The following is a 288,358-nucleotide window of genomic DNA, read 5'->3' as shown; positions in this document are numbered from 1 at the left end:
ATATGTCCAAATACTTCTAACATTAAATGTCATGTATTTAGGAATATACCCTCTATATCCAAAGTATTACTATCTTGCTATGTAATTTATGTAAAAATTGTTAATGAACTATTTCACGTTTTTCCATCTACGTCTTCCAGTCTAATGTTTATTTTATAATTACACCACATTTCCATTTGATTGCTAAATTTTCACTGAAAATAATCTGTTTCGATTTCATAAAATTTTCCAGTTGAAAAGGTAGATTCACCTGCCCAAATTGTTTTGTATGTACCTAGGTTTCCCAATAACTGAACTGAATATCAGTTTTTAAAATTTAATTAGAATGAAATAATGATAGGAAGTCAGTTCCTCAGTGGCCCTAGTGACATTCCAAATACGCCAAACTCACCTTTGTTAGTGGCTACTGTAATAACAGTGTAATTTTAGAGAGAGCAGGAGCTGATGCTTTGCCCATTGTCTATTCTCTTTGGCCTGGACCTGCACTGGACAGAGAGGTCAGGTCAGTGTTCAACATCCACATTTCTAAGTTTAACAGTCTAATTATAGTGGTGCTCTTGTGAGCCCAATCTTCTCCTCACCCCAGGGTTCATATTAGATGTCAATCTCCTGGCCAAAAAAGGACATTTTATCTGCCATTGCTAATAGATGGAGAACCCAGAAAGCCCATGGGCTCCAAGTGGACCAGCCAGGACTATCTCATTTCTTCTACAAAAAACAGTGTAGATAGTTCTAGAAGAATCTTTCCAATTTTAAAGTTCACTGCAGAGAGATGCGAAGTTGAAAATTTTCTCAAAGACTTTAGTTACAACTTAAGTTAGAAAAAAATTAAAATCCAACAAGCATTCGGAATATCTAATGCAGTTCTGGTTCCCAGTAAGTGCTTAGGGGTGAATGAATTAGTGTCATTTCTAAATATATCAGAGTATCCAACAATGGCTTTCTTAACTGGAGGAAAAAAAATCCTATGATTTTTTTTTTGGGGGAGGGGGGTTAAAGTTGCTTTACATTTCTTTAATCATAATTAGGGGGAAATGAAACCCATTGGTTTGTAAATTAGTGAAGTTATTGTCTGCGTAAACTAACACAGTTAATTTATATCCTGTGAAAGATTTTAAAATAAAAATATTCACAAAGGGCCTGCTTTTAAAGATTTTAAAAATTGTTTTCTAAAAGAAAAAAAAAACTCATGATTGCCACAAGGTGGCACTAAAATCTAGTGAAAATTCCAAACTCTGGTCTGGTCTGAAGGGCAGGGAGTGATTTACAGGAAACACTGGGCAAAAAATAAACAAAGACCAAATATATTAGCTTAAAGATTGGGAATAAATTAATATCTTCTTTTCCCTGAAATGGAATTCACCTGTCTCACTGGTGGGGGTATGTCGTACAATGAATATACACTTTAATAAAATAAATCACTAAAATAACTTGACCCACAGAATTAAAGTTTATTCCTACCTTTCATCCGGAGGGCATAGTGAAGGGGGAGAGGGAGGGAAGAGACTGTGGGGCATAAGGCTAGTTTGGAAAAGTTTATCCACTAAATGGTTCAGTCTGAGGCAGGGTTGGTCAAAGTATCCTGGGGGTGGGGGGAAGGAACAGCAGGAAAAGAAGTTGCTGTAGAACATAGATATTTCTATTTGTTTACTTTGACATCCACACTGCATATTTTGAGAAGTTATTTTGATACCGAGCTTTGAGCTCAGAACAACTCAAGATAGTGTCTGAAAATCAGGAAACAAATGAACTTAATCCCTCTTCCTGATCCTTTGTATTTAAGGTTTTTTTTAAAAAAACACATGGTACAAAGCTTTAATTGTTTTATATTTTGGTAATATTTGAAACTTAAGGACATAGCCAAGATTCTCAAGCTATATTAAGACCAAGGAAAGCAGTGAGAACAATACAGCCATAAAAAGTTTTGACTAAAAGAAGAAAAACATGTATAGATAAGATTTTTCCAATAGGCTAGCTTAAAAAAAAAATAAAGCCCTAAATTACCAACAACCAACAAAACTATTTAGTTACTGACAAATTAGTTCCGTACATCTAAAAACAAAACAACAACAACAAAAAAATGGGGCCTTGTAGTGGAGCTAATCCAGAGCCAAGGAAGCACAGCATTCCTGGTTTTTGAATAAGATATTACTTCAGGTGGGCCAAGGTTACCTGCACTAATGTCTTAGTTGACTTGATTATATCTGTAGAGTCACATAAAGATCTAGCTCTTAACATATGAATTATAAGTGAAAATGCTGGGACATAGCTGGCTGCAAGGATTTAGTCAGATAATTGTTAAAGCAGAATCTGGAGTTGACATAAATCCTAGGACGAGTCAGAGGAGTTCTGGAACCTAACCTTCCACATTCATTTACTTTTATTTATTTTTTTTTAAATTTGAGATGGGGTCTCACTATGTTGCCCAGTGTGGCTCCAGCTCCTGAGCCTCAGTCTCCTGAGTGCTTGGAGCTAAAGGTGTGTGCCACTGTAACCATATCTACTGATTCTTGCATAAGGCCAGGCATTGTGCTGGGTCTTCAAGATGCTGAGATGAGAGAAAATCCTGTCCCCTGCCCCAATAAATTGAGAGAGGGAGATGAAACTATGAGACAATAACCTCACCATGATGTGGAGGGTCTCTCTGCAGAAAAAGAGAAGCATCCCAGTTCATCCAGCCTGGATGCAACTCCCTGCTTAGCTGGTACTTGAGCCTCATGATGGACTCTGATCTGAGATTCAACTGTTTCTCCTTCAAATGCAGTCACACAAAGCCACTACCTGTTCCTACACTGTGTCCTACAATTTCCCACCTTTCCACTTGGTTCAAGCTATTCCTCCGTCTTGGGAGGCCCTCCCTGTCTCTCCCTGCCTGCTTCCCTCCTCTTGGGTCCCTGTCAGTGGGTTGACATAGGTATTTCTAGCCCAGAGGTTGGTGTCATCTCTTCTAGGAATAGGGGATGGATGAATGAAGTCTTGGTGCATATTAGGAGACTAGAAGTCCAGTATCCACCAGACACTAACTTGCTGTGTCCCCACCTGCAATCCTCCTCCACCTCACTCCGCTTTTTTTGGGGGGGGGAGGTTTCAAGCCATTTCATCTCATCAATGGGTTTGGGGGTGGTTGAATTCTCTTTAACTCTTTACCTCTGACAGTTCACTGGAATGGAATTAGTTATGCAGAGCTGGGTGGAAGCTGCCCTTCCCTGGGGACTGTAAAATCCTCAAATGGGCTGGCATCAATCTTCCCTTTTCATTGTGCTAAGGGTTAGGCCTTAGGACAGTGCTCTTTCCCCTCATCTTCATCTAGAGACCCAAGTGGGGGCCATGAAAGGGGTGGGCAGTAGGGCTTGGAGGAAGAGGCTGAGCCAGATCCACTATATAGTCAACTTGTATGGCTGCCCTAAGGCGAGTGCGGGGGAGCCGGTGAGCGGGTCCACACCACAGGAGGGGCCGCCTTCAAAGAAAGGAAAAAAAAACTTTTGCTTGAATACAAAAGTTTACACGTGTGTCTGTTTACTTAAAAACAAAACCACTTTTAAAATCCTCCCCTCCCCCCTCTTCTTACCCTCCCGCCGGGAGTTTGCAAGGAAGCGGGGCAGGGAGTCGCCAACGCCCCACAAAGTGCACCGAGTCTCGGACCTGCTCTCCCAGACCCTGTGGGTTCCAGCCTGCCAGTGGGGCCTCACGCACTTAAGCTGGGGCGAAGGCAACTACCCGGGTGGCGACACAGGCCCTCAGGGCTAGCCGCCGCGCAGACTCCCCAGTCGCCGCCTCTCCCAGCCCGGCGGCCTGGGCCGTCAATCAAGCTTGTCCGGCCCCGCCTTTGGGCTGCAGCAGGCGACCAATCAGAGTCAAGATCCGCAGCGATGAGCTCAGCCGGCTCGTTTCCCATTGGGCGGCTATATTAAGAAAGTGGCCGGACTCTTTAAATAGCGGGCGCTAGGGCCGCAGCCCGCATCTGCCACCGCAGTCAGGCTTTAGTCATCGGTTCCCCAGTACGCGAGGCCTAGACAGATCCGGCAGGGAGCTAGGCCGAGTTCGCGGCTCCAGCCACTTTTACGCACAAAGCCGCCCACCCTAGGGCTGGGACGAGAAGAGCGGCCACAGCCCCGGAGCAGCGCTTCGAGACGCACGGTGCACCCTATGCCCCGGCGCCCCCACCGCCCCCGCCGCGGCAGCCCGAGCGCACCGAGAGAACGCGCCACCGCGGGGCCTGGGTGCAGCTAGCGACCCTTGCCCCCAGCGCGCAGCCCGAGGTGAGCGGTGAGCGGCGAGCGGGACGGCAGCGAGGCGTTCGCGGGCCCCCTCCTGCTGCCCGGGCCCGGCCCGCTCATGGCGGCCATCCGCAAGAAGCTGGTGGTGGTGGGCGACGGCGCGTGTGGCAAAACGTGCCTGCTGATCGTGTTCAGTAAGGACGAGTTCCCTGAGGTGTACGTGCCCACCGTCTTCGAGAACTATGTGGCGGACATCGAGGTGGACGGCAAGCAGGTGGAGCTGGCGCTGTGGGATACGGCGGGTCAGGAGGACTATGACCGTCTGCGGCCGCTCTCCTACCCGGACACCGACGTCATCCTCATGTGCTTTTCGGTGGACAGCCCGGACTCGCTGGAGAACATCCCCGAGAAGTGGGTGCCCGAGGTGAAGCACTTCTGTCCCAACGTGCCCATCATTCTGGTGGCCAACAAGAAAGACCTGCGCAGCGACGAGCACGTCCGCACAGAGCTGGCCCGCATGAAGCAGGAACCAGTGCGCACGGATGACGGCCGCGCCATGGCCGTGCGCATCCAAGCCTACGACTACCTCGAGTGCTCCGCCAAGACCAAGGAGGGCGTGCGCGAGGTCTTCGAGACCGCCACGCGCGCCGCGCTGCAGAAGCGCTACGGCTCCCAGAACGGCTGCATCAACTGCTGCAAGGTGCTATGAGGACCGCGCCCGCCCCGCCTTCCCCTGCCAGCTTGGCTCCCCCTCCCTGGCCCGTCCCCCACGAGCTGGGAGAAGGGGAGACCCACGTCCCCCAAGGACCCCGCCGGACCACCTGGCTTCTCCTGGCTGCTCTGGTTGTCGCGCCGAGAGTTGGCGTGGGCATCGGGTGCCCCCTTCCCAGTGTCTGTATGCGTCCAGCAGTGTTGCACAGGTCCGGACGCCCTGCCGAGTGCCAAGGGGTTCCTGAGCATCCTTTCCTGAAGAGCCAGGCCTCAGAGTGTGTGGTTGTGTGTCTGTTCAACCCCCCGCCCCGTTTTCACCCCGCCCCCGTCTCTGGTCCCCAGGGACACGCAGGGCGCAGGAGTGTGGCCGCGCCCCATCAGTTGTTCACCCACAACCAGCGTGTGCGTGCGGTCTCTTGTCTGTAACATAGACCCAGGGAACTGCGGGAGGGGAGGGCTGGGGAGGTTGGGTGGGGTGTTATATAAATATAGATATAATTTTATTTTCGGAGGCGAGATGGTGTTATTTAATGGTGGAGGCGAGTGAAATGACCAGGGCCCCAAAACAGTTCCAGCCCAGGCTGGATCCGGCGCCCATCCAAGCATGAACTGGATTTGGCCATCTTTCCGACCCCTGAAGAAAACATTTGCAATTGACTTGGGGCTGAGAAGAACGCAGCTTCCAGACACAGTGTCTCCTGCGGATCAGCCCCCAGCAAACCCCTCACCAACCACCAGTGTCAGGAGGGCGTTGCGCTGCCGGGCTGTTTTTGCCATAAGCGAACTTTGTGCCTGTCCTACAAGTGAAAATTGTTCAGCCCAAGAAACTGATGTTGTTTTATTTAAAGGCTAAAAACTTTTTGTTGAAAGAATTCTTTGCACAATTGTTTCATTGTTTGACACTTAATGCACTTGTCATTTGCATAAGACAGTAGCATTCTGACCATACTTGTATGCTGTAACCTCATCTACTTCTGATGTTTTTTTAAAAGATGATGATGACTTTTAAACTAGGAGAGGGAAAAAACCCCACTAATTTTTGCTTTGTTTTCTTGAAAAAGTGGCAAAACTGTTTGTGATTTTATTTGTGCAGGTTATGCACACTATTTTGATAAAGGAAGGTAAAAAGTATTGGGGTCTATTTAAAACTTTCATTTTTCACAAGGCAGTCTCTATAGCTATGTGAAATCTTCTCTGCATCTCTGTACAGAGAATAAACCTGCCCCCATTTCCTTTTTTCGCCTCTCCTCCCAGCCCAGTGGTACTTCTACTAAATTGTTGTCTTGTTTTTTATTTTTTAAATAAACTGACAAATGACAAAGTGGTGAGCTTATGATGTTTACATAAAAGTTCTATAAGCTGTGTATACAGTTTTTTATGTAAAATATTAAAAGACTATGATGATGACATTTATAAATGGCTCCTGTGGTTTAATAGTGTATAAAGATATCTATAAATTTGGGACAAGGGAAGAACTCTTTGGTAAGACCCTTTCTTGATAAAATACCATTTGTCCTATAATAAATGATGATGAGATCCCTTTGGGGGATGTGGGGTTGGGTGATTGAGGGAGACCAGGTTGTTCCTATCACATTCCTAGAGGAAGATGAGGGGGTTACTTGGACACCAAAGTAAAGATCTTGGACCTAATGTGTATTGAGTCCAATTAGGTGAGTCCATCAGCATGTCTTAAAGATAGTCTGAAGTCTCTCTGGGGGCTTAGCTTCTTTGAAAAGTTGTTATGTGTGCATCTTAAGCTTAGAGAACTTTTTTTTTTTTTTTAATTCTCAAGTGTTATTCAGGCTGTTGACTGGGTCTCCTTCAGATTTAGGGGTTAGACAATACCCTGGATGAGACTGTAGATTGTTGGCACTGGGGCAGGAATTCCTCAATGAAAGTGGGAGAGAGAATTCAAATAAGGAGCTGATTCTTTTTTTTTTTTTTTTAAGAGAGAGGGAGAGAGAGAGAGAGAGAGAGAGAGATTTTTTTTTTAATATTTATTTTTTAGTTATCGGCGGACACAACATCGTTGTTTGTATGTGTTGCTGAGGATCGAACCTGGGCCGCACGCATGCCAGACAAACTAGCTACCGCTTGAGCCACATCGCCAGCCCAAGGAGCTGATTCTTTACTGAACTTTCATCTGAATATGTTTCTGGAAGGAACCTAGAATGCTTTATTCTAAGGACTGAGAAGGGCTATATCATCCATGGGAGACTGGGTGTTTGCTACTTAAAAGTTGGAGTAGCCCCATTTTTATGAGCTGATTTCAGGTCCTTATCTTTTCTGCTGAGGCTCTGGAAGGTAGTCAGGTTAATTTGGAGTTGGAGACCACATTGAAATCCTGCTGTAGGTATGAGGGCTCAAACCTGCCAGCTCCCAGGAGCTTCCAGGGAAGGGAGTGGCACCCCTCCAATCTACCTAAGAAGTTTGGTTCTTGTTTTTCAGCACTTTCTGGGTTTCAGGGCTGTTTACCCCCATCTCCATTCACCTCCCCCACCCAGGGCCCTTGCAAGGGAGGTCTCCTTTGAAGTTTGTTTGCTTCAAAGCTGAGGCGTCAGTTTCCTTGGTTTCCTTGTCTTCTTTCAGACTCCAGAGTTTTTGTGAGTGAAAAAAAACCTGGTCAGTAATGACCTTTCACCAGCTCAAACATGCAGTAACAGGGCCTCCAGCTCAGTTGGGCAGGGGCATGGTAGCCAACAGAGGGGGATTGTTTGGGCTCCACCAGGAGCTGAGAGAGGCACCACTCCTTGCCTCTTTGGCTCCACTCAACTCTACCTCATACCCTACTTTTTCATTTTAAAGGCAAAACTTCCCATTGAAAAAAGCAGGGTGTTTACTTGCAGGTTTCACATAGCAAATCCTTCACAGCCAACAAATCCTTCAGTACCAGGGAGTCCAGAACTCTGTGGGAAGAGCCCAGGCTTGGGCCCAATGCCCAGACTCAGCTCTGTAGCCAGCCAAGAGTCTGGAGATCCCACCTTCTGAAAGGGCCTCTCTGGCTTTCCTGCCTGGTACCTATAGCTGTCTGTTTTTTTTATATTTTGGGGAGACAACCATCCAGATGATACAAGTCAGTCTGAGTTATGCTGCTTTTAAAATACATGGCATTTAATAATTCTGCTGGAACATACTCTTCTTGACACATTAGGATCCAACTGGAAAATATAAAGACGAATTGCTGTAGGCTGAAAAATCAATTAGGAAAAAGAGGTAAAACATCTGGTGTTACTCTTAGGATATGAAAATTCATTTTGCACATTTAAAATAAATGTGTTGAGTTCATTTAATTGCCTGTTGAACAGTTTTGTGGAAAATAGTGGGGAGTTTCATTGATCCTGGGCATTTTACAGGAAGGGGCATAATCTTGGGTTCTCTTTTAATCTTACTATTAAATCAATATGGATTGTGTTTCTAAGGCCTTTTCCACATGTGCTTTGGTAGACTTAGAATGGGGTTTCTGAAACTTAAGCGTGATCAGAATCATATGGAGGGAGGGCTGGTTATAACACAGATTGCTGGTCCTAGTTCCAGAGTTTTTGATCCAGAATATCTGGGCTAGGGTTTAAGAATTTGAATTTCTAACAGGGTCCCAAGTGATGCTGATGTTGCTGATTTGGAGATCACATTTTGAGAACTACTGGTTTAGGAAAGAGAGTGTCCCTGTCAATGTCCAGAGAATGGGGGTGGTTTCCATATTAAAGCAGACTGAATTCTGTGATGTTGTGTCCTGCACAACTTCCTTACTCCATGGAATAAAGAGCTCTCGGCAAGCTTTCCTTCTAGAGGAAATCCCTATCTTCTCTTCCCCACATTCTTGGGTAAAAATGGGTTGAATTCCCCTTTAGAGATTTAATCCTGCCATTTCTGAATCCAGAATGAAACAGCACTCTGTAATTCATTCAGAGCGCTTTGTCAGTTCTGATGAGATGGGGATACAGAAGCAATGAGACGCGGCTCTGGCCCTCCAGAAGCTGGTTTGTAGACCCCGTGGGATGGGCAGTTCTAGGAATGCACTTACCAAGCCTGAAACCTAGTGAGCTCTGATGGAGGCCTCAGAAGAGGGTGGGACAGGAGCCTAGGGTGCTTACATTTGCCTGGCATGTTTGGAAAGGTGTGATGGAGGAGGAGGCATTTAAGCTGAGTCTTCAAGCAGGTGTGGGTGGTCTGTAGATGGAGGAGATTGGGGGATGGGAGGAAGGGCCATCGATGCAATAATGACGCAGGCAGCTTCTTTTTTACTTCTGTGGGAGCCTGGGCTTTGGGGAATAAAGCTCTTTGGGGTGAGAACTATTTTTCTACTTTCAGCCCCTCTGGCATATATTTCTTCGATCAAGAAAAATAGCGTTACACAGCCAAATAAAACACAGCTCCTCCTTTCCTCCTATGCACAACTCAGGGAACATCTATCTGGCAGACCAGGAGAGAAGGTAGGTGAGGATGGTTTCCATATTAAAGTCACCGTTTTCTCTGTGCCTTTCAAGAATGTGGCACACACACAAGGGCAAGCTTTGTGGTAACTGCTCCTGGGAGACATGCACCCACTTTACTTGGTCCATCTTCTGTTTAGAGGGAGAACCTGGGCTTTCAGACACCCAGCAGGTCTGCTCCTCCAACTCTCAGCAGCCTCTTTTCTGGCCTGGGAGGTAAGAATCTAGAGGATACCTGTTTATTCTTTTAGTCAGCAAATATTTGTTGTTGACCAAAAGATTCTGGTCTTAGCACTGTGCTAGGGGATTGGGCTGCAGTAGATAACTAGACATCATTTTTCCCCTCAGAGGGCTTTCAGTCCAATCAAGTAATGGTGATAATGATGACGATGGCCACCGTTGATTGACCAGGCACAACACCTAAACCCTTTTTATGTGTTATTTTACTTAATCCTTCTATCAGTTATCTATCTATTGCTGCATAACAGACTATCCAAACACAGTTGCTTAGAACAACATTGATTTCCTCCCAGTTTCTGCAGGTTGGGGATGCAGGCACAGATTATCTGGGTCTTCTGGCTCTGGGTTTCTCATGAGTCTGGGGCTGGATTTATCTGAAGGATTTTCAGGGGAATGATCTCCTCCAAAGCCCAGTAATGTGGCTGCTGGCAGGACTCAATTCTTCACTGGCTGAGGCTGCCCTCAGTTCTTTGTCCCGTGGGCCTCTCCAGAGGGCAGCTCACAGCATGACCGCTGGCTTCTTTATCGCAAGCAAGAGAGATGGGCCAGACAAAGAGTGTGGACAACCCAGAAGTCACTGTCTTTCAAATCCAATTATGAAAGGGAGGTCTCCTCCCTCTGGCTATATTCTATTTATTAGAAGCAAGTAACTGGGTACAGTCCACCTTCAATGGGAGGAGATTACATGTGGGTGTGCAGACCAGAAGGACCGTTCACTGGGAGCCGTTTTAGGAATAGCCACCTATGATCTCTGCAGTAACTCAGAGGAAGGTACATTCTCCTCATTTTACAGATGAGATGACAGAGCCACAGAGAAGGTAAACACCTGGCCCAGGATTACAGTAGTCTAATGAATTTGAACCCAGGAAGTCTGGCCCAAAACAATAATTCTGCATCTCTGGTGGGATTATAATTTGAGAAACAGCACCCTGACGACATCAAGGAAGACTCTGCCTTGGTCAGGTAGAGATGAGAGCACCTGAACCAAGGCATAGACAAGGGGAAGATGGAGCATTTTGGAAAGACACTTAGGAAGTTGAAGGTATGGGAATCTGAATGAGAGGCACCATGGTGACCCCTGTGATTCTGGGCTGGATGACTTTGGGGATGCTGATGCCATTGTTTAAAATAAGAGTAAGAAAAGATGAGTGGATTTGGGGGAAGGCTACCAGAAGGACCTGTTGAGTTTGATTTTATTCATACTGAGTGCTAGGTGCCTTTGGAAGTGACCACTGCCCTTCCCAACCTCTTAACATAGTCCATATATATATATATTTTTGGTACAGAATTAGACTACTGTTCAAGGTCATGCAGAAAGACCACAATCTATACAGATGAGATAAATCACCCTAAAGGGCGGGGAAATTTATCAGATCAACTTTTCTAGGAAGAAGCCAATCCTGGGTTAGGAACTATGGTCTTAGGAAATGGACCTTATATAGCAGGGAAAGAGGGCTACTTCCCTTCTCTGTGAGAACATTGTAGATGTGTGGAAGGTTTGCTGGGTGGTGATGGGTATGAAGAAGGGAGGTGACTTCTGCTCTAAGTGGGTGGCTCGGCTAGGCAGAGGGATCCCATGAAGGAGGTCTAGGCCAGCGGACTTTAGGAGAAACTGTATGGATAGCCAACTGCAGGTTACACCTGGTGGATCGTTAATTCTCTTGGCACCTTCAATAAAATTTTGCTAAGTGTGCTAGCCTGACTTTAACGCTGCTGTGGGGGTGGATTTAAGGGAAGAATATTATCCATGCTATGCAGATGGGAAAGGGAAATAAGTTTCCACCATGGTAGTTTCATCTGGATTGGGGCAAGTGGTCCAGCATAAAGACATTCTGGGATAAGAGTTGTGATTCTGCTTTTCCACCATCCTCTATTCATGGGGACTGTTTTCCTCATTGTCAACTACAAGTCAGGATGCCTATGTGACATTCATCTCTTTGGATAGACTTCCAGGTCATCTGACGAAAGAAGGAGCCGTCAGGGTATAGGTGGTAACTGAAGCCTTGGAGAAGGGATGTGATGATCTGGGAAGAGTGAGGAGTAAGAGGAGACTGACTGTAAACTTGATCATCAGCATCATGACAAGAATAAGCCATGTCTGCTCATTCAATGCAGTGTGCCCAGCACAGAGCTGGATGTATGCTAGGACCTCAATGCAGAGTGGTTGAATGAATGTAAATGGAAGACAGGACAGACATTCAGGAAGCATCAACTTCTAAAAGGAAGTGACAAGGGTTTGGAACAGTTTCTGTGGGCAATGAAAAAGGGAAGTTAAAGAATGACTGGGCTGCATGGAGAATTCCTCAGCCCAAGAAAGTTAGGAAAGTTCTCCATTAAGGCCTGGCTTTGGGCATTGTATCCCACCCCTAGGAAAAATGCATGATGTGCTCAACCCAAAAATCTCCCTGGGGAAACAGTCCTGGTGAACCTGGGGTAAGCAGACCGAGGGGTGCATTTCTGGGCTGAAGGCCACCCTCTGCAGGACCACCTGGGTGGTTGGAGGTGCTCAGCTGCTGTCACCATGAACTGAGCTTCAGAGTGGCAGAGGAAGCTGGGCATAGTTTTGGATTCTTGGTTGGAAACTTGGCATGACTGGCCCACCTTTTCATTTTAGAAATTATGATCCAAAACTATGTTCTAAGGGCAAGGAAAGCAGGCTTTCATGATTGTGTTATCTCTGCCTTCTGGCTGCATTTAGAGTTATTTGTCTTCTCTCTTCAGTCCTGAAAAGGGAAGAAACTAATATTACAAGAAGCAAGTTTCTCATCGCTTTGTTAATGATGGATTCCATTTAATTCCAGAACTTGTTTGACTTTTAAATAAACAATAGAAACCCTCTAGAAGCACCTAAAAGGAATGTAAGAATGCATTTGCCATTTAATGATAGAAAAGTTTTAAATGGGACTCTGACAGTATAAAAAGTATTATTTATATAAGTGCTAAAAAAAATCACTTGTAAAATACACACTCTTCAGTAATGACCAAATATGGAAAACTCGGATATGTGGTCACATAACTAGGCAGACTCTGTAAATGAGAAGATCCATCCACCTCCCTTCCTTCAGGATGCACAATCTTGTGGCTATGAATTTCCTCCACAGATGTCTGAAACTGTCGGCCAGATGGAGATCCAGACTAAAGCACAAGATAAGACCAATGTAAGTTAGCCGGCCTTGGTTCCTGAGATGAGTTTAGCTCTGCCAGGGGAAAAACTGTTCAAAATTTTAACATTATGGGTCATGACAGAAAATACAGATCAAACAGCTGGCTACCTGCCAAATCTGAAAGAACAAATAAAGATGAAATGCAATGCTCGTGTAAACAACTCAAAAGAGGAATAGTGCCGAGCTCAGAAAGCCGAGAGATTTCTCACAGGCTGTTATGATCTGACCCCTTTCCATGACAATAGTGAACACACAGTGAGCAGTCAGTCTCTCTCCAGCGAACCAGGAGACTTCAGAATGCTCAGCATGGCTACAGTGGTGTGCAGAGGAGGCTCAGGGCAGCAGCTGGGGACACAGATCCTCCTGGGCGTGTATGCTGCTGTCATCCACGGCTGGCAATGGAAGAGATTGGAGTTCATGGAATTGGCTGGGGGACCTCCAGAAAGAGTGGGACAGGAGGGGTAGTCTCCCTTCCCCTCTCATCAGGCTTCCCCGTGGCTTTGTTTCATCTCCTTTTACTGCAGTGTGTGCAGGTAATATGGTTAGCAGAAAAATCAAGAATTGCAGGCAGAAGCCCTGCCCTGTCTATCACAATCTGTACATTCTTGGGCCAATTATTTTTACCCTCTACTGCCTCAGGTTCTTCATTCGTAAAATAATTTCGAAGATTAAACAAGATCAAACCAAGTACTTGGCACCGCGCCTAGCTCATTCTAAGTCCTCAATATATCTTGATTACTTTCCCTCAAGTGGATTCATCTTAGTACCTTGAGCACGAAACAGAAGTGGGAAAATTTTTGTTGAATACATGAGTGTATAATAATAACAACTCTTTTTGTTTATAGAGGACTTTTCCAAACACAAATTCATCAAGGTTTCATATACTTGTTTTATGCAGCCTCAGCATCTAGTTGGGGGGGTTATGGAATCATACTTTAAATTCAGAGGGTCCTTGATAAACTGAAAATTCTGAGCATTGCACAAGACGAATCTGGCAGGTTTATTTATCCGAGGAAGAAGTGCCCATCACTTAGGTCCCTGAGGATGTGGTTGCAGAAATACAGTGCCTGCAGAGAAAGGGGTCTGGGGACCAGCAGGCTTTCTCCCCAGGAGCATGGTGCTCATGAATTCTCACCAGAGGCTGAACTGACACTGTACCAGTGTGTTGACCCAATGACTCATAATGAAGAGCAGACTGGCCAGGGCAGAATGCTGCAGAGGACTTGTTCAGTCTCACCTGGCCAATGTAGCCAGGGATGGAAGGAGAGTTGGGAACTTGCCCAGGTGAAGTGAATGCTAGGGAAAATGCTGACTGTCCCTAAGTGATCAAGAAATGTGTGCCCAGAAGATCAAGCCATTAGTCTTCTGTGGGTAAGATCCACACTTATAAGGTTCAAAATTTAACAGCTGCATTTGTAACCCAAGTAAGCAAGTCTCTGTCTCTTAGGCGGCTCAGCAAAATTGTCAGACTCCAGTATAAAATAGAAAAACAAAGTGAGATGGCTTGGTCATCTGACCACAGTGATTCTGAGAGGCAGAACTTGGAGCTCCATTTCTGTAGCAGTTCACCAGACCCACTGCAAGTGAGCTAGCTGGTAATCGCCTTAAGTCTGGACAAACTGGTTCTCCTGGCACAGAGGTAGAAGCCACACTTAATTAGACCGCAAGATTCAACCAGAAGAGAGACTTTGTTCAGGGTTGTCTCCAATTATTATTGTTATTATTAACTTTCTTGTTAAGAAATTATATACATATATATATATATATATATATATATATATATATATATATATATATATATATTGTCAGGATCTAAAGCACAGGACAGGGGTAAAGAGTAGAAATTTGTACTCAGGTTAAATCCTTCCATGTTGATCATCTGCACAATTTCAGCTTTTTCAGAAAGCTGACCTTGACCTTGAACTTGAGTTTCTGGTAATGCTCGACCTTGACAGGATCTGGGCAGTGTCTTGGAGAAAGAAAGTTGCTAAACTGAAGACTTGGCTATTCCTGATCTGTTCCTGATTGTCTTCAGCAGGTTTCTCCCACCCCCTAAGTAACTTGGAAATGGATGCTGGAATCAATTTAACTATGCCAAATTTCAAATTCCAATTTCTGAGGAATCTGAGCCAAATGTTGAGGTCTGTGGCCTGATGATCTCCAGAATGGGGGCAGGGGTCATGAGATGGTGGTCAGCAGTATAAGGGACAGTTAGTCTCTCACCTTGTTTGGAAGCAGTAAGTTTGCTTTTAGAGCTGGGCTGGAACCAGGAGTCTGGGATAGATCTCTGAGCTGGCTCCTGAGTCATTGTCTTCAAATCATACTAAGTTTCATGAGCTCCCTCCTTCTAAGCTAGATCAAGAGTTAAAACGCCATTTAAGTTGAAGGAGTCAGGGCTTGAGCTGGACGGATCTGAACTTGCTTCCTGGAGGGCAGTGGATGAGCCTGTCAGATCCCAGTGGTTCAGGAATTAGAAAGCCAGAGGCCAGGTTACGGCCATTAGGAATAGATTCAGACCCTGATGAAAAAGTCTTTGTAGTTCCCTCCTAAGGGAAGATGGGCCAGCAATCTGCCCACAGGATTAGATCTAGCTCCCATCTGGCCCCCTGGGCCTGGCCATTAGGATGTGTCCTACCATGCCATCTACCATGCCATCAGCCCTGACCTGCCTGAGCATGCGGATGGTGAAGGGTGCTAGAACTTCATGAGCACAGTGAACAGGCAGGGGCAGTGAGAGCAGCAGGCGGGTGCAGGAGAACCCTGCCTCTTTTTGTGCATGGTCTTTGAGAATTCAGGAGAGAAAGCCCGTTTTAGGATAGCCTTTTGTACCCCTTTTCTCCCTGTGTCTTTCCTACTGGGCTCCCCAGCCCTTCATAGCGAAGCATGCTGGGGAACCATGCTTGGGAAGTCACCCCAGGCTGCCAGGTCAATGCCATACACTTGTTCTACTGTCCTAGACCTGTGAACAGGGACAACAAGGCTCCTGGCTGAACTGACGTGCTTGGCAGCTCTCTGTGGTAGCACCTCCTTCAATGGCTGGGGATGTCAGAAAACAGAATAGGGGCAAGGCTACCATAATCAGAATCTTCTAGGATTTTTTTTTCCTTGGGAATAATAGTGTTAGAAGATACCAGTTTCTCCTAGGTGGGGTGTTGCTCCTTCAGGCCTTGGGACCAATATCACTTCCTATGAGCAATCTTCCCTTGACCTCTCAAGACTCAAGTGGAGCTAGGCACGGTGGGGCAGGTCTGTAATCCCAGTGGCTCAGGAGGCTGAGACAGGAGGATCGCAAGTTCAAGGGCAGCCTCAGCCACTTAACAAGGCCCTAAGCAACTTAGCAAGACCCTGTCTCAAAATCAAAAATAAAAAGGGTTGGGGATATAGTTCAGTGATAAAGCACCCTTGGGTTAAATCCCTATTACCCCCTCTCCCCCCAAAATGACGGAAGTGGAGAGTTGTCTTAGTCTATTTCCTTTTGCTAATAATATAAAAACTGGGTGAATTATAAAGAAAAGAGGTTTATTTTGGCTTCTGTTTCTGGAGATCCAAGGTCAAGAAGCTGCATCTGTTGAAGAATTCCAAAGTGGTGCAGGGCATCACACAGCAAGAGACAGTGTATATGTGTGTGTTTGTGTCTGTGAATGTGTGTGTGGTTTGTGTGTCTTCTGGTTTCTCTTCCCCTCTTATAAAGCCACCAGTAATTCAATTGTGGGATCTCTATCCTGATGACCTTATCTAATATTCTAAAACGATAAAGTCTCAAGTGTTGGTGGCTTGGTTGCCAGCCTGTAGTATGAATGGGAGATGGGGCCTCATAGAAGGAAGTAAGGGCACTGGGGGTATTCCCTTGTAGGGGATATTGAAACCATGTCCTCCTCCTTTCTCCCTTTTTCTCTCTGCTTCTCTGACACCATGAGGTGAGCATTTGCTCCACCACCTGCTCCCTACCATGATATTCTGCCTCACTACCGTCCCAAAGTGATTAAAGCCAAGAAATCATGAGCTGAAACTTCTGAAACCATAAGCTCAAATAAACCTTTCTTCCTTTCAAGTTTATTTTCTCAAGTGTTTTGTCATAGTGACAGAAGGCTGGCAAACACACCCTAGATTCCCTCCTTAATACCTTAGAATGAGGATTGAATTTCAACCCAAGAAGTGTTGGGGAACACTCAAATCATATCCGAACCACAGCAATATTTCCTATGGCACCTTGACTTATCCATCATATTCCAAAAGTCACCCACTGGATTGTGAGCCCCAGAAGGCAATGAGTATGGCCAGCATGGTAGCTGGGTCTTGCAAGGATGTACAGTGAACACTGGTGAGCATATGAGTTGACCAGTTAGTTCTGTGTGGGCCTCAAGAGAAGAACTGGCAGAAGTTTGGGAGCCCAATTTGGCTCAAAAGAAGGAAGAGCAGTATTATCATCAGAACATGCCCAAAGGTCATAGGTTGGAGGTCATGAGATCTGTCATTGTCATGCCACACCTGGATAAAAAACTTGAGTCTAAGATGTTGTGTGTGGGGGATTCAAGTGTCATTTGGGCAGAATTCTAAAGACAAGACTTGTCATAGGTGGTCCTCAGTGCTGGGGTAGAGCAGACCCCTGTGTTGGAGGAGGAGAGCAACCTGGAGCTAGCTGAGGGCTGCTCCCTGGAGAGACAATCCTTCATTTTGTTCCTACTGAGACTTTAAAGCAGAGTTCAAATGCTTTTTTTTTTTTTTTTTTTGCATTTGCTTACCTCCTCAATTTTGCTCGTCTGCAGAAGAGGAAAAAACACATTGTTTATTTCTTCATAACCATCCTCACCCTTCTTTAGTGTAGTCATTAATTAATTCTATGTCTCCCATCTGCAATGGGGTCTCCTGGAGTATGGGGACTGTGTCTTAACAATGATTTGCATCACTGACATCTAAGACCTGGGCCTGGCACAAAGTGCTAAGGAAATATTTGTTGAACATTGCACTAAATGAGCAGCTTACCCATAAGAAAAAGAGCTTAGGGCTCTGCTGTGGAAGCAAAGATAGCATGTGTGGAAAAAATTCCAAGAATGATTTAGTATTAATCTGTAATACTCCTGGGATAGAGGTGGATCGCGGAAGAGCTAACTTAAGAGTCTTCTGGCTTGTGAGCTAGCTCTGAAATGTTTGGGGGAAGGACTGAAGGGAGATGCTCTAGTCCAGTGGCTAGGACGTAAGTGTCATAAGGGCACAGCCTTTGTTTACTGCTGTAGCCCACCAAGTAGGCGCTGGTGGGATGGAAGTTCTTCAGTTCTTGCAGTTTTCTTCTCCTCCTTCTTTTCCTCCTCCTCCTCCTCCCTCCTCTTCTTTTTCTTCTTCTTCTCACATTAAAAAGTTTTATGATTATCTTGTCCTTAAGACAGTAAGGCAGACTCCCGTGGGAGTTCTTAGACAGAACTCCCTAGGTGCACGGTCAGAAACCTCTGTGCTTGGTTTAACTCAATGCTGTTGCCATCTTGAACTTCTCAATAATTTTTGAGCAAGAAATCCTGAGTTTTCATTTTGCTCTGGGTCAGGGAGTTAGTATCCCGTTTTGTCCACAGAAGTGGACTTTGTCAATCTACAGCATGGGCCTGGGAACACAGGGAACATTTGGCCCTGGAACTCACTTGGCAAATTGACTTGCTATGCAGGGCTGCGGGTGGTTTGCAGGCATCTCCTTTTTTGCCTGGCCCTAATCTGCAGCTGCTTCTGTTTCTTGGCTCCACCTGACCTGAAGTGACCTCAGGGAGTGGTAAGCAGCCAGCCAGTGACCTCATGCCTCCTCCCTGCTCTGCTGCTGTGGCTGGCATTGGACACTTTCATGGTGCACTTCTTAAGTACAGGCCTCAAAAGTGTGGTTCTCCAGGAATCTTATCCCACCCTCTCAAGGAACTGGGTCATTTCCCTGGCTTGGTTGGAGAACATTAAGTGTCGCCTCCAGAGTACCTTTTGATGATGTCAGTCATTTTCCATCTCTTTAGGTCTAATCCTGAGGATTCTACTACATCAGAGGAAGTTTACTGCCCACGAAAGCATTTTGTCAGGCTGTGGATCATTTTTCCCTCTCTCAGGCTCAAGAACCTTGACCTTGGTGGGCCAGGACCTGCCTGAAGTGCTCAAAGCCCTCTTAGGGGCTCATTTCTCTTAAAGAGATCAGCCTTTTCATGCCTGTGGGAAGCATCTTTCCACCCCAGGGGTCCATACCTGTCATGTCTGGTAGGGTGGGCTGGACATTGGTAGTTATACTCAATGATGAGGAAAGCCACCTGATTGTTGCTGGGACACGTAGATGGGGGGGAGGGTTTGGGGAAGGGACCCTAAAAACCACACAGATGCTGCCCAACTCTTGTGGATCACTGCTACCTGCTGGTACGGATGGAGCTCAGAACAGAGTCAATCATGAGCCCTTTGAAAGGCTGATCTGTGAGATTTCTGATTTGCCCCAGGGTGCACAGTGAACAGTCCTGCACTGTACCTCTGTACTGCTCTTTCTTGAACTCTTCTAGCAGAGATCATATCTCCCTAAGAGGACAAGTGTCCAGATTTTTAAAAGGTGGCCCAGAGCAGTTCTTAGCCTTTGCAACTGCTTCTTGGGAAAAAAAAAAAAAAAAGGTATTCAAGTTTATAGATAGAAAACAAAGAGTAGGGAGATAGACATTCACAACTTCAAAGTCACTGTCATTATCAGAACTATTTTTTTTCTGAAAGATAGTATTTGTTTTAATTTTATTATACTGCCAGAAGTAGCAGGGACATCCAGGTCATTCAGTCCAAACCCCCCATTTTAAAGAAGGAAAACTAAAGCCCAGAGAGGCTGGGTGACTGCCCAAGATCACACAGCTCATTAGGAGCAGAATTAAGAAGCCAGTTCACCTTTCTCTCTCTCTCTCCAACATAAAGTTCTTAAGATCTGGGCACAATGATGCAACCTGTAATCCCAGCTACTTGGGAGGCTGTTGTAGGAGGACCATAAGTTGGCGTTCAGGCTGGGAAACTTAGCAAGACTCTCTCAGTAATATAAATAAAATAAATTAAAAAGGGCTGGAGATGTGATTTAGTGTTAGAGCACCCCTGGGTTCAATCCCTAGTACTGGAAAAAAAAGTTCTTAAGATTCTTTAGTTATTAACTAAACATTCACTTGGATTAAAGATCTGAGGAATAACTGGAACATGATCTGGCACATTTTCAGGACATTGGCAGTCCAACCTCGGTAGGGTAGGTTTTATGAATTTTTGTTGAGAAGCTACCTTATGCCAAGCACTGCGCTTACCCTCAGGAATACTAAGTAGAATCAGATATGGTTTTTATCCTCAAAGGCAAGTTATGTTAGGAATGTGTGTGTCCAAAACAAGAAGTCCCCTTTCTAGTGTCCTTTGCAAGAGATCAACCAGCTTGAGCCTCAATGCCTCCACTTAGAAATGCTGTTTTAAGAGAGGTCTTGTCCAGTGACTTTGGAAGTTAAAGGGATCTAGAAGCCCCAGCATCTTTTATTTTAAGCCACAGCTGGTGATTGATGGGGCCTGAATATGCTGACTTACTGGCCAAAGGAGGAATCTAAACAAAGATTAGTTATCAACAATATGTAAAACCATACTTTCTTACACACATGCACACACTCACACACACACACACACACTCACACACACACACACACACACACACACACACACGCTTACTGTGCAGAGCCAGTCCCAGGAGCACACATGCCAATCTAAATTATATGACTCTTATTTGTCAGATGAGAAAATTGAGACCCAAAGCAAATTAACCACCTGCTTAGCTAGCAAATCCAGATGACTAGTGGATTCTTTAAACCATTTAAAGTTTTAGTTAATTTAAGAACTAAAAAATAGGAAGAGGTTTCCCTTAGAAACAACATCCAAAATGTCACTCGTCCTAAGATAAGGCATCTTGGAAAGGTACCAAGATGGTTGTGGTGTCTTATTTTTCCATATAATTTTTCAAAGTTACGGCTATTATGGATGATTCCAAATGACTGGAAGTCAAATGAAATCATCCCAAAGGCTATTTTCTCCCTCTGACAAGGGGCTGAGACCCCATGGCTGGACTGAGCCAGGTGGTAGGCAGGCCTCCACTGCCCACACCTCACCCACTGGAGGAGCCCCTGGAGCCTGCAGCATGGTGGGTAGGACAGAGGACACGTTCAAAGCCCAAGGCTCCACAAGATGTTTTGGTTTAAGCATGGGATTATTGTTCTCCCTTCAAAGCCTAAGGATAAAAGCTGCTCAGGAATGCCCTGCAGGGCCATGAGGCTTTGATGCTGCCGAGGGACCACTCCTCCCCATTCTGTAAGTGACTCAGCCTATCCAGACTCAGAGGCAAGGCCTTCTTAAATGACAAAGACCTCACTTTCCACTGAGGAGTACTTTCCAGTGTACTTTTGCCAAGAGGCTGTCAAACCCTGCTTACACCCCTCCAGGACGACAAGATCACCATTTCCAGCTTTGGAAAGTGCTGCTGTCTTGTACAGAGAGTCCACCCTCTGGTACCATCTGTCTAGGGGTCCCAGCTTTGCAATCTGAGGCCCACCCAGCTCTATGTTGATGGCTGCCATGTAGAAGTGTGAGCCTAATGTGTGCTGGGCTCCAGGCCAGCCATCCTGAGGTCAGTACTCGGCCACCCTCCCAGACATGGTTGTGAAGCTGTCACTATCCCTGCACGGGAGGGGGGTTCCTGCAACAGCAAGATCCAGAACAGGAAAACCCAAACTCCAATTGCAGCCTAAATAGGACTGTCCTCTCGTTTCCCTTACCTCAGGGCTTCTCAACAACACAAAGCTGGAAACCACAAAATGCTTGGGGTTTTCTACCTGTTGCCTGGAAACTCCACCATACACCTATCTTCTCACCCCAGGGGTTTGGTGAGCCACGCTAGGATTGGGCTCTGCTCTATTTTTCTTTGAATTCTTCTGTCTTAACATAAATTCTAGCCGGGAGCAAGGACTTTCTAGGTGTTTTGAAGATGGCCACAGAGTACAAACCACCAGGCTGCCTCCTACTTTGACTTTGGGGGCTCAAGCTTGGAGACTCAGAGCTGTGCTTACTCGGCACTGGACACACACCCACATGGGCCATTGGTTGCAGAAGCCTGTGGTCAGGTGAGCAGTGGCTGTAAGCGGAGATCTGTGAGCTGGGGCGGGAATCCGGCTCCAGTGTCAGGTCAGGCTCAACCATTAACCACTAGTTCTTGGGCTTGTGTCTGGGTAAGAGGTCGAGATCCCCAGCAGAGCAGCTGGGGGAGCTCTCAGGGCAGAATGTGACCCCAAAGCCCCAGAGGTGACCTCTGGAGGACTGAGCAACGTTTGCCTGAACTGTCCCTTAATGAGCTCCCCTAGGCACACGGCCCTCCCTTCCATCCACTCAGCAACATTGATATTCAGCCGAGTAATCCAGCGAAAAGGATTCTTTCATGGCCCGCCTCACCGGACCAGCGAAGCCCCTTGGGGTTATTTAGACAAGAGTAGGAAGGATCTCAAGAATGTGACCTGACCTAAAATGTTCAGGGAAAATATGGAAGCCTCTGCTGGGTCTTGGAGGATGAAGCGGTGGCAGGAGGGTGGGCAGGTGGCTCTGTAACGGGCCCTCTTTCTTATGCACCAACAGGGACGCGCGCCGTCTTAACCCAGGAGGCAGAACAAAGGGAATTAACCCACTGTGCAGTGCGCTGGGCTGAGCACACTCAGAGAAATGTTTGCTTTCCCTCGACACAGTCTGGACCCTGAGTGAATGTTCTTGTGCAGTGTCTGTGTGTGTGTGTGAAGGAGAGAGTGTGTGTGAATCTGTCTGTGTTTACGTGTGTGTGTGCTTGTCTCTGGGTGTGTGTTTGAGCTGATCATTATCCATTTGATGACCCGAAAGAGCAAGGAGGCTGCAGCCCAGTGCACTGGTGAGGAGACCTAGAAAAGAACCAGATTTAGAGTCGCCTAATTGAGAAGCAAGTGGAAGAGATGGATCACCCTAAAGTGAGACCTTTCATCGGCTGAGGAAATGTCTTGGTTCGTCCCTGAAGTGGAGAAAGAGGTGGAAACAGTTGCTCGGAAGGAAAGCTGTATGTTTGAGGATGAGCTCTGTTCACCTTGGATCTGTGTGAAGAGAAGGTGAGGGCCCTCTCAATGTGGGACCCTTCTTAGTAGCAATTGTCCTGTCTTGGGCTCAACCGCTTTTAGCTGGAGGTTACTCAGAAGGACCAGCAGCAAAGATGTTGTCCATCACATGGGTGAAGTGCTCTGGGTCCTGCTGGAGACCCAGGTATTTGCCAGCCTCAAGTGGACTACAGCTGGTCAGGGCTAGAGGCAGAGCCATGTCAGTGGTTCTGCGGCCTGAGAGTCAGTTTCCAGGACTTCTTGGTGAATACATTTATTTATTTTCAGTGGAGAAATTTGGAGACACAACGGTCCTTGGCAGTTTATCTCCCAAGTCTGATCATTTTGTGAGCTCCAGTCTAGTGCCCTTGTTAGTCTTGGTGCAGGGGAGGCAGGGTGGTGAGCAGGGTAACTCTAGTTGGGTTTGGGCTTTGGAACACTGTATTTGGTTCTTTTCTAGGTCTCCCCTCCCAGTGTAGAGAGCAAACAGCCTCCTTATTTTTTCAGTTCATCTAATGGATAATCCCCAGCATACATGCCAGGCAAATGCTGTACCACTGAACCACATTCCTGGCCCCAATGAATTCATTTTCTAACAATTATGCCAAACTCCTAGAATTAGGGCTGGCTCAGAAAAGGTGCTCCCTTAATCTTTGCTGAATAGATCGATCAAGTAATATGTAATGAGTCAACTTCTTTGCCTTGGTAAATAGAGCACAGACGCCTTCTCCCCAGTCTTTTTTTTTGGGGGGGGATGTTGGGAGTGGCTTTTAAAATTGCTGGGAAAAGGGGTTGGGAATTTAGCTCAGTAGCAGAGCACTTGCCTATATGCAAGGCCCCAGGTTCGATCCTCTGCCTCGGGGTGGGGGTGGGTAGAATGTGAGGAAAAAAATAAACAAAACAAAACAAGGAAAACTGCAGGAAAAAATTACTTGTCATTAGTAAGCATTATGGAAAGCGTTAGTTGGATCATTTAATGTGACCTATTCATTTTGCCTCAAATCTGTTCTATTTTTTGATAAGCAAAAATTACTATATAGGAAACACTTTAAAACAGTATGTTATAATTCTTTTTAGAGCTCCTACATCTTCACATGTGAATATAGCATTTAATATTGCTGCTATCTTTGGGCTTATGAAGACTGATGCATTTTGGTTATTCCCATTTTACAGTTGAACATGTCAAGGCCAAAGGTACTCCCAAATAGCTGAGAAGACACTGACCTGAGATTCCATGTCTGCTGCCTTTCGGTGCCTGAAGCCAGGGAAGCCAAATCATCAAAGTGTGTAATTTTCCTTTTGTTCCACCAAATGAGAGGTGGCACTCAATCTGGTCTTCATGGAAATGCTGTTATAAGCCAGATGCAAGCCCTGAACAACTCTGCAATTACCAGGGCAAGGGTGTAATTTGGAAAATCAGCCTGGGTGGGCTTTACTCTGGAAATCTCACTTGTGATGAACTCTGCTATTATCAGACAAGGTCATGTGTGGGAACCATATGAAGGTGGTTGTGGTCCCAGCCCTGTCAGACAGGCCAGCTGCACCCAGGCTCCTTCAAGGTGCTTCTTGTGTTCAGTGTCCAGGAGCCCAAAGCTGCCCAGTAGAACACAGATAAAATGGTCCTGGGGGAGACCTCCCAGCCCCATCCCCCAGGTCCAGGGCAATGCTCCAGCCCCACTGTGAAGCCCAGGCTGAAGCTGCCACTCTGCCTGGATTGTCAGCAGCTATTTGCTGCTGGAGGATATCCATTTCAAGTGCCAGCCCTCCTGGGCTGAGCTGTGACACAAAACAGGAAGCTCAGGTGCAGCCTTGACTAGATGCCCATTTCTTCCTGACTTCCACTGAAGTGTGCTGGGCCTCGCTGTTCGGTTTCAGCAGCCCAGCGATAGACTCCTGGCCGGGGCTGGACACTGCTGTATTTTGAGCCCCTGCTCTGTGCTCTACATTATCTAATTTATTCTTCAAAATAAACTATGAGGGCTGGGGATGTGGCTCAAGCGGTAGCACGCTCGCCTGGCATGCATGCGGCCCGGGTTCAATCCTCAGCACCACATACCAACAAAAGATGTTGTGTCCGCCGAAAACTAAAAAATAAATATTAAAAATTCTCTCTCTCTCTCTCTCTCTCTCTCTCTCTCTCTCTCTCTCTCTCTCTCTCTCTCTCCTCTATCACTCTCTCTTAAAAAAAAAAACCACACTATGAGGTAGATATTCTCACTTGCACTTTACAGATGGAGAGATTTAGATGCAAAGGGATTTAGTAACCAGTGAAAAGAATTAAGTGTGGCCCTGACATTTGGAAGCTGCCTTCCATTCTCAGCTAGCCCACATTTTCCTCCTGGAAGTGACCAAGCTCAGACAAACAACTCTGCACCACCAAAAGACGGGATGAAGCAAGGCAGCTCCCTTGTTTTATCTAAGCACAGACAAAAACAAGGTCACTGTGCCACACACAAAATGTCAAACAACTCTCTTGACCCAGGAGAGCGATTGCTGCTACTTTCCAATCACAGCTTTGTCCTTGTTGGTGTCTCCCCACCTTAGAGATAAGATTTACTGGGACACCCCATCACGGAATTGTCCCACTTCTTACAGCATCTAAACTCCTGCTTCCTTACCCAACCAAATCCAGATTCTAGAGTTAGATCCAGAATCACCTAGACAAATCTAAATTCTGCCATAGGCTTTGCCAATATCCTCTTGCTAAGACTTCCTCCCTTGCAGCAATGAGTAAGAAACCCAACTTATTCCATGAAGTGCATTCTCGGTGATCTCTGCTGAAGGGCAGTGACCTTTGTCCAAGGTCCCACAGTTGAGAACAGATTCAAATTCAGAGCTTTTGTGATCCTGAGCTTTTATATTGCCACATGGAACCTCCCATTTAGGTGGAAAGGAATCTTACTCAGCACTGTAAAGTCCCCAAGCCTCCCAGAGGAAACTTCTAATAGGAGGGGGGATCAGAGCTCTGATGTCCACTCAGGTGACCTTGATGGTGGCATTACACCCTGAACTTCCCATACACTCAGAAATCATGCCAGGCAGGGCCTTTTTCTACTTTGCTAACAATTTGAAAGAGAAGATAGTGAAATCAAACACTCCTCATCAGTCATGTGGTCTCACCCTGGGGCAAGCCAGCAGGCTTGGTGATGCCCACAGCCTGCAAAATGACTATCTCACCCAGCCCCAGGGCCCTTCCCTTTTGGTGCCTGGCACATTGAGACTGCCATGTGCTCTGCTGGCAGCTGAAATCCCTTTCCAAGTATTGTCCTTTGTTCCTTATGATGTTTCCAAGCAGTGTCCTTGATCCAAGTGGCCTGAGATTTCAGGAGAAGACTAGCCACTCTCACAGACCCCCCGGGACCCAGCAGTCCATATACCTCATGACTTTTAACCTACACTTTGGCATAGTTTCTACCTGCAAGCATCTGGCACCCGTACCAGGGAGTCAGCTGCCTCTGCAGTTGCTGAGATAGTGACAATTACTGTGGCTATCCATTATCAGCACTGTTTGTGAAAGACTCCACCGTGCCAAGGACTTTTTTTATGCTTCCCTGATCTTGATGTAAAAACACTATAATAATATTGCTGCGGTTTTACAAATGAAGACACAGACTCAGAAACTTTGATATTAATCTAAGGTGGTACAGATTATAAGTGCCAGAGCCAAGATTGTCTCCTAGCCACCCTAACTAGTCCCTTTCTCCAGACTCGGAGGCTCTGAGTGCCCTGCCCACACCTGAGTACCTGTGACGATGGTAGGGATTGCTGTGCTGCACCAAGTCCCCCACTTGGGGCGAAAGGACTTTTTGCCAGTTGCTGGGACCGCTGCTGGCTCACATCTTCTCTGAGGACAGCTGCCTGGCCCAAGTTATAGCCCATCTCGGGAGCAGGACATAGCCAGTTATTGTGGAAGGGGGAAAGTATAAAAGCCTGGCCTCGTTCCAGCTGGGGACAATCCTGAAGGACCATTCTAGGTTCAGGTCCAGTAAATCATCTTGGCCCAACCTCTTCCTCTGCCCAGTCCTGCTCCCCGCTGTTTGCCCCAAGGCCTCTTCCGGAATCTTGCTGCACACTCTATTTTCTGGGTCACCCCAAGTGCAACAAGGATGTTGTGCCAGATTAGCTAGGGATCGGCTGATTTGCCCCTGGCTTCTGTATACAGTTGCAATGCCTGGAGGGCAGGATGTCCCCAGCAGAAGGGATAGGCATACTGGTGTCCTTGGCCCCAGTCAGCCAGGGTTGAAAGCAGGGGGCTATTCAAAGCCTCCAGGCTGTTACCTGCTTGAAAGAATTTCTCTGCCACAAAGATCAAGCTGAACTTTTTTTTTTTTTTAAAGCCCAGAATTAACACTTTCCTTATGGAAAAAAATCCCAGATTTGAGAGCCTACCAGTTTGTTTTTAAGGTAAATGAAGGACATCAACTTTTATAGTTTAACCTCCAAAGCAAAATAAATCACTTACACTGCCTTGACTCTGGCAAACTGTGGGAATGAAGATACCATTCCCCGATTCTACCAATTCATGGCCCATTTAGTTCTACTCTATGCCAGTCGCCGAGTTAGGGACTAGGGAGATGGAGGTGAATGAAATAGATTCTGCATTTTGAGGAGCCCATCTTGAAGAGGAGTTGACGTAAAACTCGTAAGAATAAAACGCCTAATGATGGAAGTATCCAGAGTCCACAGACTTTGGTGGAAAAGATCGAATTTTTAAAAAAAGCAAAAATTATATTTTTGTAGTTAATTCAGTGAAACTGACGAAGAGGCCACCAGAAACGTTGTCATCCGAAGCTGCTCCGGTGGGGAGGAGGGTGATCTGGGAGTTGCCTCCTACTTCTCACCAGCATCAGGCAGCTTCTAGCTGTGACCTTATGGTGTGGAGGCCACCCAGAACCACATGGGAAGCTGCTTGAGCATGACTTGTGTATGACAGTGGTTGAAGGGTTTGTCCCCTTCGGGTCACTCTGTCACATTCTTAAGAAATGTTGCTCTTAAAATAGTTTATAGCTCTTTCCTACTAAAAATGCCTCCTCTACCCGCCCAGCCTTCTGTGAAGTCCGACTGAGCTCTTCCATCACGTCCCAGAAAGCTTCCTTCTGCGTCTCAGCTTGCTTGTTCCTGAACCCGAGTTCAGGAGAACTTTCAAACAGTCCAGGCTTGCTCGCCTTGCTCCTGCTGGTCCATCTTTCGGGAATGCCTTCCTCACTAATCTAAATAGATGTTTCTTTCAGCTACAATTTTGTCTTCTCTATAAACTCTTCCCTGAACACTTCATTATGAAGGTGTCTTCCATTCCTTACCCTTTGTGGGACAAAGAAACCCCAAGGCCCTGTGGTGGCCCTTCATTTTGTCACTTAGTCTTTTTTTTTTTTTTTTTTGACACCATGAATTGAACCCAGGGCATTCAACCGCTGAGCCACGTCCTCAGTTCTTTTTTTTTTAAGGTAGGATCTTGCTAAGTTCCTTAGGGCCTCACTGAGTTGCTGGGGCTGGCTTTGAACTTGTGATCCTCCTGCCTCAGCCTCCTGAGCTGCTGGGATTTCAGGCGTGTACCACCATGCCCAGTTCTGTCACTCAGTCTTACAGGAGTCTATGTGTCTTGCCAGCAGGACCTTTGTTTGGAGTGGGAGAGGGCATTAGGGGTATTTGACCACTGAGCCACATCCCCAGCCTTATTCTGTATTTTATTTAAAGACAGGGTCTCATGAGTTGCTTAGCCCCTCGCTTTTGCTGAGACTGACTTTGAACTGGTGATCTTTCTTCCTCAGTCTCCCAAACTGCAAGGATTACAGGCATGAGCCACCGTACCCAGCCAGTGGGACCTTAAAGGAAAATGGAGGAGTGTCCTGAGGGTGTCCCCAAAGGCCCTGCTTGCCCCAATAGTGTGATTTATGGAGTCACAGCAGGGAACAAGGAGCTGCCCATTTTGTTTTCTTATCAAGATTGCTCCAACTACTGGACAAATCCTATCCAGCTACTTTGGGGGACAGAAGTAGCATTTTTCTCTGTTGAGAATAAATTAATTCAGCTTCCTTTTCTTTTTATAGAAAGCAATAAATCAAAAGGGAAAAAAAGAGCTTCTTTGTGACCCGGCTTGGTTCTCTGGGAACAGTGTAACCTGGCCTTCATCCCAAAAAGGGGAAGGAAAATGTTTTTCAAACTGAGTTCAGTTCAGCGTTTGAGAAAAACGAATCATGATTCCTGTGCGCATCTGTATGTTTTGTGTGTGCACGTGAATGTGGGTGTGAAGGTGCCTGTCAGTGTGTGGTGTGTGTCCCCAGGTGTGTGTCCACCAGTCTGGCCACATGTTCTTGTACTTTTAAGTTGGAATGGCCGAACCAGAATGCCGGGGGAGTGAGCAGGCCCTTCCTTCCCTGCGTGGGGGAGGAGGCTGACCCGTAGGAGACTCACTAAGTGACACAGGAGTAGCAGCATCTCAACCCATTCTTGTAAAAAAGGAGACACAGCAACCACTGGACCCCACACTGGACCCCACACTGCTGAGGGCGTTCCCTGGGGAGGGAGTTCCTGACATATTTGGCCAGGTGCAGCCACCAGGAGGGCTCTGAACTAAATTGCTCTTCAGCCTGTGCTGCTTCAGCACAAGCAGAAACCACAGCACTCACCCACCGGCCAGGGCCCAAGCCCTGGCTGCAACTCCTTTGGAGAGGTGTCCTGCCTGCCTGTCTCCGTTCCAAGCCCAGACCCTGAAGGAGGCTCATTCTTTTCTGGGCCTGCTGTTTCCCTCTCCTGTTAGTTTCTTGCCTTCCCAAGACAGCCAACGGGAAACCCAAGTTCCCCTCACTGTGCAGTGTGTTTTGGCATTTTCTCTTGAGAACACCCACTAGAGTGGAGCGGGGAGGACTTCACATCAGCATTTTGCTGATGAGGTGTCAGAGCTCAAGCGCTCGGAGAGGGAAAGTGACTAGCTGGGCCTTGCTGTTGTCTGCACCCCAAACCCAGCCAGCCGTGGCGACTTGGATGTCGTGTAGCAGAGAAGAAGCTCAAAGAGGTTGCTGAGGGCTCGGCTCAGGCCAGGGAACACACTTCTCCCTCTTTCTGGTCCCAGAGCCTATGAAAATGAATGCCAGGGGGGAAGGCAGTCAGAGAGGAAGTCAGAGTTATTCTGAGATTTCTCCAGAACCCCCTGGGGTTCCACAGATAGTAGTGGAACAAGCCTTCCGGGGGGCCTGGCCCTCTGCTCTGTGCCAGCACACACGCCATCTCATCGATTGCCATGAAAGCCAGCCAGGCAGTCTCCTCTGTAGCAGAGGGAACCAGGCTGGTGAGATGGATACCTGAGGGACTGTGCCCCTGCTCACTGGTGGCCATGTCCAAGTGGCATTGACATGGACTATGATCTCCACAGTGACAGCAAGATGGAGGTTGTGGGTGTATCATACAATGACAGGCTGTTGGGACCTGGTTAGAGGTTGGGACTGGCGGGAGGTAGGGTAGGGCCTGCAGCAGAATTATCAGTGTAGTGGGGTCAGAAGAGGTGTTTTCTGTACATGAGGGCAATCTCTGAGATAACCCTGGCTCTGGGCTTGCTCCTCATTACAGTCCTACTGTCACTCCTGATTCCCTCCAGCACTCAGGAGACGGCTCCTGGACAGAGATGTGAATTTGGAGAAGGGAGCCACAAGCTGATATGGCCTGTTATGGCCAGAAGGCCGGTTGGAGTCCTCTCAAAATTCACAGGTCGAAGCCCTAACTCTCAATGTGATAGTATTGGGAGGTGGGGCCTTTGAGAAGTAATTAGGTTCAGAGCAGGTCATGAAGGTGGGAACCCCAGGATAGGATCAGTGTCCTTATAGGAAGAGGAAGAGGCCAGAGGTTCCTGGCTTTCTACTACTTGAGACACAGTGAGCAGACAGCCATCTACAAACCATGAAGAGGCCCTCTCAGAATCTGACCGTGCAGGTATTCAGAACTGTGAAAAATAACTTTTTGTCATTTAAACCACCAAGTCTACGATCTCCTCTTCTGACAACCTTCGCTAACTGAGATGGGTTCCTATAATCCAAGTTTCAGGGGATCCGTGACTACGGAGGGGCACAACAGGCCAGCCGTGGGGAGACAGGGGTATGGGAGGAGGGCGGGTGTGAAGCAGATGGGGGATGTTAGCGGAGGGGGTCAGAATGCACCCAGACACGAGTCTCCTGTGCCAGCTTGCCACCCACCTTCCACCTGGGCTGGCGGGACAGGTAAGATCCTCAGACAACCTGCCTGGGAGGACTCCGTGGTTTCTGGACCAGACATGCAGTTTAGCACCGCGCTGTGTAATTAAAGTATGAACAGCAGGGCCGACTGGGCTGGGCGGGCCTGGCACTCAGCTCTGTCTGGGGTAAGGGCCACCGAGTGTGTGCCACGTGGCAGCCCCTCCCCTCCCAGGGAGATGGTATTCTCAGAGCTTCTTTCCCAGGGAGCTGAGTTGTGGGAGGAATGCCTGAGTCGGCTGGGTGCATAGAGGGGTCAGCCCCTCCTGGGGCCTTCGCCTGGGAGCCTCCCTGGGCTGAGAGGCCGGCTCTCTCCTTCCCTAGTCAGCTGAATCTCTGGCTGACAAGGTTTTGCAGCTGAAAAGCCCTGCACCAGGCCTCCTGACCTCAGCAGGTGGCTCCAGGAGGCCTCAGAGCATAGACGTGGGGTCCTAGAAAGAAGCTCTTCATGACAGGACAAGCCCACGAGGAGCCTGGGTGGGCAGTTGAGATTGCAGTCAGACTGGGGGCCGTGTGGGCATCCGACCTGAGTGCCCAGAGCTTCCTTCCAGTTGGAACTCTGCAGTCTGTGAGCCTCCTTTCTCCATCCCCACACCTTCTGTTCTATCCCGGGGCCTCTAGAAGTCTGAGCAGGTCATTTAAAGCTGCTTCTGTGCGACTGAATGGGGATCTCGGCAAGGGGCTGAGGAGAGTCAGAGGAAGGGTCACAGGGAGGAGGACTCTATGGCGCTACGGTGGTGACATTTGAGAAGGATTTGGCCCAAACCCGGGACTCTGGACACCTGCGCGATCCCAGGTCTGCATTTTGGGGGTGGCGGTTTGGAGTCTCCATTTTCTTGTGCCTTGTGGGAAATGAAAGGCAAGAGTTCAGGAACTTGATGAGGGGCTGTGGCCCACCAAAGGTGACCTCTCTCCTGCCCTGAGTGAAGGGCTCCAGTTAGTTCACCTTCCTCATAACAGCCACTTTCTCTGCTGCTGGCTGCAGCTTGGAGCACACATGGAAGAACATTCCAGCCCTGCAGAGGTGAATCCAAGGGTGAAAACAGGCTTAACCATTTCTGAGAGGGTGCTCCTCCAGCCAGCACAGGACATGTTGACAGATCTGGCTGCATTTTACCTAGCCCAGGACATTTGGTAACAATACACTCTCTTCCATGCCTGAAGACCACCTTTTGGGTGTCTGGCTAGTCCAGCTTTCTGGGCATGTGAGACAGAGTCTGGAGGGCTCCCAGCCCAGTATTTACAGCTGCATCTCAAAGCCAGACTCTACTGGCTGGAGGCCTCAGTCTGCTGTCTGGTCCAGGCGTGGAGGTGGCATGGATTCTCTAGTCCTGGACATCCAGTCCTAAGCGTGGGTTGTGGGTGTCCCACATCAGGGGGCCTCAGACAGCCTGCAAAATACTTCTGCTGAAATGCAAAAGAGGCAGCTCTTTGGGTGGTGAGCCCCGGGCAGTGTGGGAACCCCGCTCAGCCCCGGTTCTGCCTCCAGGCAGCAGAGGCCTTGCAGCCTGTGGTTCATTCTTCCCTCTTCCCCACTCGGGGTTCCAGCTTGCTTGGGGAAGGGGGCTGAATGGATGCCTGAAGGCTACAGGGCTGGCATCTGTCTCTGTCTCTTTTTCTGTTTCTCTCTCTCTCTCTTTTCATTATACAACTCCCAGGAACAAACCCAAGTTAGCCCTAGACCTTTTTACTCTGAGGACAAACTGTAAGCCAAAGGGAAATGGAATGATTGTGCCCTTCTCTATTTTTTTGAATTACTTCCCAATCTATTAAAAAAAAAAAGAAGAGGGAAGAAAAACCACCTCTCATAGGATCCTTAATAAATGGACTTTAATCAAGGGAATTATCAATGTGATTCATCCTCCCTCAGGGCAGATATGCAATTTATCTTTCAGCAAAGGGCACAGTGACTTAATACATGAAGCCAAAGAACAATGGCCATTAGTCCCATCTGTCCTCATGAGAAGGAAGAAGCATTCAGTGTTAGTGCCCTGGGCTCTGACCCCATTAGGGACCTCTCCACTGGAGCCCCCATAATGGTGACATCTTAACTAAAACGAAGCAGGGAAGGGGGGTGCACAACATGTCAGGGGCTGAGCAGGGCTGCACTGGAGTGACCCCTCCAGTTCATAGGGACGGCAGGGGCTGCCAGTCTCAGGAGCAGCAGAAAGCTTCTTGCAATGGCTTCGTCTTCCTTTGCTTTATTTGTTCCCTGAGGTCTCAGCCCAGATGCAGCAAAAGGATGATTCCCCAAGCACGGGGGAGCACTGCCTTAGCTTGCTAGGACACTGCTGTGGGGCGGCCCCAAGGAGGTCGGTGGACATGTTCCTGAGGTCAGCACCCAGGTGGGTTCCCAGAGCAGCTGCTGTCCTAAGCAACTGGATTGTGGGCCAGAATAGGGCCAGGAATATGGGTTTGAATGCACTTTTATTTTATTTATTTATTTTCTTTCCCCAGGACATAACTATATTTCTCTTCTTTAGCTCAACTAGAAGAAGGGCTAAGGACCCAACTGGACTTATCTGGCTTCTCATGGTCCCAGCCCCTGACCTGAGCCAGGCCTGGTTGCCAGACCCTGTGATCTCAGGCTTTTGCCCAGTCCATGGCAGCCCCACAGCCTCCTGGTCTGCCATGGACCCTGGTTTCTGGAGCCTAGAATTCTGGGGCTCATACAGGTGCAGCAGTACTGTTATGAGCTGAATTACTCCCAGAATCACAGAACCTCTTAGAAACTTAGACCCACTTGGCAAATTAAAGCATGCTCAGAACCAGGAAACTCTAGAAAAAAAAAAAATCTCAAGCTTAGAAGTAACTTACCTTCTTTCCAGAACAGCAGTCTCACATGGCTTCTGAGCTCATCTGCTATTTCCATGCAAGAAAGCAAATCCTCATGGTGGATGCTCCCAGGGCTTGTCCTCTCCTCCTGGATCTCTGGGAGACCACACTCCTTGCAGTTGGGAAGGGCCAAGTGCCATATATAGCTTGTTATTGTATGAACAATAGTTTCATGTGTCACACTTCTGAGTTGAGGTGGTGAAATGTCTCTGTGTCATTCTGCAATGTCCTCTTCCCCTTCAGCATTAATCAACAAGTTCTTGAGCCAAGTCAAAGCATCCTGAGCCATCTGGACCCAGCAGAAAGGATGGCTCTTTGTGGGGAGATGGCCTACCTCAAGCCCTCTTTACCTGAGCAAGAGATCAACCTGTTCAGATTTGGAGGCTGCTTGTTACTGCAGCATAACCCAGCCTGTTTCCCAGAGGATGGGAATGCTCTGAGAACAGCTGTCAGATGTGTAAAGTTTGTTTTCCCCTGAAATCTGCTTTCTCTAAACTCTCCATTTCCCACCCAGGAGGAGAGGTTCATCCTGGGACACTCCAGTTCTCTCTGTAGGATGGTTCTCAAACCTAAATGCACATCTGAATCACCTGCATTTTGTCCTGGTTTCAGATTCAGTGGGGGCTCTGGATTGAATGTTTGTTCCGCAAAACTCATTTGTTCAAACTTAACCCACAACATGATGGTGGGGATTAGGTCATGAAGGTGGAGCCCTCTCAAATGGGATTAGTGCCCTTATAAAAGGGACCACAGAGGGTTCTCTCACCCTCTTTCAGCCATGTTAGCCAGCTGAGAAGTCAGTAATCTGCAACTCAAAAGAACCAACCATGCTGGTGTCCTGATCTTAGACTTCCAGTCTCCAGAACTGTGAGAAATACATTTTTGTTGTTTATAGGCCATCAAACCTATGGTACTTTTGTTACAGCAGCAAAAACAGGCTAAGACAAGACAGTAAGTTTGGAGCAGGTCCTTGAAATTTGCCTTTTTAGTTAAGTTCCCAGAGGATGTTGTTACCCGTGTTTTAGGGACCACAATTTGAGAAAAACTGCTCTATATCTTCTGCTAGGTCTCTCCAGAGCCTGCTAACCCAAGCTGGTCATGGCTGTGATGTATACTATCCTGCCAGGCTCCGTAAAACTAACCCCAAGCTTTGAGCCTTCATGTTGAGCTGGGTGGTCTGGGGCTGGCTCTGGCTCCCCCGTGGATTGTGAACTGCGCTGGGCAGGGCTTTCAACCTGGCACCAGGCTGGCTGCAGCAGTAAGTTGGTGAATGTTTATTGAGCACATGAGTCCCTGGGACAAGAGGAATGCCTTATCTTGCCTCTGAAATCTCTCTGGACTATTCAGAGAGCACCCTGGGCAGCTCACACTGCCCACACTGCAGGCATCGGGGCCAAGGCCAGCTTGTAGGTGCAATAAAGAGTGGATGGTGAATGGAGCACACGGCATTCTCCCTCTAAGGGGCTCTAGGCCTGGGTGCCGAGGTGTGCTGGTGCCCTGGATATTCACCGGGTCCTACAGTCAGATCTAGGGATTGCTTCCTCTGCCTCACACAGGCCCCTTCTGGCTTCTGGGAAGGATTATGCTGCCTCAGTTTTGCACACGGGCAGGCTAGCTCCTGTGTGGCTGCACTCTGAAGGGTGTGGGTTCTGACTTCCTGGGGTTCTGCTGGGCCAGGTCCTCAGTTTTTCTGCCTGAAATGGGTGCATCAGATCTTGAGGTTCTGCCCCCTGTATTGTGTGTCTGGCTGGACTCAGGGCAGCCAGGCAGCCAACACTGTGAACTGTGATTTCATTCCCACTGGGTGCCAGTCCTCGGAGAGCCTGGGCAGGCTATTGCCAGGCCGGGTGCAGCAGGAGTGGCCTGTCAACACGAGCCTCTGGTTGTTAGGATGGAAGGCCACTAGCCCCATCTTGGGGTGTCCCTGCTAAAAGCCCGTGGAGCCTTAACCCTGTCTCCTCTCCTGTCCTTCCTCCCTTCTGCTTCTCTCCTGTGTAAAATTTTATTATAAAAATGGTTAACGACTATGAATATTTTACTCTATCTTCTTTTAGCTTCATCTTTTTTTTCACATTTAATTATTTCAAAGCTAATTACTGATATACATTTTACCTGAAATACATTAATATGCATCTCTAAATATTAAGAGAAGTTTTTTACATAAATATAATCCATCAAAATGAGCACTAATTCTTTAATATCATCTAATAGTCCATATTCACATTCCCACAACTGTTGCAAAAAATGTATTTTGTGACCCGAGACCAAACCAGATCCACACATTGCATTAGGTGTTACATCTCTTTGGTCACTTTCATACTGGAAAGTCCCTCCTGCCCTTTCCCCCTGTGGGATAGACTGGTTGAAGAAACCAAGTCAGTCGTGCAGATTGCAACCAGTCTGGGGACCAGTGGATTCCCAGGCAGGGGTGCTGGGAGACAGGTCCTGCTTCCCACTCCCGGGGGCCAGGGATTATCCTGCAGGCATCACACTGACAGGTGCAGGGTCACTTGTGGTTCTACTTTGAAGTCCAGAGCCCAGAGACGCTGTCCCTGCTGGGAAGCCACGTTGCTGCTGCTTTTCTGCTTTCACTTGTACAGTGGCCGTGTCATCCCTGCAGCTGCCACGGGAGCAGCCCTGACATTGTCCAGACCCATTCCCTACTGGCTCCCGGCTGGGCTGTAGCTCTGTCCTGCTCCCCTCCTCTCTCTGACTCATCTCTGGGGCTGGCTTCCAGATCCACAGCTCTGGGCACGGTCACTGCAAACAGACAGAACTTCCCAATCAACCCCGTGGTGAGGGGCCAGGGACTGCTCTGGTGGAACTCGTCAAGCAGTGGGGTCAATGGGAGGTAACATTTTTTTCCCCTCTCAGACGGGGAAAATTAAAAGTGGATCCTATCTTGTGGTATCAAGGATGCAGGGACGGTCTTCGCTTCTTTAGGAAGAATGTGAATCACACAGCTTTTTGGAAAACCAATTGGTAACACTTATCACCATGAAAAATGTATAAGCCTTTTCATCCACCCCGTCCATCCCTTCATTCAACAAGTATTTGTTAAATTCCTACTATGTGGGAGACTCTCTTCTAGATGTCAAGGAGACCGCACAGAATGAGACAGATAGAATTGTGAAAATCGTATTCTAGAGGGAACAACAATCAGCGAGCAAAAAAAAAATCTACTATAATTTATAACAAATGCCATCGATAAAAATAAAACAGGGTCAGGAATGAAGAGTATAGGGTATGTTGCGGTTCTTTCAATCCTTTGACCCAGAAATCTCATTTTTCTCACAGAAAATGTTTACACATGTGCACAGACATGCATGCCCACAGATGTTCACAAGACAGAAAAGTCGTAAGCCCCCTGGCTGCTGGGCAACGGACAAGATGGTAAGTGGGTCATCTATGGCACAGACGGATGATATGCTGCCATTAAAAAGACTGAGGCAGCTTGACACGTACCAACAAGGAAGGACCTTGGTGCATGTTCAGCAAAAGCAGCATGTCTTAAAATAATATGCATAGTAGGATCTGTAGGAGTAAAATAATACTTAAAAATATTTGTAGATGCAAAGAGGAAAGTCTAGAAAGACTGAACACTGGTGATTAAGGAGGGGGAAGAGAGGGGCTGATTATAAAATGGGATACTCACTTCTTACCCCAAATACTCCTTGTTATTTGATTAAATAAAACGAGGGGGCTGCGGAGGTGACTCAGCGGCTAAGTGCCCCTGAATTCCATCCCTGGTACCCACCCCCCAAACCAAAACCTACAAACAAACAAATACCATGAGCCATATGTTTCTATCTCTATGGGCTAAATAAAAACAAAATCACAAACTCCACAATGTCACAGCATAGGAGCCTGCTTAGATTTGGGAACCCAGTAGAGAAAGGGAAATTGACTCTCGGGTTTATCAAACTGATTCAGCTGCAGCTTTTGGTTCTGAGGGAGAAAGAGAAATGAAATGAGCATTTCCTTCCTAAATTCTAAGTTCTCAGCAGTCTCTGTTGGCCCCAGATCTCAGGGTGAAGGAAGTCAGGAAGCACAAGGAGAGAGGGTCCCTATAGTCTTGAGTCAGGGGTGGTTGGTCGGCAGGAAAGGTAGAAGGGAGAAGGAATGGGGAGCAGAAGTTCAGCAGCATGCCCAAGGTCACGGTTGCTAAGTGACAAGTCAGGTTAATAATCACATCTGTGGAGGTACTCTTTCCACAAGGAAGGTGACGGCCTGAGCGGCCCTTCTCAATGGCACTTGCTCCCAACAGAGGAGTTGGCAGGTCTCTGCATCTGTTCAGAAGGCAGATGAGGACCCTGCAGGCAGACCCATGTTGGCCCATCTCTACCCCAGAGCCGGGGGGAAATCTCCACCTGCTGGCCCCATCCTGGCTCCTGAGCCTCCTCCTTCCCTGGGGAAACTGGGCCCAGGTGCTGCTTCTCTCCTGCATCCACGAGCATCATCACAGCTGACCTACGAGAGCCTAATAATAATGATGATATAATAATAATAACTATTATAGTGCCTGTATTGTTCTAAGCACTTTGCAAATAATGATGTTTAATCCTTTAATCTTCTAATAGTAGTTTCCCTGAGAAAACTGAGACCCAAAGCATCTAAGTGGTCCAAAGCCACACAATTAGAAAGGGACAGAAACCAGAATTCAAATTCCAATCATCTTCAGAGCCTGTGCTCTGGATTTCTGGATTTCTGAATACTGACTCGTCTGAAGCTGGTTAACACATGTAGCACTTCCTGGGTGCTGCGCACGGCGGTAAGTACCATACACTAATACATTAGGTATTGATTGATCTAAGACAACCTGAAGAGGTTTATATCTCCCCAAGCACAGAAAAGTGGAGTCACTTGCCCAAGATCACAGATCAAGTCAATGGCAAAGGTGGAATTCTAACCCACACCTTAAACAATAAGCATTTAAGTTTGTGCCCTTAAACATCAGACGACACTAACCCGCAGGCCCTGGGACCCCGATGTTCTCTACATGCATTTCGTATTTCTAGACCAGGACCCTGAGGATCCCCATGGGGCATTTTGGCATTCCCTGGAGCAAGAAGAAGTCATTGTCTGGTGACTCACTGTGCTGGGAGGGACACACTAGCTCTTTACTGTCTGGCCCATGCCCATGATGACATGCCATCACACTCCCTCCTGGGAGGGGCTGCATTCCACATTCTGGGGTCGGAGTGGGTGGCAGTGTGGGGGCAGGGGTGTTTGGGGACAGAGTATGTCGAGCTGTTCCTTTCTCTTATTTCCCATTCTCTTTCCACCTCATTAGGATGAAAAGACAAAAGCAATTCCAAGCAAATGTAGCAGAAGGGTCCCCCGGCTGCTCTGCTTGTGACCTGGCACAGGGTGCAGACCGAGCCTGCCGCCTTGCCCGCTTCAGGGCTGCGGCCACCAGGACACAGAGCAGGAGACAGGGCACTGGGCGCTGTTCCCAGTCACGGTGAATCTCCAGGAGGCCGTGGGCGGTGGCTGGCCGGGGGCGTGGCTCCCACCAGGCAGCTCTGCATTTTGTGCATCAAACCCTTGGCACGGAGGCTTCCCTCCCACGGTGACAGGAGCTGGCATTTCAGAAAGCACCAAACTGCTCTGAGAGGTGAAAATAGTGTCTGTCAATTCTGCACCCAGAACACTGTTTTCTGCAGCAGGAAGGTTCTCCTTGGCCCTCTGGAATCGGGTAGCCTGCCGGGCCGAGGATCCCCAGAGCCTGGCAGAAGCAGGCCGGGGGCTGGGCAGCAGGGAGCAGGACCAGGTTGTGAGGTGGTGGACCACACAGGAGCAGCTCCCTCTCTGCACTCCATTTGTGAGTGGGGAGGCTTTGGGGACACTCCTCAGCCAGGCATGGGGCACAGCTGCAAGGGCAGCAGCTGCAGAGCCAAGAGTGGCCTCTTCCTCCTTGGCCTGGGCAGACAGCCTCCTGCTCCTCTGGTGACGTTGCTGGCTGTGGTTGGCAGGGGCTGGGCACTCCGGCCTCCCCGGAGGTGAGGTTTGAGCAGGTGGAGACGGGGAGGGGAGGCTGAGGACATGAAGAATAATGGGGACCAAAGTGCAGAGGGATGGCACTTGTGCTTGGAGATTGCAGGGAACGGAAAAAAAGATGCATGTATTGTTTTGATGTGTTTGATGAATTCCTAACCTAAGTGGAACTCCTCCCCAAAGGAGGAGCCTGTGGAAGAGGGGAGCTGTGGCAAGTGGATACTGAACCATGGAGAGGTTTTGAGCTGGTGAGAGCAGGAGTAGGAGGCAGGTCTACCTGCAGGGTAGAGGAAAGCCAGATGGAGTGTGCCTGCCCCGTGGAGGCTGGCTAGAGGCCCAGATGGGAGGCTGGCTAGAGGCCCAGGTGGGAGGCCACTAGGGACTTGCAGGGAAGGCAGTGGTAGAAATTTTCAGAAAGAGTGAGCAATGGAAGAGCCAGGGCTTGGACAGAGCCCGTAGCATTAGGACCTTCTGCTCCCTGGGCACAACTGTATGCGCAAGGCTGCCCCCTTCCCTGTTGGGAGCTCAGGGGGTCCCTATGGGGCCTGGGGAACTTCTGGGTTATTCTTTATCACAGTGACAAGAAGCCTGGGGTTTAGGAAAGTCCTCGCCATTCTCCCTAGCAGCCGCCCTGAAGAATAGGGGTGATGGAGAATCCACCTGAGCGATCCCCAGAGGCCATGATGCTGAGATGGGCCACTATATCCACTGCTTGTGGTGCCCCCAGGATGCCACGGAGGACCTTTCTCAGGTCCATGGTAGCTCCGAGACTGGCACTGGTCCAGGAGCTGGAGCCTCACGGACCAGAGCCCCTTCCCTCCCTTCATGCCCTGGTCTCCCCAGGGCCCCACTGCTTCTATGTTTAGATCTTGACCACGGGGCAGGCGGGCTGCAGCCGTTGCCAAAGGACAGAAATACTTTTTGTTCTTCCCTGACAAGGGACCCATCATTCCCAAGGCCAACTACAGGGCATTTTAAATATACTTTCTTGCTGAAGTAGCAAAAACACAAGGTCAACCTTTAACAACAACTCTGTCCCTGCTGCCCAGGCTTTCAACAGGAAACCCAAACACGGTGCCTGAGTGCTGTGGTTCAACACGACTATCGTTTACTGAGCACTTACTATGGGTCAGGGATGGTATTGACGTATTTAATCTGTGAGTACCTGTGTGTGTATTAGCTTGTTCATTATTATTATTATTATGAGATAAAATTTACACACCATAAAACTCATTCTTTTATGGAAAAAAATGAGTTTTATGGTGTGTAAATTTTATGGATTTAGTTTTTTAAGTACGGTCACATGATTGTGCTATCATCACTACTGTCTAATTCTGGAACACTCCAAAAAGAAAGCCTAGACTCTTGAATAACACTCCCCACTCTTCCCTCCCCCAGTCCCTGGCAACCTCTAATCTACTTGTAGCCTCAGGATTTGCCTATTGTGGACATTTCATATAAATAGTATCAGATGAGAAGCATGGCCCTTTTGTTCCATGAAATTAAAATTCAGTTAGCATAACATTTTCAATATCTATCCAGTTTGTAGCATGGATCAGTATTTCATTCCTTTTTATATGGCTGACTAATATTCCACTGTGTAAATCCACACTTTGCTAATCCACTCCTTGGTTGAGGCAGGCTTGGGTTATTTCCAGTTTGGGGCTATTATTGATGCTTCTGCTGCTATGAAGCTTCGTGTTTTTGTGTGAACATATGCTTTCTGTTCTGTAGGATGTATACTTAGGAGTTGAACTGCTAGATCCTACGGTGACTCCATGTTTAACTTGCTGAAGCGCTGCCAGGATGTTTTCCACAGTGCCTGTGACATTTTATGTTTCTGCTGGTTGTACTGCAAGGTTTTAATTTCTCTGCAGCTTCACCAACATCTGTGATTTTCCTTTTTAAAATTAGAGCCGTCCTAGTAGGCGTGAAATGATATTTAAGCTTTATAGCCACCTTATGAAGAAAATGCTGTTATTAGCCTCCTATTACAGTTAAGAAAATAGGAAAGAAATTAAATTGCCTGAGGTCACACAGGCACGCAGTGTCACACACTAGACTTAGGGAGACGGTGGGACCATGTGTTCCTCTCCTCTGTCACTGAGGTGTTGCTTGCAGCTCAGGCCTTCCTCCTGTCAGTTAGGCTCAGATCTTGGCGACACCCAGACCTCTCCAACATCTACCTTGTGAGCAGCAGGGGGTGGAGGGTCTTGGGCTGGGCAGTAAAGGATTTGCAAGCTGGACCGTGGCAGCAGGCTGTGTAGGACTTGCCAACACTCTCGGAGGAAGTAGAAAGTGCTAAAGGATTCAGAACAGCAGCTCCAGGCTCCTAGCCCCCTCCACGCTGCATGGTCAGTGCAGTTTGAGAAGCTCAGAGACAAGCTGAACCAGGGATGAGGAGAGGTAGGTCAGCAGGAAGTTGCATCAAGCTAGTCACGAGTCCCAGTGTCTCGCGCCTTCTGCCTTGGCCCTCAATCAAGGGGGCTCTCTGGGACTTCAGAAAGGCAGCTCAACACCAAGGACTGCCGTTCCCATAGATGGGACCCCCAGACTCTTCACTAGTGGAGGAAAAACTTAGCAGTGAACTTGACAAGAGTTCACTGGAACGCACTGGGTGTGGGAGCCTCGGGACTCTGGAGATTAGGACACGCTCAGGTGGGTGGTGACATGGCTTAAACTTGAAGTTGCAGCAAGATCCACCTGTTGCAGCTACTCCAGCCACCCACTTCTAGTCAGCAGGGTCACTATCCTGGATATATTTGTGAGGGACCATTTGAAACCCATGCTCAGGGGACCAGGGTATCACGACCCCTTCTTAGATCAGGAAGAGGAGGCAATAGGTGATGTGTGGCCTGGAAGTCCACAGAGTCCTTGCTTTGCTTTCATAAAGTCATAGGCAATTGGGTCTAGGGATCGAGGACACAAGTGACCGTCCTGCCAAGTATACCAAATGGCTATGGAGAAAGTAGAGGGGCAGGAGATATAGTTGAAGGTAGAAAGAGAAAGAAAAAATAAAGAATGTTTCCTGGAGAAGTAGCATTGGGAATAGACCTTGGAGGATGTGAAGGATTTCAATTTTCCTGGAGAAGTAGCATTGGGAATAGACCTTGGAGGATGTGAAGGATTTCAATAGGCAAGAGCAGTGGGCACTCTGTCCCATTGCCTAGTGTGGGCATCACAGCAAAGGGCACAGGTGAGCAGAGGCCCAGGGACAGAACAGAACGGGAAGGCTCAGGGTCTTAAAAGGGCTGATATTGCATTAATGGCATGGAGGAATGTACATCGCATCCCCTGGGAGACTGGGAACAGGGAACCTAGAAGGGTTTTTAAACAGGGGACTAACAGTTGGATTAGCATCTAAAATCCCATTGACTGCAGTGAGGAGATTGTATTGGAAATGGGGAAAATAGAAACAAGACTCAACTCAAGGGGTTCAGGGTGCAATGATGGTCGGAACTGAAGGAGGGGATAAAGAGGAGAGGAACAGGCAAATAGTGAGAATAGGGTGGAACTCACAGCACCTTGTCATGTGCCCTCAGCTGGGTCTGTCCAGGAAGGGAGAGTAGGCTGCCAGCTGCAGAAGGGAAAGCCTGCCTGCTTGGTGGGGGACAGGGTGGGTCACATTGCTATGACCTGCAATAATGAAGTCGCTGGGTGGGTAGATGGAGGGGACATGAATTCATATGGGGATCTGCAGAACTCAAGGGGCTTGTGTTCTGGTCTGTGGGTGGCAAGATGGACTCATGTGCTTTGGAGAGATGGATTTGGAGGTCACCCATCAGGGAGCATCCCTGGTACGAGGGTGTGGATGGAGTCTCTAGCTCTTAGTGATGCACACCTTTGAAAAAGTCAGTGTAGCAATAGCAAGACCATCTCTCTAGGGATGCTTCTGAGGTTGCAAGAGTCAGAAGTCCTGTTCTTTGAAGGGCTTTGCTCATCGTCGCAAGAGTCTGGGATCATCAGAGCCACGGTGTTTCAACTTCCACCAGACTGTAGGTGACCCCCGCTTCCCAGTGACTCACAGCTGCAAGCTTTGACTTTTCCACAAGGACACTTCTGGTCTTTTTGCAGGATACAGCATTATCTTTATTGTAATATTTATGCATTCCTTACTTACTTAACATTGTAAAGCCGTGCCACCCTTTTTATTGTGTCTTCCCATTTTTAAAAAAAATGGGTCACCAGTGAAGATTTCGAGGGCTGTTCCTCTAAGTCCATTTACCCACAGTCCTGTGGTTCCTCTTTTGCGATTTTGCCGGGTAAGAGTTTTTAGGAAAGCATGGGTTGCATCTCCAGCAGAACTGACTGGCACTCTTCTTTCCCCAATTGTCTTGGAATGGTTTTGTCATCGTCATGAACACAGTTTGGCTGTTGGAATCGAGACCCAAGAACGTTAGGATCCCTGTGATGAGTTAGTCGCTATATCTCTTAAATATTCCCCTCTCTATTCTATGAACTCTAGGTAGAGTTTATGTATTTAAAGACCCTGAGAGGTACATTCTGCAGGCTTTCTTAGAGTCTGCTTCTTGATAATTGCCTCTCTAGAGTTCTCTACCCATGTGATCCCCTGAGTTTGTTCAGACCCAGGTTCTCTGTGTTGACAAACTGCTGCAAAGGTGGTGCTGTGCATATCGGTCGGGCAGCACCCAGGTCTGCTGTCCCTCTGGCTGAGGTGTTAGCACAGTTGACAATTGCACAGTGTCTTTATCATTTCTTTCACTAGGGGGGCAAAGCGGAGTTGTTCTACCATCCCTTCTTCATGAATTTTTTGGACTAGTTCTAAAGGAGGGATTTTTTTTTCTCATTAATGAGCTGATTGTTTTGAGATGCAATTCATGTAGGAGAGACAGAGAACATGGTTAATTGCTTCCCTTTGTCTTCCAGTTTTCAAAATAATGAGTTGGTTCACTTGAATCTTGCAAAGGTGACCAATGAAAAGACTTCATTTTGGTATCATTACAAATGCATGGATTTAAGTTCAGTTCATGGGCTCTAGTTTTTTGGTGTTATTTTTCTACTCACAATCAAATTGTCCCATTGTTAGCTGGTGGGAACTTATTCAAATCAGTTCTTGAGTTTTTGATAGATTCCCTTGGCTTTGGCGTGATAGGAAGCACTGGGCTCTTGCATAATCCTTCGCTGGATATAGAATTGGCCAATTCTTCAAGGGCCCCTCGTTCCTTATGATGGGAAGTAGTCTTTTTTTATATATATTTATTTAGTTAGTTAGTTTTAGGTGGCCACAATATCTTTATTTTACATTTATGTGGTGCTGAGGATCAAACTCAGTGCTCGTGCATGCTGGGCAAGCGCTCCACCACTGTGCCACAACCCCAGCCCGGGAAGTAGTCTTTAGAGACCACAATCTAGGTGTCTGTGCCAGCTCAGGCTGCCATAAGAAAATGTCACAGGCAGTGTGGATTAAACAGCAGAAGTTTGTTTCTCACAGCTATGGAGACTGGGGAGTCCAGGTGAGAGCAAGGCAGCTTTCATTCTGAGGCCTCCCCCTTGGTTTGTAGACAGCCACCGTCTCGTTGTGTGCTCACCTGGCCTCACCTTTGTGGAGCAAGTGAGTTCTCTAGTGTTTCTTCTTAGGAGCGCACTAGTCCCATCAGGAAGTCCTTTCTCTCAGGGCCTCATCTAAACCTAATTACCTTTCAAGGGCCCCATCTCCAGATGACATCATGATGGGGGCCAGGGCTTAAGAAACGAATTTGGGGATGATATAAATATTCAGTTTATAACATTAGCTATACTTGCATCCCTCCTTTTTTTGATAAATGGTAGCCTAATATGAACAGGGCTCCATACTTAGCTTTTTTTTACTTAACAGCATAGTTAGCAGATCACTTGATAACAGCAAATGTAGTCCCCATTTTTTTTTTTTTTTGGTACTGTTGCATAATACTCCATTTTGCAGGTTCTGGTCTTTTGCTATTATTGTCCTACAATGGGTAGCTTTGTGCATGGATCTTTTTCTATCTTTGCCAGTGTGCTTTAGGGATATGTTCCTAAAAGTAAGATTTCTGGGACAAAATGTAATGCACACGTAATTTTCCTAGACCTTTTCTTCTATAGGCTTATAACATTTTCCATTTCAAATAGAGAAATGCCATGGCTTCTATAGAAATATGTAATGTTGTTGTGGTTTGGATTTGGAATGTTCTCCATAAGTTCACGTGTTGAAGTCTGGATCCACGGGGCAGGGACTGGACCCTGAGGACTCTCACTTCATCAGTGAATTAATCATTGATGGCAGAGTGGACTGCTGGGAGATGGGACTTAGTTGGAGGAAGCGGGTCTCTGGGAGTGTGCTTTGCAGAGGTATATCTTGTCCCCAGTCCCTTTCCCTCTCTGCTTCCTGGCTGCCCTGAGCTGGGCAGCTTTCCTCTGCCAAGCCCTTCCACCAGGATGGTCTGTTTCACCTGAGTCCCAAAGCACTGGGGCCAGCCGAGCGTGGGAAGCCCTTTGAAGCCATGAGCCAAAATAAACTTTTTGTCCTTTGAGTTTTTTATGTCAGCTATTTTGGTCACAATGACAAAAAGCTGACTAACACAAATGTCAAACTTATATTTTTGCCAATGTATTAGCAGGTAAGAAATGGTATTTCAGAATAGTTTAAATCAGCATCTCTCTTATAGCAAATATGAATAGTTTTTTGTATGTTTAGGAGATGTTTTGTTAATTTTTAAATGGAATTGTTTGTCCCTTTCTTCTCTAATTTTTGGATGCTCTTTTTTTTATTATTAGAAATATTAACCTTTGCTGGGGATACAGCTCAGTTGGTAGAGTGCTTGCCTTGCATGCACAAGGCTCTGGGTTCAATTTGAGCACCAAAAAAAAAAAAAAAAGAAAGAAAGAAAAAAGAAAGAAAGAAAAGAAAAAAGAAATATTAATCTTTATCTTTTATACAAATTGCAAATATTTTCCCCAGTTTTTCACTTGTCTTTTTACATGGTTTATGGTGTCTTTCATCATTTAAAAGCTTTTTAAAAAAATTCTAAGCCTTTGCTTCTTGACCTCGATTGCAAAGACAAATTTTAGAAAGTCTGCATTCCCTGTTATTTATGCAACTTTTTGAATAAACAGCAGATACATCTTTTTTTTTTTTCTGGAAATAATAACAAAAAAAATAGTCTTTTTTTTCCTTAAAAGCCTTGTCATTTAAGAGTTTATGTTTAGATTCTCAAAAATCTCAGAGTCCTGCTCTTAAGCAACCCATCCCTGCACCCTAGACCCCAGGTTTCTCCCCTGAACAGGGAGAACTGGGCAAAGGTTCTTGAAGTCTCTCCCAGCATGGTTTGGGTTTTCTGCAGAGCTGGAGCTGCCCAGGCCCTTCCTGCAACTCCAAACTGGAGCCCTCCCTGGCCCTTTGATCCCTCACTGGCTTAATTCAGGATAAGTCGCTGCAATCATCCCTCAGGAGACCCATGGGCTGGATGAATCTGGGGCCTTTGTGTTGAGAAGGGTCTCCCTGGGCTAGCCATGATGGCTGCCAGACATTCAAGGTAAATCAAGGGCCTAGTAAATGCAGTAATCCCCAAATTACTGCTCCCAGAATGGAGAGGATTTGGGACTCAGGAATAAAATAACCAGCAGGGGTGAATGAATAATGAGACATGAATTCTTTGTGAGTGGAAACTAATTAAACTTTGCTTGTGTAGAGAAGAAACCCAGCTGCCTGTGCCTCGAAGACACTAGAATGAGCAGCCCTTGCCTGTAGGCTCCACCCTCCCAGCACCTGGGATTGCAGGTTGATGACTAATTAAGAACTCTAAAAAGTTTCTACAGTGGAGCCTAAGTCCCCAAATCTCAGGAACCATCAGGAGAACAACCCACAAATCCTCCTTCTGTTTACACCTCACTTAGGGCCTCTGTTGATGGCTGTCTTGGAAAAGCAGGTCTTGGGTGTCAAGGCCACCCACAGTGCAGGGGTGGACTGTCATCACTGAGAGTCTCCCATCTCCCGTCTGAACAGGCATTTGTGCTTACCTGCAGAACACACAGAGCCAGGAGTCATCTGGTGACAAGAAGCCCTTTTCTGGATCCTGGGCCCTGGCACAGCAGTTCCTGGTGGGTTTGGGGTCTGGGCTGGGGCTACCTGGGCAGAGCTGGCCACTCTGTGTCTCTTGCAATATTCCCTGGGGAGTCGGCCTTAGACAGTAAACTGGGACTATTGTCCAGCAGTGAGCAAGAGGCGTGGCACAGATAGCAAGCACCCAGCGGAGCTGGTGGGTGAATGTGAGGCTGTGATTCGTGGTACAGGGATGGCTCCCCGAGCCAGCACTAGGCAAAGGGTCCTCAGACTTGACAATGAAAGCATGATCCATAATGGGAAACAATAAAGAGGATCCCGGCAAAATTTAAAAATTTCAAGTTCAACAACCCAAGACCACTACCTTAGAGCATGTCAAGAGCTTCAAGTTCAACAGTTGGAAAATGGGTGAAAGGCCTTTCAGAGAAGAGGTGATGGAGATGGAAAATAAGCACATGGAAAGATGTCATCAGTATTAGACAACAGGAAATGCAAATTAAAACCCCAAGGAGACATCATCACGAGCTTATCAGAATGGCTAAAGTGACAAATAGTGACAACATGGAAACATGAACTCCTTGCTAGCAAGGAGTGGCTGTGGTAGCCAGGGCAGTTCTGAAATCAAGACTCGAAGATCCCATCTCCAGAGTAGACTTTGGTCTGTAAGGAAGTCCCCCTACCACCTGCAGCCTTGGTCACTTGCTGAGTCTCCACCAACCCCACCACCCAGTGTGGAGCTGGCCAGGGTCAGGAGGCTCTGCATCCTTGTTAAGAAGACAGGCTCCCTGCTCCCCCTCTCTGGAGCAGAACAAACTGTTCCTAAAATCAATTTTTTTTTGTTTTTAATTTGCAGTCTGGTAACATAGTCCAGGACTTTAAAGGAGCCAAATGACTTCTTTTTTCTTAGTTTCCATTCATGCTGTTTATGAAATAAGTCATGCAATTTTAAACACACAGATAAACGTTTCTAAATAATCTTTTAAACTATTTTCAATTTAATACAATAACAGTCGTTGTTATTTTCATGGTACTCGGTGAGCCAGGACCCAGGCTAAACACTTTTGGGGGTGTATTACCTAAACTGAAGTTTGAATATTAAACTTCAGTTTAGGTAATAAACTAAACAACAACCTTGAATATTAGATTATTCCATTTTTACAGACGGAAAATGGGTTCAGAGAAGTTAGCTCTAATTGGCAGAACCAAGACCTGAATCCAGTCATAGCTTACTCCCAAGCCTCTACCCCATGGTGCCCCCAACAGAGGGTAGAGTTGGTAGAGTCAAGTGCTCCCCACCTATATCCCCAAGTGCCAGTGTCACCATTTTTAACTCAGAGCCAGCTTATTGTTGGAACAAGCAATTAGTGTTATTCCATTGGTCAGAATTTAGGTGCACGGAGCTCACAGTACGCAGAGGCTTGGTCTCACAGTGCCTGGAAAACAGGAATCGGACACACACCACAATGTCTCAGTTGAGTCTCCTTCCAGCAGTACTTCTTCCTCCACCTAAACTCATTCCTAATGTCAGTGTCACCCTGATGGACCTCTCAGGGTGCAGCCGATTTTTGCCTGAGGCCCAGAGTGGGAAAGGCACCTCCTGGGCCAGGCACTATGCTCCTTGCAGATATTTAGAGGACAACTTTGCAGTCCCCTTTGTCCTCTGAGTTTGTTTTTGTCCAGAGAAGCCCTGGCTCCCAGGAGGGGATGGAGGCGGGGCAGTGAGAGAAGTCTCCAGTGTGCCCTGTGCCCTGGTGCGGGGCCCTGACCATGTTCCTCAGGGCCTTGAGCAGAAGCCCCTCCCCTGGCTCCCACCCCGCAGAAACCCTGAGCTCCAGGCTCCACTTGGCCCAGCAAAGCAGGAGGAGCTGGACCCAGCAGCCAAAGAGGACACGGGTGAGGAACAGGGACAGCTGGGCACAGGCCGTGACCTCACCAGGCACCCGCTGTGCCTCTGCCCAGAACCTGACTCCAGGCCTCCTCGCCTGCCCAGAGTATTCAAGGACCCCCAAGCAAAGGCCTCCGCAGCCCAAGCAGAGGGTCTCTGAGTTCTCTGCGGCTTCCTCTGTAGTCTTTCTCTTAGGACCTGCCAAGCCAGTCGGTTTTGTAGACAACTCACACTCTCAGAAACAGTCGGAATTTGCACTGATTTAATTAAATGATTGGTTTGTGGCGCAGCAGACATGCTTGACCAACGTCCCTCTCTGGATGGGCGGTTCTGCTGCCCGGGTTCCCAAGTTCGGTCTTTCAAAGGCAGTCAGGGGCTCACCCCTGTCATGCCCGCCTACCCGCAAGGGTGTTTGCCCGAGAGGAGGATCTGCTCACAGGATGGTACATCTCATTTGGCATGTCACGAGCTGATGTTGGGCAGCATGGAAACCAGCCAAGACTTTCCAGCCGCTGCCAGAAGCTCAGGGGCTGGAGCCGGTTCTTCCTCAGGTCCTCCAGGAGGAACCCACCTTGATGACACCAAAATCGTCGTGGAAATCACAGGACATGGATGCATCCTGGCACCTGCACTTGCCTGAGTGCACCTGCCCATTCTCTGGGTCCTGTCCCTTTCCACTTCTCCTTGGCACCTTCCTCTGTGCTTCCAGGGAGCCATGGATGGTTCCTTTGGCCCTTCTCATTGGTTCTTGGTTCTAGTGCTCCATGGTGGACTCTCTGCATGGCTATACCTTGAGGAGGCAATCTAACAAGGTTGGGGTGAGTACTCTGCTTTTGTGTGTGACCAGTCGGCCCCAACCTACTAAGGACGGTGCTTCTTCTATCAGTGAGTCTCCATCCATCCGTCCATCCGTCCATCCATCCATCCATCCATTTGTTCAGCAAATATTTATTGAGCACCTATTACGCAACCAGGCATTCTCACTCCTCTGAATATGGGCATCCTTGGGCACACATTCTGGTGAGGAATGACGGTCCGAATCTGTCTTATAGCAGTGGCAGAGTGTTCTTAAAGAGAAGTCTGAGGGTACAGAAAACCCTGATAAGGTGTGTCTCCCACTAGGAAGGGAGGAATTAAGTGCACAGACCTTCCCCTAGATGGCCCAGTGACCTCTTCCTAGGGACAGAGGACAGCATGAGCCACGTCGGCCTTAGCCATCCTGGAAGCTTCTCGGCGCTCCCCTGTTGCATACAGAGAAACCGAGGCAGGGAAACGTGGGACTCTTATTCAGGGGCTGGGGTTTGGGTCCAATAAGAAGCTGCTTTTGTCCCTTCCCCTTCCGTTTCCTGTTGGGCAAGGTGCCCCCCGGGGGACAAATCCTAATGTTTCCCTGAAGGACTCTCAGGTGGGGAGGCAGGGGCAGGGGCCCCACCCTGACTCAGTGTGGAGGAAAGGTTCCTTTGGGGAGGCTCATGGTTCTAGAGGCCGAGGTGCTCTCTGTTGTCCCCGCAGGTCATGTGACACATGGCCATGCCACGAGTCCCAAGTGCCTTGAGAGCACGCCTTTTGTGATGGCAAGCTCAAGGAGGATGGCGGAGCCCCCTCCCCACAGGCCAACTGACAGTGGGGGAGGACAGGGAAGGGCACATGTCTTGGCTGTGCCATTACCTGGCCACCTCTTGGTCCTGTCCACGGACTGGTTTGGGTGGAAGAGCAAGTAGGTGCAGTCGTCCTGTCTCTTCCGCCTGGACCCCATGAGAGGTGAGAAGCCACGGTTTTCCATGGGGACCTAATGAGGCCTCCCCTTCTTGAAATCTCCCAGGCCTGGGGGACCCTGGAGCTTCTTTTGTGTCCTGCTGGTGGCAAAGGTCCTGGAAGCTTGGTGGTGGGACGAGGCTGTGGAGCAGTGAGAGGTGCTCAGCAGACGCGGGGACTCTGAGGAAGCCTTGGCAGCGAGCTGGGACACGCTGAGGACACGCCTTGAACTGGCAGGTCTGGGGGGGCCTGGCTGACTCAATCCTGCAAGTACCAATTTAGCACCTGCCATCTGCCTGGCATTCGGGGACAGGACAGGGTAGAGTGCCAGCTTGTCCCTGCAAGGAAAGAGAAGGTGGCAATATTGAGATAGGCAGACCTGAGCCCAACACAGGCAGAGATGTTGAGAGCAAGAGTCCGTCCACCCTCATCCCAGCGCAGCCGGAGAGTCTGGGCTGCTTGGTTATAGGCAAAGAGACCAGTGTCGCCCCAGGTCCTCAGAACTTTCTCCTGTTCCAAAGATGCTCCTGCCTGGAGCAGAGGACTGTGGGAAATGACTGTGTGGGTCCTTCCACTCTGGGGAGTCTGTGATTCTAAATGACCCATAACCTCAATTCCTCTGGGCCTCTGCCTTCCCAACCTTCCCCCCCATCTGCCTTGGACAAGGAGTTCTTGGAAGAATCTGGGGCTCACTCTTTGTAAGCTGGAAATAATATGAAGCAGAACTTCTATTTCAGAAGGTAGCCCTTACATAAGGTGGAACCTTTCAAAATGTTCAATCGGATCCTATTTAGGGAAATATCAAAGAGCTCCACACACAGCTGGGGAGGAGGCCACTCTGTCTTCTCTCGCCCAGCGGAATGGTCCCTGCAGCTGCCCAGGCTTCTTAGAGATGCATCCTGGAGTGAGCAAATGGCAGTGGTCATCCTCTCCTGGGTAGGCCTGCCCCTGTTCATGCCTGCCCCTCACTGGGTCAAGTCAAGGTGCCTGCTAGGGACCTCCACGGGGCACCCCACCGTTACTGCAGGTACCACTAGCAGGACTAGGGTGTCCAGGTGACATTGACCTGAGGCTTCCTTCTGGGTCTTCCACACTCAGATCCCTAGCACTAACCTTGGCTCTGCAGGCTTCTTAGAAATGAATAAATGAATACGTTGGAAAGTGGGAAGGAATGCTCTACAGCTTTGTTAGATATTTACCTCCTTCACTGTCCAGACTTAACTCTGTAATTCCAGAAGGAGAAGAAGAAGTGAAAAGAAAAGTGTCACCTTTCACATCTTTCCCACGGTGGCTTGTTTCAGAAGTGGGGTTTCATCCTTTTAAAAACAGAATCCCTTCTGTCCTTCATGACAACGGCCCTGGTCTCCCCTTCAGCTGCAGCCTGAGCCACTCTCCCTTGGCTCTGAGATCCAGAGAAGGAAGCCAACGGCAGCTCTTGGCTGCCTGGTGGGAGCAGTGGGGTGGGCCCAAGGGCAGCTGTTTGGAGGGAAGGAAACTAGAAGCCCCCTCTGTCTTCTTCAGGAGGCCCTCTACCATCAATAACCCCCTCTCCAGCTTCTAGGTCCTTATCCCACTTGATAAGGCCAACACCATGCAGGGGACTCTAGAAATCAGTCGTCTTCTTAGCATATACTGACCGGTGGATTCTAGAATGGTCCCAGAACCTGGAGGGACATTTGGCTTCCCCCTGTAGACTCCCACATGGTGGTGGGTCTGTGAACAGTGTAAGCAAGGGTAGTTTCATCAAAAGTCTCAATAATTTTTATATTTTGGTCTTTTTTTTTTATGTAAAGACACTCTAGTTCTGTGCCCTGCATATATTTCCCCAATGATCTAATATGCTTTGGAGTATACCTAGGAAAGGTGTGGGTTTGAAACACTTACCTTGGACTTGGAAAATTAAACACACTTAGGTTCAGTTATTTTCCTCTGATTTTATAGAGTAAGAGATAAATAGCTCCAAGAGGATCACTCCATTCTATCCATTGTCTATTGAGTATCCTTTCATGATCAGAGAACCAAAGTTTGAGTTGGATGTTTGAAGATGAAAAGAAGTTTTTCAGACAGACCAGAGGTGAGTGTTCTGGTTAAGAGTGCTGCCATACAAAGATGCACTGGAGCCGACAGGCTTGGTGCACTGAGAACCCCACAACGCATTCAAGACTCTGAGGGACAGGGAGCCTGTGGAGGGGCAGGGGTCCAGCGGAGTTGTAAAGGATTAGGGTTAGGGTTTAGGGTTAGGGTTAGGGTTAGGGTTAGGGTTAGGGTTAGGGTTAGGGTTAGGGTTAGGGTTAGGGTTCGGGTTGGGGGTCATTTCTTCATCATCATCCTTATCAACATTGTCATTGATGCCATTGGGTGAGCATGAGCCACATGCCAAACAGCCATGTCATTCAACTCCCCTAACAACCCTAGAAGTAGACATTGTTCTTCCCAGTTTAAGGATAAAGAAATGAGATTTTGGGATATTCGTAAATTTGCCCAAGGCCAATTGGTAAGTAAGTTAAGATGGGATTTCAACCTGGCTCTTGTAGGCTGAATGGTGGTCCTGTCTGTCATAGCATCTCTCAGACACTAATGCATCATGCCATGTATCTGATGGATTTTGCTACTGGGACATGACCATAATAAACAGAAATGCAAACAGCAGTGGAAGGGACTTAGGTCCTCCAGGCTAGACCATACCCATTGGCACTAGCCCTGATTAGAACCTCCAAATGGCTCAGAGCTACCTCTTTTGAGAAGCCACTCTGCAAGGACAGAGCAATTCCTAGACTGGAGGTGGGGTAGGGTGGGATGGAGGAGGATCTGCCTCAGCCGAAGTCAGAAGTTCCCTCCAATGCCATGAGGATGTGCTGCACCTGACTTGGGGCCACCGAGTCCTCCCCCACCCTACTCCCATCCCTGGCCTGACTTCTGGTAAGCAAGGCAGCCTGACCAGGAGAGCTGCGGCTAAGGGCTTCGGCTGCAGGTCAGGTGGTTAGACTCAGTCCTGAGTCCAAGTAAGAGAAGCCAGCCACTTTCTCCACCTGGGCTGTTCCTTGAGTCCATTGGGCTTAACTGCCACCCTTCTTGCCCTACAGGAACCTTGAGAAGCCTCTGTGGGATGATGCTGAGAGGGGCTTTGTACCCTGCAAGACATCCTTGCGCTCCAGCCTGGTGTTACCAGTGCTTTCCTTGAGTATTCACTGGAGGGACAAACAGGGAGGGGACTGCCAGGCTCTCCATCAGCACATCATGGATATTTCCTGTGGGGCCCCGACTCCTGGGCACATCTCTCTGGGAGGGTTACAAAGGGATCTATGACATTCCCTCATCAAAGCATTCTGGGTGCGTGGAATAAGACAGGAACTAGGACACCTCAGTACCAAATGAAAACAGCAGACGTTTGAGGGGTGAGGAGGAGGCAAGCGTGGAGACAGCTCTGGGGCCAGCTGTGGAAGAGCGGGGACCTACTGCGCAGCTCCAGGAGGGTTCTCGTGGGGGTGTGGCTGTGGCAATGGCAGTGGTGGTGCCAAGGTAGGATGTAGGTGTTCTGGGCTCCCAGCCCTGGTCCCTGAAGCTCTGTGTATGTGGTGTGAAGCCAGAAGTGGGTGACACAGCTCTGCGGGAAGGAGACTGCCTTGTCATGGGCAAGCTCGCGAAGCTCAGAGACTCTGGGGCCAGGAACTTCAGCAGACGCCTAATACTGGGACTTGGCTACCGACACTGCAGCTGTACAGGTCCTGTGTCCTGCTCTGCTTCTGGGTTGGGTCCGGAGCAGGAGCTGTCCCCGGCTTCCAGGATTCATATGGCCAGGGAGAGCTGAGGTCAGCAACTGCCCTATTCAGTTTCTGGTAATTTTAGCCTTCCAGGGAGGAGGCCAGCAGTTCTTTATCTGAGGCCATTGGTTTTTTTTTGTTTAAACAAGTCCCCAGAGAGGCCCCCTGCTGGGCCTGGAAAGCTAGTGGAGGTGGGAGGGCTCAGAAGAGGACTCCACCAGGAAGGAGCAGCCCTGGCTCCAATTGCCAGGAGGACAATTGCATCCCCAGAAGGCCCAGGGGGTCACTTTCAGACTGGGAAGTGGCCAGGGGGTGGATCAGGGGAACAGAGAGCATCGGAAACACGGCCAAAGTCAGCAGCACGGGTCCAGCTGGAATCAATTGTTAGCTGTCTACTTGGGGGCTTTCCACAGGATGAAGCAAATGTTCCCCATATAGGACAGGAGGCCAGCGGCCCTTCAGATATGGAAGCCTTCTGTTTCCCTGCTGTCCTGTCAGCCTCACTGTGTGACCCGGGATGGGTCTGAGGCACCAGCTCTGGGATGCTGCTTCCCTGAGACTTCAGGGCATCCCAGGCTGAGGACAGAACAGGGTCCAGGCTGAGGACACAGCAGGAGTGGCTCCCAGGGGCTGTGTTCGCCAGCACCAGGTCACACGCAGGGCACTGTCCTCAGGGAGATCCATGTTCTGACCTAGCAGGCCTGGGCTGCTGTCAGTAACCCATGACTGACATGTCAGTTCAAAGTTCCCAGCTCTGTGTGTTTATCACCTGGTTCTGGCAACACAGGGCTCTTTTTGGAGGAATCAGGGCAGCCAGAGGCAGGAAACTCTCCGCAGGGCACGACCAGGCTCTGTCACCAGCTCATCTGAAGGCTAGGCTGTTTGAATACCCAAATTCTGGCTGAGATGGCAAGTTACGGCCAAGAGCCCCGTTGCAGTGAGTAAGGACAGAACGGAGTTTGAATCCAGATCTGTCTGGCTCCGGGATCCATTCTTCTTTCCTGAAAGAAACATGGGCCACTCACATAGGATGACCATGTCACCCACGCCCATTGCCTAGACACTCAGGATATCGCTAAACAAAGCTTAGAGGTTTCATGTGAAGTTTGTTTCATGACAAGGCAGAATGATGTCTGGTCTTCAGAGCCAGAGAAACCCAACTCTGTTCCTGCTTGCTGCGTGACCTTGGCAGTCACCTAACCTTCCCAAGTCTGGTTTCCTCATTTGTTAAAATAATAATAACAACAACAACAATAATAACTACTCCTACAATTGCTTTGAGAATCATATGAGATATGTTTATAAAATAATTGAAAACAATCTCTGGAGCTTGGAAAAATTTTCCTAAAACTTAGCTGTTACTTTAATAATTTCTCTTCCTCCTCTGCTACCAGGGATAGTGTAGCCTGACTGATGCATGTGTGTGTGTGTGTGTGTGTGTGTGTGTGTGTGTGTGTGTTGCTCAACACATTTGAACCGTGTCGGCATCTTGTGGTGATTCAGCCTGTCTGCTGATTGGGAACAAGTCCCTGGCCTGTTTCATGTGGTCTCTTTGAAGGATAATAGTAAATATGCTCAGAAAAACCTCTGCTAAATGTCAAATCCTCATTCAAGAAGCACAGGGTTCCTTCGAGACTGCACATCAAGCTGGGGACAGAGAAAGTAAGAGATCTTAAAGGGAGGAGTGTTTTGAAAACTTTACAGAAAAAAAGACCCAATAAAAAAAGAGACTTGAAACCTGACTTCTGGTCCCCAGCAAAGGCCACTCCTAGAAGGTGAGAAGTGATTGGCTGGGACTCATCCAACCTGAGAGAATGGAGAACTCTGAGATATTGAGGCCAAAGCCCAAGATTGGTGTCAGAACCCCAGGCACCCCCATGGAACATGACAAAGGGACTTCAGGACAAAAGTTCAGGCCCCTGGGTTTGGTCTGAAGATTCCAGAGGGGAGTAGGCCTGGGCAGGTGGTGAGGCTCAGGATGAAGAGGGGGGACACCTTTAATACAAAGAGTGTTGGGGACATGAGACTTTTCCTAGGATGGTGGCTCAGGGGTAGAGGTGACTTTGCACACCTGCCCCCTACCCAGCCTCAGTGCAGCCTCAGGTTTCTGGAATTGGCTCACGTGACCTAGGAAACAAAGCTCGGGCCATTTTGTCTTCTCATTTTCTTTCTTTTATTCATTTTATTTATTTTTGCTTCATATTAAGTCATGCCCCCATTTTCTGTGTCACTGATAAAATATTAAGCGTTGACATGCTTTCACCAGGTACTTTCCATGGACCTCTCAGGCTCGGGAGGCTGAGGCAGGAGGATCGTGAGTTCAAAGCCAGCCTGAGCAAAAGTGAGGCGCTAAGCAACTCGGTGAGACCCTGTGTCTAAATAAAATACAAAATAGGGCTGGGGATGTGGCTCAGTGGTCAAGTGTTCCCGAGTTCAATCCCTGGAAAAAGGGTTAATGTGCTTTCACATTGATCTTGTAGCAGGCATGGTAAGCACTTTAAGCCTAACAAGAACTCTGTGGGTACCTTATCATCCCATTTCCTAGCTAAGGAAAGTGCGCTATGGGGAACGAGGAGGATGCTCAGCCAGGCTGCTCAGCTAGGGGGCAGAAGGACCTGCTCCAAATCTGCCCTCAGTTTCCATATTGTGCCTTTGCTCTAGGCCCCCCTGTGGGGCGTTTACCCCATGAGAGACATGTTCTGAGCAATGAACAGATGGAATCTTCCTAACAACCCCATGCAGAGGTACCATGATTGTCATCCACACTGTACCCATGGGGAAACTGGGGCACTGGAGGGTTTGGTATCTACCCCTGCTCCCTCTGCTAGAAGGGATGAGCAAGCCCCTGTGTATTTGACCATGGCTCAGGCTCCCTGCAAGGGGGCTGCCTTTTCTGTGTTGCCCACTAGTCTCTTATTACCCAGGGTTCCATGGCATCGGTGTCACCATGGGCTCTGCCACCTTCTGCGGTGGCATCCGGCCTGCTCATGCTCCCAGAGGGGAGCCCCACGTGATTCCTGGGTAGCTTCCTAGAACAAACCTTGGAGACTTTTCTGGGTGGGTGCAGGCTTCTCCTTCTCCCAGGCTCTGGGTGCAGAAGGTGACACCAGGGGCCAGCAGAAAACTGAGCAGGGTCAGGACCCTGTGAAAACAAATGCCTGATCCATTATTAAAGGACAGTTTGTCCTCACCCAGACTCTCAAGCTCCCTGGAGAGGAGACGTTCAGGAAGCCGTGGCCCCTCCTTGCTCTCCTGGGATGGCTAAGGCCATGGCTGAGGATCACTGTGCTTCCTGCCACCATTCTACAAACCAGGACCAGTGCACTTCATGCCAACCCCCTAAGCCCTCTAAACCAGCACTGCACTGAGTCTAGGACTCGATTGTGACCCTGTCCTTTCCTGGGAGACTCACGGGCTGGGCAGGTTGAACTGAGACCTTCCCAAAGCCACACAAAGCCTTCATCTGCTGGAGCTGAATTCTCAGGACCCAGTCTCACTCGGGTAATAATTCTGAGGTCAAGGTGAGTAGGGGTGCTGCCTGGGTTCTGCCGAGGTGCGTGTCTGGATCTTATCTTTTCCGCTACAAAAGGAGAAGACCATTAAAAATCATCCAGATTTGGTGATATTCTTCCAAAGTGTGTTCCATGAAATAAGGAATTGTTTGAACCAGGGGTTCTGTAGTCAGATAAGTCTGAGAAACGCTCCATACTCTATCCACTCTCTCTCCTAGAGGGTCACGCTGCATGTCAGCATGTGTGCTCAGAGGTTCCACTCTGAAGGCAAATTTAAGCCTGACTTGACTGAGCGTCTCCATGTTTCATGGGATTGTAGAATGTGTTTGGAAAAGCAGTGCCTGTGATGCCCCCTGCGGAAGGTATGTGCAGATAGACTGGCTTCTTCTTTCCATGGAGCCGTCACTTGGAACCAGGCCTCAAATCAAGTCACTGTGTTCCCCTTGGGGGGTCCCTCCCCTTCCTGCTGGCCCCCTGCACTGTGATCTGTCTAAACCTCCAAACCCAAAGCAGATCCCCGATGGATCCCACCCTCTCTGGCGGGGTAATCCTGTGCGTGGGGAGGTGAAGGAGACAGCTCTGGCCTCCTGCAGCCGGAGGTCTGGTGGAGGCCTGAGACACCCACACTTGGCAGAGGAGCAAGGAGGGAGACGTGGCATTTCTTCCAGGCATCAGGGAAGGCTTTCTTGGAGGAGGAGGCCTGGGAGTTGGGCCCCGATGACCTGATGGAATTGGCTGGGGTCAGGCGGGATATGGGGTGTCCCGGGCAGGCAGTCTGAGGACTCTGTGGGGGTGGGGTGGAGCACTCTAACTCCAGCCTGAACTACACCCTCCACTTTGCAAAGTGAAAGCCTTCCAGGGGGCGGCTCAGCCTCCTCAAGCGACATGGAGACGAGACCAGGGAACCTGGGTGCTTTTCACTTGATTGTCCCCAAGTGGCTCACTGCAGTGTTCCTAGCAGCCACGTGCACTATTATCCATTAGCGAGTCCTGAGCGTAGTTTCCTGTCTCCTTCCAGCCAATGATATTCCAGGGCTTCTTCAGAAGCAGAATCCATCCTGCTCCTGACTTAGCTGTTGACAGCGAAGAAGGGAAGTGGCAAATTTTAGGTATTCAGGCCTTGTGTGTCATTTTTCAATCAACAAACATGTATGGAGTACCTACTTGGTACTAGGTGGCCAACTAGGTGCTGGGGATTCTGAGTGCATCAAACATGTCCTCAGAGAAGCCCTCTGGCCAAAGAGCAAGGATACTTGCAGCTGTCATGAGCAGGATGCTTGTCTGCAAAGCCTTGGTAGAAAGCAGAGTGGTTTTCAGTGTTGCCACTGTTTCACGACAGCACCACGGAGCTCCTGGAAAAGGTCTCTAGAGCAGCCAGGCCCCGGGACAGCTCTTGGGAGAAGACAAACGTACAAGATAGGAGTGGTACTGCAGAAGAACAGTCAGTGCAAAGGCACTGTGGTGCCAAACGCTGGTACCAAGCCCTGGCCACCAGCACTGGGAGTTGCCCTCGGAAGCTGAACAGGCCAGATCCTGAAGGGCCACTTTAGCTATCTCAAGGAGCCTTAACTTTATATCAAGGGCTTTTAGTAGAGAGAAGACTTGATAAAGTATGTGGCACTAGCAAACTCTCCTTGAGGGTGGAGTGTGGGAGGCAGAACAGCAGTTGCCAGAAAAAAAAAAAAACAACAGCAGTTTCTGGACCTGACCCAGGCCCAGCTCTGCTGGAGGCCATTCGGCTCCCAGGGGCAGCCAGACCCTGGGTTTGGGGGAGACCTCTGAGGCAGGTCAGCAGCCAGCTGTGCTGTGGAAATCCTGGTCAGCCCCACTCCTGGACAGTCACCGGCCTCCCCCCGGCCAGCATCTGCGGGGCACTGAGGACAGAGAGGACACAGTTCCTGTGACATGGCGCCAACAATAGGCACGGGAGCTGTCGGGGCGTCTCCGAGGGGCTCCGGGACAGTCCCTCAGAGTCTTGGAGCAATGAATTATTTCTTATCTCCCTGGTGAGGGGTCCACGTGGCCACCCCCACCCCCGTCCACATTGTATGTCGCTCCGTGTTCTGGACAGGAAAAGAGCAGAAAATAGAACTGTTTTCAGGACAGAGACCAACGGAGAGTTTTCCTTTTATTTCTGAGTGGGGGACAGGGAGAGGCATGTGCCCTTTCTCTGGGGCTGCTGAGGAGGTGGCGGTCAGCCTCGGCAGTGGGCTGTGGCGAGGCCCAACCTGGGGAGTGGCTGGCACCCACCTGGGGGATCTGGGGGCCAAGAAAAGCCAGAGCCCAGGATCTGCCCCCGTGGTGCCTATCCCAGGTCGTCCTTCCTTGGTAAGAAGGCCTCCCTCTGTCCTGCTGAACTAGGCTTCTCCAAAAATCTTCACCATGGCTGATTTGAGGACTGTCACCAAAAGAGTCTCTGCAAAAGAGGTCAATGTAGATAAACTTCCTATTTTTGTGTCGCCCCGTTTTACTTGGCCACTGGCTGGGAAGATACCAGCACTCCAGGTTCTGGACACCCCCTCACCAGTTTCTCATAAACATGTATCCAGTATAGTACTTTGTAGAAATGTGCAAACAAGGCCTCTGGCCCTGAGCTGGGCTTCACAGAGATGTCTACGTTTTTAAGATAAGTTACAAATGGGCTCCATGGTAACAGCTGTCAGGGGGGGAGGAAAGAAAGGGGAAAAACAGCTCTCCCCTTCTCAGGTGTGGTCCTTGAAGGGTTCACTTGCCCAGAACAGTGAAAGAAAAAGCTACTTTGATGTGAACTTCTGCAGACTGTGAACTTCTGAGCCCCTCCCCTTACACGCTGGGTATAAAACTCTGAAACTCCCTGAACTCGGGGTCCAGGGGATTGATTAATTACAGCAAAAGCTGTGCCCTCTGCACCTGGCTGCAGCCAGATAAAACTGTTTCCTGCTGTCTTCGGTGCCTTGCCTCTTTGTCCCTACAACACTACCTCTCCAGAATAAAGAAAGGTGACGCCACCAACCCTTGCCAGACAGGTGAGAGCAAACATCTGAGGCTTCGGAATCCTGAAGGGGCAGACACAGGAGAAGGGCAGAGAAGGACTGGGACATGCTAGCGGGGTGCCTGGTGGCTTAGAGAGAACACTTGGCTGGGAGCAGGTCCCCAGTCTCTGTCCCCACTGCTGCCTTCCTCTGGGAGGCTGAGCTAATGGCAACGTCATTTCTCACCTATAACTGAAGCCTTCCTCCTGCAACACATGCCCTAGGAAAAAGCTTGACGCAGCTTCTCCAGCTCCCCACACCCAAATGAAACGCACAACAGTGTTCTCAAAGCACTCCTGGGCCGGGAGGGCAGGAGACATCCAGGAGGGCGGTGTCCTGGCTGGTGTGCCCTGTCCAGGGCTTGCTGCAATTCATGTCTTCCCAGAAACTGCAGGCAGCAATCACCCACAGGGCTCCTGTTTGCAGAGGAGGGCCCCAGGAGCCTTGGGAGGTGGGAGAGAGGTTGATGGGCCCTGGAGGACTGTCAATCGTCGGGAAATCTCCATGCCACGCAGCTGTGAGTTCTTCCCCATCCCCCATGTCCGAGTTTTAATCTCTTCATTTGTAAGAGGGGGATAGCAAGGCTGGCCCCCTGTGACAGAGGCAGGAGAGAAATAAATGAGAGGATCGAGGGCCATGTTTACATTGTTCATTGCTCCATCCCCGGTGCATACTTGGCCTACGATAAATGTTTGTTGAACAAATCATGCAAGGGAAGTACACAGATCAGAGAGCGGCGCAGAATTGAAACTAAGCAGTAACTGCTGTGGTGCAGCCTTGCTGCCAGCCTCCAGCTCTGTGTCCTGGCCCCTGTGACTGTTACCGAGCCCTTCCACACACTCGGGGCATCTCAGCCTCACGCCAGCCCTGTTCCTTCCAATTCAGCTTCACCAGAGAGGGATGTCCACGCCCCAGTTACCACGCCCCGTCCTCTGTGGCTGCCAGAGGCCTCCATTGTCTGCCTCCCAGACACAGAGGCGGACAGTGAGGGCTGGCTCCCCCAGGGAAGCAGGGGTCTCTGGGCTGGGCCACCCTGCCCTGCCCCATATTGTCCTCCTGCCCCAGGGTGGGGCGCGTCACTGCTGCCAAGTTCCCTGCAGCGCCAGCCTGCCTGGCATCACCTACCCGCCCTGTCCTGCCAGGATGTGAGGCTGCAGCTGTCCCTGCCTGGGACAGGAGTGTCCTCTTGGCACATCTGTTGCTCCTGCCCTCCCTTCACACACACTATCTCCCCAAAGCCCTGCTGTTGATCTAGGAATGTGCTGCGGGCCCAGCCGTGGCCTTTGGCTGGCCACTCTGTGATTTGAGTACAACGGTCAGATTTCCACCAGCTGCTCCAAACTGCCTGCTTCAGAAAGATGTCCCTGGCACCCACTGCAGCAGCGTCCATCTGTAGCCCGTGCTCACCAGGGGCATGCGCAGTGCCTCCCAAGGAAAGGGTAGGCAGGGACAGACTGCAGGACGGTTATTGGAAGCAGGTGAGCCCCAGTCTAAGGCTCCTGCCCTCGGGGTATTTTCAGGACAGGGCAGGAGTCCACTGGAGAGTCCAGTCCCCTGGCCAAGGCGGAGGACTATCCTGGCTGTGGCTCAATCTGAGCCACCAGGGGAGGGTTCTCTTGCTAAGTCCTGTGGAGCAAAGGCACAAGGTAAGTGGGACCAGAGAAGGCAGCTGGAGGAGGTTGGGATGGGAGCGTAGCACTTGTTGAGCACCTATGGTGTGCAGCAGGCAGTGCCGGCTGAGTCTGCTCTCTCTGTGTTGCTCATTATTTGGGGAAGAGATGGAGTGACTGGGCCTGTATTGGGGCCGCAGGGGAACCTTAAAGAGGCGGAGGGTGGAGGTCTGACTCCTGCTGGGGCCAGGAAGCCCTCACAGAGGAATGGGATATGAATGCTCCATAGTTGAAAACGGAGGAGGGACCAGCACGTGTGAAGGTCAGAGGTCAGGAGGAATGGGCATGTGGGGCGTGTGAAAAGTCTGGGTGTTTCACGGTAGGAATGTATAGGTGAGGAGGCTGAGTAATAGGAAGCTCTATAAGGCTTCCCAGGACACGGGCGCTTCAGTGTGAAAACCAGGAAAGTCCTAGGAAAATTGGGGTGAGTTTTTCACTGTCCTGGGAAATCGAACTTGGGTTCAGATAGAAATAGGCTTTGAATATTCTGATAAGATGTCTGGAACCATGGTAAGTTATAAAAGTTTATTTTTTGTGTGGGGGGGAGGGGGTAAAGGAAAGAGGAAGAAGTATGCATGTTCTATAAACCAAGCCCACTTTAATTCTACCCAAAGGAAATAATTATCTCCAGTTTGCAAATGAGTATCAGAGACAGTAAGGTACTTGTTCCATGTAACACAGCAAATAAGTGGTAGAGGTGGGTTTCTGGGGTAGGTGTGTTTGGTTCCAAAGCTAATGCTCTGAACCACGGAGTCACCTGTGTCAGGACAAAGCTCTAGAAGGACAAGGGGTGGGTATTGTTCCCCACAATAGAAGTTGCCGGGGATTTCTCTGAGTTGAGGCCTCAGAGGCTCTGGAAAGATGGCCAGAACTATGTGACCCTTGGTTACCCTGTCTGTGTCAATAGACAGCCAGCAAGCAGCCCCAGGGCTGGCTGGGTCTCCCTACCTCTATGGCCCCAATGTCCACCCCAGGGTCTGATTAGGACAGGCCTCAGTGAGGAATATGGAGTGGATCAGGGACCTGGCCTGGCCCCTCGGTGACTGACAAGAGCCTGAAGGGGCTACCCAATGGCCACTCCCAGTGGGGGAAGAGCATTGCCTGCAGACCGCAGGATGGAGCAGTCCCTGGAGCACACGGAGGCTCTCCCTCACTGAGCAGGCAGCAAACACGCGCTCGGCTCAACCCTTAGCAGAGAAGGCCCGGGCTCACCCATGACCAGCCCAGGCTGCTTGGCAACGCGGCATTTGCATATGCCCAACAGAGACAGGCCCACAGTGTTAATGGGCTGATGGAGGAGCCCTGACCTAGAACTAGACACGGGTGAGTGGGGAGATGCAGGCGGTAGGAGGGAGGCCAGCAGGAAAGAGGAGCCAGGGTGTGTGGGGGCCTGGCAGCAGGTGTGGCAGGCAGCAAGCATGTCAGGCAGAGGGCCTGAGTGTTGGGACAGGTGGCTGGAGCCAAATGACAGGAGTCTGGCTATGGGCAGCCAGTCTTGCGTGCCTGGTCTGCGGCAAGGCTGCACCTGCAGATGGTGGTCAGGGGGCTGCTGCACGGGCGGGAAGCCAGGCACACAGATGCTCAGGGCATATTAGAAGGTGGGATATGCACGCCCCCTGAACCTGGGCACATGCCTGGCTTCTAGGCCATCCTGTGCCCAGCAGGCCCTTGGCACTTGGGGTCAGCCCTCTGAGGAGGGCATCCCAAGGTCAGGACAGCAGCAGAGCCTTCTCCTCTTCAAGAGAAGCTGCCCTGACAGCGCCATTGGCCCCAGGAAGAGAAATGCCAGGCCAGTGGTTGAGTTTAGTCAGACTGTTGGTGGACACAATGAAGGAGGTGTCCCAACCTTTGGTAGAAAGCCCACGCAGGATAGTTTCCAGAGAAATGACCCCTCTGTCCCTTAGAAGGTCCACGTTTTGGTAAGGATCAAGGAAAGGCCCACAGTGGGTGCCACACGGCCAGGACTCCCACAGGCCTCTGTGCAGCAGTGGGGTCCAGAGGGACCGGTTCTGGCCAGGAACATTTTCCTGGGCTCAAGGCTTAGGTGGGGGCTCCTTTGCATCTCTTAAGAAGTACCTGGGAGAAGAGGGAGAGAGAGGCATTGCTTAATGGGTACAAAGTTCCTTCTGGTGGTGATGAAAACATTGTCGAAATAGTGCTGATGGTTACACAACATTACGAGTGCAATTGATGCCACCAAACTGTGTGCTTAACTACGGTTAAAATAGCAAATTTTATGCTACATAGCCATATACTTTACCACACTGGAGGGAAAAAAAACTGTCAGGGTCATGAGAAAGAGGGAAAGACTGAGAAAATGTTCAGTCTCTTTCTTAAAGAAAGAGACTAAGGCGATGTGACAACCAAGTGAAACATGGTGGCTGGGATTAGAGCCTGCACCAGAAAAATGACCATTTAGTGTCCAGGAAGGAAAAACTGGTGACATCCAAATAAAGTCTGCAGTCGGGTTAATAGTATTGTTCCAATGTTAATTTCGTCTCTTTGACAAATGTACCGTGGTTATGTAAGATGTTCACATTAGCAGAAGGTGGGTGCAGGATGCATGGGAACTCTCTGTATTCTTTGCAACTTTTGTGCAGATCTAAAACAAAAAGGTGCCTGGACTGCCAAGGAGAGATGTGGGGCGGCCTTGGCACCTGGGGCCCTGGCTCTGCCCAGAAAGGCTGGGTGGCCTGGAGTTGGCTCTCAGCTGGCAGGAGGGATCTAGCCCCAGCTCCTCCGACATGACCCCTGCTGAAAAACAGGGGCAGGCGAGAGGTGGGGTAGGGCTGGTGAGCAAGGCCTGGCTCTGGCAGCAGGTGCCCTGGGAGCTCTTTCCTGGTTCTCCTTGCTCTCCTCGGTTTAGCAGAATCTGCTCACCAAAGGAGGGCTCTTTGTCCTCTCTGGGTCCTGGGGAATCTCAGGGGTGCTGAGGGCTTGGGAAGGCTCATCAGGCCTCAAGGGTTGGGGTCTGAGCTGCATCCTGTCCATCGACATGTAGGGCTGACAACTCTTCCCTAGTGCTGCCCTGGCCATCTGGGGAGAGGAAGGGTGGAACCCAGGTGGATACTGCCAGGGGGCTGGGACTAGCTGGAACAAGAAATAATCGGGACCCTGAATCTCCCTCATCCTAGGCCCCTCCCCTTCCTACACATCTTGTGTTCCATTTTTATCTTGGCTCCACCCATGGCTTCTCTGCTGCCCTCATGAATATGGGGAAGTCAGTGTCTGAGGTGTGCTTTCCCAGCCCAAAGCAGTCATGTGGCCAACATTGGCCTCAGCCCCAAGGACAGGCTGCAGGAGAGGCCCCCAGAGTGGGTAGGTCAAGGAGGGAGAAAACAGGAAGTGACCATTTAGTGAGCACTTACTGAATGGCAATCTCCCTGAATCTCCAAATCAACTGCAAGATAAGTGGGTGCACCCACCCTACAGACCAGGAGATGAAGGCTGAGAGCAGTGTGGGATGAACCACCTGCCTGTGTCAGGAAACTCAGGTGTCTTTGAACCCCAGATTCTGATCCTTTCCTCTGGGCTGGGGTGAGTGAGGGGTGGGGTGAATCTAACTTCCCAGGCTGGGTGGTCAATGTCCAGGCGGAGGGACATTCAGAGCTTCTAGGAGCACAGATGACAGGACAGAAGGCACACCTGGCAATGTCGTTCTCTGGAAGGGGGCAGGGGGTGCCTTTTTGAGGTCAAAGGTTTTAGAGATAGAGGCAGGGCTTGGCCCAGGAGGAGGTGACCCAGTAAGTCATGCGTGGTCCTGGGTGGCAGAGCCTCTGAGGTGCTGGCTGAGCCTCTGCAGGGAGGAGAGGTCCTCTCCCAGCTGCCACATTCTTGGTCAGTTTTGTTTTTGGAGAGGACACACACTTCCTGGAGGAGGTCTGGGGCTGGACGTTCCTCCCTGTCCCTCTCTGTACCTATCCATCCTTCCAGAACTTGCTCTACCACATCCTTGCCAACTTCAACCTGTGCATGCCCCCATCCTCCCCTTCCCCATTGCTCCCTCTGGGGGACCTTCTTCACCTTTAGGCAGCTCCCCAGTTACAGCCCTGGGTGCTGGGTTCCTTGGTCAAGTTTCGGTGGCTGCTTTACCAGCACCTCAGGCCCTCAGTCAGCCCAGGAGGTCTCTCTCTCCCCTTTTTCAAGATGGCATATGTGGGGCTGGGGTTGTGGCTCAGAGGTAGAGTGCTCGCCTAGCATGCATGGGCCACTGGGTTCCATCCTCAGCACCACATTTTAAAAATAATAATAAAAAATAAATGAAAAAAAAAGGCATATGTGAACTTTGGGCTCAGTATATATTGGAGCAGAGCCGGGGCCCTGCTTCTTTGGAAATCCTGAATAGAGACAAAGGAGTCACATGTAGAAAAATTGGGCTGGAGCCCAGGTATCTCCCCAATGAGCTGTGTCTGTGTTAGGCAGGTCTCACACAGAGTTCAAGCCAAGGCCCAGACCCATTGTGCTGCTCCTCTGGGTATGGCCTTTGCTCTGAATTCTACTCCCCCAGGAAGAGAGGAGGGTGGGCCTAGAACATTCTGTTCCTGTAGGCTGTGGATTTTGGCTGTGATTGTGCAAAAGATGATTGGTGTGTTTCTAGTAAAATGCACAGTTATCTAGAAAGCAATAACCACTCCACCAATCTTCTTAGAAGTCTCAGAGAGCTGTGGGCTTGCTTTCCCTTAGAGGTAAGGCTCTAGCAGGACACAAAGCATGTCCACTGGAGGCATCCCCTGAGATCTGTGGGCCAAGAAAAGTTTGCAGATGGCCTGAGGAAGCAGGCCAGGCTTTGCCCCATGGGATCCATAGCTGACACAGAGCACTTTGGTGCCACCAGCTTTCCTTGCTCCAGAGTGTCTGATGGATAAGCACTGCTGTGTCACAAGGTCACTCTCATGTTAACTGAGTTTATCCTGCATTACCTCTGCTGGGGTCTTCCTACCTCCCTAAACCTTAATTCCTAGTCTTCGGCCTCAAGGAAGGCATGAGCCAAGCACTGCTGTTGCTTTTGTTCAACACGTGCTTGGAGTCAGGGGTCACCAGCGACTGAAAGATTCAGTATTCATACACTGGGGAGCTCAAAGTAGCAAAGTCAGGTGTGAAATAACTAGAGCCACAGTGTGATAAGGGCCTGAGAGGATGCAAGAAAGGGCTGCATCGTGGGGAAAGAGAGGCTTTGAGTGCTCCACAGAGGAAGGGACATTTGACACTCAAGGACAGAGAATATGCCAACCTTGGGATTCACATTTTTATCTTTTGTATTGAAAGAGGAAGAGCTGAGGACATAGTTCAGTTGTATAGAGCTTGCCTAGCATGTGTGAGGCCCTGAGCTCTCCATCCCTAGCACTGAAGAGAAAGGAGAGAGAGAGAGAGAGAGAGAGAGAGAGAGAGAGAGAGAGACAGACAGACAGACAGACAGACAGACCAGCCAGGTGCAGTGGAATACACCTGTAATCCCAATGACTCAGGAGGCTGAGACAGGAGGATCGAGAGTTCCAGGGCAGCCTCAGCAACTTAGAAAGATTCTGTCTCAAAATAGACCCTATCTCTCAAAATAAATGAGATGAGGCCAGTGCTAGAGCACTTGCTAAGCACATGCTGGCCCTGGGTTTAATCCCCAGGACTGTGCAAACATGCCCACACAACCTCTCCCCTGCAAAAAAAAAAAAAAAAAAAAGGTGAGGTGCCAGGCTGAATGACAGCTCTGGGAGAAGGAGGGTGCAGAGGCAAAGCGAGTGACCCAGCACTGGGTCAAGAAGGACCTGATTCCTCAGAAGGCGAGCAAGATTGAGGCCATCATGAAAAGGCCAGTCCAGTGTGGAAACCTGGGGGTGCTCAGGTCATGCTCACTGGGTCTGAGCCTGGTCACCCCAGTGCACAGTCTAGAGCCACTGTCACTCTCCAGGAATTGCAAAGGCATCCAATGCCTTCTGCACTGCATGAGCTCAAAAGCGTACCCTGAAAGAGACGGGTATGGTGCCCGTCTGCTTGGGCGGCCACCAACCAGTCAGTAGAAGCAACTGTCAGCCAGACCCAGAGAGCTCCTGATGCAAAACCCTGCCATAGCAGAAAGGAAGTGTGGTCGCACCAGGGTCACACAGCTCAGAGCAGGCTTGGTGCCCTTGACATCTGCTCTGATCTTCTTCCTGTTGAAAGATTCCTCCCCGGCCTTGCTGAAAGCAAACTGGAGCCATATGCACATCAGAGGGAAAAATTTACATTCATTACATGGATGTCTGTTTACACTTCTCTTCTTGGAGCTATGTGCTCAATCAAGGCCCCCTGCCCTGTCCAAAGGAGGCATCAAAGTGTCCCAGGGTGCTGGCTCCTGCATGTGCAGCATTAGAGGACGAAGCAGCTGTGTCTTGTCCCTGAGCAGCGAGCGGAGGCTTTGCTTCAATCCACAAGTAGCTTCTGAAGCACAAGAAAGAACAGACAAGTACTTGAGTTAAATAGTGCATGGGCCATGCAGGCCTTTGTCCTGACATGCCCAGTTACAAACGAACAGCAAGGTTGGTAGACCCTGAGAGCTACCTGAGAGCAGAGCCAAGGGAAGAGGATTCTGACAGGGAAAATCTGACTTTCCTCAGGCCGACCGTGCTGTGGCCAGGGCTGGGTTCCACCGTACACGCATTAGGAGTTTGAGTAGGAGATCTCACAACGGCCGTTCTGCGGTAGGGCTGGGGCTCTGCAGAGACTGCCTGCTTTGACTCCCTGCCGTGAGTGAGGTCACTGAGCCTGGGGAGGGACCATGCTTGACGTGTTTCCCCAGGGAGGCGCCGGCTGCACTGTCTCCCAGGCAGAGCTCCTTCCTCCTAGTACACAACGAGGCCGCTTCTGAATTTGAGGGGGTGGAAGATGGAGAGCTGTGGGTGCCCAGCCCAAGGGATGTGTCAGGGGAGGGGATCCAGGGACCCCAGCAAAGAGGAGCTTAGAAACCTTCCAGCTGTGACTAAGGAAGTAGCAGGGTGAGAGAGGCGCAGGTGTGGCTGGAAATGAGCAGCATGAGGGATCCTTGGGACACCCCTGTTCTGTATCTTGCTTGTAGCAACACTAGTCTCTCCATATCCTGTTTGCTATATTGGACTAGAGCATTGCAAGGTGTTCTCTCTGGGGGAAATGGGGTCAAGATTACTTGAGATCTCTCTTATAACTACATGTGAATCAAAAATTATTTCCGGATCAAAAGTTTAAGAGCAAAAATTTTTAGTGGACACATTGGTGCATGCCAGTAATTCCAGCTACTCAGGAGGCTGAGGCAAGAGGATTACATATCAAGGCCAGCCTGAGCAACTTAGATCCAGTCTCTGAATAAGAAGTATAAAAAGGGCTAGGGATGTAACTCAGTGGAAGAGCACTTGCCTAGCATGTGCAAGGCCCTGGGTTCAATCCCCAGTATTGCAAAAATAAAAAATAACAAAAAATAAAAAAAGGGGAAAAAATTAAAACGGGTAAACCTCTGAGCTGGGGTCTGAGGAGAAAAGCGGACAGCCAGGAAGTGGACAGTTGAGGCAAGTGGAAATGGCCCATGCCCTTATCACCCAGCTGCAACATGCCCATCTAGGGAAGGTGGACCACAGGCTGGCGGCCAAGAGACCTGTGAGCACAGTGACTTCTGGGCCCAATAGAAGGGAGCATCCATTAGTAGGGAACAAAGTCAGAGAGAGGGAGTCTGTGGGGGGAAAGGTGAGGAAGCCACCAAAGTCCCTCAGTGACTGGTGAGTGGTCAGCTGAGGGCCATTGGAGGGGATGTTGTCTATGTATGGCCCATGTATGGGGAAAAGTGCTGTCATTGTAGTCAGAATGGCCAGTTTTCAGTTGTGCTGGACAGGTGATCCTCGGGACATCTCTGAGCCAACAGCTAGCCACGGGCTCAGAGGCGTATGCAGGGTGTTTAATACAGGTTGGGGTGCTTGCAGCTGGGCCAGGAAAGGACCACATTTCCAGCTGTCTGCACTTCAATCACACTGAGTGCCCAAGTGTAGCTGGCCCCTGAGGAGACACCTGGAGACAGAGTGCATGCATGTACACCGACACTGCCATCTTTCCTGGGTGGGCAGATGGCGGGTGACACAGAGAGCAGAAAGATGACTTTGGCAGTAATGAGAGCAAATCTGGCAGTGGATAGCCAGGGACGGGAGCTCTGTGTAGGAGCACAAGCTCCGCAGTTTGCATGCAAATATTTATAAGTGTCCCAGACAGAGCTCCATGGCTGAGCTTCCTTCTCTCCAACTCAGTTTTGCCAAATCTCCTTGTTTCCTGAGACGCACTCCTGCATGGCAAACCTCAGCTCCAATCCTCATCAGTCCCCAGTGTCTCTCTAAACTCAGAGCATCTCCCTGTGCAGAAGTGACAGGCACATGAATTAGACTCAGTCCACCCCTTGAAGGCCTAGTCGGGCCGAGGGTGGGTGGGTAGCCTTCCCAGATGGCATCTTTGCTTTGGGTACATCAGGGGCACAGACACATTCAATCCTGGGCAGGGAGGGTGCTGAGGGTGCTTACCTCTGACTCCCCCGCCTGCAGGCAGATCCCTTTTGTCCATGGGGCAGGGGCATTGAAAGAGTTGATGGTCCTTTCCCCAGAGCTGACCCAACATGCTGAAGCCAGGTCTACAAGGTCACCAGCAGCCCTGCTGGGGCTTGTGCCAGGCTGGATGCCCAGGCAGGGATTGGGGAGGATGATAGGAGGTGGAGGTAGAGCCTTCCCCATGTAGCTCCAGGCTGAGCTGGTGAAATGGGACCTCACCTCATAAAGCTGGAAATGCTGGGTGGAGCCCAGTCCCCTCCAGGGAAGGCTACTGGGAATGCCAACATGCAAAATGTCTTCTAGAAGAAACAGATTTGACTCAAACTTCAGAGTCTGGGGACTTAGGCACAAGAGGCAATGTGACAGCAGAGGAAGGAAGGCATGGGCGTGGAGGCTGAGGCAGGCACTTGTGTGGTCTCCAATCAGGAGAGTCCCTCTTAACCACATGGCCTGAGCATCTCCCCTTCTGGCTTGCCACTAAGGGGGTATCATTTTCTCTAAATCACAGATAATGGAAGCAAGGCCAGAGAGGATAATCACCTACCAAGAGCTCAGAGTCAGTAACCAGAATACATCAGAATCTCAGCTCATACGACCCCTGGGTCAAAAGACAGAGCTCCCTGGAGAAGACACAGAAACTAGCTGGGATGCAGGCCGAGACTGACTGGGAAGCCTCTGAGATCCCAACAGACAGTTCCCATGGTGATGCTGGCTAAATGCCCCATACTTCTCACGTATGGGGGAAGGCCTGCTCCTCCTGGGGCTCTCCCTTTTGCTATGGACTTCGGCTTTGCTTCTGGAGGACCTGAGGGAGCAGCTGGTGCTGGGGCAGAAACACAGCCCTAGGGTTTCACTTGGCTCCAGCGCGTCTTAACCGGGTGGCCTTGAGAAGATCTCTTAAGCTCTCTGATCCTCAGTTTCTTCATTTTCTTCATTGTAGCAAGATCTAATAATACACTGCCAGTTGCTGCAAGGATTAGTGGCATACTGTATGCAAAATGCTGGACATATGATCGTGCACAGTAATGAGGAGCTATTAATATTATGGCAGCTGCCGGCTGCAGCCTCCTGCTCCTCAGTGGTCCTCGGCTTCAGTCACCCCATTACCTCCAAGGGGGTTGCACCCACCTTCCTAGTACTGTGGGATGGAGGCTAATCTCCCAGGGATTCGTGACAGATACCTATGGTCCAAGAGATGCCCTAGACATAAGGAAATGGAGTGGCTTCCCCGGTCCTGCATCCTACGCACGTTATGTAGCATCTGAGAAGAGCTGCCGAGGTAGCAGCTGGTCCCGCAGCGCTGCCTCTCACAGGAGCGATTAGCTGTGTCATGCATCCATTTGTAATGAAATAGAAACGTTTTGATTTCTCTGGGAAGCCGGATTTTCTCCCAAATCCTTGCTGCTTTCATCCCTGGACATGAAACAGCCCATTCTAATCTCCTACCAGGAGCAGCAGTTATAAGGAGCCCATGAAATCTGATCAACCTCTGGGCTCCTGGGCGGCAGCTTTGATTGCCAGGAGGGAGCAAGTCGTCCTGGGCCTGGTGCTAATAGCTCCATGCATTATTGAAGAGCCATGTTTTCAGGGGCAGACACACCAGGGAGACATCCGGACTGCAGGCTGCGTGTCAGCCGCTTCCCTTGCTCCTTGCGATGGAGATTTGGGATCTGGCAGAGCCACAAAAAAAAGAGGCACTTGACAGAAATGTTTGTGCAGCTTCCGCGTCCTCATTGGAAGGCAGCTGATGTGGAACAAGCAAATAAGGTGAAACCAGCACTTTCCAATTCTCCCAGTTGCCCTTCCTCCAGTACAAACATCTGAGGAATGAGCAGCTGCCCGGGAGCTTCCGCAGAAGAGGGCGCGTGCCCAGGGCAGGATGCTCACCTCAGCCAGGGCTGGGGCCCGACAGTATCTTCCTAACCCTTTGAGTAGGATACCCAGGTTTTGGAGCCAAGAGGAGCAAATCAAGAGCTGGGCTTAACATCCCTGAGAATTTGCAGGAAATGCAAAGAGGGCAGGTTTACTTTGTGAATCCCCACTTACTGTTTGAACTAGATGAACTAATTAGACCTCCCCCCCTTTTTTTCCATTCAGAAATTGGTATTTGAGTGTCTACAATGTGCCAGGCACTGGTTAAAACACTGAAAGCCTGACAGGGAGTGCAAACAGTTGGGAATGCCAGTCGTCAAGATGGCCCCACTCATCTCTGCCTTCTTGCATCCATGTACTTTATGCAGCCCCCTCCCCTGCTGAAGAGGGGTGGGTAGCCTGGGTAAATAGAACATTGCCGAACAAGGGCGTGGAATGTCTGAAACTAGGTTTAAGAGGTATCGTGGCTTGTCTCTTGGATCAGTTCTCCAGGGGGAGCCAGCGGCCATGCTGTAAGAGAGGACCCCATGGCGATCCTGGAAGTGGATCTTCTAGCCCCAGTCAAGCCTTTGCTGACTGCAGCCCTGGCTGACATCTTCACTGCAAACTCCTGAGACAGCTTGACCCAGAAGCATCCAGCTAAGCTGCCCAAATTCCTCACCAACACAAACTGTGAGACAATAAAAGCTTGTTGTTTAAACACACCCCCAATAAGCACAGGTCCCACCTCAAAGGTTCCACCACCTTCCCAAAGTGGCAGCCTGGGATGGCATGGGTGGCTCAGACAGCCAGAAAGTGCTTACTTAACATGCCTGTCTGTCGTGTTCATGAAACTGTTAGCTTGGGTAGTAACAGGTCCGTAGTATCACCCTTGATTCCAGACAGAAAAATGTCCCACTTAAGGCACATATTAGACATCCCATGCTCCATGACCCCCTGTTCTAAATTCTGGGTTGTTTGCTCTCCCTTGGGAAATTTCTGACCACTTAATACTCACCTTTAATACCCATCTTTTAATTAGAATATAGATATGATTTGTCCAAAATATTAGACAGTTAAATCCAATCTCTCCCAATTAAAAATCTGTTGATAGCTCCCAGTCAATTGAGATATTCTCAAGTCATGCCACGTCCTCTGAGATCTGAACCCTCCTAGAATCACTACCTCCCACCAGCCTCACCCAGCTACTGGAAGGTTTCTGGAGTCCTAAAGGCTCTTTTGCTATAGGACGGTGTCTATGTAATGTCTACCCTGAACCCAGGGTTGCCAAAAATCTCTGCTTCCTTTTTTTTCTTTTTCTGCTTCTGCAGGATTTGGCTTTGAATCATCCTCTTCTGGAAAGCCCTTGCCCACCCTGCTGACAAGGCCACTAGAAGGTAAGCTGTCAGTCACGCTCCAGGCTGCAGTGCCAGGGCTGAGATCACCCCTGTGCAAATCAGGATGTGTTGGTTGTTGACAGGCAGGGTCCATTCTGATGGGTCAGTTTCTTGTTCTGATTGCTTGTTTCCCTGGTTGTTAAAATCTCCCTTTCCAAAGGCCTTGAAAGAAGGAATTCATTAAATATTTGCAGAATGACTCAATGAACAAAATGCTCTGGGCTCCAAAGTTACAAAATAAATTGCTTTCAGAACCCCTATGTCAGGGTTGGTGATTAAGCCTACCCACCTCCCTCCCCCACAATAGGGATTGAACCCAGGGCCTCACTCATGCTAAATGCATACTCTGCCACCAACTGAGCTCCACCTCCAGCCCAAGGTCCTTCTCATCACTGGTCTTACATTGGGAACATTCTGTGTGGCACAGCCCTGAGCTCTGAGTCCTTCAACCGATTAATAATTTTCTTTGAACCACACCATATTGAATAGTGAGGGCTTCATCTCCTTCAGCTGACTCTTGTCTTTCCAACCAGCAGGCTCTTCATACGCCTGCACCAGGAAAAGCAGAGAATGCACCCGCCCTACAAAGAAATGCCTCCCACAGTTCTTGGGTCCCTCCGACATCCTTGGATCAGAGGAAGTGACCCCAAGTCCTCAACCTTTGCTATTGCAATTTCCCAACTCACATTACAGGTTAACTCCTACCTGAATGAATTGCAAAGTGCTCCAGTTACTTGAAATTATTTTACATTTGAGTCCATATCCTTCTATAAATTGCTAGGAAGAATTGTATTCTAAATCTAATCCAGTCATTGTCTTCATGAGGGAATGCTCAATAAAACCTCAGTGACCCCAGATCAAGACACTTTTTGTCACCATTTCTGCGGTCATCTTGACTCAGGGAAGAGCATAAAATCACCATTTGGGGGGTGGGCAGGCCATCTGAGGAATACAGAGGAGTGACCCACACCATCCACAGTCAGGCTTCTTTCTCTGGCCTTCAGGATATGCTGTGTTTCCCCTCCAGCCTTGCCTTGCCAAGGACACTCACTGTTATAGGTCAAGCCCACCTGCTCCAGGAAATGTGCCATCCAGGGTGTGACGGGGGTGGTGGGGGGTGGGGGGGGCTAGGTACCCCCATATGAATGAACATTTTTCTCAGCACAGTAAGAGACTTACCAAAGACTTGTCCACTGGTTGAATAAACAAGGAAGTTAAATTGATAATGGTTGAGATCAAAACTACCTAAACTGTACCAAATGCTGCCTGCTTGGTGGATGATGGCAGAGGAGTGGCACATGCACTTTAGCCATATTTTCCCATTCATTTGACTAGTGTTTACTCAATAGCTACTTAATGTGCCAAGCTCTGTGTGGGTGCATGTCCCAGTGCATATCTCTCTCTCTCTCTCTCTCTCTCATACACACACACACACACACACACACACACACACACATTTTGCTTGGAAACATCAGTAAATGCAGCTTCACGGTACAGAAGTAGAAGTTCTCCAAAGAGGAGCAAGGGAATCTAATTCTGCCCAGCTTTCCATGGGAAGCAAAGATAAGCCTGAAATATGTGGTTTCCCTGGGGTCTACATTTTCTGGGTCCAGCAGGGGAAAGGGATCTGGTGTTAGGCCTTTGGAGACAACTCAAGGGACAGGTTCCTGGACTTCCCTCTAGATGCTCCCTGCTACCACCAACCACCCCCAGCTATGGCCAGACTCCCGGGCTGTCTGTCAGCGGATCACAGGAGCGCAAGGACAGCAGGCACATCCTGTTGGCAGCTGGGATCCAGCCTGGGGGCTTCTGGCCACAACCCTATTGCAAGAAGTCCTTTCCTCTCAGCTGGCTCCCCCAGCAGCTGTCTGGAAAAAGCAGCCCAGGAAAGCAGAGGGGTGGGTGATTGACGGGGCTGTGTGTCTTTCTCCTACTCCTGTGAATTTTTCAATGGGATAAAATAGGCTTATCTCTCATTTTTAATTGATTTTAATGCGGCTCAGCCAGACTAGATCAAATCTCAGCTCCTCTGTGGCCTGGGATGAATGGTGTGGGGAGCTGCCTGAATGTTAATAAGAGGGGTTGGGAGAGGCCAGAGGAGGCAAGGAGGCCATTGTTTGCCTGGGAGACTTTCTCAGCTTGATCTTGGGCTGGCCTGCTGGGATGGACCCATCCACAAACTTCAGGGGGTGTGGGGAGCAGTGTATGGCTATGGGATGGGAGTAGTTGGCTTCTAGCCTTAGGTTGGTACACAGGGACCTAAATGTATACTTGGGCCTCCATCTACTGCAAGGTTTTGGACTTGCATTAGTCAGCTTCATATTACTATAATGAAATACATGAGTCAACTAACTTATAAAGAAAAAAGGCTTACTCTGGCTCATTGTTCTGGAGGTTCCAGACCTAGATTAGGCAGTTCCATTCTTTGTACCTCTGGCAGAAGTGCCCCATCATGGCAGGAGCATATGGTGGAGCAAGTTGCTACATCATGAACCATGAGTCTTAGCAAAGAGATAAGACTCAATTTCATATCCCCTTCAAAAGCACACCTCCAATAACCATACCCCCCTCCCTCAAAGTCTCACCATCCCCAAGAATGCCACCCTAGTGACAAAGCCTTTAACACGTGTCCTCTGGGGGCCACTCATCCAAACCATAGCAGGACTCCAGCCAGCAGCCTCTCAAACACTCACCGCCCTCCTCCTCTGTCCCCCTTTCCCTGTGCTTGCACTCCTCTAGTAAGCCATCGGTGCCTTTGTGGTTGTCTCTGTGGCACTGCCAGCCACCTCTGACAACCAGGGGGCTCCTCTCAGGTCCTGTCTCATCTCTCCTCACCACCTCCTTGGCCCAAAGCCTTGCTGGACTCTGCCTTAGAATGGCCAAACTCTGCTGGTTCTCAGCCCTCTCCTCTCAAATGGGGAAATGGCATCACCCACTGGCATCACTTGGAAGAGTCAGAAAAGGCAAAGCAGGTGGCACAGAGAGCAGGGGCTTAGAGCAGGGGCTATTCAGGTGTGGCTTCTTCCCAACCAACAAACCACGGGGAACCGCAGCCAGTACAGTGTCCCTCAAGGGTGGGTGTCGGTTCCTGCTCCAACCCCACGATGAGGCAGTGAATTTACAAATGCCCCCATTGTTGCCGAAACCTTGGTCCTGATGCCAAACCATTAATGAGGACAAAGTTTTGAGAAAATGGAAAAGGAAAAAGAAGGTTTAGTGCTTTGCTACCAAAGGAGAAACACAGGGGACTCCTGTCCCAAAGGCTGTGATTCTGCCCATCAGCAGGAACAGAGGGTGACTCAAAGGCTACATTCCCCGAGTTCTCTGCAGTTGTAATTTACTTGTTAATTTAGGAGATAGTCATTTCTGAGATCTTCTGATACCATCCCCAAAGTCTGGATCACTTTGTTCCTATAGTGGGTGTGTGCTCGGACAGAGAACTCTGCACTGGGGGGGGGGGGGGAGGTAATCCTGTTTTCCCTGAGATTAAGGAGGGGAGGAGCAGGGAGAGAGGAAGAAAAAGAATGTTCATTTTAAAAATAAGTTGAATGGCAGAGCAGCAAGGGTTATATTCAAAGCATAACGCGGACCACTGTTACACCATCCCATTCTCTTATCTGGAAAGGGGCAACAGTTACCACAGAGGAGTGGTTTTCAGGCTTAGCTCCTAGAACAGAAACACCCAAAGTAGGTTATAAAGACTGGAGCCAGAGATTACGTCTCAGAGTATGGCTCAATTGCTCTAGGATCAGTTGAGCATTGATAGACGTTGGTATGTTGTAGAAGTCAATGAGTTTAAGACAGGATGGGGAAGAAGGTTTGTCTTACAAAGCAGAGCCCCTTATCAGCCCCTCTATGGGCCTCTCCCTATGGTCACAGTCATTCCAATTCAAATCCAGTGCTCCTAAAAGCAATAGAGCACCCAGGGTCCCCATAAACCTCAGCTGGAGGAGAGACATCTAGCTCTCCATGTTTCTTCTCCCTGTCTTTCAATTAGAAAAGCTGGTTCATCCCCACATTAAATACAAGCTCATCATTTTCTGGCATAGACACAGACTATCCAAGGGCTGGTTTCCCAATGTGTATAAACTCTGAAACACTCTTTTCCCCAGATACCAAAACCCCTAATCCTCACACATACAAACAAATGTGGTCAAAGCCAGATTCACTGAAACACAAATATCTAGAAACACATTATTGAGAACTGTGAATGGCCCGAGATTCTCCCCTATGCACAAGCCAGCAAATTCCCTGACTTGGTTTAAAGGACACTGGTAAAGGACATGAGATTCCTGGGTCAGAGATGAAGGACAGTTTAGTATTCACGGCAATAACAGTAATGAGAATTTTAGTGCCAGATCTCCGAGCACTAATTTCCACAGGGTGATGTCCAAAAGATTAGGTGATACCTCAGTTATCCTGTAGGGGAAAAACTCTGAGCTTAGGACACCTGTGTTTATAATAAGCCGGAAACATGCCCACCCTTCACTCAGGAGCGAGACACTGATGGTGTTTACCGAGACTGTTCATTATACAACATCCCTGAAAAGATAGTCCAGAAAAAAGTACAGTAAGCACCTCACTTTGCAAGATGTGCAGAAATTCAAGAGATCTATGGACAATTGTCTGCTAACACTTAGGTTCACAGTATGCATCCCAACAGTCTGACACACTCCCAGCTCACACTCATATAGCATGTGAGCACACCTCAGCCTACACAGAAACATGTATACTGACTCACAGGGGTCACTGTCCAACAAACATACCCAATGCTTAGAAAGTGCTTGGAAAGGGGTTGGGATGGTCCTTACCCTCCCTGCCTGAGCTGATTATGCCTAGCTTGAGTCTTCACCTCCATCCATGCTCCACACACCTTACACACCTTGCCCTTTGAGTTCAGAAATATGATCGACTCTCTCCACTGATAATCCACTGAGTTTAAGACAAATCTCCACAAATTTCTGACCTGGCTCTGCACCCTGGAGTCCTCATTCCCCTTCTCCTAGCCCAGCACGGCATTCTTTGGTTTTTAATATTTATTTTTTAGTTGAAGTTGAACACAATACCTTTATTTTATTTATTTTTATATGGTGCTGAGGATCGAACCCAGGGCCTCGCATGTGCTAGGCAAGCGCTCTACCGCTGAGCCACAACCCCAGCCCCCAGCACCACATTCTTGACCTGTGCAGAAGCCTTGCACTATACTTTTTGGGGCATCCACCCACCCTCTACACACATGGGTCCCCTGTCTTAGCCTGAGATACATCCAGTACCAATCACAGGCCTGTGGAGCTAACTGTTCTCTACTCAGTGTTCCCTCCTAGTTTGTGCCTACAGAGTCCTTTGTCTCTCTGAGCTGTGATACAATAGTCATCCAAGGTTTTCAGGACTTTCTTCCCGTCCTAGGCTGGGAGCTGCTGGGAAACAGGCCTTTTGTTTGACTTGTTTTGGATCAGCTGAGTGAGCCTCGGGCCAGGGCAGGGGGCCAAGGCTTAAAATGGGAGATGGTTGCTGTTACACCAATTACAGGCCTACAAGCAGAACAGGTTGCCTGACTTGTGGGGCCCAGTGCAGAATAAAAATGTGGGGTTCCCTTGTTTCGAAATTAAGCATCACAAGGCAATGGAACATGTAGCCCTTCTAACTGGGAGGCCCAAAGGGATGCATGCAGCCAGCCCTGACCACGGGAGCTGCCTCGTGGACTGGCGGTAACATCAGGCACCTTCATATGTCCTGTGGACCCTGTGAAGGCAAAGGGCCTCAGAGGGGCGCAACCTGCCCAAGAGAGTCTTCTGGAAGCCTTGGGTACCTGTAGTGATCTCCTTACCTCCCTACTTCCCTTCTGCTTTCCTCCCTCCCTCCCTCTCTCCCTCTGTCCCTCTTTTCTCCTCTCTCTCACTCTCCCTCCCTCCTTCTGGGTGGAGGAGGAGCCTAACATTGACATTATCTAGTTCTTACTATTCAGTTATGAAAATTCTTTGGGCACCTACTGTGAGTGTTGACCTTGCATGACCCATTGGAGTCATGCCATGGGTCCCCTGCTCCTGAGGAAGTTCCATACACACCCACACAAGAGAAGAATGGAACCCCAATTCTCTCCTCTTTGCCACTCCCCATCTGCATAATTCCTGTCCACTCATCCAAGCCCTTCCCCTTCCCTCAATTCTTCCCCTGTAGGGCTTTAAAATCTGTCACGTGTTAATGGTCAAATGACTGTAGGCAGATGCACAAGAAAGATGCAAAGAGGAGACAATGATATCAAGTCCAAAGTAAGTCCCTTGATTATACCCAGGCCTGCCACCCAGAGGGAACTAATTTAGCGACTTCTATTTACAGAGCTGGTGGTTAGAATGATAGTTCTAGAAGCGCCTGGACCTTTATTTCATGGTTTGTTAGCTCTGAACAGTTTCTATTCACTTCCTGCCATGACAAGTGATTGAGTGTACATCTTTTGCTCAGAGCTCAGTATGTGTTGTTCCATTCGCGTCACACAGTGTCTCCTCACTGCCTGCTCCGCAAGAGGAAAACGGTTTCTGCCTCTGCTGCTCCTCAATCTGAGTCTTATGTTCTGACTTGTTTCACAGGATCAGGTGCTTTAACTTGATCGAGTGCATTAGCAAGTATATTTTACTTTATCGGCTCCTTTTGCATCATCGAGGCTACAATGTTTGCAAGCCGGACTTCTGGGCTTTGTCTTTGGTTGATGTCAAGATAGCCTTCATAGCACAGTGGTTACATAAGCTTCGTCCAGGGGAGGCCCACAGGGAAGGAACTGTGTTTCTGAGTCACTAAACCAAAGCTGCAGGAAAAGAAAGACATGAACTTTGGGGCTAGAGAGAGTCTCTCACTGCAGCCAAAGGGCAAAAAAAAGCACAATAATTTAAAGATCTTAATTGGCTTTATTTTCAATTCTAGAATCTCCTGACACTTCATTGCATCAAGTGGAATGAGTTTCAATAGGTCGAGCAGAGGAGGCTGGTTTTGTTGTCAGGAGTACCAGAGAAAAGCACCGGGAAGAACAAAGAGGTGATTGCAAAGTTCCTTCCTGGGGAGGCTGGAACAGTGACAGAACACAAGGAAAATAACCAAAGAGCGAACATCAGCTTATTTTAGGTTCCTTCTTTTGTGAGTGTGTAAGGATTAAAGCAGAGGGAACTTCATTATCATGCCAACAAAATTGACCTATTTGGGGAAAATTGGCTGTAATCTCTCTAATCCTGATTTCAGGAGGTCAGATAAACAGCTTAGTTTCAGGCTGGTGATGGGGAACCTTAGCATGAATGACTCCATTTTGCTTTTAGTCTGGGCTTTGGGCCCCTGTCATTTCCATTTAACCCTGCACGTGCCGGCGGCTGCACAGACCCATCGGTTGCTGTGTTTGGTTGGCCTCATATATTCCAGCAGTGGCCGGTCCAGTTCACTTATTTTCCCTGGCGGCCTCTTATTCTGCCCTCCCTCTTCCCCATTTCAAGAAGGAGCACACTCTTCTTTTCCACATTCTTATAGTCGCTGGATTTTAATATTGTTTGAAGGGATCAAAACTGGCTTTCTGAGTTCCTAGGCAGCTCCTGCTGGGATTTCCTTCAGGACCCCCCTGGATGAATTCCTCTGTTTCTCCTACCCAATAACCTCCTCTTCTTGAGATTCCATTCTCTCTCTCTCTCTCTCTCTCTCTCTCTCTCTTTTTTTTTTTTTTTTTTGGTACAGGGAACTAAACCGCTGAGCAACATCCAGGGCCCCTATTTGTATTTTATTAGAGAGGAGGTCTCTGAGTTGCTTAGGGCCCCACTAAATTGCTGCTATGGCTGGCTTTGAACTCATGATCCTCCTATCTCAGTCTCTGGAGCTGCTGGGATTACAGGTGTGCTCCACCATGCCTGGCTGAGATGCCTTTTTTACTTTGCAAGTAGTATATCCTCAAATGATCTCTGTCTGTTGTAGTCATAGGATTAGAAGCTCAAAATCATTGTCCCTCTGAACCCTCTGGCCTCTGGCATCAGATATTGGATTCCCACTCCTTGAACATTGCCCATTTGTACTATCTAGAAGCCAAGATCTTATGATTAGATGCTTGAAATATGGCAAGAATTTTTCAGGTTCCTCTTCAAACAAAGACCCATATCTTACAGTGGGGCTCATTCTGTGATCTTGGTTTTCTCTTTCTGGAATTCTGAATGATAAGGGCTGAGTCCCCTGGCCTGATCCTTTATGAAGGATCTGTGCTAGTGATCTCTCTGGGGCCACTTTTAGGTTGTGATTTCCTTCTCTGTTCAACTATCAGTTCAGTATACAGTATTCTCATGCTTATCCACAAGGGGATACATCCCAGGACCTTCAGATGCCTAAAACCACAGGTAGCTCCAGCCTCTATGTATACCTACCTGTTATTAGGTCTAATTTATAAGTTAAATTAGGGATAACAACAATAATAATCAAGTAGATTACTATAACATTACATAGTTGTAAAAGTTACTTAGAACTTAGGGATTGCTTATCTGTAGAGTCTTTCATTTAATGTTTTCAGACTGTGTTGCCACGAGTAACTGAAACCTTGGAAAGCAAATCAGATAAGGGCCTATTCTGGTCTTCCTCCCATTTTCCAGAAAGTCAACAATTTGACCCCGGAAGCTCTTTGTCACGTTGACAGGAATTTCCGTGTGGATTCCTAAGGGCATCTCAGTGGGATGGGGAAGCTGTGCTTCTACCACCTTCTGGAACATTCTCCACCCCTCTGGAAGATTCTGGGTCCTTCTTGGAAAGAAGGAGGGTGCCACACTGGTTTTCAGGTGCCTGAGAGGGCCTAACTTCCTGTAACAGAAGCAGAGCCTTGGTATAGTCCGCCTGGCTCAGGGGCGCAGATCACTGCTGGGGCTAGAGGCTCATGGCCTCCGCAGAGGGTGTCCACAGAAGGGGTGGGGAGAGCAGTGTTTAGGAAGCGAGAGGAGAGCCCCCTGCTCAAGTGGGCTGGCAGAGCCTGGAGGAGGGAAAGTGGGCCCCAGCCTCTGTGGGAAGCTGGGCCTGACCTGGCTCTGTAGCTGCCTGACCCCAGGCTCTGCAGGGCAGAGGCCACAGGCAGCTAGGTGCCACCCACAGAGCACCTCCCTCTCCGTTCAGACTTAAGATGGATGGCTTTGACACATGGGAGCCCCTGGAAGGAGAAGAGGTGGGTGGAAAATGGCTGTGAAGGACTTTGGGCAGTGAGGACTGAGGGAAGTGGGGGGAAGATCATGGTGGACATTGACAAATGGAAGACAGGGCCGCTCACAATAGCCCACCAGGTCCCCAGGGGCTGAACCGCGTGTGGTCCCTCTTCCCTGCTCTTTGGCTACCTGTGCCTGAGTTTTCTCATTTCCCATCCACTTGCACCATCTCTTTGAGCTTCTTGGGTCTCAGCTCCCTGGAGGAAGCCAACAGCAGAGATTCCCCTGCCGCCAAGTGTCCCTTTTCAGAAGTACTCAGGGAGGGGGTGTGTGGGGCACTGCGTGGCATGAAGAGGAGTTATGATGAGCTCTGAATCCTGCCTATAAGGAGGGGACAAACCGGCGGGGATGGAGAAGACACAGGGACAGCTTCAGAAGCGCATGGCTTGGGACCTGCTTCTCCTATAGTGACAGATAAACTCCTTATGAGCAAGGAGGCACTGGGCCTGGGCTGCCTGTCCCCCCAGAGTCAGGCTCAGCCTTCCAGGCTTTGAGGGAAGGGAGGGACTGCTCTGCTGGGGAGCCACTGGCCATTTTAGAAATTGGAACTTAGGCCCACAGTGGGGAGGGGTCAGGCTTCTCGCTCCAGGAACCTGCGTGAGTAGCAGCTGGGGGCGGGGGTCATATTGAAGTGGTGGGTCTGAAGATAAACTGGGACAGGCAGAGTGTGTGGAGCTGCTCAGGTGGGCAGGGTCTACAGAATGCCTGAGGCTGCCTGTTAAGGTTGGCTGCCTCCCCACCAGCAGGACAGAGCAGGCTTGCCGAGTCCTGCGTCTTGGCCCTGGGGCTGCTCTAGTCAAGCTCTTTGTCCACTTAGGGAGGGGGCCAGAAAGGGCCGCTGCCCTCATCCATCCACAGGACACCCCCATGTCCCCCAAAATAATTCTGTTCACTGCAGGGCCTCTTGGAAGCCTCCTGCCTTAGGATCCAAATTACTCCTCCAGGTAGGCTGGAGTTTTGCCCCGAGTCCCCCACCAGCCCCATGAGGCTGGGCTGAGCCACTGTCCCTGCATCTGTCTCTCCTAAGCACTCAGGGTAGGACTGGACCCTGCTTGGGGTGTCTCCCAGGGCTTGTGGGGCATGTGGATAAATGAATAAATGGACAGTACTGTCCCCAGGTCCCCTGCCCCCAGGCCCTGCCCAGGCCCAGTGCTGCCCTTCTCCCAGCCTTTCTCTCCTGCCCAGGGAGGATGGTGCAGCCTCCCTTGCACCGGAGTTGAACACCAAGGCTCTTTTAAGCCTGTGAATGGGTTCCCGAGGTAAAAGGGGGTGTTGAAGGTTGTCTGAAGAAAAGAGAGGGGCCTGACCCTGAGTCCTCGGGAGTGGGTTTAAGTCTGCTCGCACCGGGAGCAGCTGCCCAGGACACTGTACTAACTTTCATCTGGCAACCTGGCAAGTACAGCCAGGGCTGGAAGAAGCCACAGACCCATGGATGTTTGACAGCTTTTGTACTTTGGCACAGCCAGGCTGACTCTTAGGGACGCTTCTGTAAACCCTGAGCATAGGCCAGGAAAAGAAATAGGAATGTGGTTCCTATAGCAGCCAAGTGTCCCAGTGCTTGGGGCCAGGCCAGGGCCTGGTGGTGGGCAGGAGGCAGGACCTGGAGCCATCCTCCCTACCTTGTCCCAGCCCACCGGCTGACCACCCCAACTAAGGGCCATATCGGCAGGGGCGGTGGGATGAAGTTGGGGTGTCCACAGATAGCTGTGGTGCAGTCCCCGAGGGGGTGAGGAAGCAGCTCCCAGCCTGCTCCAGGGTCACCTTCCCATCCTGCTGCTCAGAGCTGGCCACAGGAAGCTTGGTTCCAATGCACTCGGAGCCCTGAGGGCAGGTACTGTGCCTGGCTCTTCTCTGTCCCTAGCGCCTGTCTCAGGGCCCACAGAGAGGAGGTGCAGATACACAGTTGCAGAATGAATGGGTGGATGGACAACAGAGGCATAAATAAAGATCATTCACTGGGGAAGATATTAGAACAGAGCGAAGGAAGCCTTGAAGTCCTGCCCTTGATGCCGCAGTGTGCCCCTTGGCTCCCCTCCTTCCTCCCCCCACCTCTCTCTCTCTCTCTCTCTCTCACACACACACACACACACACACACACACACACACACACACACACACACACCTTTCCAGAACACTCAGAGCCACTTTGAGGGTGTCATGCTTTGTCACGGCTAAATAATCCTGCTCTGAGCACCAAGCCCCTTGCTCCAAAATGCACAACTCTCAGGAGCCCTGCTGTGACACCACAATGTCATAAGAAACTTCTACATTTTGTCTCCTCCCTGGCTCCTACACTTACCTCCTGAAACTGTAGAGCCTCCCAAGTGATAATAAGGTCTCTGTCTGCTAATGAGATGACAAGCGGTAAGTCACTAGATAGATTCAGGATGGGCCCTGATCGCCAGAAAAACCAAGACACTATTAGAAGGTTGGGGATTTCTGCCACACTCCAGCCTCATGAGGGGAGAATGGCTGAAGGTCAAGTTGATCACCATTATGCCTACATAATGAAGCCTCCATAGAGAGCCAAAAGGACCAGGTTCCGGAAGCTTCTAGATTGCTGACTGCACAGAGTAGTGTGCCCACATGCTTGGCCAGACACAGCTCTTCCATGTGCCCTTCATCCGAATCCTTACAAATATCCATTATAATATATAATACATGGTAAGCGGAAATGAAATGATTCCCTGGATTCTGAGAGCCATTCTCTCGAATTAATTGAATTGGGCCAGGCCGAGGTCATAGGAACCTCAATTTATAGCCAGTTGAGCAGAAATACAGGTCACAACCTGGGGCTTGTGATTGGCATCTGAAGTGGGGGTAGTCCTGCGGGACTGAGCCCTCAACCTGTGGAATGGACTGTCTCCAGGTAGACAGTGTCAGCGTTGTCTGATTAGAGGACACCAGCAGGACAATCACTTGGCACCTGGGGAAACAACCTCGGCCTGTCTGGTGTCAGAAGAGCAGTGCTGAGTGGCTGTGACAGTAGGAAAAGCACTTTGGGTTTTTCTACCCTGAACTCCCCCGCCCACTCACCCCTCTGACCTTCTTCCCCCTCCCCCCATGACCCCCTCCCTCCCCTGTGCAGGAACAGCAGCACCAGGAAAGCTTCTCAGCTTCCCACTGTGATTTCAAAGAATGCTGATCTTCATCAGCTACATTAATGAATCAGAGCCCAGGAGGTGCCAACCTTCCTAAAAATACCTGATGCCGAGAGGGGCTGCGAAGGCTGCATCCTCAGGGGGCCAATCAGATCCTCTGGGACAGCCTCCAGGTCACCCACACACTGCAGATGGGGAAACTGAGGCCCAGAGAAGGAAAGGACACACGTCAGGCCTGGGACCCAGGGAGGGGCTCTGCAGAGTGTCTCTGCCGCCAGACAGGGTCAAGGTGGGGGAGGCTCTGCAGTCCAGAGCCCCAAGTGGGGCTGAGGGCTGAGCAGGGCTGAGCCCCAGACTGAGCCCTGCTCTAGGCCCCAGACACTCCGCAGATCCAAGGGGCAGCTCCTACAGGTGGAAGCAGTTCACTAGGTTCGGTAACCACGAAGGGGGGTCCCATAGGGGGTCCCTGGGCCATGGTGGAACTGCCCTGCATGGACAGGTTTATTCTTCTCAGGCAGGGGAGACTAGGAATGGCCCCAAAGATCGAGAGTAGGGGTCACCCTCCTTTCTCACCGTGCAGTCCCAGAAGCAATAGGTTGTATTACCTGGGAGCTCATTGGAAACGCAGAAGTGCAGGCCCCGCCCCAGAGCTGCTGGCTCACTCCTCAAAGTGATTCTGCTCATTAAAGTCGGAGAAGTACTGGCCTCTGGAGCCACCTAGCATCAGGTCTGGCCCAGCAGTGACACGTGTGATTAATGCACATACATAATGTTCTTCATTGCCAGGAGGGGGTCAGGGAGGACGGGAACCAGGAAGGAAGAATCCCTAGGATGAAAAATCCAGAGTTAAAAGAGGCTGCTGCCCCTGGGAGTGTCATGGAGTGATAGAATCTGGCGAAGTAAAAGTCGTAAGTTCATCCAGGCTGCCTCCTCGGCGGGCTGAAGGCTCCTCCCATCTCTCTGACAGCTGCTTTCTAGTCTCAGCTGTGACAAGGAGCTTGGCACCTGTCAGGCTGTCCACTGCAGGGTGGACACTGGGACTAACGGAGCCTTCGGAAGGAGGGCAGACGCCACCTGCATGGGCCCAGCTGCTAGCTCCGCAGCACTTCACTCAGGAGGAGTTGCTGGCCCCCGGCCGCGTCCTTCTTAGCTCCCTCCTCACTCCATCAGAAATTGTCTTTCCACCTGTGTTTGCAAAGTCATTTACGAGCCTCTCTTCCCTGACTGCAGAGTCTGCCACACTGTTAAAGAGGCCCAGAGTCTGCCACACTGTTAAAGAGGTGGAAGTCCCCCGGCTGGGATGCAGAGGGTGGTGCTGACCTTGCTCCTCCCCTTCCTCCTGCATCTCAGACAAGCAGGCACAGCAGCTCAGCTAAGTCAAATAGCCACAGGCCCTTCCCAAGCTGTGCAGACACTGTCCTGCAAATGGTGTGCAGAGGTGTAGCATGTCAGCTTGGAATAGCACCCTTTGCCATAGGGACTTGGAACTACAGGGGCTTGTTTCCCCAGAGAACCAAGGATCATTTCCCAGGGAATCGTGTTGAGCCAGGACATGTACACAGTACAGGAAGTCCAGACCCCTGCCTCCCTGCCCTCTCCTAGGGCTCTAGGCCAGGACATAAGCCCCTGGACAACTCCACCTGCACGTCCCACAGGCCTCAAGTTCAGGCATCTTCCCCCGTTTCCCTGCACTGGTGCCGTCTCTTCCATATCAAGTAGCTCCACTGTTGCTCAGCTGTCCAAGCCACCAACATGGGGTCACCTTCAGCCCCGACCTTCCACTCCCTCCCCTCTCTCCATCATACCCCCATGCCAGTTTTGGAATTCTGCTAATCCCCCTCCTTCATAAGTGTACACTGTTCTTCCCTCTCCTTCCCCATTGGCAGTGACCAGGTCCAAGCCCTGTCACCCGCTCCTTGCCTCCTCACTGGTTCTCCTCATCCTAGATCCATCCGAGTGGCAGTTACCTAGTGCATGGGGCCTGGAGGCACCGCCTGACTCCCTCTTCTGCCTGCTCCACTTTACTCCAAGTGCCCGTCCATGAGTCTGGGTAAGGTTCAGCTGGCTGGTGACTGGAGCGATTTTTCAAAAGCTGAGGAGATGAACAGGGGCAACCAGGCTGCCCCTTTCATCCCTGACGTTTGTGTGTATGTGTGTGCAAGGATGTGTGCACACCTGGGAACTCCCATGGAAATGTTCCTATGCCCTTCAGCAGGTGACCCCAAGCCCCAGGAGGTGGGTGTTGAGGTTAAGATTTGGACCCAAGCAGGTTGGATCTCAAGCATGTTTATACCCTCCACTCATACACGTTTGCTTGTATCCCCCAGTAAAGAGATAAGATATTTTTATCTTTAATTTTTTTTTAGATATACATGATAGTAGAGTATATTTTGACATATTACATATACAGAGAATATACTTATTTTAATTAGGATCCGATTCTTGTGGTTGTTTGTACATGATGTGGAGTTTTATTGGTGGTGTATTCATATATTAACATAGGAAAGTTATGTCTGATTCATTCTATTGTCTTTCCAAATCCTATCCCCTCTCCCTTCCCTTCATTCCACTTTGTCTAACTACAATGAACTTCTATTCTCTGGCCCCATTGTGGGTTAGCATCCACATATTAGAGAGAATATTCAGCCTTTGGTTTTGTGGGTCTGGTTTATTTCACTTAGTATGATAATCTCCAGTTCCATCCATTTAGCAGCAAATACCATAATTTCATTATTCTTTATGGCTGAGTAATGCTCTATTGTGTATATATACCACATTTTCTTTATCTATTCATCTGTTGATGGGCACCTAGGTTGGTTCCATAGCTTTGCTATTGTGAGTTGAGCTTCTATAAACATTGATGTGGGTGTATAATTGTAGTACACTGATTTTAAGTCCTATGGGTATATTCCAAGGAGTGGGATAACTGGGTCAAATGGTGGTTCCATTCCAAGTTTTCTGAGGAACCTCCATTCTGCTTTCTAGAGTGGTTGCACCAATTTGCAATCCCACCAGCAGAGTATGAATATACCTCTTTCCCCACATCCTCGCCAATATTCATTGTTACTAATATTCTTGATAATTGCCATTTTGACTGGAGTGATGATATTTCATTGTGATTTTAATTTGCATTTAGGAGACCAGATTTTTTTGCCACCGGCCCCGGGTTTTGATTGAAGGATTTCTGACAAGCAGTTTTCTGCAATCTTATTTGTATTTCTGGAAGATGTCCCCCTGTGTCCAAACTAGCTTTCCTCATGCAGAGAGGTGGAGCTACACGCCACTTTTGTCAGGGCACCATTATGCTCTTTGGGGCTCAGGAAGAGGAAAGGGTCATTAGCAGAAACCCAACCCCAGCTCAAGCTCACCTTCAGGTGGTGCGTCACGTCCCTTTCTCCCAGTGGCAGGCCTGGCTTTCTCTGTGGAAAGATGCAGAACTGCAGACAGACAGACAGACAGACAGGGCTCACTTCCACAGACAGACAGACAGGGCTCACTTCCTGGCAGCAGCAGGCCTCTCCTGTCAATAAATGAGGGCAAGACCCGAGACCATGGGCCCCCAGCAGGGCTGGCCTAAACTCAGTGCCACACCCAGGATTCTGAGCATTGGTGGCCTCAAATACTGCACTCACCTGTGGCTCATTCTATCTGTGCCTGAATCCCCTGGCCTGAGCCCGCTCTTGCCCTTGTGGCAAGGGCTCCTTCCCTAGACTGACCAGACATTTCCAAGGCTTTTGCTTCCAGCCTCTCCATCCACTTGCCACATGGTCTAGGGATAGCTCTAGCACCATCCCTCTGCCCCTGCAGGCTCCTTCCCCACAGTTATTGGTCTGATGGAATGAGTCTCCCTGCCACACATCACACCCTGACCCAAGGGCACCCAAGAGGCCCCGTCTCCAGCTTGACCCTGGCAGGCACCTGTAGCCTAGGGCCCACTTAGAGTGGGGGCAGTGGTACCCGACCCTCCCAGGCAGGCTAGCCGTGTTCCAGGGGACAGTCCAACATGTCCAGCAGCTGTGCACATCTAATATCAGCTGGGAGATAAACGTGGGACCTCTGGCCCTGCTCTGTTGGCATGGAGCAAAACTCTCAGGGACAAGCCAAAGTCAGCAAGTAGGTCAGAATAAGGAGGGCTTCATCACTCCTCTCAGGATATAAAAGGACAAAGGACAGGCCAGAAACAGCCAGAGGCCTGCTGGGAACCCCGCAGCAGAGCCAGGGCTGGACCTGGAATGCTCTGCCTTGTGGACCAGGCTTCTTGGGAGAAAGAAGCAACGTGTCTCACTATTTATTGGTGAGAGCCTCCTGCTGGCTGCTTCATACCCACTGCCACTTGGTGCCATGGCTGTGGCCATCCCACTGGACTGATGAAGGGTCTGCAGGCCTTGCTGCAGGCCACAAGCCAGAAGGGGAGCTCGCATCGCCCTGCAGGAGCTCTGAACCCCCACAGCTGCACAGGGCCTGTTTCCTAGCACAGGGGCCCCCTGCAGTTCCTGGCTGCAGTCACCAGCTCTGCCTGGCCCCTGGCTGAGTGCTGGGGCGCTCACTCCCACCAACCCTGCACTTTCCCTGCACTGTGGCCACATGCAGCCATGAGGCCTGCGGGCTGCTCCCAGCTTCCTTTCCCTCCCCTCCTTTCCTTCTCCCTTCCCTTGCCTTCCTTTCTCTGCCCAGGGCTCTCCTTGATGCCTCCTACCCTGTGAGCTCCAAAGAACAGGGATCCCCTCTCCATCCACTCCATTCCCTTCTCGGAATCTCTCGACTGTGGAATTCATGTGTCCCGTGTGCCTACTGGAGAGGGGGCCTCTTGGGTGCCCTTGGGTCAGGGTGTGATGTGCGGCAGGAAGGCTCATTCCATCAGGACCAATAACTGTGGGGAGGGGCCTTGCAGGGGCAGACAGATGCTGTTCAGAGCTGTCCCTAGACCATGTGCATGTCCTGGTCCCCAGCACATAACCCTCTTTTAGTCTCTCACTAACAAGATCTGGTGAGTATGTGACAATGACAAAACCAAGATAGGAGAGTCAGCATCACCGGGAGATGGTCACATCCTTAGCAAGTGGCAGTGCTGGTACTTAAACCGACATGGGTGCTGACTGACTGGGTTCTAGCTCTTCCCACAGGCTAGCCACGTCCCATTTAAGGTGCTACTTGTGAGATGAGGGGTAGAAGCTTGGGGTACGTCAGTCTTGCTCTAAAACTCAGATCCCACTGGACCTCCCCAGTCAGGCCCCACAGGGCTGTGGGAGTCCAAGGGCTCTGTGCCTGCAGGCAGCAGGGGCCACAGGCCCCAGGGATCCTGTCCTGCCCCCACCCCTAGCCTGGCCCTGGCTGGTCAGTCAGGCCAGACAGGAGGAAGGCGCTGGAGGTGCTGGCAGCTGAACAAAGGGGTCCGGGTCAGTTGGATACTTCCTCTCCTGCACAAAGCCCTCCTCCCCAGACATAGCCCTCAGCCTCCAGGACCCCAAAGAATGTCTGGAATGTTGTGGGGCCAGACAGCCTCAGGGCTCTACAGACAGAGGAGAGGCTGCCTTTGTACCCGGAAGACTGACCCCAGCCTAGAAGGTCACTCCCTGACCTGTGATCCTGCTCTGCCACCCCAGTCCCTGGGATTGGCTGGATTCCTGCCTCCTGAGGACCCCCAGTGTCCCTTCCATTCCAGTGGGACCCACCGAAAGCGAAAGAGGGAGCTCCTGCTGACGGTCGCTTGCTCAGCGAGCCCCCACTCTGCCCCACCAGCCCGTGCATCAGTGCCAGGCCCACCCTAGGTGCCAGGCCACGGGGGCTCCCTGGCATTCACGTGGAAAGGCAGTTTCCTCCCTGATTCTCCTCCAGACCTGAGCTTGCTGGTGCCTCAGGGCCCCTCCCTCCTGCTGGGTGCCACACTGTCCCAGGAGCTGGGAGGGGACTTGTGTGTGGGCAAAACAGATGTGAAGCCCATTCCAGCGGGAGACGACAGACCATCAGCCTGAAGCCTACGGAGATCTCAGCAGATGAGGGGCATCAGGAGGAAGGAAGGTTGTGTGGGGGTGGGGTGGCTGCGGTCAGGGGAACAGGCACTTGAGGGTAAGGTGGTGAGCCTTAGCTGTGCCTATGGAGGGAAGAGAATCCTAGGAAAGAGGAACAGCAGACCACAGTCCTGCTTGTTCAGGGACCAGCAAGGCCAGCAGAGCCAGCGAGGGAGGGGTCAGTCCTAGGTGCCTAAGTCAGGCGGGCATCGAGGGCCAAGTGGCCTTTGCTGGGCATCAGCGTTCACTCTGGCGAGTCACAGTCACCACAGGGTTTTGAGTAAAGGAGTGACAGCAGCAGACTTGGGAACTTCAACAGGACCCTCTACTCCCACATGGGCACAAGACAAGGGGTGGAGGAAGGAGTCTGAGTCCAGGTAGGAGGCCCCTGGACCAACCACGGCCCTGCCACCTGTGTCTCTGAAGTTCAGAGAAACAAACAAAAAACTTATAATTCTAACTATGTCCCCACAATTGAATGGAAATACTTTTAGACTAAGTAAATAAAAAGTCTTTGTTGTTTATCTGAAACTCAAATTTGGTGGCGTGTCCTATATTTTTTATTTGCTATTTCTGGACGCTTCAGTTAGGTGTCACACCTCTGCTTGTTCTGAGCAGCAGCTCGTCTGCAGGAGCCGGACCTGGGGCTGCACAGCTGTCTGGCCACATCCCTTGCCACTCACCAGGACAGGTAGGGCCCTGTGCTCAGCAGGAGGGAGAGCCTGGGACACAGAGACTCAAAGAACTCCCGTGTGGTGGGAGACAGGCAGACCAAGGTGGTATCTCCTGCCGGAAGCCATCCATGACCCATGTGAACTGAGCCGTGGGTAAACTGAGCGATGTGGAAGCCATTAGGCAGGGAAGCCTGGTTTCGGGAACTCCCAGTCGGAATCGACTAGTTTGAGAACACCCAATCCAGGTGGCACCCTCTTCTAGCTCCCACTGAAGTTCTAGCATAGTTTCAGTTCCAGAGATGGGGTGACCCACCAGAGCCACACAGCCTCTCAGACATGGCTGTGGCTTGCCAAAATGCCAATCAACCTGTTTACTGCAAGACCCCCGCCACACCCAGAAGCAAGCACCCCACCAAGACTCCTCCCGCTGAGACCTTATCCCTGCCTTGGTGTACTCCCCCTTGAATGAAAAATGGGGACCTTTCTCAGTTGTTCAGTTCCAGCCCCTCTCAGGACTGGAAGACCCACCAGGCGCTCCTCTTGGAATGTAATTTCTGGCTCTGTCTTTATTTCTTGCTGATTATTTCAGATTTTTTATTTTCCCAGGCAGCTCACACCTCTTGGGTAGGAACCTACCCTGTTGGGGTGCGGGTCACCTCACTATAATCTCCCCACTCTGAGCCCCAAGCTCAGGGTTGGGACTTCCCTGGGGATCCAGAAGCCCCTTCTCCGTCTCTGGCTCAGAGTTGCCCGGGGACCCAGGGGCTGGCCTGGCTTCTCTAAGGCCTGACCCACAGTCTGGCCTGCAACTTGAGGCCCCCAGTGGAGTCGGAGGCTGACATCAGGTCCCAGACAGGCTGGTAGCCAGGAGTGGCACGGGCTGCAGGGTTGATGGTGGCCTTTGGGCAGAGATCAGCCCACTCTCAAAAGCCAGAGAAACATGTTCAGCATGCCTGTGACTCACTCTTCCTCAGAAGAAGACTGTTTTTTCCTTCAGAAATCACAGACTTCCACCTTCAGACAATAACGTGTTCTCGGGAAGTTGCGTGTTTTGTTTTCTGTGCAAGCTGCGGGGGGTTTGTTTGCTTTAGGGCTGTTTTACTGGAATTGAGTTTGTGGGCCACAGGGCCCCACAGATGTGGCTGACACCTAACTGAAGTGGCCAGATATGGCAAATAAAAAAGACAGGACACGCCACTAAATTTGAGTTTCAGATAAACAACAAATACTTTTTATTTATTTAGTCTAAAAGTATTTCCATGCAATTTTTGGGACATAGTTAGAATTATAAAAAAAAAAAATTTGTTTCTCTGAACTTCAGATTTAATCTGTATTTTACTTGGCAATACTGTTCTCAAGTCCAGCAGTGGCCCCTGGGCATGCTGTTCCTGGCATCAAGTCCCACTGGGTCCTGATCTCTGGCTCCAATCCCCAACTCCATTGACCCCAGGGAGATCTCAGCCACTGGCCCAACTCTGCCTGTGCCCTTGGAGTTGGGTTTTAGAGACCTCAAGCCACAGCCAGGATTCCATCTGAGCTGTAGAGCAGCCAGAGGCCCAAACCCTACCCACTCCCTTAACCTTGCTCGTCCCTCCATCACCCGGCCCCTCTACTTTCAGGAAAGTAGACAGGTGGTGCCATCTCTCTGTCCCTTATCAGCACCCTCCACCGGGTCATTAATGGTAGTGGCTCTGGGCTCTACCTGAAGCAGGGAAGCCAAACGTTTTCTGTCTTTGGACTCCACCTAAATCACTTCCACAGCAGTCTCCCTGGCCACAAGTTCTTCCTGAACTGGCTTCTCTCACCCCAGCACCTGCTTCACATGGTAATATTTGAGAAAGCCGTTTTCTCCTTCTTTTTAGTCAGAGACACCAGAACCTAGAGCCCCACTTCCAATCTAAAGCATTATACCTTCACCCTAGGGGTCTGCACTTTCCCATCCCTTCCATTTCTCAGCCTTCCAAAGTTCACCCCCAGGTAGCTGAACTTGAGCTCTCCACCTCACTCTCTGTCAAATGCTTTCTGGGCACTTGGGCACCTGGGCACCTGCCCTCAGCATGGCTGAACTTGGTCCTGGGTGTGGGAGGACACAGCGGAGGCTCTATCATTTCCCAGGCTGCTTGGGATGGTGAGAGAGAGATGGGACATGTCTAATCGCTTGCAGTGTTTCCAGAACTGTGGCGGAGGGTGTTGTGGGTACCGTAATCCCAGGGGCCAGGTACGGTCCTGCTAGGGAAGAAGAGAGGAAGTGGTGTTTCAGAAAAGAGAGCAAAATGGGCAGGGCCTGAGGTCAGAAGCAAGTGGCTCTCTGGGACCGAGAAGTGTGGGAGTTAAGTCTGGGGGTGGGAGCACAGCAGGGGCCGGATCATGAGGGGGCTTCAAAGACCACCTAGGAGCTTGATCTTACTAAGGACCCTGAGAAGCCACAGGAGGCCTGGAGAGGATGGCAGGGACTCAAGGTGAGAGAGGAGGGGACCTGGGGAAGGCCACACAGGGAGGACAGTGGGGAGGGCTTCGCTTCTGGGTCATGCCCCGAGTCCCCTCCCCGTGGTTTCCTTCAAGCAGGGTGACACATGGCCTGAATTGACTTTGCCCTTAGAAAAGGAAGATGAAAGCCAAGGCCTGACTCTGGAGTCACCTCTTCCCTGACTCCTCTGGCCTGAAGCCAGGAGAGACGCTACCCCTGCACCCCCTTCCTTAGGCTGCACCCCTTTGACCAGGTCTTCCTCTCCCTCATTCTGTCTGTGTCTTCCCACCCAGGTCCAGGCTGGGGAGTGGGCTTCAGCCAGGCTCTGGAGTCTGCCATAAGAGACGCCCCCCCACCCCCGACTGCCTGAGCCCCAGGGTCACCGCGTGCTTCCTGGAGCCTGTGACCTTCCCAGCAGCCCAGGACCCGGGTTCCCATCTCTTCCTGCAGAACCCTCCCTACACTGTTGCCTTTGTGTCCTTTTTCCTGTGCCCGAGACATTCCAGCTTTATTGCCCTGGTTCCCTGAAGGGTCATTTGCCAAACAGGGGCTGGCGCCACAGATTAGAAAAACAGTCCTGGGAGCCCCCAGACCCCCCTCCTCCTGAGGGGAGAAGCCAGTAGAGAAGAGCCACCTTCCCTCCTGCTTGTTCCCCTCGGGCCCTCCAGGACCCTGCAGGGCCCCCAGCCGCCCGCATCACCTCTGAGCTCCTTCCCTGGGAAGAAGGAGCACCAGGACTCCTGCAGGGAGCCTCTCTTTGGAGCCATTGGGGCAGCGAATGCTGGATGCTCCTGGGTCCCCACACCAAGAGGAGGCGTCAATCCAAGAGCCTGAAATGGAGCCCGCCACTTCCCCAGTGCTGGGAGGCCTGGGCAAATCTGGATCAGGTCTGTTTAGTTCTGTCTGCTCCCGTCCAGCAGACCAGAGCTTCCGGGGAGGACGGGACCAGAGACCCCTGACCCATTCTCAGCCCCCGCCCGCCTACCCGACTCGCCTCATCTTGCTTCCCGGGACTCCAGGTTCAGAGAGGTTGAACCATTTTCGAAAGTCACAGGACCGATAAAGCCAGGACAGGGTCTGAGCCCTGGGTTTCTGGTTTCTTGCCGTGTCCAGGGCTGCTCAGTCCCAAAGCCCTTCCTGGAAGGAGACAGCCAGCATTGGGGAGAGCTGGCCTGGGAAGCAGTCCTCTGGCCCTGGTCAACCGTCAGCTCCCAATCTGGCTCTGTCTGTTCGGAACACCAGGATTTCCAGGTTGGGGCCACTTCTCTGTTCCCACCAGAACCTGCACCACCAATGCCACCACCATCCATAACATGAGCCTTGGGACCATGAAGACCCCTGACTCAGGCCTGGGTGCAGCCCTGAGGTTGGGACTCTCTCCCTAACTGCCACTCTACCCTGTGCCTGCGATTCAGGATCCTAGTTTGCCAAGGAGAGATGCTGACCATGTCCTGTAAGCAACCCAGGTTATCACTTTGGTTCTACCACTTATAAACTGTGACATGTGCGTCAGGTTATAAAAGCTTACCACCCTCAGTATTTTTGTCTATAAAATGGTCAGAATGATTGTTAGTATTTAGTGGAATCATGAAGAAAAGTATGGAGAACATACAAGAGCTTCAATCAGTAGCAGTAATCATTATAATCTTCACAGGCTCCATCGTCCTGTTTCCAGCAGGGAGCTTCAGCCCCTGGGACCAGCCCCAGATGGTCCTGTCTACCTGCCCAGGACTGTGTGGACAGACACAGGCAGCCAAGGATCTAGGGCTGCAGTCCTACGCCTGCCAGGTTCCAATGGAGCAAAGAGGGCTGGGTATCTTGCCTGTCATCTAGTCCAGTTCAGGAATCTGTAGTCTCTGGGGCCAGAGCCCACTGGTGGCCATGAAAACATAGGAGATATGGTAGGCAGAGAATGAAATGCCCCAAAGAAATTGGGTCTAAATCCCTGGAATCTCTAAATGTTACTATAGGGGGTTGAATCGTGTCTCCCCCAAAAGACATGCTCAAGTCTTAACCCCTAGCACTTGGGGGTATGACATTTTCTGAAATAAAGTCATTGCAAGTGTAATTTTTTTTTTTTTTTTTGGTACCAGGGATTGGACTCAGGGGTGCTTAACCCCTAAGCCACATCCCCAGCCTGTTTGATATTTTATTTAGAAACAGGGTCTTGCTAATTTGCTTACAGCCTTGCTAAGTTGCTGAGGTTGGCTTTGAACTCATGACCCTCCTGCCTCAGCCTCCTGAGCCACTGGGTTTACAAGTGTGCACTACCATGCCCAGCAATACAAGTGTAATTAAGTAAAGGATCTTGAGATGAGACCATCCTGAATTTAGGGTGCCCCAAACCCAATGACTAGTATCTTTTTTAGAGAAGGAAGATGGAGATTTGACACCCAGAGGCAAGAAGGCCGTGTGAAGCCAGGTAGATGGAGTGATGCTGCCAAAGCCCAGGAATGTGGGGGCTGCCAGAAGGTAGACAGGTAAGGAGGGATTCCCCTAGAGCTTGCTGAGGAAGCAGGACCCTGCCAGCACCTTGATGTTGCACCCAGGCCTCCAGAACCAGGAGAAAGGAATCATCTGCTGTTTACACTGCCAAATTCATGGTAATTCGAGCTGTAAGTAAGGAACACAGGTGTGGCCTGCAGAGGTCCCAGCAGTTCCCTCTTCTCAGGGGCTCACCCCTATTCAAGGAGGGACCAGCCCTTCCTCTATTCCCTTTTTCCCCAACTGGTAAGCAGAAGGAAGCCCCATTCCCACCAACCCATGCCAAAGCCTCTCTGCTGCTGAGTTGGGTGAAGGGGGAAATGCAAATAGCCTCCTCCTAGCCCAGAGCTGAAATGGGCCATCAGGGCCCTCTCTCCCAAGGCCTGGCCAAAACTGTGGGGAGCAGAGGGGAACCCAGACCCCTGGGGTAGGGGGAACCTTGAGGGCAACTTCCCCTGGCCTCAGGGCTGCTCCTCAGGCCCTGGGTCCCACAGCAAGAGACCCAGCTGTTCAGGATCTGCCTGGTTCTCTGGCTTCCAGGGGAGGCACCAGCCTTATCCTTCCCACAAAGGACCCTCTCCTCCTGATCACCTGCTCCCACCCTCACACCTTGGGATTCTTTATAACTTGTTCCTCCCAGGGAGATCCCCTAGCCCCTGACTCGTTTAATCCCCAAACTCACATAATTCAGCAGGTTTTAAATCACCAGTTTGTGCACTGAAACCCAAGATTCAGAATTTCCCAAGCAAGTACCAGCATAGGGTAGGTAGACCAGCCCCTGGGCCTTTGTTTCCCCCAGTCCCACCAAATCCACAGCTCTCCAGTGTCATCTCCCTAGGGAGCTAGTGGGCTTTCCTTTCCCGTTCAGTAACCACCTTAAGTTGTTTTCCTTCTTCTGGTTCACAAGGAACAAAAACAAGTAATTTTCCCATAAAAATAACAATTAGCAAAGCCGGGATTCCAGCCAGTCTCCGTCAGAAGCTTTCATTGTATTGATTTGGAGGGAACCTTTGGCTTCTGGTGAAGCACAACACTCGTCCCCACCCGTCCCCACCCGGGCCAGGAGAGCCAGGGACTTTGCTGCCCTGCACATTGGCTGGCTTGTGGCTGCAGCAGTTTTCAGGGAGACCCATGTCAAAAATGAAAGCATGTTGCATATTTGACGTGGTTTTGAATGCTGCAGCGACGCAAAGGCAGGTCCTTCCGTGGGTTGCCCTCCACACCCCGGGAAGTGGCATGTTCACAGCAGGGAAAGCAATTGCTCTGATTAATTGCACTTCTGTTGGTGTCTCCTGCTCCTGACTTCTGAGTGCCTTGCGGTGGCGAGGCCATCTGCCAGATGGAAGTGCGGTAACACGCAGCTTCATGATGCAAAACTTAAGGTCCCAAGACTCAAGTGAACCTGGTAGAATTCCGCTGACCACCTGGCCATCCTCAGAGAGCAAGCTCTAGTTGTCCGGCAGTGAGCGTTGGAAATAGATGCATTTGCAAAACCACTATTTCTGAATCCAGTGTTTTCTTTTTCTGTTAAAGATATCAGACTAAAAATCCTAGTGTTCCAGGAGATCTAGTCCCTGGCTAATTTTCTGCAAGCGGATGATATGGGGCTGCCCCATTTCTGCAGTTTCAAAGGGCCTGGGCTTGGCAAACTGGCCTCAGAGGAAGCGAGGGAGAACTTATTGCCAGGCCCCAGAGGGCCAAGGGATCAGAGGGAAAAAACAAATGCCACAGGCCAGGGAAGACAGAGACTGTATCCCAGGGCATGGGGTCAGCCTGGACTGATGACTTGGCTAGCCTTGTTGGCTGGCAGGTGACTTTCACTCAGCACTGCTAAGAAAGGCAGTGCTGAGCCAGGCTGACCTTCTGGCCACCTCACAAGAGTCTGCTTCCTTATCTGGCTGTGTCCATGCTGGGAGGCTCAAGTGAACCAGAAACCCTATCCCTGAATGGGCACACAATGCTCTACCAACAAACTGGGAAAGAAGCGGTGACACTGGGTTCAAGTCTCAGCTCAGGTGTGAACTAACCTGGGACCTTGGGGAACTATAGGTCCTTTGTGAACCTCAATCCCCTCATCTTGACAACAGGGATTATAATAGTGGCCTCACTTAGTGTTTGCCAGGATCAAATGAGAACACAGAGGGGATAGTAGTTGTTATTATTGGCATTAAAAGAGCCATTTCCCAGCTCATTAATGTGGAAAATGTAAACGTCTGGATCTAAGACAAAGCCCGGGCCTCTCCTGCTCTCCCCACTCGTCTCACATTCTGGCTGGGAGTTTGTTTTGGTTTCTCTGGAGCTTTCAGAACAAGGGGTCCTGAGGGCTATTGGTTCTGCTGCTATTCCCACCCCTAAGGGAGGCATTTGCTGAGCTAGAGACAGAAGCCACGTTCCAGGGGTCAAGGGGCCTGGTGGGATGTGTACCTGAATTGGTGCGATAGCTGCAGTGGGAGTGCTGAGGGGCATGAAGCCCAGAAACATCCGTATCCACCCCTGAGCCCAGGATCCCTAGCCTTAGAGCCATCTGGGCTTATTGAAACCCGTCAGCTGACTCTTAAAGCCAGATGAGACCAGTAAGCATTGGCTGCCTCCTCCTCCATCTCTGAGCCCCAACATGCTGTTTGGCTTCAATAGCTTGGCTCCCACTTTGCAGGCTCCCAAAGGGTGCTCAGACCCACTGTAGCACCAGGTGAGGGCAGTGCCCCAGGAGGAAGCCCAGGTGAGACTCCGCCTCCTCTGCTCTCCAGGTGTGCCTTGCTGATCCACAGGCCTGGTCCTTGGGGCTGGGCTTTTCCACATGGGGCCTGGGCAGCACTACCCATGACTCCTGTGTATCCTCAGGGCCACTCTCTCCCTTTGGTCACTCCAACCAGGAAGAACACGTGTGGCTGAGAAATCAAATGAAGGTGTGAGTAGTGTGAGCCCTGATACACACACACAGGGGGGAGGTTCTTTTAAAGGGGTAACTGTTCACGAAGGGGAATACACAAGGGCCTCCTGGCAGCTGTGGGGTAAGGAGACTGAGGAGTGGAACTGAAACCCATCCCTTCCCCATCTTCCTCCACATGAGCCATTCTCCACGCAACCTCTGCTCACGTGACTTCTTGCACCTGAATTCTCCACCCTGGAAGTTCCTCTTCTTTTTCTGTCCTCAGAGAACCAACTGGAATTTCCCTCTGAGAAGCCTTCCCAGAACAACCCTCCTGTCACTCAAGTCATGCCTTCCATGCTAGGCAGCCCTGTCTGTCCACTGACCTGAGGCCACCCTGAGACCTCCACCTGATTCTAGAGGCTGTTGACATCGGGATAGGGCCGAGTTGGCACACCCAGCTCCACCATGTTCTAGCTCCCTGACCTTTCTAAAGTGGGGACAGACCATCTGAGCATCAGTGTGCCTGCGACATTGCTGGCCTGGGGAGTTCTGCAGGGGAGAGAGGACTTGAGTGGTGTCTTCATTGTGAGTGGGACTCCTGCCGCCAGCTGGGGGCTTTTATTGTGCAAGTGAGGTGCAAGTTGAGGGGTAGTGGTGAGTCTCCAGTTTCTTGGGTCTTGCTCCACTTAAGGGAAACAATGTTTATCAGCAGCAGGACGTTCCAGGCTGGAGTTTCAGTTTCTGTTCACCATAACAACAAGGTTGCTTACTAAGAATCAGAGGACAACTGGTCATATTCTTTCAGTCAGAGGGAAACAAATGATAGGGAATAGAATTCCCACCAATGGATTTTTTTCCAGGTGGATGTCCAAGATGGATGGTTCCTGGGAATTCCCTAGAAATTTTCTTGGGACCTCTGGAATGAGGCTCTAGTTCTAGGTCTGACCACTCTAGAGGGAAGGCCTGAGCTGGATTCACACATCACATAAGTGTCCCCAAAGGTCCTCAGCCCTGTGGCAACACCAATCCCAGAGGACCTAACACCTGGAGCCCACGTCCAAGCAGGCCATGGCTGATCTGACTCTGAAGGTCTGTTTGAGATGAGTGCTCTGCATACAGTAGGTGCTCATAATTATGGGAAGTAGACCAAAGCTCCAAAGAGTCTAACTCTGGAATAATCAGTCCACAGGGAATGTGTGGATGAGAGTGAGCTCACGGGGCTGCGAGGGCCAGAAAGGGAAGCAATGGAGTAGTTGAGGGCAGAGCTGGGCCTTGGAGACCACCGAAGGCTGTCGTGGGCCTGCCAGGGAGGGAGAGGGAATATGGCGAGTAGGCTCACAGGAGGGTAGGTGACAGAGAGGCCAGCTGGGACCAGGTCCCAGAGGCCCTCCAGGCAGGCAGCAGGGAGGGGTGCACCTGCTGTTGTGCCTGGAAGGCTGAGTCGTGTCAGGAGGAAAGCTGGGCTCAGGGGCTCTTCCTCTGGCTGCTCCAGGGGCTGGCTGTCAGGAGGCTACAGGGAGGCCAGGGGCCCTGAGGAGAGATCATAGGAAGCTGGATTTGGACCTGGGTGACCACAGTGAGGGTGGCCCTGCTGCCTGACCTGCAGCGAGCTGGTGATGTGCTGAGAGCTCAGGGGCCAGGATAGCCACAGGCCCAGGGTGGGTAAGCACCTCTGTGCAGGAAGAGGGAGGATCCCCGCGCCAGACACCTGGAATGACATCAGGTACCTTTTTCTCTGCATGCAGCAGGTGTTCACTGTCAGCCCAGAAAGAGGGTGATGCGGGGGTGTTCACAGCTGCACAGAGGGGAGGGTCAGGGAGCTTCCGCCATTTCTTAAACACTCCACACCTACAGCAGGCCAGGCATTGCCATAAGTGTGGAGAAAGAATGAGAAGCAGTCCTTGTGTTTGGCACTGATTTTATGCTGAGCTTCCCAGAGGAAGAGCCACTTGAGCTGAGTTTGCAAGGCCAGGAGTGTTTGCCATTGGCCCTGGACTGAGACGTGGGGTGGCTCAGGGAGATTATGAATGGAGGACGTGGCAAACTGATATTCTTTCACCATCAATTCAGGATTCACGTATGCAGGGGCCTCTGTGAGCTAAGTGGGGAGAGGGGAGAAAAGGAGGACCCTTTTGATGGGCACAGCCTCTTGGAAAGACTAAAGCTTGCAGGCTGGGTCTTCTTAGGAGACCACCAACCATGGGTCAGGAGCAAGCATGATTCCTGGGGGTCTCCACTCCTCCCCAAGTGGCTCATCCAAAACTTCCTTTGAACCACGTTCCGTGTTCTCCCCAAAAGAAGGTTGGATCCATGCAACCTTCCAGCCTCCTTGCATTTACTTGGCCTGTCAGTGGCTTGAATGAACCTGCCTCTGATACAGCTCTGACTCAGGTGTGAGAAGAACATCTCTCAGCCCTAGGAGGCATGGGAGGAGATTCAAAGCGCGGCCCACTAGGGAATATAAGGGTGCTGCTCTGTGGCTGGGGCAGACTGGGAAGTAGAGTGCGGTAGAACGTGGAGGTAAACAGAGGCTATCAGCTAAGACCTTGGTGCCTGTTTTAGACAGATTTTTTTTCTATGTCCAAAGGATCGACAAGAGCAACTTAGAGGAAGAAAGCTTATTCTGGTTCAGTTTCAGAGGTTCAATTCAGGGTTAACTAACTGTATAGCTCTGGGCCCAAGATGATGGCAGAAAGGTGTGGCAGAGGGAAGCAGCTCAGTTCATGACAACCAGGAAGCAGAGAGAGCTCACTTACCAGGAACAAAATATAAACCCCAAAGGCATGTCACACCCTACCTGCCTACCCAATAAATCCATATCAGTGAAATAATCCAATAATTAGGTAAAGGCTCTCAGAACCCAATCATTTCACTGCTGAACATTCTTGCATTGTCACACATGAACTTCTGGGGGACACCTTGTATCTAAACCATAAGCGTGCCTAAGCAGAAATGACCACAATTTTGAACCTTGGGCTAGATCATGTTCTTAGAGCAGCTACTCCTTCAGGTAGACAGAAGATTGTAGTATGAGGGGGCATTGTCAAGCAGCACTCTCTGGCACTGGCCAGGTGAGAGCTGGGCTCCCAGGCACTGTCTCATACAGCTCTACAATATATAGATGTGTCAGAACCACCTGCAAAGACAGACCCACCTGTCTGAGCCTGCCCAAAGTGGCCTCTTCCAACATCTCCAGGGTGACTCTTCAGCTCCCTTCACAGCTGGGTAATGTGGTCAGGGGTGACCAGGGGCTTGCAAAAGCTGCAGTAATGTGTCTGATGTCTCATGATGATCCAGTAGGCTGGAAAGCTCTGGTAGGGAACACTCAGAGGTGTGTCACTTCCCTACAGGTAACTTGTTGCTCCCTGGCAAAGGTGTAGGAAGAAGGCTCATGTCACTGTGCTTCAGAAGTGGGGCTCAGGAGGGCTGCCCAGGGCAGGGATAAGAACGGCGTCTCTTGACTAGGGCCTGGTGTCTTACCCGAAGCTCCTCTGTGGCTCCAGCCCTGCTCTAAGAAGACCCAGTCTGCACAGGAGGGGACTTGGGGAGATCCCCACACCTGTTGCCTGGGCCTTGAGGATCTGGACTTCCTCTCTCTACAGTGATTTTCTCTGATCTGGCCTCTGAGCAGTCACTCACCATGGTAACCAACAGATGTAGAGCCCTAGCCCGGTCGATGACACCATCCTTGGCACTGTGACAACTAGGGCGGTTCTTTCCCAGAGGCTCTAGCAGGTGCTGAGGAAAGGTGGGTGTTCCCAAGGAAGGGATTCAGGCCATGACCTCAGAGAGGTGAGGAACAGATGCCCAATCTAGAGCCTCTTCAAAGCTCTGGGGAGCGAAGAGAAGAGGGGAGGCCATGTTTCCTGCTGGCCATGACCTGGGTGCTGGGCCTGTGCAGTCGCACACGTGCTGATGACAGCTGTCTGAGCAGCTCCACTGCCACCGTTTGTCAGAGGAGGAAACCGAGGCTTGGGAAGGAAAAGTACCTTGTTCATGGTCATGGTCAGTAGGCGTCAGGCTGGGACCCAGAGCACGGGTCTGTATCAGACAGTGAGATACACATTCAACAGCACACAATAGTAATATCCAGGTTCCAAGAATACAAATCGCTTCAGCATTCCTCAATTTCTATTTCTGAAGTCCTCTGAAGGCTGTCATGCGGAAAGTCTGGTGTGTTCCCTCCCAGCTTCCCAGATAGTCAGGTTTGGCAGCTGTACCAGCCCCCGGCTTCCTGCCAGTGTCAGGTCAGCCTTCCTTAGACTCCCAATGTATTCATGGGGGGCTTCTCTGGAAGCCAGGAAACTCCACAGGACGCAGCTGAGGGTGGGCGGCCACCAGACACGCGCGGTGTCCTGAGAGAACAAAGCGGGGCTTTCCCTGGACTCTTCCTCCTGGCTGGCTCTGCACGGGCTGGCTGAGGAGCAGGGGAGCTGCCCAGCGCCTACCCACTGCCTCCAGGAACTCTCTCCAGGCCGGGCCTCCAGTGTCTGGGCTGTTTGTGGGCGGTGAGCTTCCCTGGGGCTAAAGTGACAGGGCTTCCCCAGATCCTGCCCGATGAGATCATCTGCCATTTCAGGCTGGGCTGAGAGATTGTCGGGCACAACAAAGCCCAGCGCAGGAGATATCCTGCATGACTCATCGGAGGGCCCTGGGGGGCGGGGGGCTTCCGGTCCTGAGGAGACAACAGACACATTGTTTGCTCCGGAAGCCCCTAGGGCACACAGCAGACTCAATGGGGTCATTTGTGGTTTTTTCCTAATTCTCTGTCACTGTGCTCTTTCTGGGAGGTGGGGTCCACCAGCCTGCCTGGGCCCTGCAATGGGAGGAAAATCACTATTCAGTGGCTCACCCACAAGTCTAATAGGGAACCCTTCCCCCAATATAGGACCAGGACCCGGCCTGGGAGGCCGAGGATCAGGTTCTGGGTTATGGTTTAATTTCCAAGACTCTTTGATTCCTGTGTGTTCCATCTTTCCAACGGAGAAAATAATTTTAAAAAGACAAGGCTCCTGTCAGAATGACCTGAGGCTAGGCACATAAAGTACCCAGCTCAGGCTGCGTCCACAAAGGCTGTGCACATGGTCTTCCTTCCCCTCTCCCCTCTCTCCCTACTGGCTTTCAAAAATAAGGAAAAAAGTTTTGATTCAATAGAAAAGCTAGCTGGGGGTCTTTCTACCATTGCACTTACCTAGGGTATGAACACCCTGAACTCATCCCCACCACCCTTCTCAGAATTTGGCCACTCTGGGGGACTCAGCATTAAGGGGACAGGGCTGGTGCAGAAGGCCCAGAGCCTGGTGGCCCCCGCTGAACAGAGATATGGGAATTAGGCGAGGGCTGAGAGGCTGTCCCTGGCCTTCAAACCAGCTGGAAGCCCTGAGAAATCTCCAGGAGAGAAAGGAAGTGGAGAAGAGAGGTTTTGAAAAGGGTTCACAGAAAGGGAAACCAAATGATGAACAAGGTCACCAACAGGCGGCCAACGTTAATAGTTACTGGAAAAATATAAATTAAAACACTGAGATCCTGTTTCACACCCAGGTAAATGGCAAAAATTACCAGGTCAGATGACATCAAACACTGACAAGGATGTGGAGGTTAAAGGAACGATTAGGGACTGGAAGAAGACACCCAGCAGGCAAGGGGCCAGCAAGCCGAGCAAGCCAGAAGTTTTTGTTAAAAGTCAAAAGATGAATTCAGTATGCACAGCCCTTGTGAGCAGGAACCCACCCATGCCGGGCTCACTCTGAGGAAATGGGATCAGGCCCCAGGATGCCTCAGGTGAATGTCCCACACGGATGCACGGGCAGGCACACACTTCTAGTCACACCCTTCCTAGTTTTCAGATTATCTTTAGCCAACCAGGTCCCAGGAAAGACCCTCATCTCCAGACTAGCTCCAACCCCAGCCTAGGACCTACCCACTGTCTAGCTGCTGATTCTGGCCTATTAGAGGCTTCAGGTGAGGTTGGGGGGGGGCGGTTTAGGACTCAGACTCTGGACGAAGCAAGACACCTGTGCCGTCTCCAAGCTCCAGCCTGACATCTTGAAGCCTCCCAACTCCCTGCCTGTAATAGAATCTATTGTTGCATAACAGATCACCACAAAGTTAGCAGGCTAGGACAGTAACCCTTTTTGATTCCCATTTCTGCGGATTAGGAGTCTGGGCACAGTTTACCTGGACCCTGTGCTAGGGTCTCACAAGACTGTCATCAAGGTATGCATGGCTCAATCTCATCAGGAGGCTCAGCTGGGGAAGAATCTGCATCCACACTCACACGTTTCCTTGCAGTGATAAGATAGAGGTCCCTAGTTTTTTGCCAGAGGCTGCCTTAGAGTCCCTTTGGCTGCCTGTGGCTCCTCACTAGCTAGGCCTCTTGAAGGTGGCTGCTTGCTTCATCAAACCTGTGTGGAGATGTTCTCTACTCAGGAAGGGCTGCCCCTCCTGCAAGGGTTTTCACATGACTGAGCCAGGACCCAGAGAACAACCTATTTTGGTTAACTCAAACCCAGCTGATTCAGAGCCCTACTTACCTGTAAAATTCCTTTACCTTTGCCCTTCTTTGTTGGCTATAAACATGTTCTGTGCATCCCCATCCAAAAGGAGGACTTGGTCGGGGTATGAACACCAGGGCTGGGAGTCACGGGGCAGGAACACTGCCTGACACCTTCTGGAAGGTGAAGGCCACCATTCTGTTGAGGGGAGATGGAGTGTCCAGCAGCCCAGGGAGCCTCGAGAGAGACAGCTTTCTCCATCAGGGAACGGGAGCTCTGAACCAACAGCTAGCTTGGATGGAGCTGGGTGATAAGGAACAGAGGGAAAGAGAGGTCCTGGGGAAGGACTGGCTCTCAGGCTGCCAGGGTAAGTGAGGGGTGGAGGGTGGCAGATCCTGGGAGGGTCATTAGATTTTCTCACTTCCAGCTGAGAGGGTCCACGTCTCCCCACACCTGTCGGCTCCTTTCACTCTAGGCCCTTCCTCTGCCCACCTCCTTGCCACCACCCCTTCTTGTTGAGGGCAGAAGGACAGCACCATATGTCCCTACCAAAGGACAGTGAGAAGATTGTCACGTGCAGACGTGACCTCAGCCCACTGGGCTCAGTGCATTCTGCTTCAGGGAGATCTGTCACATGTGGACAAGTGCCTGCTGTACTGGGCTTCTTCCCACCCAAGGAACTCAGGTCCAGGCAGACAACCTCTCAGCAGGGTCAGGACCTCCAAAGCCGGCAAAGCTGCTGCTCTGACCAGGCCAAGGAGGAGTCCTGCCCTAGGCTACTCCCAGGCCCTGCTCCCACGGCACACCTGTTACCCCCAGCCTCACCTGAGAGCTCTGAGACAAGCTCCTCCGCTCAGAACCAAGATCCTCAGTTACTCCAGCCTCTGCTCAGTGCCCGAAGCAAGCAGGGATTCCAGAGTACGCACATGCCATAGAAGGGTCTGACTCCATTGATAACCCCTCTGAGCTGTCCTGAGCCCACTAGTCACACCTGAGCCTGGGCACATGCTATCCCATGGTATTGCACCTTCAGTGCCACCCACAGGAACCAGCTTTGGCCAACTCATGTGGAAAAGGGTTGTTGTAGGGACCAATCAAGGGCTCACTGGGTTATCAGGCTGGAGGACCAGGCTGGGAACTAGTAAGATCTTGGGGAGGGAGCATAACTGGATCTCACTAGGGGAAACTATGCCAGGACCTGCCACCTATGGATGGACACAGCTGGAGTCCTTCAGCCTGACAGTCCTCAGTGCCCCTTCTGAAGCCTTGCCTCATCCCTGCAGGTTTGCAGTCCTGGGGGGAAGGGCCCACTGGCCAAGCCTCACTAACAATGTCACTCTGGCCCAGGAGCTGGGAGAAGGATTAGCCCCATGTGGTCTCCCATGGTGGGAGGAGGTGGGCTCTCCCCTTCCCTGGGGGTTCTCCAGCACAGGAAGGGTGTTCAGATACTGGGCCTCCCGTGTGGCCCCCATCACAACCCCTAGGGCTCCGCACTGCTCCGTGGACCACACTGTCAGGTTTGCAATCTCCCTGGCCCACCTGAAGGAAGGCAGGTCACTCTTAGCACTTGGTCAGCACCACACCTGCACACTGTCCTCTAGATGGTGATGGCTAGTGACCGTGTCTAGTCTAGTCCCAGACCTAAGTCCCTCCACCAAGCCACGCAAAGTGTCTGCTGAGGTCCCATTACTTTGTCTTTCTGATTTGTGTCGTATTTGGCTTATAGACTCGGGCCTCATTAATCTTTGACCCTCCAGCAATACGGCCACTCTCAGAGCCATCAAATGGGGGACTTCTATGAATCCCTATTAAATCGGGATCTACACAAAAATTCCTATCTATAAATCCCTATTAAACCCAAGATTCCCTATTAAAATGATTGTTGGCACTGAACAAGGACAGAGCTCTGTCCCCAGAGAACCCTTGGCATCGTGTGGGCCAGGTGGGGCCTGGGTAACCTGGAGATGCAGCCTCTCGATGGCTGTGTTGGGAGGTCAGAGGACCAATACTCCCTGGGCCAGGCAGGCCGCACTGCCCTCTCAGTCCCAGATCCAGGGGCATCCCTTCTCTACCCATGCTCGGGGCTGCTGGGAAAACTGGAGTATGGATGTCTACCCTCATTTGCTCCTGGCCTCTGTTCCTGCTGAGTCAGCCTGCCTGCTCCACTCTCTCTAAGCACTGAACCTGAACTTGGAATGGGGTTAGCATACTCCCTCTGCTCTGGCTCCACCTTCCCCACAATACCACGAAGCCTCTGGAGGGCTGCAGGGGGGCAGAGAGGTGGCAGTGGAAGGGGGATTTCCCCTTGGAACCTGTCCAGTCACCTGATGCTCCTTGGAGAAGCAGAGGCCCCCCTTCTGGCTTCTGGGCCTGGCCAGATGGCTGCTCACCTTGGGTGAGGAATTCTCCCCCAGAAGAGCGGATCCAGTTACACATTCCTGAGGCCTGAGTCATGCCTGGTTCTTGTTTGGGCCTCAGGAATGTGTTTATGCTACGGGGCTAGAGGGAAGCTAGGGTCCAGGAGGGACCGCACAAGCAGCCCTTCACTCCATGTCTGGCTGGCCCCAAGCCAAGGGCTAGGGCCCTGTCAAGGAGGAGAAGACCTAGGCTGTGACCTCTGGAGCCACCGAGATGCTGCTGGGAGGGAAGGCCTGATCCAAGCTGGAACAGAGGCTTTGCATTTTGGGGAACTGGGTTTAATTTGCTCCCACAGGAGGAAAATGGACAGAGGCCAATCCAAGAGGGCCTCCCTGCAGTGCCCTGGGAAGGAGGTTGCTCCATCTTTACTTCCTGACACAGAAGACAACCTCCCAGAGGACGCAGGTTGTTGAGGTCCTGGTGGCTCCCCATCCCCCTCTGAGAATAACTGTGAGTTGAGCACCCCACTCCACCCTGCTCAGGGCTCTCTCCACAGTTCTTATTTATGTCCAGCATGGGCCACTCTGTTGAAGAGAAAGCCCCACACTTGGCTGCTACCACTAAGACCATATTCAGGGGCAGGCCCTGCACTGGGCCCTTCACACAGGATGGCAATATGCCCTGGCTGGCTGTGACAATCCTGGGTTACTGGGGCAACTTTTCAATAGCCTCCTTTCCCTCCCCAAAGTGTCCCACTCTGGAAGGTAATTCTATATTTGCCTTAACTTTATAGGTGGCTTGATTCTTCCCTGACCCACCCTGGACCACCCTTGCCCACACCCTGAGGCCTATTCCTGGACAGAAAAACTGTTGCTCAAGTCAGATTGACCATCAGTGTGTTTTCTTTGAAACTAGCTCTTTGTACCCACCTCCTCTTAAGTTGCCTACAAAAAACCCTTGCTCTCTGTCACCATGTGCCCTTCCCTCCTGATTGCTCAGGTCGGCTTTGCGCCCCTCTTCAAGGCTCAATAAAGTTTGTTTGGTCTGTTGAGGTTGGTCCTCTCCTTGGTCTGTTTCTGTACTCTTTCCACTTTTGGTCCTAATAGTAGGCGTTCTTAAATTGTTTCATTTTTAGGCCCAACACTGCCCTTCAAAAGAGGCGCTTTTAGTAACCCCATTTTACTATAAAGAAATGCAGTTTAAGCCCAGTGCAGTGCTATATGCCTGTAAGCCCAGCAACTCGGGAGGCTGAGGCAAGGAGGATTATAAGTTCAAAGTGAGCCTCAATGATTTAGTAAGGCCCTAAGCAACTTAGCAACACCCCATCTCAAAATAAAAAAATATAAAGGTCTGGGGATGTGGCTCAGTGGTTGAGTGCCCCTGGGTTCAATCCCTGGTACAAAAAAAAATTAAAAAATTTTTAAAAAAGAAAGAAAGAAAGAAATGTAGCTTAGAGAAGTAGCTTGACCATGGTCACACAATGACAAGTGGCAGATCTAGAAACTGTCAGGATCTCAGCTCTTGACTCCAATGCTCCTTTGCTAACCACAAAACCACACTTCCCGACCTAAGACCCTTTACTGATGCTTTGAAGAACCAAGAACTTGGAATCCCTAAATACCAGAAAAATAACAAAGTCCTGTTGTTAGCTCTTTCCCTAGCCCCACCCCGTGGCCATCTTTGCCTTTTTCCTTTTCCGAGGGACAGTGTGTGCAACGATGGTTTGTGCGTCAGCAGCAACAGCATTATCATGCGATGCAGAAGAACTGTGCTCCTACTCTGTGCCAGGCATGGCACAGGGTGTCATTATCTGATCCCCACACTGTCCTGCAATATGGGTGTTAGGGTCTTCCTTTCACACACAGGAAACTCCTCCAGGTCAGGCAGCTGGGAGGAGGCAGGACTGGGGTTAGAACTCAGAGATCCCAACTGTGTGACATGGGGTCAGTGCACTGCCGTCAGCGCTCTGCTGGAACGGAGAGATGGAAAGCTGTCTGGACTCCAAGGGATTGGCTTCCCAGGGGTGGGGGAACAGCAGAGATGATTATGGCTAAATCCACAGGCCCCAGAGTATGTCCTCCTATCACGGAGCAGGATAGCTTGCCTTTTGAGCTGATCTGGGCCATAGACAGGTGTTCTTCATCATGCAGACACATCACCGGGAAGAGACCTTGGATGATTTCTTCATTTCTTTGGTGGGAAAGATAGACATCTTTCAGAACAGACCATGGCTGTCTTGGAGCTTCAGAAAGAGCCATTTCTGAATCTCACTTCCCCACTCCCGCCAGTTTCCCTGCCAGAGAGCATCCCAGTGGAAATGCCTCTTCCCACCCCACACCAACCTCTGGGGAGGAGGGACAGGGCAAACACATTCCAGCATTCCAGATGTTCCCGGGGAAAATGGTATTTGGGAAAAGGATGTTTGTTCAAAATTTACCAAAAATAGAGATCCCAAGAAGAGGAAAAGGCAATCTCTAAACCCAGTTAGGAAGCCATCTCTCAGGAAGGACTTTGTAAGTCACAGACACGTCACAAAGCCATTGACCAATCACTTTGACAATAAAAACATAAAGTTTTGGCAGGTGGACAACCACCAAACCCAAAACAAAAGTAAACCACATTCCAGCTGAGCTCGGTGGCACATGCCTGTAATTCCAGTGACACCTGAGGCTGAGGCAGGAGGATCACAAGTTCAAAGCCAGCCTTAGCAAGGCACTAAGCAACTCAATGACATCCTGTCTCTAGAAAAAAAAAAAAAAAGGCTAAAATGTGGCTCAGAGGTTAAGTGCCCATGGGTTCAATCCCTAATACCCCCCCTCCAAAAAAAGAGAGAGAGGGCTGGGGATGTGGCTCAAGCGGTAGCGCGCTCGCGGCCCGGGTTCGATCCTCAGCACCACATACAAACAAAGATGTTGTGTCCGCCGAGAACCAAGAAAAAATAAATAAGTATTAAAAATTCTCTCTCTCTCTGTCCCCCTCTCTCTCACTCTCTCTTTAAAAAAAAAAAAAGAGAGAGAAACTAAACCACATTCTAGTCCATAAGGATAACATGTAGAGATGTAGAGAGCTCCTAAAATAATTTTTCAATAAATCCATCAAAACCTTGCTAGAAAACAGATAAGGAAAGCAGATAATTGACCAAAAATAAATAAATAAACATGAACTGTAATGGCTTGTTTTGTTAATCTCTTGCAATGTTATGTAATGTTTTGTTTTTTGATAGTTATATAAATTATAATTTGAAAATATCATCATTTCCTTTCAGATAATAGGATTTGCTCCACTGGGGTTTTCCTAAGCTGGTGTAGATCCACATCACCAGCCCTATCCAAATGGGGCACGTAAGCCAGGGGCAACCCATTTGGAAGCAATCTGGTAAAATATATCTAGGATATTGAACTAAAAAATTCTTGGAATTTCCTTAAGGAAATAATTTCAAGATTTAGACAGAAAATTATGTACAGAGATGATTAACAAAGAGAATATTGAATAGCAAAAAAAAAAAAAAAGGAAGCCCATGTTCTGAAATAAGCACATTATGGTACATGATCACACAGCCATTTAAAATGGTATAGGAAAAAGAACTATAAAATATCCGTTGACAAAAGTAGGTTCCAAAGCAGTACGATCCCCAGTTGGTGATGTTTCCCCCTCTGACGACTCTGTCGGGCATGGAATCTGGCACCCAGCAGCGGAACACAGTGTGCCAGTGCCTGTCACCAGGAACCAGCTTGAGTTCTCTAAGGGGCCAGGGCTGTTAGGCATCCCAAACTGGGGCCCATGCGACTCAAACGCGGGAACTCAGTCCCCTGGGCACGTTCAGTTCCTGGGCAGATTGCTGGAAGCAGGAAGCTCTTCCTTGGGTCCCAGGGTCTTTTCTAAAGAACCTGCTCCACACCATGGTGAGGAGGGCAGGCAGGGCCACCAAGTGTCCGCTGAAGCTGGGATGGCTACCAGCACAGCAGCCTCTGCAGAGGTCCTCAGGGGCAGGAGGGGCTGGAGTGGGGACAGCAGGGCACACCCTGCACAGCCTCCCTGGGAAGATGTGGCCTCCTGGAGGACCACGGCACAGCCTGACCACTGGCCCGTTCCGCAGAGCAGCACTGGGGGCTTCTTGCCCTGCTTGACCTAACAGGCTCTTCAGACCTTTTGACTGACGTGCGGCACAGTGCCTCTCAGCCCTGGGGTCACAGCCGAGGGGAGAGCTGCAGCTCCAAACCTCAGTTCTCGTGTCCCATGGAAGAAAATTCAAAGTCAGACACAAAACCCAAGCAAGAGAACTTTATTCTGAGTGAGAGTACAATAAAACTCAAGTGAAAAGCACTGTCGAGAGGGAGACGGGTCATAAGCAGAGAACCACAAAGGAAACTATGCTGCTTCTAAATATACTGCTGTCTGATGTTTGAACTCAGGGGTACGCGACCGCTGAGCCACATCCACAGCCCTATTTTGTATTTTATTTAGAGACAGGGTCTCACTGAGTTGCTAAGTGCCCCACTTTTGCTGAGGCTGGCTCTGAATTCTCGACCCTCCTGCCTCAGCCTCCTGAGCCGCTGGGGTTACAGGTATGTGCCACTGTGCCTGGCTCCATTTGCTCTTTACTGAGGCCGGAGCCACCATCTATTGCCCTTAGGGCTCTGCAGCAGAATATGACCTTGGGAGATGACGGAGGATCTGTGGGTCTCTGTATCACCCCCTTATTCCAGAAGCTTCTTGGTCTTTCCATCTCCCCAGTTGCTGCTCCCTTGATGTGGCTCAGTGGTTAAGTGCACCTGGGTTCAGTCCCTGATACCTCCCCACCCCCCGAAAAAAAGAAGAGAGAAACTAAACCACATTCTAGTCCATAAGGATAACATGTAGAGATGTAGAGAGCTCCTAAAATAATTTTTCAATAAATCCATCAAAACCTTGCTAGAAAACAGATAAGAAAAGCAGATAATTGACCAAAACAAAGACCCTCAAGCCTGAGCATGGTCGCCAGTCCCCAGAGATTCACTCACTGCTCAGAATCTGGGAGCCCAGAGTCGGAAGCTGCCAATGGTACACAGCAGAAGTGACGACACAGGGCTGCAAGGGGTCAGAGGACAGCAGGGCATCAGGCACCTGTGCAGAGCCTTTGCAGCCCTGTGTGATCACTTCTGAGAGTTCTGGGTCCCCAGCACAGCCAGGAGCTAGCTCCTCTCCACCTGGCTCATTAAACCTAAGGGCCTGGTCCCCAGTGCCAGTGTCCCCCACCCAGCTCCCTCACCCCTGCCAACTCCTTCCTCTTCTCTCCAGGACTTTGGGGCTTGTCCTCTTGTTCCCACCAGCTCATTCCAGGTGCATCATAGCAACTTCCTGGAACTGTATCTGCCTCCAGGCCCCCACTTCTCCAAACAGCAGGAAGAGGGGTCCTTTACCATGGAGTGTGTCCCTCCTCTGCTTAGTCCCGCCATAGGTCCACATCGGAATCAGTTCCTAGGGTGGCCGATACAAATGACCACCAACCACCGTGTAACTGAAAACGACAGAAATGTCTTCCTCACAGTTCTGGAGTCTGTGGGCACTGGCAGGACCATGCTCCCTGGGGGCTCTGAGTAGGGTGCTTCCTGCCGTGTTGGAGGAGAGTGGCAGGCATGGGGTGAGCTGGGATGGAAACCAGAGGTAGGCCTGGGAGCCCACAGCCTCTGCTCTGTCCCCAGGGTCCCACAGCTTGCTGGAGAGATTGCTAAACCATGGTGACATCTCTATTTGTCTGTTCAGACTCCTGGCATCCAATCCATGCCAGGAGCAGGGGGCTATTTGGATCCTGGAACAACAATTGGGACAGGAAGATGGAGGAGCTGTCACAGCCCCAGGTTGAATGAGGACAGCACAGGAGTCAACAAGTCCTACTCACTTCAAGGAAGTATGTGCCTACGAGTGATCCTGCCAGCCATGGGCGGCCGAGGGGCAGCCAAGAGGCACCCGTGGCCCAGTGAGCTGCCTGGGCTCATGCCTGGTTTGGGTACACAGGTCTGCATCACCCCAATTGCCCAGGCCACTCAAGTCAAGCAAATGAGATTTAGATGATTTAAAATCAGATATGGACGTGCACCAGGAGTCCCTGTCTGTCTGGGGAGGTGCTGCTGGGATTGTGGACTGAGGCCAAAGGCATTTGAATCTCATCTGCATTGCTCTGGTGTTTTTGTAGTTGCTGTTGTTGTTTCAAGGAAAACATACTCATGATTTGCTTGTGTAATTAAAACAAAACAAAAAAAGGTATGTGTGTGTGTGTTGTTGTTGTTGTTGTTTTTAACAGAGCAAACTTAAAAAAAAAAAACTTACTGCAAAAATACCAACTGTTTTTAAAGAGACTCCTTTTCAGAAGTGGGAGGTGGGGAGGAAAAGGGCCTGGTTTAGAATCTCAGGTGCTGAGTGCTCTGGAATCAGAGCCGGCTCTGGTGGGCCTCGGTTTCCCCACCTGACCACAGGGAGCGGGCCTGAGAGTCTCCGGGTCAGAGCTTGTTTCAGGGACAGCATTCTCTGAGAGGCCCGCAGGGGCTTGGGCTAAGCATTTGGGAGTGGCTCCAGAGCCTTGGGGCTACAGCAGTCTCACCCTGCGAGCCTTCTGGGCCGGCCAGCTAAGTTACACCAGGCTCCAGAAGGTTGTGGGGCACCCCAGCCTTAGTACACTCAGACCGAATGCTGGCCGTGTTGCCTGATTAATCACTTCTCTCTCCATCTTTGGGACTGAACAGCCATGATCTGTGGGTTTCATTAAGACAGAGATGGTTTGGTTAGGGATATTGGCTCAGTGACCCTGCCCCTGGCACCAATCACTATGACAACAGCTCAAAAGGGTCCCAAGGGCCTAAGAATCCTGCTTCCACTGAGGGCGAGGTTGGCTGAGGTCAGACAAAGAGGGATTAATAGAGCCTGTTCTCATTAAACCACAAGGCGCCATTATTACAAGTGGCAATGGCCCTACCAGGAGATACATCATGCTTTCAAGTCACAGAGAACCCAGCAAACTAAAAGAATGGCCTTAGCCTGGTCCAAAAAGTCACCCTGGAGCCCAGAATCAGAAGAGGAGGAGAAAGAGTAGAAAGAACCCAAACGTCCAACCCAAATGCTTCCTCTTAAACACAGTAAAACCGAGCAGTAACAGTTTAGTCTTCAAATGATGATGTCAATTATGTTTATTAAATTAAAATCCTTATGGTACATGGGAGTCCGTGTCTGCATTTTTGTAAAAACAACAACAAAAAAACCTCACATATATGTATATACAGGGAAAATTTAGAAGAAAATATTTCAAAAGGTTAGCCATAATTATCTTCACAAAGGGAGATTGTGTAAATTTTTTCTTTTGGCTTATCTGTATTTTCTATAAATATTATTTTTTTGGTACCAGGGATTGAACTCAGGGGCACACGACCACTGAGCCACATCCCCAGTCCTATTTTGTGTTATTTACAACAAAGTCTCACTGAGTTGCTTAGCCCCTTGCTATTGCTGAGGCTGGCTTTGAACTCGTGGTCCTCCTGCCTCAGCCTCCCAAGCTGCTGGGATTACAGGCTCTCTTGTTATTTCTAAAAACCTTAATTTCCTTAAAAACTGGTGCAGAGCATTAGAGGTCTGTCATTCTTTCCCTCTGGAATCAAATTTTGCTTAACAAAACCCACAAGAAGGCACTGTGAGTAAACCCAGGAAACCCAGGTCTGAGCCAGGGCTTCGGAGCCTAGGCGTTGGCAAGCCTCCCCAGGGTGGGGAGGGCTCAAACGCATGGTGCCTGTGGGCTGGGGTTCATGCTTGATGCTTCCTCCAAGTCACATTAAAGACACATTGATGATGTCGCATTTAATCCTGATCGAACTGGGAGCCACTGAAGAGCTTCAAGAAAGGAAGTGAGGTACTCACATTTGTGTTTTCAGAGCAATTTAATCAATTAATTTTTTAATATTTATTTTTTAGTTGTAGTTGGATTCAATATCTTTATTGATTTATTTTTATGTGGTACTGAGGATCGAACCCAGGGCCTCGCACGTGCTAGGCTAGCGCTCTACCGCTGAGCCACAACCCCAGTCCTAATTAATTAATTTTATTTAAACTTTTGGTGTTGATGATTGAACCCAGGGCCTCACACAGGCTAAGCACTTGCTCTTCCATTGAACTCTGCCTCCAGCCCCCTTTTATGTTTTTCAAATGATTATTACAACAAGAACAAGTTCATGTGTGACAAAAACTATTAGCAGGAAGAGAGTTGTGGATCCAGAAAAAAAAAAAAAAGAGAGAGAGAGAGAGAGGGAGAGAGAGAGAGAGAAGAAAATTGGGCTGTGAAAAGATAGGGTATCAGGGACAAGATATGTGTGCTGTTTTCTAACTGATAAATCTAATGCATTTCCCTTTAAGAGGAGCTATGGGAGAAATTCATTTCTGGCCTCTGTGCTGGAGAAAGCCAAGCCTTCTCTAAATTACGGGGTGGTTTGCATGTCATGGGTCTGCGTATATCATAAATAACTGCATTCTCCTCTTTGCCTTGGCCCCTGGGAAACTCTATGTATGCAATTCTACAGATTAATTTACCCTTGGATTTGCCTTCAATGCATACTTCAATTTGTCCAGAATTCCTTACTTATAGTATGTTGCCTTATTTGAATTTTCAAAAGTGGCATCAAATTATTTTTGGAATGAAGTGAAATATAATGAAAGAATTTTTTTTTTAAGTCTGGGCTTGAAAAAACAAAAACTCAACAGTTCTTGAGCAGTTTCTTAAATCCTTATGATTGCTCATTCAGTAGATTTTTAAAAAACCAAATGACTGTTTTGGTGTAGTCATAATTATCCATGTTAAATACTGATTGAAAAAACTGGGAAGTCTATGATACCAGAAGCACAAGCCACAAAAGAAAAACTAGATAAACTTCAGTTAAATTTAAAACTTTAGTGCTTAAATAGACACCATCAAGAATGTGAAAAAAAAAATGGTCCACACAATGGAAGAAAATATTTGCAAATCATGTATCTGCTAAGGGATTTATATCTAGAATACATAAGGAACTCTTACAACTCATTAGTAAAAAGACAACCTCATTTAAAAATGGGCAAAAGATCTAAATAGACATTTCTCCAAAGAAGATATGCAAATATCTCATAAGCACAAGAAAAGATGCTGAAGAGTGTCATCAGGGAGATGTCACCCTGATAAACATGGCTCTGATTAAAAAGACAAAGATCTACAGGAGGGGAAGAGACAGGGAGCTCCAGACTCTTCTGATGGGAATGTTCAATGGTGGAAAATGGCCTAGCAGTTTCTCAGAAAGTTAAGCACTCCATTATCGCATGACCCAGCGATACTACTAGGTGCACCTAAGAGAAATGAAAACCTATGTCCACACAAAAAATCATACATGAATGTTCATAATAAAAGAGGAGGAATCAACCCAATGTCCATCAACTAAGGGATGGATAAACAAAAACATGGTGCGCTCATACAATGGAAAATTTTTTGGTCCCAGAAAGGAATGAAGTATTGAGACTCGGTAGAACACGGATGAACCGGGAAGCATTAACAAGGTGGAATAGTCAGAAATGCCCAAAGGCCACACGTTCAGTGTTGTGTTTATATGACATGCCCAGAGGGGAAGTAGAGTCAGAAGGTCTCTATTTAGGACTGAGGGGTGGGGATGGGAGCGTGATAGCTAAGAAGTGTGGAGCTTCTTTCTGAGATGATGAAAAAGTTGTAACACTGGTTGTGGTGGCGAATGTGTAACAACTCTGTGGATATAGTAAAACCCACTGAATCGTACACTTTAAATGGGTGAATTGCAGGGTATGTGGACTTGATCTCAATAAGGCTATTTAAGAAATCAACTGTAAGGTTATCCTACTGACCCACCTGTAGACTGGGACAGGGACCCCAGGTCTTTGGGTTGTCACCAGGTGGTTCTAACTCCAGCTCAGTGACTTCTCAGTTCTCCTCAGACAAGGCACTGCAACTCCCTGTGAGGGACACAGTGACACCTGATGCACAGCGGGCTCCATCAGGCCTGGAAGGTGCCAGAACTCGGCAGGTCCTGGGTATGCCGCTTCCCAGAGGACCTGCTATGGCTTGAATGTGTCCACAAAAGTTCATCTGTGGGAAACTTAATTCCCAAAGTTACACATGAGTTATTTTTGGATGGAGAGCCTTTGGGAGCTAATTAGGACTAGATTAGGTCTTGAGGGTGGGGCCACCGTGATCCCATTAGTGGCTTTATAAGAAGAGAAATGACATCCAAGCCAGCACATTTGCTCTGTCTCGTCATGTGAAGCCATGTAGGATGCAGTAAGAGGGCCAGATGACAAGCACATGATAGCACTTGCTCTTGGACTTCCCAGCCTCCAGAACTGTGAGCCAAATGAATATCTATTCTTTTTAGATCACCCAGTCTCGGGTGTTTTGTTATAGCAACAGAAAATAGACTAAATGCTTCTAAGACCTTGCCCTCAGAATGTGTGAAACTTCCCAAATAAACAGGGCCTGCAGATTTCCTTTTATAGGGTCTAGTTAATGTTTAAATATTTAAATAAAAATTCATTAGACTTTTCAGGTCTGAGAGCTTCAGAAAAGTTTCCAGAAGGCAAGAGATGTAGCATAACTAAGGGCACTTCTGTCCTTGTTCCATAGGGAGCCCTGGGGCTGGTCAGAGAGATGGCTGTCCTTGTGTCCATGGTCATTTAAGTTAGAGTCTCAACTGTAGACTCAGTAGTTTTTTGTCCACACCTGAACCCTGCTTCTCAATACCTGTTTTAAGGACTTTCCAGGGACAGCTCTGTGACCGGAGTTTTGTCATAAAATATCAGCAAGTCAGTGGCAGGTCCCTGGTGTTAGAGACAAGATATTTTCCCTTTCACAGATGAGGCTGTGGAACATGCCCAAGGTCACTCGGAGAGGAAGCATGCTGGGATTCAGGCCTGGCCTATCTGAGCGGAAGCCCATATGTTCTTTCTCCCAGACCAGTTCCCCCAATTTCCCCACGTCAGAAGCCAAAAAGATCACAGAGGAGGACAGAGGCTGCTCCCAAGTCGGGATTTCCGGGCTGTTCTTGGGCCTCCCCTGGTTGTGCTACCTGCCCGCCAGCACCCAGCACCCCACATGGTCCTCTCCCCTGAGTGCTGGGTTCTCTGCAGCCCAGCCTCCTGCCTGTGACTCTCTCTAAACTTGAGGCCAGAGCGTCGTGTGAAGTCCCACAGGAGAACAGGAGAAAGAAGTACGGATGTTCCCAGTTCCAAGCTGCAGTCTCTCTCTCAGGAGGCCTCACGTTGCCAAGAAAGATGAAACAGATGTCTTGGCAGTAGCTTCACATGCTTCCTGCCAAGCCAGGGAGAACTTGCCTTTGGTTTAATGCAGCCAAGACAGACAAGTCCCAGCCCACATTAGTTACAGGAAATGCACACACACACACACACACACACACACACACACACACACACACACACACACACTAGCCTCTTAAACCCGGGAGGCCTGCAGCTCCCAGCAGGCTCTCTTCATCAGGATTTTGACGTCAACTATAGAAACATGTTGCTTCTGCCTGCTTGCTTCATGCCTTCAGGTTCTGCGACCCCCTAATTTCCCAGGTAGGTCACCCCCTGCTCCACATCATGTACCACTCCAAGGCCTCCTGGCCTGGCAGGAAGGTCACCTCCCTTTCTGGGCTTATTCTTATCATACCCTAGGTACTCACTTCTTTTTAGGAGGAGGGGTGATAAAATACACAAAATACAAAATGTACCATTTTAAAGTGTACCATCCAGTGGTGCTTAGTACGTTCCCAATGTCGCACAACCGTCACCATTATCTTCTTCCAGAACAACTCGTCACCCAAGAGGAAAGCTCACACCCACCAAGTGGTCACTTCCCATTCCTCCCTCCCCAGTACCTGGCAACCACTCAGCTGCTCTCTTTGTCTTTGAATTTGCCTTTCTGGATATTTCATGAGACTGGGTAATGTGTAGTATGTGGTCTTTTGAAACTGGGTTCACTTCTTTTGCTCAACTTCATGTTTTCAAGGTTCATCTATGTTGCTGCATGTACTGATATTTCATGGGCTGGAATTCAAACACTTTATGGGTGGATAACACTCCATTGTATTCCACTCCACATTTTGTTTGTTCATCCATCAGCTGATGGACATCCGGGTAGTTGCCACCTTTTAGCTATGGTGCATAGTGCCATTATGAACATTTCTGCACAAGTTTTGTTCAAATGCCTGTCTTTAATTATTTTGTTAATATATACCTAAAAGTAGGATTCCTGGTCATGTGGTAATTCTGATTAACCTTTTGAAGAAATAAAGGAACTATTTTCCATACTGACTGTATCATTTTACATGCCTACCAGCACTGTATGAGAATTGCAACTTCTCTAAATCTTCACCAACATTTATTTTACTTTTAATTTTAGCCATCCTGGTAAAATGAGTGGTAGCTCATATGGGTTTTGATCTGTATTTTCCTGAGTCTAATGATATTCATTGAGCATACTTTCATGTTTGTGGTCTCTTTGTATATCTTCTTTGTAAAAATGTCCATGTAAGTCCTTTACTCACTTTGTAATTGGATTATTTGTCTTGTTGAATTGTAAGAGACTACTTCATATACATTGAATGGTCTTGGCGCCCTTGTTCAAAATCAAGTGCCATTGTACCAGTTTGTGTCTAGACTCTCACATCCATTCCACTGACCTATGTGTCTAGTCTTGTGCCAATACCACACTGTTTTCATTACTATAACTTTGTAGTAGTGTTTGAAATTGGGATGTGTGAGTCCCCCAATCCCCCAACTTTGTTCTTTTCAAAGGCTGCTTGGCTATTCATGGTCTCTTGAAATTCCCTATGGATTTTGGCATCAGCTTTTCTGTTTCTGTTTTTAAAAAAAGTTCATTGGGATTTTGATAGAGATGGCACTGATCTGTGTATCCATTTGGGGATTATTACCATTATAATAATATGGAGTCTTATAAAGCATGAACATGGGATATCTTTTCATCTCCTTAGGTATTTTTTAGTTTCTTTCAACAGTGCATAAAACACTGTTGTCAGTGTACAAGTCTTTCACTTCTTTAGGTAAATTAATTTCTAAGCATTTTATTTTTTGGAGGCTATTATAAATGGAATGACTTTCTCAATTTCCTTTTCCCAATGTGTATAAAAATGCAACTGATTTTTTTCTGTGGCTATTGCACCCTTCAGGTTTTTTTTAATTCATGTATTAGCTAGAATAGTTGTGTGTGTGTGTGTGTGTGTGTGTGTGTGTGTGTGTGTTTCTTTAGGATTGTCTACATATGAGCTCTTGTCATCTGTAATTAGAGGTGGTTTTACTGATTCTCTTACTGTCTCTCTGGATGCCTGTTTTCTTTCTTACTAGCTCTGGCTAGGATTCTAGTTAGTGTCAAGTAGAACAAGGGAGCATAGGCATTTGAATCTTTTGGTCCTAGTGTGGCAGTGCTCTCTTGCCTCTCATTGGCTCATCTCCCATGGTCCCTGAGAGTCCAGGTCCTACCCTTGCCCACTCTTCTGCTCTAGGGAAACTATTCTCCAGCCTTTGCCACACCCACACCCTATAGTCCCCACTTCTGCCTCCTATTTCCCAGTTGAATTTCCTGTCTTTCTAGCTAAGAGTTTTTTAAGGAGCCCCTGAGTTAATACTAGTCAGCCTGTCTCCCCCTTAGTCTCCTCTTTCAGCCCTCAGCGCCAAGGGGGCAGGTGGGCCTCTCATAAATTCTAGGGTCCTGAAGTTCTGGGGTCTGTGTTTGGAAGCCTAGAAGATCAGGCTTGCTGAGAATAATTGGGTCTTGGCCTGGCTGGCACAGGAAAAACAAATCTCCATATATTGCCAGCTGATTGATTGGCAGGACCCCAGGAAAACTGATGGCCATCCAAGAAACACAGGTGTCCAGGGCACCTGGCTCCGTGGCAGGTGGAGCCTGCTGACAAGCCATGGAAACTCTTATTTGTGGGCAGACCATCCACTCCTCCCCCCACCCTGCTGCCCGTGGCCCTGAGGCACCTCTGTGAAGGCAATGACTTGAGACACACAAACATGGGTTTGGAGCACAAGCCCAGAGTCAGAAGCCAGAATGATCCAGGAGGTGAGCAGCATCCCCCTGCTCCCTGCAAAGCCAGGCATACAGTGAGATTCAAGGCGAGGAGACTTCTCTGGGATCCTGCACCTCTGTGAGGCAAGGCCAGAGTCTGCCAGCACCCTCAGCCAAGACCAGCACCAAGTGACTCCCAGAAGGATTTGACAAAACCCTCACCACAGCAGGACAATTTAACATCCTCAGAAATGATGTGAGGTGGACCCAAAGCAAGTAAGGAAAGAGAATTTTGAGACACATAGTCAATGACTTTGAAACTATATATATTCTGCAAATAAAGTGTATGTATATAAAATGTCCATGGAACATTTGTAACTATTGGTGTGTGTGGGTATGTGTATGTGTGGTTGCAAAGAAAATTTTCAAATTATAGAAAGTAAAAGTTATACATTCCCATCCTCAAACCATATAATTCAGTGAAACTAGAAATGAATTATAAAAGGTAGCAATAATAGTGGGAAAACTGTGGGAACAAAGATACAAACATACAAACATCAGTTGTACTCTAAACAGATTCTGTTTTGAACAAGAAGTAAAAACTTCAAATTTAGGCTTCTTCTTCTTTTTTTTTTTTAAAGGAAGGAATTTTTTTTAACACCTTTATTCTATTTATCATTTGTATGTGGTGCTGAGGATTGAACCCAGGGTCTCACATGTGCTAGGCAAGCGCTCTATTGCTGAGCTATCACCCCAGCCCCAAATTTAGGCTTCTTGAAAATTAATAAACATGAGAACACCACATGATAAAATGTATGGGAGATGGCCCAAACTGAGCTCAGAGGAAAATTTGTAGCCCAAAGTGTTTTCTAAAATTAAACCAAAAAAAAAAAAAAAAAAGCAAATAAAAATTTGATATGAGTCTAAAAAAAATGACTAAAAACAATTAAAAGGAGAAACAAATTTGATACAGTTCAAAAGAGTAACATATTGAATTAGAAAAAAAAATAGTAAAATAAAAACCAAGCTAGCATAGAGAGAAAGGATGGGAGAGGAGGGGAGGAGTAGGGAGGATGGGAAGGGCTGCAGAATAGAATAGACAATATGATTGATGAATGTACAGTCCATGTATGTATTATATGTCAAAATACATTCTGCTGTCATGTATGACTAAATAAATAAATAAATAAATAAATAAAAGACTAAAAAAAAAAAAAAAACCAAGCTAGCTTTTTACAAAGACCAGCAGCATACATTTCTCACAAATACGAGTAGTAATCAAGAGATGAACAAATAACAACCCTACAAATGAAAACTGAACTGACACCACAGATATACACAATTTTCAAGGTTACAAGAGAATAAGATATATATTTGAAATCTGGATATGGTGGACAATTTCCTTGAAAAATAAATGCCCAAAATTAACTTGAAAAGAGTCAGAAAAACATGAACCTAATACCCATAGGAGAAGCAGATAATTATTGATGAACTAGGAAGGGGTACGGCAGAGTGATGGACAGGTGAAGAAAAGGACCAGAGTGAGGCCAGGCCTGGGGAGCTGACAGGGGACCTTGACCATCACTTCCCATTTTTGCCAAGGTCCCTCTGTTGCCCTGATCTCCACATGAGCCCAGGTATCCCATTCTGGGGTTGGGGCTCCCAGGTCTCCTCCTTAAACTTAGGACCCTGGAGCCTCAGGTCTAGGTCCTCCAAAGCTGAGCTCCAAACCATCAATGCCAGGGGAGGGGCGGGGAATGATACCAGGAACAGGCGGAGGCCACAGCAGGTGTGGAGTAGGGGTCAGGATATGGCCTGTGCAAAGTTCCTAGCCTGTAGCTGGTAGCATAGTCACAGTCCTTACGTAACCATGGGACAAAACAAAACAAAGCTAAACAAAACACTTTCCCCTTCTTGGGCCACTGCCAGCAACAAGAGGGTCACTGTCCTGGGAGACAGAGCCAGGGGACCTTTACACCAGGAAAGGACCCTGCCCACTGCTCTAGCCCCCTGTGAGGGTCCCAGGGCCTCAGGGACATGACCCTCACTCTGCCTCCTGAGAGCCACGCAGCAGCACTTCCCCTGTCCCAACAAGCCACGGACTGGCACTGTCTGATCCAGGGGGGCCTGAGGGGAACCTCAGCAGGACTGTGACTTTAAGGCCCACTGCAGGGGCCCAGGTGGAGCAGGGGGTCTCCTCCCTGGAAGGCCCTGGAGCTTCCCGAGGGCTTTGGGGCGCACCCTGGGTGTGCTCAAGGCCGCTCTCATCTTCATCCCAAATAGGGAGAGAAGGAGGGTGGCTTTGCTCAGCTGCGTGTCTCCCACCTCTGAGAGGCCCTGCTCCCCTGCCACACGTCCTCCCTTCCTGCCCGTGCAGGAGAACTTCAGGGAGAGGAGAGAAGTGAAACACACGGAGGAGAGAGGTGCTTTCAAGGAAACAAGGCCTTGAAAGGAACCTCCCTTCTGGGGACCTCCTTTCCTTCAAGGGTGCCCCCAACTCCTTTCTCCATTTGCCCATCTTCAGGTGGGGTTTAGCTTTCCAGGTGGGGAACACCGTGGAAGGTGGCGCAGGGCCAACATCTCACAGAGTCTTCCGGGTTAGGGAGCATCCTCCATGATTTATTTTAAGTAGATTTTTTAAAGAGCGATTTTAGAGTGATTTCCTCAGGAAAATTTAACACAAAGTGGAGAGTTCCTGTATCCTCCTGTCCCCCCCACAGGTCTAGCCTCCTGACCACTGACACCACGCACCAGAGAAGTACAGACACTACTGCCAATGAACCTACGTGGCACCTCACTATCATCCAGCCCAGTCCACACCAGAGTCCACACCAGTGTACACTCTAGGGTTTGCACCAAGGCAATGACACATATCCACAGAGAATTAAACAGGCAGTTTCTCTGACCTAAAAATCGCGTCCTCTGCCTGCTCATCCCTCCCTCCATCTCACACTTGGCTACAATTCATCTTTAACTCTGTGGTTTTACCTTTTCCATGGAGTCATACCATCCGGGGCCTTTCAGACTGGATCTTTCACTGACTAATGTGCACTCAAGGGCCCTCAATAACGTGACCTCATAGCTCATTTCTGTACGATGCTTCATAGTGTCCCACTGTCCAGCTGTGTGACAGCTCATCCAGCCATTCCCCTCCTGATGGATATCCTAGTTGCTTCCAAGTGTGGGCAATTATGAAGAGATCTGCTGTGAACATCCACGTATGGAGACTTACGTCCACAACTCCTTTGGGTAAACACCAAGGGGCATGATTTCTGTATCTTCTGATAAATGTTCAGCTTTGGACTGAGCTTCCTTTTTCAATGGCTTTATTGAGTTGTAATGTGAATGCAATAAAGTCCCCCATTTTCAGTGTCCAGGTGGTGAGTTTGGGTGAGCACCTGTGGTCACAGTCACATTATGCTCTATGGGGCTAAAGGTTTCCTGCTGCTGTCAGTCCCCGCGAAGTGCCTGCTCTTGGTCACTACAGCTTTGCTTCTTCCCGGATTCCATATAAATGGGAGCCTACAGTCATGGTGTGGGGTCTGGCTTCTTTGGCCCCACATGCTTTTCAGACCCGCTCATGCCGGAGCCACCGGAAGTCTCCCCTTTCCTTGCTGAAGAGCACAGCACCATACATGGAGGCTCCGGTCTGTCTGCTGACCCACTAAAGGCTGTTGGGGTGGCTTCCTCTGGGCGGAGGGAATTGCTTTGTGGGCGGCCCTCCTGGGAGGAAGGGGTGAGGGCTCACTGGGCCCCCAGAGAGCGGGAGAGGATGAGGGAGCTCCACAGAAAGGGCAGCTCCTGCCTCCTCAGCAGCCGCCTCCCTCCGCCACCTCCCTCCCCGCCTGGCCAGTTGCTCCGAACAAAAGGTCAGGGCCCCTGAGAGGGAGGGCAGTGTGTTTATTTCCGCATCTCCATGGTGCGGGGACAACTGCAGTGTGGGGTGAGCTGGGGGAGCTCCCGCGCCACAGCCCGCTGCTGACCTACCAGGGACCCTCACCACAACGGCGGCTTCCAGCACGTTCCAGCTGCCTCCTCCTGGCCCCTCCAGGGCCCCTCTTCACTTCCCAGGCCCCCGGGCTCCAGGCTCCTCATGTCCGGCCCCTTGTTGGTCTCAAATGGTGTTTTGGCATGTGCCATTTCCCATGTCCCCACCCCACCATGAGGCAGCAGAAGCAGGGCCTGTTATGCCGCCCCCCACCCCCCCACAGATGGACTCAGAAAAACTGAGTGACTGGCAGAAAATGACCTCTCATGGGAGGTGACCCTCCTCTCACCTACATCCACCTTCCATGGCAACCCCATTGTTTTCCCTCTCCACCCCAAAGTCTGTCCCTCCCTCCAGAATTTCTCAGGCACCACAAGCAACGGAGTGACAACTAAACATAATTTTAATTATTGACATGTAATGTACACAATGCACCAGGTACTGATCAAAGAACTTTCCAAATATTAGCTTGCCTAATAGGCAAATACAATCATCATTCCCATTTTACAGGAATACCAAGGCACAGAGAGGTTAAGGAACTGGCTCAGGGTCACACTGCTAGGAGGCCAGAGAGACAAGAGTTGGCTCACACTTTTAGCCACTGCATTCTACTGCCCATGAATTTGTTTGGTTGTTTCTCTTCTAGTCACTATTTTTTTCTAATGGTTTTATTGAGGTATGATTTATATACCATAAGATTCACTTTTTTAAGTGTACAATTAAATCATGTCAGTAAACTTACAGAATTGTTTAACTCTCACAACTATCCAATTTGAGAACATTTCCATCGCTCCAGGAAAGATCCTCTGTGGCCATCTGCAGTCACTGTTGGTCCTGACCCTGAGTCTGAGGCATCCACTAATCTATGTTCTGCCTTGAGATTTGCCATGGACATTCGTGGACGTGGAAACAATAAGTGGTCTCCGAGTCCGGCTTATTTATTTAGCATGATGCTTTGCTGCTCATTCACACTGTAGGAGGTGTCACCTCTTCAGTCCTTTTTTATGGCCAAATGACATTACGCTGTATGGACAGACTGCATGGTGTCCCCACTCCCCAGCTGACGGACCTTTTCCATTATTTCCACTTTGGGGCGTGGTAGGTAATGCTGCCGTGTATATCTCTGTACAAGCCTCGTGTGGGCACGTACTTCCCTTTCTTTCCAGGCACATGCCTATGAGTGGAGTTGCTGGGTTGTATGATAAATTTATATCCGGCTTTTATGATAAACTGCCCGACTTCTTTCCAAGGTGCTGCAGCATTTTCTATTCCCACACTCAGGGGCTTTGCAGCCTGGGAGGTCCAGATTCAAATTCAGAGGGGACCTCATGAGAGCCCCAGAATCAGCCTGGGGAGTGTAGCATGGCTGTCATGGGGCGGGGTGGGGCAGTGCATCAAACTCAGACTCTGCTCATGGATGTCTGAGAAACAGGTGGACAAGCAATCTACTTTCTGACCTTCAAAACTGCCCTCTGGGTCCAGAGAATTCAGGGGAAGTCCACAAAGTGCCATTAAGGCAAAAGAAAAACAGAAGTGCACAGTGGAGATGTCAAGGGTCTGCTCTCCAGAGGCAGGAAACCAGCTGAGAATGCGGGGCATAGGAGTTGTCCGAGGCCCTCAGGCTCTGGAAGCTCTGGGTTCCTGCCTCAAGAAACTTTTCTGATCTCCTTGGAGGGCGGTGAGAGATGAGGAGATGCAGAGGGGAAGCCCCAGGAGCCAGCTGCCTGGAACAGCCATCAGGCCACGTGAGACCAAGTCTCTGGGTGGCAGATGCTACCTGCCAGGGAAGACCCTCCCTGAGCTGTGCTGCCCTCCAGAAAGGGAGGAACACTGCTGCCCACTGTTAGCAGGACAGCCCCAAGTGAGTCACTGATGCCTCAGGGGCGGAGGTCTGAAGAACAGGGCCAGGACAAGGGGCTTCCTACAGGGACCAGCATGGAGGCCATGGCTTTGCAGGATAGAAGGGGCAGCTGCCTTCCTTGCCTTAATGCCAGGCACTCAGGGCAGGAGGTGAATGTCCACCACTCAGGGCAGGAGGCGGACATGAATTTGAGGAGACACTCTTCAACCTGAGTGACTGGCAACTCAGGTTGAAGATGGTCTCTTCAAATTCACGTCCATCTGGAACCTGTGAAGGTCTTGTATGGAAACAGGTCTCTCAGATGTGAATAAGGTAGTAAGCTCTGGATTAGGACGGATCCTGATCCAATGAGGGGAATTTGGACACAGAGGCAATGGAGAGCCCTGTGATAAGTCAGAGACACACAGGGAGTCTGTCACACAAAGATGGAGGTAGAGACTGGAGTGATGTAGCTATAAGCCAAGGAATGCAAGGGTTGCCAGCAGCCACCAGAAGCCAGAAAGACACTCTGGAGACCGTGGCCCTGAGAATACCTTGACCTTAGAGGTCTAAACTCCACAACTGTGAGAGAACATTCCTGTTGTTTACAGCCACTGTTATGGCAGCCCTTGGACACTGGTGCGGAGACCAAAAGCTGGGCTCAGGCTGCTACAACAAACCATACCTGCTGCAGGCAGCAAAGAGGGAAGAACAGGGGGCAGCAAGGGTGCATGGAGGACAAGGTGCCTCTTTTACTTGTCTCTGGGCAGGAGGCCTGAAGAACAGAACTGAGACAAGGGCTCTGCATGGCTCCTGGCAGGACCAGCTGTAACGGTGGAGCTTCCATCTCTGTGTCCTCCGCCACGCCGGGAACAGGCACTGCAGACAGTGCTCCTGTCAGTGTCATCTGTCTGCACAGGCCTAGTCCTTCTCTGGCCAGAGCTGCAGCTGCCAGGCCCCTCACCACCCCCGCCCTGCTTGTGCGGTATGGTTTGTACCCTCATCCTTCTTCTCCCAGCAGCTGGTATGCACACCAACTGTGACTGCCACCATGATGAGGCACTTTTTTTTGGATCAGGGATTGAACCCAGGGGCATTTACCTACTGAGCCACACCCCTAGCCCTTTTTATGCTTTACTTTAAGACAGGGTCTTGCTAAGTTGCTTGGGACCTCAGGACCTCAATAATTTTCTGAGGCTGGCTTTGAACTTGTGATCCTCCTGCCTTAGCTTCCCGAGTCACTAGGATTACAGATATGCACCACCACACCTGGCAACATGGTGCTTCTTGACCAGGAGGGCTGTCATGCTTTTCTCTGCCTTCCTAGGCCTCTTCCTTCCTGATTCCCTGCTTGACAGGACACAGTTCCTGTACACAGTTGGTGCCCACTGAATACGGTTTGAGGATGAGGAACCATAACACAACTGGCCAGCAAGGCTGGAGGGAGTTACCCCATCTTTATTAACAATCTGTTCAGAGGCCATGCTCTTTGCTGAGTTGGCAGAGATGCATCAGTCCTCTAAATTGCCTTTAGAGTCCGCTTACCAAGCCTCATGCCGAGCCCATAATCCCCATACCAGAAGCTGCAGCCTCATCCTGAGAATGATGTCAGTTCTCACCAGTGGCCAGAGCATGGACAACAGGAGCCAGAGGCCAGCACACTGGGCAGGTGGAGGTCTGCACACTCTGTTTTCACCATGTCATAGCACAACATCCAGCATAGAGATCAGGGGCACCAGGCTGGAGGTTGAGCTAAAGCCGACCAGCCTCTGGTCATTCACCCCGCAGCCAGCTTGTCCTGGGCAGAGGGTCCCTCTGTGAGGAGGGACCAGCCACTAAAACATTTTTTAGGCACGGATAGGATTTTACAGTCACATAAGTCCGGGTAAAGGTCCTTGCTTGGCACTGGGAAGTGAGGGGACTTCACATAGCCCAGCTGGGCTGGAACCCAGATAGCTCCATGGTGACTCAGCCTGACTGCCGCTTCACCAGGGTGCTGTGGGCTCCAGGAGAACCAACAGCCATTGATGACCACTCACATGCCCCTTGGGCAGCTTCCCCTAGCCACAACAGCACAAAGCAGAGGATGGTTTGAACCCGGGGAGTTTGCAGTGAGCAGGACCATTTAAAGCTGGAACTGAAAACTTAAAGGGGTCTGTGCCTTAACTGTGCCTGCTCTGGGTGGCCAGCAGTCTACACACACACACACACAGCACGGGAAAGTGCCTGTTGTCCAGCCAAAGCCCTATTCAGGGACATATTGGTAGCTCTGTGGCCCTTTCTCAGGATGTGCTCGGCTGGGTAGCTGGTGAGCTAGAGAATTGACCATGACCTTCCATGCCAGTTAAATCCACAAAACTCAGGTGTCAGCTGGGCATGGAGGAACAGGGCGCCCAAGAGTGACTTGGCTATCTTGCCTCACCTGGCATGAAGGCTCCAGCGGTAGGACAGCCCTCGGGGTACAATGGGTGAGCTGAGGTCTGGTCACATCAAATCGACATGGTCATGAGACTGGAGCTTAATGGGTGGGCATCTCCAGCAGAGCCCAGGACACTGGCCTGGCTAGGTCCAGCCTGAAGACTGGGACTTTCCAGAACTGGCCTGAACTCATGGCTTCCTGAGAGAAACAATGCAGGGGAAAGGGAGCAGCAGGCCCAGCCACAGATGGCACATCCTGTACACGGGCTTGCAATGGCCTTCCAAGTAAACAAATGACACTGTCCCCAGTTCAGCCTCTCAGTCTCTCTTCCACAGTGAGTTCAGCTGCATGCTCTGGGGCTGAGCAGTCCTCCTCAGAACGGCCTGACGGTCTGTGGGAACCCAGACTCCCAACTCAATCTCGGCTGCAAGAGCCAAGCTCAAAGTGTGGGGGAGGTAGCGATGTCAGCCCACAGACTGTCCTGTGTGTGGAGTCCCTGGCTCCCCGGGAACCTGTTCCCAGGTGTCCAGTGGGTGTCACCCTGCAGCGTCTGCTGTTGAACCTCTGGGGCTCAGGGATGAAGCAGCAGCCTAGAACCTGAGCTCTAGCAGGAGAGCAGAGGCCAGGACGGGTGTGGGCAGAGGCCAGGAGGGCTGTGTGACATTAGGTGGTCCCAGCTTAGGGCTCTGCAGTGTGGGGGTGGGAGGTGGGGCCTGGAGAAGGAAGGGCTCCTCTTTCTACACAGGTCTTGGATGATCAGTTACTGGCCTAATGTCCTCACTGGGCTTGCGCCTCTGGGTCCTTTGCCTCAGTTTACACAATGGGAAAGAACCAGAACCTTCCTCTTCCTTTTGCCCTACCTTAATAAGAGGCAGCTGGGAGGATGAGGCAGAGCAACAGAAGTTGTGGGGTCCCGAGAGGGAAGCTCGTCTGGTTGTCTCTTGCTATGAGTAACCCCCTACATGCATCTCCTGCGCCCTGACACCCCCCGCCACCTCCCATCAGTCCAGGGATGGAAAGGGACATCACTGGCACATTCCAGAATGAGGCACACACACAGACTTTACTGGATGACTGGATGTCACCCACTGGCTTTAGGTCTTAGGCAGGGCGTGCAGTGGGCAAACCCACACTAAAGTGTCTGGCCAGATTCTGTCAGAGGCCCAAGCCAGTGGACTGGTCCAATGACCACTTTGCCAGCTACATCCTCTGCTCATACAGTACCAGTCACCCAGAAAAGGGGGGCGGGGAGGTGGGGAAGGATAAGGAGTTGATAGCCAGGATGCAGAGGAGAGGGCAGGGGTGGCGAAGAGCCCAAAGGAGGGCTGGGGCCAGTACTGGCTGGGCAGACTCTCAGAGGAAGACCTGGCTACATGGTCTCAGGTCCTCAGAGGCCTTCCTTCACAGCCAGCAGAGACTGTGGGGTGCAGGGCTGGGCACGAACAGGTGAAGGGTGGAGGGTTTGAATGCCAGATGGAGAAAGGGAAAGATGAGCCAGGGTGGAAGCTGTTCTACAGCCAGCTCCTAGTCCCTGAGGAGAGACGCCCCTCTGACCAGGCAAGGCAGAACTCTGCCCAGTACCACCTACATCCTTCTCACTGGGTGTTGACCTGCAGGCAGCTGATGAGGGCTGTGGTAAGACATATGACAGACCAGGCCCAGGGCTCCCAACCCAGCCCTGCGGTTCCTGCACAGGGCAGGAGCTGTGGATACTGGTCACACAGTGGCAAACAACTGGCCCACGTCACCTGGGGCTTCCCCTGGGCTGGCTCTTGGGCCTGATCAGGAAAGGGTCACAGGCCTAGTCCTGACCCCTTCCAATGCCTCTGCCAGGCAGGACAAGCACCAAGAAACAACAGTGGTTGCATTTTGTTAAAAACTATTTTGTTTCATTAAAAACTAGCTCTGAATATGGAGAATATACATCCAAGAAAGACAATCTAATATTATTTGCTCCATGAAGCAACATTCGCTGAGTCTCCTGGGTGCTGCATCTTACCCAGCACTGTGTGCCCCCCTGTGGGTTCTGTGGGGCTGGGAGAACTCTGAGGCACTGGCCTGCCCTGGAACAAGGCTCCTCCCTAGGTTGGTGATTCTACTGGTGAAAGGCCACTGAACAAGTCCAGATCCTGAGGATAGGCAAGGCCTTGGAGCAGAAGCCTGAGAGCATCATGTTCCTTGGAGAGCAGGAGACGGCACTGGGAAGAAAGCCAACTCAAGTCCCAAGATCATGCAGAGGTCTAGGGGGTGTTGGCTCTGTGCCCAGAGGCCCAAGGAGGTCACTGCTGGCTAGACCCTTCCTGGGAAAGGAAGTAGAAGGAAAACTTGGGATCCAGAGTCTTCTATATCCCAGAGAAGCAGACTGGGCCCAGCTGCTCCCCTTAGGGCTGGTAACTAGGAGGCTCATGAGAGACTCATCAGGGCACTCTGGACAGCAGGGCTCTTCTGCTCAGTGTCCCTCTCCAGGCCCTGGCATGCTAAGCAGAGACTCTTGGGTGGCCTGGCATGGGTGCTCCCTCATCTCAGCCTGGGCCCAGTCAGGCCAGGTCTTCCTTTTGAGGCTGGGCTGGCAGAGCCAGTGGGCACAGGTGGGTAGGAGGTTTCCCTGTCCCATGGAACACCTCCCGGGGTCCCCTCACCTCTCACCTTGTCCTTGGTGAGCCAAGCAGCTCCATGTTTAGTCTCCCCTCCACACCCAGCTAGACTGACACTGTGGGCTTCAATACCCAGAGTCACTTCCAGCCTGTATCCTGCAGGGATTCCACATCAAGCCCACAGCCCAGGAGAAAAAAGAATGATGTGGTCCTGGGGCCCAGGCCTGCACCTGTCCCAAGGGTGTCCTGGCTCCACACACATACGCCTCCACAGAGGGTGTGCAGGGCCAGGCAGCATGGAGTGGGGTCAGAAGAGGCTGGGAGAGGTCTGGGAAGGTGTGTCATGGTCCCGAATGTACTGCAAGATGTCCATCTCATCCATGGCTTGGATCTGCTGCTGCTGCTTCTGCTGCCCCGCCATGCTCTCAGTTGCACCTGCTCTGGGGGGCACAGGTGGCTTGCTGGGCAATGCCGGCTTTGCTGCTACTGGTGGCTTGGGCTTAAGCTGGGGCTGGGGTTTGGGCTCAGGCCCCACCTTCAGAATCTGGTCCAAGTCCTCTTCAACTCTAGGGAACCAAAGGAGCAGCCCTGAGCATAACGACCCCCTGTGAAGGCGGCAAGACCCCCCAGGCAGCACCTCTCTACACAAGGGCACTGGGGAGCTGCCCAACCAGCCCATGACAGGCCTGGCTCCCCATCCCACCCAACCCCAGGGAGAAGCCAAAGGGCAGTGCTCTTCCCTCCACCCCATAGCACAGGGAGCAAAGCCAGTCCCCCAGACACCTCCAGAGAATGCTCTTCAGGTGACCTCTCTCTAAGCCTGCTGGCCTATTTAGGGGACTTTCCCTCCAATCCTTTAGAAATAACCGTCCACTGGCAAGCCCTGCTCTGGGACCAGCACTTCAGATACATCATCCCTTTTGTCCTCAAAACACCACCCCAGGGACATGCACCCATGTGTCCACCTTGTAGAGGGGAAGCTAGAACCCAGGGGGCTGAAGGCCCAGCTAAGAGGATGTATATCCTCACCAGGATTTGTGTAAGGATCAAACAAGACCTTAGAGACCAGCTTGCAGCCAAACCAAGTTCACCCAGAGAAAGAATAAACTGAGGGGCCTGAAGCTGTGGTGATGTGGGGTCTGCCTGCCTCTCTGTGGGCCACACAGGTGCTGAACAGGCCCAGTGAGGGCCCACCAAGACTCACTCATGGCTCACACCTCTGACTGTCCACGGTAAAGTGACAGTCATGGAGGAGCATCTCCAGGTATGAATGGCAGGGAAAAAGGCCATTGCCCACCTCTGCTCTGGGCCTGGTGCAGGCTCCTGCTGCGGGCTCTTGGGAAAGGAACTCGATTCCCAGAGGCCAGATATACACTGGAGGATTCACTCGACCTGCCACCCACCTAGCACCAAGCTGGGTGCCTGTTATGGCCAGGCAATTCCACATCTATTCAATTGTTTAATAATGTCAAAACAGTGTCTGGTGGCAGATATTGGCCCTATTTTATAGACATGAAAACGTAGGTGCAGAGAAGTACAGGGCCCTGCCTTGGTCTGCACAGCTATCCTGAGGACAGAGAACACTTGGCCCACATATGGCTGGCTCTCTTGGGGGCATTCACCTTCCGGGGGCACCTCTACATGGATGCCCCTTCTCCAGCCTCAGAAAGAAGCTGCTCCTGTGCCCGACAGTTATCTCCACAGGCATCTTCGACCATGTTGGCTTGGGTGAGGGGGACATAGGCACGGAAGAAAAAGGACCTGGGGTGCAGGTGAAACTGGCCTCTCCAAGCTTTGGTTCTCTATCTATAAAACTAGATCAGCAGCACCGCCCAGCAGGGTTGCCAGCACTATGCACAGGGGTGCTGGCTCTGCAGCAGCCGCTATTCCTTGTCCTGTGGCGCCTTTGGCTGGTAGCCTCAGGCCACTCTACCTTCCTGGTCTTTGGCGGCCCCATCTGTAAAGTAGGAATGCTCTCACTCTGCCAGCCTCACCAGGATTTGTGTAAGGATCAAACAAAATCCAGATGGAAAGTGCTTTATAAATCTTAAAAAATACTGCAGGTGCCAGTTGACATTCACTGGGCACTGAAGAGAGCAAGCACAAAGCACAAAGGAGCAATGCCTAGGTTCCTTCCACAGGGCACCCTGAAAGCCAGTCCAACAGGATTCACCAATTGCAAACATCCTGATGTCACTGAAGGCTGGGAAGTGCGTGGCCAGAGCAGGTGAGGAAAGCTTCCCAGGAAAGGGAGCAGGGCAGGCCCAGCATGAGGGGAGTTAGGGAGGGGAATCCTGGAGAAGGGCGTAGCAGAGAGCAAAGGTCTGGAGGTGGGAACGAACTGGCAGAAGCCGAGGTTTCTTGCCCTGAGCAGCATATCCCAACCACAGAACCAAGAGTATCATCTGCTCAGACACCAGCTGGGTTGGGTAGGGGCAGGAGCAGAGCAGAGGTGCCTTGATCAGAACTCTCTGGCACTGCATGGCCTGGCAGAGCCTGTGTGAGGGTGGAGGTGGCTGGCACAGCATCCCCAGAGGGGCTGCCGGCCAGGAACCTGCCATCCACAGAGCTTCTGGGGGAGAACTCCTGCAATGGGCAGAGACCTCTGGGAGGTAATTCTGAGCTTGCCCCAGATGAACAAAAAGTATCCTTCTGGTCCAAACCCAGCTGGACCCACTAATGCCTCTCTATAGAGAGCAGCTGCACAGGGTTCAGGGAGATTTTGGGAGGTGTCACGGTCTGGCTGCTTCTGGAAGTTTAGCTCAGTTGTGCCCCAGCTCCCTCCAAGCCAAAGCCTCTCCTTGGCTCCCCAGCATCAGCCACTGGTTCCCTTTACACTCTCCAGTGGAGGCCAAGGGTAACCAGCAAAAGCTGAGAGTGACTGAATTATATTAAAACAGGGGTCTTTAGGAAAACGAAGCAGCAGTTAAAAGCCCATGTCACATTTCAGGCGAAGCAGCTGCTATAGAACTAGTCTGAAGCTGGATTTGCTCTGCGGTGGGAGGCTGTGAGTGGGAGGCCATACAAAGGTACTGTAGTCATTCTTGGGATACAAGTGGCTGCTTAGGCTCCCTCTTTCCAAGCACCCTATTTCCATGGGGGCTCCCCGAGACACACTTAGGAACAGGTCTCACTAACACGAGGTTCAGTCCCACTCTCTTCCAGACCCAGCTTTGGTGGGGTCTTCTAGTGTGGGGTGAGGAAGTCCTGAAGTCCGTGAAGAGGACAGAACTTGGCTAAAGATCAAAACCAGAGGCCGGCCCTGACGTGCCTGCAGAACCGGAGGAACATAGACTCCTCAGTGCCAAACCCTGCTCGTGTCCCACCCTGTGCTGCCTGGGGATGGCTGAAGCTCAGGCTGCTGACAAAATGAATGGAGGGGTGAGAGCATCAATGAAGGGATGAAGTGGGGAGGGAATGGCTGCTGGAGAGCTTTGTTCTATAAGAAAGTCTAATTACGCCTGAGTAGGAACACAGCAGACACAAGAAGAATGAAATATGGCTCTTGCTCTCAAGAAGCGAAATCTTCATTACCAGATGTTGTTAGAGTGAAGGGAGGACGCAGGGCTCACATGCGGTGAGCAGGGATTCCCAAGGTGCTCTGCAGGCTGCTAAGAGACATGAAGGGAGGGTCCCAGGGACCAATGAGAAACATGACATGTCTGCCCAGATGACAGGCCTGCAGGAGTCCTGCCTAGCATTGACATTTCCCAAATAACGTGGCCACAGAACCCTCTGAAGGTAGCCTAATAACACTCCACTCTACCATGCTTTGCCAAAATTAGACTGGTAAATATGGATTTATTTATTATTTATTTAGGTACAGGGGATTAAACTCAGGGGCACTCAACCACTGAGCCACATCCCCAGCCCCATTTTGTATTTTATTTAGAGACAGGGTCTTGCTGAGTTGCTTAGCACCTCACTTTTTGCTAAGGTTAGCTTTGAATTCATAATCCTCCTGTCTCAGCCTCCCGAACTACTGGGATTACAGGTATGTGCCACCATACCTGGCTAATAATGGATTTAGAATAAACTACACTGGAGAGGTCCCACAAGAACTGCCCCTCTGCAATATATTCAGCCGGGCCCTGCTGCTCCCTAGGATGATGATTCCCTGCTGCCTCAGTTTCCTCCCTGATGAAATAACAGTTATCCTGGTTCCTTTCACCCTGCTGGAATGTTAGAAGCGAGGACACAGGATGAAAGTGAACAGATGTCAGGGGCCTTGGGGAAATGTAAACACAAGACGCCATCGCAGTGACTCAGGCTTGGCGGGCACTTAGAGGGCTATCTAATAGCCTGGGGCTCCTAACAAGGGGTGCAGATGACAGCCTCCTGGGACTACATGCCTCGGTGCCACATAAACTGTTCCTAGAAAGAGGCATCTCAGCTTCCTGTAAATGGCCAAGCACACCCTATATCCTGGGGTGCAGATGAGGACACTTGCTCAAGTCTGAGCATGCTGAGAACATGGCTGCAGAGGCCCAGGGAGAACCCACAGCTCCTGCAGGGAGGTGAGCACCCAGCCTCCAAGTGCTCAGAGTTCCGGATGGAGTGCAGGCCAGGACAGAGGCAGGCAGAAGCTGTAGCTTCAGACAAGTGACCTCTCCCATGCTTGATTTTGTGTAAAATGCAAAGAACAGTAGCTGCTTTGGGGGCTGTTGTGAAGATTAAATAAGTTGTAGAGTCTCCTACACTGCTGGACACACAACAAGTGCTCAGGAAACAGCAGCCATCATCCCTCTGATGGGACCCTCCCAGGGGATGGGCCATTGTAGGTATATCTGAGCTCTTCTCCCTCTGGGAGAGACACATGCTAGGAAGTATCAATTTTATTTGTTCCCAAACCCATCTATGCCAGTTACACTTGCTCTTGAGTTATGTAATTTAATTATCATTCTTTACACATAATGGAATGTATGTGTGAAAGGAAACTGACTGGCTGAACACTGAAGTTCCCTCACCAGCTGAGCTGCCCTGGATGCAAATCCCATCCCTGCCTCTTGGTTATTCCCAGCCCGAAGGCCTTGAATAGGCCAGGATCCCTCCCCTTGGAGGCCAAGGCTGGTGAACTTTCCCATCCTGGGAGGGGTCGCTGGCTCAGAGCTCAGAAAAAAACCCTGGGACAATGGTACCTGAACAGGTCTTCAGATGCAGATCTGAGGCCTCGGCCTGATGTGGGCCCTCCATTTTCACAGGCGGCTGGCAGCAGTAAGGGGTCACCCAGGGGGACGGCCCCACCAAGGTCAGGGTCATCAAACAGCTTCAGGGCTGTGGGAAGGCAGCAGCAGAGTGGTCAGAGCAGCTCTGGCTCATCTTTAGCTGCTGGGGACAGAGTAGAGACACTGCTCCAGCCTCCTAGCCACCAAGGTGAGTGAGCAAGGAAGCTAAAGAAAAGGGAGCAGGTGCACGCAAAAGGGTGAGGACAGCAGCCCCTGTGGGCCTAGGACACCCATCTGTCTCTGCCCCACTCCAGTTTCTAGTCCTGACTGGCTTCCCGCTGCTCCAGGTGAAACTTCCTCTTGACTCACCAGTCACGGTCCCAGGTCCAATACAGCTGGACCCCTCGGCTCACCCCACAGTCACAGTGTCTTCCAATGAGCTAGGACTGAGTGGCACTGCCAGCCAGGGGCGCTTGCTGCCATGGGGTCCCTGAAAGTCACTGTCCTGCTGAAGTCCCTGTCTGCAGGAAGCCTGCTTCCCCATCTGGGCTGCTCTCGGCTGCCCTTGGGGAGTGTCAACCGTAGCTTCTACTTGGAATGCCTTTCCTTGGCAGTCTGGCTAACTCCAGCCGACATTCAGGACCCAGCCTGGCTACAGGCCAGGCTGGTCACACTGCCACCCAGGAAGTCTTGCCTGCTGTTCCACGGGAACCAGTGTTTCTGCTCAGCCCTGGTACAGGCTCATGCTACTCTGCAATAGTCAGGTAATGTCCTGTCTCCCTGCGGGACCCGGAGAATGTGGGGACCAGTCTTATTCCTCAGTGTGTTTGGGGTTTGGACATCAGAGGGTGCTCACCAAGTACTGTCTGAATCAATGGGTGACATCCACTCCCTCCCCTTGGAGGAGAATTTGGGGAATCAGAAGGAAAGGTCAGACAGGGACAGGCAAAGTCCCTAGGCTGCCAGTTCTGCATCGACCCTTCCAGTGGGGTCTATGCAGGTGACACAAAATGTTAAAATTAAAATCATGGGCTGGGGATGTGGCTCTAGCAGTAGTGCGCTCGCCTGGCATGTGTGCAGCCTGGGTTCGATCCTCAGCACCACATACAAAGACGTTGTGTCCGCCGAAAACTGAAAAATAAATATTAAAAAAATTCTTTCTCTCTCTCTCTCTCTTAAAAATAAAAAATAAAAAAAATAAAATCATACAGCGTCGCACACACGTCCAAGGTGGGCCAGCAACAACCTTCCATCCTAAGGGTGCCTAGAGGCCCAGTGCCCACATCTGTCTGCAGAGACAATGAAGGCACTTTTTCTCCAAGCAACAAAGAAACCTATCATTGTCCTCTTCCTCTGTAGAATGTTTAGAATAATGTACAGCCCCAAAGTGTTCTGGATTGTAGGGACACCAGGTATGAGGGTGGATTTCTCAAGCAGAAAATCTCCATGAGCTGATCCTGTATTCCGTTGGAACAGGATAAAAGAGAGACTTACATCCCACTCACAAAGGATATTTGGGATAGAGGTCAGCCATCAAGCAGATACCGAGAGCAAAGGGAACTCATGCTAGGGTTTTACTTACAGTCCTGGGGTGTGTTCTTCAAGGGGCTCCGAGGGGACAGTTTCCTGCTTGGGCCAAAGAGTTCCTCATCAGGGTCCACCTCCTCGTCAAAGATGGTGAGCCGGGGTGAGGGCTTGGGCTTCACCGTCACCTGGGGGCCTTTCTTGGACTTCTTGGAGCTGGAGAATTGCAGACAATACACAAGGTAAGGACTAACTTGTGAGAGCCCCAATGGCCTCCTAGATGCACCTAGGCACTGGGCCCACAGTCTGAGACACGCTGAGGCCAGAAAAGACCAAGCCAGAAGGAAACCATGGGAATGCCAAAGCAGCCACGTCGAGCAATCCTGGCAGGCAGAGCAACTAAAGTGGCCTTTAAGTCAACAGACAGGTCCTCCTTCCCCAGGGGGGAGAAGCAGGCAGGCAGAGGGAGCTGGGAGGAGGCAGGTTTGCTTTACCATGATTGGACAACAAGTGGTGAGGCTCCTGCTACTGAAGCAGCCACACTCTGTGTCTGGTGTTGGGGACGGCAGGGAGAAACCAAGTGGCCATCTCAAGTAGATCCTGATGGTCAGATAGCTCCCAACTCTGAAGGCCCACTCGGGCCTCAGGCTGCTGCCTGCTCACAGGCCAGAGAACACGCTTTTGTTTCTGAGGTGGAGGCACCACTTGGGGACAGGCCTAGAGAGTCATCTTCTAAAGCCATCTGGAGATGGGTAAATACAGTATGAGACAGGGACCTGGGAGAGCAAAAAGCACCTTTAGAAAGCCTTTGTACCCCCGCCTCCATAAATGGGGCACCAGCCACTATTCTAATGAATGCTGTGGTCCCACTGGACAGTCTTCTTCAGGAAGCACCTGGGACTCAGGGTCCCACATGGCTCTGCCCCCTCAGGTCTGATTAAGCCTGGTTACTGACTGGCTGAGAAGGTCCCTGTAGGCCAGCTTGTGGCAGGAGGGGCCCAGGATTTTCTGGGACATGGTAGTGCTTTATTTCTTGGTAAGAGGGATGGGCAGACATTCATGTGCTGCATGCTCACAACTTATGCATGTCACCCACGTCACCCTAAGTGACACTAACAGTAAATAAACAAACTTGGTTCCATTTTAATGTTGACCCAAGCCCTTCGGCTGCTGCCCAACATAAGCCATTTTAAGATTTCGCAAATGAGAATGCACTTTTTACTGGAAACTGAAATCGATTGCGGCTATCTGCCTGGCGGGCAGTCCCACTGGACTGAGGTCACCCTCTGAGCTCAGGTTGGCAACACTAAGTGGCAAAACTGTGCAGAGAGGCTGACACTGCCCTAAACAGTGATGCAGACTAAACAGTGGCAGACAAAAATAACAGAACGCTACAGTGGCCAGGCACCGAGGTGACCATTCCCACGGTCGGTTAGATAGTGATGGAGTACAGGGACTCAGCCCAGGGTCTGTTTCAGAAAACCCCATCCTAGTCCCTGACTTTCTCATCCAGTATACAGGCCACTGGGGCATGCCTCCTCTCTGTGCTATCCGGAGGCCCTGTGGGGCTGGCACTGGGGGCGGGGGGAGGGACTCTCCATCCCAACAGCAAATACTTTCCAGAAACATGCTTTAGCTCCTCTTAAAACATGCAGTGGGAGGGCTCAGCTGCCCTTCATTCTCACCCATCAGGCACAGTCAGCACAGTCTCACAACCCCTCAAAGTGGGTACCAATAGGGGCCAGGGACTCAAGGGCCATCCCAGCCAAGACTCTGTGAGCAGAAATCCCAGGTGGAACCTGGAAACCAAGTTCAAGTTTCCTGTGGAATGAAATGGCTCTTCCCTGTCACCTCTGTCCCTTGATCACTCATTGCAACCATCCTGGATCTGGTAGGGACTGCAGCAGTGAGACCCCCAGCCCAGCACACCTGCACCTGGTCAGGCAGTTCCAGAAGTGCAGCCTGAGTGTGCCATGGCTGCAGCAGCAGCAGCTTCATGTTCCATGTTCCCCATGGTCCCTTCCCTGCTTCCTGGGATCAAAACTGCATCCTACGCAGCTAATGGCCCCATGGGGCAGGAACAGTGGTTTCCATCAACCAGCAATGCCCTCACTGACGGATGGGGTGTGTGTGTGTGTGTGTGTGTGTGTGTGTGTGTGTCTGCGTGCATGCGCGCACGTGTGTCATGTCTGAAGTACTGAGAGAAGGAGCATTCTGGAAGTTCTCTGGAGAAGTCAGGTGGGTTTCAACAATTTCCTTCTCACACCTGTTTCTGGCCCTGTCAGCATGAACGACTTTCCTTCTAGGGGGTTTCCCCTCTCAAACTGTTCACACCTGTGTCTTTCTCCCTAGAGACGTTTGTGAACTTTTGTTAACTAAGATAAGGCAAACAAATGGCGTGGGGGGCTGCTCAGTCAGGCACTCTGCCCCACCCCACCCATTGGGCTTCCTGTCCCCCAACACTTCAGACCCCACCAAGGGGAGACAAAGGGCATCAGGAAACATGAAGCTTTGGAGCCTAAAAGCCTCATGGTTCTGATTGGCTCTGGGGATGTAGCAGTGGGCCTGGTCCAGAGAGATGCTCAATGAATACTAGATGGAAGGGTGGATAGGTGGAAGGGGAGAAAGGGAGGGAGGAGGAGGCAGCTACCATCTGGGTGGTTGGAGAGTTGATGGATGCAAGGAAGAGAGGAGAGGAGAGGAAAACAGGCAGGCAGACAGCACATCTCTAATTCAGACTTGTTTCTGCTTATTCCCCAAGGATGAGGGGAAAGCAAGTGAGGAGAGATGAGTTCCCAGCATCCATCTTAGCACTCATGTTTGGAAGGCCCCCCACTCCATTGCTCCCCTGAAGATCTCTTAGTCAACCAACGGGTCTTCCCGCCAGCCCGTCAGTCACCCTACCCATCAGCAACCTACCCCTCCCCTTGGAGAGCCTCCTATGACTAGCACTCACGCAGCACCTCCCTCATGCAGCCACCTGTGCTAGGTGATGTGCCACTGTGCCCAGAAGCACAGGGATGAGCACAGATACACTGATCACTACCAAACAGGGGACACAGTATGTCACAGCCAGAGCAGAGGGAGGAGGGGTTCTTGGAGGAGGCGGTAGAGAGGTGGGCAGTGACCTCAGAGCCAACTGCAAGTCGCCATGTGTCTGCAGGAGCCCAACTTGGGCATGACCAGGAACCCAGGTCTCTAAGTGACAAGGAATCCCTCAGGTTTGCAGCACAGCGAGGGGAACGGCAGCAAGCCTGGTTCCTCATGGAGCCTTTGCTCATGACCCACAGAGAAAACAACCAGCCTGAGGTTGCAGAGCAGTGTGGGAGGCAGGCGAGGCCAGAGAGCTCCATAGGCCAAACATGACCACAGAGCGGATGGTGAACGTGAGCCTGTGCAGAGGGAGCTGTCTGTGCAGCTGCTGGGTCTTGCCCTCACTGACGGATGGCTGGGTCGGTAATTCCATCAGCGATGTGAGTCGCTCAGTCTCTGAGCCCTTCCTTCTCTCACTCCCTGGTGATCTTCCCCCCTCCTCTTCCTCTTCCACTCCTACATCAGTGTCCACCTAGCTGTTGGCAGACGCACCTCCCAGCACTGCAACACCACCCGGCAGCCCACCTGGCACTGCCGGGAGACAAATCCCTCACTGACGTGACAAAGGATGCCCTCTTCTCTTCCTCGACAGATTAGATTCTTGTCACCAGGGATGGGGCCCAGAGGCATCAAACAGAGAGGTCTTCAGAGAATGGGAGTGAAGCTCCTGGCATCCTGGTGAACATTCCCAGGTCACAGGGACCACTGGAAAGACAGTCTGGCTGCGTACAAGGCACATGAGGCAGGCAGGTCTAATGCCTAAGCACCCGCGTGTTGCACGCGCAGACGCCAGCTTTCCTGCTGCGTGCCTGACAGCAGACAGATGCACAGCCCAGGCCGCAACCTGCAGGCAGGCGTGCAGTGCAGTACCCAGGAGTGAGGGGCAGCAGCTGCTGTGGCTGACAGCTCCAAAGCTCTGACTGGCCAAGAAGCGTCCTACTCCCTGTGGCTCAGGCACTTTTATGATAGTGACTGACACATGAGAATGTCCTCCCCTCTGGTTACCCAGGGGGCCAGTGGCGCCATTCCAGATTCAGCCTCCTTACTTTGATGGACCAGTGCTGGGTACCAGCTGCCCAGGCCCCTGTACCAGGGAGTGGTAGAGGATCTTCCAGACAAAGCCAGCGCAACTGGGTCCGAACAGAAGGAGACAAGTCCCTTCCACCGCCAGACCCACCACAGGGCCCTTACCTTCAAAGCCAGGATGATGCCTAACCAAATAGGCAAATCAATCTCCTTTCCAATGATGCAAATTTTCTGCTTTAAAATAAAGAACTTCTCATATTTTCATCTTACACTCTGTTTTTGGCTTCATTGTGCTGGTGAAACGAACTTCTGCAATTCATTCTAGCCCAGCGCTATCTGCTGTGGCACCAGCACAAGGCCTCCCTGGAGAGCAGTGTCAGGGAGCATCTCCCCGCCCACCACACACACACCTGATGGCCAGGACACCTCCCTGGGCTTTCTCAGGACTGGATGGGAGGATGAGCAGAGCTGAAAACATTGTGCCTCTGGCAGGGGACAGCTCTGTGCAAATGCCATGGTGGGCAGTGCCTGGCAAGGTAGAGTGCCCAACAGCTGGGCAGCAGGTGCACAGAGAGAGGAGGGGCTGAGGGGAGTCGGCACATCCTGAGGGGCCTGGGGGTTTCTGGCCTTTGCTGTGGGAGAAGCAGCCGAAGGGCTTGCAGGAGAACCTGTGTGTGACCCAGACCAGCACATAATGTGCTTTTTCATTTGTTAAAGGGAGCAACTGACACAGAAACACCTGGAGTTCATGTGCAGGTGAGCAGAGGGCTAGGCCAGAGGCCCCAGATCACAGACTCTGCTTGACAATGTCCAGGTTCACTTACATGCTCCACCCAGCAGACTATGGCCTGGGCCATAACAGGGAAAAGGGTCTACTGTGGGGAGCCACCCTGGACACCATCATTGCTATGGTACCCAGGGTCATCCTTTCAATAACTAAAGTCTGACTTTCCAGATCCCTCCAGGGCTAATCCCTACCCTGAGGTACAGGGCCCCAGCAACAAGCCTCCCTTCTTGGGTTGTGGGTGATACCATTTCACCTTCTCTGCATAAGGACCAGCACTGTCCCTCACCCATCATACACCACCAGAAAACCAGGATGTTTCTGCTGTAGGGGGCTCTGCAACCCTCTGCCCTAAGGCAAGCACTCAAATCATCCACAGAGATTGAGTTTATAAAGGGACAAAGGCCAAGCCACAAGTAAAAGTAGAACTCAGATTCACAGCCTGCAGCAGCCAACCCAGGATGCCAAACCACGGCTTCTGCAAGAGTCAAGTCTTGACCAATAATCGTCCACATCCCTAACTGTCACCTCCATTTCTAGTTCAGTAGGACAAGCCAGAGAAAGCCAAACATGCTCCCCTAATCAATCAGGTAGGATGCAGGATGTCCTGCTTCTACTTCCTTATGTCAATAACCCCAGTGCGGGCACACAAAGCCTTCTTGTGTCCGTGGTGAAGCTGGCCACTCCCCTGCCAGCTTAAAGAGTCTTTGGTAAATGCAGGTGATGGTGGCCAACTCCTCCCTGGCTACCATAAGTTGAGCAAATACCCTGTGCTGGCTCTCATTTGGGGGGCTCTTCATTTCTATCCGATGATAACCCTCCCCCAGCACCCCAAATGTGACACGATGTGGGCAGGGAGCTGGCTGCCCTGCTGTGCAGGATACCAATCAACCACATCATCAAAGTGCAGAGTGAACAGATGAGGGCTGAGAACTCAGTACCTGGCACAGATGGGGGTCTCAGTAAGGGATGAAGGAAAAAGTCCTGGGCCCACAGTCAGGGGACCCCCATCCTGCTCTCAGCCTGCTCCTGTATGATTTTGCGAACCTCAGGTTTAACGACTCTGCCATGCTAAGAATGTTTCAACTTGGGTAGAGCCTCAGACAGGAGGATGGCAGACATGAATTCCAAGATCCCATCCGGAAAGAGTGAAACACCATTAATGCCAGCAAGGCCCTTCTTCTCAAGCACAGAGGCTAGGATCCTGGCAATGCTGCCACCTCCAGGTGTATGATGCACCTGGCAGTGGGCAAAGCCATGGTGAGTCACACAGTGCTGATAGGAAATGAGAAAGCTGCCTCCTGCACTGTACTGTTGTGAACACACACCCGGATCCCTTCAGAGTGAACCTGAGTAGTGATACCATTTTACAAAGAACTTCCCTTTCATTCTTTAACCCCTGGCTTGGACTTCAGCCCAACTTTATAAAGATGAACCTGCAGTTCTGAGAAGGTCAGCCACCTGCCCAGTGCCTCCATCCAGCTGGGATTTGAACTTAGGACTGTCTGCTTCTAACCCAGTTTGGGGTTCACACATCCTGGGATCCCAGTGTTCCCAGTGGCTTACAAACCATGCTCTAAGGAGCCCTGGCTTCTGCGAAGCTACCTAGGGCCACCTCTGAATGTGGGGCTGAGGCCCAAAGATCCAGCCCCCACTCCTGTCTGAAATGAAGCAATCCTACTTTGGTCTGTTTTATACATCAGGAGATTTCAGTAGGAGGAGGCTTTCCTTGAACCATAGATTTTGCTACTGAAGCAAAAAAGGCAGAAACCACTGTTCCATCTGTGGTCCCCATGAGTCCCTTCATGCAGGCCAGACTGGGAGCAGTACTTGGACGGGAAATACAGTTCTGCAGTGGGGTCAGGCCAAAGAGGGCTGCATGTCCTATCACCATCTATCCTAGTTGGCGACCCAATTCTGGGTTCACAAAATCTGACTATTCCAATAACTTAAGAAAATGGCAAAGAAAGCACGCAAACACAGAAGTACCTTTTCGAAATACGGGGACTACTCTGTGACCTTAGGGGTCTGTGGAAATAGAGAGAGCCACTGGAATTCTTTATTCTTATATAGGGACACACAAGAGAAGGTTCCATGGAACATTCTATCCCCAAAAGGGCAAAGGGGTAGGATTACAAAGAAACAGGTGAGTGTAATCAACCCACCAGGTAACACTTACTCCCGGAGCCATGCCTCATTATCTGAGGGGAGGTAAAGCCTAAATTACTGCGGGGAGCAATAATTGTTCAGTATCTCTTGCTCAGGACTTAAGGGCGTGTATTTCCAGAGCGGCTCCCGACAATCTCTTGCCTCCTGCATTCCTCATCTGCATGGGGTCTGGCCAGGGTACTGCCAGGTGCCATGGGGGCACAGTGCAAGCTAAGGTCCCACCAGCCCTGGCTCATGCCTCCCCTGCTCTGATAATCAAGGAAGAGCACAGGCAGAAGGGAAAATCCAAGAGGAGCACAAGGAGGTGAGGAGCAGAGTCAAGGAAGGGCTGCCCTGAACGTGGGACCCCTCCTAGGTACCCTGGGGGCTGCAGGCACTCAATGGGGTTGATTTCTGGGCTTCTGTAACATGAGCTCACAGAGGACTCACCTCAAGGGCTGTTCTGCCCAGATCCCAGGGGGCTGAGAATCTGCATCTCTAAGCAGCTCTAGGTTGGACATAGTCCCCAGCTGGCTATCTGTTCTAGAAGACCTGGATACCTGGGCTCAAGGCCCTAGTCCAGGAGAGATGGTAGCTATTTAGCAAGAGGCCCTCAAGAGAGACAGGTCCAGGGCCCCTCAGGGGGTAGGGCTAAGGCCATGTTGTCCTTAAAGTGGGGACACGGGAATCATGGCTCACTTTGGGGGTCCGCTTAAGTTCTGAATGCAGGATCAGGAAATCTGTGACACTTACAGTATGCCAGGGGCATTCTAAACCAAATAGTCTTCCCAGAGCAGTGATTTCATCCTAATACAAGAAGTAAAATATTATTTTTATATTGAAACACCTGTAGTTATTTTATAAAAAATACAACAAAATCTCTATAAAAATTATGATGGAAAAGCACTCCAAAGAAACACGCCGCTTCACCACTGGAGGCCATAGCATGGGACCCCACCTTGAGAGTCTTGGGTGGCCTGGGTTAGCTTGGTGGTATAGTGCTTGCCTAGCTAGCAAGCTCAAGCACCTGGGTTCCAGCCTTGCACCATCAAAAAAAAAAAAAAAAAAGTCTGGGAGGATATTTGCCTCTCAGGGTGTACAGAGGCAGCCTGACCCAAGAGCACCTGAATCCTCAGGGACCTAGGACCTGCAGCAGGCTCCCTATGACTGGGCACTGGGCTAGGAGAGATGGGAGGAAGCAGTCTTGCAGTGGGAGGGGTTTGTAAAAGCAGAGCCCCCCCACCAACCACAGAGGGAACTTAACTGTCAAAGAGCCCTTTGCTGGAGCCTCTTTGCTAAAGCTTTGGGGACCTTGCGCTGGACTCTGGACCTAGGGGAAATGCTTGAGCAGACACAGCTCTGTACATGCAAAACTTTCTCAAGCTACTACCTATCACAGCAAAAGCCCAGGAAGAGACCACAGCTTCTACCTGCAAGGTCTGGCAGTGCTCTACAGCACATGGCCTGAGGGACAAGCAGCGCACAACTGGAAAAGTGGATTCACTGACCTGGAAAGACCTACCCACACTGAAAAACCAAACTACGGAACGGCACAGGTACCACCCCCCTGCTGGGTAACAAGATTGAATGCTCAGAAGTGTACACCTCCACAGGGAAGGACTTCTTCCTGTGTTCTCCATTTTTCTCTACTAGTTGCATCTTATTTGAGTCACAGTGAAAAATGTTCCTAGCAAGTTTTTCTAGTAGAATGCAGACCATAATGGCATAACTTCATTTTTCCTAGAACCATGAAGAAGCTAAACAGAGTGTTAAATATGAAAACTATGTTCGACATGGAGAGGCAATCAAAATAGACACTGAGTGCAAAAACAGAGTATAAAACGGCACGCGCTCCCCGTCTGTTGTTATGTGGGTGCACAGGGTCAGGGACGGAGAACTGTCCCAGCAAGAAAGGGCAGTGGTAGCATCAGATGGGCCAGGGTGAGGGCTTTTTCTGTCCTACTATCTCTCTAAAGGCACAATAACGCCCTTCTTCCTAATCAGAGGCAGGCTGAAAAGACAAAGAAAAGTGCTCGTCAGACCCCAGCTTTGTGCTGGCGACTCCCACCCTCCCAGGCGGCTCTAGGTGGAGCCACAGCGCCCCACAGCGGCCTTGTCAGGGAAGGACCGAGGCCGGGTGCATGGAAACATGGCTACTTCACGAAGGCAGAGCCAGGCCCAGATAGGAGCTTGGTTTGGGGTGTGGGCACAGCCTGGAGGCCAGGGCTGCTGTGTGTGCAAAGGAACTGAGGGCACAGCATAGAGAAAGATTTTTGTAGAACATAAGTTGTCTGCAAAGGACAGATTGTTTTCCACCAAAGGTGAGACAGGTAGCCCTCTAAGACCACCCACAGAGGCACAGTGGGAAACCTGATCTCAAGGCTCAGTTCTGCCACATACCTGGCTCTTGTCAAATCCCTGATTAGCTCTGACCTCAATTTCCCTATTTGTGAAAGGGGACAATCCTAGGGCCCTACCTTCTAAGCATACCAACTAAAGACAAGACTATAGGTGGCCTGTTGTCCTGGCTCTACCATTTGTGGGCCTTATGAGTGTGGATGAGCAACTTGACTTTGAACTTCAGTTTCCTAATATGCAAAATGAAGTAAATGCCAGTATCAGCCTCCCAGAGCTCTACTTCCTGCACTGTGCCCAAGGCAGATCCTGACAGCAGTTTGATGCATCATGACCTTTTCAAAAACTGAAACAGAATAGGAACCATCAGAACACAATACCCTTAGAAAGGTTTCATATGAATTCTTCAAACTTTTGTTTCCATTTTATAAGAAATTTGTATGTCCTGGGTCATGACATACAACATCATTTTTTACTGGGGGCAAAAAGATTCAGAAAAGCTGACTCTAAGACAGGATGAGCTAATGCAAGCAAATGCTAACTAGCTCAGCTCTCAGCATTTAATAAGCTCCAAAAAATGTTACTTATTCTTGACAGAGGTGATAACACCAATTAGTGTCACAAGGTTCTTAAAGGAAAAACTGGCAGGAGAGGGGATTCCTCTTAGGTGCTAAGCTTTCCTAGGGTTTGAGAGCCAGGACCCTGGAATGCAGAGCTGGGGACAGGGGATTCTGGGCCTGCTGACCCATCCCCCTAGTGAGCTGTTAATGGAGCAAGTAGGAAGTTCAGGGCAGCATTTACTAACCCCAAAGAGCATTTTCCTACCCAAAAAAGGAGCCTCTTTGCTAAGTGTGTCCTCCAGCCAAAGGCTGGCACAAACCACAGAAGTCTATCTCAGTTTGGCACTACATGTAGTTACTCAGAACAAGAGAGAGTGAGTTCAAACGACGCCTTATCCATACCAAAACAGAGCCTAAGAAGGGCTTCTGGCTGGGCCAGGCTGATAAGCAGTGGCTATTATAGACTTCTGGCATCATCCACACTGCCCTGAACTTCCAGGACAAGGCTGGCTGGAGGGTCGCTAAGGAGAGAGACCCCTGCTTCTGCTGTGGCTTCCTGAGCACAGGGCGCTTTTCTAAGTGTGCATCCTCATGCTCCAGCAGCCCACTGCTCACACATCCCACTGGGGCAGAGGGGCAGAGCTATTAGGGGCTCATTCTCCATGCTGAGGTTGGATTTGCCTCTGTCTGATTTCTCCCTGGCTCTAGTCCCTTTCTGGAGCAAGTCCTAGAAGACAGGGCTCCCTCCTCTCCAGACTGAGGTCTTTAGTAAATCCCTAAGACATGCTCATCATGGACGGCAGAAGGGCACCCTGGTCTTGGATCTGATTCCACAGAAAGCGGGGGATGACAACAGCGAAGGCTAACGTCTACATGACTCATTTAATCTTCTTGAGAGCCCTGAGAGGTAGGGACTATCATGAGCCCCTTTTCACTGGGGAGAACTGAAGAGGAGAGGTAAATGGTCAGGGGCACATGTCTGGTAAGTGGCAAAGGCAGGATTTCAAGCCCTCCCGAGACCAGAACTTCAAACTCGGCTCTAACTCTGGTACCAGTCTTTGCCAGCTGCCCGACCTCAGGCAGGGCACTTGGCCAATGCAGGCTCAGTTTCTTTAATCTCTATAATAGGATACTGACAGCTGCTCGCAAGGCAGGGAGACAATGAGACAAAGTACACGAAGTACAAAATACAATGCCCAGCATATAGTAGGTCCTCAGAAAATGTGAATTTCACTTTGCTTGGACCAAAGAGAAAAAGCAAGAGCCGTGGGGTAGCTGAGTGTCCTGGCTCCCAAGCCTCAGGAAGCCACTGCCCTCTGGTTGGGATGACCTGTGTCACCAGACAGGCCCTGGGAGCAGATGTCTGAACAGTGTTCCCTCCCCCCACTCCCAGCATAGGACGATACATGTACTAGGGGCTCAGGAGCAGCTCGCTGATTGGCTGAAGATAGTCAGAGGGCCAGAAAAGAAAAAGGGTCGCCTGGCTGGCCTGCCTCTTCATTTCCAGCCAGAGTGTGTGCACATGTGTGCGTGTGTGTGCTGGGGAAAAGGACACTGTCCACTGGCTGAGGCACCCATGTGCGCTCTACCTCCTGCATCACACATAGCATTTGTGGTCACAAGTCCCCTCCAACCACACGATTCACAGGAACCTCCAACTAACCACGGGGGCAGAGCCACGGGCAATCCTCTGACTTCACAGATGGTGAGGAAGGCCCAGGGAGGTGCAGTCACAGCACCAGGCACTTGGCTAGAAGGAGAGCCCAGGCCCTGGTGGCAGGAGGCCGGGTCCAGCAGCCTGGGCTACCAAGCTGTCCTAGGGGCAGCTCGCCAGGCCTTGGTATAAAGGCAGGGGCAGAGGGCACCCAGTGACAAGGGGGGTAGGCAAGGGTATCTGAGCCTAGCCCCAAAGATGTGGGTGCATGAAGAGTGAGCAGAGAGTTCAGTGGACTAAACAAGGGGAATGAAAGGAATGGAAAGAGACAGGAACAGAACAGTGGAATGAACCTGACATGACTTCCCTGTGTTCATATATGAATCCACCACAGTGAATGGCCATCATGTACACCCACAAGACTGGGGCCCTAATTAGAATAAGATATACTCCATGTTTGTATAAATATGACAAAGTTGACTCAACTGCCATGTATAAATAAAAAGAAAGAAAAAAGGTGAACAGAGAGCCAGATCCCTGGAACATACTGGGCCGAGGCCCTGTGGCCCCCCATGCCTGTGAGTGAGTGACCTGGGAAGCTCAGGGTCTTCTCAGACTCCAGAAAAGAGGGAGGGAAGGGCTGTCTCCACCAAGCCTAGAAGGAGCCAAGGGGGTCCTTCTGACAACAGGAGACTTACCGCATAATGCCCAATGGATCCAGTGCCTCCTCCTCTTCCTCCTCCTCTTCCAAGGACTTTTCTGCATCCTTAAGGGCCAGGATGGGTGGGCCCTCACCTGCCACTAGGTCCTGCTGCTTGAAGAAATCAAAAGCTTCCTCATCGTCCCCTGGCTGACTGGCTGTGTCATCTAGAACAGAGGAATCTCTGCTGGCGAGACCTCCAGTCCCTGGGGATCTGGTGCCTGTGGGAGAAAGCAGATCAGGAGCTTGAAGCCCACCCCAGGGCTAGAGATCACTGCACTCCCTCATGCCAGGATCTGAGGCCTGGGGCATTCCACAGCTCCCTGGGACCAAGTTCCGTCCGAACAGAATGTCTATGTGGATGGGAGGCAGCAATCATCTGGGGGGCAATCAGGGGCCTACTGCGGCTCTCCAGGGATGCCTGGCATGGTAGTCACAGGGGGAGCTTCAGAGCAAGACCAAGGTGGTGATTCCTGAATGGCCCAAAGCCTGTCGACAGGGCAGGACTAGCTGAGCCCACATCCCCTGGGCTGGGGTGCGTTCCACCAGCCAGTGTATAGCATAGTTCTAGAACCATCTTGCAGTGTGGGACATGGCAAGGGGCTCTGCCAATCCAACCAGAGAGGCTTCACAGAGCTGGAGCAATCAGACTATGACCTCGATGAGCACAAAGAGTGAGCATGTAGAAGATTCCAGAAGAAACAGTATCACTCCATTACAATCTGATTCAGATCTCAAAGTATGGCCCACAGACAGGTGCAGGATGAGGGACATTCAGAAAGGGAGAGCAAACATCCTGAAACATCCACAGCAACCTGGCACCCGGCAGCATCTGCGGGTGGCATTTGTGAAAGTACACGCCTGCGAAGGCTGGGAATAAAAAAGCTAGTCCTCCCCTGCAGAGAGTCTGAGAAGCGTGGGTCTGACTACTTGTTGTATCTATCTAAATAGTGACTAAGTAGTTTATCTTTCAGAGCCTTCACTTTTTAAAATATCTCCCTGTAGGTAAAAAAAAAAAAAAGAAAGAAAAAACTTAGAGTATTTTTTAATGCCTATATAGGATGTACTTAGCGAGTGGTGATGATCATATTGTATATTCTGCTCTTTTCTTTTAGACATCCAAAAGCCCATGTCCCTTCAATTTCATGTAACAAGCATCTGACATGTGAATACACAAACCCCGTGAGACATTATTTTACAGAACAGGAACCAGGCACGGCAGCAAGGGAATTGGACCACCTATCCTATCTCTCCATAAGAGGGGTGGGGACACCTGAACCTCTCCTCCAGCTGCAGTCACCCCTCATATAGGCCAGGCGAGAAGAAAGGATTTTGGCTTTGGAGCAAATGGAGCAGGCAAAACCCCAGACCCTTAAGCAGGGCACAGAAATACAATAGAAACCTGGGTTCTGCGACCCTGTCTTGTCTGAGTCCTTCTGTGCACTTGCTGGTTTTGCTTCTGTCCCTGACCCTTATTTTTTTAAAATTGGTTTATTTACTGTCGACCTTTTTTTGAAAAATTCCCTTGTGTCCTATGGAATTAGGAGACGCACAGTGGTTAAGCCAGTGACCTGAAGAGGGATAGTCAGGTAAGAGGCCAGCCCTCCCAGTGGGCCTGCCCTGTCCTCAGGGCTCAGGGAACAATTCCTGCCTTCAGGCCATGGGGTGGGAGCTGACAGGGTGTGCTGGGGTGGGGTGTCATCTTAGCCACCACTTCCTGTGTGGTTGGTAGGCTCTGTTCTAAGTGCTGTATGTGTTAGCCCACTCAACACATGACCACTTGTCAGCCGGTCACCTCCCCACCTTACAGATGAGAAAACTAAAAGGAGAGCGAAGGGCTGGGGCACAGACTGACAGTGCTCCAGGTCTCCTTGCTGAAGACAAGGGTGCTGGGTCACAAGCCTCTCTGTGGGGGCAGAGGCAGAGAGGTAGTGTCCCAAGGGTCCTGCTCACCAGCCTAGCTGTGGAAGCACAGTTTACCCTCTATGTCACAGTCCCTAGGCCTGGCTGGCAAGAGGTGGAGGCTGTATGTATAGGGGTGTTCAGGGAGGAGCTGGCCAGAAAGCCTTAGGGGGCGCACTAGGGAGAACACACAGTGTGAGCCCATCTGGCACCCTGGCGGTCAGTCCCTCAAGAGCTGGCTCTCTTGTTCACCATTCAGCTCAAGATGTCAGTGAGGTCTACCCGCCTCAACAGCCTGGTCAGAGCTTCCAGGCTGGGGAGGGCAGCTGGGGACTGGTTCCTGCTCCGCCCAGGCAGCAAGGCCAGGTTCTGGGCCAGGGGGACTTCAGGAATGTTGGACAGAGCCTCAGGTACCTAAGAACTCTAGCAGCTCTGGGCTGCCTGCCAGCTGGGCATCCTTCGAGACGCAGCGCAGAATGTCATTGAACATGGCTGTCCTTTCCCGGATGTCAGATTCCCCAACAAATAGCACCTTTCTGGGCAGTGGTGGCAGGTTAGCCTCTGGATAACGACTGCTCAGTTTCTGGTAAAACTCCTCAATTTCGCTGTACTTTTTGGAGACCTGGAATGAGAGGAGCATGAAGTTTCATGAGTGAAGAGCAGGAGGGGAGAGGTCTTCTTGCCCCCAAACCAGAGTCCCAAAGGGAGTGCGCTTGAGTACGCCTGGGGCAGGCCTGCCTGTGGCTCTCCCACAGCTTCCCCACCTCAGGCTCTGGTCCCTTAAAAAAATCCTAGAGGCCCAAAGGAAAGCTGCAGCCATGGTGGGATTCCAGGTACTGCTGCAGGTCTAGGTAAAGACAATTGATACAGGGACCCTTCCCTGGCCTGCAAGAGACCACTGCCTCTGCCTCATCCTGGGCTTTCTGTTGCATTAGCTGGTGATCTCAGCAGCTGGAAGACTGTCTGGTAATCTTCCAGAAACGCCATGAGTCACCTTTTCTCAGCACAGATCTCTTGTTGGCTGTCTCTTGTACGTCAGCAGCAGCCTTCCCTTCCAGCAGGGCCAATCCTAAGCCACAGTGGAGCCAGGCACTGCTGAAACAGGTTCTTGGCACCGCCACCAGGACCTCTCAGCTTGCCAGGACCTGAGTGAAGCTCTTGCTGAAGGTGGTCCCAAGTGCCATCTGAGTCCCTGAGGGTGGTGCTCAGCGTCCTGCAGGGCTCCAGGTTGACCACCTCTTCTTCCTCCTCAGCCTCTCCCTATTACTCCCAGGCAGCTTAATCATCTACTCATTCAATTATCAAGCTCTTGCTGTGTGTTTGCTCCACATGGAATATTCCAGCTGGCTCAGGTCTCATACGGGTGAATGGTTGCAGCATAGAGGGTGTGGTGCCATTGTTGTAGTCTGTACAGTCAAGTGTGGGCTACGAGAAAAGTCACCTGTCCTATGCCACAGCCTCTACCAACAGCCCCCACATTGCTGGATTCCTCAGTGCTTCCCAGAGGCTGGGGCTGTCTCCCTGATGAGCCTGTAGCAGTGTGGAGGGCAAAGGCACGGGTGACTAACACGTGCACCCCTAGTCTTGGCCTGTCCCCTTAGCACTCTCTGGAACACGCTGGCAAGCAAGGGACAGGGACAATCCCATTCACTTGGGCTCAGGAGGTCTGGTGGTCCCCTGCACTGGATATGTCTGGGTCACTCAGCACTCCAGTTTTAAGATTCTAAATACCAGAGATGGCTGGGGGTTTCAGAACCTCCCAAGTGGGGAGTCACCTGGGATAGGTGTCAGCAGCTGTTAGTACTAAAATCTGGTTCTAGAGCTTTCCTGAGAATATCCTCTCAAAGAGTGACTGGTAACACTGGCCCTGACCCACATTGCTGGAGGAACTGGTGACTCCAGACAAGAAGGCAGAGAAGGCAGCAGTGGTGGCCGAGCGCCCCCTGCTGGCCTGAGTCCTCCATGTGGGCTGGGCCCACGGACACACCAATCTAGAGAGCATGAGAGGATGGGAGTTCTAAGGATGAGCTCCCAGACCATGAAAGGCCCATAGCCATCAGTGACCTGCCCCAACCACAAAAGGAGAACAAGGGAGAGGAACTGAGAGCAGAGGGAGCTGAGGCAAGAACTCATGTACATGATACACCCGGTGCACAGGCCATCACCGGGCAGACGGTAACAGAGCCCACGGCCCCTGAACCTGTGCACATGCCTGCACCATGCTTACACACAGGGGTTAGCCAAGCCTTGAACATCCTACCAGTCCTGAAGGCTGGTTTTACTTCATGGTTAGCAATTAAACATATCTATATTTTTTTTAAAAATGTGTCTTTTTAGGGAGAAGATGCTGAATGCTCATTAATTCTTTTATCTAAATCATGTAGCTCCAGAGAGATTTCAGGTTTGGGGCATGCAATTTTGGGCTACACCCCACCCCAGATCATCCCACAGGGAGGAAAGGAGTTCTGCTTTGCTTCTGCAGGTACTTCAAAATGTCTGAGAAGTACCTGCCAGTGTGCTCTGGGACCACACAGGGTATGAGCATCACTGGTGAGGACAAGGTAGCACTGGTGTGGCATGTGGAATTGTTACAGACATCCTCACATATGCCCTGCATGTGAGGTGGGCCCGCAGCACAGGACAGAGCACAATGACCTGGTGCCTCTCAAGGGTTCCCACAGTGCAGCTGCTCCCTCCTGTCCGGCAACACAATCTCAAAATGTTCTCTCTTTCTGCTTTTGTCCCTGAAGATATGGGTGTGTTGAACCCCATCCTGAATAAAGCATGATTACCAGGAGCTGAAAACAGCCCTGCAGAGCAGAGTCACTCTTGGAACAATGCAGACATAACCAGCAGTTCACATTCTACCTGGGTTCTCACCAAGAGTGGGTCTAAGCAGCAGTCACACGAAAAACAGCACTGCTATTTTAGGCTCTTCTCATGATGTTACTGAATGTCCCTTGAAGAAAGATAGTGCCATATATTTCTCTTAGAATTTGGTCTTTATAAATAGGTCTTCAAAGCTATAAAATTCATTGTTTCCCTTTTTTCCTTGGCTGCCAGGAGATTCAGAACCAACTTGTGAGCAAGTCTGCAGCAGGTTACTTCTCTCTGGACTGCAGGACTCTAGCTCATTTTACCCTGTCCTAAAATCCTGTAGCCTATCTTTCCTGGTTGCCAGGTCCAGACCCTTTATATAAGAGACCAAAGGGTAAAGAATAAATAAATGAACATGTGAATTCACCCCTTCTTGAAACTTTCTTCCCTTAGCTCTGATGACCCCACCAGAGTCTTTCAGTTTTGAGTCTTTCAGTTTTGACTGCAGACTTTTCCCTCTCCTTGACTCTCCCTGACCTGTGGCGGTCCCCAGGATCTCTTCCTTAGCCTTTCTCTGCACCTTCCACTTCTCCTGTTCTCCATGCAACTTCATCCATTCCCAGACTTTTAACCTCACCTCCAAGTGGATGAATCTAAAACCTGCATCTTAGGTCCAACGATGGCCCAAGCTTGCACTTCCTGTACCATCCAGGGAAGGAGCCTGGGTCTGTGCAGCAAAGCAGGACTGAAACCCTCCCCATCCCACTCCCCACTCTCACAGCCCCCCATGTCTCCCACCACTCTGTCCTCACAGTGATGCCCACACACGTGCAAGTTTGTCTCCCTAGACTGTGCACTTCTGATTCACCCTTGTGCCCACCTGTGACATAGCCTGGCACTCCAGCTCCTGAGCAAGAATTGGATGGAGAAGTGCCCACACCCCGATTCTACTTGCACCCTGGTGTTTCTGCCCATCTTGATTCTAGGTACCCTTGGAACATTCTGGCTATGGTCCCCTGCTTACCAAGAACTGGACAACATCCTCAGGCCTGTGCTTGGCTGATTTGAATGCAGCCAGCCGAGTCACCACCAAGATCTGGTACTCCACATGGCCGGACATCATCTTACCCCGTACCTCCTGGTGCTGGGGCACGGTCAGGTCAAGGCCCGTGTGGACATTCTGAACTTGCCTACCAAAGGAAAAGAAGGCAAGCCAAGTTCAGTTTAAGTAAGCCGCTTCTTCACCAGTGAAATGCAGGCAGACCTGGCAATGGCCAGGGGGCCTGGGGGCCCGGCTGCTCCGCTGGCCACCTTCTGCTGTCACTGCTCCAGGCCACCTGCCATGCCACATACCAACTTCTCACACAGTCTGCTTCCCAGGACCAGGCCTGGTCCTGCCTCTGGTATAGAACTGAACTTGAACAGATGGCATCCTGGAGCTCTGTGGGAAGGAGCCTAGGTCTGTGAACCTGGACAGACTCACACCTCTTCCATCAGTGAGAAGGCAGGGGGGTGGCTACCGTGCCTACCCAGCTGGGGAATGAGAGTGATGCTAAAGATGGCCAGTAAGGCACTGACCAGGCCAACCTCCACAGCTGGACAGCCAGGATCTCCCACTGGAGGCTGAGAAGGTACTAGCTAAACTACAGCTCGTGGAGAGTTTTCAATGGTATTGGGACACCAGGGTCAGTTTGGGAGCAAAGAAGCCACGAGGGGTTCTCTCAAAGGGATAATAGACATGAGGACATTCCTCATCCTGCAGACCTGTGTCACAGACCTGTGTAGACAAACGCACCCCACACAAACACCTCTGGCAGGTACACTCTTGCTGTGCACCAGGCAGGCCCTTCAGAATGCAGGCTGCGGCTCCAGGCCTGGACTGGTTTCTGGAGCTTAAACTGCTTGGTCTTGCCCTTCACTTCTGGAATTACTCCCCAGTCCATCAAATATCCATCCCCTGGGACTCGTTCCAAATGGATTCCTTGCGTCCCCACAGGGTAAACATGTTGGCCTTGTCACCAACACGAGGTAGCCATCAACAACTGGGAGACCAACTGTGATATGCTGCTCGTGGTGTGTGCATACCCAGTGACCATACCGATGGGCACACATGAAGAACACACTCGTGTGCTGTGCACACGGATAAGCACAAGTCCCTCCTGAAGGCTCAGCTGACCTGACTCCGGGGAGGTGTCAAAGTGCAGTGAAGGCAGAGGGATGCTCTGAGAAAAACTGGCCACCAATCAGCCCTCTCCTTCTTTTGCCAGTGGTCAAATCACAGTGTCCTCTGCCTGACGCTGAGCAGACTATGTGTGCTCATGGCATCTCTCTGCTACTGTCACAGGACAGGAGGGAAAGGAGATTGGAGGCTAAGGTGAGTGGGATAACAGAAGCAAGACCCCCAGCAGGTGAACTGTGCTAAGTCACTTCCACCTCCCATGGCCCCACAGTAGTGTGACTGCTCAAATACACCTTTAAGACAGGGAAATGGGAACCAAGGGAGGGGCGTGTGCGCTCTCGGTGGGTCCAGACAGGGCCAGGGTTCAATCCTGCAAGTCGTACTAGAGCCTCTGTGGCCTCTTGGGGCATAATGAAGAAATGAGGCACCGTTTCCTTAGGATCATGATGAAAAGGAAGCACAGGTGGATGGGAGGGACAAAGGGGAGGGTCTCACGGCTAGAAAGAAGACTGGAGGGGACCTCAGGACAAATCTCATCTCCCCTCCCTGTCCTCTAGTCCCCAAAATGCCAGAATCTCCCGTGGGCTGGGCTCCCTGGAAGTGTCCCAGGTCTGAGAGCATCAGGATGCCTGGCCCTCACTGGCTGAGCTTCCCACTCCACTGCTGGAATCCCTTCGCCCCAGGCCTAGGCTCCCCTGCCTTCTCACCTAGGGCTGACCTGGCCTAGAAAGAGACCATGTTTCCAGTTTTCTAGTTGTCTGACTCCTTTGCCCCTGTGTCCTGGAAGCTCAACGTGATTGGCACAAACATACTGCCTAGTCCTGCTTGAAACTCATGGCCACTAACTTCAAGCTGCAGCAGTGGCTCTGGTAATCCTACCTCACCTTATATGTAAGTTCTCAAAGTGTGGCTCCTGGACCAGCATCGGCATCACCTGAGAACTCGAGAGATAGGCATGTGCAGGTTGCTTAATCAGGAGCCTGGGATGGGCCGGAGATCTTCCCTTGTTGAGAGCCTGATGCACCTGGGCCTAATTCACTCACTCTCCATTCCTATGCCCCAAGGAAAACTTTCTTTATATAGACCAGGCAGGAAATATTTCAGGCTTTTTAGGCCCCTTGAATCTCAGCTGTAGTTGTTCAACTCTGCCTTTGGAGTATGAAAGTAGCTATAGACCACACCTTCACAAAGAGAATGTGTTCTCATAGAACCCTAAGTCACAAAAGCAAGTGGTGGGCAGGACATGGCCCACAGACATAATGTGCCCCCCTGCATCCTAGACCAAGCTGCTCAAATTGGAATATGCCTGTAAGGCCCCTGGTGATGATCTTAACATGCCAATTCTGAGTCCAAGCCCCTGGGGTGAACTCCAGCTGATGCTAATGCTGCTCTGTGCTGCTGCTCCAGGAACCAGCCCTTGAACAGCAAGACATTACGCCTAAATCCTCCTTCTGAACAAACCCCCAACACCCACTATCCCCTGATGACGCTGTTTCCTACTACACTGAGGAAATGAAGCAATCAGAAGACCCACCACTGGGCCTGCTCCCTCTTGGGGCAATGGCCAACCTGGCAGCTCCTCCTAAGACAGGCCTCTCCATGGCTGTGGACCTGGCACACACCTACTCAGGAATGCGGCTTCTGCACTTGACCCTCTTTTCTGCACCACAATGCTCTCTCCTTATGGGATCATCTGCTTGGCAGGCAGCCATACTCTTGCTTCCCCTATAACAAAAGTTGTCCTTTGACCCTGCTTTATTCTCTCTCCAGCTCTCTCTCCCCTTTCCAGCCAAACTCAAGAGAGTGACTTATATTCCCTCTCCTGTTTACCTTGAACCAATTCCAACAGAAATGTTGTCCTCATGATGTCCACCTGAACTGCCCTTGCCCACATCACTTGTGACCTGAGTGCTGTTATATTTGAAGGTGAGTTCTCACTTCAACTGGATGGTTCCACAGTGCCCTCCTTAGACCTCCTTCTTCCCAAGGTACCCTCCCAAGGCGACGTGACTAGGTTCAAGGTTTTAAATACCATTCAGAGCAATGACACCCAATTCCTTTCTACAATCCAAACTCTCCTTTCAAGGCCATCCTCCTTCCAACCACCTTCCTGACATCTTCACTTGACTGTCAACAAGCTCCTCAAAATTAACCTGCCAGGCAAGTGCTGATTCCCTCTACCCCTAAACCTGCCCCTGAGGTCTTCCCATCCAGTAAACAGCAACCTCATTCTCTCGGCATCTGAGGACAAAAGGTTTGCAGCTGGTCTTGCCTCCTCATTCTTGTCCTCACACCACACACTGAATCATCAGCAAACCTGAAACAATCTCCTCAACGCATCCAGAGTCTACACGTCTCCACCCCAACATGCTGGACCAACCCAGCACCTGCTCTCCATGCATTCTTGGGGAAACTGCAGCGGATGCTAATGCTGTTCTGCAGCTGCCCACTGAAGGCTCTGCTCAGATGCAGACCACATCAGCACAGCAGCCATGGGATCCCTGTGAACCAGGTCAGCTCACACTGGCATCCTATCAAGCTCAGAGTGAAGTCCCTGGCCTTTCCACCCACCTCTTCATCACATCACCTGACATTTTCCCCTGCTCCCTGCACTCCAGCCACACTGGCCTCACAAGACTGGCGCCTCCGTCCTCTCTGCCTGAGTACCCACTTTGTCAAGATTTCTTTCCCATAGCTCTTTCACTCCGAGAGCCTAGCTGAGACCTACCCAGCTGTGTCTATCAGAAAGATGGCATTTGACCACACCAAATAAAACAGCATTCATTCCTATCGCTGTCTACCCCATCATTTTATTTCCCTTCCCAGGCACATCTCATCGCTGCCATATTCTGTATCTGCCTGTGGTTCACCTGGCCCCACTAAAGAACCATGGGCAGGACCTTGTTCTGTTCACCACTGTATCCTAGAATCTGGACAGGTCCCTGACACAGGACAGGCCCCCAGCACCTACTGGCTGAATTAATGCAAGGATGCACGTAGAGATTGGTGGGGGGGGGGGGGAAGCTGGGCAGGGAACATGAGCTGCCCCCAAGGGAAAGGCCACCTTCATTGCTGGACTAAGGCATTTGGACATATTCTGCAGGCAAGTTCTTTGGGCCTGCCGGTACCTGCTGGAAGGAGGGAATGAGCAGGATTCTCCATCAGCAGCACCTCATGCCTGTTAACACACCATGTGTGTGGGGAGTGGAGGGTAGGCAGTGAGGAAAGCTCCCTTCCCAAGTACCCAGCCCCAAAGTCACACTCTATAAGTCTACACAGTGCAACTCAAGGAATCTGCTGATGTGCTCTTACCTGTTTTTCCAATTTGCAGAAAAGGAAACTGAGACTCAGAAAGAGGAGGCTTTCTAGGCAATAGGACAACCTCTTCTGCCAACCTAGATGCAACCTGCAGCCTCACTACCAAGCAGAGACCAACAGGCTCCAATCCCAAGGCTCACAGAAAGAATTTTATTCTTTTTAGACTTGAAGTCACGGGTAGCTTGGGTTACAGCTGGAATGTTAACGTTTGGATTGGGCCACACATTCATGTACATGACAAACTGCTCTCTTAGCCCAAGATTTTGTGTTACAGCACAGGTGTGGCATATATGAAAATACCCCAAGTGCATCACTGCGGCCCTTTAAAAGGGGGAAAGAGTAAAACCACGTTCCTCCCAGTCTTTCCAGGATCTATCCTGGCGGGTCCTCTAGGTCTGACCCAGGGTGGACTCATCAGAGGCCTCTGTTGCAACTTCACCCTGAGCTCCCTCCTTGGCAGCTGCCCCTAGTCTCTTCCACCGGGTTAGAGCGTTCCATGGCAACCGGCACGCACAGCTGTCCCAGCACCTGCCACCTGGTGCGGGTCTGTCCAGTAGGGCCCAGTGTCCAAGCCCATCCTGGTCCGCAGTGAGCGCCGGAAAGGTGGGGAACTCGATCTTCAGGCCCCAAAGAAAAGAACCCAAGTGGGAAGAAAAGGGGAGCAGTGGCTCCTCTGGGGAGCCTGCACGGACCGGCCGGGCGCCGGCCTTCCTCTGGGTGCCTCAGTTTCCTCATCTGCAAAAAGGAGACACTCGATGGCACGCCACCTCTCACGCGGGGCGGCTGGGCCTGCAGGAACCGCCCGGGGCGCCGCGGTGGCGGCCTGCGCCTGCCCCTCCGCCCCGCGCACCCGGCTGGGCTCTGCGGGAGGCGCGGGACGGAGTCTGGCTCACCTGGAGGTGACGAGCACCGCCGGGGACTGCATGACTGCGGCGGCTGCGGGCGGGCGGGCGCGCGATCACGCGATCCGGCGGCGCCGACGTCGCTGCGTCCCCGCTCCGCGCTCCCGGCGCCGCGCCGCCTCTCCGCTGCCCCCTGGCGGCCGTGGCCGAGTTCGGTGGAGCCTCCGGGGCCCGCTGCGACTCTTGACTCCCGGGTCCTGCAACCACCTAGAAAACACTTATCCCAGGGCCTGGCGTGGTGACATTTGATCGGTGCATTGTGTGGCGCTAATGCTTAGCCCCTGAAGAGACAGGACTGCTGTTTCTACTGCTGGCCCCTCTCTTTCCCTCCTGGTGTTAGGTATTCATTGAACCAGTCAACAGAAATCTCCTGGGCTGGGTCGTCCCGCTGGGGAGACTGGGGACTGCAGAGCCAACACCACGGTGTGTCACAGGCCTGCTGCCTCTTCCCTTTCCCGCCCTGTCCTGGAGGCGCTCTTCCTCCTACCGCCGGCTCACACTCGGTACCCGCAGGCACTCTGTCGCACTGAGGAGCTTCAGAGAGCCACTGTCTGGGGGTTAGCAGAGCCTGGGGAACCCCTGGCCTGCCTCTCATGGCTGCCTTTAGGTCCCCAGCTGGGGGCCAGGGCAATGGGGTCCCAGGAACAGTTTTCCTCAGAAGGTGGCTTAGGTGGCCTGCAGAAGGGAACAGACATGCTCGGGGTAGATTCACCTCTCCTGAGAAGCAGAAGTCCTGTTACCTGCCAAAGTGGCCCAGGAAGAGAATGGCTAATTCTGGAAGCAGGGTCAGGGGACGGGTGCAAACCGTGGCCCTTATCCTGTTGTAGGTACAAAAGCCACAGAAGCTGGGGTTTAGCCATCCCAGAATGCAACATCGGGTGTCCTTGACCTGGCTGACAAACCACTACCATCATCCTCAACATCATTGTTACCTGTACTTTAGTGAAGAAATCCCACAGTAAAAAATTTTGAAAAAAATGACTTTTCCCGGTGTGTCTTTTGAATAGGTTTCATATGCTTACTGTTTTTTTTTTTTTCAGATTTGTTAACAGACAAGGGAGAGAAGGATGGCCAAGTAAATGAGAGTTCTGAGGGGGACCCATGAGGCTGCAGGGGAGAGGCTAGAGGCTGGGGAGCCACAGCCTGCTGTCTGCTCATTGGCCTGCCTGTAAGGTAGGTTTGTGGCAGCGAATTGTCTCCGTGTCTTAGTTAAAATGACACACCCTTTTCTAGAGGAAGGGAGCTTAGTGCTTGGTAGAAAACAGCCTGGACTTAGCATTCTGGGAATCTGGGTGTGGTGCCCACAGTGCAGCAATCACCACTGCATGTTTACCCAAGACACATGATGTGCTGGGGACTGAGAATCTGCAGTGAGTAAGACACATTTTCTGGCTTCACAGGGCTTCTTTGCCTTCTTTCCTTGGGAAGGAAAAGGATCAGAAAAGGCTTTCTAAAGGAGCAAAATCCAAGAAGAAGTAAAAATGGCAGGGCGTGTGTAGGGTTATCTACAAAGCCCTAGAGATAAGAAAGAATGTGTTAGGCAATGAGCAGAGGCAGCAAGAAGAGGCTGGGGCCTGGAGAGCCTGGTGCACCAGGTTTGAGGCTCTGCATGGATCCCAACACAAAGCCATCTGAGGGTTGCAGACATAGGAGTAGTCTGGCCAGCTAAGCTAAGGGCGGTGACTTGGAGCATGTTACGCTCAAGGTGAGAAGATAAGAAGAGCTGTAGAACAATCCAGACTGAAGATAGTGATGGCATGAGCTAGGGTGAGGGCTGCTCGGGAGGAGAAGAGGGGACAGGTTCTGGAGAAACCTAGAAGATGGAGTTGGTCAAGACCGGAAAATTAAATGGATAGGAGCCAGAGGGGTAGAGATGCACTATGGTTTGCTTCCTGGGAATGGCTGGACAGTGGAGTCATTCTCTGGGCAGGGTACTTGCCCAAGGAACATAATTATGGTAGATGATGAGTCTGTTTTGGACAAGTGGTGTTTGAGGGTCTGGCAATGTGGAAGTGATTGAGTTTTTGGGTATAGGCCTCAGGAGGCAGAGCAGGGCTGGAGGTTCTGATGTGGGGGTCCTGGGTAGAAAGGAGTCTGGGGTTGGGATGAGCCCACTTAGTGAGAATCCATAAAGAGAAAGTTCAGAAGGGTCTAGGAAAGCAGAGATAGAGGCTGCAAAGGAGGAGACTCCCCATGGATGTGCAGCTGGTAGCATGTCCATCGTCAATGCCTTGTGAATAAAGGAGGGGACTCACCCCTGGTCCGGTCTGGGTTTGCCAAGTGTGCAGGGCGGGGGCCTACGCACACTGGTGCCTGCCAAGAATACAAGTCTTCCCATGAAAGTGACCCCATCCCTGATAGCAATTCCATTTTCTGCCTCCGTGGGTCCTGCCTGTCCCTGAGTGGCTCCAGTCCATAATTGTCTACAATGCATGGAATGTGGGCTCTAAATCTGATATTTTCTGCTTCCTGCTTGACTCGAGGAGGCCCTTCCATGGCTGCAGTTGTGATAACACAAACCACATTGCAAAAGATTTCCTCTTCCTCTCTTTCCCACTGCCCTGGGAGGAATGCTCCCCGCTTGTCTCCACCAGGGGAAGTCACTGGCCTCAGAGTCAGTGTGGTCAGTCGAGATAGCCACAGTAGTGGTGATCTGAACTCTGGCCATGCCAGGCACTGACATTGTCCTTGTTTCTCGTGTGGAGGGTCTTCTTGGAATCTGCTGATTTATTTCTGTTCCCTAATGTGATGCTTGAGAGGTTCTAGGGATCTAAGCACCTCCACACGGACCCGTGCCACCACCTTGCCTGTCACTCAGCCGTTACTCATGCCAGGCCTGGGGGCTGCAGAAAGAGTTAGAGGCTTGTCTAGGGGCGCTCTTAGATGACTCAGGGACAGTTGGAGATTTCAACAGAGAAGCAGACCCAGGGGACTGTGGGTGCCCTATGGAGATGGAGGGCACATAGTAACCTAGGTTTGGAGTCCACGTGGAATTCTTCCAGCAGGAGGTAGTGTTAAATGCCAGTCATGAAAAGTGGGTGTTCTCTCTTTGAACCTTGGTTTTCTCCTTAAAGATACGGGTACAACAGAAACTTTTAATTCATATCATTGCTGCAAATTAAGTGAGATCCAATGGGATTGAAATGAGGTGAAGTACGTGGCAGGCAGTGTCGATCAGCTATGCAAAAGCTACCTATAGTTGGCCTCCTTCCTCTTGCTTTTATAGCCGTAGATGCTGGAAAGGTAAAACACTCATGTTCCCTTTGTGATTAGAAAAGGCCATCTGATACATCTCTGGTATGTACGTAGAAGTCCCTGTGGAAGGTTTATCTTGCTAGGAGAAAACTCTTTGACCCTTCCCTCTCTTCTCCCTGGAGAGAGGATTAATGCTGGATACAAAGCAGCCATCTTGGGAGCATGAGGCACAAACATGAGTTTGGAGTTTACACATTGAGGATAGAAGAGCCTAGGACCTGATGGCATATGAACTAGCATATCAGACCTGAACTCTTTCTCTAGACTTCTTACATGAGTATCTAAACACTCTAAGCGGGATTTCCTGTAGTAGATTCCTTGTTAATACAGTTGTGAAGTACTTTTATAACACCTGGCATAAAAACTACTTCCTGTGGGGTAGGGTAGGGATGATTGAGGAGGAGGAAGAGAAGAGATAAAGTGTGTTCTAGGCAGTGGTGCAAAACCAGGTGTCTTGAGAGAGACAGAACATTTTGGGGAGCTGGGGAGGAGGCCTACAGGGGGTCACTGGGAGAGCAAGTGGCAGAGGCCATCAGAAGCCTGTGATGGAAGGGCCTTCTGTGCTAAGCAAAAATTTAATGGGCTCACAGAACAAAGGGAAAAGCATGTTTCAGGAGGCGGACCAGGGCGTGATTAGCAACGGCAAATGCTCAGTCCATCAAGGAAGGTAAGAAGGTACCAAAGGAAATGCAGTGGGGTCGTAGTTAGAGTCTGTCTTTATTCTGGACTATTGCATGAGAGACGGGGACCATAATACAGAACTGAACTCCACTCCTCATACAGCATGGGGGAGGAGTTATAGCCAAGTAACAGGGTGGGAGCAGTGGATGGAAAATACCAAGAAACATCGGAAGTTCAGGGGATCCTGATTAAACCAAATTGACCGGATTCTTGCTGAAGACCAGCTGGGTGACCAGACATGACTTAGCAGGAACCTGGTCAGATGTGGAAAGTGGAGGTTCTTGCTAAACTCTCTTAACAGGGATCTTGCTAAAACTGGGTGTTATGGTTTGGTCGGGAGGTGCTCCCCCACCCCCCACCCCACCAATCTCCTGTGCTAATGCAGGAATGTTCAGGGTGAAATGACTAGATCATGAGAGCTGTGGCCTAATCAGTGGACTATCCATTGGTGGACTAATGATTTGAAAGGACTGCTGTAGAGGAGGGCAAGGGTCGGCAGATGGGCTGTGCCTAGAGGATGTGGGTCACTGGAGCCGTGTCCCCTCCCTTCCTCTCTACTTCCTGGCCATTTTGAACAGAGTAGCTTCCCTCTGCCAGGGCCCTCCACCATGATGTTCCGCCTCAGATCGGCTCCAGAGCCATGGAGTCAGCAGACCATGGAACGAAACTCTGAAATTGTGAGCCCAAATAAACTCTGTCTCCTCTACGCTTGTTCTTGTCAGGTATTTTGGTCATAGTGACAAAAACCTAACACACACGTTGTTGGGTTTTACAAAGAAGTACACAGATGGGCATAGGAGGTGGTTCTGGGTCCTAACTAAAGGCTGGTTAAGCTAAGAACCTTTATCAGAGAGAAGAGTCTCGTCTGGCCTGGAGGAGGTTGGAGTCCCTGTGGGTCAGGAGGAGACTGGAAAGGAGAGGGGAACACGGGAGCCAGGCACCCACTTCCACAAGCTGCACTCGGAGCCCAGGAGATAAACAGAGGCTTTGAAATGATAGAGGAAGAATCCATGCTCATGATCAAAAATCTAGAAACTAGTTAGAGAGAGAGATCACCTCTCAATGGCCGTTAACATTCTGTCGTTACTTCCATCCTGACAGTTTTTCTCTGCCTGTACGTATGATATATCTCTTCATTTAAAGAATAATGAATCTTAGTGGATATGCTATTTTATAGCTTCTTTTTAAATTTATTAACCTGTGAATGTCTTTCCATGTTCAATTATCTCCCAGACCATAATTTCATGGGTGCGGATACCATGATGGATTTACATAGTCCTTAAACAGCATGTACACGAGGAGAAGGCTGCACATGTGTGCAGAGAGGAGCAGGGTGACCTCTGAGATGCTGGGAGGAAGGCTTGGGGTACAAGTGCCGTTTGGAAGCCCGTTTTGTCAATCTTTGCACATCGTTAATGTGGAGTAGCACAGGGTCTGGGGAGGGAAAGACAAGAGACACGGGACACAGAGCTTCATTTCTTTGCATAGTAAAGTCCTAAATTTGGGTTTGACTGCTGCTAACTGCAGAGCTCAGGGAGAGGGGTGTGGCGGGAAGACAGACACCAGCGGCGGGAAGACTGAGGATCTCGATTCCTACTGTGCTTTGTAGTGCTCTCTCCCCCAGAGTGCTGGCTGGCACCTCAGGCCTGCAATGACCTGCTGTGACATAAAGAAGGAAATGGTGTCCAGTGTGGGGTGCAGCATGCCCAGAGCCCCACAGTCCCCGGAAGTGACAAAGTCAGCAGGCATCAGCACAGGCTCAGGACTTCTCAGGAATCATGCGTGGGCAGAGCCCTCAGCCCTGTAGTTCGGCGGCTGTGGAAGCTGCTCGGCTGATTTCCACATACTTCCCCCCATGCTCCAGCAGCCCGGGTTCATTTCTAGAATCCTGTGAAAGGTGGTCAGTGAAAAATGATCTGTTGTTTTACAGGTACATGTATATCTTCACAAGTGAGGCTGAACATGTTTCCACCTGTTGGGTGGTCTTGTATTTTTTCTTTGTGATTCTCCTGATTTCCTTTGTATATTAAAAAAAAAAATCGCCCATTTGCCTTTTTCTTGTTGATTTGTAAGAATGCTTTACCTATGAAAGGTACTAACCTTTTGGGATAGATGCTATTTCATTTGTCTTTTCCTTCCCTTCAGTTTTTATCTTGAAAAGGTTCCAAACTCACAGAAAGCCTAAAGAGTTACCAGGAGACATCATTTTTATCTCACAGGTGGGGTCTCTGCTGAGAGTGGCCACAGGAAGTAGGTTAGGCAGCCCCTGGGGGTTGGGGACAAGGCAGCACTGGGCAGAACAATCACAGCAGAGGCAGCAGCCCACCACAGGGGGAGCTCTTGGGCTGGGGTGACCCTTCTGGCTGGGTCTGAATTGGAACAAGGGTCAACCTCTCAGCCCCCACATCACCAGTCACCACATGGGCTACTCTAGGAGGGCCTGCCTGGGGTTAGACAGCTGACCTCTGCTTTTGGAGGACTGAGTAGAACTGCAGGCCCTAAGTCCCTGGAGATGGGGGCATCAGCACTTTGGTCCTGGAGCATCTCTTCCCTGGAGCCAGGAGCTGGGTGGCATACCACACACACCCTGCACAGTCCTGCCCTGTCTGCTTTACCCCCACCCATCCAGTTTCTGCATTTTTTTTTCCCCTGAAACATTGAAGAGTTAGTTGTAGACATGACACTTTGTTCTGAACACTTCAGCATGTACCTCCTTGGGAAAAGAGCATCTGCCTGCATAATCAACAAGAATGCCCATACTCTGAAAGGTGACATGGATACACCCTGACTATCTAATGCTCACTAATACTGCGCTTTCCCCAGCTGTCCCAACAATGTCTTTTATTTGTAACCCCATCCCCTCCCTTTTCACCCCTAATCAAAAATTTAATTGAAAGTTCTGCTTTTTACTTCATTATCATGTCCCTTTAGTCCTCTTTATTTTAATTCTGTTCCCCAGGCATTTTCATCTTTGATCACACTGACATCTCTGAAGAGTCCAAGTCTTCCGAGCGTGGACATTACCCTTGGTAGTTTTGATAGTGAAATTATACTTAGAAAAGTATTCCTTACCCAGTCTCAATAAATATTCACATATTTCCTTCAAATCTGCTCATCATAGTTTCATTTTCTGGGGTCATTTGATTCACTAGAAATTAAGTTTTGCTTAAAGTCATAAGGGTAAATGTTTTCCCTAAATAGTTAATCAAGTACACAGCATCATTCATCACTAACTTTTATTGAACAATTTGTTCTTTTCCTTCATGATGTTGTCACCAGTATTTTATTCTAAATACTTTCAACCATTTTTATGTGCTTCTGGATTTTCTATTCTTTTCTAGAATCTGTCATTTCTGTTTCATTTGTGTTGGGAAGAATGAGTTTAGTCTTAATTTTATCCTGAAAATGAAGACCTCCAAGAAGCATTTATTGTCTTACCATGTAAAACATGAGTCAAAGAACAAGGAAGAGAGGGATTCCTGAGGACATTGACACACAACAGACACAGTGACCGGAGGACAGACAAGCCCCTTAGAGTGGCTTACCTTTGGTGCGGATGACTGAGAATCTGTCTCTTCCCCACCTTCTATTCTGCCTGGGCTGTGTTGGGCATCCTGCATCAGGGTATCTTTCCTCACCAGGCATGAAAATTTAAATCAGTCTTACAGCAGGAAACAGTCATCCACTGTGAGGTTGTATCATAGTTTATTTTGTCCTTAGTGTATTAAATGCCATTTTGGTCATTTCCCATTTTTGCTATTACCCCCCAGTTTTTGAAAATCCTTATATATTTAAAATTCTTGACTTACTCAAGTAGATCTATAAATTGAATTAAATTTCTATAAGTGAAATTTCCAGGTCGAAGGATTTCCTTTTCTCAAACATTGATGCTGTCAAACTGCTGCACGTGTCTATGAATTTATGCTCCTGGTATAGAGAAGTGCCCATCTTCCCATCCGCTCATCAATAAATAGGTCTTTTCTTTTTCAGTTTTGCCAACTTAAGAGGTAAACAAAGTGCTACCTCCTAGTTCTTTTAGCGTGCAGTTTACTGATAACTTCTTGGGGTTTGATTCTATTTCCCAGGGGTTTTATTAATTTCCAGATTTGTGTCCATGGCCATCAAGAGAGACATTTGGATTAGAGGCCTATAGCTCTTTATCCTAGACAGTAATGGAGTCTGGGAGGACAGAACCCTTAGGGTTGGGTCTGCTGACTAGGAAATTGCCAGAATTGTCATGTCCTGGGGTGAAGTCACAAGTCAGCAAGGCAGCCTCAGAGACCACCTTCTATAGGCAAACTGTATGGATGACTTTGCCATGTGGGCCCAAAGACTTGAGACCGCCCGCCCAACTTGACTAGATCCAGTAAGCCCTGTGATGCTCCTCTTCATACTCTGTTGCAGAACCCAAGAGACCTTTTGGTCCCAGTTGGTTGTGAGGTCTCATCCTGGATCTTCTGGTTCCTCCAACTGTACTTCTGGCCTTGGCCTGTCAGACCCTATTTCCCCAGGCTGAAGATAGGTTGTCCCCTTAATCATTGTGCATCTAGAATAGAAACCCTGATATCTTTCCCTGACCAAGGTCAATGGACTGGACATTCCAAAGTATAGCATACTCTGCTTTTATTCTTAAATTTAAAAAAAAAATCATGTGTGTCCATAAAGGTCTCCAAGAGACTCTAATGAAAACACAACTCCAGACTATTGAAAATATTGGTATTCATGATGGGCAAGTCCACAGAGGGGAGATGCCATAAAGACAGTGGCCATCAGAGGAGACCAGATGGGCAGATTATTAACTCGTCTTCTAATGATTAAACCAGGATTTACCCAGATAACAATAAAAGTCACCATTAAATGAGCTATTACATGTTTAGAGACTGAATTTCCTGTATTATTTGGCACACTCAATAAGCAGGCATTCCTGTTCTCACTCACAGATGTGAAGATGGGAGACACAGACAGGTTAATTAGCTCCATCAAGATCACAAACTAGTGCACAGCAAGGTGGTGCAGAAGCCCAGACTTCACCATGACCCCATGCAGTAGTCTTTTTCCTGACTTTGACACAGACATGTGGTTACCTCACTTCCCAGGATGCCTTGCAGCACCAGGTAGGCTTGATCAGTGCAGAGTCCAGAGTGGGAGGCACTGGTAGAATCCAATCCAAGATCAGGGTTTTAGTAACCTCAGAGGCAGAGGGTTTGGCCACACAGTGATGCTGTTATGATCTGTGACCAGCAGGTGGCAGTGTCTGCCAGCCTGCTGCCATTTGTCCCTAAACCAAAGGCTCTGAGATGTCCCGTGAAAGGCTCATGGGAAAGAATCTACCCTTCTCTTTTCTGTGTTGCCCTCCGTCCCCTTTACCCCCTTCCCATACCCAGTGGCCTGGGGGACAGGGAAGGCCACGCCCAGTGGCCTGGGGCCAGGGCTACACTGACCCCGGTGTGGATGCCAGAGCTGTTGCTGGGGGTAACCTGAGCAGTAGTAGCTATGAGTTGAGCATGAGAAATTCTTGGATCTTTCGGAAGCCCGGCCCTAGGAGCTGAGGCCCAGGCTGCTGGAATCTCATCTCTGTTGCCGCAGGTCTTTCTGGGGGAGATGTTTACAGCTTATCTCAGGACTGAGGACACTCTCATCTCAGCACTACGGGAGGCCAGCATCTCCAGATGCAGAGAAGGCAGGAAGATGCCTCTGTGGGTGATTGTTACCATTTCCCTCTCTTACCCTCCCAGGAGACCTATCCCCGGGCCCTGAGTCCTCCCCTGCAACCCTCTCTCCAGCTGAGTCAGAAAGTTCAGAGGCTATGATGGGTCCAGACAGAGGACACATTCCTGGTCCCATCATACTCTCTCCACCTTTCACTGGCAGGTTCTCAGTGAACATCTGATTGTTAGCCTCACTGTCCACATGGGGTCTAAAGCCAGGAAGGGTGAGGGACATGCCTTGGACAGGGTTTGAAATAAGATCTCTTGACTTTCCAGAGCATCAATTTTTATGTTCCAAGTTATTGCATGGCTGCAAGGGCACAAGCACCCCCAAGAGTGGACAGGGCAGAGGCTGACCCTCGTCATGCCTCATCTGTGGGAAACCCTGCACAGAAACCCTCTGGGGAGCAAGAAAGCAAAGGCCCAGCTCACAGCAGGGACCCTGATCCTAGATGGTTGTGATGCCAGATGACAGGCTGTTGGTCACTTTTCTTCATCAGGACTAAGCATCTTCATGTAGACAATGTGAGCTGCAGAATAGGTCAACTCTGAGGGACCTCTGCCTTTCTTGTCATCATACATAAGTGCCAGGTGAATGGGTGAGGCAGGACACCCTGTGCAAGGCAGAGCAGGCTGCAGCTCGGGCTGCTCCCATACCCAAAGGTCACAGCGGATGGGGCTCTAACCGGCAGGATCCAAGACTAACCTCCCAAGTGGCATCAACTGTCGAGACATATGACTAGCCAGTCAGGGTCACACTAGGTGAACTGGGCTGGCACAAAATAATGACACACACACAGAGAAATACCTTTTTTTGGGGGGGGGGTCTGTGATGGCCCTTCTGACCCAGCTCCCACAAAGGAGGCAAGGCAGACAAGAAAGATAGGGAACATGCCTCGAACCCAGGTTTTATTAATGGAGGAGCTAATCCAGGGAACATTCTATCCAAAAAAGGACAAAAGGGTAGGATTACAATAAACAGGTGGGTGTAATTCAACCCCCTGGGGTGACGCCCACTCCCAGAGCTGCACCTTTCTGATCCTAGTGGAGGTAGGGTCCACTTGCGTTGCAGCATGCAATGACAGTCCTGCACCTCTTTACTCAGGACGTAAAGGTGTGTGCATAGCCCCTGTTCAGGGCGCCTCCGATGCTGTGTAACTCTCCAGAGCAAAGATGCCTCTGAGAGATGTGACTCTTGCAGGTGCAGCCTAAGAACGGCCTCACATTCAGTGCTAGTCTTTTGATATGCAAAACAGCCTGCGTGGATATTTGTTATGATTCAGACACTTCGTGGAAAGTTGATCTAAACAACCCAAAAGATTCTTTCCCATCCCGGGATTCACACAAAACCAACAGCTCCTGCAGGGAAAGGATGAGCAGTGAAGTGCTCCAAGGGAAGGACATGGGACCAGAGGGTAGGACCCGCTCTCTGCACCTCAGTTAAGAAACCACACGCCAACCAGGCTGCTTTCCCTGGTCTGTTCTAGAGCCAATCTCATCTCTCCTCTCTGAAGGAGACCACTGGAGGCTGGGGGTCTGTGGTTGGGGCTGCCTAAGGCAGATGAAGATCAACAGAACTTTCAGTCCCCATTGGCTCCCCATCTCCTATGAACTCTGCACCTGCCATCTGCCTTTGGGCCACATTAACTCCTCTCCAGCAACTGCTGGGACAACCCAGAAAATGAGGATTTTCCCTTCCTAGAGTGCTTAGCATCAAGGAAACAACAACAACAACAACAAAAACCAAAAACAAACTGTTTTCCATGGCAGGTGTCATGAGCTCCCAGCTGACAGCAGTGGCAGAAAGGAGTCCCTTGGGGATACTTTCATAATCTTACCTGAACCAGAGAGTTCCTTTCTCTAAGAATCTTCCAGAGAGCCAGACATGGAAGGCAGGAACACTCGATCCACGGAGCTTGAGGGAGATGGTCAGCAGACCAAAGCTCTTCACAATCCTTTCCCATCAAAACAAAGAAAGTCCAGGGTTGGGCAGACTCCAGGCTCTGCCACTCACCAGATGACTGTGGACAAGGTGTTGAACTTCTTGGTGACTCTTTCTCTATAAGATGGAAATGAGAATGCCTACCACACAGGATAGAGCAGCTGTGACAATGACATTAACAGGAGGTATATAAAACAATGGGCAGATAACAAAGGGCTGGTATCATTACTTAAGCAGGAGAAAAGGAAGCCAGGTATGGCCCAAATCTATGTCTCCCTCCTCTCTGGGCGCAGCTCCAGTGTGCTGCTCTCTGTTGATCAAAAACCTCCCCGGCCCTGGTTTCCCATGAAGCTACTTGGAACTACTTGACAGGATCTTCTACATTGGTGTGCTGCTCTCAGTCTCCTTGCCACCCTAAACTTCCATGAATTTGTCCTGTGCGTTGATGAATTCACAACACATGGAATACCTGGTAATAAGAAGGAATGAATGGAGGGATGGGTGGATGAATGAATGCTTGATTTCCCTCAAGGTATGGCTCAAGAAACACAGGTGGGAGAGATTAAGTCTTGCTCCACACACAGCTGGTGGACTGGTTCCAGCAGCATCCACCGCCCATCTGTAGTCTGCTCCAAAGGTTTCCAGTGCATGGAACATGCTTCTTTCTCAGCCAGTCTCCCCTGGCTCTCAGAACAGCCTAGGGGTGGGGAACAAGGCTACTGAGCCTCTTCTGTGGCAGCCTGTTATCCCTAACCACACAAACTTTAAATTTTACAGATAAGGAAATTCAGCCTGAAAGAAGCTAAGTGGCCCACTTCTACAGAGTACAGAAAGGGATGCCAACCCACCCCTATTTCCTGAGTACCAAAGTGAGCTCAGGGTAGGGTATCTTGTAATCAACAAGCATTTGTCACCCACTATGCCAAGATTGTGCCAGGACCCCCAATTTTCTCCTTTCTACAGCTGAGGAAATTGAAGCCAAGAACAAGGGTGAGGGTCTTGATATTTAGAGAACAAAGCCAGATTTGGAACCAGGATTCACTGATCCCAGCTCAGAGCTTTGAGGATGTTTGCTCAAATAATAGTGGAGTCGATTTGTATGGTACTCAAAACCTCAATAGTAGCAGAAAGCAAGTGGAGAAAGACAACGGGACCCAGCATTGGCCTTAGCAGCAAGACCCCCTGCAGGTGTGTGTGTGTGTGTGTGTGTGTGTGTGTGTGTGTGTGAGAGAGAGAGAGAGAGAGAGAGAGAGAGAGAGAGAGAGAGAGAGAGAGAGAGAAAAGAATGGATTCTGCCAAAGAGTCTATGTGGGTTCCTGCACTGCTACATTCTACTGGCACTAAGAAAGGGACACCCATAAATACCTGTTGCCTACTCTCCAAGCTCAGTCCCAAGGGCATGGTGGACCTGGTGATCCCCACACCCACACCCATATCCTTAGATATTCGCATTTCAGCAGCAGGAAAACCTTCAAGTCCATTATGCTGATCTTGGCCAGAGGTCCTTCCTTCCCTGGGACCCTTTCACACTAATATCAGGCATTTCTCTTCCTCCCACCAGATCAGCCTTGGGGTCTGCAACTATTGACTCTCCAAGTCCCAAACTGAGTGTTGAGTAGTTCAGAGGCCCAGGTTGAGCCCGTGGTACTGTGTCTCTGGCATGGTCTGGATGGCAGTGCCTGAAGAATTCCCTGTCGATGCAAAGGAACTCTGGAGTCTGGACAGCAGTTGGCCCAGGAGATCCCCTGGCTGGGTCTCTTCCATGGGGCAGAGTGGATGGCAGCCAGGCAAGCGTGGGATCCACGCTGCTTTTGCTGAGAAAGAGTCTTGATTATCCAGAGTGATTATGACGCACCACCCTGATCTAATTTCAAGTTCAGTAGCAATAACAATTTTTTATTTTATTTATTTATTTTTATGTGGTGCTGAGGATCGAACCCAGTGCCTTGCACGTGCTAGGCCAGCGTTCTACCACTGAGCCAAAACCCCAGCCCAGTAGCAATAGTAATTTTAAAGGAAAAGGACTCCTTTTGGGGGGATCTGTCCCGCCCAGGCCCTCTAGTCCACAATTCATCCAGCTGGACATCCCTGAACTGAGTATTCACCGCGGTGACCTCCCTTCTCTGTGCCTCCCCTCTTCAGGACCCAAGTGTCCTGCCACTCGCACGAGTGAGCACTGGGTTTGGCCGTCACTAGGCACCCTCTCCACCCACCCCGGCTGCGTGCCATAGCAGCAGCAGGGAAATGAAGGTTCGGAGCACCACCCCAGTGTTCTGCGCTGCCTGCCCTCCTGGCTTCTGGCCGCGAGAGAACATACCCTTATAGAGTCTCCATTCCGGTCAGACCCTGAAGAAATGTGGCCGCCGGCTCCCCAGAAGGCGGGAGGAAGGTTGCCACTTGGAAGACTCCTTGCATAAGTCCCCGCATCACCGCCCCTCGCCCGATGCCCCGGTAATTCCCGAAGTCCTGTAAGAGCTTGGCTCCCGCGTTAGCGCAAATTCAGTTCCCAAGATTTTCCTTTCCGACGGTGCATGCCCATCTCATCTGTCTTTCTGGACTGTCCTAGTCACTCGCCTTCTCTTCCTCTCCTATAGGTCCCTTCCCTTGCCCTGGCCTCCGGCTCTGATTGTTGGGGCTATGGCAGGGTAGGGGGCAACTGAACCGGGGATCCAAAAGGAGCCTTTGCGGCTGCCCTGGGCGCCCTTGTGGCCTTTCTGTGAGCCTTGGCCACAGGGTTCGGCGCAAACTGGACAGGAGGGGCTGAACCCTTCCGCGGCCCCACCTCTGGCGTCCCGGGCACTCGAGGCTCACGGAATAGGAGTGGGGAGGGGGCGGGTGTTTCTCCGCGGAGAAGTGGGGAAGAATCTGGGACAGTTCGCGCCACGCCCGTAGCCTGGAACCTAGGAGCGCGCGTTTGTCCCGGGCGCAGCACCCGCCGGGCAGAGTGGGGTCGTCTTGCAGGGGGGAGGAGAGGCGGGGCCCTGGGTAGTGGCGGGAGCCTCGGGCCGGTAACACTCATTTGGCGAGGGTGGTAGAGAAGCGCTGCGGTTGCGGGAGGCGGCTCCTGCCCTGGATCCACAATAGGCCCGAGTTGGGGGCGCAGCGCTGCCAGTAGAGTGTTCAGCAGGGGGCGCTGCTCCGGGCTTTGGGCGGGGGTGGGGTGGGAGAGGAGGGGGGGCCGCGGCTCGCCGCGCACACTTCCCCCATTATTAAACACTATGTTCAAAAGGCGCCGGGGGACTTCCCGGAGCCACGGAACCCGCGCCGCCCTCCCGACCGGCCCACGGAGTCCATGGACCTGAGCGCCGCCGCCGCACTGTGCCTCTGGCTGCTGAGTGCCTGCCGCCCCCGCGAAGGGCTGGAAGCGGCGGCTGTGCTGCGAGTGGCGGGGGCAGGGCAGACCTGGAGACCGGGGGGCGGTGGCGCGGACGGACGGACCCTCGCCCCGGCCACGGGCGCCTCGGCTGTCCAGGCCGCGGTGGTTCCGGGGGCCCGAGCGGCGCGGCGCGCCGCGGGCTCCAGCTTCAGGAACGGCTCAGTGGTGCCGCACCACTTCATGATGTCGCTTTACAGGAGTCTGGCCGGGAGGGCTCCCGCTGGGGCAGCCTCCACCTGGGGCCACGACCATGCCGACACAATCACCGGCTTCGTAGACCTGGCGACCCAAGGTACTTACGCCTCTTCTGCGTCGGCCCATCCCGTGCGATCCTGGGCTGAGATCAACCCCGGAGCCATACTCCTGCTCCATTCCATTTGGGGCTGAGGTCCCGCCAGTCCCAGCTTCAGGTGTTAGAGAAAAACTTCGCTGCTGTGGTCAACGCACCCAAACCCGCTGCGTCTGGACTGTGGCGCGAGTCGCTGCAGCTGGTCAGGCCGGCCCCAGAGGGCTGAGCGGGTCCTTCTACTGAGCTGCACTGGCCTTGCCGGCTGGTAGGTCCCCTGGAAGAAAGCAGGCTGAGTCCAAGATCTGCTTCTTGGGGAAGGGTCTAGAGTGGCCTTGGCCAGGACACTTCGGAGAAGAAAGGGAAGGATTGGGACTTTGAGGCTACTGCCAAGAGGGACTGCGCAGCGATGACAGGGGTGGCTGCTTCCCTGGAGCAATCTGCAGCTCCCAATATCATTGGGGGTGCACAAATTCGAGGGTTCCATGGGCAGAGGCAGGTATCAAATTGGAGAGACTGGTGGCATATCCAGGTATGAGGAGGGCCTTTCAGCAGGCTGCATCTGGTGGTAGTGGTTCCAGTGTGGGAAGTGAGTATCTATAGGTGCCTGTGTTCTGTGCTGGGCCCTTGGGAAAGCCAGAGGTCCAGGACTCTGGTTGTGTTGGGAGGGAAGTCGTGCAGGAATGCAGGCCTCTCTGTCCAAGTGCCCCACCTTACCCTCTGCTGGGCCCTCCAAAGGTAAGTGGGTGAGATTGTGTGGTGGTTGCTGTTTGTCATCTGGATTTTATTAATCTCCATTGAAGTCATTAAAGTAGACAGATAGGGAAAATTTAACTAATTTCAGGCGGAAATGCAAGTAATTTTGGCTTTAATTCTGTCCAGCCAGAGACTTAGCAAGGAAGGCAGGAGGGAAAGGCAGGCAAATAGGACTGGATAAGGGCTGCTGTTCTGAGACTTGGGAGCCACTGACAGTCTGCACACCTTAGGCACAGATTGCTTTATTTTGGGTACCTGGAAATCCTGGGATAAAGTGACCCTATAGGACCATTTGAACTGACAAGCTTTGACTGAGAGCCTGACATAGCCTCTGCACTGGGTACTAGGATTGTAGGATAGAAAACCCCAGTCCTGGGGTACCTGTAGAGGAAGGCAATCACTCCCTCCTGAGGGGAGTGCCCAGGCTGCCGAAGAGGAGGCATTTTTAGGCCCTGAATGAGCAGAAGCACCAGACTTTCTAAAGTCAGGCTATGTCTACTCTGAAGTAGAGGGAGACAAATCCTTTCCTGGGGAGCTCTGCTTGGCTAGCAAGACCTGAGACCACCTCTTCTCTGCTTCAGGGGGAAATGCAGTGGCAGGGCTGGAAAAGTAGGGTGAGGCCAAGGGCTGCAGAGGAAACTCAGATCAATTATTCCGAAAGCCCTAGGGAGGAAGCAGGGGCTGGAGCTCCTGCCAGTGCCTTTTCTGCCCCTGTTTTTGTCTCCTTTACTTTAACTTGGAGCAGACTGCTTGAGGTCCCCAGAGGCCAGGGACAACACCCCGAGTTTGGATTTAAGGCACCAGAGCCTGGTGGTGTCCGTGGTTGATGAGCAAATTCCCAATAGTGGAGGGAGTCTGCAGACTCTCCTACTTTGGGGCAAAATGAAACCATATGATCCCCTTCAAAGAGAGCTCCTTATCCACTGCTTGGTGGAATTTAACCCCCACCAGAACCCCCAAAGAAAAAAAGTGCCCATGATCAGAAATAAAATCCCAAGCCTAAGTCACAACACAGATAGAGAATAAACTTACTAAGGGTGCTCTTTGTGAAGATGGAACTCACGGGGGCCACTGCCCTAACTACAGCAAGGCTGTTCAGCTGCCCCCCAAATTTTGGAGAAGTTCCCTCTGCTTATTCCTTTGCTGCCTTTTGCCCTCCTTCAGAAGCTGCAGGAGCACTAGGAGGAACCAAGCCTAGGGTCCAGATGGTGATCAGCCGTGCGAGACCCTCCCTGGGAGAGACTTTCTCTGGGCTTCGGTTAGTTCCCCCTTCGACCCAATGAGGAATTTGGACTAGAGGGTCTCTACCGCGGAGCTGCGTGTTCCCCTGTTGGACCACTCGCAGAGCCTAGCCTGCATGGGAGACCGTGGTCGGCAGAGGTGTCCAGCCTGGGTTAGGGGAGAGAAGTAGCAGAAGAGGAAAGTGTTTTCAGGGGACTTGGAACTTTCTGTTTTCGCAGAGCCGGGATTTGCGGCTGTCCTGCGAGCTCAGCAGGGCTGTAAGGAGCAATTACCACACAGCGCAGGACCTCAGTAAGGAAAGCATGACTTCTAAGGAGCCCACCTTGCCTCCCGTTCCCTACTGCCCAGAAGTCTGGCCTCCAACCCTGTTACTGCAAATCTATGACTTCAAGGCATGCTGCTGTGGCCTTAAATCTTGGTTCCGGGTGCGGTGGCACGCTTCTGCCCACAAGGCTCAGTGATTATAAGGGTGTCCGTGGTTGTTCCAGCGGCCCTATGAACCAAAGCCTCAGACAGGACCAAGGCTCGCAGCTCTGGGCCAGGCTGGACGCATTCCCGCTGGGGCGCAGTGCGGGGGCGGGCTCCGACTCCAAAGGGCCTTAATCCTGCTTCAAGGGCGGCGGCGCCAGGTGCAGTTCGGAGCCCCCGGGGCGGGGAGCAGGCTTCCTTCTCAATTCGCTCTGTTTCTGTCGGTACCCCTGCAGACGATTCGGCAGCCGAGACTGGTCAGAGCTTCCTGTTCGATGTGTCCAGCCTTCCAGATGCCGACGAGGTGGTGCGTGCCGAACTCCGCGTGCTGCGCCGCGAATCTTCAGAGCCAGGCCTTGGCAGAGGGACTTCGCCGCCGCTACTGCTTTTATCCACGTGTCCGGGAGCATCCCGCTCACCAAGCCAGCTGCACTCCCGTGCAGCTGAGCCTCTGGACGGCCGGCGGTGGGAGGTGTTCGACGTGGCTGACGCCGTGCGGCACCACCGCCAGGAGTCCCGCGCCACCCGCGCGCTCTGCCTCTTGCTCCGCGCAGTGGTCGGTCCCGCCCGGAGTCCAATGGCACTGCGGCTGCTGGGCTTCGGCTGGCGGGGCGGAGGCGGCGCTGCGGCTGAGGAGCGCGCGCTGCTAGTCGTCTCCTCCCGCACGCACAGGAAGGAGAGCCTGTTCCGAGAGATACGCGCCCAGGCCCGCGCACTTGGGGCCGCTCTGGTCGCAGAGTCGCCGCCCGACCTGGGACCCGGCAATGGGCCATCGAGGATAGTCATGGGCGGCCGCAGGCGGCGGCGGACGGCGCTGGCTGGGGCGCGGGCCGCGCAGGGCAGCGGCGGGGGCATGGGCCGGGGCCACGGGCGCAAGGGCCGGAGCCGTTGTAGTCGCAAACCGCTCCACGTGGATTTCAAGGAGCTAGGCTGGGATGACTGGATCATCGCGCCGCTGGACTACGAGGCTTACCATTGCGAGGGCGTTTGCGACTTCCCGCTGCGCTCGCACCTCGAGCCCACCAACCACGCCATCATTCAGACTCTGCTCAACTCCATGGCGCCAGACGCGGCGCCGGCTTCCTGCTGCGTGCCCGCACGCCTCAGCCCCATCAGCATCCTTTACATCGACGCCGCCAACAACGTGGTCTACAAGCAGTACGAGGACATGGTGGTGGAGGCCTGCGGCTGCAGGTAGCATGCGGCCCGGGGAAGGGGCAGCCGCGCCGCCAAGGACTCCTGCTGAAGAGCCGCTTCGGGCCGGGTCTGTCACCGAGCCCGGGTGCGCGCCGGACTCTGGCGCCGTGTCTACCTGAAGGAGCGCACAAGTTCACACTCACACCCACACACTCCTTCACTCACGAACACATATGCAGTGCACAGCAGCATCCGAAAGCGTTGGGGAGAGGGAGACTGCCGCTACTGAATGTCACAGCCATGTGTAGTTTGTAAGCAGATCGCTGTAGCGCCCATTGTCCCCTTTTGGGAGAGGAGGGAGTTTGTGTTTATGTTTCGGTAATCCCCACTAAAACCCGGGTAGAAACGGGTTAAGACTGGGGGTTCCACAATGGACGGCCTAAAGGGGCACTGAGTGTTTTTGTCTTCTTTTTGTTTCTGGCCCGGTGGGGGGCGTGGCTCCGCTGGGTGGCTGTGTACCTGGTGTTGCACCCTGGGGCCCCCTGAAGGGTTGCGATGCCCTTCCTAGAGGTTTGTGTTGCTTGAGGCCATTTACTCTCAGAAAGCACCGCTGCAAAAGGTATCCTCTCCCTTTAACTTTTAAAATTTAATGTGGTGGTGTCTGAAAGGGCAGTTTTGTCTGAAAGAATGTGTAGTGGGAGCGGCCCAGATCCCTGCAAAGGTCAGCACCGCCCTATTTTTATCAATTCCAATTGAGTGTGATTTAGAAAGTGGAAAGACTTTTTGGGGGAAAATGAAACAGGGGAGAGGTTCTAAACTGCAAAGTCGAAGCCCATGTGACAATGGGAGGGGTGAGATGGGATGTGTCAGGTTTGGAGACTCTGCACCTACTCAGAAGGAGGCAGTAGCCGTGTCTTAGGGCCATTGAGAAAGCGGGGACAGCTGCTGCTCTTCCAAGAGACGTTCCAGGAGGGTTTCCTAAGAAGTTGGCGAAGATGTTGTCAGGGCTTGAGTTTCCTGGGGCCTGCTCTAGCGGAGGACGATGGTTTGTCTGCCAAGTAGGCGCAGCCCCCTTCAAATAGCATAACCAGAGTGGGCTGGGGTGTCCTGGCGCTTAATGATCCAGCCTGCGTGGACTTACACATGCTTTCTCGGTGTTGCTGAAGTTTTTGGCAGGGTGATAGTAACGGGAAGTGAAGCCACACAAAAGTGCTTTTGTCATATTTAAACTCACAGCCCAGACCTTCAGAGCAGGAGGAAGGTCACCTCTTCTGCTCCTTGCTTGGTTCCCCTGTGGTTCCTTCTGGAAGGCAGGGCCTTGGTGTGGGCGGAGCAGAGGTACCAGATTGTCTCCTGGTTCCCGAATTTTGCCTAGAAGAGTTATTGATGGTAGGATGTTTTTTTTTTTATGTAAAAGTGAGCTCCAGCATGCCAGCCTTCATTGTGTCTGTAATTTGTTCATGCCCAGAAGTTCTTTGTGTCTTTTTGTCAATGGTCAGCAGAGAAAGAGAAGCTGGCCTCCACTTGCCAGGGGCTCCCAGGGCTGCTTTGGAACACCTGGATTCCTCCTGATACTGTTGTTTAACGTTGTGCTGGCTTTCCTTTTTAGGGGCCTTGGTTAGGCATTAATTCTGCTCTTGTCTTGGATGCTCTTGTCCAGGAAAGTTTATATACATTTTAATTCTTAGTGGTTCTGTTTTACTCTCTTGATGAAGAGGAAAGACTAACAAATTAGATATCACTGATTTAGTTAAAGGTCCCACCTGCATCCTTTTTATTCTGTAAAATTCCCCCCAAGGGAGAAAACCCACATATAACTTATTCTTAAAATTAAGATTGTTCCCCTCTTGCAATGTGAAGTTACATGCTGCGACAGTGTGCATAGCCATAAATAACCAGAAAATACAAAGTTTCTTCAGATTTAAAAAAAAAAAAAAGTCAGAAGTGGCCACTCTGGTACAATTGCATTTTATCTTTTTGACTAGCAAATATGGTGCCCAGATTTATGTTTTTTTTTCCAGGGAAACTTTCCTCTTTTGTTTTAAATGATAATTTTAATAGTGATTGCTCTTATACCTTTCATTATGAAGATTAAAAAAATGCACAAAAGTATAACAGGTTATAGTATTAGAAGATTTAGAAAGGAAGGTAATAAAAATCACATTTCAATATTATTTTGAGGAAATTTTAGGGTGTTTAATATCTCTGGACAAAAGCAAACATTTTGATACTTTTTTTAGTGACTAGGAAAAAAAAATCTTTGGGGTAAGAAATGTCTTAATGTAACCTGTGCTTTTTATGGTAGGGAAAAAGGTATCCATCTCCTCTGTCTTCTTGCTGCTGACCTCCTTCTAACAGCATGTGTCTGGGGTGATGTAGGAAGTCAGTGTCTCCTTGGCTCTTTCCAGACTGCACCATGGGGAGAGGTGTTATCCTTAGACAGCACAGTTCTTTCCATGGCCTCTGAGGCCCCAGGGTGCTCCTTGGTTTACTGATAGAGGGAATGTCTGCTGGGTCTCCCCTGAAGCTCTGTGGAACCACCATGGTTCAGGGTGCCCACCAGTCTTCAGCTCTGCCCAGCCTTCTGTCTCCTCAGAGTCCATTCTCTAGAGGTTGTGTTTCCCTGTATACAAATGACAGTAAAAGGGCCACCATATGTGGGGTGGCCAGTTTTCTGCTGCTAGGATGTGGTTAAATTAGCTTTGCCAAGATGTGGAGAAAAGCATTCTGTGAGTGCATTTGGGAGCACCCTGTGCCATCTGTCCTGTAGGTGGTGGGGAATAGGCTGGGTCACCAGCGTAAAACCCAGTTGCTCTGCTTGAGTCCTCAGCTGGAATCTCCAGACATCACTGTGGGGAACTGGGATCAAGTGTGTCAGAACCATGAATGAAAGTTCTCCTCTCCATCTGAAGTCACCAAAGTGTCCTTACTAAAGTAAACAGAATTTTCCACTTTGTTGGGGAAAATTGTGCACTGCTAGTTGAGATCATTTGTGCAACTATTTCTTGTGGATGAACAGGGTCTGACATCCTTGCTCAGGGAGCCAGGGGTGCTGCTGCTGGGTCTGCCAAACACCAAGACAAGTCTGGTTTTTAAAACCAGAATTTTTGTATTAAGGGAGACCCCTGTATTGGCAGGTGAACACTTCTACTGCTGGTTTTATGGAATTCAGGCTTTCCAAGGGAGCTGGACTGGGTCTTGTGGAGGTGGCGGGCTTTGTGGTCTTAGCCTGGGGAAGCCAGGATAGAGCTGTGCTCATTTGTTACACAGGATAATTTCCTGGCATTTGAGTGCTTCAGAGGAAGAGAAAGAGAAGAGGTATAGATTGCATGAGGGTAAAAACTCCTGGAAGGCTTGTGAGGAGATTCTCCCCTGACAGAGCACATGGTGTACACAAGGGCAGAAGCTTGGCCTTGTGTCCCGAGGAGGGTTCTGTAACCCTGTGGAAGGAGCAGGGAGCAATCCAAGTCCTACAAGTTCTTATCCTGTCAGCGGTCTCACTCTACTCATAGCAGAAAATAACTGGGACCAATTTTCTTCTTAAAGCAGAGCAAAACTTAAAGGGAGCAAAACTGAACTCTTTCCAAGAGCAGCTTGTGCACAGAGCTCTCCCCTTGCTTGAGTCTGGTCTCCTGAAAACTGAGTGTAAGAAAGAAAAAGCTTTGCAGCTGTCCCAGGGCTTTGCTGGTTCTCCAGAGAACCCATCCCCTCAGGATACAGACCTCCCCCAATGGCTTAGGGCCAGATGGCCTAGGCAGGTGGACTGAGGGAACCAGGCTTTGAAAGCAACAGTCTGTCCAGGCAGTGGAGGACCTGCTTTTGCCCCTCAGGAAGTGTCTGGATTGGGAAGGGAAGAGAGGACGTGGAGTAGTGAATACAGCAGTTATAGAACTTTGGGAGTTAGTAGGAAGTCACCAGACCCCTGTGGGGGCCGGCATGTCCAAGTGGTGCTAGAGTCAGGGCCCACTATGGGCTTCTGCACCCCAGAAGTCAACTATCTCCCCAGTATGGCCTGTGTCTGCCTGATAGGAAGATACTCCAACACTAGGGATCTATAGGGTATCTCCTGAGAGGCCTGAGGCAAGTCATGGGCAGTCCCCTCTGCTTGAGCTTCAACTTCTGTCCCTTAAAATGAGAACCTCTGGGCTGGAGATGTCGCCCAGTGGTAGAGTGCTTGCTTAGCACGTGTCAGGCCCTGGGAGGGTGGAGGAAGGACCTCTCCAGCCCAGAGAGCCTAGATTGTACGTCCAAGAATCCTATTCAGATGATTCCAAGGTATAGCAAATGCTAATACTCCTGGAAAAGGTTTCCTCCTGACCCCAATCATAGAGCCACATCTCACAAGTTTCACAGCTCTTCCTTGTGCCTGTGAGTGTATACCCTCTTTCCCGACTCCTAGCCTCTGTGGGTACTTCACAGATGTTGCTTCCATTTCTACCTGGGGCAAAGCAGGTGCAGGGGAGGCCAGGACCTCAGGGTAGGGCCCGGCTTCCCCCAGACTGATAGCTTTCTTGTGCCCCCTGGTTGAGGGGCACTGCTAACCCACTTGAATAGCACCTGTGCCACATAAGGTGGGTTGGATCACAGAGAACTGGAAAAATGCTCCAACTAGCTATAGGTGCCTCTGTTGGGGGAGTAGAGGGAAGGGTTGGGAAGGGGGAGAGGATGTGGACCAGTGAAACCAGTGGTGAAAATACTTTAGGAGTGAGTGGAAAGTCACCATATCTATGTGTGGACTGGAATGTCCAAGTGCCAGAGTCAGTGACCATGGTGGGTGTGACAGCCCAAAAAGATGCCTGGGACTGTCCTAGAGTCCCTGGGCAAGGCAATAGTCTTGTCTTGGGGTGGGCTGTTCCCTACCTGGCCCTACTCCATCTTCACACACCTCACTGTCATGCTTGTCTGCTTCTAAAGTACCTTTTCATCTTTCTAGGGGAGTGACTCTGGGGGCAGGTGGCAGAAGACCTTTTCATGACCTGGAAGGTGGAGGTGGAGTTGAACTTGAGGAGCACTAGGAGGAAGGGAGGTGTCAGAAAGATTGTCTTTTTTTATTTTTTTTTGGTCTTTCCACAATGTCAAAGTTTATTGAATAACAATTCACAAGGTACACCAATCAATTTCATCATCTTTAATTCACTGAATACTCATGGTTCACTTGGTGCCATGACCATGGAAATCATGGGTAGATGGTTCATTTTGAATTTTTCAGACACTCAGCCTTTTGCACTTGGAGTCACCTAACCATTTATGTTGGAGCTAAGGTTTCTTCTGTTGCTGTTTGGGTCTTTGATCTGTGCCCAGAGCACAGAGCTGCATGAACAGCTCTCACATACAGTGAGAACTGGAGTGAGGTTCTGGTGAAGGAAGGCCATCTTCTTTCTCATGAGGGCCATCATCCCAACCTGAAGAATCACCTGCATGGACATGGACTTCAGAGAGAGAGTCTGGAAATTGGTCTTTTAAATCAGTGAGGTTGAGTAAGGGCTGTGAACCCTGAGTGTCAGTCAGAGATGTGCTCTGTTCAAGATGCGCACGGGCCCAGCTTTACCAGTGCTCGACTGCTGCCGTGCTATGCTGAGACTTGGCAACCAGGCTTTCAGCCAGACAGAATTTGGGTTGGTGCATCCTGGCAGCCACAGCAATTCTATCAGAGCAAGACAGCATGGGCAGTCGAGGGGTGTGAGGTCATTGAAAAAGTTAGTCTATTTTCAATACTTGCTTACCATTGCTGAAAAAGTTCAAATTCATGCTCAGAGTAGCAAACTCAGCCAGTGATCTGCTTCCTCCTGCCCTTGCAGACTTCGTTCAGCATCTGTGCATGGTGTGCTTGCCTCTGTGTGACAAAGAAAGGACTAGTTTCTCTCACATGCATCCCCTTCATTGGCAAGAGGGTTGCAGCATCCACAGAGAGATGAGTTTCTGCACAGGCAGGTGAGTTTGTAGGTTGAAGGTGTAAGAAGCATATTTTGCTCTTGACAGGTGAACTTCCTTCTCTGATAGGAACTCTGGGTTCAGAGAGAGCTGCCTGAGAGAAGTTGAGGTGCAGAAACTTTTTTTTTTTTTTTCCCAAGGGATGCTGAAATAAGTTGTCTGGAAAAACAAGGAAAGGCTGGTGGTCAGGGGTGGTGCAGACCTTTGGGAGGAGGCTGACAGTTTTGCTTTTATCTTTGTTTCACCACCTTTGGAGTTGGCAGACAGGAGTAGGGCAGTGGTGGCAGGAGAAGTGGCTAGGCAGGTCATGGGCATGCAGCTGTCTTGGCAGTTTTGTCCACACTGCACCATTGGACCAGCAGTGGCAATAGTCACACCTAGTTCCTGGGTCTAGAGTTGGGCAAATGGCTTGTTCTTTCTGTAGGTCCCTGGACACTTGCCATAACCTAGAACCACCGCTGGCCATTTTGGGGGCTAAGATGTGCACATGGCTGACCCAGAGAGGACTTCTGGTAAGGCTTATTTCTAAAAGTCATGCTGAATTAGAAGTAAACATAAGTGGATCAGATGCACACAGGCAAAATTCCCTTGAGGACATTCCCTGGGACACCGGATGGGGAGGGGCAGCCTAGACCAGTGAACTGCTTGATGGTAGTTGGTAGTAACAGGTTTGGGGAAGCCTGACAGCTCTTGGGTGCTCAAGCCGGCTATAGGCTGTCCTCACTGGGTTTCTCAGTGGGCCAAGTCTAAGAGGCAGTGACAAGTGTGTTGAGGACCTTTCCTTATGGCATTCTTTTTTTTTTAATCCCTCATGTTTGAAGGCTGCCAAGGCCAGAAAATGGTGCTCTGTCCTGGGTTCCCCTTTGACTCTAGGTGAGCAGGCTGTCTCGGGAAAGGGGTGCCCTGTAAGCAGGGCTTATTTTCTAGCAACTTATGTTTCTGGATCAGGGCCTGTCAGCATCAGAGAAGGCCAGCCATTCAGCATTCTATTTAGAAAATGATGATCCAGTTGGGGGAGAAAGCAAGCTCAGGATGAAACGTGTTTCCTGGCTGGGAATTGGGCAAGTGTTCTAAGCCAGGAGCAGTGACTCTGGAGATGAGAATTGTTCTGGTCTTCTCCACCTAAGCACCCTTAGAGTGATTTTATTTTTTATATTTCACTGTATATTGTAGTGCAAATAGCTTTTATATTTTCTTTGACAGAAAATTATAATTGAGTCACTTTAGGTCTTTTAGCTGGAAGGTTTTTTTTTCCTCCCCAAATGAGAAGGTAATTTTTAAAAAAAGGATTAACACGTCATCTGCCCTTTCAATAGATGACAATTGTAGAGTCTGATAAGTTTGGATTTTTTTTTGGTTTGGTTTTGTGCATAAAGAAGCAGATCCTTTCACTGTGAAGGTAGCTGCTCAAACTCTAGCACCTGCTTCCAGAGCAAAGCTGTCTAAGTAGGCTCTGAGCGGGCAGCAAAATTCTGCACATGCTGAGTGGCCTACAGCTTCAAAAGCAAATTTAATCAGATTCCAATACTGTGATTTGAAGGAAATGGCGAAACTTGAAGTGACGGTAATGCCATCAAGGCTCAATTACACTTCATTCCCTCCACAGCTAAAGACAAAATTAATTATTTTTAGGGCAAGTCCCTTTCATTTTGCAGTGATACCTACTGTTTTTCAGCTTGGCTTGGGAGATGGGGGAGGGGGGTCTAAAAATCCATTTGATGCAAACTGAAATCTTCTTTGTTGGCAATCTTCCAGCTCTGGTTTGGCCAGAGCAGGACTCTGAGGCTTGCAGGCTGCAGCCTGGTGTCTCCCTGCTGCCCAGCCTGGCTATGTGGGCAGCACTCACTGGCATCAAGAAATGCTGTCTGTGGCTAGGCCAGCTACAGGGAATCCTTCAAGGGCAGGTATAAACCATGTGTATATGTATTCTCAAATTTAAATAGATTGTACATATCAGAATGTAAATGACCTGTAAAACAGCACTCTATTTTTCTTGATTATTACATAGCAGTATATATTTGTTAAACATGCTCATATACTTGTTATTAACCATTTGATATTTTGTACAGATAAGTTGATTAAATATTTTATTCATAAAACTGCTCATGACTGGTCTTTAGGGAACAGTGTTTTGTCTTTTGTTATTCAGCCTCTCTGTGTTAGTTTAGTTCTCCTCTGCATCTTAGGACAGCAGCCAAGCATCTGGGCAATAGGAATAACTGCTTTGAAACAGGAGCAGTTACAAGGTAAGCCCGATGCTGCTAGTTTTTATGCTGATCACTGCCCCTTGAAACACCAGGGTCTCAGATTTGAATGGGGAATGGGGAGCCTCAGACATGCAGCTGCTGCCCCCTGTGAAACTGCATAGGATACTGTGTGCAGCCCCACACTGCATGATGTCACTGCACAGGAGGGTAAAAAAATCAAGCTTGGTGCAGGCAGAAGAGGCCAAAATGCAGTAGAAGTTTTTCTCTTTCGGAAATGAGCATTATAATTTGCCCACTGAGTATTCATTCCAAACCCAGTTGGAATGGGAAGCCTTTGGGTTTGCATACACTTCAGGCTGCTGTAGGAGTGATCTTACTCCAGAAAGTTGCCTCTGCAGGTTGCACGGTCATCTTCCAAAGTCCTATGGCATTAGGTCCAATGAGAGCAGCTTTCTCTGCAAGGCCAATGACATATTTCAGAGAAACCAATAAAGTCTTATAGCAAAATTGATAGGCCTCTTTGTGACAAGGACAGAGATGCTGTGTGTTCAGTGATGTCATCTTGCATCCCTAAGTATCTCTCCTAGCAGGGCAGGGTAGGCCCACCTTGCAGCCTTCCCTGGTTATTCTGGTGCCACCCGGGATTTTTCCTACAGATGCAGGGGAAAGCTATTTCACCTGTTTCTTAAATGTTCCTGGGAGAGGATTAGTGACAGAGCTGCAGATATGGAAAGCTGCTAGGGACTTGCCCTCATTAAGGACTTGTTGCCAGCATTACCTCTTGGGGGAGACAGGGAGTCTGTCAGTGTGACCCACCTTTCTCTCAGAGTATAACAGTACCTGTCCTCTCGGAATCCAGTGTTCCCAGGGTCATGTTAATGTAAATGTCTTGGTCGTGAGAGTCTCTTCTTCTGCTGAGATGGATCGTGAAACCTGCTGTCTTCCTGCTCCCTAATTTCATTACTACTGAACGAAGGAGAATTTTTCTTTGGAGGAAAAATTGTATTCTCTTTTTAACTAAGTCATTTGGCAGGCACAGTAAATATGTAAGCTCTGGACTCTGCCAAGGGTAAAGTCTCATCATGCTTTTTTTTTTTTTTTCTAAATAACAGTCCTTGGTCAATTTTTCATTTTCTTACCTTTTAGTCTCTACTTGACTTACCTCAGCATTCTGTGTAGAGGCTTCCACATTCAGTAGAGAAGGGGAAGTTACTGGGAAAGAGGAAAGCCGCAGCGGCATCTAAACATTTATTTGACTTCCCAAACATGGATGAGAGTAAGTCTGAAAGGCTCTGTAATGACTGATGGCTAAGAGACAGCCTAAGACCGACTGCTCCCTTCCTGGCCCTGTTGTTCCAGCTCTGCCCGATGCCTCATTATTTCCAAGCAGGTCGAGGTGAAGATGCCTCCAACAGCTGCCCTACTGAGGGTGGTGCCTGATGTGGTTATGGATGCAAGGCTCTCCTGTGGCCTCTCAGAAGGAACAGTGATCTGGGCAGAAACGTGTCCACTGGGATGTGTCACCAGTGCTCAGCCATCAACTTTGGGGCTGTGGGCGTCTGTAGAGTCCTAATCACATGCAGGTGTGCAGCCCTTCGGCAGTGGCCAGTAGGAGGAAACCCAGATGTTCTGCAGAGCCTGAGCAGGGTGGATTTGCAGAGGCGGGATTCTAGTCCCTCTGTGAGGGAGGGAGACCCTGCAGGTGCACCCACACCCCCTGGCTGTAATGGACGCCCAGTCACAGGGTCACATTCCCATCCCAGGGAAGAGGAATGTTCCCATAGACTTACCAGTAAGGAAACCTGTCCCAGTGTGGGGAGGTCAGCACAGGCCCTTTTGCCAGAATGTTTGAGGAATGCAACACAAAATGAGAGTGCTCTACTATCCTCAAGCACGGTCTCGTGTACTGTTGCTATAATTCCCACTTGGGGTGCTACATGGGGCCAGCGCTCAACAAATAATAAGCCACATATTTGGTAGTTGCTAATACCCAAACCCCAGAGATTTTTCTAATCATAGAAGAATGAAAGTAATAATTGCAGTCATACTGCACAAGATGAATCCACCATGAGGTGTAGGAGCCGTGCTTTCTTGTAGCTCCTTGGTGCCAGGAAACAAGCAGTTGATGTGCTTGGATTTGTTTTACCCAGTTGTGCATTGCTCTGCCAGGAAATGCTTACAGGATAAAAGAGCAAGTGCATATGCCCAACACTTGCACTGACATACCCAGTTGGAGGATGAGGAGGCCCTGAAATGTGCTTTCCTGATAGTCTCACTGACTGTGAGGATGCACATTTCTTCAGAGTTTGCCTATTAGGCATGGCTGAAACTTTAAGAAATTTAGATATCCAAATTATACAGTATTCCACGTGGCAGGCTCTATTCTCTAAGCTATGCCAGTGCAGAGGTAGTTAAGACACAGTCCATCTTCTAGAACTCTCATTAGAAGGATAGAAAGGAATATAGGTGGTGGGGGCAACAAGCAGACCAATAACAACATCATTTCTGCAACAATGAGGAGTGTTTCCGTGGAGCCAGGGCCAGAGCATCCTGGAGGCTCAGAGGGAAGGAGGGACTGCTCGAGGAGGCTGGAGCAGTTGGGATTTTGGGCCAAGTCTCATGGGTGAGGTAAAAGTGGGCAAAATTGAAGTCAAGGTAGTGATTGCCAAGGTTTAAGAGCACAGCAGATGTGTAGAGGGGCCAACTAGTGACTGTATCTGGTGAGGAGCATCAGGTGTCAAGGATGTGTGGCAGAGGTGCTGAGCCTGTGACCAGCCTCCTCTTTTTTTTTCCTAAACATTTTTTTTCATTGTAGATAGACACAATACCTTTATTTTATTTGTTTATTTATCTGTGGTTCTGAGGATTGAACCCAGGGCCTCGCACATGGGAGGCAAGTGCTTTACCACTGAGCCACAACCCCAGTCCCCAGTCTCCTCCTCTTAACCCATTGCTGGTTGCAGTTTTTGCCTTGGAGACCCTTTGTTGCAGCTTTTATTCTTTTAAAATGGCTTAGTTGTTACCAACTACCTGCTTTTTACTTCCTCTGCCAACCAGGCTTTCACTTGCCCTTCACATGACTCCCTTTCCCATCCCTCCACTTTCTTGAGCTTCCCCTTGTGGCCTTCAGGAGGCAGCCCAAAGCAGAGGAAAGAAGGGCATGAAGCGAAGGCTCTGGAGTAGAGGCCTGAATTGGAATCCCAGAGCTCACCCACCAGCTGCCAGATCCTGAGCAAGGCACTTACCTTTGCACCTCAGGAGTGATCCGGAAACTGAGCACAGTCAGAGCGGCCCACTGCAACAGTGCAGGGATTCTTGATCTGGATTTGCTTTCCTCTATTCCAAACCCATCCAAGTTCTACCTTTTCTTCTGGGAGTAGGGACAGCTTCTTCCCTCTCTCCCTAGGAGCTTTCTCTTTATAAAAATGTGGCAACTGGGGGACTCTTGGGCCCTTGCCATGCTCTGAGACATCACCAGTAGTCTCACCAGGCATCATACTCAGGGACACCAAGCTTGCTCTGGAGATGTTTTTGTTATGGTTGGAGAGGCCAAACCCATGTCCACAGCCACTCTCCACCTAGCCAATGCGATCACTTACCTACATTTGCTTGGGGCACTGTCAGGAATCTCAGTCCTCTTGGGAAGCAATCAGAAGGACATCTAGGTACTTCTGTCCTTGCCCCTCCTTCAGGAAAGCTTTGTTCAAAGCCTCAGAGATAAATCTGTCACAGTACGCTTAATCCCTGTGACCTCTCCTTCAGCTCTACCTCTAAGGGAAGGAGCAGCCCAAGTATGTCCTTACCTCTTTTCTCCTGCAAGAGAAGACGGCAAAAAAGAGAGTGTCTCATGCTATCTAAGAAATGCTTTGCACCTTTTCTAAGTCAACTGTGAGAGCATCCTGGGCTATGTGGGGAGGCTGAGTGGCCTGAGGTCAGAAAGCAGAGCCAGGTGAGCAAGTGTCACCCCAATGGATGAGCCAAAAATGCTAAAACTACAAGAATCAAGTTACAGACTGGGAAAAACAGCCGAGACTGAGCTAGCATGGGGTCTTCCACTGCACTGAAGACAGGTTAGAGGAAAACAAGTTTATCATCCTTTCCCATTAGGTACAATTTCATAGAGTATCCACCATAAGCTGGCAAGGGGCCAAATGTCACATGCATGACCTCACTGTGTCCCCATTAAAAACAAAACAAAAATCTTCCCCAAATGAAAACCTCAGATAAGTACTCATATTATCCTAGTTTCAGATGAGGAACTGGGGTTGGGGGGTGGTTGGGAGGTGTGAAGTCTTATGTAGCATCTAAGACCTAATAAACGACAGATTTGAGCCTAGGTCCCCATTTACTGTCATGAAGAAATTTGCTTTCTGGAAAATAAACAATGAGAGACAGATGCAGGAGAGAACATTTTTTTTTTTTAAATAATAACTGTTTTTACAAATTCAAAAACCACCTCAAAATTCCAAAATGAATTTCTAAGTAGAGAGAAAACATTATTTTCCCTTGAACCCTTTGAGAGCTAACGGACATGGTACTCCATGGCCCCCAGATACTTCACTGAGTCCTCATTCTCTGACTTCTGTACAATATAATCACTGAAATTTGAAAAAAATTAATCATTATTTTACTTCCAGCTAATAATCTTCAGACCATGTTCAAGTTGTACAAACTGTCCTAGTATTTTATAATAAAAACATTCAATACAGACTCAGGTGTCGTGTCAGGTTATATCTCTTTTAGTCTCTTATAGTCTGAGATTGCTTTTGTTTTAATATAATGTATGATGAAGAAAAATCAAGGCTTTTGAGGTCACTGGCTCTTCAGGCATTGAGTACAGAAGCGATGGCCAGAGGCTCTGGCAGTCTTGGACATAGGCCATTGGAGCTGCAGGGGACTGCCTCTGGAGCTTCTCTCATGACACTGAGTCAAGGCTCCAGCTGACACTTTTCATTCAGTATTTAGACAGCTTAGCTTTCTAAGAAGATTTCTGTTTTATTTATTTATTTTTTGGTCCCACTTTACAACTGAGCTACATCCCCAGCCCCTTATTATTTTTTATTTTGAGATAGGGTCTCATTAAATTGCTTAGGGACTTGCTAAGTTGCTGAGGCTGGCCTCAAACCTACAATCCTCCTGCTTTAGCCTCTCAAGTTGCTGGAGTTACAGATTTGCACCAACACACCTGGCATATGGTAAATCTTTGACAAAGATTATCCTTGTGGCTGCCTGAAACATACAGGTATAACTTCTAAAAAGTGGATTACATCCACTGTTGATTGATTTTTGTCTTCTATGTAATTCCTAATGAAAGAAAGTGGACTTTATAATCCCCTGGAATCCGATTCTTCTTTCTTTAAAAGAAGCAACAAGAAAGTGGTTTTTTACTTTAATAGTGAGACTTCAATCCCAATGTAACTTGGGCAAACTTCTTAAACTGTATACTCTCCCCCCAACACAGAAATCAGGCCAGACAAGGTCACAAAAACATTTATTTTGGAAATTCACTGGTGTTTAGATGATAAGCAGGAATTAAGAGCCCATACCTCTTTAAGCTCTAAAAATTAAAAATTATACAATTCTGTATGAGTAGACGTCTGAAATACAGAGTATTTAAAAAAAAAGATGTGGATGTTACTTTTTAATACAGTAGGTCTGATTTACCAGTTCTTGTTTATGTGCAGTGATTTAGTGCTATTAGGGACCTACTGTATATAGGACTCAGAACCACAAGTCCAAGCTTCTAATGTCAGCTTTCCAGAAGGTCCCATGCAGATGCTGATGAGGACTTGTGTGGAGGGCTCCCACAGCAGGTGTATCTAAGGGCTCTTCTCCTTGCAGTAATAACACTCCTTGTGTGGAGCTTGGCTTTCCCCCTCTGCATCATTTGCTCCATTTGCTCTGATGCAGAAGCCAGGCCAAAGGACAGTAACTCATTCAACACTCACCACAGGGCTGGCAGCACACTGGAGCTGGATCTTTTATTAGGGGGCCTTAGGTTTTGAGAGGAAGGAGAGTTATCTCATTGTCCTTTAAGCATGATAATGCCCAGAGGGCTTTCCTTTAGAAGAAAACTGGAATGTTTCTGATTGGTCATCAACTGTCACTGCAACTGTGGGATTTCTTGGCTCCTAAGGTCTCAGGATACAGTTCTCAGCCAGAGAACCTGCTTCTGTCTACTAGACCTCCATGTGTCCAGAAAAGTTGAAATCACATAATTTAATGGCTTACTTTGGTTTGTTAGCAAAATAACCTATTCCCAACAAATAATGTTAATGCAAATGGAGAACCAATTTATGCTAATACTGAACTCAGAATTTTAAAATGCCTTCCCCCAAATTATTTACTAGGAGATTTTCACAGAATTCACAGTATTTAAGACCCTTATTCTCACGAATGGCTAGCGAAGTACTTGGTTCCCTGTTGGTCTTCAACATAGAGAAGGAGCAACTGCACATGGGCCCATACAGATCTGACTGGGACAGTCTAGAGCCTCCCCATGCTGGCTTAGGAGGTGAGGGGACTGCAGGGGGATCATCACCTGGAAAGTTAAGGCTCTACACACAGCTTGCTGGCTGCCCTGTGACAAGAGGCAGAGTTGGGATTCTTCAGTGACTTTTCATCTGTTTAGTTGACCAGAATACTGTGGTGAACTTTATTCTTGGTCTAATGCAGGCAGATCACGATGTCACCCTAATGATCTCAGGTGAGACCGGTGCTAAGGTAGACTGGACTCACTCTCACCTTCCATCCATGTTCACTGCCAATATCCACTGCTTATCACTTCCTGCATCCTTGTTGTGAACTCGTACACTTCACATAACTGACCACACTCTTCATATTCACTGGTCTCTTCTATATTCTCACAATCACTTATTTATTTTCATTTTATGTATGTCTCTTACATTTTCATTTAAGTATTTCATAATTTCCTCCAGAAAAACTTGTTCTACAAGGTAACTTAATTAAAGTCACCTAAATTTAGACTTTTCTTTTGTCTGCAAGAATCCCGCTGACTAAAATACATCACATGGTGCCACTGGACTCTTATGCAAAGGGGAGTCCTTGTGTGGATCATGGTGTTCCAGAGTCTTGGAAAGTGTGCCATTGATGCTATGGAATGATTCACCACGTGTTCACTTCAGCTTTTAGACAGGGAGCTGGGAGTTTTAAGCCAAGAAGTTCTCACTTTTTTCTTTCTAACATTAAAGATCAAAAGTAATATTTAATCTTTTAAGTATAGTTAATCTACTGCCTCCTTGATCTGGCTGTAGGTGCTTGTTTCCTGCATAGTGTTTATATTTTGAACAGATTATCTTTCAGCCAGTTAGCAACCATGTCAGCTATTTCCTGGCTAAAATGGAAGATAAAAGCATGAGGTATTTTTTTCTCACAGAGTCGAATATCTCCTTCTGGAAAATCTTTCTTGATGTCTTCATAGTACTTTTTTGGACACCAGCGATCTGTGGCACCATAGTAAAATGTAAGCTGAAAGACAAGATAGCATCCAGTGTTAGAAAAACTTTTCTACCCAACACAGATGTGACACAGGACAGTTTTACTCTATCAACCCTAATCTGAATATGAGACATGTGAGGCTGCTTTTATGTAAGTGCTGGTCTTCACTCATTCTGTAGTATGCCAGAGGGTAAATTATTAGCAACCAACTCTTAAGGAGCAGACTTACTTTGAATCCCTTCACAGAGATTTTTCTAGTTGTCGCTTGGGCTCCAGTTTTGAATGCTGCAGAGGACCTGTGGCTTATACATTTACCACTTAATTTACTATTCCCACTCTCACTTTAACCAGTTCTGTGCAATCCAAAACCTCCAAAAAGAAAACTTGTTTTCCCCTGTCAATTGGCAGGATATGAATTTCTTTTGCTTCCTAGAGAATAGGAGAGCCGAGCAGTTGCCTGGTTCTTCCTTCTGGCTTCCAATAGCTCTAAGAGCTCATTCTTATTGTTCTAGACTTGCCACTACTGTGGCTAGTCATGGAAGCATACATTTCCCAGGATCGCTCAGCAATCACTCTGTTATGGCTTCATCTTAAAAAACTGCTAAAAGTACAAGCTGTCCACCTACCAACATGGCTAAAAACTTCAGGTTCTCTCTAACTACCAGGAAGTCTTGAAAACTATATTCGGGAAACAGCATGCATGGTAGTCACATGCAGGATTGTTCAGCGTATCCCCAGAGCATGACACTGTGAAGTCTAAAAGTCCAGACGTGGGTTGGTGCCGAGCAGGTGTACTCTGGTGCATGCCTTTGAATGAAGATGCTGAGTATGGAAAAAGCCACACTGAGACCCTCCCACTAGTACATGCTTCTCAGCAGAGTCCTTTAAAAACTGTAAGATGGAAGAGGAAACCAGAGGAAAGCAAGGTAGAAAAGACCTCTCCTCACAAAGTTCCCTTGACAAGAACATCACTCTACACCTCCTGTTGCTTTCTAATTGGCATTATGGGGACAATTTCCATGAAGAAGCTAATATTTTCAGTGAGACAATTAAGACTTGAACTATTCCCATCAAGATACAGCTTGATGAGCCATCAGCCCTTCTCTCTTGCATAGGGTGCTGTGTAGTTGAGTGGGGTTATCAGCATGGATTATAGGGACCCTACACCCACACCTCAGGGTGTCAAGAAACAAACCACATCCATGGGGCCTATAGTGTCCATGGCAGGTTACGAAAAGTGTTGTCAGTGTTTAATACAGGTAATAGTGAAGATTCTAGACTCCCCTATGTTCACCTGAATTCCCTTCTCAATTCTCCATGGCTGGTAACTGTTTAGAGTGGGCTTTGTTTAGTTAAATCCCTAATTGATGGATGGGTTAAGGTTTTTTAAAAATTTTTTTTTCTACTAAGAGAGGGGAGAGAGAGAGAGAGAGAGAGAGAGAGAGAGAGAGAGAGAGAGAGAGAGAGAGAATATTTTAATATTTATTTTTTAGTTCTCAGCAGACACAACATCTTTGTTTTGCATGTGGTGCTGAGGATCGAACCCGGGCTGCACGCATGCCAGGCAATCGCGCTACTGCTTGAGCCACATCTGCAGCCCAAAAAAATTTGTTTTGTTTTGTTTCAAAAGTTCTTCAGGCTAAATTCGCTGAAGGGCTCTCTATGAAAATCTTGGCTTACAAGTAAAACACGTGGTTATCTAATGCCTTTAAAAACACTGGCTTGAGATACTTCCTGTTCCTTATAGATTATAAATCACGAGCCATAGATCTGCCCAGCAACTCTGCACTGTAACCCTAAACAGGAAAATGAAAAAGTATGGAGTGTGTGGAGGCAGTGGTGGGGGATGGGGAAGGACAGGTGAAGTAGAAGGGAAGGGAACGAACTGGATACCAGGACACAGTGGCTAAGAGTGCACACGGTTACCCTACAGGAATTTAAACATGAACAGCTGGTGGAAACTGAGGCTGATACACAGACCCTGTGCTGCGTGCTTTCCTTATATTACCTCTTTGCACCCTTTCAACAGTGCTCTGAGGGTGGTATCTTATCCCTATTTTAAAGAAAAGGAAACTGAGGCTTAGTAGGATTAACCTGCTCAAGTTCAAGCAATGAATGAGCTATAAAGTTGGGTTATAAAACACAAAGCCTGAAGACTGGGAGGTCCTAAACTGGCTATGAAAACTAATGAGTGTAATAATTGCTGACAGGAGCAAACCCATCTACTTGTCCTTTAAGCCTTCTCAACACCTGTGTAGCTCCTTTCCGTGGGCACTGAGTGTCATGGTGCCACATGTCACAGGGTAATAACTGCTATAAAAATACTGCAATTGTTAACTAAGAATCTTAGACTATTAGCAGGATATTTATATTCAAAGGTTTAGAACATTAATTATTTCCTATGGTTTATTTCTCCTTAGATTTCTCCTTGAAATCTCTATTTCAATACATATTATTGAAATAGAGATTTGTTCCCAAATTGTTGTCATGTTAAGTAAGTAATTTTTTTCTACTAACACAAAATTTAATTTTCTCAGTTCTAGATTTTGGTTTCCCAGGACTGTACTTTTGCTGTTCTTCTTGTGTTTTCTACAGGAAAGTAAAATTATGGTTACAGTCTCTGAGCTCATAGATGTATTTTCCTTTAATGCCTCCTTCTCCTCCTGTAAGTTGCTAACCTCTTGCCATGTAGAAGCAACATTTTTTCCATCTCAGGTTTTGTTTTTGTTTGTTTATTTTGGTCTATGATCTTTTGGTCAGTGAATTGCTAAAGATTCAAAAGTTTCACAAAAATGACTCATTCCACATTTGGTACTGGGCTAAGTGGCTGAAATTTAGAAGTGAGGGACACAGAAGCTCAAAGACCAGGGGAGAGAACAGGTCTGTACCAATGGGCCCTCCAATACAACAGGCAGACAAGAGGCAGGGACAAAGCAGGAAAAAGGAATTCTGCCCCATGGAAGTCACAAAACCTTGAATACGTACTTGGAGTTACTGACTTTCATGCGTTACTAATAGAGAATTTAATACTAATAGAACAAAGAAATATTAGAAACCATAGTATGATTTGGCTAGTAACTAACAAAATCCATTCAATGACATATTAACATCTTAACATATTAACAATGAAAAAAGTCACACCAAAATCTCTCTCTGTTCAACAGGCTAATGGGGCCATAGTTCTTATAGGAATGGCAAGTCCAATAAAAGGATAGTTTTTCAAAGTTTAATAAGTGTGTGTGTGTGAACACATTTTTTTCTTTTTTTTAACCTTGTGGATAAACTGAATTTTAGAAGCTTTGTAGATCATAATTCACCATGTAGCCAAATTTGGCATAAACTGAGCTTCACTCCTTCAGTCTTTGGCAGTTTGTTCCATGATTCAGCATAGATTGGAGCAGAGTGGGAAGTGGCATTTCTGGAGTGAAAGTACTGCTCATAATGCTCTTATATCACAGTTACAGTGAGATAATTTTATTTACACTAGGGTAGAGTGATTTGTAAAACTAGTCAGTCATTATGTGGGACAGGGAGAGGGCATGGTGGGCCGGTGCAGTGTTAAGACCTGGGCTGGGGCCATACCCACCCAGACTGGAACCTTGGTTCTGCATTAATTAGCACTGTGAACTTGAACTAGTTGCTCAGCCTACCTGTCCTTTTGTTTATCTGTAAAGTGGGGATTAAAATAGCTACCTTGTGGGCTAGTGGTGAGATCAGGAAGAGGTTTACACACAGTAGGCACTATTAAAGGGTGGCTGCATGACAGATGAGACAAAGGGACCTTCCAGACACAGACTGTGTGCTGGTGGGGTGGGGCAGGGAATCTGTTTACATTCTGCTCCACACTGGGAACTGTATCATGATTTTCAATTAGTCTTTGAGAAAATATGTTTTCTTCTGATAAGCTACTTTTGACATAAGGCAGGCTCAGAAAAACAGATATCAAATATTTTCTAAACCTAAAGCAAAAGTGTGTGTGTGTGTGTGTGTGTGTGTGTGTGTGTGTGTGTATTTCCAGAAATTATGAAGAAAGAAATTGAATGGAAGATTAGTCATCAACCTAATAAACAGAGAATACATTCCGTGTCCTCACACTGTCAGTAAGACTCGGCTCATGGAGTAGATTCTTTAAATCTATTTAAAAAAAAAAACCTATATTTCCTTGTAAGTAAGATCTTGCACCCAGGTATAGTGTCAATTGGGTATCTTTGGTTGCAAATCTTCCAAAGTGTAGGAAGACACCTGCACCCAGGGTGTGTTACTTCTCACTCTGGTGGCAGCTGGGGCAACTGCTTGCCTGGGCTGCATAAGACACCCTTTCTGGCACACTACAAGGATCTGTAGCTCCCAGGGTGCTGAGTTAGCAGGCTGCTGCTAGGGTCATGTGTTGATTTCTTTAGAGTGTCTTGAGTAGGGTGGGATAAACAGCTGGTTGGCTCTGGCAAAAGTGATCAGAGGATGTTGCAGATGCTCCGTGAGAAGCGTGGTCTCTTTTCTCTGACTTTGAGAGGTCAAGAAAAAGGATTTTATTCTACCTTCTCCACTTTTACTTTCCTTCTCTGGAATAGCTCCCACAAGACCAAGCTTTTTGTTTGTTTTTTTAAAGAAGCAAAAGGTCAAATACAAAGCAGCTAGTTGTTTACCAAGGCATGAACACATATCAGGAGGCCTATGTTAGTCAGCTTCCTATCACTGTAACAAAACCCAAGATAACCAACTTATAAAGAGAAAAGGTTTATTGTGGCTGACAGTTTCTAGTCCACCATCAATTGGTCCTGTTGCTTTGGGCCTGTGATAGGCAGCATATCATGGCAGGGATCATGTGGTAAAGGAAGCTGACCACCTCATGGCAGCTGGGAAGTGAAGAGATAGGAAGGGGCTAGATTCTCACTATTGTCTGGGAGGGCATACCACCCCATGATCTAAGGCCTCCTGGTAGGCCCCATCTTTTATTTAAAGTTCTGTCACCTCCTAATTGCACCAATGTGGGGACCAAGCCTTTAACACATGGGGTTTGGAGGAACTTCCAGGCCCAAACTAAGGCAGACCCCTATTTCCCAGCTAGATCTCTGTCCTGCCTTCATTCCCTGTTTTCATCCCTTCCAGCTTTCCAGGCTGGAAGGTATTGACTCTAGGTCTTCCAGTGTAGAGAGAATAGGCTGGATGATGGCAGCAGGCTTCTGCTTCCATTTCCCACTAGAGCACAAGACAATCAGGCCTTGACCTTGTGACATTAAATGAAACCTATTCTGTAGCACAAGCATCTCCTTTATTTCTTATTACCTCTTCAGGAACACAAGTAGCTATAATGCTTTACAATTTCACTGTGGTCTTTCTGAACAAGAAAGGAAAATTATTAAGGACATTTAATTTTCAATTTAAATAATTTTCTTTCTTCCTTTTATCCCTACCTGATTCAGTTACCATTTTTGAGAAAATAAGAATTAAAATCTCAAAGAAGAAAGAGGGGAAAACATAACCCTTCCCAGTCATGGAAGCCTGCTTCCCTCTGCAGGCACTAGGGAACAGGGAAACAGAGGTGTCAAAGGAGCAGGACCCTGGTCCCATTAGGGCCCTGCCTGGACCACCTTGTGGTGGCTCTGGTGACCAGAGGATGACACAGAGGCTCAGTGAGGAGCTCTGTCTCCCCTGCTTGACTTTGAGAGGTCGAGGGAAATGATGCCATTCCCACCTTCTCCACATTTCCAAAGGCATGCGGAGCGAGGCTCCTTCCCTCTTGTTTGGCTACTGTGAATAGGGCCAGAAATCACTTCCCCTTGTCAAGGAAGTCATGAAGCCACTTAGTGATATTAGCTTTACCATATCCTTACCTGAGACTAAAGCTGATCCAAGGTGTCTACTCACCTCTGCTGAGGCAACTGAGTACAAAGTATTGGGAATCAAAAATGAATCCTCCTGTATTTCTGTTCCTCACTGGTTATATGCCTCAGGAAAGTGGTAGATATGCTGGAATGTTCTACTTAACTAACTGAGAAATCACTCAGTTCAGGTCCTCAAGTTCTCTGCATAGGGTACTGGGCTGAGTGCTACTGTGTTTCTTCTTGTCAAGGTTCCTGTAGACAGCTCCCTTAGGTATTGAAGTGGGAGCAGTGGCTATGAAACAGAATGGGACTGGGCATTCCAGGGTCTCTTGGCCAATTCTTAACATCACTCACTTCTTTCATTACACAATGAAAATATCTGGGAAGAGAGTATGTATGGGAAGGAAAAGTTCAGCAACTAGTCTTTTTCTAAAGTACTCATAGGTATACACAAGGCTATAACTTAATAGAAAATAACAAACATTCATTAAGTACTTATTATGTGCCAGATACTAAGTCTGAATTACAGTATTAAATGATTTTATTGATGAAAAATGAGGGAAAGTGAGGTTCAGTAACTTAAGCAAGCTCTCATAACTAAGTGGCAGAGCTGGAGTTTGAGTCTAGGTTGTGGCACTGAGGACTCTCATGGACTCTGCTCTCCAACACACTTACCTCCTTTCAAGCAGGCTCCCCTGGAGTGCTCAAGGGTATGTTAATACAGTTGTCTCAAATGAAGCTCTCAAGGTCAAAATGATCAAGATAAAAACAAACCTATCTGCTTCCAGGATGATTATAACATTCTGGACAGGCTTCAAATTAAACAGGCAGAACTAACACAATCTGTTTCAGACTAAGGCTTGGCGGAAAGGCAGTCCTGGTTAGCGGGTCCATGGAACACTTCCTATGCTCCACCAAGCAGGACACGTGCATGTCAGAAGGATTTGCATGGCCATTCTGTAAGCAATGGCATGCAGGTTCTTCCCAAAGGCAGCATGCACCTCTGGCTAAGGAGGATGGGGAGAGAACCACTATAGAGGGCTCCTGTTTCTGAGGACACTTTACCCTTTCCTAGGCTACACTGTGGCTCTGGCTTGGCACTCTGGGGCAGGGGCCGCACTTCCTTGAAGGTAGCCCCTCCACCTCTTCTCACCTTCATGCAAAAGCTACACCCCAGGTGTACTCTTGAAGAAAAATTTCAGACTCCTATGCAGTGACAGTGATGCTCAGATTCAGTCTGGAAGTAGCACACACCAGCTGTTTCCATAAGCCTGGGCCAAAGATGGTCACGGCAGTTTAGAATTTCCCTCCTAAGTGAGTTTTAAATGAAAACTTTAAGTTTATGACTAAATACTAATAATGCACTTTTCTAGGAAGGAGACATGTATTCCTTTTGGTTTATAACAATGACAGAACAAGGGAATGCTGACCTCCTGGTTGTCTTGGACATACTAGGTGCCTTATAAAGCAGAGTAGGCCCCAGAGGCTCTCAGACACATGGGGATTAGAGTGGTGAAAATGTACAGTTGATTCTCTTCCCTTGGTTTATTCCATCTTGGTTCTCATCTACGTTCCTTCCCCCTCCATTCCCATCTTATTCGTTGGCTCCTCTTACCCCCAAACCATATGTTGGGTTCTCCAAGGATCAGTCTTTTGATCTTGTCTCTCCCTACAATGCCCATTTCCATCTTGTCTCTCCCTACAATGCACATTTCCATGCTCATGGCTTCATCTAAAGGCTTAACATGTCCAAATCTAAATCCAGCCCAGGCTCCTCTTTTAAGCTTCATTCCATATATCCAGCTATCTGCAGACATGTATTCACTTGGCTGGACTATGATCTCAAACCCAAGCACCAAATTAATTACTCTCAACCACCTCCCACAACTTGGGGCTGCTTCTTCTGTGTTCCTTCGTTATTGCCCAATCCAGACACAGAGAAATAATCTTAGATTCCTCTGTCACATTCTGTTTTAATTAAGTGACTTTGATTCTACCTCCTAAATCTTTCTATTCCTAAACTCACTGCCTTCATTCTTGTAAAAGCCTTGTAAATAGTCTTCCCACCTCCAATTTCATTATTTCCCAATATTTTGCCATACGTTTTCCCCCAAATACTCTTTCTCATTTGTTCATCTCACCACATCCTGAGGGCTAACTAACATGCACTGGCTGTTCATAGCTGATACATTTCTGATTGGTAAGGGGCTATGTCATGTAGTTGTCAAATATTCAGAATATTACCCTGATTGTTACTTCCTTGCTTGAACCCTCCAATGGCTCCCCAACAACTTGATCTCTTTAGTGCAGTACATCATGCCTTGTTCTCAGACCAGTGCCAAGTCACCATGTCATGCCACCTAACCTTTTCTAGTTTTTCCAATGCAGGGCTTCTTCACCTGGGGTCTTACAGACCTATGTATGTCCATGACTTGTGGGTCAGGATCATGTAAACTGAGGAAAAATTATATCTTAATTTTAATTAAACTTTACCATTTGGCATTTCCCTTAGTTACAAATAGAAGCAACAAACTGGTATTAGTAATGCCTATATTTAGTAACCTATAAAAATTTTGGATATTTTAAAATCACAGTAAACTTGTAGATAACTAAGAATTTAATTAAACTTTTCAGTACAAATTTGCCACAGCAATTCTATTATATTTTGTTATTCAATGTGTTAATAAATATGCACACATTACTATATCACAGATCAGTTTTTAAAATATTTTGATAATTATATTTTGGTATAATTGTCTTCTTTTGTAACCTCCTGTATTTATTTTATGTCCTTAAAAACATTATTCTTAGAAGAGATTCACATATTTTATGTGAGAGAGCCAAAGAGATCATTGTTACAAAAAATTTTAGAATCTGTATGCCAAAGGATTCCCAGTTGATGTCTCACACCATCCATCTATGTAGCATATGTTTATTGATTTTTTTAAAATCAAGTACTATGAATTGTGCTGGGTCCCAGGGGAATCCCAAAATGAGGATAATACAGTTCCTAACCTCAAGGTGAAAGACAGAGGACCATTTAAATACTGTCTGACAAATGCAATATTATCAATTTATATATGTAGCCATGAGAGTCAAAGGGAAGACCATCTTACCAAAACCAGGGCTGGGGAAGGTCTCTTGGAGATGACAATGTAGCCAAGTTATTTATTATGATTATTATTTGTTCTTTTTAGATATACATGACAGTAGGGGGTACTTTGGCATACTGTACATACATGGAATATAACTTATTCTAGTTAGAATCCTATTCTTGTGGTTATACGTGATGTGGAGTTACTCTAGTCGTCTATTCATATACAAGAAGAGGAAGGTTATGTCCAATTAATTCTACTGGCTTTTCTAATTCCCCTCTTCCTCCCTCCCCTTTGTTTCCCTTTGTCTAATTTAATGGACTTTTATTTTTCCCCTCCCCATGTGGAACCAAGTTTTAAAGTACAAGCAGGATTTAGTCAGGTGAATACATAACAATTCATGATGCCATAAACCATGGTATACTCTTCTGGAAACAACTATAAGTATGATATATTGGCTTCAGGAAAGGAAAGTAAGTATTGAGTACTGAAGCACTGCAAATAAACAAAACTGTCCGATATTGGGTATAAAGTATGTAGACCTTAGAAGGAAGAAAATTGGCTCAGTAGATTTTTTTGGAATTAAAAAGGCCAGCTTTTCTCAAGAATATAAAAATCCCTCTTCATGAGGACAATAAAAATCCAGTGTTGCAAAATTTGAATTTATAACCAACGCCTGCTGATTATGGCATGCCAGTTTTCTATTGAAGGAGGAGAAAGAATCAGAAAGCCACCTGCAGGATACAGTAGAGACACTGTACCTTTCTAACTTTCCTGTGGCTTTCTGGCTATGTGGCACAAAGTTACATATTTTCAAACTATTTTTAGTTGAATAACTGAGATATATGGAATGATTTTTGCAACAATGTGTGGCTCCAAACCTCTTCCCATTGGATATCCCTAGATACATATGAAGTTCCTAAATGCCTTTGTTTGGGTGGAAATGAGATAGCATATCTTTTCACCAGAATACCTAAAATTGGGATATTTCAAATCTCAGGAGTTGGTTTTCAAGTTTGACTAATTATCAGGGTGTTTGGAAGGCAGGAGGCAATGCCTACTCTCTTCCTGGAACTATGCATGCATCCTGTTAACTTTCCTTATTTCTCAAGCATACCGGGACATGTTATGTTGATTTGACTTTTATCAATATTAAATTACAGCATGCTTCCTCTTTTTCATTACAGAAACAAAACAAAACAAAAAAATCGCAATAAACTTCCTGTGTCTTTGTACCAAGTTTCGCTCAGAAATTGGAATTATATTATTTGAGTGGAGAGCTCAAATTTAGCTCGAAGAAAGCATAATTAATGAATTGCAAGGTAGTTGTGAAACATTAAACTAAACAATGCTCTGTTTCCCCAAATTCTACAAATGCATTTAACACCACCTTAGAAACAAAAGTATTCTCTGGAGTTGGAAAAGTGTATTTCTGTATTGTGTGTTAGCACTAACCTTGAAATGTCTGCCATCTACCATTATACCCCCATATTTCTCCTATAACAGTTTCAGTAAACTTACATCCCTGACACAGTTACCATGAACAGACCTCTATCTGGGAATGATTACACATGCATATGGATTTAACTTAACACAGGAATAAGTTAGCACCTTTCTTTGACCTCTTTCTGAGCACAACATACAAAGAGAATCCAGAACTGATTAATATCTTATAGCAGCTGGCTTCCACAGGTGGTAAGACAAGCTCTGACACAGGATGGGTCTAGTCATTTGGCAAGTGTGAGGTTTGGAAGTGAGCATCTGCCAGTCTTGTTATTAAGTGGGAGTTGAATTGTTTTTACGAACTTCCAACCTGGAGAACTTAAATGTATTTTTGAAGCAGGCTCACTTATAATTTAGCTGAAAAATAAAATACTGTTTTCTTATATTTTTGCATTCCTCAATGACTGGAAGTAGTTATATAGGGTTCTCCTGAGGGCCCCAACTTCTCCATTTGATTAGTGAAGGCTTGCTTCTGGTTCAAACTCTCTCTCTCTAGACAACTGCTACTTAAGAAATACAATGACCACTATGTCCATAAGACAAACCCAGATTGTCTTCTCTATGAGTGAATATTTTCACTATTCTGAAAATATTTTTTAAAGAATATCTTCATTCTAGCTCTAGGAAATTACATTGGGAGGTTAAAGAAATATGGGTGAAGACTGTAGGCAAGTGTAGGCCAAATATCTCTGTTTATGAAGAGACTCTAAACTCAGCAGAGTATCTAAAATTTGACTTGCAGGGTCTGGACCCAATAAGAGATGGCCATTCAGCAGAGAGTATTTTAGTGCTCCCAGCAGATGCCATTATTTGGCACCAACTGTAAAGCTCTAGATTAGTGCTGACAACAAAAGATAAAGCAAGGCACATACGCAACTTAAAAGATTTCTAATAACTGTGTTAAAAAAGTATAAAGGAATGGAGAGAATTTTATTTTAATCTAGTATACCTAAAATATTATCATTTCAACATGTAATCCATATAAAATATTAATGAAATATTTTCTTTTTTCAAGTAATAAGTATTGAAATTCAATGTGTTTGTTACTCTTACAGCACATCTCAACTCTGACTAGTCACAAAAAAACCACATGTGGTATATAGCCATCATAAACAGCATACCTCTGGGCTACAGGGCTGCAGGTGTTGCTTACTTGCTAAGCCTGCACGAAGCCCTGGGTTTGATCCTCAGCACTGTGGACAATACAAAAATAAAGTGCAGATGTATTCTATTCAGGATGGACAGACAGACAAATGTTGCCATAGTAGTGCGACAGCCACACACATTCAAGGATATTGAGACATTCTAAACCAGGGTGATCTTCTAGTTTTAGAGACTAGTGTTTCAAAATGTGTGCAAAAGTCTAGTATTTTCAGGAATAATTTGCAAATGCTGAATATTTTAGAAAACTATTTTTTGTGCCAGAATGAGACCATCTACTGCAAAGTGCTGAAGAATCTGAAAGACAGGCTTACTGGTCACTGGATGATGTGTCACATTAGTTTTTTTTTTCCAGTTTTATTATGTTTCAACATAACTCATTTATTCCATAAATATTATTGAAACTTCTCAGTTCATTGTTAAAACAGAAAAATATTGATTATAAAAGTAGATTCAACAAAAACAGGTAGCAAAATATATTTAAATAACTATGCAATCAGCTTTACTTACTCTGTGCAACTCTCAAGGATAACACCAACTTGAACTAGAAGTAGGACTCTGAATCTACAAACTCTCAAGGTTTTGCAGATTCTTCCCAATTCTAACCTTTCGTGATCAACCATAAAGTAATTACCTTAGATAAATGTTCCTTTATGATTTCATCATCTCTCTTCACCACCTGCATCATTTCTTGGCCTCCAAGGTAGGCAACATTAGCTACATTTATAAAATAAAAAAGTCAAACACTTAGAATATGGAGAGCAACACAAATATCAAATTAATTTTAATCAATTCATCTACCTCCCTTTTTTATAAACCAAATGTGCTATCTGATGTGACATACTTGTGAGTCTAAGAGAGGCACATGAGACAAGTGACATGCAGAGTCTCTGGAAACAAGAGCACATGCTTCTAAAGAACCTTCTCTTAACCCTGCTTGGATTCTCAAAAGTAAAGTTTAGTTGTCCAACAGTTTAATATTAGATATCACAATAGACACATGTAATTGTACCTGACAATTTGCACTATTGTGATTTAAGGACCAGAAGCACAAATTGTTACAGATAAATCCTGTACACCAGGGAAACTGCATATGATAACTAACATGAAATGGTGATTTTTTTGAAAAATAAGCAAAATAACCCTCACTTTCAAGATGTCTTTGACATCTGTTCTCCTGTCTTTAAATATCTGTAATTACTGATGAGAAATTCAGTGTCAGTTTGATTCGCTTTTCTTTGAAGGTATTTGCGTGTGTGTGTGTGTGTGTGTGTGTGTGTGTGTGTGAGCAACTCTGAAGTGTTTAAGACCTTCTGCATATCAGTCATGAAAGATTCTCAATCTTTATGATGATGTATCATGACGTGGGTCATTTTCAATTCACTGCAAACTTCAGTGATATTGATAAGTGTTTCCTTTGGTTTTCATTTTTCTCAATTACTTGCTCTTTCCTGTTTTAATACATAACTTTTGTTGCTATTCTATAATTGGTTCTTCACCTCACTTTTATCTTTTGCCCTTTCTAATGAAGTTTTAATTTGGACAATGTGTGTGCTATGCAAGACAGCAGGATTGGGGTGACTTGTGATGAATCTGTTTGCAGAGGCCTTCTCAGGCTCATCTTCCTTCTCGCATTTGAACTTCTGACACTCAACTTGGGGGAGACAGGCTCTTTTGTAACTGTGTAGACCATCTTCTCAGCCAGTGCTACACAGTGTATTTCACATGATGAATGATAGAGATGTTCTGTATCTGCTGCTTATTACATGTGGCTGCTGCACTTCAAATGTGGCTAGTGGGACAAAGAACTAAATTTCTAATGTAATTATAATTAATTTTACCTTCAACAGCTGCATTTGACAGTGGCTTCTGTACTAGACAGCAGGGCTGTGAGTGCTTGTTCCCTATACTTTGCTTCATCAGCCTCCCCTACCCTTGCTTACTCTCTTTCATAAATTCACTGAAATTTCTTGTTAGCTAAGGACTTCCCTTTCATTCTCTTATCATCCTCAAGAATTCCTTTGATATAATTTTTATCAAATGAAGGCAAGTATTTGTGATTAACTGGCTTTTCTTCAAAGAGAAGTCTTTGCTTTTTCTAAAGTAATAAATCACTTTTTAAAGAAATAATTTATTAACTTCTTTAATTCCCACAGTGATTCTAAAAACATCTACATGATATTAATTATTGTGTTAGCCAGTTTCTTTGTTCACAATGGGGCACTTACTATGTCTTAGGTACAGGAGATGCAAAGAGATAATCCCTATCCCAGAGAATGTACACTTAAGTGGTTTTTATTTATTTTATGCCATGTATATAATAGCAAGCTGCTTCCTCCATTTAAACATCTTAAATATAGCCATTATATAATTCCTAAAGTGAGATTTTAATCATTCTTGTCCATTTGTGATATTAGCATAAATACACATAGGGGTAAACAGTCTGCATTTCCTTGGCCTAATCTAAATCAAGACAGGCTGTTTAGTCACAGATTTACAGTAAGGATGTGTAATGCAAGACTCTGAAGTCTTACTTCCAAAGTCGGTACTCCACATTACTGTAATATAATCCAAGGAATTGATAATAACCAAATAAAACAATAGGTTAATAAATTATGGTCCATCCCCCTCAATTAATTCAACACATAACTTACTAAAAATTATGCTAAAGAAAAATAATGTCAAATACATATTTAAGTATAACAGTAGTTGGAAAAAAGCAGATTACAAACTGATAAAGTATGATCCTATTGTAAATAAAAGACAGATATGTGGTACAGATATATGAAATGATGAACAATAAAATAATAATAGTGGTTCTTTCTAGTTGATGGAATCCATGTTCTCCCTTTATTTCTCCCTCTCCTCCCTCCCTTCCAACTGGTAATGGTATTCTTCCTGCAAATACAATATCTATAATGCATCTATTCAGGAAAAGTATTTACTTGTGTTCTTCTTCTAGCCTTGACATTTTTTTATTAGTTCTATTCAGTTATACATGACAGCAGAAAGATATTCAATTCATTGTACACAAATGGAGCAGAATTTTTCACTTCTCTGGTTGAGCATGAAGTAGAGTCACACAATTCGTGCACTCATACATGTACCTAGAGTAATGATGTCCGTCTCATTTTAAGAGTGCAGGTCTTGTCCCTGGATATGAGATACCCTGTTCATTCACAGGTGGGTAGAAAGCTTTCCCTTATAGATGCAATCAGAATGATGAGCTTCTTTCCTGTTAACAGCAGGCCTTGCTGTACAGCAATCCACTTTCCAGCTCTCCTGTGTAATGTGGCTATCATTGAGTGTGACATAGATAGGCTAGTCTCAGCTAAGGTTCTCATTTTTTGACACAATGTTAGAAAGACACTTATCTGCAGTGAAGGCCCCATTTATCCAAGATAGGTAGATATAACTCATTCCCCTACCTTCCCTGCAGATATAGTGGGTCTGATTTCTTTTTTGTTACCAAGGGGCTGAGTCCCATATTACAAGAAGTGAAAGCACAATACTTTCTTATATGTGACAGAAGAACCTTAGGAGCAGTCCTATTTAGTCCAAGAGTGACTTATATAATACACCTTTTCTTCTAGGTAGAAGTTCCTCATTGCAATTCTGGGTGCTTGAAATTCAACACAAAACACTCTGACCATGAGCAAAATGTTACTCTGTAATTATAAACGGTAGATTTACTTTTACCTTTCCAGATCCATTACAGAGATTCCAGTTGACCAGTGATGTTTATAATCAAATCAATTTGTTTCTTGTATGTGTGTGTGTGTGTGTGTGTGTGTGTGTGTGTGTATATACATATATATATATAGTATAAGAAGTATAAAATGTAGAGTAACATACCCTTCCTATAAAAATGTCTTTTTTTAGCCTTCCTATAAAAATGCCAATATAGATAGTATAGAACTTACAAAAGAATTATATTACAAAAGCTAAATCCTAAATCAACTGTGTTAAATTTGGTACTTGTTTCCCTTTGGAGTGATGTCCTATGGTAACGAAGGCCTTCAATTTACATTCTAACTAGGTAAGTAGCAATGAGTACTTACATCAGACATTCTCCAACTTTTAGTAAGGCCACATTAATTTATAGCACTGAGGGCTATAAATGCAATGGAAAGGTCACCTGGGAACCGTTAGGTAATGCCAGATAAGATTCTGATGTGGGGTGTGGGAAGCTTAACTTTGGTGCATGGCTGCCCATGTGAGATGCCTCCAAGGCCCCACATCTATATATTTGAAGTGTACTGTGTTATAGCATTAAATGTGTGGTTTTAATACCTCATACTTGGCATTTTTAAAATAAAGTTTTGTAAGTCAAGAAATAATTAAACTTCAATCACTGTTAGTAAAAGATTTCTGATTTTAAGCTGTTTATAAAACAAAATCTTCCTCTTAAAATTTGAGATATGTTTTAAGTTTCTATGAAACAAAAAAGTCTTCAGAGATGGAAAAGTGGAATCTGTTAATGAAGATTGCTGAATTTTAGATAGAAGCCATGCTGTTGCTTCCAAAAATCTCAACTGAATTGTAATCTCAAATGGAAATGACCCCAGCTTGGCACAATGGTACACACCTATAATCCCAGAGGCCTGGGAGGCTGAGGCAGGAGGATTGCAAGTTCAAAGCCAAATTAGCAAGGCCCTAAGCAATTTAGTGGGACCTTTTCTCTAAATAAAATATTTTTAAAAGGGCTGGGATATGGCTCAGTGGTTAAGTGATTAAATATCCCCAGTACCAAAAAAAAAAAAAAAAAAAAGTGGGGGAGGGAGGGGGAGAATGACCTCACATAGTTCCTCCATTTCTGAACAAAATGGAGTGATAGAAAATGGATTTGATTTCCTCTCTAAAACTAGAGCAACAAATAAAATATATGAAGAAGAAAAGATTTTCAAGACACTGGATATTGGGCAAAGAACCTAGAGAAAACTGAAAATGATGAGGTGACTGTTATAATCAGCTTATTGTTTGTGTTGAAAAGTCTTCAGGCTGCAGTACAGGAAGGAGGAATACATGCAGAATTTGGTAATCTCCCCAAGTTGAGGAGAGCATGAGTCTTTTTTTTTATATTCTACATTTTATGATGCACTGAATCTTGGTGGCCTTGCTGACCAGGGGGAGATTACCTCTCTCAGGGATAGTTAGTTCTTTGATTTCCCTGCGAACATGCCTTTCACATGCAAGCCAACCAATCCAAAGTCCATACTCCTTGTTACTTAGGAAACAAGCCAGCAAGTCAGTGTTTTCCCTGTTCTAAATCACCCCAGGGCCAAGTACCAGACAATTAGGGACCATCTCAAAAGTCTAGAGCTTGGCAAAATTATTCAAATTAGCTATCTTAAACTTGCCTCACCCACTCCTTTTCTTGGAACCCCTAGGCCATGTTCACCTGTGTTCCTTCTGCTTTCTGACCCAATGAGGTGCTTACCTGTCTAACCCTGCCTCGTGTAGCATGTCCCCCTGCTCTCTTGGAAATTGTAAGTAACTAACTTCTCTTTCAACACAGTTTGTTTTCATGTCTGTCACTTTACCATATCTGATTAAAACAAATTCCAGGTACATTTTAAAACAAGGAGACAGGACTGACAGTCTAGGGAGGTGAATGCTTTGGTTTTTGACAAGGCAAAATAGTGGGAGGAGAGATCTGCCATGAATGAGGAAAGCTCCAGAGATCTGCAGAGGGTTACCATTTAGTTCCAGCTAAGTATTGATCAATATAATCATATGAGAAACAACCAGAAACTGGGGGAAGCATATGTTGATCAGTATTACCTTTAATAGTCCCAAACTGGAAATGACCCAAACACCATCAACACAGAATAAATACATTGAAGTGTAATTCAACCAATGGCAAAGTACAGTATAATTAAATGAAAAAACCACAGGTAACAAATCAGGTGTACATCACACTCTGCTGCATGAAAGAAGCCAGATACAAAAGGACAAACAAGTGACAGAGTTCAAAACTAGGCAAAACTAAATAGTATCAGTAGATGTCAAGAGAGTAACTACATTTGGAGATGGTGTAAAAGGGATTAAAGGGGCTTAAAGGGGGCTTCTCAGAACCAGGCAGTGGACCTTGAGTTGGGTGGTAGTTAAGGGAACACTGTACTGATATAATTCATGGGGTACTTTTATAGTTAAACATTTTTCTGTCATTTCTTAATTAAAAACTTAAAATTCAAAGAACTTGTAGAGATTTTTAACACTTTTTAAAACAAAAGTTTCATCAGGAAATGTGCCCAATCCCTTTATTATGACTCTTATTTTTTTTTTCTTGGTAATTTCCCCTAAGTATACTCTCCCCTCCACCCATGCCCCCCCACACTTAACCAGAACACGAGTTTATTTTCCAGTAGGAAGCCATCTTTGTCATTCCTCAGAAATGCTCTTAATGCAGCACAGTGGTCAGAAATAATAATACCAAATAGAAGTGTAATTTCCTAAGTGGAAAACACATTTCTCTTGGCAATAACTGTCAATAGCCTTCCTGGAAACCCAGCAGAATTCAGAGTTTCAAGCACCATAGTGAAGGAAATGTTTAGTACCAGGAATAATGGAAACAAAAACATGAAAGAAAGAATGATTCGGAAGAATGTTAATTGTTTACTTTAGTTGCATTAAAAATAAAAATACAAGGGCCGGGGTTGTGGTTCATCAGTAAAGTGCTCATTTAGCACGTGCGAGGCCCTGAGTTCAATCTTCAACACCACAAAAAAATAAATAAAATAAATACATAAAACAAAGGTATTGTGTCCAACCACAACTAAAAAATACATATTAAAAATAAATAAAAATACAGATATGAAGAAAGGACTCGCTGAGGAGTCAATCTATTTTATTGGCTACCACCATCTTCTGAAATCTACTTAATGTTCAAATATTACTTTGGGACTTCAACTTATAGTAGAAGAGCTAAACGGTTTGAAATATCTAAGTGGGGGTTAAAGTTGGAAGACCAGTAGAACATTAATTTCATAGTTCAAATGTTATCAATGAGTTTTCCAAGTGCACATAATCTATAGCAGAAGGCTGCCTTCTGTTTAATACTGTCACTTATATTGGTGCCATTTTGTCAGTTTGGAAAAATACCAAGTCACCTTCAAGTCCAAGCTTACTTATCTTCTCTATTATTTATACAGGTAGAATGATCTCTCTTTCAAAGAACCACCCACATTCTGCATCTATTTTTATGAGAGCCCTTACTGTGTTAAATTAAACATTTTCCATATTTGTTTCTCCTAGTGCACTGTCAGTAACTTAAGGGCAGGACCTATATTTCATTCATTATTTCCACCATGTTTGACAATTTGGTTTATGGCATGTCTTTGGAAAGAAGGTTATTAACTGAAATAAATTGGAATGGACTGAGGGAGGAGGTAGCGTAGGGCTAGTAGTTTTGGAGGGTGAGGAGGATAAGTCTACCGCCTCATTTGAAGTGGTCCAAGAACTGAGATCACAATGGAGGCCAAAAGTGGAGGCCAAAGCACACCAACATTGATAGGCCAAATTGACAGGTGTTGGTATACAAGTAGTATATAAATAATCACAGGATAGAGGGCAGGTCCAGGAGTTTCTGTTGAGACAAGTCAGAAACTAGGCTACATAAGCACTAGTTAGATAGCATCCAGGGACAATAGAGAGGCAAATAAAGTCACAGGTAATGATAAAATGGAAGGTTTTAAAGAGATGTACGAATAGCTTTCCGAAGCAGAACTTGGAGTTGAGAAGAAAAGTTGTCCTGCTATTTTGGGAATATATGGTCTAGTGCCACTGGGTGATTCCACAGAATACTATGACTTTGTCACCATAGTGGGGAGAAAAGGTGCTGAAGCAAAGGGAATTACTGGATACAGGCATAGTGTAATTAGGGCAGGTGAATCATGGAGACAGGAAATCTACCATGTGTGGTATACACACTGCAGTGTAAAGTGTGATGGTTACTCCTCATCTATTCTGTCTGAACTATTACTTTTATCACTTTAAGTCTTTAAAGGGACCAACAGAGTCTATATGTCCAAAATAAATCACGATATTTATAAGGAAAAATGATTCTTTTAAAAAATGTATTCCTTATAAGATTTGGTGGATAAAAAAAAAGGTTTAGTACATTTATCTCCATGATGATGGATTTTAAATGAACATCAAGAGAAAACATGTGTATAACCCATGCAACAATGGTATGCAGAGGTACTTGTCTGGTTCTCTTGATGCTCAATGTACCCTTTCATACCCTCAGTTTGATCAGCTCTAGCCATCACCCTCTCCCCAGTCATAAAAGCCAAGAGAATCAAATGTATGAAATATGATATGTCGAAGGGTGGCTGGGAAGGGAAGTCACTAGTAACAACTAATACAGGTGAAACAGTAACATGTTCTATTTTAAACTCCCCTTAAAATAAAAAAAATATAATAATAACCATGGGAACTGAAATGGGCTCTCCCATGAACAGATACATTCAGACATCTTTGCAGAAGGCCAGCAACAATTAAGAAATAGACTGTAGACCCTAGTCTGAGGTTTTTATCTTGCCAAGGGTTATAAACTCTGAAGACATTTTGGATAAACATGGCTGTGGTAGATTTTAGTCATGGTGGACAGGAAATGGAGTTAACTGCCTTAGTGAGGTGTTTGGTAGGTGATTAAATACATGAAAGATGAGTCTTAAGACTATCTTGTAGGAGGCTGTAATAGATAATGGTGTAATGATCCAAAAGCCAATAAAAAAATTCTTCATTTCCCTTGACCTCCTCTAACAAGAGATGAGGAAAGTCAATGTGTGACTTCTCTATATCCCTTTTAGGGAGTGATGTGACAGTTTTGGCTTTTAATCTAGAGGAGGAAAATCCTGGGAAGGATTTCTCTTTCTTAATAACCCAAAGGCTAATTAGGAATAGACCTTTTGCTTTTTTACCTCTCCCCAATGCTTTTTGTTTCCTATTGGAATGTCAAATAGGAGGCCTAGGGAGCCATCATGTAAGCATGAGATGATGAGCATTGGAAAAAGGTCTACATGCTAAGGCCAACAGAGTGGAAATGTACCAATAACCCACAGCCCTGATGGCATTGTGTGGATGATTTTTACTTCATCTTACTACATCTCAATTTCTTGGTGCATGAGAAAAACTGACCTCTCTGTTTTGGCCACTGTTAACTATAGTCAAATTCATAGTTTTCTGTTAACTATAGTCAAATTCATAGTTTTCTGTTAACTATAGTCAAATTCATCCCAGCTGATAAAAATAAAGATAGTGCCTTTGAATTTTCTGAGTGTTTTTGTCCGAAGCACAGGGGTTGTTATGCTTAATTTCCATGGGATTCTGGCAATGGAGTGGGGGAGAAAGGTGGCATCATACGACATCTGCACAAGTCTAGGGATTTCCAAGAGAAAGAAGTTGTAGTGGCTGACTGAAAAGAGCCTTTCAAGGGTAGGCCCTCCTTGCACATCTTCTGACTATCCCTGAGGGTAACAAGATTTTGGGGGTACAGGGGAGTTAGGAAGGCTGGAGACAAGCAGGTCTGCATGGTAGCAAAGTCTGGGATTGAGGTCAGATTATGAGACTTAAGTATTCTGGAGACCTAAGAAGTTTCCACTCTATGAAAATCCATGCACCACTGCCAGTAGAGTAAGGTGGGGTATTCAAAGAGCCATAAAACAGGAGGTTCTGTCAAAAGATTTAGCAGGGCTACATAGGCTCAGAAACTAGGATGAAACCATTTAACAAGGGGAATTTCTTTAGCGGTTCTTTAGTTTTTCCAGGTTGTTTTCCATATTTAGTAATGATGCCAAATGTGGCTTTTAACAATGTAGAAATCAGAACTAAAAGAGAAATTCTCCCATTGTAAAATTTCTGTGTAATATGGAAAAATGTTAATTATTTATTTGATTTATTATGTGTTTCTTTGTAAGCCAGGATTTTGGTTATTATGATCATCCATTTAGTCTGCAAATTGATAACTCACACAAGTGACAGTGCATTCACCCAAAAGAAAAATGCAACCCAAGATAACCATATTTTTTTTAATAATACAACTTTTTAGACTGAAAGATAATTTTAAAATCTAAGATTTCTTCAGAAAAATACAGTAGGATATTCACAGGCCCATTTGTTTCTAAAAGGGAGATGATATCCTCACATCAGATTTAATCACTCTTGGCCCTAAATCCAAACACTACAAAAGCCAAAAACGCCTTGTTTTCCCCTTTATTCCTGAATTTGAGGTAGAACTTATAAGAATCGTTAAAAACTGCAGTTGGGTTTTATTTTTACAAGCTGCTCACACAAGTGAAAGAATAGGTAGCAAGGGGGTTTCTTCTTAATAAAAAAAATTAATGTGTTTGAGTTAAAAATACTCTAAGAAATTTGTGATTCTTCAGTGAATCTTGTGTTGTCAGCTCATTAAATAGTTCAGTTCATTAGATGTCACTGTAAATATTTTAAAAAGTTACTTTGATATTGATTAAAGAAAGGAAAAATGTGAAAGTTTCTTTTGCAAGAACATATTCAACAAAGTAACCCATCAGGAATTCTTTATTTCTCTGTGCTGTTTTTCTAGTTAGGTAACTGAAAGGAATTAACATCAATTTAGCCTAATGAAAAGAACTTAGAATATTTTTAAAAAGTTAATTATTTGACCTGTGAAACTGCTGAGCTAAAATATATCTTCTTTTAGCTTTGATCAGAAAATCCAATTTAGTTGTCTGAGAGGAAAGTCTACTTCTCATGAGATGGAAGAACATTTACTCTAAAGAAAATATGGAGTAGCAAACATTCCATACTTGAAATAAAGGAGGAAAATATCCACGAACATTCTTTAAAAATAACATTTAAAACAATCTAGTTATACAGATACCACTGGTGAACACTGGTAGTGTTTATAATGCATGCTAACTGGATTAGCGTTACTCTTCTCTGAATGCTGGGTAGGAAATGATGTTTCACATACGCCGGAGAAGAACACTAATGCCACAGTCTTCATGAAGGGATGCACCATCTTTGCCAAAGGGTAGCAGCATTTGAAATACTTGAATATTTTGATTCCTTGAATTTTTCAGAGCTTACAACAACAACAACAAAAATGTGAGTATATAAACTAAAGGATACAGAAGAATAGTTTTTATCTAGATAGGGCAGGATTTATTATCCACTACTTGGACTAGAGAACTTCCTCCATTTGTTTCCGTGTGATTTCTCCTGAAGCACAGACATTACATAATGTGTAAACACTGCAAGGCCTGTACAAGTCAAGCTGGCAAGTTAAGGGTCATTGTCTAGATGACAGTCAAGTCACAGAGAAGGAGACCTGCAGGGGGAATATCCAGCTGGACCAGACAGTACCGCTTCTTTCCCTTTGGCAACCCTTCTCTTCATGAAACCTGAAATCATGCCACCAATTCATGTGACTATATGAATATTGGTTACCTTCACCATATGTGGGGCATAGGTTCTGACAGAGCCCACTAATCATCTACAAGGGGGTCAGGTCTTCTATTTTGAGCTCTCTCTCAGCTGGGACCTTCTTCCATTTGTAGTAAGCAAGCCAATAGGAGTTGTATAAGGATGGCAAAGGCATGTCTGGACAAAGCTTGCTTCTGTGAGGGTTGTTGCCAAGAGCAGGCAGAGCGACACGGGATCCAGAGGAGACAGGTGAGAAGAGGTGCCTAGGATATTTGAGACTCTTAGTTAATGATCAGCTTGGGGACACTATTAAGAGACTGAACTAAGTATCCAAGTAGGGAATGAACTGAGAACCCCCAAAAGAAAGAGGACAAGTAATTCTTATCTCCTTTCTCTTTACCCAGTTACACAGACTAAGTAAGTAATGGGAATAAAATGGAGGCTACTGAACTAATGAATACTTGGACATCAGAAGGCCATATCTAGAGCCAATGAGTTAGAAGACTAGAGAAGGAAAGGATGGAAGATGAGGGCTATTCATTTTCAAGTTTATTTGTTGGAATGAGATGAAAAATGTTCAGTTTGGTTTATAGTACATTTTGCATGTGGCATAACTCTACTATGGTTGTGTGGGAAAGGAAGTCCAGATTCCTCAAGCAACAATGTGGCTGGAAGGCTCTGGTTGTGGTGAATGTGTCCTGTGTCTAACCTGCCTTCTCCCTGTTTCCTGAATCTGGGGCTGCTAGAAGACGTAATTGGAGGTCAATCACTGCAGTTAAAAGGAAGACTCCTTTCTTTCAAGTGTAGTTTCAAATGCTTCTCTAACAGGCATTTATAACTTGGAAAAATACCTTTTTATCAATACCTTTTTAAATAAAAAAATAAGTATTTGACTATATGTTATATGTATAATATATTCATAAGTATATAATTGTAATTCATTTTACCTAGACTTTTCATTTGTAAATAAAGAAACAAATACATATTTCTTATATCCCATGTCCTAATTTGGGCTTAGAAATTATTTCCAAGGAGGCATAAGGAAAGCATGGTAGCTGCCTTGGAATGTGCTCTTAGCCCTAGGGCTGTGGGTCCTCAACCTTCTCGTGTCTCAAGGATAAAGAACACCTAATTTAGGCAGTCAGAATGAAGAAAACACCTATCCTAGGGAGGAAAATGAAGTCCCCAGCTGAAGAATACTTTTATTTTTATTTTTATTTAGTTTTTGGTACTGGGGATTGAACCTGGTGTTTAATCACTAAGCCACATCCCCAGGCCCCCTCCTTTTTAAAAAAATTTATTTAGAGACAGGGTCTTGCTTAGGACCTCACTAAGTTGCTGAGGCTGGCTTTGAACTCATAATTCTCCTGCCTTAGCCTCCTGAACTTCTGGGATTATAGGCATGTGCCACCAGGTCTGGTGAATGCTTTTATTTTTAATTTAATTCTTATTTAAGATGATTTTAGAGTCACATGCAAGTTTTGAGAAATATATGTACCCTTTACTCAGTTTCCCCTAAAGATTACATCTTGCAACACTACAGTATAGTATTACAATAAAGACACTGACACTTATACAGCCAAAAAAATAATAATAATTCCATCACTGCAAGGATCTCTCTTGTTGCCCTTTTATAAACCTCCTCATTTCCATCCTTGCCCTCTTTCCATCCTTAACACTTGGCAACTATTAATTTATTTTCCAAATCTGTAATTTTATAATTTTCTGAATGCTATTACATGGAGTCATACCTATGTAAATACCTATGTAAATTTGGGAATTTTTCCCCTATTAAACATAATACTCTAGAGACAGATTACACATTTGTGTGTGTTAAGAGCTAGTTCCTTTTTATTGTTGAGTAGCTTTCTGTGGTATGGCTACATCAGACTTTGTTTAGCCATTCACCCACTGAAAGACATCAGGTTGTTTCCAGTTTTGGGTTATTATGGTCTTTGTGTAAACATAATTCTCATTCATCAGGGATGAATGTCTGTAAGTGCAATTGCTAGGTTCAATGGTAGTTGCATATTTAGTGTTTTAAGAAACAAGCTGTTTTTTCCCTAAGTAGTATATAATTTTATATTATAGAAGCAGAGTACGAGTGATTCAATTTTGCTGCATCCTCACTGGATGCTATTTTTCATTTCAGCTCTTCTGATAGGTATATAATGATATTTCATTGTGATCTTATTTTGCATTTTCGTAATGACTAATGACGTTGAATAACTTCTCATGTGCTTACTTGGCATCTGAATAACCTCTTTTGTAAAATGTATGTTCATGTCTTTAATCCGTTTTCTAAGTGGATTGTTTGGATTTTTATTACAAGGCACATTACTGATCTGAAAATATGAAATATGAAACTTTTTGAGCATAGAAGTTTCAGATTTGGGAGAGTTATAGATTTTGAATTTTTGGATTGGGAATGCTCAACCTGTACAGTCTATGCAAATATTTCCCCAAATCAAAAAACCTCATATATCTGAAACACTTTTGGTACCAAAAAAAATGCTGGGGGTAGGAGGAGAGGAATCATAAGGGGAATTAAGATGATCTTATTGAAGAACACAGAAAATTTCACATACGTTTGCCAGAATTTCAAATGTTGCTTTCCATTTGGTCTCAAATAATTTCCAAAGATGAACTGGCCCTGAGAGATCACCTAGTGTAATTCTTAATTTGATCAACAACAGAACCAAAGAGGGAAAGTGACTAAATTGAGGCCACAGATTCAGTCTAGGCTGACCCAGTTTGAAAGCTGAGGGTTTCTGGTCCCAGGCAGTGCTGTTCCCACACACCATACAACCCCTTGTCTGTAAATAGGAGCAAAAGGTGAGGAGTTAGACCAGAGAGTCTTCTTTAAGGGACATCTCCAACTTCAACCTCTGGCAATTTCTATGACTGTCCTCAGCCTTGCTTTCCCTTTCTCTCTCTCATATTTTTGTCACTACTACGTTAAGGCTATAATAAAGAATGGGAGTCGGAGAGAGGAGAGAAAAAAAATCCACAAATATAGAATATTTATTAAGCCTTGTATCTGTGATGACTGTTGATAGATACATATTTGGAAAACACCTCACATATTAAGTGTAGCTGCACAGCTGAACAGGGACCGTGGTTAGTTAATCATTGTGCATGTGATTCTGTGGCATTCTCAACACAGGAGATGATGCTAAACTTTTTTCAGGAGTCCTGCCTTTACCATCAACTAGGGCAAAAAGACAACTGCAGCAGCTACAGTGAAAGACACACTACCTGGCTCTGAACACTGTGGTGTGATGATTAATCCTTTTAGAATTTAAGCTCCCACAACAAGATTTAAAGGAGGAAAATAAAAGCATAACCTGTCTACTCCACTGGAATAGTGGGCCTGGTTTTCTTAGGTTGTTTTTGCAAAACACTAAACCAACAAGGCAAACCCTGAGCTCCTAGGAGGACTCAACACATGCTACGCACTACACACAGAACTGCTTCGAGACTGGAGAATCAGAAGCATAGGTAAAATTAAAGTTTGATGAGGCTTTTCTACCCATTTGCATTACAGAACTCCCTTCACTCACTCCTGTTTCTAATTTATTTATCTCTGGTTTTAAACTTTTGGGGGGGAAATCCAACAAACAACTGCTTGCTTTATATTCATCCTCTGCCTAAGATTTATCTGTAAATATTTCCTTATTCAACAATAACATATACCTTTTAAAATGTGCTTACCAAGGCAGAACGGTTGTAATATATTCGTCTGTAAAAATTCAGTCTTCAGGTTCATTACTTGAAGGCCCATTCTGATTATCAAGGACTTGATTTTCTCAGGACATGGTTTAAGTAATAAGTAGCCAGTGACATAGAGAGCATATCGAAACCAGCACAGAAATGGAGTGGCAATCCTGCCATTGGGTGACTCAGCCATTCGCTCAATGGTTGGGAATAGCAGAAAGGTGTGAATGACCTAAAATAAACAAACACACTTTGATGAGAGGTTTTCTTAAGGGATAACTCATTCCTTTATTGTTTCTCTACACAATAATGACAAATGACTAGATTAGAATATGATTAGACTCCCCTTCAGATTGAGAAGAACCACCACCTATTGCTTTCCCTCTCAATTCATAACCAGTTTGGACAGGATCTAAGGATGTCTCTTGGGATGTTGGGGTTAATTTTCAGGGAGGGGGGATTTGGAGTTGATTATTCAGTTTGTTTGGCTTTTCACTTGTTAGGATGGAGTAGCAACTTCTAAACTCTTACACATGGACCTGGAAAGCAGAAGTCCTATTAACATTTTTGTTCATGTCTCTTGGTGCAGGGGTGCCTGTATTTTCGTTGGCTCCATTACCTTGATGTCATATGTGTCATATGGTATGGCATGCATATATTCTGCTTAGGAGACAATTCCAATTTTTTTTTGGTGCCTTCCATAAAATTTTATTTTTTATTTGCCTTTTTAGTTATACATGACAGTAGAGTCAATGTTGACATATTTATACAAATGTGGAGAATATCTTAATCTAATTAGGATACCAGTCTCGTGAATGTGTATGATGTGGAGATTCACTGTGGTGTATTCATATATGTACATAGGAAAGTTAGTCAGATTCATTCCACTGTCTTTCCTATTTCTTCCCCCACTTTCCTTCATTCCCTTTTATCTAATCCACTGAACATCTACCCCACCTTTGTGTGTTAGCATCCACATATCAGAGAGAACATTTGACCAAAGTATTTGTACCAGTTATTACCCAGTACGTAGCACATGCCCACCAACAGTGTGTCCAATGTACAAAGATTTCAATTTCCCTACATCTTCACCAACACTTATAATCTTGTGCTTTTAAAATAGTCATCCTAACATGTGTTAGTTGATAAAGCATTGTGGTTTTAGTTGGCATGTCCCCCATGATTAGCAATGTCAAGTACCTTTTCATACACCTGAGTGGCCACTGGTATGTTTTCTTTGAAGAAATACTTATTCAAGTCCTTTGCCCATTTTTATATTGGGTTCAGATATTTTTTCTTTTACTCATTATCCTGTGTCTTATTTAAGAAATTCTTCTCTAACCCCAAATCATGAAGATACTGTTTTTTTCATTTAAAATGTTTTTTAACTCAACTAAAAGTGGATCAAGGACCTAGGAATTAGACCAGAAACCCTATGCCTAATAGAAGAAAAAGTAGGCCCAAATCTCCATCATGTTGGATTAGGCCCTGACTTCCTTAATAAGGCTCCTAAAGCGCAAATAAATAAAATCAAGAATCAATAAATGGAATGGATTCAAACTAAAAAGCTTCTCAGCAAAAGAAACAATCAATGAAGTAAAGAGAGAGTCTACAGAATGGGAGCAAATTTCTACCACACACACATCAGACAGAGCACTAATCTCCAGGATATATGAAGAACTCAAAAAACTTAACATCAAAAACAAAAAACAAACAACCCAATCAATAAATGGGCTAAGGAAAAGAACAGATACTTCTCAGAATAAGATACACAATAGATCAACAAATATATGAAAAAATGTTCAACATCTCTAGTAATAAGAGAAATGCAAATCAAAACTACTCTAAGATTTAATCTTACTCTAGTCAGAATGGCAATTATCAAGAATACAAATAACAATAAGTATTGGTGAGGATGTGGGGGGAAACGCACACTCATAGATTGCTGGTGGGACTGCAAATTGGTGCAACCAATCTGGAAAGTAGTATGGAGATTCCTTAAAAAACCTGGAATGGAACCATCATTTGACCCAGCTATCCCACTCCTCAGTTTATACCTAAAGGACTTAAAAACAGCATTCTTCAGTGACGCAGCCACATCAATGTTTATAGCAGCACAATTAACAACAGCCAAACTAAGGAACCAACCTAGATGCCCTTCAACAGGTGAATAGATAAAGAAACTGTAGCATATATACACAATGGAATATTACTCAGCGATAAAAGAGAATAAAATTATGGCATTTGCAGGTAAATGGACAGAGTTGGAGAATATCATGCTAAGCGAAGTAAGCCAATCCCCAAAAACCAAAGGCTGAATGTTTTTTCTAATAAGTGGATGCTAATCCATAATGGGGGGGCATGGGATGAGTGGAAGAATTTTGGATTGAGCAGAGAGAAAGGTGGGGAGGGGAGGGGAGATGGGAGTAGGAAAGATGGTGGAATGAGACAGACATTATTACTCTAGATACATGTATGATTGCACCAATGGTGTGATCCTACTTTGTGTATAACCACAGAAGTGATAAATTGTGCTCCATCTGTGTAAAATGAATTGAAGAGCATTCTGCTGTCTTGTATAACTGATTAGAACAAATAGATAAATAAATAAAAAATTTAAAAAATAGAATGTTTCTTTAATAAATTAGATAGTGTTACCTACAATGTAGGTTTAAACCTTTGGCTATATTTAGCTTCAGTTGTGATCTGGTGCCTTTGATATCAGATATCAGAGATTTCATTTACCAATTCTGTTATGCATTTACACTCCTCCTTCTTCTTTTAAATAATTATTTTTTAGTTGTAGTTGGAAACAATACCTTTATTTTATTTATCTTTATATGGTGCTGAGGATTGAACCTAGGGCCTCACATGTGCTAGGCGAGCGCTCTACCATTGAGCCACCACCCCAGCCCTACACTCCTCCTTCTGAAAGAAGTAAATGCTTCTCCCATAGTCCCTGAGAGTAAAGGTGGATTTCATGTCTTTTTCATCTGCTGTTGTACACAGGCCTTTTTCATAGTAGCCTGTTTGATGGCAATGCCCGAATGTCGAATCCTATAAGATATTCCCTGTGATTCTGCCTTCATGTATCTCTTTAATAGAAAACAGGGCCTTGAGGGTCAAAACTGTGGAGGACTTTTTTCTTTCTAGCCATATTTCTTGTTTTTCCTTGGTCATATCACTCAGCTAAGTGCTCAGCTATTTCCTGTAGACTTTTTCCTTTTCTCTCAACAAGAATTGAGATATTTTAGCTATTTCTTTTTTTGGTTATAATAATCTGACCTCCACTGGATTTCGTCCTCTATCACATAATAAGAACATATTGTTCTTTGAACACCTGTATGACCTTGATGATGAGTGAAAAACATTTTTGGGAGGAGGAAGCAACATTTTCAGACAGTTTTTAAATGTTAGATTGACAATAATGCAGTGCAAATGCTTCTAATGTGTTTTTGGAATAAATGCAGGATTTCAGTCAGAATATGAAAGCGAGATTTTGCTACTCTGGCATCTTCTCAAGTAAAGAGCAGAAGAGGGGGTGCTGGATTGATTGAACTACGATTAATAAATGCTTCATGCGGCATGCAATGGGTACTTGTGATGGAGATGTCATAGGCTTCAGTAAGTCAGCAATGACAGACTCCAAAAGCCACAAATCAGAGCCAGTTGCCTGAATTGTTCTTGGGCTTAAGAAATTGCTTTCTGGATGCCACTTTCATCATAAACTCCAACTCAGGGCATTCCAACACAGAGAAGGAAAGATCAGCTCTGGAAAGCCAGCACTTTTCTAATGGCTGATCAATTTCTTTTTCCCCTTCTAGCATAACAAAGGGATACAACATTCCTGATTCACTGGTAATCACTACGATGTTGAGGACACAGATAAGCAGAGTATATAGCACAACCATCATAACTAGTCATTTTCAGGTACAGGAACTATAAGCAATGAACACAGCAGCTTTCCAGGTCTCCAGAGCTCTGGAGCAGAAATCTTCCCACTGTTACATTGAGGTACAGTGGTTATGCCACTATTTCACCTTTGCCTGTTGTCCAAAGATATTTATTTTTTCAAGACTGCTATCAATAGCTCAAATTCATGTTGACTGCTGTCACTTTTAGAGTTGTACCCTATGCCGTTCAGACCGGCAAAATTTAATAAGTCTAATAATACTAAACATTGAAGAAGGTGTAGATCAAGAGGAACTCTAGAACACCACCACATTTATAAAATATTACATTTCTCTCTTCTTTTTTTAAAGTATAGTTACCTTAGTATATGTCTGGAGCTCACACAGAAAGTGTGATATTATATTATATTATCTAATGTTAACAGTACAATTTAAGGATCTGATATTTTACTTGGATACTTAACAGCGTGCGTGAAGAGTCTGGGAGGAAAAAAGAATGAAAAATCTTTCTGTACTCAGGGTAGTGCTACAAACAACCACTTATTTTCCACCTTCAAATTCAGAGTTCTTCTATCTCTTTAAGTTAATTTTAATATTATGAGTCCTTTTATTCTTGAAAGTGCTATAGACGTTCTGTTGGACTTCAAAAGACTTGATGGATTTCAAACGGGTGGTTTATGTGAAGACATAGCTGGTAGAAAAAGGAAGGGCTTCTCACTACCCTGCTGAGGGCTCCTAGGTGAAGGGCTAAGGAGGCTACCTCGCCATCCTGCAGGAAGAGCTTTCCCTATAGGCCAGGGAGTAGATTTCTTGCTAGCAGCTGAGGCAGCAACAAAGAAAACTATGAAGCTGACTTCTCGTGGCTGTGTCCTGGTTTGTCAGTCCCACCTGGAGCTACAGGAACAAGATCTGGTAAGGAAGCCAGGTCAGCCAGTTTACAGTTGCTGCAGAGTCCCGGGCAGCCAATATTCCTGAGCAATATCTTGAAAAGCCTGATGGTTTTGCTTTTCACATTTAGGTCCATAATCAACCTGAAACTTATTTCCACGTATGCTATGAAATATGGGTCTCATTTAATATTTTACCATATGGAAACCCAATTGTCCTAGCACGATTAACTGCAAAGGCTGACCTTTCCCTGCTTTTCTGAATGATACTCATGTTGTAAATCCTGTATATGTGTGAATGGACCCAAGTTAGGGATGTTTAATTTGTCCCACTAGCCTAGTTTTTCTAACTCTGTGCCAAGATCACAATGTCATATTTACTAAAGCTTCATATATATTTTGACAGTTGGTAGGGTAAGTTTATTTCATCATCTTCTTCTTCAAGAATGCCATGGAGTCCAGTGTGGTGGTATGCACCTGTAACCACAGCTACTCTAGAGGCTGAAGCAGAGGATTGCAAGGTTGAGGCCAGTCTAGGTAACTTAGCAAGACACTGTTCAAAATGAAACTTAAAAAAGGGTTGGGGATGTAGCTCAGCAGTGGAGTGCTTGCTCAGCATGCACAAGGACCTGGATTTAATCCCTAGTCTCTCTTTCTCTCTCTCTCTCTCACACACACACACACACAAATGCCTTAGATATTTCTGGCTCTCTGCATATTTGTGAACACTTCAGCAGTGGCTATCCAAATTCTACAAGCTTCTTGTTGTGATTCTGATTGGGACTGTCTATCCTAAATTCAGTAATACCTGAGTTTTCTAGTACATGAACACAGGACAGTTCTCCCTCTACTGTAAATCTTCCTTAATGTCTATAAAAGACATTTTAGACAAGGACCTATAGTCATCCTGCTCCACTTTTGTTAGGTTTTCAAGATTTTATTATTTATTTTAAGATTATTTTAAGGGTATCTAAAAGTTTCACTTCCAAAATGGTGGTTGGTGATATAAGACAAATAATATTTACATGCTGCATTTGTGTCAAGCATACTTACTCAAGTGTCTTTCTAGATCTAATAACTTGTTTGGAGATCTCTTGGATTTTCTAAGTACACACCCATATCATCCACAAATAATGACAATGTTGTTTCTTCCTTTAAAATCCGTGTCGTTTATTTCTTTTATTTACTGAGTTGGCCCAAACTTTAAGTAAAATACTGAACAGAATATTTCTTTTTTATTTTTATTTTTGCAGTTGTAGATACAGAATGCCTTTATTTTATTTGTTTTTATTTATTTTTTTTTTTATGTGGTGCTGAGGATCGAGCCCAGTGCCTCATGCATGCTAGGCAAGCACTCTGCCACTGAGCTACAGCCCTAGCCCCTGGAATAATTCTTATTCTCAATCTCAAAGGAAAAATTTTCAGCATCATCACTTGAATTAGCCAGTAAATTAAAGTATGAGTGAAGGTTTTCTAGAGATGTATTTTGTCAGATTAGAATTTTTTTCCCTCTATTCCCAATTTGAAAATTACTTTTTGAAATCCTAAATGGATGTTAGTTTCATCAAATGCTTTTTCTGTATATCTGGATTTGATAATGTGATTTTTCCACTCTCATTTATTAATGTGATAAACTACCATACTGACTTTCTAATGTGAAAGTAAACTTCCACTCTTGAGATAAACATACGTTGGTCATTGTACTAGTTTTATGAATGTTACTATATTTGGTTTCCTAATATTTTGTATAAGATTTTTGTACATTAATGAGTAAGCCTGTTCTGTAGATTTCTTTTCTCACATTATTTTTTTCTAGGTTTTGGATACAAAAATTTTGCTATTTTGAAAAAACTAAGTGAGGAAGCATGACTCCCTTTTCCATTATCCTGAAAATTTAGTAAAATAACAAAATTGTTTATTTTCTGAATATTTGGTAGAACTCACCAGTGAAGCATCTGGGCTTAGAATTTTATTTTTAGAAAGAGTTTTGACTACAGATTTATTTGATTTCTTTAATAGTCTTCTTGCACCTGTTTTGGTGTTATCTTTTTCTATGGATTTATCCATATTATTTAAATTTACAACTTATGGCATAAATTTATTTATAATATCCTGCTATTATACTTTAATTTATGAACTACCAGTAGTGATGATGTTACCACTTTCAAAATATTTTATGAATATGAAGTGACTCTTCATTTCTAGGAATGTTTTCTCCTTAGGGTTTATTTTATTTAATGTTAACAGTTTTCTTTTGGTGAGAATTTGCAAGATACATCCTTTTCCATTCTTCTACTTTCTACATTGCTATTACCTTATGTTTATAGGATATAGTTGGATTTCTTCATAAAATCTCATATTTGTCTTTTAATATAATTTAGTACATTAAATGCATTTCCACCTAAAGTCATTGCTTATATTTGAGGTCTAAATCTAAGATGTAAATCTCAAACCTTATTCTGCACTTTAAGTTTTTCACACTCCCATATTATTATTTTTTATTCTTTCTCCTCTTTCTTTTCTTTTTTCTCCTCCTTTGCCTCCCTTCTTTCTTTCTTCTTTTTTTCACAGTACTGGAGACTGCATTTATGGCACTGTACCTCTGGGCTTCATCCCTGGTCATTTTTTTTTTTCATTTTGTACAACCATTTAATAGTAATGAAACTATTCATTTAAACATGGTTTTTAACTGTTCAAAGCCATCATCTGGATTTATCTATGTGAATCCACTATTAATATGATTTCTAGACCTGTGATAACTTGAAATATTTGTGTTTATTAAAAGGTAAAACTACATTAATGATTTTATTAATTAAAATTTTAAGCATGTAAATAAAATTAAGGCATGGGACATTTTTGAAAGCAAAATAGTATATGAGAACATTATATAAATATCATGAAAGGCTTATACATAATGACTGAATTTGCTTCCTTCTTAAGGGTGTGCTTTTAGTGTGTCTGATTCTTTAAACCTCAATTTATTTGGACATTATATGGTGAGGTGACAACTGGCAGTCTGTCACAAACAGGAATGTAAACCTTCTCCTGACAGATACTTTGAATGATGTATTAATATGCTAAAATCATAAAAACCTCTTCCAAAGTCACAGTGGTATACATTCTTTTCAACACGACAATGTTTGTCATTATCGTTGATGGCATACAGCTTCTTCAGATCCTCTTCCCTTCCACAGAAGAATTCAATCACAAATAGTACTATACAACTAGTGACTCAGTATAAAATAAATTCTTCCAAATATGCCTAATGTGATCAATCCTTTATAAACACTAGGAAATGTATACCATCAACTTGGCTGACAAACAGTCCCAATGCCTAAGAGGCTTAACACTCATCTCTCAGTCATGGCTGCATAACTTCCCTGGCCATTTTTATCTTTTATTTTGAGTCAGGATCTTACTAAGTTGCTGATGCTGGCCTCAAACTTGTGATCCTCTTGACTCCATCCTCCCAAGTGGCTGGGATCAAGGTGTGCACTACTATGTCTAGCTTATTTTTTCTTTTTTCTTACTATTTTTTGAATAGAATGATATAAAAATATGCAAATCTGTAAATGTGACAAACCCTATTAACAGAATGAACAAAAATCACATGATCATCTTAATAAGATGGAGAAAAAGCATCTGACAAAATTCAACATTTTTTCATGATAGAAACTCTCATCAACAAATTAGGTATAGAAGGAATGCATCTCATACCAAGGCCATCCATGACAAGCCTACTGCTAACATCATATTCAATGGTGAAAAGTTAAATTTTTCCTCGACATCAGGAGTGAGACAAAGATGCCCACTCTCATTGCTTCTACTTAACATAATAATAGTAGTTGCAGCCAAAACGAACAGGAGAAAGAAATGAAAGGCACTAAAATTAGGGGGGAAAATTAAATTGTTCCTGTTTGAAGATGAAATGATCTTATATAGAAAGAAACCTAATGACTCCACCAAGAATCTGTTAGAATAAACAAATTCTGTAAAGTTTTAGGATACAAAAATCAGTACCATTTCTATACACTAACAACTTACCCAGAGAAGAAATCAAGAGAATAATTTCAGTTATAAAAGCTTATGAAAAATAAACTAATAAAATATTTTAGAATAAACTTAACCAAGGAGGCAAAAGACCTGTAGACTGAAAATGATAAAACACTGATGAAAGAAACTGAGGAAGATGCAAATAAACTGAAAGATGTTACTCTGTGTTCATGGATTGAAAAAATTAATATTGTTAAAATATATACTACCTAAAGCAATCTACAGATTCAATGTAATCCCTATCAAAACTTCAATGACATTTTCACAGAAATATAACTACTCTAAAATATGCACAGATTTTAGATACAAATAGCCAAAATAATCTTGAACAAAAAGATTGAAGCTGGAAGCATCAACTACCTGACTTCAAAAATATACTACATGAGCCAGAGGTTTAGTTGGCAGAGCACTTGCCAAGCATGTGTGAGGCCCTGGGTTTGATGGCAAGCATTGCAAAACAAAAAAAACCAAACAAACACTACAAAGCTCTAGTAATCAAAACAGCCAGATACTGGCATGAAAAATAGACACATAGACCAACAGAACAAAATATAGCACCCTCTACACATTTACACTCAATTGATTTTCAACAAAGGTGCTAAGAACACACAATGGAAAAAGAACAGTCTCTTCAATAAATAATGTTGGAGAAAACAGATATGCTCATGCAGAAGAATGAAATTAAACCCTTATCTTGCAATATATGCAAAACTGTAAAACATAAGACATAAAATTGTAAAACTACTATAAGGTTTTCAGTTCTGTGAAATTTGTGTAAACAATGATTTTTTAAATATGATCCCCAAAGAGACAACGAAAACAAAAAGAGACAAATGGGATTATTAAATGGGATTACATCAAACAAGGAAATAATCAACAGAATGGAGAGACAATTTATCAAATATAAGAAAATATTTACAAATCACACATCTGACAAGGGGTTAATATCCAAAATATATAAGAAATTCAAACAAGTCAAAAGCAAGAAACAGGTAACTCTAATCATTGGATACGATGTTAGCAGTGGATTAAAAATGGGCACAGGACCTGAATAGATACTTCTCAAAAAGACACACCAACAGCCAACAGATACATAAGAAAACGCTCAACTTCATTAATCATCAATGAAATGCAATATTAAAGCACAATGATACCACCTCATTCCTGTTAGAATGGCTATTATCAATAAGAGGAAAGATAAGTGCTGGCTACAATGTAGAGAAAACCTGCTTTCTAGAGAAGATATTCAAAACCAGAACTCTTAGGTACTATAAAATTCTTTATTAGGAAAGTAAAACTAAATTATATACTGTTATACTCTATTTCTGAATGCAGATAATATGCTAAAACATATTACAAACATTTTACATAGGAAAGTTAGAAATTAATATTCTTGTTTTTTTTCCCACTTGGCAAATAGTTATCCAGTATAATCAATTAATTAAAACAATCTGTTTGCCAAGAAGTCTGATCATTTAGTCTGGTATGGTAACTCATTCCTCATTTTAATTTTGAGTTGATTCACTTCAAAATGAAGGGCTTCCTTATTATGTTTATTAAAATGTCCTCAAAGATTTAGAGAATATAGATGGATAATTCAGTTACTGTCAAACTAAAAAATGTACCACACAGATTCCATGTTAGTTATGTAACCAGTAATACATAAGGAACTTTAGACTGATCAAATCAGCTGGCAGAAACAGGAAGAAATCCATTACTTTTATAAATGATCCTTTACTGTGACCCATGTTAAACAAAACTGCATGCAAGCGAAACTAAACATACACAAGCAACCACAGGGCTATATCTGGTTGATCTATATCAATAACAAATTGAGAATTAAAGTGCACTCTGAAATCATAGGAATGGACCAAAACAATAAGGAAGTTCTAATATGTACTCTGAATGCCTCATTGCCTCGCAAAAATACAAAACCAAAGACTGTTTATCACAACTAATAAGTTTTCGATAGTTTTCCTCTCTTGCCTTTGTAGAACAACAATTATAACCTGTTAGGTGAAACTTATACTTTTCTTAAATATCACAATGATAATTTCAATAAAATTTATAGTCTAAATTTTATAGTATAAGTCAAAGTAATATGAAATTCCTTTATTTTTTTATATAGAAACCTACTAGCAAAAATAAAAAAAAATCACTCAGGTCAAGGAAGTGTACCTAATTTTGTAACACAGCTGTGCAGAGAAGGTTTCCAAATCTTTGTACATGACAAAATATTTTCTTATATTACTGTCTCATAAAAAAAGAACTTCTAGGCTGGCCAATTTATTCTATTCTAAGAAAACATTTTCACATATTTCACATTCTCATTAGAAATCTGCCACAGTCAACTTTTGATAATGAAGCACAACAATGTCTTCAACAGTACAGGAAAGTAAATATGCACATTGGGACTTCTTATATTGGACAGACTTATGGGGATTAGTGACAATATTCTAGTGCTCGTATTTCTTGAATTTATTACTATTATTAATCATTCTTCAGAATGGAAGGTAAGAAACAACTTGAGGTGTGGCCATAAGGTAAAGAGTATGATGTTACAGTGTAGTTTGTATGTATGTTTCATTACATAAAATTTTTTAAAAAGGCAGAATAAACTGAAAAAAATCCTTTATAAACTTTACTGTATAGTTAGATTACAGAGGCATCCATTTTCCTGGGAGAAAAACAATGCCTATATGTTAGGACCAAGTGAAGCCACAACAAATTGTACCTCAACCTCTTCAAAAGAACAGCATCACTGCTATCGTACCTATTTGTTTATTAGGTTGGATTGCCTGCTTCAGTAAAGGCCCCGTTTCCCACTCTACAGGCTGAAAATGTAGCACACAGTTTTTCTTCTTAAATGATTGCCAACAGTGTTAAAGCATGTCTTAACAAACATATAACATAATTCAGATAGCCATCAAAGACAAAGTTGCTAACAGTCAAAGTCTAGATCTAGAAATAATCCCAGTTTACCTCTTCTCCTCATATGGTCAGGTATTCCTCTCCTTAGTATCAGACTGAAAACACAAGTCTATTTGGCTTATTTAATAAGTATGCAGTTTATAAGCTGCAAATGCCATTATATTTCAATCACTGAGAGCTTGCTTTTTGAGATATTATATTCTGTCTTTAAAATTTCATATGTAAGATAGGAATATAGTCCACAGTAGGGAAGTACTTAGAAAGACAGTAATAATGATTATTTAATGTTCTCTAGGCACTACATTAATACTCTACACTTATGATCAGCTTATTTGTTATACTTGTTATCCTATTTAATAAAAACAACAACCCTCTAAAGTTTCCTTTTTTTCATAGACGAAAAACCTGAGATTCAGCTATGAAGTAACAAAGATGAGACCTGAACTTCAGAACCCATGTCATTAACCATTAAATATGCTATACACAAGAATTTCTTTGTAGTAGTAATTGTTTGGAGACAAAATTTCTTATGTTTGAACGAATAACTATCATTATTGTTAAACATGGGCTGTCTTTACAAGTATCTCGAATCATTCTGCCTCAGAAATAACTAAGCCCATCTTCTAAGAAATAAAGCATTAAATCTTTCAACTACTGATTACTGGAACAAAAATTATGCTGTTTCAATATGTTCTGGTTATTATGGTATTCAAGAAACATATTACTTTTACCATTTTCCATTCATTTGAACGATACTCAGACCTCCTGGGGCAGAAATTTTACTACATTTTAATTATCTGAATGTAAAAAGTCTTTTCAAGTATTTAATCTACATGCCAAGATTGCTAATTACCAAGACTGCTTGCATATTTGCAGAAATCTTTATATAACTTATGATTACACAAATATTTGAAACTTTCAAAAAATTTTTCTACGTCCCCATTCTCCTCCAGCTTTTATCACTTCATGTACTTTACATTTCCTTAATTTTGAATGCAAAATGCTCTTCTTTCAGCTTGAGATCTCTTGGAATCCACTTTATTTTGAGTCTTTCTGATTCAGAGTTCACTCAGAAAATATCAATTTCATAGGTTCACTGAAGATTATTCTTTACAAGCTGCTCTGTAGCATAATAATCTCTCATGGAGACAGTGTTCTCTGTAGACTCAGAATTCAGTGAATGATGACAACTGTACACCCCCTCTCACATCTACAGCTACAAAATTCTCACATTAACTACTGTGGCCTTTTTCATGATTCCCAATGGCAAAGCTATACAGAACATGAAAGGATGGTGATGTTGACCAAGAAACACAAGCTTTTCGACCAAGAGAGTGACAAAATGGAGAGTCCCATAGTCAGAGGCATATACTCAGCACAAAGCACCAGACAGTGAGGGATTTCTGCCATAGAAGCTATCACAGAACACTCTCAACTTCTTAGATATCAACTGGAAGGCACACAGTATAGCTTTCTAGCTGCATTTTATATGGAAAAAAGTAAATCCATCATTTAGGACAGTAAGGCCCCAGGAGAGAGACTACAACTCGGCAACATAGTTAACTCAGAGGCCAAAGGTAAGGAAGGCCCAAGCAACTACAGAAAGTACACCTATTCCCAGTAGCCTGTTTCAAGAGTAGGATCTGTTTTATTCAGTTGAGGGAAAAATTAAAGATGTGTCCAGCTTCATGAGGTCAGCATCCCTCCTGGTGGCGATAGCCCGGTCCTGCCACTGCCTCTCTCAACTCAGAGCTCTCGGCTGCTACAGAGCTTGGAAGACCTGCCTTCCCTGACAGGACTGGATAGCATTCCTGACATCCTGGAGGCACTGTCACTGGCCCTCAAGAATACTTGGCCTATAAATAGGGCAGACTACTGGTTTATCAATCAAAAATGCTGGTGTAAGTCCCAGGTAGCCTTGGGCTGGGAGGTGTTGGTGGCATCAACAAACAGGGGTCTGAGGCCACCAACTTCTCTAGTCCCGGGTGGGGGGTGGGAGGGGGCTGTGTTCTGTGGCCACAGACTTCACCAGGGGAGATCTCCAGGGCAATTCCTGGAGTGATCTCTTGGAAGCCACCAACTGGGGCCAGTAAGGATAGGGCGTGGTATAACTTGAGGGGTGTCTGAGGAAAAAGGGGAGGGCTTCCGTGGCTGCAAGTGCCCTCTGTACTGCAATACCTCAGGTTCTTCAAAGTGTCAGTGTACATCTGAGAAATTAAAAAAAGAAGCCTAATTGTAAGTGTTCACTAGCACCTGAGGAGCAGTTGATCATTTTGTAACAAAAGACAATGATTTTAAGTAATACTAACTGAGCTCGTTCTTATCTTGTTAAATTTCTCACAATACTCTGGGAGAAAAAAGAAAAATAAAGCAGACCTAATCTTTCAAGTCTCTCAAAGCCACCTCTATATCACTATAGCTAATGGTCAATTCTCAGTCCTCATGTAATGTGAATTTATGAAATATCCAACAGAGTAAATCACTCTGTTCTTGATGTATTATTTCACTTGGCTCCAAGGATAATACATTGACTGGGGTTTCCTCTAACTTTTTCAGTTTCTCCTTTTCAATTGCCTTTGACAACTGACACCCCAGACTTAAAAAATTCTTATTTATTTACTTTGAGTGTGTGCGTCGGGGGGAGGTATGCTAAGAATCAAATCTAGGGCCTTGAAACCAGGGCCTTTTACATGCCAGGCAAGCCCTCTATTACTGAGTTCTACCTCTAGCATTTTTAAAAAAGTGACTTCCTACTCTCCATTCTACTTGCAATGCCTAAACATCTCAATTTTAGTATTCCAAAATGAAACATTTGATCTATCCTAAAGCTAATCTACTTAAGTCTTTCTTAATTCAGTTGATAGTCAGCCTAAAACTTTACAGTCATCCTTAGTCCTCCCTTTCGTTCACATTCCACATTTAATCAATTAGGAGATTCTTTGGTTTTCTTTTCAACATATTTGCCAAATCAGATTCCTTTTTTGATAACCTCAACTGTTACCTCTATGGTCTACTTCATATGCACCCCATCATCTCTCACCTGAATTATTGCAATGCCCTCATCACTGGCCTCCCTGCATTCTTGTTCTCTTACAGTCTATTCCAAACACAGCAATGAGAATGTTCCTCTTAAAATCCAAGTCATATATCACTCTTCTGCTTAGAGTAAAAACAAAGACTTTTTAGACAACTTTCCTATTATTCCACACTATTCATTTGCTCCAGCCAACCTGGCCTCCTTGCTGTTCCTCAAATATAAGCATATTCTTGGCTTAAAGCCTTTGTGATAACTATTTCTGAACCTGGAATCCCTGTCCCCTAGACAGGCACATAGCTAATTCCCCCTGCTGCAAATCATTTCTCAAAGAGGCCTACTGACCAACTAACTTAATATGAAAGTCAGGTTGAAGGATTAGCATTGGTCAAATATGGAACAAATTTATCTCCAAAATAATTAATTACAATAATGATACATCTTTAATAAATTAAATTCACAAGTCCATGCTGATAAATACATACATATATACATATACACATACATAAATACATACAATGTGGGGGAAAGTAGGGCTTATAGAAGACTGGGACAACTGGTCCCCCATGGAGAGCATGCTACAGTTGGAAATTAGTTTTGCAATCATCATGGTAAAGATCTGATTAGGTAAGGACAGACAATGGATGTTAAATACAGGAGAAAATTTTGATAAAAAGAAGGATGCTGCCATGATCTTAAAAGTGTCTCCCCAGAGATTATTAATTGCTAGGAAAAAAGTAACAATTCTACAGTGGAGAAATTTTGGATACCTTGATTGGGTAATCAAAAGTAATATCACCAATGAGCAGTAGCTGAACATTATGTGCCCACAGGTGTAACCCTGAGAAGGACACAATATCACTTCTGAGGTAATATAGACAGCCTCAGTTTAATCAAAAGGAAACATGAGACAAATGCAAGATTAAGAATGTTCTTTTTCTACTTGCCCACCCCCCCAAGTGACTATATTCTTCAAAATGTCAGTTTCATGAAAAAACAAAGAAATGCTGTTGAGATGTTTCAGACCAAGGGAGAATACAGAGACATGAAAACTAAATGTGATACCTGATTTTAGATGGGGTCTCATACTCGGGGACAGGGGATCAAGGGCTTTAGTGGGTCAAACAACAAAACTGAAATATGGAGACAAACTAAAGTATTACATCAATATTAAGTTTATTGAAGTTGATAATTGTTCTGTGGTTAAAAGAGAATAACCCTATTCTTGCAAACTATACTCATAAGAATGTATTTAGGGATGAAAGATACATTCAACTCAACCCCAGACAGTTCACAAATGTGCATGCACGTGCGCACGCGCACACACACACAAAGTGGAGGAAGAGGAAGAGCACAAAGAGGGCAACAAGACTGTAAAGAGAGCAAATGAGGTAGATTATTAACAGTAAGTATATCTGGGTAAAGTGTATATTGTGTTCTTTGCACTATCCTTATTCTTGCAACTGTAAGTTTGAAATGACTTCCAAATAAAATGTTGAAAGATCACTTGCAGTCCACCACTGCCCTCTATCCTCCAGGCAAGGCACTTCCAAACACCTTTATCTTGCTTCATTCTTTCCATCAAGGCAGTATATTAATTTACTAATTTTTTATGCCTATCCCCATCTTTCCTTCCTAACCTCTAACTCTGCAGAGCTGTGGCTGAGTTTTCTTGTTTTGTTCACAGATACACCCAAGTCCTTCACAGGTGCTCAGTAAAAGACACAGAACAGAGTAAAGTAAATGAAAGAAAGTATGGCTGAGAGGCAGCCAGTTCCCCGGGACACCTTCTTCATTCAGCACTCCCAAGCATCTCCTCTGCAACCCCAGCATAGCCTCAAGGATTATTCTGTGTAAAAATTGAAAGAGATTCAGGACCTGAGTAACTGGGCAGAGAAAGAGACAGGGGGAAGGGACATCCTAAGAAGGGGGAATAAGTGAAATCCAAATGCTAACTAGCTGAGATATTTGCTTTAGAGATGCTGTCCTTGGACAAGAAGTTTAAAGATATTTTCCCCCCATATCAAAATACCAATGGCATTCTGCACAGAACTAGGAGAAAAAAGTCCTAAAGTTCATTTGGAAGAATAAAAGACCCAGAAGAGACAGAGCAATTCAAAACCAAAAAAGCAATGTTGGAGGTATCACAATACCTGACCTCAAATTTTACTTCAGAGATACGGTAACAAAAATTGCATGGTACTGGCATAAAAACACATAGAGCGATGGTACAGAATAGAAAGCACAGAGACGAACCCACACATCTACAGTCATTTGATCCTTCACAAATGTGCTAAAAACATGCATTAGGGGAAAACTGCCTCTTTAACAAATGGTGCTGGGAAAACTGTTACGCACATGTAGAAGACTCAGACTAATTCAAAATGGATCAAGGATCTCAGAATTAAGATCAGAAACTGTGCAACTCCTAGAAGAAAACATAGGGTCTACACTCCAGCATATATGCACAGGCAACAACTTTCTCAATAGGACCCCTAAAGATCAGGAAATAATGACAAGAGTTAATGCTTGGGATGGTATCAAATTTAAAAACTTCTGTACAACAAAGGAAACTATTTGGAATGTGAAAAGAGAACATAGAGAATGGGAGAAAAATTTTGCTAGCTACTCTTCTGACAGAAGATCAATATCCAGAATGTACAAAGAACTCAAAAAACACTAAAAAAATATCAAATAATCCATTTAATAAGTGGGCAAATGAATTAAAGACTTTTCTCAAAATAAAAATACAAATGGCCAACAAATACATGAAAAAATGTTCAACACCATTAGCAATTAGAGAAATGCAAATTAAAACTTATCAGTCAGAATGGCAGTCATTAAAAAATACAAATAACAATAAATGCTGGAGAGGATATGGAGAAAAGGGAATACTTCAATACTGTTGATGGGATTGTAAATTAATACAACCATTGTGGAAATCAGCATGGAGGTTTCTCAACAGATGAGACATGGAAACATCACATGACCTGGCTATACCACTCCTTGGAATTTATCCTAAAGAATTAAAGTCATCATACTACAGTGACACATGCATACCCATGTTTTCAGCAACACAATTCAGAATAGTCAAACTATGATACTAGCATAGGTGTTCATCAATGGATGAATGGATAAAAAAAATGCGATATACACACACACACTTTTATTCAGCCATAAAGAAAAATGAAATTATGTAATTTGCAGGAAAATTGATGAAACTAGAGGCCATTATGTTAAGCAAAACAAGCCAAACTCAGAAAGTCAAGGGTTGTATATTTTCTCTTACATGTGGAAGCTAGAGGGGAAAAAGGAAAGGAAAGCTAGGGGGAGAATCTCCTAAATATCAAAGGGAGATCCGTAGAAGAAAGCGGACAAGTGTGGAAAATGAGGAAGCGGGGAGAGTCCTGGAGGGAGTTCTGTGGAGTCATATTGGCCAAATAATATTGTTACATTGAGTGAATGTACAAATATGTAAAAAGTACCATCAATATGTACAGCTATAAAGTGACAATGAAAAATGTGGAAAGAGAAAAAAAGTTTTTTTTTTTTCCCTGTAGAAACTTAATGGCTCTAGAAAAAAATACATCAGAATGAATAGAGGCAATGTAAGACAAAACTCCCAAAATTTGCTATCCCAAGAGAGTTCCATGAAATAAAAGATAATATAAAAAGGAAACAAAAAACAAGGAATTCCTTAGAAACTATTCGCATGAATGCTGAAATAAAAAGTTTAATTAGATGAATCAGAAGATAAATTTGGGGAAATATCCCACATTTCTTATCGTATAGAAATAAAAAACAAAAGAGATGGACTATAGAAGATAAATGAAGAGAATAATTTATGAAAGCATAACACATGAATAATAATAAAATGAGAGAAAAAACATAAGTTCTTAGTAAGTCCTCCAGTTTCCAGCTTAAAAACAATAACAGTTCAAGTTAATATCAGCATAAAATATAACACTGGGGATAAACTGAAAATTCTAAAGACTCTACCAAGGAAAAACCAATTCTTACATACAGTAAAAAACTCAAAAAGACACAATTCTCAATAGCAGGGCTGGCAGAATGTGAAGCTGGGCAAAAGCTGGTTATGGTGTGCATGAAGTAGACTACCTTGACAGAGAGCAATCTCCCAACCAAAAGCAGTTAGAAAAGTTGGAAAAATACTGTTTAAAAGTGCTTTAAAAACACCAAAGGCAAAAAGAATTTGAAGGGACAAAATCCCAGGAAAAGAAGAAACTCGGAAAGGAGTGTAAAGTAGTTTTTCTTAGATATTTTCTGATTTTAATGTAGTAGCTAAGAAACTGAGAAACTGAAGAAGTTTCTGGAAATCTATGGGGCTCAAGAAACAAAACTTGTGGGTTGTACCCATTAAAGGGAAGGTGCCATAGGTTTTCAGGACTGTTGGCTTCAGTCTTTTATCTACTCATCAGCACGCCTTCCTGATACCTGACAATCTTGCTTCTTAATACAAGTAGTCTGACTTGGAATGTCAGACCTCAAAGTGATCACATTTTATTCTTGTGATGTATCTTTCATTTAGTGCCTGCTAGGCTTTTTCCACTTCAGGGAATTTTTTTGTGGTCTGCATTGCATATTGTTCACAGATTTTCCATACAAGCAAGATGCGAATGTAAAACAACCTCATACACACCAGATAACCATATTAGAAAGCCTTTCCTCCCTTGATGATCACATTCATATTTCTCATCTCCAGAAAAAGACAAATAGAAGCTTCTGGCTGGAACAAATAATAGCCACAAAAAGGCAATTTCAAAGAATTTTGTTCATCTGTTTCCACTCTCCTCTTTGTTATCTCTTCTGTAACAGTTATGATCCATCCACGGAGAATTCATGAATTTGTTCTTTTATGAACAAGGCTCATGTGCAGCAATGTATAAGTTATAATTTTCAGAACAGCCACCAGTTGCAAGGAAATTTACAAATGAGGCATTCTGCCTTAGCATGGCCTACTCACTCACACTGTAAAGCCCCTTAATATCCTATCACTATGAACCTCATACCTGGGTGAGATTTGAATATGGCATACTTTAAATAAGGCCTGCTTCAGCCTAGTAATAGAATGAATGATGCCAATTTCCACCTTTGATTTCTTGTTTGTTTGTCTGAGATAGGGGTCTTCTGTGTATGTTGCTCAGGCTGGCTTCGCATTTATGATTCTCCTGCCTCAGCCTCTCAAGTAGCTGGGATTATCCACCTAGGATTTTGTTAATAAAGCTGGAAACACCAAGAGGCAGGCTCAAAAGGCTTACATATCAACAACCTTACTTACTCTTTTGAGGGGGAGGGATCATTGCGAATAGAGGATCGCAAGGAAGGCCAATAGTCTACCTAATGGAGAAGAGGAGAATCTCATGTAGGGAAACAAAGGCAGGGAGGAAAGAGTGGCAGTGTGAGGAGTCAGACTAACTGCTATTACCAAAGATGTTGATACCGACTTTGTACCACCGTTGGTCTTAGGGGTGGATTTTCCTGCAGAGAAATTATGCAGTTGACACTATACTTTTACTTTTCTCTTCACTTGTTACCTACTGATGTATTACAAATTACTAAAAGTTAAAATAAAACATATTTATTATCTCAGAGATTCTTCAGGCCAAGAGTTAAGACCTGGCTTGAGGAGGTCCTCTGCTTATGGTATGAAAAGCACATACATACAACCATATACTTACTATCTGTCACCTTTACTGTATTTTGTTGGTTAGAAGCAAGTAATATAGGTCAAACCTACACTCATGGAGGAGACTACAAACAAGCAACATTAGGTAGGAGGTAGGGACTATGGGAGGCAACCCTGCAGTCTACCCATTATATTCTTTCCTCTTACATATAGCAATATTTTGAACAAATGTTTGTGTTGTGCAATTTAAGAAATCCTCACTCTAAGGCCATAACAATATTCTTCAATTCTATCTTCCAGAACCTGATTAATATTGCCCCCTTGGATGTAGCTTGCTGCTGTCAGCTGCTACTGACCTGTACCCTCTTTTCCTGTCAAACACGACAGCTGTTTCCTTAAAGTCAATACAGGTAGTTAGGATATTGAATGAACAGAAGTCAGTGGCACTTGTGAACCAGTAAAAATTCCACCCAGCAGCATCTGCTGAAGTTGAAAACGACATATAGTTTAATTTAATTCAATAAAACAGGAATAGATGTCTTCCTTTGGGGATGGGGAAGGAATATATAAAATTATATCCTAGACTTACAGGGGTACAAATAAGAGCAGCTCCTGTCCTGTGGCTATAATAAAAATTAGATTGCAGCCACAAGACACAACAGAAAAGCTAATAAATAGGATGTTTCCAATATTTTAATAATAATATTTTTAGACATGAGTATTTTTCTTATTTTTGAGAATATTTTCTTAATATAGATTACAAGGAAAAGAATTATCAGGGCCAAAGAGTATCAACATACATTATAAGAATTATTTTTTTCTGATCACATGTGATCATTAAAAAAACAGTAGTAGAAACAATATAGTCTTCACTCCAATGTAACCATTACTCCTAGACACTAGGAATAACAACTATAGCTACCTGGTGTTTACTTTCCAGTCTGATATACAAAAGGATACACATGTGACACAACTTTCTCTTTTAAACTCTATAAAAGGACCAGTTAATAACTGTCGGGGTTCATTCATCAAACATTTTTAAGTACTACATAGCATCTATTAGTTTATTAAGCACTGTGTCACACATTGTACTAGGTAAACTTTTAAAAAATTATTTATTTATTTATTTTTAGTTGTAGTTGAACACAATACCTTTATTTTATTTATTTATTTTTATGTGGTATTGAGAATCGAACACAGGGCCCTGCATGTGCCAGGGGAGCTCTCCACCACAGGCCCACAATCCCAGCCCAACTTTTTAAAATATATTTTAATAGCTTGTTCTTCATCAAATTACCTATTCATATCCTGTGCATCTTTACCTGAGAACTTGCTGTTCTTTTTATGGATTTCTACAAATTCTTTGTAATAAGAGGTTCACCTTTCTGCCTGGTGGTTGAGAAGATGTGTTTTGGAGTCAAATGCATGGGTTCAAATCCTAGTACTGCTACTTACTGGCTCTACTTACCTAATGCTGATGAATCTACTTACTTTTATACATGAGTTTCTCTCATGTATAAAACAGAATAATAATAGCCTCCTCAAAGAGTTGTTGAAAGGATTAAATAACATTCTTAAATATAATAATAATAAATAATAATTATATAATAATAATTATAGTGATATTTATTAAATAATTTGAATTTCAATTTCTATAAACATTCACAATTATGTGCCTTAAATAACATTTAATATCCTAATAAATAATAATGTAAAATAGCTTCTTTATTAAATAAAATATCAAGGGGGGTACTATGTTATTTTCTCTGGTCTAAGAATAGAAACTTGAGTGATAAGTTAATTAGTTTTAAAAGAACACTTGTAAATCATGAACTCTTAAGCCAAACATCTCTAAAACAAAATGCAATGATCAAGTTATAGTTTTCTTTAAGCGAATTTCATATGGTTTTAAGAATTATAAAATCAATTATAAAATTGAATTATAAGGCTGGGGAATGTGGCTCAAGCGGTAGCGTGCTCGCCTGGCACGAGTACGGCCGGGGTTTGATCCCCTGTACCACATACAAAGACGTTGTATCTGCCGAAAACTAAAAAATAAACATTAAAAAATTCTCTCTCTAAAAAAAATTGAATTATAAAATCAATTATAAAATTGAATTATAAAATCATAAAATTTTATAAGTGAATTATAAAATCAATTTGTCGTGTATAGTATACAAGTCTCTCTGGACACTAATTCAAAGGTATCTTTGCTTTTTAATTTTTTAACTATTTTTCTACCTTCCTAGAATGTGCAAATATAGTTTATAGTCGCGGAAAAAAAAACTTTAGAGTAGTATTTTTTTAAAATGAAAGTTTCTTTTTTAAAAAATATCTTAATTGTAGATGGACACAATGCCTTTATTTTACTTATTTTCATGTGGTGCTGAGGATCAAACCCAGTGCCTCATACGTGTGAGGCAAGCACTCTAACACTGAGCTACAACTCATCCTTAAAATAGTATCTTGCAAATTAATTGTAAAGACATTTTGGGGACAAGGAAAATCTGAATATGAGGAAAAGATTACAAAATATTAGTAGCTATGTCACTTTGGATGGAGGGTATTTGGAAGTTCATTATACAATTATTTTTATTTGTTTGAAATTTTTCATAATAACATTTTATTAAAAAATCTTTTTCTTTCTTGTTTCAAAAATTTCATGGTAAAATTTTAAATCATCAATTTAAAAACATGTTTTTTTCTTTTTTCTTTTCCTCAATAATAGCTTATATAGCTATGTGTTTTCCTGAGATGGATTGCTGCTGAATGTACTTTTAAACTCCTTTAATTCACTAAGGACATACCTAAATTTCCCATTCTTACACCAAGCCAGACATGAGTGATTAACTAAAGCCTCACACAAAATATATGGGTGATTTCCTTCACCAGGATTATATTCTTGAAATTTGTTATGATGCCACAGCATTGGTGTTTGTTGGAATACAGAGGGCCACTTGCAAGGCACAAGACTGAGAACTTCTACACAAAAGAGAAGAGCTTATTCTTCATGGTAAAGAAAACAATCAAAGAACATGAAAAGAGAGCCTACAGAATAGTAGAACATCTTTGCCACTTGCACCTCAGATGGAGCATTCATTTCCAGGATATATAAAGAATTCAAAAAACTTAACACCAAAAAACTCCCCACAAATAACCCAATGAATAAATGGGGTAAGGAATTGAACAGACACTTCACAGAAGAAATAAGAATGGTCAATAAATATATGAAAAAACGTTCAACATCTCTAGTAATTAGAGAAATGCAAATTAAAACTCTACTGAGATTCCATCTCATTCTAGTCAGAATGCAATTATCAAGCATACAATCAACAATAAATGTTGGCAAGGATATGGGGAAAGAGGTACATTCATACATTGCTAGTGGGACTGCAAATTGGTGCAACCACTCTGGAAAGCAGTATGGATATTCCTCAGAAAACTTGGAATGAAACCACCATTTGACCCAGTTATCCCACTCATCAATATATACCCAAAGGATTTAAAATCAGCATACTACAGTGATGCAGCCACATCAATGTTTATGGAAGTTCAATTCACAATAGCTAAGGTATGAAACCAACCTAAGTGCCCTTCAATAGATGAATGGATGAAGAAAATGTGATACATATATACAATGGAGTATTAAAATAAAGAAGAATGACTTTATAACATTTGCCAGCATATGGATGGATCTGGAGACAATCATGTTAAGTGAAATAAGTCAGTCCCCCCAAAACCAAAGGTCAAATGTTTTCTCTGATATGTAGACGCTAACCCACAATAAGGGGAGGGGGAATAAGGGGAAGAATAGAAGTTGAGTAGACAATGGGAAATGAAAGGAAGGAAGGGGGATAGGAAAAGGAAAGACAGTGGAATGAATCTGACATAATTTTCCCATGAACATATATAAAAACAAAATGCAATGATCAAGCTACAGTTTTCTTTAAGCCAATTTCATATGGTTTTAAGAAGCCATACAGTGAATCTACCACCATGTACATCCATAAGAATGGGATCCTAACTAGAATAAGATATATTCTATGCTTGTATAATTATATCAGAATGAATTCTGTGTCACATATAACCAAAAAGAACCAATACACTTTTAAAATGGAAGTTAAAAAAAAAAAAAACAGAGCTTAAATCAGCTTCCACTGGCAGACCTCACTGCTTAAATCTTGGAGCTTCAGACTTCAAAAATAAGAATAAAATACAGTACAGTCCCATCTCAGGTTTGAACCATATAAGAAAATGAGAAAATACATCTTGATAATGCTGTTACACTGAACAAGCTGAAATCCTGTGCTTGTGAAAAAGGTTGCAGGGGGAAAGAGAGTACTTTAATAGAGAAAGACCTCTTCTTCAGAGGACCTGATTAGTATTCTTCCTGCTTCTAGAAATGACATGAGAATACAGAACAGTCACATCATAGAAAGACGAAGAACAGATTTAATTGTCCATAGCATTTCAATGTGATCTAAGTTTTAAGCTTTCAAAAAGCTTGGGTCATAGGTTCTCAACTTGAGCATGTATCAGAACAACCCCGACTAGTTAAAACACTGGTGGGCTCCACGCCCTGAACTTCCCATGTAGTACATCAGGGTAGGCCTAAGAATTTGCATTTCTCAAAAGATCTCAAGTGATGCTGATATTGCTTAGAGATGTGCTGGCTTAGATATTGGAACCAGTGCCTAGTGTCATGTATTCTATTATCTTCATAATACTCCTGGGCTAGGAACAGGTGGTAGTAAGATATGTGAAGCAGTAAGTGTGTAAGGCTTCTTCTGGCCAATGGTTGCTTTTCTTCACTTTTGCCTAGCCTCTCTTTACATATATCTCACTAATGCCCAAGAGTTGAGAGGATGGGGGGGGGGATTTTCTATATCTGACAGTATATCATGGATACACAAATATTAAAATGGCCCAATATTTAAGTCTGAAAAGTGCTCAGAAATTCTCAGATGAAATGCATTAAAGTACTAAGTATTAACATGCATGAAGAATGTTGTATTATAATCCCCTGTTTTTACTTTCTTGCAGCTTTTCAAAAAATTAGCCCTTTGTGGTAAAATTTTCCATGCTTGGTTTCAGCCCAAAGGTAATTTTTTTGCAAAGTTTGAGAAAAATATATTAAAAAGTTTTTGAGTTATGAAAAGATGAAAAAAAACCCACATAATTTTTCCACTTTGAAAGCAATTTCAGGATTTTAAAAAATATGCAGATAACTAAAAAGTGGATGAAGTTGAAAAGTTGAAACTTTCCACTGTTTAGTTTTCAGCAAGGTAATCTACTGGTAATTCAGAAAAGATAATATGTGCATATACACACAAAGAGATAAATATATATATATATATATATAAATGAATTTGTAAGTCACTGGAAAAATGGTATCTCACAATATTCAATACAAACTTTCCTCTAAGTAGGAGATTTACTGTTTTCTGAAATGGAAGGTCTTTCACAAATCAGAGTAGTTAGTTGTTGATTGTCTGATTTCTGTGGTTTTTACATATCAGGGTTCATTAATGGGTCACATGGGGACAAGTGTCAAATGACTATACATTATATTTGCAGAATCCTCCAATTTTCTTCATACTTTAACGTGTCCCTCTATCTGCAGCTCAATTCTAGGATTCTGATCCACTGTCTTTTTCCATTCAACTTCTTTCCTTGGCTTAGGCCTCAAGGCCAACTCCTTTTGTCTCTTCAGCTCTATGTCACTCACAGGTAATCTCATTGCTCCCAGTTCTCTCCAAACTCTCCCCAGAACATTCACCTGAATCCCTCCTCGTGTATCTGAAGAACTCAAATATTAAAGAACCAACAATGGAAATCTTAAATTTAGGCTAAATAGGTTTTAGTAGTTTGTAAAAGTATCTTGCTCTAGCCATGTACAATTCTAACATTCCTAACTAACTCACTTGGAAAGCAGATAATGGGAAAGTGAGAGAAAGAATTAGACTCCTTTTTTGTCACTTATTAGTAATTGACATATGGGTTAGACATCAAACTCCCTGGAACTTCAGTCTCATTTCTTAGATGGAAAAAATAAAGTTGTTAAATGGCCTTGTTACATGTGAACATGTTTTGTAAATTTCAAACAAATGTTTGGTATGATTATTGTTAGTAATGGCAATAACATCTATTTTCTGAAAACTGATTCAGGCTTCTAGACTGAAATGGAAAACCAAGAATAAGCTGCACATCCTCCACTTCCAGAAAAAATATTTTTGCGAGGATGCAAAGGTTAAGAAATACCCAATTTTTCCTAGTTTTCAGGTGCACAGGCTTAAAGGACAAATACAATGAAAACTGCTCCAACAAATGTTCCTATTTCTTTTTTATTTTTAACCTCTCTCTCTGCATGGGTATTCCCCTCAGCTTATGTTAAATTCTCTTCTACGTATAGGGAAAAAATGCTCCTTGATCAGCTTCTCCTTTAACTTATCATCTTCTCTTCTCCCCTAACTGGTCAGTTCCTAGATGACTATCATCTAATGTCCTGCAACCTCCTCCTCTCATTATTTCACTAAGTGTTCTCTTCAAGATCACTGATGACACTTCAATTACTAATGCCAGATGTCTAAAGTTCTCATCCTCCTTAACCTTCACTGTACTCAAAGTTACCTCCCCCACCCCGTTATCTATTGCTATTTAATATAGTATCTACACACTTATGGTTTAAAACCACTTTCTCATGATTCTATGGGTCAGGAATTGAAACAGGTTCATCTGGATGGTTTTTCTGCTCCAAACAGTGGTGGGCCAGGGTCATTCACTCAGCTGCTTTCAGTGGTGGATGAGATGGGATGGAATGGGATCTAATCGGTTGGGATAGGATGAGATAGGATGGGAGGTCCAAGAAAATTTCACTCCTAACTCTAGTATCTCATGATCTTCCATGTGTGGCCACCTTGGGCTTTTTCACAGCATGGAGATCACAGGGCAGTTGGATGTCTTACATGGCAGCTGCTTCTGAGAGGCAAGAAACAAAAGTTCTCAGACCTTTTAAGGGAAGGGCTTGGAAGTACCATAATGTCATTTCCACTGCATCCTATTAGTGAAAGCAGGTCAGATGCCCAACCTAAATTCAAAGAAGAAAGAAACTTCACTTCTTGAGAGAGGAATGGCAAAGAATCCATGGTCATCTTTAATTTTCCATGTGACTGTATCTTTCTTGGCATCTTCCTTTCTCTTCTGTTTTTGTAGTATAATTAATCTAGATTAAAAGTTTTCAGGGCTGGGGTTATGGCTCAGTGGTAGAGTACTTGCCTAGCATGCATGAGGCACTGGATTTGATCCCTGACACCACATAAAAATAAATAAATAAGTAAACAAACAAACAAACAAAGATATTGTGTCCATCTACAACTAAAAACTATTAAAAAAGTTTTCAAACTTTTAAAATCTTGGCTCAAATAAAATATTCTTCTATACTGTAATCTATCAACACACACTTATAAAATATAAACAAATGTTTTGCAATATATGCCTTTATTGCAATGTAAATGTATTCTATTCTATTCTGTTTTTTAAAATGATGTTTTATCATTCACAAACATATGCTTCCCTTATCTGGGGAGGATTATATTTCATACCTCATTGATAGAAGATTCAGTCATGTAACCTGCTGTGTCCAATGCTCAGCCATGTCCAGACAGAGGTTTTAAAACACCGAGTTAGGTTCACTATTCCCTTTCCTTTCTCAGTTGCAGTTGTAGTATATTTTGAGTCTCTAAAACTTGAATATCTAAAACACTACAAAACACTTATTTGGGTGGATTTCAACAAAACAAACAAACAACAACAACAAAGACTTCCATGGGATCAGAATATTCTAGCTAGAAGCTATTCATCCCTCTGGATTCTGGAGTAGACTGCTTTGAAAAACCTACATATGGGCAGCCTAACAGAAGGTAAACAGGAAACAAACCTTTGTTGTTAAAGTCACTGACACTATGTCATCGTGTCACAGTCTATTTCTGTCTTGACTGATCCATTGTTTGCAACCTAATGAAGGAATTTAGCATTCACTAATGAATTTCGGGTCTTAACTTGGAAAACCACTATCCTTTCTGCCTTTTTCTATTTCTTCTTCATTTCATTTGTCCTTCATGACAAATGAAAGTGTTCCCTTCTTGAAATACATTTAAAAACTATTATACTTTCTGCCTCGTTCTGTTTCCTCTTCCTTTACCTTCATAACAAATGAAAATGTTCCCCCAATATACACATCCATGACCTATTTCTTTTCTCCCTTAACAATCTCCCTTGGCAATTTTATCCCATACAGTCTTCATGGTTTCTCATTTGGACTAGTAAACATGTCTCTTGCCTGCTTGTTTGCTTTCATTCTACATTATTTCTATCTCCTTTTCATTCTCCCTTCCCTGAGAGATTAACTTACCTGCATGACTATCATCATCAGAGATCCTCCATGCTTTCTTGCTGTCCAGAAAGTGAGTCCAGATCCCCTGGCCCAGCTTTCTTGTCCCTCTACCCACCTCCATCAGCCTGGGTTCTCAGACCCAATTAGACCACCCATTGCTCTCCTCATGTGCTCGGTGATAAAAACCAGTTCTCTTTCTTTATACTGTTCCACTGCTTAGAATGCATAGAAACCCCCCACTCCTCCTCATGAAATGCTGAAATGCTGTACTTCCATGTTCTACTCCATCTTCATTACCCCTGTTCAAATACATTGGTTTTGGACAAATACTTTGTTCAAAAAGACTCTTCTATGAAGCCTTTTCTTATCTTCCTAGTTGGAAGTCTCCTCTCTTCTTGAAATATCCAGAACCTCACAGTGCTTCCCCATTTTGCCTTCCATTTCTTATCACTCAATCAAGGAACAGGACATGGACAACAGTTACTCCCCCCCAGATCGTGACTGTTTAACACAATAGTGACTTCATGAGTGTCACTCACAAACATGTCTGACTGCAGACATGAAGGTTAGCAGAGCAGTGCAGCACACTCCAGTCTCCATTGTCTCCTTGTTGGCAGAATACGTGGGTTTGTTTTTTACCAATGCAGACAGAAATAACATACACAAGACCTATATATGTTACCTCTAAGTAGTTGTTTAAGCTTCTCAGCTGCAGTTGTGGTATATTTTGAGTATCTAAAATACTACAAAACACTTATTTGGGGGGATCTCAACAGAAACAATAACAACAACAACAAACAAGACTGAATGATATTTTAAACAGTTTTTTTTTTGGTGTGTGTGTGTGTGTGTGTGTGTGTGTGTGTGTGTGTGGTGCTGGGGACTGAACCCAGGGCTTTATGCATGTGAGGCAAACACTCTACCAACTGAGCTATATCCCCAGCCCATACACAGATTTTTATACAATTGGACAAAACAATCTTGCACTTAAAGGAGTCAGTTTAAGCAATTCAGAAGTTTCACTCAGAAGATAACTTGCTAAGCAGGCAGACAAAAGAAGCTCTATGTTATTGTGCGTTTTCCCTCAAGAAGGCCAAATAATTTAAAAACTAAAGTTTACAAAGTACATGCTATCTCTGGAAGAAGAGGAATGGTTATCATTAAATGATATATAATTCTTAGAGGAAAATAATTTAATTACTTGAGGTCTACCCCCAACTCAGTGCAATGCCCAGGCAACTCCCAATCTTGAATTTTATGCAAATGATTTACTGGCAAAATCAGATGGCACATTTTTAACAGACAGAGGGCTGAGGATGAGAGAAAGTAGATTCCTGATAGTGAGGATAAGACTAATACTTTTTTATTTCCATGTCATCAGTCTCCTCTCTCTCTCAATTGCTAGAGCTTTTACTGGCCTCATACTCCTCAAGCTACAACACAACATGTCACATAAATCTCTTCATGTGCACTGTAGAGCCACACCATCATATCAGCACGTGCTGCTATCATTGAGAGCCATGAGATATTTTCTTAGGCTGTCTCTATACCCACAGCTAATGTATGTGTACCTCACCCCAGGATTCAGAGTGAGCCAAGGCTGAATCCTGGCAAGGTACCTTTCTCTCACTTCTCACCTATAAAATGAAAGATGTGGCTAGATAGTCTCTAAAGCCCACTTCAGCTCCACGATTCTATGAGTCCAGAGACAATTGTGCTTATTATTATGACAGCTACTTATGCAATAGTTTTCAATTAACTATTTTCTTTTAAGAAACAATGTCAAAATGACTGAAAATATTCTATATGTCTGTGGCAAACTTGCCTAAAGAAACAAATAAAAAATATAAACATCATATTAAAATATAGGTCAGACAACATATCTCAAATATGCAATAAGTCTCTTAAAATGATTTAAGACCAAGGTTGCCTATGATAAGTTATAAAAATATTAAAATGAACTGAACCAAAATAATACCAAATAAACCAGCTACTCAACTACAAATGTGACCTCGAAATCTTATGGGAGTCAAAAATTCCAGTAAAAATAACAGAAGAGATGAAAACACAAGTTTCTTATTATCACACTTCATATGTTATAAAACATAACAGCTAACTTATTTTTGGCAAGATGATTAGGGATTGCAACACTCTGGCTTACACAAGCTCACTTGATTGTCAAATGCATCTCAAATGGAGCGTGTCATGCTAACTTTAGGCACGCAGGCACTGTGTTGTCTTAGAGTAGCCTAAAGACACTGAAATTTCAACACTTCAGTGGGGATCACACCACTAAAATAAACTGGCCCAGGTGTTTGGGGTTGGGGTTACAAAAAATGTGGTTAACTGAAACCAGATAAAACTTCTGAATTAAAAAAAATCATACAGATGCCCCCCAAAGTGCCTTTTATGAATAATTTATTACACAGATTATTTTCTAGCATACACGCTTTTAATGAAGATAAAAAAGTTTCACAATCTCTGCAAACTCTATGATCACAGTGTGAGCTATGTCTCTACAAATAAGACTAGGTTAAGCTTGTGGTTCATCTTTTTTTGCCTTTTCTCCATTATTCTTTTTAAAAAATTGTTATTTAGTTATTTATTTTTGGTGCTGGGGATTGAACCCAGGGCTTTGCACAATGCTCTACCACTGAGCCACACCCACAGTCCCATTCACTACCACTCTTACATGGGCAAAATACATGAAAATAAGACAATATAAAGTTAGGGAGTTGAAGAAGCTATAATAATGTATATAACTGTAAGATGCACTATTGTACTTCTTTCTCAACAGACACTGAAAAGGCAAGCCCCCCAAATGAGAAGAATTCAAAATGAATGTGTTAAACAATCATTTTCAGTGTACACAAGAGAAACCAAATATTACATATAGAATGGATCTGGAGCAAGCAAACAAAAAACACAGACCTGTGATTAAGTTAACAGACTCTGATAAGTTCAGAAATGAGCATTTTTTTCTTTACATTTATAGAATGGTAAATTATTACTATTTTAAATATTAAAAGAAAAAATTTAAAAATTTAAATGTTTTTAAAGCTTTAAAAACATCTGAACAACTAATAACCAAAAATTATATTTCATATCAGTTTGCTGCATTTTATTTGGCAGGACCAAGTCACTGCCTTTAGTAGAAAATCAATTTAGTACTTCAATTTATATATTCCACACGAGTGAAATCCTAATTGTACAGTGGTGGGATAGGCAGCTTCTGACATGGCTTCCAAGGTGCCTCCCATCCTGGAATGCAGGCCTTTGTGTAATTTCCTCTCCTTACATGTGGCTGCACCTAGTGACTTGATTCTAACAAAAAAAATAGAGCAAAAGTGATATAATATCACTTCTGTAGGTTACAGGTTACAGACTATGACTTTTATCTTGCCAGCAGAGTCTGTCTGTCTCTTCTCCCAGGTTTACACAGATGAAGCAAGCTAGAGAGGCTAAAGATGAAGCAAGCTAGAGAGGAGGGTAGCTCCCCCCTTCCACCCACAACTGCCAATGATGAACCAAGATTCTCAGTCCAGCAATTTTCAGGGAACTGAGTCTTGCCAGCAAACCACATGAGTGAGCTTGGAAGCAGATTCATCTCAAGTTTTCAGAAGACAATGCACCCCTGGAAGACAACTTAATTACAAACTTATGAGAGACCCTGCAACAGAGGATCCAGCTAAGTGTGGCAAGAATTCTAAATAGAAACTGTGAGAGACTAAATGTGTCTTACACTACTAAATTTGGGGCAATTTGACATATAGCAGTAGGTAACCAATACAGTAGTTAACCTATTGACTGAGCTGTTGATTCTAGTGTCATTTCTATAACAGTAACAGATAAGACCTATTTGAAAGTTTTAAGTTCCAGCTATCATTGCTAATACTTTATATAATTTTCACAAGAATCCTTTGAAGAACATATTATTATCCCATTTTACAGATAAGGAAACTGAGTTAGAGACTTAATAACTTGTCTAAGGTCATACAGAAAAAATATGACAGCAAGTATTTGAACCTGGGTGTTCTTGCTTTAGGAACAGAGCTCATAGCACTTACGAAAGCAGAACCACCAAGAGGAAGGCCTGGACACTCTGAAGATAGTACCCACACAATATAGTACTAGAGGAAATTTCAAAAGCACAGTAGAGGTTAGTAGTCAAGCAAAATGCTAAAAGCAGAAATAAAGAGTGTTTTCTTATTTTAAAACACCTTATCTGGGAGTTGGGGGGGGGGGAGAACAGAGCAGAGCAATAATACAATAAATAAAGTACAAGCTTGAATTTACATTTAGAGATGAAAAATATGTTTTTTAATACCCAATAAGAGAAAATTTAAAAAAAAAAACCCACTTAGTACTAAAAACCATAGTCAGGGAGGTTATAATTAATACCTTTTCCAGGCAATGATGAATAAATGAGTGTGTCAAGCTGGTGGGAAAAGGAACAAATGCATAGTGAGCTCCAAGAACCTACTGGAGATATTTTATCACATGTAGTGAAAAGAAGGGAAAAAGTCAAAATCTTAGGACAGAGAACTACAAGGCAGCAATTGTCATGAGCGTTGGTTAGGATTTGTCCTCCATGACTGTCCCGGCTCTCTTTCCTCAAATTGTCTTATTCAGTGGGATGTCTTCAAAACATGTCACAGTATCTGACACATGGTGATGCTTAATATAAGTTTATTGAATGAAGAAATAAGTTATCTAATGGATTGCATCCATTCAATGGGTTATTTTAATGGTACATTTTAGTGAAAGTACAGTTTTTGTTTTAAGTCTTATGTAGTGCTTTTGCTTTCCTAGGCATTTTTAATATGTCTTCCTGTCTCCAGTACCTCAATTAATATCTGATACACAGTAACATTAAATATGTGTGAATAAAAGAACAAATGTGTGTCTCAAAAAGCCTGGTAAGGGCTGGGGTTGTGGCTCAGTGGTAGAGCGCTTGCCTAAGCATGTGCGAGGCCCTGGGCTACATAAAAAATAAATAAATAAAACAAAGGTATTGTTTTCCAACTACAACTTAAAAATAAATATTTAAAAAACCTGGCAAACTACAGAAGATGTGGATTTATGACTAAATAAAGACCTAGTGTTCCATAAGGACAGCTGTTTACCTATCAATGAAGATAATACATTTTTTGCTTCTAAAAGGAGACATGAATATTTGCAAAATACCCTCCCAATACAGAGCTTTCTATTTCTTGGATGGTAACTACTTTTAAATATTCCTTTATAAAATACAGCAAGTTAAATGCAGCATCAGAATTCTAGACAACTCTAAATTCAAAGGCATTCATTGAGAAAATTCCATTTCTATTATTTTTTTTTAAACTATGGGAATTTCATGAACATATACTTATCTAGGCCCACAGTAATGGGAAGTGAAGATGAAGGAAGCCATCAAGTATCCCTCTCTCCATTAACCAAGAGACAAAGTTCTGAGGAGAATGCATACAGTGCACAATAAGGTGTGGACTGTCACCTCCTAAGGCATACTTACTGGAAGCTCAGGGGCACGCTTCAAGATCTGAAGAGCAATGTAGCTGCCTATTGAATGGCCAATGAGCATAAGCTTTACTTCCTTTGGCACATGGGTTCTCAGGAAAGCTAGTTTGTGTTCTATCTGACCATGTAGTCCATAGATGTCCTTAATTTCTTGAGCATTTGCATCTAAAAGCAAAAACAAGAACATGCTTTCATTCAATAAGTAAACATACTAAACTGGAAAAATCTTAAAAAAATACTGATCATTTATCAAAAGGCTACAGTGTATTAGGTAATTAAATAATATCAATCAATCCTCACAACAATCTTGAGAGGGAAATTGTGGGAAGCCATTTCTGACACGTGATTGGGTGGCTCCCATTAAGGGTCTGAGGCGCTTTGGCTGTGTCGAAGCTTTCCCAGCCCTTTCCTGATGAGAGAGCCCACCCGTGTGGGGGGGTGCCTGACCACTGACCCCGGGGACCCAATCACTGACCCTGACCTTGGAGTGCAGCCCCCCTCAACCTTCATTGGATGAAATTCTCCCCTGAATCTCTTGTTCCCCAATAAAAGGCTACTCCCCAGCGTGTTCACTCTCTCTCTCTCTCCTGCTAGCCCTGAGTAATCCCTGCTGCCCTGCTGCCCTGCTGGGCGGTTAGAGGAGGGAACCAGAGAGGGGAGCCGTCTCAGACCTAGCAATAGAAATAAGGTAACTGAGTCTGTGTGTTTTATTTCGATCTCTTCTAACTAACTTTATGCCTAGAACCTCATTAATGAAACCACTGCGCAGGCCGCATGGTAGAGGAAATATTATCATTTTCATTTTCCAGATGAAAATCTCAACACTGTAGGTATCATGTAACAGAGGGACAGTCACAGACTAAGTAGAAGAGGTGAGATTCCAATTTGGGTCTTTTTGTCCTCAAAGCCCATGATCTTTCAACTATTCCACGAACTACTGTAGTTTAGGTAAGTGATTCTTAAACTTGAGCATGCATGCATCAGAATTCCCTGAAGGGTCTTGTAAAACAGATTGCTGAGTCCTACCACCAGAGTTTCTGAGTCAGTAGGTCTGGGTTTGGGCCCAAGAATTTGCATCTCTAAGTTTCTAGGAGATGCTGATGTGCTGATTTCAGGACCACACATTGAGAACCTCCAGTTTAGGTTAGTTTTTATTATTAATAAACAACCAAGAAAATCCTACACTGCCTTAATATTTTAGATAATCTTTTTTAAAGAACTCAGACTCGAAAGATCCAGGTAGGAATGTTGTAAATTGTTTCTTTTAACCAGTACATCTTTTGACTTGCTTGAACTAATTTTCTTTTCTGTCACAAATGAACTATTTTTCAGATTCTTCAAGATGTAATGAAAAATTATCCCTGCCTTCGAGAAGATCACAGTCCAAGAAGAAGAAATATACATAAAAACACAATTATAAAAACCTCAAGAAATTATCTAAAGCATTTGGGAAAAGAATAGGGTTTTAATGGATCATGATAAAAGGTAATCCTCCTTTGGATTCATAAAAAATAAGGCACCCTTAAGTTACCTAAGATAAATACTAGACAACATTCTTTGTTACATGCTCATTACTATAAGTGTACAAATTTAATTATAATTTGAATGCAAGCAGAACAGTCTAAATTTAACTACATATTTAATTATATATACATACACACATACATATACATGTGTAGCTACACACTGAACACAAATACATAACTTTATATATTTTCATATAGCATTTAAGGTCTTCCATGACCACAGTACTGATATGATTTCAGCACTACCTGAGCCTTTTGCTAAGACTAGATCTGTAGACCATAACTCTCTACATCTCACACAAGAATTTTCTTAACTACTGAACTCTTCCTTTCTGTTCTACAAAACTATATCTTAACAACAATTGTAATCAAACAACTTATATGTAGAATTAAAAAGGCTAACGACAGAACTTCATATTGAAAAAATGCTTTGAGCAAGAGGAGTATTTGGTTTATTTCTTAGGTAAGTTCTTTATAAGACACAAAATCATACCATGTATTGTTCATCTTACATAAATAATGAAGAATATAAAAAGAACCATTATATATTTACTCTAAATTTATGATAGCAGAACTGGAAATTATCTACAAAAAAGACAAAACCTTTTAATGTATTATTTTACTTCATTTATTTTTATTGATAAAAATATCAAAGTATATGGCAGTGTTATCTGTCAATTGTGAGTAAAAAAAACTTGAACTGTTATATAATTGTAGAAACTATTAAACTTTTATGTTTTTAAAAATTTCTCAAAATATTAAAACAATGCTTAAATATACTGTTCCCAGGTATCTGACCTCTAATGTATAGGGAAAACTATCCTTCACTTCTTTATTATTCAAATGGGGCACAGAATCACCAAAGGATGCTCTGTGTTCATGGGAAACACCAAGGAAGCAGCTGGATGAGAACCATGGTCCCTAATTCTTTATGCTTACTTAATTCACAGATCTGAAAGGCCTTCTTTTCACAACTGACTCAAGTTTGCTAAGCTGATATGAAAGTTTACTCATACCTTAGGCTCATCTGTTCTAGGTACCCTAAATATTCTGTAAGTTCCTTGTATCAAAACATGGGTGCGGCTCCTAATTCTGAAGGTATGCAACATGTGGAGAGGATGTAGATAGGCACTCTATTTAAAACTATTATTTATCTTAATAATAAAAAGCTGTAAATTCCAAGCATACATCTTAAAAATATTTTTAAATTATTATTTTCTAAACAGATGGTGAAATCAAGGGTCCTCAAATTACGCTTTCCACTTGACTAACACCAGTGATCTGCTATTAAGACTTCACAGAAGAAGTGTGGGAAACAGGAGAGAGATTCAGCACGAACATACTGTTATAGACTTAGGAAACAGAGCAAGAAGCACAGAAGTGTGAGATGAGATTTCAGAAACAGCCATGAGTTCTGGGGCTATCTGTGGTTACTGGGAGAGGTGGAACAAAAAGGAAGACTGTGACTAATCAAGAAGGGCATGAACGATCATACCGATCACACCAAGGAGTTTGCTCTCATTTTCTGAGCAGTGAGAAGACCTCTAAGGACTGTGAGCCTGCAGCAGCATGGTCTGGTCGGTGATATTGGAAAGAACTGCCACATTGACACTCCCTAGTCCTTCCCTCTGTCCTGAGACTCTAACACTGCACTTGATTTTGACTTCTTCCCTTGTCCTGTCTCTTAGTTTTGCTACTTCTTTCCACCCAGAGACCTGCTTTCATTCCTACTGACTGTGAGTCCTGAGACTGGACTGACTGACTATTCCTGCTTAGGGCTCATCTAGTCAGTCCATCTTTCCTCATGTCTCTGCTCGTCTAGTCCCAGCAAAAAAGAAAGCTCTACAGGTTTTTCTCTCTTTCTTTCCATTTGGGAGACTGTAGTGGCAGTAGTTGATAACATTTTAGATAATGCATTATTCAAATTCATCACTAATTACAAGATTTTTTGAGATATTTTTAGGTAATGTTTTTAATCTGTTAAACTGAACCAGTATGATTTCTAGCTTCTATTTTGTACTTCTTGAACAAATAACTTAAAATTGTTGGTAATGATTCTAGTAAATTAAAGCCAAAAAAACAGTTATACTTCTAATTCCTCAAATTTTCTTTTCACTTTTTTCTTTTTGAATCATCCCTTCTGACATTGGTGAACATCTGTTCTCTCAATTATAGTCAATTTGTGACTGTGATAATGTGGTGCAACTAGAATATTATTTCCAACTGTGCATAATTTTAACACGTGCTAATATGAAGCAAAACATACTGTTGCCATCTGATGTGTCATTATGGCTTTCTCTCAATACATATTTTTCACATCGTACTTTGGGTGTCAGAAAACTTGTACCTTAGGACAATAATCTTGGATGGCGAATATAATATATCTGTCCTGTCTACACAAAGCAACCTTCTAGAGCATACACTTTCAAACACAACGTTCAACATGTAAAACAGATGAAAGCACAACTGTTCTGCTCAAATGGGCATTGGTAAGGCCCAGGCTCAGCCTTCACAGAACTTTTGAGCTACCCAGAATCACTGTCCTAAAAGTAAAGACTGGCATGTCATCTCCTTCTATTCCCCTGCAATACCACACATGATAATCTAGTTGGCTGTCAATAAATTCTTCATGGTAACGAATTGTCTTTTCACCCTCTCTAGACACCACAGCCTCCTTTGGCCCATGGTAGCCCTCTGGGCTAAGGCCTCTAGATGGCACTGTTCTCATGAAATAGCAAAGAACCCAGGCTCCAATTACTAAGTTATTAACAGAGCAGCCCAAACAGCAATAAGCATACTCCAAGATGCAAATAAGATGTTGATTTAGAACAAGAATTAAAGACATGTCCTAGAAATGAAAACATACAACACATAGTTTCTATTGGTTTTGTTCATCAGTATCCAATGGGGCAGACAGAGGTCAATGATTCTGAAAGCGTGGTCCCAGGATTAGCAGCATCCGTATTACTTGGAAATACAAATTCTTAGATTCCCACAGATCTATTGAATCAACACCCTTGGGGGTGGCCATTTATGTCTTAATAGATCCTCTAGGTAATTCTGATGCATGCCAAAGTTTCAGAACCCTTGATCTATGGCAATCCTTCCAGTCTGTTTAGACTTTCAAAACTGCTATTCATGTTTTGTTCAAATGTTTGCGTTCTGTCTTTAGCATGAGTTCTAATGGTAAATGTGATTGGCTGTTGCTCTGATTAAGGAATTTGATACATAAATTTTCTCTCCAATGCATGGCCTTTCTCACCAAAGTAAAACTGTAGGAATAAGACATACTTACCACTCACCATTAAAAAGTTGACACAGCAAAAGGATAGGAATAAACCCTTCCCAGTACCTTGTAGTATTCCCACTTCTTTCTACTTCCCAGTCTTTGGATTATCTCTTTTCTTGACTAGTTCAGAAAATAGGCCAGAACACCTGGTAGATTTTTGAAGATTGGCACATCAAATAAACCTGTTTTCTAGGAAAAATTCTTCTTTTTTTCCCCTCTAGTGCCAGGGATCCAAACAAAGGCCTCAGATGCTAGGCAAGAACTCTACCACTGAAGAAATTTTTTTGTTGGTGCATATTAATTACACAAATCGGTGGGCTTCATTGTGGTATATTGGTACATGAATATAACATAATTTGATCAATTTCACTCTCTAATACCTCCCCTAACCTTTTCCTCCTCCTTTCCCCCACTCCCCTTCCAGAAAAATTCTCTTAATAGCTATTTTCTAAATACAAGACTACAAAAAACATATTATAAACAGATCAGAATTTCCTGATAAAGGAAGAGCTATGTATGATAATAAAGCCCCAATTTGGGGCATATATAAACGTATATTTGAAAATATTTCATAGCAGAATAAGTACATGTTACATTTTATTCACTTTCAGTTACGTTTGAAAGAGAACTTTGGTAGAGGCAAGCACTTTACCAACAGAGCTATATTCCCAGCCATGAAAGAGAACTTTTAAATCAAGGCTGCAATTTGTATATTCAGTTTCTTTACTCTGTTAAAAATCAAGTTAGATAATCACTATTCATTCACCTTTCAAAATATGCCCTTAAAACAAAACAAAACATGTCCTGATTCTAATGGAGAGTGTTGCTAATTTTAAATTCTAATTTTTCATTGCTGCTAAACAGAAAAGCAACTGATTTTTATATATTAACCTTGCATCCTTGATATGGCAACAACCAAGAGTTTTCTGTTGTTGTTGTGGACTCTTAGGGATTTCCTACACAGAAAGTCATATCTTCTGCAAATTCAAAGTTTTATTTCTTTTTCCCCAATCTGCTTATCTTTTAATTCCCTTTTTTGTCTTACTACATTAGCTAGGGAAAGCCAGTGATGACAAAGGATAGAAAACAGGAACTTAGAGGAAACTGAAGTCTCTGGCATCTACAAGTACAGTAAACATTAAATTGCAACCCAGTGATGAATATGAGTGGTGGGAAGGGACATCTTGTCTTGTTCCCGATCTTAGGAGGAAGCCTTTGGTTTCTTACCATAAAGTATAATGTTATCCATTTGTGTACAATATGTCAAAATGCATTCTACTGTCATGTATAACTAATTGGAATTTTTAAAATATGATAGTTTTTACAAATATTCTTTATCAATTTGAGTAAGTTTCCCTCTATAACTAGTTTCTGAGATTTTTTAAAAATAATAAGTATTTTTTTAAATGTGTTTTCTATATCAATTGATAGGTACAATTAAAAAATTTTTCTTTACATTTCAGCTTGGGAAGTTTCTATTGACCTATTTTCAGACTCACTTATTCTTTCCGCAGATACATCTAGTCTACTGGTGATCTCTTTGTAAAATCTTTCGTTCTTTATTGCAGTATTTCTTAGTATTTTTTTTTTGGAAATTTCTTAAGAGTCTCCAACCCTGGCTTGCTTTAGCCATTCTTTCTAACATGCTATTCTTTCCACTAGAGTCCTATACTCTATTAACAGTAGTTATTTTAAATTTCGTGATAATTTCAAAATTGGTAATAAGCACAGACCTGAGTTTAGCTCCATGCTTTCTTTATTTAGTCAGACTGGTTTATCTTGACTTTTACAATGCCTTGTAATTTTTGTTGTTGTTGTTTAAAACCAGACATGATGTATTAGGTATCAGGAACTAAGTTAAAAAGATTTTTTTTATGTGAGGCTTTGTTAATTAATTAATGGCTAGAAGTTGGGTTGTATTTAATGTTTACTGTACTTGTAGATGCCAGAGACTTCAGTTTCCTCCAAGTTCCTGTTTTCTATCCTTTGTCATCACTGGCTTTCCCTAAGAACTCCTCCTTAAACAAACTCTGTGTCTTGTGACTTTTGTAGTTGCAATACACTTTCATTATAAATTTCTCTTTCAACAGAGGTCTGTTGACGTAGTGATAAAATATGGAAGAGAAAAGTATCTTATAACCTATAATTATAATTAAAGTCTCAGTGGGCCTGAAAACCTGTACTGTGATCTTCCAAAGAGCTTGTCACCTTTTCTCCCACCTCCAGGATAGAGAAAGCCTTCCTCAGGAACACTGGCTAAGTGTCCTTCCTCAGGTTAGATAAGGGTCTGGCAAAAGGGAAGCCTTTGTTGTTGAGAATGCTCTGGGCATCCTGCAAAATTCTTCTCCATGGGTCAAAACTTTGCAGAAATCTTCCTCAAATATTAAAAAAATAATCTAATGGAGTTTCTGGAGGTAACACCCAGGAAAATGTGGGTGGGTGCGCAAGAGGAGCCCTATGGGAGTTTCTCACGTTCACCTCCAATAATTCATCAAAATCACTATTGCATATTCTATCAGATTATGGCTCTCTGATCCTCCACTTCAGGTATTCTCTTCTCTCCAAATTCTAGGTGGGAATTTGTCCTGTGACCTCAATTCTCTGCCAGATCTAAGAAAAATCACTGGATTTCATTTTTTTAAGCTTTTCTCTTATTGTGAGGATGAAAGTGACAAATTCTAAGTTTTACATGTCCAAGACAATCATTCGACACTGAAAGTTTTCTTGGTACATAGTATATGCCCACTTATTTTTTGGACAGGTAATTCAAAGTAAATAAATTTTGAAAAAATACCCTCAGAATAAAAATGTAACCATTTTATTAAGGCTTAAGATATACACTTTATCATGACATTGTCACAGGGAAGAAAGCATTAAAATTCACTTATTAAACAATTCTTAAGATACTTATTTCAGCCTGGAAAAAACTCCTCAACTGTAGAGAAAGTGTTAAAGGCACTGGGAAATCTCATTTCTCTGCCAAGCTGCTAATGCTTGTTTGATTTGAAGTTGAGAAAATTTAACATAATTAAAAAAAAAATTATAAAGCTACAACATTCTTTTCTAACCTTTATATTAAAGAAAACTATTTGTTTTACTTCCTTGTTTAGTTTTGAATTGCTTAAATTTATAAATAATAAGCACATATAACTTTTCAATACAAAAATATGATTAAAAATTTCCATTTTGAAAATAAATTGTACAATGTTAGTCATTAAAACTTGGCTATAAAATAAAAAAGTTAAGAACCATATTTAACTAGATGAATTGATACTGTTTATAGGATCTGAAACACTTACCCAAACTAACAATAGATTAATAAACCAAGCTTTAGAAGCTGTTCAAAAATGTTCAGCATGTAATCATATTTACTACATCATATTTACTCCTTGGCCTGGGAGATCACTTCTTTAGAGACCATGCCTTTTATTTTTCCTCTACTTCTCCTCCTATCACAACTTTGGAAATATGCGATCAATAAATATATAGTGAATTAAAAAAAAGAAGGAAAGTCATATGTAGACTATTTGATCTACCCAAATTCTTACAGAGAATTCCTGCATAAGATTTAAAGTATCTCTAAAAATCCTAAAATTACCAAAATGTGGCTTACACAGGGGTTCTCATTGGTAAAACTTTTTTTGGGTGAGGGGGGTGTAGCAATTATTTATTACTTTAAAAGTCAGTTCTCTCTTTTGTAAGACTGTTAGGTTAAATTAATCTTAATTATATAACTAAAAAAACAAATACAGAAGTTTATCAATAAATCTTTTGGTCTGACTTGGTTATCTGTTGTGTTATTAAAAAACCATTCCCACAACATAGTAATTTAATAAAACAATAACAACATTTATTTTGCTCATACACTTGTAATCTGATTAAGGCACATCAAAGTCACCTGTTACATATAGTGACGCAAAATGTAGGGGATGAAATCGTTGGTAAAACTCTTAATCTTAGCGGCTTTCTAGAAACAAGAATACTCATTCACTGTAAAGGAAACTAAATGTTAACAAGGACATACCTTCTGATGTTGTAAGAATCTTCGTGTCTTTGGGGGCCAAGGCATGTCCAGCATGACTGATAGTCCAAACTGGAAAGCATCTGTTTGTCAAAGAGTACAAAGCTTTTGCAAATGGCACATAAAAAGAAGAAAAACCCGGGTTACCTAGGAAAGAGACAAAGACCTTAGATTAATCAAACTCCTGTAAGAAGATGCAGACTAGAAAGGAAAGGTCAATTTCTCTTCACACTGTGCTCTACAAATCCTGCAATTTTATACCTATACTTTAATTTTTAATATCCTTTCTACCTTAAGTCTGGGAATAACCACTCAGAAAATTCTGTTCCTGCTTTTTCTCCAACTATTTCAAGTAAATTCTCCCTATTCCTCAATACACTAACTGGAATCACTAAACACAAACCAAGTGCTTAAACCCAAACACTGAGAGTCATTCTTGGTTTCTCCCTGTCCTTCACATCCAGCTTACCAATAAGTTCTGCCAAGTTAGCTTCCAAAATGCATCTCAAATTTGTCCATCTCTCTCCATTAGTGATCATCACTTCCCAGGTTTCCTACAACAGCATCCTAACAGGTCTGTCGGCTCTTGTCCCCTTGGAATCCATTCTTCAGGAAACCATAGAGATATATCTTCAAATCTCATCCTTTTTAAACACCGTTGAGTGGCTTCCCACTGTCATTTGGATAAAGTCTGAAATCACTAACACTGTCTATAAGACCCTTCAAGGTTTGACTGGCTCATTTATTAAGCTGCATGAAAACTAAACAAACAGGCCAGTCAAATCAAGGTTACTATCCCACACAAAGAGAACATTAAGGAATACTCAGTGTGGACTTGTCATTATCACAAGTACTTATGCTGCAAACTGATGTATTATCTTTGAAGGACACAAACTAATACATATTTTTCTTGTGTGTATTCAGAAAGTATTTTTGACATACTTCTGATATAGAGAAATTGAATAAATAAATTATCTTTTTAAAAAGATTCAATCTAACACATGTGCATTGGAAAACGACAGTGAAATGGGGTTTTCATCTTGCAATTGTCTGGTTCATCTTCACAGTTACTAGTCCACTGCTATCACTATCTATTTCTCCATTCAATTTATTGATTTCTTCTTGTTAGGTTTTCTCCACCTTACTTGAGTGCACTGATATAAATAAACACAGACAAACTTCACTGATTTTTTTCTCAAGGGTTCATATCTTTCAGTTTCCTGGTTAGGCAGCACAGCAAGGTGCACAGATTCTAAGCCAGGTGTAGTAGAGCATGCTTGTGGAAGGCTAAGGTTGGAGGATCACTAGAGTCCAGGAGTTCTTGACTAACCTGGGCAATATAGTAAGAACCTATCTCAAAATAAGGAGCTGGGGGGTGGGGGCGGGGTTATGGCTCAGTGGTAAAGCACTTGCCTAGCATGCATGAGGCACTGGGTTTGATCCCTGGCACCACTTAAAAAAATAAACAAATAAAATAAAGCTATTATGTTCATCTACAGCCAAAAAATTTTTTTTTTTTTTAAAAAAGGGCTGGGGATATACCTCAGTTGGTAGAGTGCTTGCCTTGCATGCACAAAACCCTGGGTTTAATCCTCAACACCATAAACAAAACAAAACAAAACAAACAAACAGACAAAAAAACAAAACAAAACAAAACAAAAAACCCAAAACGGAGCTGGGCACCATGGCACACACTTGTAATCCCCTATAATGGCCTCATAGGCAGTGTTAGTGATTTGGGGGATGGAAGCAGGAGGATCACAACTATGAGGCCAGCTTCAGCAACTTAGTGAGACTCTATGTCAAAAATTTAAAAAGATGCTGGGGATGTAACTCAGGAATCAAGTTCTATCCCCAGCAAAGACTGGAGCCAGAGTGCCTGGTTTGGAGTCCTGGCTTCCCCACTTACGAACTATGTGAACTTTGACAAGTTATTTAACCTCTCTGTGTCCTATTTCTTCATCTATGAAATGGAGATAATAGTCATACTACTTTGTGTAATAACCAAATGAATTAATTCAACATTGCCTGCAACATAATATGTGCTACATAAATATTAGCAATTCAAATTTGTAAACCAACGTATAGCCATACTGTCAGTTTGCTTTTGTTGCATTCTAATACATATATATTCTGTATATATGTAGTTTTAATTAGTCTTATAATAGCTCTATAAAGTAGGTGGCATCAGAGATAGTGAATAAACAACCACTTATACCAATATGTGGCACACAGTAAGAGCTCAATAAATTGTATCTATTATTATTATTAAAATTAAAAACTGATTTAACATTAAGAAGATAGTAAAGATAACAACTACATAATTTAGATGCAACATCTACAATGTCAGGATATATAAAAACCAATGAGTACTAGATAATAGAACAGCTATGAAATAAATTTTTCTTCCTCTCTGGGAATAAGTTTGAGTTTTTTTCCCTTACTAACCATAAGGACTTAAGAAAACCCCCTTAATGTTCTGAGCCATTATTTCATCATCATCAAGTAAATGATGATGCCTATGACTACATGCTCATTCACTCTATTTGGCATTATAGCTTCTCTTGCATTTTCTTTAGGCCATCAATTATTTTTTGAGCATTTACCATATGAAAACCACCAAGCAAGGCACAAGACAGATAATCTGAGGAAAGACAACACTAAGCAAAGGCTCTCAAGAAATAAAGAACATGAAAAAAAAAGAAAAGAAAAGAAAAGAAAAGAAAGTACATGGCTCCTAAAGCAACAGAAGAGAGTCCAATTCTTGGTTCTTCTTTTCTATATCTAATGTATGGATTGCATTCAGTGGGGCTATACCACTGAGCTACATCGCAAGCCCTTTTCAAATTTTGAGACAGGTTCTCAATAAGTTGCCTGGGCTGGCCTCAAACTTGTGATACTTCTGCCTTAGTCTTCCAACGTGCTGGGATCACAGGTTTGTCACTATGTTCAATGGTAATCTGACTTTTAATCTAAGTAATACTGGAAGAGTGAGTATAGCAGGGTTAAGGCATGAGCAGATTTACATTTAAAAATATTTTTCTGGGGGTTGGGGTTGTGGCTCAGTGGTAGAGCCCTCACCTCGCACGTGCAAGACCCTGGGTTCGATCCTCAGCACCACATATAAAAAATAAATAAATAAACAAGTGAACAAAAATTTGAAAAAAAAAATTTTTCTGTAGCCAAAGAATAATTAGGAAATATTATGAAAATTTTTGCAGCATAAATTTAGAACAGATGAATGAAGTGGATAACTCTCTAACATGCTCACTCAAAAAGAAACGGAATAGTCCTATTATCAAAGAAATTAAAATTTTAGTTAATAATTTTCCCACAAAGAAAATCTAGGTCTGTATGGATTCACTGGTGAATTCTATCAAATACTTAAGGAAGAAATAATACCAAATCTATAAAACTCTCCCAGAAAATGGACAAGGAAGGAACTTTTCCAGTTCTTTGTATCAGGACAACATCACTTTCATACCAAAACCAGGCAAAGACATTACAAAAAAAAAAAAAAAAGAGAGAGAAGAAGAAGAAAAATATATACCAATGGCCCCATGAAGATAGCTAGAAAAACCCTAGGAAAATTTTACTAAACTGAGTCCATCAAAATGTAAAAAAATACATAATGTATGGAAATTAATTACAGTGAATTAATGTGTGAATTATTATAATAAAATCATAAAATTAAAAAAATACATCATGACACAGTAGAGTTTTTCACAGGAAAATATAATTGGTTTTGTACTGAAAAATTAATTAATATTATGCACACTTACTAACTGAAAGGAAAACCATAATAGGATCCTTTTAATATATCCAGGAAAATTGCAGTTATTTCTTCATGAATATACTTAACAATGAGGCATGTATAATTATAAATGTGCCATACAATGAAGGGAACTTCATGAAATAAAATGAAGAATTCCTGATCTGTAAGTTAATCAATTGCAGCAGAGCACCAGAAATACATCTATGTGTGATGTTGCATATTTTATATAATCCATGCACCAACATTAAAAACTCAATCATGCTAACAATCAGAACTATTTTTGTTAAATCACTATCATATGAAAACATGATGGCCAATAAACAAAGAAAACATTTCATAGAGGTGTGGCAGGCAGTTAATTTAAAAATTTGATATTTGTTGAATGATACTAAATGAGTCAGGGGCAGAAGTGGTGGGTGTGGTGCAAGCATGGAAATCCAGGCTCCTGCCTTTAGCAGGCACCAGTTATTCAGCTTCAAAGTTTCCCCTTTCTTGTGTATCCTTTCAGATATTTCATGTATTACCTTTTCACATTTTATGTACAAATGACAGTGATGCACACAGTTCTGATCCTTGCTTTTTTTCTTTTGCTATAAATTAAAATTGTTCCACATCAGTACATTAAGTGTTTTTTCTCTTTTTTTTTTTAACTGTATGGATATAACTCTGAAATGAATAAGATCCATCTGACAAGGAGTTAATACCCAAAATACTGAAGAAACTCATACAACTAACAGGTATTTAAGAAAATGTTCAACATCATCACCTATCAGATAAATGCAAATTATAACCAAAATGAGATATCTCCTTACATCTGCTAGAAGAGCTATTAGCAAAAAGACAAGTTCTGGTGAGGATATAGAGAAAAGAGAAACTTTGCACACATTAATGGGAATGTAAATTAGTATAAGCATTATGAAGAATGGAGGTTCCTCCAAAAACTAAAAATAGAACTAGCTAAGACCCAACCTCCACTTCTAGGATGGAAACAAAACCTGTATCTTGAAGAGACATTTGTTCTCCTATGTTAATTGCAGCACTATTCCCAAGACATGGAAACAACTTCAGTGTCCATCAAATGAAGACTGGATAAAGAAAATGTGGTATATATTCACAATTGAATACTACTCAGCCTTCAAAAAAGGAAGAAATACTGCCATTTGTTACAACATGGTAAACAAGAGGACATTATAGTAAATTAAATAAGCCAGGCACATAAAGACAAATACTTCATAATCTCACTTATATACAGGATTTAAAAAAGTCAAACTCACAGAAGCAGAGAACAGAATGCTGGTTACCAGGGTGGGAAGTAAAAGAGTTGGGGAGATGCTGGCCAAGAACACAAAAGTTCAGTTAGACAGGCAAATAAGTTGAAAGGATCATACATCACAGTAACTACAATTGATAACAATGTAACCTTGAAAATTACTAGGAGATTTCAAGTATTCTCAGCACAAAAAAAGTATGTGAAGTAACTCATATATTAATTACCTTGGTTTAGCCATTTTGCAATGTGTACATGTATCAAAATATTGTGTATATCATAAATATATACAGATATGTAAATTTTGTTAATTAAAATATATATGCAGAGTAGGGAATAATCAGTGTGTAGTTGAAACTGAAGCTAGGCACAAGTAAAAGGGAAGAGTTATCCAAAAGTATGGGTATTTCTCCAGTTCCATTATTTCCTTTTACAAGTGTGGAATATATAACATCTATTCCCTTGAAGGCCTTGGGGAATGCAATGCGAAATTCCTAATGAAGGTGTGTTAGCTCTTGTTCTCCCTTGGCCTCCGCTAAAAACTCCATCAGATTATCAACTTCATATTATAGCCCCTAACTCTATTACTTCCTGTATGTCTGCATTGTAAGTAGAAAGAAATAAATTATCTCATTTTAAAATTTATTTCTCACTGGGTAAGTCTTCTTACTCAAACCTAAAAGTTTAAGTTTTAAAAAAGTAGCCATGGCTTGTTGTAATTCTCTGTATCCAGTGTACCTAGCAGCACTGGGCTGGACACATGACAATCATTTACAGTAAGTTTTTTCAAAATGAAAACATGACCAATAACATGATGATCCAATTTATAGCAGAGACAGAAATGGAACACACAATATAAGATGTTTAAATATGATTGCATGCTTCATACTTCACCATTTAAATGTTATGACTTATGTCATACTTTACAAACCATGAACTAAACTTCCTGGTTAAGAAACCACAAAGAAAATTACATGGGCTTTGCTTATGCAACTAAACAAGAGCTATACACCCCTTCTCCATCCCCTACCCCCTGTCTCTCTCTTTCTCTCTCAGATCTCTAGAAATAGGAATGTTGAAAAACATTCCAGTACAAAAAGGCAAGTAAATACTTTTTAAATCAAATGTTTGTATCAAAATGTGCTATAAACACACACCCAAAGAACACATAATAGTAAAATGCTCAAGCAAAGTACAACAGAGACTATGATTATAATATTTAGACCCTGACAGTCAATGAATTCCATTTAAGCACTGTACTTATAGACTATGCCTTCCAGTTAACTTTACAGGGGACAAAACTGTCATATATCAAGTTAGCATGACTCACCATTTATATAGAAGGTTATCATGTGTAAACTTTGGGCTCTTCCACAGAGCCTTGTCTGCTAGATCTCTAATTATTGGATTCATAGCACAAGACACTTCATTTGATTCTATATTACCAACTGAAAATTAAATGATTTAGTATGTTCTACAGTGAGTTATCAAATTGCCTCTTTTGCTCAGTTCAACTATTTAAAATAAGTCCAAATACATTGTTGTTTAACAGAAATTCTAGATCTAAGGTTCACTAGAAAAGATGAAACTAAATTAAAAGTTCTTCATCTGCTTTTCAGGATCTGGCTGGCAGTGGGTTAAAGTTTAGATTCATTTTCATTTTATAGGATATACAACCACTTCCCTCTAAAGGTGAGTTACCACTAGCTAGTCTAGCATAGAAATGGCCTCCAGGAACATTCTTCCTACCCACTCTCCCAACTTACTGGGCTTGATGACACAAATATCACAGATGCAAAAACTGCCTGCATAAGACTTGGTATTGGTAACTGTTCTGATATTTGCAAAAGTTATATGTGAGGTTTTTTTCCAGGTTCACTGATATAGTATTTTAAACATCCTTATTAACTGAGCTTTTCTTTAAAGAGTTTAATTATAGAAAAATGCCATTACAAATCTGTTCGATCTATGCAACTTGGTTTTAACAATATTATGAGGACTCTAATACATATTTTTAAAGATAATAAATAGTTTCTCGAATGACTTGACAACCAGTTGATAATGAGAAGTGAATCACAGGAGCACATCAAAATAAGATAATTTTTTTTTGTTTATGTGACACTAAAACCTGACACTGTTAATGTCAAACTCATAACACGTCACTATAGTGAGGACAGTAATGACTCACCTGGTGGATGAGGGATGTCAGCTCAAAGAACATTTCAGTTGTCAAAAACAAGAAAACTTGAATTGCCTTAAAATTTTCAAGTTATGTGTAAAAGAAAATTGATAGAGATTTTTTCAATTTTATCAACAATACTAAAACTTTGCATGACATTACCAAGAGTTATAAAGCTGATTATTAATTAAACTATTTTTAAACTGATAACAAAAAACAAATGTTGGCCACAGATGCTAGAGGAAAGATGAGAATATAAATCTATTTTTTTTAATTGTAATATGGAGAGGAGAGCAAAAAATATGCAGGCCAAAAAGTATACAGGGAAAAAAGAAGTGACTCAGGTAGTTAATTAATTATGAAAATTCTATGTTAATCTTCTGCATTTTTAATGTATATGCTATTAAATTTATAGTTGATTTTTTTCTTCTAAATACTGTTCATTTTCAAGCCAAGTGATTAAAAAAAAAGAAAAGAGAAATAGTGATGGCTATCTGTATAAAGTCTTCTTATCCAGATTTTTCTACTTACCAGGAATAATGAAAATAAGCAGTTTAGGTCTGTTGACATTTTGATCATTAAAGAGGTCATCCCAGGGACCACATTTTAGAACCTGTGTTTCAACTCCACCACACAGAACAAATTCCTCATGTACAGGGATTTCTTCCTTGATTTCTGAGTCCATTTCTAAATAAAGGGAGAAAAGCAGCAAAATGTAAAACTTTGAGCCAAAAATAATTAACTGAAGAATTAAAAAGACAATTTTCAAAATACCAAGAAAGAATGCTACAGTGTATATAGAAGACTAGCCAGCTATTCTTCTGGGGGTGATATACTGGGAACTGAACCCAGGGGTGTGCTCTATCACTGAACTATATCCCCAATCCCTGCTGCCTTTTAAATTTTTTGAAATAGGATCTCATTAAATTGAAGCTGGCCTCAAACTTGTGATCCTTCTGCCTTAGCTTCTTGAGTCTATGGTATTGTAGGTAAGTGCCACCATGTGGCACATCCAAGAGCTACTCTCGATTCTAGGAATGAAAGATAAAACACACATAGATGGTAATAATGAAAACAGCCTTTGGGAAGCAATCTAGCAGCACTAGTCTATACCCATTAAAGGCATATACTTCAATTTAGTCATTTTGAGGAACTGATTCTAAAAAAATATCAAAAATACTTTTTAAAACTAATGCATGGGGGACTGTGGCTGTGGCTCAGTGGTTAGTGCACTTGCCTGGCATGTGTGAGGCACTGGTTTGGTCCTCAGAACCACATACAAACAAATAAATAAAATAAGGATCTATCAACAATTAAAAAAATTTAAAAAAACCTAATGCATGGAATGCTATTTATTATGGTGAAAAGCTGAAGATCCTATATAGTCATTAATGAAGGAATGGATAAGTGAATTATGATAATCCATTTTGCCGATACTAAAAATTCTATCGACTCAATTTTGGGAATGATTAAACAAGCTGTAGTTCAATATTATGACCAAATGTTACATTCCATCAAGACTGCTATGAAGTTGCTTATAATTTATCCATTTACTTTCTAACATTTTTAAGATTTCATTTCTCCAGTTTGATGTTCTGTTGTCACTGCTATTCTCTTTGTTTATGCCTTTACTATTTTTACTGTCAGCTTAGGGAATTTAGGGAGTAGGAAGAAATAATATACATTCTAATCTCCATGTTTAACAAGAAGTCATACACTCTTTTTTTCTTAAATAACAATACTAAGAAAAATGAAAAATCCTTACTTAAAAAGTGGGGACCACTCTTTATTCAAAATATATTGATTAAATAAACAAAACTATCATTCAACTTTTGGGATGAATTGACTTTTAATTCACTAATAAATGTCACTGTAGCTCAGTCTCCAAAACTATCTTAAACAGAGTGTTTCTATAAAGGTCTTCTGACATTTACCATGTATTAGAAACAATATTAGATGGAGCTGTGAAACAAAGTATTAAATTAGAACTGACTGTGAAGACACACGCCACACTTTCACCAGAGGAGAATTCTGAGTTATTAAAAATACACTCAACTTATAAATATTTGAGACTATGACATCTTGGGAGTTTGATTAGCCACCAAACTAATGAAAATCCAAGTAGATATGAAATTTAAGTATAGTATATAAAAATTGGAAAACAAGCAGTTGCAATTCTAAAACATTTCAAATAAAATAGAACAGAGAAGCATGAATTTACATGTATTTCTAAAGAATCTTTTACTTTCCTTCACTCTTATATTTCTGATTCCCATGCAGCTATGTATAAGAAGAAAATGAAAACTAAAAAAAATATGAGAGTTTGAATTCTTGCTTACCTAAGAATCCAAAGTAATTCAGTTCTGCAAGCAAGTGTCAGATTAACAAAGAAAAATGTGTTACAATTATATATTGAAAAAGGGTGATGGTTCCACCTTCAGCCTCAGTCTATAAATGATCTTGAAGGAAATAAATCTGATAAGCATCAAGATCTAGGTAGGGTGAAAAATCAAGTGTGAACATAACTTGTGCAATCTAGGCAGACCTGTTTTCTTAAATGCAGGTGTTCATTTGTAGATATGTAGAACATATAACAATGTTAGAAACCAATGGGTTTCTAACTTTACGTGGTAAGAGAATTTTTTTCCAACTAAATTGTATGCAAATCTAGACAATATTTAACAGAGAAAACCAGTATCAAATGGGTATAAAACTTAAAAAAGAGATTCAAATCTATAAAATTTGTTATTATAGTATTTATAATGTAAATATTTATAATAACAAGTCTTTATACTGTAGCTAGACAATAACCTTACAACTTAACTAATGAACAAAAATAAGTGGAGTATGGGGCTGGGGATGTGGCTTAAGCGGTAGCGCGCTCGCCTGGCATGCGTATGGCCCGGGTTCGATCCTTAGCACCATATACAAACAAAGAATAACTAAAAAACTACTTTTTAGTTATTCCTTCATTAATAACTAAAAAATGAATATTAGAATTTTCTCTCTCTCTCTCTAAAAAGTTTATAAAAAATAAGCGGAGTTGTAAATATATTTGATCAGGCTTCAGCATACATATGCAAATAATGCCTACATTTTATTTTAGGTACTAGAATTGCTTTAGGTACTAGAATTGCCAATGCTAATTAAAAACAAAAACCAAAAAACTCGTGTTGCTATTTCCAGATAGTCTTCAATTAAATTACATTTAACTTAGTAAGATAGTTTTCTTCCAATGCTTAATAATAATAATAACTTGTATTATTTATTACATAAGTGGATAAGAGCTTCTAACTCCTCAAATTGCTAACTCATCAAAAAACAATATAAGAAAATAAACAAAAAGTCAATGGCTCTATTTCAAGTTTTTTTTTTTTTTTTTAGTGGTGGCCTAATAGCTAATATCAATATGTTAGTTATATTCATTCAATGTTGAGTATACAAATAACAGAGGTGAGTCTGAGAGTTGTTTTTAATTAGAGGTACTTTTTTTGTTTAAAATATAAATTAAAATTAAGTTTGAATCTGCATTAGCAAAGGCAGAGGCAGACTAGCTTGCTTCCAAATAATCTCCATAGAGGACAATTAGAAAAGCCAGAGGAAATATTTTTTAAAATTTGTTCAAAAAGTCAGTAACCACTATAAGAATTGTGTAAGAACATATAACAAGTGTATAAAAAGGGAAACAGAAAATGCAATTAATATAAAACTAAGAGGATAACAGAGAAATGAGACAGAACAAAGATTATGACCTATCAAGTCATGCAAAATACAAATAAAAGCACAAGTACAGAAAAATTTAGTCTTGAGATATATACCTATTAGGAAAAAAGATGGAAATCAAGGATCTAGGTAAAGGAATATGAAAAAGCAGACAAATTCAAGTAAATAAAGTAGAAAAAAGATAATGATGAAGAGTAGAAATCAATAAGCCAGGGACAAAGGTTTATATTAGAAAGCACTACTGAACCCAAAATTCTGTTCTTTGGAAAGACCTATAAATAAGTAAGCCCGTGAAGAGACTTATCAAGGAAAAAGAAAGCCCAAATAATCAATGTTACAGGTGAAAAAAGGACATCTCTCCAGATTCAAAAAGATGATAAAATAATATGAGCTTGGGGATGTAGTTTAGTGGCACAGAATGTACAAGGATCTGGGTTCAATCCCTAGCACCATTCCCCTCCTTCCAAAAGGAATATTTTAAAGAACTTATGCCATTAAATTTAGCATGGAAAACTTCTAAGAAAAACAGATACCAAAAGACTAGAAGAATCTTAATAGATGTATGTCTATTCAAAACACAGAATTCATAATTCTTGATAAAATGAAAGAATCAATACTTCAATGAAAAAATAACACCAATCTTGTATGTCCAGAGAATAGAAAAAGAACTGCTTCTCAATTCATTTTATGAATCCAGCAAACTTTGATATCAATACCTAACAAGGATAATATAAGAAAAGAAAATTATAGGCCAATGTCCCTCATGGGTATAAATGCAAAAACTCTACTCAGAATATTAGCATATCAAACCTAGTAATATATAAAATACATGACAGCCAAATTGTGTATATATCAGAAACAAAATGTTGTTTAAATATTAAAAAGTTAATCATTTTAATTGACTATATTAATTGAATAAAGGAGAGAAAGCACATAATCACCTCAATCTGCACAGAAGTATATTTGATAAAAACCCAATATCATGAATCCCAATAGTCACTCTTAAAAAAGAAACATATCTTCTTTTATAAAATATAAATATAAAATACATTTGTAAATATAAAGTATATATAAAACTTATAGCAAACATATCATTAAAAGTGAAATACTGAATGCCTTTCTGAGTTTGGGGTCAAGAAACAGAGGTCTGCTACCAACACTTCTAACTCTAAATTTGAGGTCTTAAGCCAATGCAACCAGACATGAAAAAGAAATAAGGGTATGTGAATTGGATAGGAAGAAAATGTCATTCTTCACAACATGATTACATAAGAGAAAATCCAAAAGAATAAATATACACTATTTGAATGAACAAGTGGATGCAACATGGTCTTTAGATTAAAAAAATTACTAAAAACCAAATACATTTCTATATACTAGCAATGAGCAACTAGAAAGTGAAACTTTTTTTTGAAAAGATACCACTTATAACTACATGAAAAAAATCCAATACTTACAAACAAATCTAACAAAAGAATTATAAGATTTACACAGAAAGCTTTACAATTTCCTTGAATATCTCTAATTACTAGAGATCTTGAACATTTTTTCTGTATTTGTTGATTGATTATATTTCTTCTGTGAGGTGTCCAGTTTCATAGCCCATTTGTTGATTGGATTATTTGATTGCTTTTTTTGGTGTTAAGTTTTTTGAGTTGTTTATATATCCTGGAGATAAATGCTCTATTTGAGGAGTGACACAGCCACATAAATGTTTATAGCAGCTCAACTCACAATAGCTGAACTATAGAACCAATCTAGGTGCCCTTCAACAGATGAATGGATAAAATGTGGTATATATACAAAATGAAGTATTACTCAGCCTTAAAGAAGAATGAAATTATGGCATTTGCTGGTAAATGGATGGGACTGGAGAATATCATGCTAAGTGAAATAACCCAATTCACCCAAACCAAAGGCTGAATGTTTTTTCTGGTATGTGGATACTAATTCACAATGGGGAGTGCTAGGGAAGAATAAAAGTACTTTGGATTAGGTAGAGGGGAGTGAAGAGAGGTCGGGGATATATTAGGAAGGACAATAGAAAGAATTGGACATTATTACCCTATGTGCATATATGACTACACAACCAGTGTGATTCTATATCATGTGCAACCAGAAAAATGAGAAGTTATACTCCATTTAGGTATGATGTGTCAAAATGCATTCTACTGTCATGTATAACTAATTAAAACAAATTTTAAAAAATGAATGAAATTGATAAACTGTCAAGGAAAAACACATGAAAACACAAGTTGCTAAAATCAAGAATGAAACAGGTTACTGCTGAAGACCCTGCAATACCATTACTGATACCAAAACCAGACAAGGACAGGACAAAAACAAACTAAACAAACAAAACCACCAATACCTCTCTTACAAAATATTAGTAAACAGAACCCAGCAACATATAAAACAAATATTATACCACAATCAAGTGAAATTTACTCCAAGAATGTTCAACATTCAGGAATCAATGAATGTCACAATAGCTAAGCTGTGGAATCCAACCTAGATCCATTTCAAAAGATGAATGGATAAAGAAACTGTGGTATATATACACAATGGAATATTACTCAGCATTAAAAGAGAATAAAATTATGGCATTTACAGGTAAATGGATGGAATTGGAGAATGTCATGCTAAGCGATGTAAGTCAATCCAAAAAAAACCAAAGGCTAATGTTCTCTCTGATAAGTGGATGCTGATCTATGTGGGAGGGGCATGGGAAAAATAAAGGAATTTGGGGAAGGGGGGAGAGGGGGCACAGGGGTAGTAGGTAAGATGGTGGAATGAGATAGACACCATTACCCTGGGTACATGTGTGATTGCACAAATGGTGGGACTCTGCATTGTGTACAACCAGAGAAATGAAAAGTTGTGCTCCATTTGTGTACAATGAAAAGAAATGCATTCTGCTGTGATAAATAACCAATTAGAAAAAAAAAATCAATGAATGTAACTCATCATATCAATAAGCTAAAGTCATATCAATTGACTAACTGCACACTTACCATGTGACCCAGCATTTTACTCTTGGGCTTTTATCCCAGAGAAATAAAAACTTTATGTTGATTCAAAAACCTTCAAACAAAGGTCCATGGCATCTCAAATCATCATAGTCCAAAAATGCATACAACCCAATTGTCTTTCAATGAGTGAATGGTTAAACTCAGTGTAGGATCCCTAAATACTACTCAGCAACAACAACAACAAAAATGATTGATACAAATAACTTGGATGGAATGGAAAGCAATTATATTGAGTTAAAGAAAAAAACAAAAGCCAAAAGCCAGTTTTAAAAAGTCAAGTACTTATGATTCCATTTATGCAACTTTCTTGAAATGATATTTTTTTTAGAGATGGAGAGATTGGAGTAGGACTAGATGGTTCTATAAAGCAGCAGATATAAAGTCTTGTGCTAATGAAATAATTCTGTATCTTGCTTTATTATTATAATTATTATAAAAGCTACATGTGTGATAAAATTGCATAGAACTGTGTACACACACAAATGAGTGCTTATAAAATTGGTGAAATTTCAATTAACTGTATATTACACCAATGTCAATCTCAATTACCTGGTTTAATATTGTTTTGTTGTCATTCAAAATGTTACCATTGGGGAAGCTTGGCTGAGAAGGGATGGGGACTTTCTTGTACAGTTTTTTTGCACCTCTATAAAATCTATAATAATTATTCAAAACAAAAAATTAAAACCACAAAACTTAATTATGCATTTATTTAATTGCAAACTGTTTAAGTGGTATGACAAAGAAAAATCAGGAATACCACACAGCTCCATATAAACTTCAAAACATACAGTTGCAAGTCAACATATAATATAAATACATAAACAGAATACCTTTAAGGTCACTGTAACTATTTGTATCTACTCCATCTTACTCCAAAATAACCTGTTAATGGAAGTAACTGTTTTCTATATCCTGATTTACAAATAATTTCCCCCACTTGCAACAAACCACTTTTTTTTGTAGTTCTTTTCATTTGCAAAGTACATTCAAATCCTTTCTCATTTAAACAAAGCCTACAAAGTAGAGAGTGTAATCAACATAGTGAGAAATTGAAGGTCAAGTTTTTTCAAGGTCGTTTAATGGCAAAATCAATTTTATAGTCTTTGGACTCCTATTACACTATTTTTCCAGCTACATATTATGTCAAAAATTTTATGTACTATTTAAGATCAAAGAACAAATTACATAATGTTGTAGGGGAAAGTCCAAGAGAGAATAAGTATGATATGTGTTAGACCAAGATTCTATCTGGTGTTCTAAGCCTCTGCTAGATAAGTGGATATATGAACAGCAATTTTGCAACATTTTTTCCTCTTACACCTTTTACATTCACTTTTTTTTCTTATACCTTTTCAACTTTCTCTAATTTTGCTATTTGAATATGTGCTGCATGAGAGTTGTCAAATCTGTACAAGTGGGTCAGAAAACCAAACTTAGATGATGAATATAAAATCCATTACTACTGTTGAGGAAATAAAAAAACTAAGGCATACATTACACTCAGGATGGATTTGCTAAATTATCTTGACTTTAAAAGATGTTTTCCATAATTCTTTTATTGCTTCTAATTCACCAATTATTACATCAAATTTGTAAGCACTTTTTTTTTTTTTTAATGTGCCAGAAAACAGCTTTCAGCCTCTTGACATCAAGGACAAGAATTTCAAAAGTTTGAAGACTACTGGACTTGCATGTTAAATACTCATTAAAGCAGTATATTAATTTCCCTTCGCTCAAAGTATAAAGTAGACTTCAAAATTAAGTGCTTGATCCTAAGTATATTATAGTAATTTTACAAGTAAGGAATTGCTGAGAGGTTATGGATCTTTTTATGGGAAGAAAATCACCTAATCTAAAAGCCTTAGTTGTAAAAATACAAGATATTAAAATGTAAAATTTCAGAAAACCACCTGCTGTGTTGCCTTTATCGTCCCCTAACATCCTACATGCTGGGAAGCCAGGCTTCAGGGTCTTCAAGCCTTTCACTTTTAGGTAAAAAAAATGGAAAACACCTAACAGACAACTCAGATATTCTTACTCATAGTTTCAGAAAGAAGTTGAAAGTAAACCTTTTCCACAAAGACTGGAGCTTGTTCTAAATTCTGCTTCTTTTGTTATATATTTCTCTTTTCTGATAGGAATGTGACCTTAGAACTTCAGAAGGGATATTATAAACTCTCCAGAACTGGCAGACAAGACACAAAACAGATGTCCAGTAACTACTTGTGAGCAACAAATGAATTAATGAATCAAGGAACAAAGGGTCCCGATCTCCACGCTGTCTTGGGTGGGGAAAAACTCCCCGAGGTGAGGACACAGTGGGCCTTAAGTGTGAACGGAAAGCGGTGTGCGCACTAGATGCTCGCTGCAAATCACACCCTGGACCTGACTTTGATCCCTCCGGGCCGCGTCCTGCGGGCCGGGTGCCCAACGTCCAGGCCCCTACTCCCCACCGTGGGCTGCATTTAGCAGTCCAAAAGGTGCGTCCTCTAGCTCAGGGGAGCCGCGATAAGCCGGCAGCCCCGGGGCCTCCCGCTCCAGGAAGCTCATGACCGCAGAGGTGTCTCAGCACCGTTAATTCCGGCTCAGTGGAAGGTCCGGCCAAGGGCCGCGAGGCCTCTGTGAGGAGCTGCAGGGAGAACAGGGCCCCGAGCCAGCCCGCCTGATTTCCTGAAAGTCAGCGAAGCCTGGAGAGCTGCACCTCACCTGTCTGCCCACAAGGTCCCCGCTGAAGTTCCTGGGGAGGCGTGCTTGGACCGGAAGTTCCGCCTTATGACGGCACTGCATTGCGCCGCGCTCCGCTCTCGGGGCGCTTACGCGTTTACGGCGCGCTGCGTGCCGGGCGGTGGGATGTTGCTGTTCCTGGCGTGGAGCCGGGTGTTAAGATGCTGCTAAACTACGTGGAGTGGGAGCTGTGTCCTTTTCTCTTTCGTTTGAATTTTATCTGCCTCCTGTTGCCTCTCATCCTTGATATACTCCTGCCTTCCTTTCTCTCTCATTTTTTCTCTATTTCTCCCCTTTTGCTTCCTCTGTCCATTTCTCGCTTCCTGCATCACTGGTTGCATCTCTTCCCTTCACGAACACAGCAAAGTTGATTCTCAGCGGACCTTGTATATTAGTGTGGCCAGCCTCAGATGCGCTACACTTTAGGGTTGTCTACTATTCCAAAGATACTTTGAACTAACCACCTCCAAACTCCATGAAGACAGAGGTTATGTCTGTGTGACTTGTATGCCCAGCACCTGCTACTCATCAGGTGATCAGCATATGTCTGACCAAATATGCGCTGTTGTGAATATGACAGTCTTGTAGCCAGGGAAGAAGCAGAGAAGTAGACTAGCGAGTCATCAATGATTCTCACACCTAGAAAAGGACCTTTGCTCCTTTTAAATTAAACATCTCAGTGGTCCACACTACCATCCAATCAACTGTTGAAAGTAGACTGGTAACTCTTCCTCACACTCAGAGGTAATATTTAATGAGTTCAGGGGAAAAAAAACCCCACTCCTTGTGCTAAGAGCTTTTCATGAATTAGCTCATTTTTTAAATCCTCAGAGCATTCCTATGAGGTTAGTATTAACAAGTGACATAGGGTCTGGAAGTAAAGCAAATACTTAAAATAAATTATTGATTACATTATAATGACATTACATGATATGTCCAAGGTGGTGTCCCTTGTTACTAATACTTGGTTCAATATGTGTACCAAATTCTCGTGAACATGGCTCATTTGTATGAGCATTTTTTTTATCCTTGCGTATGTATTTGTGATACATCGCTTTGGGTGATTTATGTCTCTGATTTCATTAAGCCTGTGGCAGAATTAACCACAGAGGTTCAGTCTTAAACAAAAAAATCTTTCCAGACCCTATGGCAATTCAGTATTATTCATGTTTACCCATAGTGCAAAAAGAGGTGTTGAGAAATTAAGTAATTCTTCAAGATCATTTGGCAGAGCCAGACTCTCTTACGTTACATAACACAGTCACACACAAGCATTACTCTTGAATAACATATCATTAC

The 288,358-nt window shown here is 45.8% G+C and overlaps 4 protein-coding genes and 2 long non-coding RNA genes across 18 annotated transcripts; 4 read left to right on the top strand and 2 right to left on the bottom strand.

The window, feature by feature from the left end:
* Nucleotides 1-3,939: 3,939 nt before the first annotated feature.
* Rhob (ras homolog family member B) lies at nt 3,940-6,249 on the top strand. The gene has a single exon (XM_005322603.5). The coding sequence runs from the start codon at nt 4,336-4,338 to the stop codon at nt 4,924-4,926; it is 591 nt and encodes a 196-aa protein (XP_005322660.1). The 5' UTR covers nt 3,940-4,335; the 3' UTR covers nt 4,927-6,249.
* Nucleotides 6,250-53,547: 47,298 nt separating this feature from the next.
* LOC144369441 (uncharacterized) lies at nt 53,548-56,634 on the top strand. Its single transcript, XR_013429206.1, has 2 exons — nt 53,548-53,671; nt 54,681-56,634. It is a non-coding gene; the product is annotated as an uncharacterized LOC144369441 (long non-coding RNA).
* Nucleotides 56,635-58,600: 1,966 nt separating this feature from the next.
* LOC144369440 (uncharacterized) lies at nt 58,601-112,031 on the top strand. Of its 7 annotated transcripts, none has more exons than XR_013429203.1 (6): nt 62,365-63,359; nt 72,585-73,843; nt 74,433-74,620; nt 75,259-75,324; nt 111,338-111,492; nt 111,776-112,031. It is a non-coding gene; the product is annotated as an uncharacterized LOC144369440 (long non-coding RNA). The 7 variants fall into 7 exon arrangements; XR_013429202.1 differs by lacking the exon at nt 62,365-63,359 and adding an exon at nt 63,366-63,527; XR_013429204.1 differs by lacking the exons at nt 62,365-63,359; nt 72,585-73,843 and adding an exon at nt 58,601-58,879.
* Nucleotides 69,750-166,135, bottom strand: Hs1bp3 (HCLS1 binding protein 3). 5 transcript variants are annotated; one of them, XR_013429197.1, is made up of 11 exons: nt 165,983-166,135; nt 160,617-160,782; nt 157,190-157,397; nt 154,872-155,094; nt 142,612-142,769; nt 142,095-142,160; nt 141,003-141,138; nt 90,994-113,172; nt 88,231-88,451; nt 87,729-87,825; nt 69,750-69,962 (listed from the first exon to the last, which is right to left on the bottom strand). XR_013429197.1 is itself a non-coding variant. In XM_078029615.1 (8 exons), the coding sequence occupies exons 1-8, from the start codon at nt 166,012-166,014 to the stop codon at nt 136,172-136,174; spliced, it is 1,248 nt and encodes a 415-aa protein (XP_077885741.1). In that variant the 5' UTR covers nt 166,015-166,134; the 3' UTR covers nt 129,397-136,171. The 5 variants fall into 5 exon arrangements, 3 of the variants coding, with proteins under 3 accessions (XP_077885741.1, XP_077885742.1, XP_077885743.1); XR_013429198.1 differs by lacking the exon at nt 87,729-87,825; XM_078029615.1 differs by lacking the exons at nt 69,750-69,962; nt 87,729-87,825; nt 88,231-88,451; nt 90,994-113,172 and adding an exon at nt 129,397-136,430 and having other exon boundaries at nt 165,983-166,134.
* A 14,621-nt stretch (nt 166,136-180,756) lies between these two features.
* Nucleotides 180,757-192,872, top strand: Gdf7 (growth differentiation factor 7). The gene is made up of 2 exons (XM_005322602.3): nt 180,757-181,245; nt 183,942-192,872. The coding sequence occupies exons 1-2, from the start codon at nt 180,870-180,872 to the stop codon at nt 184,901-184,903; spliced, it is 1,338 nt and encodes a 445-aa protein (XP_005322659.1). The 5' UTR covers nt 180,757-180,869; the 3' UTR covers nt 184,904-192,872.
* Nucleotides 192,873-198,454: 5,582 nt separating this feature from the next.
* Nucleotides 198,455-287,132, bottom strand: Ldah (lipid droplet associated hydrolase). Of its 3 annotated transcripts, XM_005322601.5 has the most exons (7): nt 287,042-287,132; nt 278,109-278,264; nt 270,360-270,503; nt 261,516-261,685; nt 227,146-227,380; nt 212,654-212,736; nt 198,455-200,468 (listed from the first exon to the last, which is right to left on the bottom strand). In XM_005322601.5, the coding sequence occupies exons 2-7, from the start codon at nt 278,260-278,262 to the stop codon at nt 200,277-200,279; spliced, it is 978 nt and encodes a 325-aa protein (XP_005322658.1). In that variant the 5' UTR covers nt 278,263-278,264; nt 287,042-287,132; the 3' UTR covers nt 198,455-200,276. The 3 variants fall into 3 exon arrangements, with proteins under 3 accessions (XP_005322658.1, XP_040127295.1, XP_013212882.1); XM_040271361.2 differs by lacking the exon at nt 212,654-212,736 and having other exon boundaries at nt 200,391-200,468; XM_013357428.4 differs by lacking the exons at nt 198,455-200,468; nt 212,654-212,736 and adding an exon at nt 217,775-223,694.
* Between the last annotated feature and the right edge of the window lie 1,226 nt (nt 287,133-288,358).

The sequence above is a fragment of the Ictidomys tridecemlineatus genome, chromosome 12 (genome assembly GCF_052094955.1).
Source record: "Ictidomys tridecemlineatus isolate mIctTri1 chromosome 12, mIctTri1.hap1, whole genome shotgun sequence".
In the NCBI taxonomy this organism is placed as follows: domain Eukaryota; kingdom Metazoa; phylum Chordata; class Mammalia; order Rodentia; family Sciuridae; genus Ictidomys; species Ictidomys tridecemlineatus.
Note: the sequence above shows the minus strand (reverse complement) of the source record. Positions and strands in the feature narration are given on the sequence as shown.

What these genes read in the sequence shown, in the direction of transcription:
- Ldah (XM_005322601.5), bottom strand. Translation starts at nt 278,262, where the DNA reads ATGGACTCAGAAATCAAGGAAGAAATCCCTGTACATGAGGAATTTGTT. An exon ending in AGCGTGCCCCTGAGCTTCCA is followed by an intron (nt 227,381 to 261,515) that starts GTAAGTATGCCT and finishes TGTTTATTTTAG; the next exon opens with GTCATTCACACCTTTCTGCT. An exon ending in ATTACAACCGTTCTGCCTTG is followed by an intron (nt 212,737 to 227,145) that starts GTAAGCACATTT and finishes TTATAAATGTAG; the next exon opens with CTAATGTTGCCTACCTTGGA.
- Rhob (XM_005322603.5), top strand. Translation starts at nt 4,336, where the DNA reads ATGGCGGCCATCCGCAAGAAGCTGGTGGTGGTGGGCGACGGCGCGTGT.
- Gdf7 (XM_005322602.3), top strand. Translation starts at nt 180,870, where the DNA reads ATGGACCTGAGCGCCGCCGCCGCACTGTGCCTCTGGCTGCTGAGTGCC. An exon ending in CGTAGACCTGGCGACCCAAG is followed by an intron (nt 181,246 to 183,941) that starts GTACTTACGCCT and finishes GTACCCCTGCAG; the next exon opens with ACGATTCGGCAGCCGAGACT.
- Hs1bp3 (XM_078029615.1), bottom strand. Translation starts at nt 166,014, where the DNA reads ATGCAGTCCCCGGCGGTGCTCGTCACCTCCAG. An exon ending in GAAGAACACACCCCAGGACT is followed by an intron (nt 142,161 to 142,611) that starts GTAAGTAAAACC and finishes TTTATTTTTCAG; the next exon opens with TTTTCGGCGGACACAACGTC. An exon ending in CCAGGCTGCACACATGCCAG is followed by an intron (nt 141,139 to 142,094) that starts GCGAGCGCACTA and finishes GCCTTCCCACAG; the next exon opens with CCCTGAAGCTGTTTGATGAC.